Source organism: Monomorium pharaonis, chromosome 5 (assembly GCF_013373865.1).
Source record: "Monomorium pharaonis isolate MP-MQ-018 chromosome 5, ASM1337386v2, whole genome shotgun sequence".
Classification (NCBI taxonomy): domain Eukaryota; kingdom Metazoa; phylum Arthropoda; class Insecta; order Hymenoptera; family Formicidae; genus Monomorium; species Monomorium pharaonis.
Genome location: NC_050471.1, coordinates 27,439,220 through 27,683,012, shown reverse-complemented (window position 1 = coordinate 27,683,012; position 243,793 = coordinate 27,439,220). Strand labels below are relative to the sequence as shown.

The window sequence follows — 243,793 nt, the reverse complement described above, 5'->3', positions numbered from 1 at the left end:
TTACATAGTTAACATATAATGCAAAATATACTGAATTCTAGACTTTACAACGTTTTGCCCGCTAAAGAAACAAAGATTTTACTTTATTAAAACAAGATGTGTCGAGTTAATAAAATTAATTTCAATCAGACGAACGTCATTGATACATCTTTTTTCCGCGGACGCGATGCAAAAATAAATAATAAACTGAATCGCCGATGTCGGAGACGGTTTTCCCTTTCGATGATACGTGCAAATCCCACGTCTCCGAAAAATTTAACTCGGAACGTCTTGTGCGAATCCTCTTACGTATATGTATCTACGCGTGTGTTTTACAATTAATTAATAGTAATTGTGCATATGATGCACGCATGTAACATAAATTTGCCAGAACGCATTGCATTCCGACCGATAAATGATCAGCGAAGCACGACTTGCGTTTTTTTCTCTTACAGAATTTAAAGACGGGCAAATTGGCTCTAATTACTTATTTTGAGTATTAAAAATACTAGCAATATACATTTTTATGCCAATTTCCTAAACATAAGTTCCCAAAAATAGGGCGAGCAGTTGATCCCAAAAATTAATACTCATGTTTATAATAAAAATTATAATATATAAAAAACAAACATATCAATGCGTAAATATAATACAATGCCATTTATTTTATTCATATCAATATAGAATCTTTGAAACTACATGATTGTAATATTAAAATTATTATAATCCTTGTATTATTCATTTATGGGGCGCTGGGGAATCGAAGGATTAATAGTGCAACTCAAAATAAGTAATCAATAACCAATTTAATACTAAAAATCAATATTAAATTTCTGTGAAAGTTAGAATCGGACGCTGAAATATGTATCTTCCTCGGCTTCGATCAAAAACAAACGACGTTTTGTCATATGTACACCACGCTCAAAAGAACAAGGATAACTTTTTTTTACGAAAAAACAATCACAAAATCGAATTTCATTCGATTCATCTACCTTGTGAAGCGAGAATCCAAATTAAAAGGACGTAGATGAAAAATTAGTTATACCACGCGAATTACAGACGATACTTTTCACTTTCTCTCTCTCTCTTTATCTCCCTCTCTCTTAAAAAAAAAAAAGTAAAAAATACTATCTATAAGTCACGGGCTATAACTTCCGTACATCGGGTCGCAGTAAGATACAGTTACGTAATTACGTAGGCATGCACTTAGTATTTTTTCTCCTATTAAAAAAAAAAAAAAAAAAAAAAAAAATCAAAACTCCGCAGATCTCGCAATCTCCTAAATCCGGTAACGATTTCGTAATTTTCTCTAAGTGGATAAAATCTTTATTTCGGATACGCAATGTAAAAAAAGTCCCAAAGAGAGAATAAAAGCAAAGGGGGAGAGGGAGGTGTGTTAAACGAATAAAATTTCTTCTAGATAAATGGTATTTTACGTATTTTAAGCACATGCGCCAGAGAACGTCTCGCGATTCGACCGTGAAAATGGGAGGCTTAATGCTACATTTTAATGCTTATTATCAAGTGAGCATAAAATATATGTGTACGTACATATACATACAAATACATATAGTTTACGTACGTATATAATTATATCTATTATATACATACATTATTTAATATAATTGATTATATAAAATAATATATGTATGTTTTATACATTAATTATTCAATATAATTATACATATTAATTGCATGTAATATATAAAAGATATATATGTATATGTATATATGTATATATACACATGAGCATATCATGTATGTGTGTGCCTAGTAACCCTTCCGCTCGGTACCGAGCAAGATCCGCGAGATGTGCAAATAACATTAAGAAATTAAGGGGTACATTTTTCTCGTTTATTTTTATAGCCTATAGATATCATCTTATAAAACATAAATCGCTAAAAGCGATATGATTCACTTAAATATATTTTTTTCGGCATTCTTTATACTACGTTTTTTTAAGGGGGGGGAGGGGTAAAAGGTGGGACGAACCGCGATCCGGCGAGAATTTGCTAGTTGCTTTTCCTGTTTTTCTTCATTCATATATCAAAAAGAGAAGTGCACACTATCGAATATGTCTCTACGAATACATATGTCTTCGACACGATTGTTGCAAAATGTAAACGTGATACTCGATGAATGATATTATCATACATTTATGAGAGAAACAACATGCGCGTTATGCGTGTTATGCTCGCTAAAGGGAAATATAAAATTCATTCAGCTGCCTACTTCAAAAGTTGGTTTCTCTTTCCTTTTGCCCTTTTCTTTTTTTTCTTTCTTCCTTCCTTCCTTCTCTTAATATCGATAATCATAGCGCAAACTGAATCCGCCTCATTCGCACGAACTTGTCCTACAATATATACAATAACGTAGTTACAGCTTCTCGCATGCTTTCTCAGTCGGCACGAAGAAACCCCATCACAATCCCCCAAACAATCCCTCGTGCAGAATTTAATTGTCGCACCACACCTCACGCATGCCCGCTGTTAAATTTTAACGGTGCTCTCTCCCTCCTTTTTGTCCACACAAAAATTCTTTTTTTTTTGCTAATTTCCTAATCCACACACATGGTCAGAATAAATTTCTACCTAAACAAAAATAAAATCGTGCTCCTCTCTCCCGCGTTTTCGTTTGAGAGTCAGCCCGCAATTCGCTGGGTGATGACCTTTTCCTTGTAGATCAACATTCCTATGTAGATTATCACGTCCAAGTGCCTCGTACAAACTATGAACATAGAGACGAACAAGCTAGAGCGATGTGGTTAGAACCTTATCGCGTGGCAAAAACGGCACGCGTTACGCGATTCCGATTCAGGACGAGCCCGTCGTCGAATCCGTGCATGCCGCATTCCAAGTTAAACGCCACTTTAGGATATACCAATCGCATGTGAATTTAATGCGCGCGTGACGCATGTATTATCCTATAGAAAATATGTTCCCGCACTCTCACATTTATATCGCGTAAGTGTAAAAAATGTTTTCCGTACCGTTTATACTGTTCTTTTTTTCTTTTTTTTTTAGCTCTTTCCTTTCGTCTTACTTAAGTCTCCTGGCTTCTCGTTAGAAACGTAAAATTTCACTAGATATATATATATATATATCGTCGGCAGGAGTTGTACTCCAATCACACACGCGTTGGCGGCGACGATGATGACAGCACTTGTGATGGCGACTCGCGGGGTTAAAACACGTAGTCGGGTCCCGCCATGTCTATGGCCCATCGGAACTTGTCCCTTTGAGTCTTGTTGTAGATCTTTTCGATCGGAACATTGTGTTTCTTACACCTGAAAAAGTACAAAAATTTGTAAAAACATATGAAAGACAGAAATAATACGCCAGTACTAACATTAAATTAGAAAAAGATATTTAAAACAATGTAGTATCAATATTGACAGAATGTATAAAATACAGTAAATAAAATTAACTGTGTGTGTGTGTGTGTGTGTGTGTGTGTATGGATATACATACATAAAATAAAAACGCAAAACTAAATAATGTAAAATAATAAAATCGATTATGAAGCTATTAAATTAATAAAACTGAAATTATAAAAAACGAAAAAATTAGATAAAGATACAAAATGTACTTACCATGCAACGGAAATTCTAGGATCGAGATAGTTCAACTTGGAAGTACTCAGCGCGATCTCTTTGTTCTCCTCTCGATCGGTCGCCTGGACTTCCAGTTTCGTTAATTGAACTTTCAATCTGTCTAGTTGTTTCTTCTTCTTTTCGTATGCTCTGTAAAAGTATTCAAGAGTGCATTAATTCATGCATGCAAGCTGCACAATGTAAAAAAATATATATATGTATATATTATATATATATATTTGTAGATTTTTATTAATAGCCAAACTTTGTATTATATAAAACCACAGTTTTCCTGTGCTAACTATTAGGAAAAAATTCTAAATTAGACAAATTCGTAAATAAGTTTATCAATTTTGGAATATATCCTCTATATCTAATAAGTGAATATAATTTAAGTTAAATCTATATCTAAAGTTGATGTACGCAAAATTCACAATAAATAAATAATTAAATTAATAAACAAACCTTACGAATAAATTGTTTAAATTTAATTATTATGAATTTTTCTATATTTGTTATATACAAATATACAATGTGAATAACAACATAAAAACTAACGTACACTTTTTCCTTTACTGAGCCATGTTTCGCGTCTCGTTTAGCATCTTTCACTTGCAGTTCGCACTCGGCTATCGCCTCCTTCTTCGCGTCGATCTTCGCCTTTAGGTTCTCCATGGATTTCGCGTGCGTTTTTGGTACGGCACGCTGATGGTTACACAGAATGGCGACAGCGCGATTGGCACGATTGTACGAGAGGATCTTCTCGGCCTCCGTATCATTCGGATCCGTCAGTTTATCCAGCTGCTGTTGCAGCGTCCACGACGCGTTGTAAGTTCTGAATACTTTAGCGGTAAGACCGTCCATCAGTTCGTTCAGATGCTTATTCATCACGGTGGTGTTGAGGCGGTCGAATAGATCATCTCCGGGGGATTTATTTTCCATGAAGAGCTGTAGATTCTTAAAGACGCGTTTCTCCACTGGCACCTCGTTGTAATATCGAATGGAATCTTTACCTGTAGAATCAATTAATTAATTGGTTCTATATAATCATGTTATATTGTGACATTAAGAGATAGAAAATACAACTTTTGTTTCAAATACATAGATACATTAATGTATAATGCAATAGTTCAATTATTACCTAAGAAATCAAACACGACGACGTACTCCTTGCCATCCCTCTGCTCATGCAATTTGATATGCTCCACTCGCAGTGAGCAACAGCCCACGGTATCTGCCTGGTCCTCGTCCTTCTCGTTACCGGCTCTAAGCGCCAGCCTGTCAATGAAGTACAGAGCGACTGCCCGCTGTCTGATGCGCATCTCTTTGCTCTTCCAGTCTTCCCGATATTCCGCACGGATCTTGTCGATCGATTGCGCCAGCTTCCGCGCCGTCTCGTACTTTTGCCAATCCTTCTCGCCCTTGAGCTTGCTAGATGGATTCAGCATTATGTACTTCACCTGTCCCTGAATGTTCTCTGTCCAGGACGCGAGCCACGTGACGGTGGCGTCGTGCCGTACCTCCTTCCACTTATGCCCGGACGGCGGTTTCGGTATATTTGAATCTCTTGAGCAGTTGATCATCACATCTTCCGGCATCACTCGTTTCTTTAGCTTGCCCATCTTAGGATGTTCGCCACGGCCTCTGAACAGGCCGGGTGGCTCAATCTTGAAGTTGCCGATCTTCTCCTTATGGCCGTCGATAGTGCAAAAGCCGAATTCTTTCTGTATTTCATCATTCTTCTCTTTAATCTTCTTCTTCTCTTCCTTCGTCATAGCCTTGCGCTCTTCGTTTTTCTGCACAAAATACGCATGCATCTCCTTAAAGTTGCACTTGAACAGATCGGTGATCTTGGCACGCTCCGACTCGGTCATCACTTCCCGCCAGTCATGGAAAAAGTTGTTGTTGAACACGGACTTGGTTGTGTAGTCATGCTCGAGCATGCGAGCATAGAAGGTTGCGACTTCCTCTGTCTCCGGGCTTAGCTTAATCTCCTTGTTGTTATAGTAAAACTTCACAGAGGAGGGTAAGGGCTCGTAGGGTGGTGCAAATACTGGTCCCTTGTGTTCCAAGAAATTCCATTTCAAACCATCAGCCTTAATGTCTTCCTCCCACCTAAATTTTTTGACAAATTATGTTAAATGCACATAAAAGGACAGGAGCACACATTAAAATATATAGAGAAAGGAGTAATACTAGTAAAATAGGACTATCTTGGCATACAAAATGACAAGTAAAATCATTATATTTTTAAAATAACTTTAAGCTACTGGGCCTGATTCTGATATCCAAAAATCTTTTTTCTTAATTTTTTAACAATAAATCATGTCCAATAATAAATGGAAAGATCACATTAAATCTCAAAATAAAGCATGTATTATGTAAGTAATGAAAAAAATTAGAAGAAACTTTGAACTCCAATGCCAATTACAGACATAACCTCAAAATCGACGGATCTACTTTTGTTTTATAAACCGCGTAATTGCGGCTGCGTCTAAAATTGACTGAACATCCTTTTGTAAAACGAATTATTGCACTTCTTGCAAGGCTCCGCATTATATCCATCTGTCATTCGCATCTTTATTCAAAAGTAAACAGGGATTCAAGATACAAGGAGACTTCCAGGGGAAAAAATAGGCTGCGTTCGGAAACTGAGTGCTCTTGGGTATCATTCTATCCTTGTCTCACATTCAACGAATAACAATGATAGAATGATGTCTCAGAACGCAGCCATAGATCACAAGTGATATTCAGGCCATGTTCCAAAATTCATATACATAGTATACGTTATGTTAACATAACTATAGACTCTTCAGTACTGGCAGTAAATTTTAAAACAATTATTTCAATTTTTTTTAGAAACTCTCGAGTCTCTAGAAGAACTGAACTTTTATTCGATTTTTATTGGATATTGTATATACAATAAAGACACAGAAATAAGTAAAATAAAAATAAGAAAGATCGCATGGAAAACGTCAAGTACATACCATTTCCAAACTTCCTGTTGTTCCTCCTCCTGTTTTTTCTTCTTTGGACTTTCTCCTTCTTTCACTTTCTTATTTTTCTTCTTTGGTTTCTACAAAAAATGCAGTATAAAACATATTGTTTTATGTTTAATTTAATTTATAATTAATTTATGTTAAGGAAATAATGTTGAAGAAACTTATTACCTGTGTAGCAAGTTCTTCGCCATCAGAATCGCCATCATCCACGTAATCTCGTTTCTTCTTCTTGGTCTTCGCGGTGGCAGCTCCTTTCTTGGACTTCTTACGTGCCGATAGCGGAACGTCATCATCCTCATCCGACTCGATTTTTCTCTTCACGCTTGGCGATGCGTTTGATCTTGAAGACTATATCAATATTTAATTGTATATGTGAATTGGAGTTTACAAATTAAATAATTTTGAAGATATTTTGTTTTTTTGCGTTCAACTGTCGTAATTATAACAATATTTACCAGAGGTTTATCCTCCTCCGAGTCTTCCGTCTTTATGGTCGTATTATGGAGATCCGAAAGCCTGGTGTCATTTCCATCAGTCGAGTCCATACTAGCCTCCTCCTTGATTGGTTCATCAATATAGAGCGGTCGCTCACCACCGCTGTCATCGTCATCATCTAATTCTGGATTAGGATCCTGAAGAAAAATTCATTTCAGTATTTTCCTTATTTAAATAACGTAATCATTTAAAGGAGATGTATTGCAAACTTATTTTTATAAACGTGTTATTAAATGCAACGGAACAATGTATGATATTTAAATACTTTCTTTATCATTTAAAAAATAAACGTAACATATGTTTAGCAAATTTCAGTATTTTGCTTATTTATTAAACGTAATCGTAAACGAGACCTTACCTCCTTTATCTCAACCTTCACTGACGTATAATGATAGTCTGCATTAGTTGAGTGATTTAACTTTACTTTTGTTTCTTCTTTCTCTTTCAGTTCTTCCTTTACTTTAACTTCCTCCTTATCTTTCTTCTCCTTATCCTCGCGATGCTTAGCTGCAATTCGATCGCCAGGCAATTAAAATGGGCACAAAATTAATATTTACATAATTACAAACATATCTCTACTTACATTTATCCTTATCATGGCGGTGACGATCCTTGTCTTTTTCATGACGATGCTTGTCTTTACTGCTGGACGAACTTTCTCTATGCTTATCTTTATCTTTCTCCGACGAACGATGCTTCTCCTTATCGCCCGAGGAGTGTGAAGTGGAATGTCTATCCTTGTCCTTATCCGATGAATGCTTCTTGCCATCTTTGTCCTTTGAGATACTTCGGTCTTTATCTTTGTCGCGCGAGCTAGAGTTCAAGGAACTGTGTCTGTGCCTATCCTTATCCTTGCTCTTCGAATCCTTGTCTTTATCCTTGCTCGAGCTGTCCTTGTCCTTAGAACTACTGTGATGCCTAATGGAAATATATCATTATCATCGTCATCATCATTGGCATAAACATCATCATCCAAACATTATTAATATTTAATTTATACTTTTCTATTCTTATTTTACCTGTCTTTGTCTTTGGAGCTCGAGCTTGATTTGTGATGATGTTCCTTGTCCCGGCTTTTGTCTTTATCCTTCTCCTTATCCTTGCTGGACAAACTGCTACTCTTGTGTTCCTTGTCTTTGCTAGACGAGGAACTTTTTTTGTCCTTGTCTTTATCCTTGTTATTGCTGCTATCATGCTTCTCCTTGTCCTTAACGGAACTGGAGCTATGTCTGTGTTTATCCTTATCCTTATCTCTGTGTTCACTTTTGTGATTCCTCTCCTTATCTCTGCTTCGATCTTTGTCTTTGTGATCCGATTTGTGAGATCGCTCTCTGTCTTTGTCTCTGTGCTCTGATTTGTGTTCTCTTTTCTTATCGAAACCATTGGACATGCCATTGATATGATCTAGGAAAATTAAACCCGGAATTAAAATTAATGCATAAAACATTTATTATTAATATTTCGTTTATGTATATCGTTCATTAATTATCGCAAAATTATGCGATAAAACCAAAATAAGGAAAAAGTGTATAACAAAAAAAATTGCTTAACTCTTTGTGTCACGAATTCTTTTATATCAGACTATTTTTTTAACTTCATACTCAGGAATTTTTCAAGTCGCTGATTAAAAAATCAGAAGTCAGAATTTTTTAATTTAAAATGGACAATCCAAATATCGATTTTTCATATTTTTTTAAACATTAATTTATAATAAAAAAAAAACAAAAAAACAAAAACTAAAAAACTAAAAAAAACTTTAAGATTCCCTAAATGTATGTAAATTGTCGTTTCAATATTGATGATAGCTTAGCAAAAAATGTATTTTCTCTATAAAAAGTACAAATTCAGATTGTTGAGACTACTTGTTTGTTTATATCAATTATGTAAAAAAATCAATGATCTGTTTTTCATGTTTATTTACGCACTAGATATTCTAAAAACAAAAAACCTGTACTTAAAATCAAGAAATTTATCAAAATAATAAAAAACTGTGTAAAAAAAGATGAGACTACAAGAGTCTTATGGCTCAAAGGATTAAATTGGTTTATACTAATGTATTACATACTGTGACATAAAATAAAAAAATAAAAAAATAATAAAGCTAAATAAATATTGCTTAATAAACTTTACATTAATTTGTCGCAAATTTTATAATAAAAAAATAATAAAATAAGAAATAAAAATACATATATTAAAAAATATTTAAATGTTATAAAAACATAAATAAAATATAAATATAAATAAAAAAATAATCAAGTTAGGAGTAAATCTCCAACATTGAAAATATTTCGAGAACTTTCCATTGAATCCGATTTAATGAAGTTTTTCGAGAGAAAACGTGTACTTGAATTTCCCATGAAAAAATTAACAATCAAAAACTCGCGCGGTCTGTCAAAAAGTCTCTATCGCATGTGATTTTGTTTTGGGAAATCTCCGCAGGTATAAAACATCCAGACATGGTAACTTTTGTTCCTGGGATCGCGAAAATCGCGAAGCTTCTCGAAAAATTCCGAATTTTCGTCGCTGGAAAAATTTCGAACTCTCGAATTTTCGAGGGCGAAAGAGTGCAGAGAATTCCAATTCAAGAATCGAGAAGAGGCCGCGGATTCTTCCGGCGCTTCCTCCCTGAACGAGAGACGAGACACGTGTTCCATTCCCTCCTTCCCCCACTCCACTTCCCGACGGTCGTCGCAAGTGGTCTACGAATTTTAATTCGACCGCGTTTTCCCACGGCACATTGTTACTCGCCTCCGGTCAATATTTCGATCTCGGTCTCGCGCGCGATTAAAAAGGAAAACTCACCACCGTGACCCCCGGAGACGCCACCGCCGCCGCCGCCGCTCTCCTTGGTCTTCTTCTCCTGAAACAGACGACGGGGTTGATCCGCGTTGAGCGCGACGGGGATGCTCCCCGAGCACGGGTGCGCGCGTCCGTCGAGGGCATCTCGCTGCTCGTCAGCCAGCACGCGCGCGGAGGAGCGCTCTCGCGCGCCTCGCGTTCTCGCCTGTGCTCGCTAGCAGCGGCACGGTAGGACTTAGCCGCAGACGCCATTTTGGGACTTAGAAAAATTTCGCATCGGCGACCAAGAGGCGAGAGAGCGCCCAGCCGAGCGCGTGCGGCCGATCGTCGCGGAAACGCGCGCCTACGTGACCGCGGAGATTATACGCGCGGATGCGCGGGGATGATGTTAGGGTAGTCCTCTTACCAGGTCCGCGTTCACCTGCGGCGCCGCCTGCTCGAGCTCCATTTCTCGAACCTGTACAGCGCGGCGCGAGCAATAGACTGCTGCTCCGGTGCGAGACTGCCGTGGTTCCTCAGCTGCGCCGCCGACGCGAAGTGAGACGAGAGAGAGAGAGAGAGAGAAAGAGAGAGAGCCAAGCGGATGGCCGGGAGTAAGCAGGCAGGCAGGCAAGGCAGACACGAGTGTACGGCGCGCACGTACGCACGCACCACGGGATAGAGAGGCTGGCTACCTACGAGGTACGCGGGTGCGCGCCTCCGTTTGTGGTTCCTTCGCACGCCGTGCCGTCCCCGTCGTCGCGGGGCCGCGAGAAGATAAGAGGGAAAGAGAGGAAGAAGGAAAAGGAGCGAGGGAGAGAGGGCGACGGAACGACCGAAGGAGGAAAAGAGAGAGAGAGAGACGAGGACGACGGGGCACCTCGCTTTACTTCACAGCCGTCCGAAATACACCCGTCCCGTCCCACGTCTGACGAACGACTGTGTGTTGCGCGCCGCAACGCCGCGCAACCAGTCTAAGTGCCAGAAACGCACGACCGCGCATGCGCCCGCTCGCCCCCCCCTCCTACCTTCGTAGTAAACGCGACGGAGGCTGACGGTCTGACAGAGAGCCGCGGACAGATCGGGACAGATAGACGCGCCAGCCAGCCAGCCAGCCAGCCAGCCAGCCAGCGATCGCGCGACGACGCGACGAGCCGAGCTGAGCCGATCCGATCCGATCCGATCCGAGGGAGTCATTCACCGCGAGGTCGATTGAGAGAAATCGGTACGGTCCCCCGGGTTCAATACTCGACGCGCCAAGACGAGGGGCTTTGTTTCGCCATGACGAAAACCCGCGCACGAGGAAATGTCGAAATGAAATCCAACCGAATTGCACAGATCTCGATTTATTTCTCTCCCTTTTTCTCTCTCTCTCTCGACAGATCTTTCTTTTTCTTTCTTCCTGCGGCGGGGGAGGGAGAAGGCAAGTTCTTCTCTTGCGCGAGAAAAAAAAAATAACTCTTCCGGGAACAGAATTTTAAACTTGCGAAAAGGGTTAACCGCCGGGGGATTTCCGGAGTAGATTGTAATATCATTTGACGATAAAAACGAAGGTGTTTCTTGACCGCAAACTTCTCTCCGCGCGAACTTTCGACATGCGGGGGACGCGATAATTTTGAAGTCAAGTTACTTTTGCTGATTTTGAGAATAAAGTCGCAAGATATTGCCTGTCGCTGCGAACCGACTATTTCGCTTGGGCCACTTCACGTTGGATCAACCCTGCGAAGTCGCGTTCGATTGCTTCGATCGATTACTACAAATTGGAATTCACATTTTTTTGAAACATTCGCGTAAAAAATTGTATACTTACCGACTTTTTTTATACATTTGAAAGTTGGAAGCAAGTGGTTATTTCTGAGAAAAGAATACTTGTACGTTTTTAAATATTATTCTTGTGCGATGTGATAATTTTACATAATTTTACTAAAGCTATAAAATAATGTAAATATGTATAATTTGGAGCAATAATTTTATAGTTTTATTTTTAAATCTATAATATATATTTGTAAATATATACAATTATAATATTATAATTATATTAATAATAATAAGTGTATTATATAATAATTTATATAATAAATTATATAATAAATATCATAATATAATTATAATATTATAATATTCAAATTCTTAATATACACAGTTATATTACGAATTATACAAACATAATTCTTAATTAAGAATCCGATACATTATTTTTCTATTTAATTATTTAAAAATCACTCGCTTAAAAAAATTTCATATATCCAGGATCCTAAATATTTCCTGAGATTTAAATCATTCGTGCAATACCGTACAATATACAAAAAATTCTATATGACTCAAAAGAATAACAATTTGAAATGAAAAAGATTGTTCTGTTTTCCAAATGATTAAACTTTAAGATTTTGATGATATTTTTACATGATTGTCAGTCTATGAAATGCAGCTATTAGTATCACACGGATAATATCATTCCATAATAATAAACTTAGTTAATATAGTAAAAAAATTATTTGTACAATATAAAATCAGCAGCATTAATAAAAGTCGTTCCTTATTTCAATTTTCATATTTTTGTTCATCTTATGAGATTTTACTGTTTATACTCTGGCTTTCCTTCGCTGTTCCAAATCGTCTTCATTTTTCGAAACGCAAATATTGCGTATAATGCTGTAAAAAAATTAATTATAAATCAGATTTTTATTTATCTTATTTATCATTTTTTCTTTAATTAAACTTGTATCCAATTACGTAATAAAAGTTAAAGATTGTGAATTGAAGATTTTAGAATGTGACCAACATAATTTTAATTTTAATCCGTTTTGTTCTGATTCACTGAATTCTACATTTTCAATTTGCTATCCTTGATCTTCAATGCAGTTTAATATAAGCTTTAGAGTTCTTATACTTACAAGTGACTTCCCATTCCGACTGCGACAGAGTGCCAATTTTACGGTGATTCGCAGGCAGATTCTGCATATATTCAATAGCGTGATGATAGTCCCGCTCGGAGTCACCGAGTAAAGGCGATTCATGATACGGCGGATAAGTTTCCAATGCTTGCATATTTCCTAAAAGAGATCTACCCTCGCCTTTGGAACGCTCATAGAAGTCTTCGAATCTGAATAAAAAAATTTTTTTTTTAGATGAGTTTAATTGGAAAATTCATTCATTACGTTATTCTATTAAATAATATTATGTAAAATAATTTAAATCGTAATATCAATTTACATTTAAATTTGGGTGTATGAGTACGTACATATAAAATTGCTCTTTTTGTAACAATTAATAATGAAGTAACATTGGATTTATGTTGTTTTTTCTTACCTCTCAAACGATACTAATTCAAGACCGTACTTGAGAGCCAATTTACGCAGAGTAGGCAAATGCACGAGAAATTCAGGACAGTCGACCACACCGTCCAAATGGAAATTGTATTTTGCGCCGAAGAGCGGCGGTTTCGTTTTGTCCTCGGATAAAAATTCAACGTGATACACGTCGTTACCAAATTTGTTACCGTCGCACTTTTGCCACCTAGAACTGCATTGTCAACAGGAAAGTGAGCGTGCATGCGCGTTATCTACTTGGAATAAATAAACGAAAGCAAAAGAGGAAGAAATAAACGTACACTAAATCGTACGCGTCGGGTATCGTTCCAATAAAGTAGCCACCTGGCTTAAGACTTTCGCTGGCGTTTCGAAGCATGCATTCCGCCTGCGGCAGAGATTCAAAGCTGTAGTGAAAAGCGAATTGGCAGCTAACAAAATCCAGCTGCACACTGGGATCCGCGAACTTCTCCCTTAGACGGACCTGCAACATTCCTGATTAACAAAATTCCATTGGCAAATGCGTTTCTTCTTTCTGATGGAAGATTTCCGTGTGATGCTCAGAGATGAAGATTCGAGTATCCTTTACCTTTGTACAATCACCAGTTATGAACTCTGCATTGAAAATGGGAGCAAAGCCTCTGTCCTTGGAACCTGTTCTATTCACCATGTCATTATATCGTTGTTGACACTGTTCCACCGACAATTGCGCTATGTCCGCGCAGATCAGGTGCGAAATGTTAGCCTTCTTCCATTTGAGAAGGTCCCCGCCCTTACCACAGCACATGTCCAGAACCCTAAGCGAAGCGCCAAAGCTTTTACCTTGCCTCACTTTAACTACGTATTCATCTGAGAATATAAAAATAAATTTATTCGTTATAAAAATAATTGGCTATTTAAAAAGTAAAAACGATTAATATAAAATCAAAATGAGATAAGTGCTAATTCAGTGTAAAAATTTAATTCTTTTCAAGACATCGAAGAAATCCTAAAATAAAACGTTTGTTTATATTTTCAAATGTTACTATTAGGGTTGGCAAAAACATGTTTTTCCATTTAAAACGAAAAAAACATCTTTTTTTTTGTTTATTATAAAACAATGTTTTATCTTTTATTTGTGTTTTAAACTAAGGTAAAAAAAAACATATCCTCTTTTAAAAAAGTGTAAGCAATTTTATTGTTTTCCGCAATGCTGATTGCTTCTCTTGCTGCGCTTACTTCGTGTTGTGAAAGTAACCATTGCTGCAATTAAATTTTAACAGTTGTCAAATTTGTATAGATGGTTATCTATACAATTATCGTTGCAATTTATTTTTAAAAAGTAAAAAATAAAGAGTTAATTAGCGCGCGCGAAGCGTGGTATCTAGTTAAAAAAAAACATGTTTTAAACAAGCCCAAAAAAAACACTTAATAGCTTTGATCTGTGCAAATATTTAAATTTTTTGCTAGCTAAAATTTTTTATACAATTTATGTTGAGAGTTAATCATGAGATTTAATAAAAATAGGAAAGATACCAAAGTATCTATTATATATTAAAATTAAATACTATTAACTACAACTACGAACTACTGATTTATTATAATTTTAAAATGCTAAAATGTACCTGTTATGTACTATTATTTTAAAATGCTAAAATGTAAATGTAAAGTTATTCAATATCTACTAAGTAGTCTTTATTGTGATGACTGTTATTTAATATCCAGAAATAAATATTCTGCTAATTATAGACTAATACCCATTATTGTTAATTTTTATTTTAATATTTGTATCTTTATATTTATGGGCTACATAAATAATATATATAAAAAACTAAATAAAAAACTGAAACAAAAACATTTTTGCAACATACACATCTATTAGTTTTTGTTTTTTTGCATTTTTTTCTAAATAATCACATGTTTTTAATTGCAGTGTTGTAAACAGTTCTAAACAGTAGTTTAAAATTGTTTAAAACAAAAATGTTTAAAACAGTGTCACTGTTTTAAACAAGTTTTAATCAGACAGTTTTAAACAAATTGCTTAAAACATGCCAACCCTGGCTACTATATCTACAATTGCGATTAATTCTGAGGTCCTGATAAAACAGTCACCTGTCAAGCAAAAAAATTTGGGTTTGAGTCTCGATCTTTTATTCCAATCATATATGTATACATATGTGTGTGTATATATATATATGTGTGTGTGTGTATATATATACATACATATATATATATATATATACATATATATAAAATCAGAGTTTAGTAACTTAATATACATAATTTGATTATAATATTTCATATATATAAGAAAATTTTTTGTTATAAAATCATATTTACATCGCTCACTACAAAATTAATTATCTATATACAATAGGTAAAAAAATAAGATACCAAATCCAGAATATGTGAAATATACATACAATTGAAATATATTCTCAAAATTACAGAATCAATATTTTTTTAACTAAAGCTCAATATTAGTTAGAAAAAAAAATCAATTCTCAAGAAAAATTAAACTTGTAAACATCTGAAAAAAATGCAATCACATTTGGCTCTTAATTGATTCTTGTTTCACTATAATATTGTCATTATGATGTTATCAATTAGATGGTAGCAAAAATCAATAACTTACTTATAAGCATGCTCTTAATCCAGTTGTTAAAGTTTCTCATGTACACAATTCGGCTTTGATTTCTCTGTGAGAGGCCCTTCTCCTCGAGCGCATTGTAATGCTCCGCTACCAGAACCGTATTGTCGACGTTCGTTTTGTTCAGATCGGTTGCATCCTCATTTTTTTCATTACCTTTGGTTGTTGTTAAATCCGAGGGCACGTTTGTACTCTGTAAAATAAAAAATATAATGTATCATAATCTCTTGGCACTCGGCAGTCTCAATATGCAATCAAAGAAAACTCACAGCACACGAGGTATCATCCTTAGCATCATGCTTCGCTACTTTGGATGGCCGTTCACTATCTGGTGACAAGTTGCTTCGTTTCCTTTGAGGACTCTCAGTTTCTGTGCTTTCGCTTTCCTCTGTTTTCGTCGCAGTGGTGCAGGACGTATCAGTCTCGCTGGAAGTCACAATGTGTTCTCTGTAGCTTCATATTAAAAGAAAAAAGGAGTATATGATGGTAGTGGCTAATATTCTCACAAAATCCTGACATAAAAGTTTGAGGATGTAGATAATCGTTAATTTTGGTGCAATGTGGCCTACTTTAAACTTGATTTAACTTAGTCTCAATCTTTTTTTATTTCTTATAAAGAAATCGAAAAAGACAAAAAATAAGTTAAAACAAGCTAGAAGTTGAAACTACATTGGTGCAAATCACTGAATCACTGGTGAGTATATATCTACAATCTCAAACTTTTCTAACAAAATTTTATGATAATACCAATTCTAAGAATTAAGAAAGGATAGAAAGTAAGTGCAACTGAGTTCAAAATTAAGGAGCAAACGGAGCTTATAGAACGATCAACGACGTACTTTATTTCTAGGAGAAACAAAGATATTGTGGAGCCAGTTAGACTTAACGTTGCTAGGGTTGCAGAAGTATTCGATTCGGGTGAAAAAAATTTTATTGTGTCGCTACATTAAGACGCAGGGAATGCGAAGTACCTCGCGTGCAGCCTCTCCTCGTCGGACTCCGTTTTGTCATCCGCGCGAAGTGCTGACATGTTGATGGCGCGGCGATATAAATCGTGAGCAGAGAGAGAGACACACGCACTTCCTCTTCCTCCTCCTTCTCTTCTAACTGGAGCAGAGAGAATTAGAGAGACACGGGATTACCGTACGAGAAGTCGTTTAGAGTCTCCGTAGGAAAACACTAAAACCAGTAAAACCGACACTTGTTCATCACTGTGCACGCTACATTCGGGAACGCAAGGTGCTCACATGCCGACGACGACGCTGCTGCTGACGACGCAGTGACGCCAATGGAGGGATTTTTCGCGCATGTGCATTGTGCAGCACCGCGAGCATCAGATGACCTCCCTCTCTCCCGCCAGGCCTCTCTTTTCCCAGTAGCGTATGTATCTTGCTGAGATACGTAAGGTATCGTTGAGCCCTTGATTTAATCTCAATTCGATTAAAGTCGATTAAATTATCTCATTTTTGTCTCATCTAAACAAACGTTGAAATTTAACTTAAAGCTGCAGTCCATCAATCATTCGAATTAATTGATTGATCAATATTAAAAAAATATAATTCATAAAATTTGTAATTCTTTATATCTGACTTTTTGATATTAAAAAAAAATATATATATATATATATATATATATATATATAATGTTCAAAATAAAAAGTGAAGTACAATTTTCACTATTTCTCATAAAATCTGAATTTTTTATGATTCATGGATTACTATTATTTACAACAGGTGATACATAAAACGTTTACGTGTATAATTTAAATGTAAACGTCAAATTCTGTTTGTAGTTTCAAGTGAACCGAAGTGGGGACCGTAGTCGGCGTAGTAGCCTTGGTTGGAAGTTGGAAGACTTGGAAGAGTTGTAACTGTTGGAAGTTGGATTTTGATTTCATAATCATAACAGTCACTTCAGTCTCAGTCACGCCTGGTCACGCCAATCAGGCGTGTTGGTTCGTTAGCTAGTGATGATGAGTTTAGGTTATAAGCGTTATAACTTTCGGAGTTTTTCGTTTCTGTTTCGATTTATTTAACTATTCATAAATAAATTGATGGAGAAAAACCTTCTCTCGATTAACATAATTGATGATCAATGATCCGCGCGGTCCTCGCGTTTTAGGACGTCAAGTGCCGATCACCTCAAGTGAGGAGCATGTTACTTCGTGGGTTATGGAGCATTGACTGGAATACCTGATATCCGTGAGTGTTTATCGCTAAAGCATTGGAAAAAGTATAGCACGCTTGTCCATAATTATACATATATCAATTAAACTCATTTATTACCAGAATTAATGCATAATGACGAAACCGAGAGCTTGAGAAGGTGCTTTGTTTACTTCAGTGCCGCCACCCTCACACCCTCACACGGATGATCGGGAAGATTAAGAAATTGTCGGGAGTAATTATATTGTCAACCGCCTACGTGTGTTTACGGACGAGAGTAGCACGTATGGGACCGTTACTCCACTGTGTCTTCATCGGGCGCCCTGTCCCCAGCGATGACGCGGCGGGCGTAACCTGGGCGCCCCAACAACCTTGATCGGACGAGGTTGGTACGCACGAAAGAACTTTAATCTCCAACGCAAACACGCACACGTTTCTCATCTATTATCTGATCTAGATTCGTCCCGGGCAACGGCTCTTATCTGGCGGCTTATCTAAAATTCAATAAGACTCGGAGGCTAAATAGTGCTCCACAGCTATCACGACATTTGGCTGCTGTCATGTCTACGAGCGAGAATCATCATCGAATACACTCTACTGTTATGGACGGCTTCCCACAGGACTACGAGGGCAAGATGGAAACATTTGACACATACAACGAGTCTATGGTCACTGCCGCGAATCACCAGTGTGACATGGTCCAGTCTGTGAACAGTAGTCAAGCGCCCGCACAGCAGGAGATGCAGGTGCCAAGTCAGGAGAGTCACGATCCATTGATGCTGCAACAGCAGCAGCAGAAACAGCAGCAGCAGCAAGTGGAGCAGGCGCATCAGGTGACACAAATCGAGTCAAATGTTGGAGAACGGAAGATGATCCCGGTGAGATTGCCTGCTCTGTTAGATGGAGAGTACTTTGCTGTGACCAGGGTGGAGGACACCAATGTCACAGTGGTTTGCCAGCAATGTAAGAAACAGTTGAACGGCAATCTGAAGTCCACCGGAAATTTCCTTAGTCATGTAAAGGTAAATTGTTAAAACAATAAGTTGAATATTAAACTGGTATATGATTAATGATGCAAGAAATAAGAAGAAGACGCCATTTCTCGCTGACAAGATAAATTTTGGGGCGCTCATAATAATTTTTATATCAATTATTAAATGTATTTTTTTAGATCTGTAGACTGTATGATGATATAATTTGTCTTGATGATTTGAAACCAATCGTAAACTGAAGCTAGAAATAATATTTCAAATTTGATCATCTGATTTAATAACAGTGCTATAAATATCTTTAAAAAATTATAAAGAACTGGTTGTAAAGAAATTGTTAAAAGCTAATGCAATTGTCAGTGTCCTTCTATTTTTGCATTTAACAATTTGTTTTTTTAAAGATATTTATAATCAATTGCATACTTATTATGCATGAAGAATTTAAATATATGCAAAAAATTTTAGGAGACGATTTTGAAAATTAAGAAGGAAAGGATCTTTCATGTAAACATAGTTTTATATCCTCTTTTACCGTTGTACGATTTTTACTTTTAGATTACGATTTTTAATGGAATATTGATCACTCTCGTCAGCCTTGTTACTTTTGTAGCGATTACATCCAGCTTTGATGAGTAAAATAAGATGTAAATCTAGTCAGAGGAAAGCCGCGATATACGTCAATTCAGTATCAACGACGCCTGATAAATCCCTCGAAATAGTGCGAGAGAAGCGTTTAGTGCCACCTAGTAATCCTAAGAAGCGCTGTAAAGTGGTAAGCACCACAGTTTATTTCCATTTTCTATGCTGCTTTACAAGAGCCTGGAAGAGAGGGGATTAATTTAATTTAATTAGTTTTAGATAGAATTATCTTAAGTTACCTTAACATTTGTTCGAAATATGTATAATAAAATCTTTATATTTCTTATATCCATTTCTGCCAGGTGTACATTAACTTTAATCTCGGTTTGACTTTTTTTAATTTTTAGAACCAGAAAAAGATAAAGAATAAGTTGAATCGAGATTAGTCGTTTAAACTAATTGTGTTTAGATTTTTTATTAGCCTTTCTCTTATCCGTATGATTTTACATAAAGGAGTTTCTTTTCTCTCCCTAATTAAATTGACATGTTGGCACGCAGGAGGAATGTACGATTGGAAACGAAGAGTCTTACGAACAGTCCGCGGATTGGAACGACACGTCGTTAATTCGGGGATCCGAGGAATCTGATCCATCCCCGGATCCATCCCTGAGAATATCGCACAACAATTCGTTCATGATGGAGGACGAGTTTGATGCAATCGGCCGCAACGTCGCCGCCAAACTCAGGAATATGAGACTGGACCAAAGAATAATAGCTGAGAAATTATTGAACGACATTTTATTTGAGGCTCAGCTCGGTAATCTTCATAGAAATTCAAGTATCCATGTGTGAAAGGAGGAGGGATGTACAAATGGCCTGTGAGTCGGTATTGTGTATATATATATATATATATATATCTTTTAGTGAATTGCGAAAGAACGATCTTTCGATCGATTTGATGGAAAGCAACGTGATATGATTAATAAAGAGTTATCTAATTCGTTATGTAACGTCCGCGTTATTACGCTCGTATGCATGAATGGATAACGATTTTAAATGATATTAGCACTCTAGCTTAATCCTCCATTGCTCTTTTATGAGGCAAACTGATCTCATTTTCATGAGATCAGTTTACATTTTATTTTTTTCATTGCACAGATGTAACAAAAATTGACTTTAAAACTTTGATTTTTTTAATTTACAATTTTCTAGAGTATATTTGTACGATTGCTTTCTCAACACAGACCGTGCTATTTTAATTTCTTTTCTTCTCTCAACGATCACTTCCATGTGATCTCAGAAAACTGCGATAATGTCGCAGTGACTCATATATAGTGGCGTTTGTATGAGAGTTAACATTTATTTGTTGAACGAGAGCAAAGGAGAATTAGAGACATTCATACTTTTGTGATATATCTTGTTCTACTTCTTCTACTTCTATGTAGTGATCATTACATTCGGATATTTTTCAGACAAAGACGAGAAATTTAGATATTCTATTTCGCAGAGAGATACATATAAGCATATATATTAAAGATTTATGCTTTGTTTTTATACATACATGTATAATATTGTAAATATTTCTGCATAATATAATGAGGGTTGGAAAAGTTACTTTTTAAAAGTAACTAGTCATACCGTTACTAGTTACAAGTAACTTTCTGAAAAGTAACTCGTCAACGTTATCGTTACTTAAACCTTTGGTACACGATACGATTTTTTATGCTAAATCACATGCGAGACATCTTAATACATGTCCTGATTGGCTCGGATGATTGTCACCAATCGTAAGTCAATGAGGATACGTAGTAAGACGCCTCGTATGCGATCTAGCATGAAAAATCGTATCGTGTGCCGAAGGCTTTAAAAAGTATCGATACGTTACTTTTTCCGTTAGAGTCATAAGATGGTATAATAGTTTGAATAAATCAAGTAAATTCCATGTCATATGCCATGGTTCTTACTCTTTGCAATATTAAAACAAGACCAAATTAAACAAAAAGTTTACTATTTTAATGTTTTTATTAAAAAAGAAATAGTAATTACTCTCCAACTGTATACGGTGTCCACAACAAAGTAACAGCCTACCTGTTACAAGATAACATCTACCAAGTAACGGTAAAATAAGCGCAAATTTGTTTATCTGGTTCCTCTCCTTTTAAAAAAACGTGATAGAAAGGACTCAGAACCACATTATGAAAAACCAAATCAATATATCATCGAATACCGAATATGTGTACGAACGAATCCACATTTTTAGACTTTTTTCTATAAGTAATATTTGCTCATCATACATTCATCAACAAAATTATCGTATAGGTAAATATGTGAAAATTTTTCATAATTTCAAATAAGCATAACACCGTAAAATTTTATCACATTTCAATTTTTCGAAAAGCATTTTAAAGCTTAAAGTTCTTTCGAATGCTGCATTTTAATGCAGCAAAGTTGCATTAAAAATTTTGATTTTGACAAATTAAGCTTTATCATTACCGTTTTGTAACAAATTATGCTTTATTCTCACCGTTGTGAAAAAAAGATAATTGATATAGTCAAAAAGCATTAGAAAAAAGTTTTAAGCTAAAAATGCTTTTTGAAAAATTAAAATAATGCTATTTATATTACTATTTGTCTAGATAAAAAATAACATTATATATGATTTGTGGATAATATCGTTATCAAAAAGTAAAAAGTTGCGCGCGCGTCTGTGGTGTCTAGTCTTATCTAAAAAATGCATGTAAAGTTGATTGCTCGCATCTCTTAAAATTTATTGTTGTCACTTGTCCGTGATGCCGATTGGCTCTCTCGCTACACTTATTTCGTGTTGCAAGAGTAGATGTCATTGCGATTGAATTGTGATAGCTTTCAAATGTGTACAGATATCTATACGATTATCGTTGTAATTTATTTTTAAAAAATAAAAAGTAAAAAGTTAAGTAGCGCGCGAAGCGCGCGTCTGTGGTGTCTAGTTTAAGATATGAAAACAGTTTTATTTCTATATCCGGCTATAGGAATGATGAGTCAATCTACACGTATTTACGGTGTTACATATCTGTATATCATATTTTGTCTTGTACCAAAAAAAGTATACAGTTGGAGGATTAATAATTAAATAATGTATTATTTGTATCCTAAATAACACCACAAAATAAATTTAATGAAAACGTTTTTAGAATGCTTAACCCTTTGCGTCACGGTGAGTCACTAAGTCACCACCAAGGACTCTCTAGTTTTTAATTATTTTAACGATTTTTTAACCTTTTAAAGTCGGTTTTTTTTGCTTTCTAATAGTTCGGGACCTTAAGGTATGTTTAAAGATATATATGATCACAAATTTGTATTTATTTACTTGCTATAAATAAACAAATACTAAAAATTTGCTGTTTTTTTTGAAAGAAATTTATTTTCTCTCAGAGAAGAGCGCTAATTTATACAAAACTCTACATCTGGGGGTTTTTGAAATCGCTGATTACGAATCCGTTGTCAAATTTTCGAAAATGTACACAATATTAAAAATTCAACCAATTTCCATAAAACTTAGTATTTAGGGTTTTTTTTGAGGTACTGATTACGAATCCGCTATCAGAATTTCAAAATTAAAAATGGTAGATCCAATATGGCGAGCATAAAAATTCAACTAATTTCCGTGAAACTTAGTATCCAGGAGCTTCGTTGTATTGGATCCGCCATTTTGAATTTTGTAAATCTGATAACGAATTCAATCATCCAGAATCAACATCCAGAAAAACTCCTAGATACGAAGTTTCACAGAATTTGGTTTAATTTTTTGTTTTATGTCCGCCATATTAAATTCACCATTAAACATTTTTTAAATCTGACATTGGATTCGTACTCAGCGAAAAACCCCTAGAGACAGAGTTTTATCAAAAATTGATAAGCAAGAATAATTAGTGGCTCAAAGGGTTAAAATGAGTTTTGATTTTCAATTTTTACTAACTCTAGAATGATATGTTAATTTTGTGTATAGCCCCCAAATATTCCAAATGTGTAATGTTATGAGGAGACATTAGACTGTAGTTCAAATCATTTCAAAATTGAATTTGATAGTATGCTTTTATTTTTTTCATTTATTTTAATTTGACAATTAGATTATTTATGTTCATAAAGGTCAAGATTATACTTTGTCAATAAAAATGTGAAAGTCATGAAAATCTTGTGCTACATTAAATAAGAATAGCCAATTTCCTCGGACGTAAAATTTACGTATCAATAGCAATATTATACCATAGTCAATAATCATTCTAGGGTTAAAGTTATAAGTACAGCGATATTCAGACTTATTTGCATCTTCAATCTTGTATTAACAAATTTCATCAGTTTAATAATTTCAAATTAAAAATTGTTCTTAAAATGTATAGTGATATGATTGGTTTTTAAGATTAGGTACGTTTTTTATTACTGCACTGAACTATACTGAATTATAATTTTTCTTCTCTCTTTCACCGATTTTCAAACATACCTATTCCAATTTAAGTACACAGTGTACGCTAGTCCAATTATAAAAAACGATCTACAGTTTAAAATCTTGCACACAATAAAGGAATATTAGATATTAGGAATAGGAAATATAAATTTTAGATTGTTTTTTTTATTAAACACTACAGATAAATAATAAGTTGTGTTATATCTTGTATGCACATTTATTGCCTTACATTTTTTCGTATCCATATTATTGTTACGTTTAATGTTCATTGAAGAAATCGAAATTTTAATTTCTATTCCTAATATCTAATATTCTATTGTGCACAAAGCTTTAAGTATAACAACAAACTATAAATATTAGTCAAGACTGAAGATTGAACATATACACACATAACGTATATGTGCGTACACAACGAAAATTATATTACAAATAAGTTTAAAATGTAAAAAGTAACGATAAAAGTAACCATTAAACTTGTTACTGAAAAACATGTAACTACGTTATCGTTATAGTTACGAAAAAGGGAAAATAACGCCATTTCCAATCCGTTACCAAAACAATTAACTGTAACGGTAATAGCGTTATAAGTGTTATTTCTCAGCCTATGTAAATACATTATCAAATAGTGAAATGCGCTGCCTAAAGTATTAGATTGGTACAAGAAATCTCTTTTTTTTTAATCAAGATATATTTTAAATAAGAATTTTTACACGAAAAAAGTGCTCGATGATGAATAATTGCGCAATTTTATATTTAAGATTTATTTTTGGGAGTTTTTCTTGTATCAATCTAACGATAATCATGTCTAAAAAGTCTTTTTCTATACCAATCATTCTATGATTAGCGTAAGACAGTCAAATGTAATATACAGCAATAGCTTATAAATATAAATTTAATAAACGATATATACTTTTGTGTAAAATATTCTCGAAACATTTGAACACTGAGAAGTCTAAAGCTTTATCAAAAATTGCAAAACGTCTACAAAGTGTAAATAAGTTATAGAAAGCCGCCAATGTTTCAGAAGAAATGTCTGTTTCTTCCATAAAATGATTTGATTAATCTCTCAAGTGTGTATTTACAGTTTATTTATACGCCATATGGGAAAAGTTGAAAATGGAAGTACGATTCTCGGAAGAAAACTTATCTGAAAGACAGTATTGCTTCCAACGATCGTCAACAGCTGTACACTCTGCGTTTCTTCGGCCTAAACATCGCATAGTACATCCCGGACGAGAGAATGCAGAGCGCCATACTGCCGAGGATCATGCCGAATGTGTAGGTATACCAGAACCCAGTCCAGTCAGCGTGCACATACCACGTGAGGGTCAGCGCGACGTTCTGTGCGATCACGAATATGTAATACGGCAACGTCCACCAGTCAGCGTACTTGAACTTGATCCGGTATTCGATCAGGCTGAATATGTAGACCAGTCCGAGCCAAAGGTTGACGATGAACGAGACGACGTCGTAATACTTGGCGTAGTAGAACAGGTAGGCAAGCATGACGGCGTAGTGCACGGCCATCACTGTCAGCACGGCAGTGGGATAGAACTCATAGGCCGTAGCGATGGCAAACACGCGTGCCATGATGAAGAAGAACCACCAGAGGAAGGACAGGAATAGTCCTATCGGATCGTCCTCCTCGAGGCCCTTCTCCGAATACTTTCGCTTAGGAACTTTTAAGCTCGCCTGCGCACCGTCGTCTATCAGTCTTTGATTCGATTCGGGACCGCCTCTCGCTGCCTCTTCCTCCGTGTTGTAAACGGAGTCTGGACGTGGCGGCGCCGGCACATCCGGCACCGGGAGCGGCGTAACCGTCGTTATGCCACGAAGCGGCATCGGCGGCGGTGTCACGTGTACATTTTTCGGTGGTAACGGTGGCGTCACGGAGACTTGACGATCGAGCGAAGCTGTGTGAGGCTGCGATTGAATCTGAAGCTCTTGCTGCTGTTGCTCGTTCTCGGCAGTAACTGTTGAGGTTTCTTCCGGCGGCGATGTTGACTCAGACGGCGCGTTTACCGCTTCATCCTCTTGCTTTTTCGCGGGTAAAGATGGAGTCGCTTGCAGCGGCGCTTTCTCCTCAATATTGTTGAACTCCTGATTGAATTAAATTAACTTTGATTATATTTGATAGATAAATATTCTATCTATAAATATTCTATCGGATGTATAATATAGAATGTACAATTATATAATTTCGAAGTTGCAGTGAAATATTGTTTTGACCATAAACCGTTTTGACCGAGATATACTGATGCTTCATTATCTTTAATTCGGGTGTAAGATGTAATTACCAATTATTTGAAACAATTAGGTCTTGGAAATGTATATCTCAGGTTCATCCAAGATAAATGTATTCTTCGCCGGTAGCATTCACACTTGACGTAAAAAGAAGACTCCGTTATTCACTAATTATTTCATGAAGTATTTTAATGTTAAGACAAGAGTTTATATATTGCATATGTTTTTGCGATTGAAAAAGACTCAGTGAAAAATCGAAACTAATTTCGCCATGAAATCTAATCATGCTAATTTGTTAATAAAGTGACAGAAAATTATACATCTTTATGACTGCTCAACTTTGGCCTTCCTTCATATCATAATTATTAATTGCTGAATCAAGTACCTGAATACAGTATTTCTTCAGCCACATTGCCCACGGTAGTTTCCTACCGTTTACACGCTGGCTCTCGAATCTTTGGAAGGAAGCTGTCCTGATGGCCATTATTACAATAGACATGACAATGCAGAGCACTTGTGTCCCAACTGCAAAAAATGTAATTTATGATAGCGTATTATATACATACATCATAATAACATCACACATATATTTTCTCGAATTATAAGAAATTGCGTGTGTATGTGTGTAAAAATTATATTACTTGACTGAGAACTGCGGGACACGGAGCTCTGTCTGAAGAGTAGGTGCGCCTGGAAAACTGCCTGTGGAGCGGCTTGGAACCACGCCTGCAAGAAGAAGTACAATTCGATGGCCGCAGGCGCCGCGGCGACATTCAACGTCTCGATTCTTTCCTTTCCGGATAAATTTAAAGCATCCACAGACAGTACGATGAGTCCCGCGTATCTGTAAAGATAATGTTATTGTAACTTGTCACTGTTGTTTATCGCTCTACTTAATAAAAACTTTTATACAAAGTAATAAAAGTAATAAAAGTACACGTGCAATCAGGTAGCCTTTTAATTAAAAAACAGATGAATGGAGAATAAACAATACCTATACAACACGAAGAACACGAATCCTACGAGCTGACACACTTGGAGGGCGAACCACTTGAGGACGCCCTTCGTCATCTTGTCTTCCTCCGTCATCCACCAGTCTGGCCTCGAGACTGTCAGTATGAAGTATATAAGGGCTGGCGCATACATGAATGTAAGGGTGGATAGTCCCCATAATGGATTTTCTTCCCTGAAGTGTTGAATAGCTACCACGAGATCAGCAGCAAAATGAACAATGTACACGCAACAGCTGATCAGTGCCGGTACGAGGAATATCAGGTATATCTGCTCGGTCGACTTTAGGGGGATCTTCAGCCAACGTGTAGATCTCCTGTGGCAAAGTGTGTTTGTCATAGCGTTCACGGAATATTCCTCTCGTGCCATTTTCCTGGAGCTAGTGGGTCCGCCTCATATTTCTATATATCTCACATGTGTTCATTAAATAAATATTGACACAGTGCTCTTCAGCTGCCTAGAAAAGAAAAAAAAATGCGATTAACGAAAGAGACTTACGAGGCAATCATATGGATATCACATAATTTACTCCAACGTAACAAAAGAATTACTTACGTGGGAAGTAAATTAAACCGAGTTTAAAGTTAAGCTACATTAGAAATGTTAGCAGTATTTAAAGTTTAAACGCAAAATCAGGACAAAACTTTTACGTCCACTGTAGAATTGACTTGTAATCTCAGTTCACCTTTTTATTTCTCGCAATTATGAGAATTAGAAAAAAATAAAAGACGATGAAGATCAAAGTCGATCTTCACCGGAGGTGGACGCAAAAAAAAAGGGAATTAACAACGGACAATCGACACTTCTGGTTTACCTGAGACGTACGACGTTTCCCAAAACCTCTCTCTCTTATTCGAGGCCGAGCGAGTCATCTCGATGATAAGATTGCGCTACTTCGACAGGTAGCGCGATCCATGCTCCGCGATTGTTTCGTCGATTTATGGGGCGACGACGAGCTCCACTGTTGCGCGCTCGAAACGGAGAACGCGCGAAAGCACTTAGTAATTATACAATCGCGTGGCCCGCGAGATTACGAGACAGATTTATGGAAGAGAGAGAGAGAAAGAGAGAGACACGAGAGCGTTCTTTGCGTGTCCACCGTACGTATTGGTGCAATTGGATTAGTCAGCGCACCGTACGGAGGACGGGGAGCAAGCGTGGAAGATAATCTGATAAGCTCCCATTCCGCAAAGTGGACGATAAAATGTCCACCCAGGTATCGATACGGTGTTGCCGATGATTGCCGATGAACAGGTTATGGACTGTTTCTTTTTGATCTCTCTCTCTCTTTCTCTCTCTCTCTCTCTCTTTTTCGCTGCTCTAGTACAGACGCGCGCGCGCGCGACTGCGTTTGCGCGATATTGTTCGGAACGTCGTGCGAGATACCGATGGAAATTTTTCACAGAATTCCTGGCATATAATTTTTTCAAAATTTTTGTATAAACTGTTTATATAAATAACGGATTTTTGAATTTCCCTTTATTTTTTGTTTTCCCTTTTCTTCCCTTCAAAGAGGGGAAACATTTCTTCAAAATTAGAAACACTGTCATGGAACATAATACAAACGTTATTCTTAAATTTTATTTTCAATTATTTTATTGTTTTAAAAAGTGAAATGTAATGCAAATTGTATTTTTTTTTAATAAATTGAACTTTGTAAGTAAGCAATTGGCTTCATCATTTTTATGCATAAAATATCTTATTCAAAATCTCATCAAAAATATTGTTTTGCATTCATATCATAAATTCTGATTGCGAAAATCTCGGATTGGATTGTGGCCAATACGTATCAGTGCGATATTGAGAACAGAACCATGAAATCTATGCCTCTGAACCCGATAACAATTAGCAGAAGTGAATCTCTTTTAATACGAAAGTTCGCACTTATTTGAATGCTTCTTATTGCGATTGAATGCGAAGAATTCAGAAGACATTCAATTGAATATCTTTTGAATATCTTCTGAATTCTTCTGAATTCTGCTTTTTGACAAAATGTCAATACTTTTTAATTTTTTTCAATCCAACCTTTTATGTAGGATTAATAACGGGAGCTTTAATAGTGTTAATTAAGCCATCCCTGTCATCTTCACCCAACAAATTTTTTGCTGATACAGACAAATTTCTTGATGTTACAACCAAAATATATCCCTAAATTATTTCGATTAGAATTTTGGCTGTCACGTACAGAATTTGTAAATTCTGCTTTTATCAGTTAGATTAATTAAGTGCAATACATATACATACATTGTATATCACAGTATTTGCTAATTATTTATCTACCTCAGCTAATTTATAGATATAATTTTTGTTGAGGTTGCAAGATCATTTTTTTGAGTGTTGAAGATAACAGGAAGAGCGTCAATAAGCAAACACCTTTGCTAGATTTTCAGCTGATTCTAGAATGTGCAACCATTGATATCCGTGGCTAAATTTGCTTTATATACTTCACGACCACGCCAATTCCCGTCGAATGCAATGTTACGTTTTGTTATGATAATAACACAGAGTCACGAATGAATCGTTTAATCATGTTTGTGCAAACATACATTTGCGATAACGCGGCTATAATTTAATCAAAACACTCTACATTCTTCTTTAAATAACATTAAGTTACTTTATCTAAAAATTTTTTTTAGCTTTTAAATCATATAAAATTTGTTTTTTTTATAGTTTCGAATTTCCAATTAAGTTTTGAAAAATTTTATGTTTACAATTAATTCTCATTGGTCCACTTCTATTATTAGAAGAAATAATGTATCCGAAATGTTACGAAATGACATTATAATTATGATTGAACGTGTGAGTAATCAATAAGTCAAGATTTTCTCTTAGACACAACATTTATTCATAATGTTGCGCGATGACATTTTCATCATGTTTGCCTACATAATATCAAAAAGTTGGATAAATTAATATATTCTTTAATTAATTAAATTAAAGTTAATGGATTCTAAAATTAATTTAGCTAAAAGTAAAAAGTTACGTAAATAAAAAACTAATTCAATTAAAGTTACGTTAAGATTAATTTAACTCAAGTTAAAGTAAAAGTTAATTGAGAAGTTTTATTTATTTAAATTAAATTAAAAAGTTATATAATTTATTTAAATCAGATTACCAACATAATAACAGTATAAATATCAATCATCAAATATACATTTGTCTCAACAAAAATTTTGTCTCGTTTTTTTTGTGCCAGTGTATTCAATATTTTATTTGTAAATTTAATTATAATATTAATTATATGAAATAACAAATAATATTGTTTTTATGCAGGAATAAATTTTTATATTATAATTTTTCTTTTGTTCAGATAAAATTTTTAATTTAGGAAAAAAGTTTATAAATTAAAGTTCATACGTTTCAAAAATAACTAGTTAAAGTTAAAAATTCAATAATTTAAAATTAACTAAATTAAATTAGAAGTTAATAACTTTTTAACTTTATTAATAACGTTCAACATTTTAACTAAGTTACTACCCAAATCTGATAATATCTTAAGCATAAGCATTATCGCATTTTTAAATGCAACGTTTAATAATCGCTTTTATTCTCGTCAGTTATAGATATATATAGACGATATTAAATATATATAGAAGCGTTATTTGTAACACAACATTTATAAAGCTTGACATATATTGGAGATCTCCGATGAAATTAAGTATTTAATTGTCCAATCGTCGCGTGAGTGTTTATCATTGCAGAATTAAGTGTCATGAAAATAAAGAAGAGGTATAAAAGGATCAAGACTCCGCGGACATTATAGTCTCATTCCGCGATTGAATTTTGAATGGAAGAAGGCAGTAAGCTCCACAATCTTCCCTGTAATTTTTTAAATAATATTTTTTAATATAATCTTTAATACAACTTTTTTTAGAAAAGTTATAATATTATAATCATCTATCATACCGTATTATTATTTAATAAAAGAAGATTTAGCTGCAAGTCATAAAATATACATTGTAACAAGGGTTAAATCTGAAATATTTAATCAAGCGTTAAAGGTGGTAATAAATAATAAAGTGTCATAAAAATACTAACGTTTCTGACATTATAATACTATAAATAATACTTTCTAAGTATTATTAAAATATTTAAAAACATTAATTGCCAAATAAAATAAAAGAATGATAATCTAGTTATCTAGTAGATTCGGTGAAGGAGAATTCTATTAGGTACATACAAAAATGCTAGTGATTTATTTGAAAGGCAATTTTTGAATGTTTTATTGTCCAGCCAGGCAATTTTATTTTTATAATAATATTTATGATAAACAACAATTAATCTATAAAAAATTAAGAAAATTTTGACATAGTGAAGATTTTAAGTTTTGAGAAGATTTCATTAAGCAAGTATAGAGATTGAGAAGTTACATATGTATGTGTGTTAAACAATAAAGCTACAAATTTAACTACTTTACATAAAATATTTATTGCTAAATTATTTAAAGTAAAAAATTTATTAAAAACCATAGTGTTGAAATAACTGGTAAAAATTTCTCATTATCTTTATCCTTATCTCATTATCTTAATTCTATTAATAAGTTTATTGATATGAAATATAATGTATTCTCTGTGTACGACTTTATCGCAATTGCGAAAGTATAATCTTTGAAAAATATTTTTAATAAATATTGAAAATACAATAACACACCGAAAACGCTATATTGATGCAATTTCCTTGATAATATTTATAATATTAATTCCATTTGATCAAAACTAATTATATATTCATTAATTTAATGATAACTTAAATTATTTGAAGTGTTCGCAGATCACGAGAATGGACTTTATTTTTTTGACACTATGTACTCTTTGCATTATTATGATAATTTACGCAGTTTCGTCGATAGTGCATCATGAGTATGTTCTTCGACAGAAACTTAAAAATATTCCCCAAACCGGCGGATATCCTCTTATTGGAATGACATTTGAGCAAATAACACTGTCGGAGTATGGTACGGAATTGTATACGCATAATTTTAGTATTACTCTTTTATTACAAGCGTTATTTGTGTATTCGCACACGTGGAATAAAAAAGTTTGCTATTTATAAATTTGCATATTAATTAAAACAATATAAACATTAATAAATCTAATTGTTAGAACGCATAACATGGTTTATAAAATTTATGGAGAAGTCTAAAGAAGGAATATTCGTACAGTGGATTGGAAGCACGCCTTTTGTTGTCGTGTACAAACCAGAATATTTAGAGGTAAAAGCTAATTTTAATTCGTTAACAAAATATTTTTTATGTTTCTGTGACAATTAGAAGAAATTGCCACTATTAACGTAATTTTCCTTAAACGAAGAGGTATTTCAATAATTTTTGTTTAAGGGAGGATCCTCGTTTAGAAGCTCAAAAAAACAGGTTTTTCTTCAATCTTTTAAAACAACTTATAATTAATAAATATTTTTGAAACCTTTAAGATGTTCTAGTCAATGTTTTAACTACACAAAAAATTGTAGTTATAATAAAAAAAGGTTTTTTTAATTGGTTTTATTAATCAATGTTTCCAATGCCTTCTTGCTGGAGGTATCTGTTGGCGTACATGATAGCGGCTTTAATTTTGATCTAAATTTTTTAGGTTTATCTAAAAGAAAATTTGGTTCCACTCGATCCGTCGAGAAGTTTTTTTTATCACACACACCAAGGTTAAAAATACGAATTCGAGAAAAACGCGTTTAAAGTTTTTGTCAAAGAAAAGTATTAATTTTTTTAAACTTACAGCAATCTGAAGTTAATCAGGCATTCCAAGAGCATACAATATTCCCTCCGCTTTTTCATGGAATTGATTTTGCAGAATTAATTCTATTCTGCGAGTTGCTCGAGCCTCTCTAGTGCTGCTTAGGCTGCGACACTCTTCTTTCGCGATACGCTGCTCATCGTATGCAAAAAGATTATTGTTTTACCCAATTTTTATATTTAATTCATTAAACATCTTCAGTATAGAAAAGTATCTTTCATTGAACATGCAGAACAACAATAAAAGCAAGGATTTCAATAATTTTTGCATCCAAATTCAAATGTTTCGAAGCACATCACTTCTATTTATCAAAACTTATCGAGAGATGATTTGTTAGAAAAGTGTTTAGGAGGACATAATGCGAACGAGAGCTTCAAAAAAGCAAAAAAAGGAGGGAAGGGTCAGTCTGTGCTTTATCGTTGAGTCTCCGGCTACCTGCTCCACGCGATCGGAGTCTCTGAACTGTGACTTCCATAATTTATGAGATTTTGATATACAGTTTTAACTGTATATTCTTGAAAAGTATTACTATCGATTAAGTTGAAAAAAAATTTCTCAATTTTTTGAGCCCTATAAACGACGATTCGCCCGTAATATGTACTATATAAATTGTCACTAAAAATGTTCTATCTTTTTTTAAATATTATTACATTTCTTTCAAACATTTACAGATTATTCTTTCAAGCACCGTAAATATCACAAAGGGAATCCCTTATAATATTATAAAAGAATGGCTGGGCAACGGACTTTTGACTTCTACAGGTGAATGCATAATAAAATTAAACCGTTTATCTTATTATATATTTCTTATGTATCTAAAATCTTAGTAAAAAAGTACATTATTTCCTCTACTTTAACTTTTATGATAATAGATTAATTGGATAAGTTGTAACATTATAAAAACAGTTTTATTCTTTTTGTCTGAGAGATATACATGTGTATTTGTATTTCGTATTTGTAACGTAACACTGAAAATACTTTAGTCATTGTAGGTATCTAAATATTTTTGTGACTATATGTATAGTCATACTAATCATATCGTTTGCTAGAAAACTGCAGTTTTCTTGAACTGTTCGTCAAACTTGATTGAAGTCGATAATGTAGAGTCATTTGTGCATGTCATTAACAAAATTTTGTATGATTTCTTTTATAGATTTAGAAATCCTTTTCCAGAATTAAAGTTTATGTATTAATATCAGCTATAAATTGAATTTCATACCAAGAATTTAAAAAATTTTTTCAAAAACTTTTTCGGATTGCTCTTTTGAGACATAAAATGTTTACCAATGTGTATCTTTTTTATTAAGACGCCTACGCTCAATCTGAAAGCATAGTATTGTTCCTTAATGTTTACTCGTGTGCGGATTTGACTTAATTTATACGTTTAAGGTGCACAAATATGAAGCACATTATTTTGTTACGTTACTTTTACTACACTTCCATTGAGTCCACGCTAGACGCCGACAATTAAAAATTTCTTTTTGATTTTTCGTATAAAATTGTTACTTCCGCACACTGTTATCGTCTATACTTTAATTGTGAAGAAGGATTTTTAATTCTGTAAATGCAATAAAGAGTTGGACATTGGAATAAATTGTACAATTCTGTCGGTGAAACAGACGACTTATAATCCCCCCATTGCCGGCAAACAGAAAAAATAAAAAACTTTTTTTGCTTTAAAAATTAAAGAGATAACAATACTACATGTTTTTAAATCAACTTTGTAGTTCTCTTTATCTTTATAACATAAATATGTTACATTTTAATGCTGCTTTAGGAAAACAATGGACCCACGATAGAAAACTCATTGGGCCAACGTTTCATTTTAGTATATTGAATCAATTTGCTGTGGTTATCTCTGAAAAAGCAGAGATCTTAATAAAGTGTATCGAAAGAAAAATAGAGAAAGATTCTGGGAAAGCCTTTGATATTTTTTCCCTTATTGCCAATGCTGCTCTTGATATTATCTGCGGTAATTATTATATTTTTCTAAATTTATATAACATATAATATTTTTCGAAAAGACATTTATTAATACAATTTATTTACACATTACAACTCTAATTTTATTAGTCATTTTTATGAAAAATTAAAAAGACGTAAATATAAACATTTATTTAAATTCACTAATGTAGTAATTATATTGCAGAAACAGCAATGGGTGTGAACTTACATGCTCAAGAAGGCACAACCTCATATGCATCAGCAACACGAATGTTGGTTTACAAATTTTTATTGTTATTGTTATTAAAACAACCAACATCTTCTTACATAACAGTATTAACACATTAATTATTAATTTCAATTTTAGGGTTATATTTTTTAATTACATTTTAGGATACCTATATAATTAGTTAGTAAGTTAGTAAATTAAATGCCAATCGTATTTTAATACTTTTAGAGCATCCAAGTCAATAATGGACCGGCTAGTTAGACCGTGGTACTGGATTAATTCGTTGTATTATTTAACGCCTGCAGGGAAGCGGTTCAAATCAGCCCTTGATACATTGCATGGATTTACAAGAGAGGTAGAAGAAAGAAATAAATTTAAAATAATGTCAAAATTTTTATAAATTTTTTATATTATTTTGATTAAAGTATTTAAATATCTACAATAAACATAATAAATTTTACCGTAATACTGGATTAAATTCTAGGTGATAAGTAAGAGAAAGATTGAACGACGATTACAAAACAATCATACATCAGAGGTTGAAAATGAGAATGATGAATTTGATATAGGTATTATTGTAAATTATAATTTTACATATTTTGACATCTTTTTTCCCTTTTTTGCTTATTTAATAGAATTTTCTGTATCAGATAACCGGAAAAATAAAGCGTTCCTAGATTTATTATTAGATCAGAATGCGAAAGATGACGCTCCCTTGACCGATGATGAATTGAGAGCGCAAGTTGACACGTTCATGTTTGAGGTGAGATGTTTAAAATTCAAATAAAAATTCTCCAATTTTTGTCAAAGTTTTGTCTTATTAATATTCAAGTCGATAATGTATTTATACATTGTACGTATAAAATAATATGAAAATGATAACAGGGATATGAAACAACTGCAGTTGCGATGACTTGGACACTTTTTCTGTTGGGCAATAATCTCGAGCATCAGGAAAAAGTTCACGAAGAACTCAAAGAGATTTTCGGAGATTCGGAAAAACCAGCTAGTGTGAAGGAGTTGTCGCAATTAAAATATCTTGACAGAGTTATAAAGGAGACGCTTCGCATTTTTCCAAGTGTACCTATAGTCACGAGAGAACTGGAAGAAGATGTACAATTAGGTAAAATATAGCTTTATTTATTTTTAAATAAAAAAGTTTTATAAAATTTTCTGTCCAGAATTTATAGAAACTAGACATCACTAGACAGGTTGAGTTCCGAAATTTACTGCCAGTACTGAAAATGTATAGTACACTTAACATGTGGCTTGTTCTTTTTCGCTGCACTGCTACACTGAAGCAACAAGTTAAAGTAAGGGCCATGACACAATGCCAGGCAACAGGCAATAAGAACAGAAATAATGAAAGAGAGAAAGAGAGAAAGGATCTTCTTCTCTCTTTCTTTCTTTATTTAATTCCTGTTTCTATTGCCTATTGCCTGGCATTGTGTGATGACCTTAAGCAAATATATTTTTTCTCATTCTAACTTATCGCACCAGTGCAGCAGTGCAACGGAAAAGAACAGGCCAATGAACTATAAATTTTTAGTATTGGCAGAAAAATTTCGAAACGCAGTCATAGAATGAACACTTTGCGCGCGCTATTTGACTTTTTATTTTTTACTTTTTAAAAATAAACTGCAACGATAATTGTATAGATAACCATCTATACAAATTTGACAGTGTTTAACGGCTGTCTAAATTTAATCGCAACGACGATTACTCCCGCAATACAAAGTAAGCGCAGTGAGAGAACCAATCAGCATCGCTGAAATTGGAAAAGCGGCAATAATGCAATGGTAACATCTCCTTTTTACAAAGTGGATGGAAAGTGGAAACTAGCACGCAGCGCATGCTTCGCGCGGCCTGTATTAGCTAAACTGTAAAATTACAACTCTCAAAACATGTAGTGAGTCAAGTAAGAGAACCAATTAACATCGCAGAAAAGCAGCAACAATACCGCTCGACCACGAGCGAACTTCTCGTGTTTCCACGGTCCTTTTATTACGGATACATGTAAATTTGTAAAGCAATTAATTATAATAATACAGGAAATGTTTTTGTAGAGTATTTTTTTCTCAAACTAAAAATATTATAAAAATAAACTGGTAAAAGGGATTGTTGTATCACATTATATTTTTTAACTATGGTCGTTTTAAGAGGATGCAATATAACACAGTAATTTTTTTCATCTTTGTTGTTTGTCAACGTTAAACAAAGATGAAATAATGCACTGTGTTACACTGTGTCATTCTGTGTCCTTTGCTAGAAGATATTATGTTTTAGCCATTTTTTACACCGTTTTCAAAAATATGATATAATAGAACAATTTTATTTGTGTATTTTTTAGCGACAAAAAATAAGAATTGACTAATCCTGCTCTATTTGTTGTATAGAACTTAATATTATGTATATGTAATATATATATATATATATATATATATATATATATATATATATATTATACAATCACTTAAAATATTTAAAAGTTTAATATTCATAAAAATATTTATGTCAATAAGGATAGTCAGTGTTTTATAAATACACAAAATGTAGTTTAAAATTAATTTTTTTTATTTTAGATAAATATATGATTCCGAAAGGTGTTAATGTCGCATTGCCAATTATATTGACACATCGATACTCGGAGATTTGGCCTGAACCAACGAAGTTTGATCCAGATCGCTTTCTTCCGGAAAATTCGAAGCATAGGAATCCATACGCCTACGTTCCGTTCAGCGCTGGACCGAGAAATTGCATAGGCCAAAGATTCGCTCTACTCGAAGAGAAAATCATGCTGACTGCTATTCTCAGAAAGTGGAAGGTGAAAAGCGTAAAAACGATGGACGCGATTCAGCACGGCAGCTCTCTTATTTTGCGACCAATTGAAGAATTACCCATATGTTTCACGCCAAAGAAATGAAAAATTTGTCGATAGATACATGCTTTTTATTTTAAAAAGTCAAATTTTATAAAAAATTAATTTAAAAAATTATTTACAAATTGCACATATTCTTGCACATGTGTAATACATCTAAACATCACAAAAATCGAATACTAATATCTATTAATGCAATCACACTCTTATAATACATGATTATTACAGTTTGTTGTTTATTTTATTAGTACCAAGTTTGTACATGTATGAAGTTATAATTTGTATAATTTACGCCAATACTCTTAGTCTCACTTACGTCTGAATTTTCAATCATAGCATATGTCTATGCTATACGTGTACATATATCTAAATACATAACATTAATATAATATTACTTATTCTTTTGTTTCAATTTATGGTAATCTTATTCAGAAAAGTACAACAATTTAATTGCTGTTTATGTAGATTTTTTCAGAAATTCTTGATTAAAAATATTGGTTACAAATTGACTATAAGTAGTAAACCATTGAAAATTTAGATTTTATTAAACATAATGAAAATTATCTTTTACATTTTTATTTTTAACATTATATATTTTTATTTTTTAATACTGAAATATATCTGCCCTGTTGCACTATGACATTGCAATTATGTTTGAACATTGCAATTATGTTTGTGACTAAAATATCAATCAAAATTAAAGTTAATAAAAAAGTCAGTGCTTTCTTTTTAAAAACTGCAATTATTGAATAACAGAATTCTGAATTAATTTGCCGTTAAATAAAACATATTATTAAACATCTCAAGAAATTAATTAATCCGTAATATGCAAAAATCTTGCTTTAAATATAAATAGAGCATAAGAAACAAAGTTTTACATAATAATGAATTATCATATTACATCTTATAACGTGACAAAAATAAGAATTATAGCTTTGTATTCTGTAGTATTTAAGACCGATTTTCGGTTGCCTACATCGTACGTTAAGCATGTACGTTATTATTAGGGGGACCGGAAAGTAATGTCGTTTTTTTACATTAAATTTAAACAGATAAATCTTTATTTTTAATCAATGATGTAATCACTCTCGTTATCAACAACCTTTTGCCATCTAGTGTGCAAATTTTCAATGCCAGATCGATAAAAATCAATTGGTTTTTGAGCAAAATATCTGGAGATGGTATTTTGGACATCATCCGATAAGAGTCGAAAAGATAAAAATTACCGGATTTGAACTTATAAAATCATCTTTGGCATTTACGAACGTCTAATGCACTTGGATAAACATTGCAAATATTTTTGATAGCAACTGTTACTACCCTTGTGAAACTCAAAAACCATATAATGCCGGATATGTCCCTCTTCTGATATTTGGCTGGCCATTTCACTATAAATTGCAAAAAAAATTTAAGATTTAATTATTTACGAGTAAACAAGTCACTTTAACTTTAAAATGTCTTTGGCACGACTTTGAAGTACACAATGAGCAGATAAATGACAAACGAATATAACATGCGCAGAAACGACATTACTTTCCGGTCCCCCTAATACATTTTTAAATGGAAACAATTTAATAGTTTGTTCTATTCTATCTCGTCAGTTATAAAAGCGTTAATTATAGCATAATATTTACAAAACGTGAGAGATACACGAGACCTCATATGAAGTCAGATCAAGTGTTTATCCAATTGTTGCGTAAGAATTATCATTGCAGAATTGAGTGTCAATGAAGAAGATTAAGACGTCGCGGATGTTGCAGCCTTATTCCGCGATTGAAATTGAATGGAAGAAAGCAGTGTTTTCTATAATGTTCTCTATAACCTTTTAAATATTATTTTTTAATATAATCATTAATATAACACTTTTTTACAAAAGTTATACTATTACAATTGTCTATCATACCGTAATATTATTTAATAAAAGAAGATTTAAATTCAAGTCATAAAATATAAATTGTAACAAGTGTCAAAGCTAAGATATTCAATCAGGTGTTAAAGATGCTGATAAATAATTGTAATGTCATGGAAATACTAACGCTGACATTAGAGACGGTAAGTATAATAGTTTATACTTTCTAAATATTTAAAAGCATTAATTGCCAAATTAAATAAAAAAATGATAATTAGTATGTTTGTTTCTATTTTAATCTATCTAAAAGAAAACTTTATTATAGGTACATACAAAAATACTAGTGGTTTATTTGAAAGCAATTTTTCAATATGTTTTATTATCCAGGCATGCAATTTTATTTTTATAATAATATTTATGATAAATAAAGATTAAGCTATACAAAATTTAAAAAATTTAGATATAGTAAAGACTTTAAGTTTTGAGAAGATTTCATTAAGCAAGTATATATAGAGATTGAAAAGTTACATTTGTATATGTGTGTGTGTGTGTGTGTGTGTGTGTGTGTGTGTGTGTGTGTGTACAATAATAAAAATTTAACTACATCACGTAAAATATTTATTCTCTAATAGCAAAATACATTGGCCATTATTGGCTAATATTGGTTAAATATTGGTTATATTGGAAACGCTTTGGCCAATGTTTTCCCAATGTTTCCCAATGTAACGTCAATATAGGTTATAAAATATTGGCTCCAAATTAAAACGCAATTAATGTCCAATATAAAAAATCGATTGGTTCAATATTGGCCCAATGCTAAACGAATATTGAACCAATATTTCTTCTTAGACAAATTAGCTAAATAAAATAAAGAGTCAACTTTACAATATTTGACCAATATTGGGAATATTGTTTTTATATTACTTTGCAATGTTGCGCCAATGTTTTTTGCTACTAGAGTTGCTAAATCATTTAATTTAAAAAATCTATTAAAAACTACAGGTTTGAGATAACTGGTAAAAATTTCTCATTGATTATCATCCTTATTGATTGCTTAATTCTATTAATAAGTTTGTTAACGTGAAATATATTCTCTGTGTAAATGACTTTATCGCAATTGCGAAAGTATCTTTCAGAAATATTTTTAATGAATGTTCAAAATACAGTAACAGACCGAAAACGCTATATTGATGCAATTTTCTAGATAAATTTTCTAGATAGGATTAATATTTATAATATTAATCCTATTAGATCAAATCTAATTATGTATTTATTTATTTGGTAACTTAAATTATTTGAAGTGTTCGCAGATTACGAGAATGGACTTTATTTCTTTGGCATTATGTACTTTTTGCGTTATTATGATTTACGCAGTTTCGTCGATAGTGCATCATGAGTATGTTCTTCGACAGAAACTTAAAAATATTCCCCGAATTGGCAGATATTCTCTTGGATTGCTATTGGAGCTAATAACAATGTCGGAGTATGGTACGGAATTGTATACGTATAATTTTAGTATTACTCCTTTATTACAAGTGTTATTTGTGTATTCGCACACGTGGAATAAAAAGTTTGCTATTTATAAATTTGCATATTAATTAAAATAATATAAACAATAATAAATCTAACTGTTAGAACGAGTAATGTGGTTTATAAAGTTTATGGAGAAGTCTAAAGAAGGAATATTCATACAGTGGATTGGAAGCACGCCTTTTGTTACCGTGTACAAACCAGAATATTTAGAGGTAAATGCTAATTTTAATTTGTTAACAAAATATTTTTTATGTTTCTGTGACAATTAAAAGAAATTGTCACTATTAACATAATTCTCCTTAAACAAAGAGGTATTTCAATAATTTTCGTTTAAGGGAGCATCCTTGTTGCTTTAGAAGCTAAAAAAAGCAGATACTTCTTTAATTTTTTTAAAGAATTTATAATTAATGAGTATTTTTGAAACATTTAGGGTGTTTACCCAATGTTTTAATTATACAAAAAAATTGTATTTATGATAAAAAAAGGCTTTTTTAATTAATTTTATTAACCGATGTTTTCAACGCCTTCTTACTAGAGGTATCTGTTGGCGTACATGATAGCGGCTTTAATTTTGGTCTGAAACAAACAAAAAGCATGTCAAACTTTATGCCAACACTTTCTAGAATTTCTAGATAAACCTAAAAAATTAAATAAATGTTAAAAATTTAATAAAGTTTTATGTCTAAGAAAAAAAGAAATTTTTTTTTGCCAAAAATTTCAAATTTTATTAGTGAAAAATTGTATAAAAACACTTTCTTTCATTAATTTTTTAAGTTCATCTAGAAGAAAATTTAATAATTTTTTGAAAAAAATTTGGTTCAATTTAATTTGTCATGTAGTTTTTTTATCACACACGCTAAGTTGAAAAATATTAATTCAAGAAAAACGCATTGTCAAAGAAAAATAGTGTTTTTTTTTAATTTACAGCAATCTCAAGCTAATCAGGCATTCCAAGAGCATACAATATTCCCTTCGCTTCTTCACGGAACTGATTTTGCAGAATTAATTTCATTCCGCGAACTGCTAGAGCCTCCCTAGTGCCTGTTAGGCTGCGACGTTCTCCTCTCGCGATACGCTGCTCATTTTATGATTTAGCAAAAAAATTGTGTTCTGCCCAATTTTTATATTTAATTCATTCAACATCTTCAATATAAAAAAGTATCTTTCATTGAAGATACAAAGCAGCAATGAAAACAAGAATCAATATGTTTTGCACCCAAATTCAAATGTTTTGTACGTCACTTCTATTTATCAAAACTTATCGAGAAATGATTTGTTAGAAAAGTGCTTAGGAGGACACACACAAAATGCAAACGAGACCTTTAAAAAAGCAAAAAAATTAGGAAGACCTCAGTCCAAGCGTGCTCTATCGTTGGAGTCTCCGACTACCTGCTCCAACGGTTTGAGATTTTCTGAGCTGTTCTGATAATTTCGTTTCAAGTGAGCGGATTTAGGAACTCCAGCAGCCTCGCTGGAGAAGCCATGGAAGGATCGCGTCGAGGGACGCATAAAAAAATTTCTTGGTGTGCCATTCGAAATTGCTCTCAAATTTAATTTTTCAGGATCAATCAGTGATTGCACGAGTGCTGCTGTTACACATAAACAGATTCACAACTTTTACCATACAAAGCGGTAGCGTGATCTATGCGTTAGCTTCGCTGGACGCCGATTTACTCTCTTGTGTCGATGATACTGAGAAGTTTCGGGGCATGCTTACAGCGACGCTTCGACATGACACAATACCCACACAAAATATATACGTGGTGTCTTCAACAGTAACTTCCTTAATTCATGAGATTTTGATTTAAAATTTTAACTGTATATTCTTGAAATTACTATCGATTAAGCTGAAAAGATTTTATGATCTTTTGAGCCCTATAAACAAGGATTCTCCCCTTAATATACTATATAAATTGTCACTAAAAATATGTTATATCTTTTTTTGAAATATTATTACATTTCTTTCAAACATTTACAGGTTATTCTTTCAAGCACCGTAAATATCACGAAAGGGATTCCTTATAATTTTTTAAAAGAATGGTTGGGCAACGGACTTTTGACTTCTACAGGTAAATGCATAATAAAATTAAATTATTTATTGTATTATACATTTTCTTATGCATTTAAAATCTTAGTAAAAGTATATTATTTTTTCTACTTTAACTTATGATAATAGATTAATTGGATAAGCTGTAACATTATAAAAACAGTTTTATTCTTTTTGTCTGAGAGATATACATGTGTATTTGTAAAATAACATTGAAATTATATTTTAGTAATTGATAAATATTTTTTTTACTATATGTATAGTTATACTAATTAAAAATTAAAGAGATAACAATACTACATGGTTTTTAATCAACTTTGCAGTTCTCTTTATCATTATAACATAGACATGTCATATTTTAATGCTGATTTAGGAAAACAATGGTTCCACGATAGAAAACTCATTGGGCCAACGTTTCATTTTAGTATATTGGATCAATTTGCAGTGGTGCTTTCTGAAAAAGCAGAGATCTTGACAAAGTGTATCGAAAGAAAAATAGAGAAAGATTCTGGGAAAGCCTTCGATATCTTTCCCCTTATTGTCAATGTTGCTCTTGATATTATCTGCGGTAATGTATCACTTTTATCAATTTATGAATTTTTCTAAATTCACAAATTATTTTGTTATACTAGCAAACATTTGTATCATATTATCAAAGTAATAATAAAATATCGACAATATACTATTACGTTTCAACGGCAAATTTGTGTGTGTGTGTGTGTGTGTGTGTGTGTGTGTGTGTGTGTGTGTGTGTGTGTGTGTGTGTGTGTGTGTATACAAAGGTAATAGAATTTTCTTTAATAAAATAGATTTTGTTGTAATTGTTATATTTATGAGTTATAAATACTATGTTTAATTTTATTATCTTATGACAAACATTTTAAAGGTATTATCAACAATAACAATTATTACTTTGCAGAAACAGCAATGGGTGTAAACTTACATGCTCAAGAAGCCACAACCACATATGCATCAGCAACACAAATGTTGGTTTCAAATTTTTATTGTTATCGTTATTAAAACAACCAATATTTTTTTACATAACAGTATTAACAATTAATTATTAATTTTAATGACATTTTAGGGTTATATCTTAATTACATTTTAGGAAACCAATATAGTTAATTAATTAGTTAGTAAATTTGATGCCCATCGTATTTTAATACTTTTAGAGCATCCAAATCAATAATTAATCGACTACTTCAACCGTGGTACTGGATTAGTTCGTTGTATTATTTAACGCCTGCAGGGAAGCGGTTCAAATCAGCCCTTGATACATTGCATGGATTTACGACAAAGGTAGAAGAAAGAAAGAAATTTAAAATAATGTCAGAATTTTCATAAATTTTTCATATTATTTTAATTAAAGAATTTAAATATCTACAATAAACATAATAAATTTGACTGTAATACTGGATTAAATTCTAGGTGATAAGTAAAAGAAAGACTGAACGACGATTGCAAAACAATCATACATTAGAGGTTGAAAATGAGAATGAATTTGATATAGGTATTATTGTAAATTATAATTTTGCATATTTTTATATATTTCTTCCTTTTTTTGCTTATTTAATAGTATTTGTTGTAATCAGGTAACCAGAAAAGGAAAGCGTTTCTAGATTTATTATTAGATCAAAATGCGAAAGATGACGCTCCCTTGACCGATGATGAATTGAGAGCGCAAGTTGACACGTTCATGTTTGAGGTGAGATGTTTAAAATTCAAACAAAAACTCTCCAATTTTTGTCAAAATTTTGTCTTACTAGAACATTATATTGCGCGCGCGCCATTATATTACATTTGTCTATCCTTTTTCCATTACATTTTTAATATTATTATGTTAATATTATTATATGTTCATATAATTATGTCAAAAACTATCTTTTTTAAAAAACCTAAAGACAGAGAAATTATATATATATTTCTTTATGTACATAATTTGTAACTTGTTTGTTATCGCGCTGGCTACCTATAGATAAACTTTTAATGCTTGCCAAGAACGTACTCGTGAAAAAGCAACATAAAGTTGTCCGTGATTAAAAACATCTTTATCAAGATCTATTCCAACTTTATCGAATGTCTGTCGTTGTAACTTATTTATTGTCATAGCAAAAGCTAATTTTATTGGAAACTGTTTTTTTTTTAAGTAAAGAGATATACCGCAATATAGTGTTATACGATTTAAAAACACAGTATCTCCTACTTTATCACCTGTTAATATTTTGCATTTCAATAAATGATCAGCAAGTTCTATAATCATTAATCTAGTGCCATTGCAAAGACCTTTATTGATACTTAGAATTCTAATTAACATAATAATAGAATTTAGTCTTAAACGCTCTTCCGGAGCGCCTTCTGCGCCGAAAGTTCTTGTCCTCGAGATTTCTTACTTAGATTTTTCTTATTCAAATCTTCTTTTCCCACTTTTTTCTTTTAAACGAAAACTGCTAAATGAAAATAAAATACAACACAAAGTATCAATTTTTTATAGAAAAGGTTATAATAAAAACGTTTAGTAAAACTTATCTGAGGTAATCTTGTAATCGTCCAGCCAAAGGGAAAGAAAGATCTTCATCGACGTAGAAACAGAGCCAACACTACATTACACTACATTACTTAACACGCGATCTCCGTGATGACAGCTGCTCGCGAAGCGCAGCGAGAGAACCAATCAGCATCGCGGAAAAGCGACAGCAATAAACTTCGAGATATGCGAGCAATCGACTTTACACCTCTTTTTTAAGATAGGACCAGACACTACAGACGCGCGCTTCGCGCGCACTATTTAACTTTTTATTTTTCACTCTTTGAAAATAAACTACAACGATAATTGTATAGATAATCATCCACACAAATTGCTGTCACAATTCAATCGCAATGACAGTTATTCTCACAACATAAAGTAACTCTTTTTTAAGATAGGATTAATATACAAGCCGATAATGTATCTATATTGTACGTGTAAAATAATAAGAAAATTATAACAGGGATACGACACAACTGCGGTTGCGATGACTTGGACACTTTTTCTGTTGGGCAATAATCTCGAGCATCAGGAAAAAGTTCATGAAGAACTCAAAGAGATTTTCGGAGATTCGGAAAAACCAGCCAGTGTGAAGGAGCTGTTGCAATTAAAATATCTCGACAGAGTTATAAAGGAGACGCTTCGCATTTTTCCAAGTGTACTTACAATCACGAGAGAACTGGAAGAAGATGTAAAATTGGGTAAGATATAGCTTTTTTATTTTAAGTAAAAAAAATTTTATAAAATTTTCTGTACAGAATTTATAGAAATACATGTAAATTTGTGAAGCACTTAATTGTAATAATGCGGGAAATGTTTTTGAAAGTATTTTTTTTTTATAAATATATCATAAAAATAAACTGTTAAAGAGGATTGTTGTATCACTTTATATTTAAAAGTTTAATATTTAGATCGAGACATAACATATTTATGTCGACAAGGATAGTCAGTGTTTTATAAAAACACAAATGTAGTTTATAATTAATTCATTACTTTTATTTTAGATAAATATACGATTCCAAAAGGTGTCAATGCCGTAGTGTCAATTATATTGGCACATCGAAACTCGGAGATTTGGCCTGAACCAACGAAATTTGATCCAGATCGCTTTCTTCCGGAAAATTCGAAGCATAGGCATCCGTACGCCTACGTTCCGTTCAGCGCTGGACCGAGAAATTGCGTAGGCCAGAGATTCGCTCTACTCGAAGAGAAAATCGTGCTGACTGCAATTCTCAGAAAATGGAAGGTGAAAAGCGTGAAAACGATGGACGAGATTCAGCATGGCAGCTCTCTTATTTTGCGACCAAATGAAGAATTACCCATGTACTTCACGCCGAAGAAATGAACAGTTTGTTAGTAGATACAAGCTTTTTATATTTTAAAAAAGCAAATTTTTATTAAAAACTTTAATTCAAAAATTATATACAATTTTTTTTTAGCAAGCTTTTCTGTTTTATGTGTTGTATATGTAAATAATGCACATATTCTTGCACCTGTGTGATTGTGCATAATTACTAGAAATCGCTGAAGTAAAAAATGAAAATTGCATGCATGCACGTCGTGCGGATAATTTGCATGGCGTGAACTCATGGTGCTAAACAGATGCGACCTCAATTGATGCTCATATGACTCTCACGCGTGAGTGCCACTTGCGTGTGAGTCATATAAGCATCAATTCCTATCACCTTGTACCCTACTTTTTAATATATATAATGTGTATTATTGCAGTTATAAGAACGTTAAATTAAAGAAAACAATATATATATTTTATAAATATAAAAATACATTAAAAGACATTTAAAGACATTAAAAAACATGACATGACATGATATTTTTAAGACATTTAAAAAGTAACCATCGTATACATGACAATTTTAGAATTATGTAAGACATAGTGTATTATTGCACAATACGTAATGCATATTATTATTATTTTTATACGAAACATCATAAAGAAAATAATCCTTATATTAGGAACACTCAAAATTTTATAAATTTACACATATAAAATACGAAACATGTCGTCTGCAACTAAAGATGTTTTTAGAAATAATGCAAGTTTCAATACTACAAAAGAATATTCGCATTTTCTATGCTATTTAACAAAATGTAATTGTTAAAAATATGATTTATACAAGGTTATAATAGCTATTGCATTTTCAACTAGTTCTCTTAATTACATATTAATACAACATTTCTTATTACAACAGAAAATATTTAACAAAAGTTTTAACATATTATACTGTAATATACTATTATTATTGCATTTTCAACCTATAACAATAAGAGTTTTTCTATATTAATAAAGATGCAATAAAAATATGCTATTTTAATCGCTATGCAGACATTTTGTTATTAAATATTTAAATATAATAAATCGTGCGTGAATATTATAATATATATATCTATTATTCAGATAGAAAATCGTGGAGAAACGGCAATTTCACGTTTACTCCATGCGCATGGAGAACAACATAATTGATCAACTTTAATCAAATATGACCTTAAGAAAAATAAAACACCATACTAATTCTTAAGTTATTAATCAATAAATAGGATCTAAAATCTAAATTATCAATGTTCAATTATTGACCATATAAGCGAACATATCTAGAACAATTATTGCTTTAAAACATAAAGTCACTTTTTTCTCAAATATACACCAATTATTGTACTCGTTAAATGGTCATTTCTATATAGATCATTTCAGGTTAAAAATATTTAATTTGATTGATGTGGAATTGGACAATAATTGACAATTTTACATTCAACTTGTGATCTAAAATTGCTTTATTTTGTGGATATATGTACTTAGACCAATAATTTATTAATATTCTCAATAGCGTTTATCAGTTTATGCAGAAATTTTGAAGATATTTTGCGTTATAGAAAAATAAGATTTAAATTCAAGTCATAAAATATAAATTGTAACAAATGTCAAAGCTGAGATATTCAATCAGTTGTTAAAGGTGCTGATAAATAATTAAAGTGTCATGAAAATACTAACGCTGACATTAGAGACGGTAAGTATAATCAATAGTTTATACTTTCTAAATATTATTAAAATATTTAAAAGCATTAATTGCCAAATTAAATTAAAAAATAATAATTAGTAGGTTTGCTTCTATTCTAATCTATCTAAAAGAGAATTTTATTAGGTATATACAAAAATACTAGTGCTTTATTTAAAAGGCAATTTTTGAACATGCTTTATTGTCTACGGATGGAATTTTACTTTTATAATAATTCTTATGATAAACAAAGATTAAGCAATACAAAAACAAAGGAATTTTGATATAGACATAGTAATTAAAGATTTTAACTTTTATGAATATTTTATGAACAAGTGTAAAGATTCATAAGTAGACTGCGGTTTTTTATGCAGTAGTATTTTTTGGATTCAGGTAATAATAAAAAAAAGATCGTTACCAAACAAGCAATTTTAAATTGTTTAATAGATCTATATCGAAATATGCAAAATATCTACACAAAATATGTATGCAATATATATATACAAAAAATATGTATGCGTAAAAATATACAAAATAAATATTGATAATATTCACCTTATCTACAAAATTCTATACGTAATCAGTGATTAATGATCACTCTGACATGAAAAAGAAAATTTTGCGCATGAGCAAAACATTACATAATACATAAAAAACAACATACATAAATCCATAAAGCAATATGCATAATGCTATTTATTGTAATTTAAATGACTATAAATACCCCAATAAAAAAAGATTTGTATGTTGTATAAAATTGTATGACAAAAAAATTGCAAGATTTATAATCCGTCATTATGAGGGCATAGTTGAGAAAATAGATGTAGAAACGTTAACTTTTTATAAAACATTAATAAATGTTTGCGCAATTAAATTTTGAAATGATATGTTGGCATAACAATAGCGAATGGTGAATCATCTTAACAACACAATTGCAAAATTAAATTTAGAAATAAATTGTGCAATTGAGAAAAATATTTTAGTCATATTTCGTAACATGTTTAAAACATTTAGAAATTGTGCACAAAAGACTCAAATTATTTCCCAATTATTCCTAATTATAATGCATAAATATTAAAACGTGGAATGTGTAATATTGCATGTTTCAATATTTGTGCATTGTAATGTAAAGGAATGATTTAAGAGTTTCTAACCGCTATTACTATCAATGAGATATTTGACTCTTCAACGGACGCATATATAATCTGTCAGACAAAGTGCTTTTTTTAAAATCTTTATTAAATGTCTAGTGAATAAGCGATATTTGTTAAATTCATTGTAATATCTTTTGATATTAATTTTGAATTAAATGTTGAAGATTAAATGCTCTAAATATTGCACATTATTATTGCTGCATTATTGCTGCATTATATTGTGAAAATATTGAAGATTATAATGTGATAATTTTAAGTGCTGAAATAATTGCAAAATATTTATGTTTCAATATTTGTCTAATCTTTAACAAATATTATTTAAGAATTATATTCTGATAAAACAGTTGTGTTATGTCAAATCATCTTAGCGCAATCTTTAATGCCATTATTGTGCAATGTTTGCAAAATCTTCCTATCGGGGTATAAAACGTGAGAGATACTAGAAATCTCAGATGAAATCAAGTATTTAATTGTCCAATTGTCGCGTGTTTATCATTGCGAGTTGAGTGTCATGAAATAAAGAAGAAAAAGGATCAAGTGGACTTTGTAGTCTCATTCCGCGATTGAATTTTGAATGGAAAGAGGCAGTAAGCTCTACAATTTTTCTTGTAATTTTTTAAATAATATTTTTTAATATAATCTTTAATACAACTTTTTTTAAAAAAGTTATAATATTATAATTATCTATCATACTGTAATATTATTTAATAAAATAAAATTTAAATGCAATAAAATGTAAATTGTAATAAGTGCCAAAGCTGAAATACTTAATTTAATGCTAAAAGTGGCGATAAATATTGAAGTGACATAGAAATATTAACACTTCTGACATTTGAGACGGTAAGTATAACCAGTAGTTTATATATTCTAAGTATTATTAAAATATTTGAAAACGTTAATTGTCAAATTAAATAAAAAGATGACAATTAGTAGATTCACTAAAAGAGAATTTTATTAGGTACATATAAAAATACTAGTGGTTTATTTGAAGACAATTTTTGAATATGTTCTATTATCTAGGCATGCAATTTTATTTTTATAGTAATATTTATGATAAACAAAGATTAAGCTATACAAAATAAAGAAAATTTAGATATCTTGAAGACTTTAATTTTTGAAAAAAATTTTATTAAGCAAGTATAGAGATTGAGAAGTTACATTTGCATGTGTGTGTGTGTGTGTGTGTGTGTGTGTGTGTGTGTGTATGTGTTCAATAATAAAGCTAAAATTATAACTACATCACATAAAATATTTATTGCTAAACCATTTAAAAAAAATCTATTAAAAACCACAAATTTGAAATAACTAGTAAAAATTTCTCATTGATTATCCTTATCAATTACTTAATTCTATTAATAAGTTTTTTAACGTGAAAAATATTCTTTGTGTATATGACATTATCGCAATTAAAAAAGTATCTTTCAAAAATATTTTTAATAAATGTTCAAAATGTAGTAATAAACCAAAAACGCTATATTGATGCAATTTTCTTGATAATATTTATAATATTAATCCAATTTAATCAAAACTAATTACGTATTTATTTATTTTGTAACTTAATTTATTTAAAGTGTTCGCAGATCACGAGAATGGACTTCATTTCTTTGGCACTATGTACTCTTTGCGTTATTGTGATTTACGCAGTTTCGTCGATAGTGTATCATGAGTATGTTCTTCGACAGAAACTTAAAAATATTCCCCAAACCGGCGGATATCCTTTTATTGGATTGACATTTGAGCAAATAAGACTGTCGGAGTATGGTACGGAATTGTATACGTATAACTTTAGAATTACTTTTTTATTACAAGCGTTATTTGTGTATTTGCACACGTGGAATAACAACGTTGCAACGTTTGCTATTTATAAATTTGTATATTAATTAAAATACTATAAACATTAATAAATTTAATTGTTAGAACGCATAATATGGTTGATAAAGTTTATGGAGAAGTCTAAAGAAGGAATATTCGTACAGTGGGTTGGAAGAACACCTTTTGTTGTCGTGTACAAACCAGAATATTTAGAGGTAAAAGCTAATTTTAATTTGTTAACAAAATATTTTTTATGTTTCTGTGACAATTAGAAGAAATTGCCACTATTGACATAATTCTTTTTAAACAAAAAGGTATTTCAATGATTTTCGTTTAAGGGAGGATCCTCGTTGCTTTAGAATTAGAAGCTAAAAAAAACAGGTTCTTCTTCAATTTTTTAAATGAACTTATAATTAATGAATATTTTTGAAACATTTAGGGTGTTTTACTCAATGTTTTAATTATACAAAAAATTGTATTTATGATAAAAAAGGCTTTTTAAATTGATTTTATTCACCGATGTTCCCAACGTTTTCTTGCTGGAGGTATCTGTTGGCGTACATGATAGCGGCTTTAATTTTGATCTGAAACAAACAACCAAAAAGCATGTCAAACTTTATGCCAACATTTTCTAGATAGACCTAAAAAATTAAACAAATGTTAAAAATTTAATAAATTTTTAAGTCTTTGAAACAAAAATCATTTTTTGCCAAAAAATTTCGACTTTTAGTAGTAAAAAACTGTATAAAAACACTTACTTTTATTAATTTCTCAGGTTATTCTTTCAAGCACCGTAAATATCACAAAAGGGATTCCTTATAATATTTTAAAAGAATGGTTGGGCAACGGACTTTTGACTTCTACAGGTGAATGCATAATAAAATTGAACCTTATTATACATTTTTTATGCATTTAAAATCTTAGTAAAAGTATATTATTTCTTCTTCTTTAACTTATGATAATAGATTAATTGGATAGGCTGTAACATTATAAAAACAGTATTATTTTTTTTGTCTGAAAGATATACATGTGTATTTGAATTTGGTATTTGTAACACTGAAATTATATTTTAGTTATTGGTATCTAAATATTTTTGTGACTATATGTATAGTCATATTCATGTTGTTTGCAGTTTTCTTGAAATTTTGCTTATTTACTTGTTAATATTCATTGCTGACAAAAGAAACAGAAAATTTCCTTCGCTTTAAAAATTAAAGAGATAACAATACTACATGGTTTTTAATCAACTTTGCAGTTCTCTTGACCATTATAACATAGACATGTCATATTTTAATGCTGCTTTAGGAAAACAATGGTTCCACGATAGAAAACTCATTGGGCCAACGTTTCATTTTAGTATATTGGATCAATTTGCAGTGGTGCTTTCTGAAAAAGCAGAGATCTTGACAAAGTGTATCGAAAGAAAAATAGAGAAAGATTCTGGGAAAGCCTTCGATATCTTTCCCCTTATTGTCAATGTTGCTCTTGATATTATCTGCGGTAATGTATCACTTTTATCAATTTATGAATTTTGCTAAATTCACAAATTATTTTGTTATACTAGCAAACATTTGTATCATATTATCAAAGTAATAATAAAATATCGACAATATACTATTACGTTTCAACGACAAATTTGAGTGTTTTGTGTGTGTGGGGGGGGAGGGGGAGGGTATGTACAAATGTAATAAGATTTTCTTAAAAAAACTAAATTTTGTTGTAATTGTTATATTTATGAGTCATAAATATTAAGGTTAATTTCATCATGTTATGACCAACATTTTAAAGGTATTATCAACAATGGCTGCGTTCAGCAGAAAAAGCAGCTTTGCAACTGTTGTAAAATTCTTCAACACAATTGGGTCTTGCTCTTAGTTCTTGTTAGATCTAAACGTATAAACCAGTCGTGTTGAAGAATTTTACAACAGTTGCAAAGCTGCTTCTTCTGCTGAACGCAGCCAATAATAATTATTATTTTGCAGAAACAGCAATGGGTGTAAACTTACATGCTCAAAAAACCACAACCACATATGCATCAGCAACACAAATGTTGGTTTCTAAATTTTTATTGTTATTGTTATTAAAACAACCAATATTTTCTTACATAACAGTATTAACAATTAATTATTACCTTTAATGACATTTTAGGGTTATATTTTAATTACATTGTAGGGTACCTATATAGTTAATTAATAAGTTACCCACATAACACAAAAATTGCAATTACATTGTAGCAATATTGCTGCAAGATTACAATGTTGTTGCAACATTGCTGTAATGTAACTGCAATTTTTGTGTTACGTGGGTAGTAAATTAAATGCCCATCGTATTTTAATACTTTTAGAGCATCCAAGTCAATAATAGACCGAGTACTTCAACCGTGGTACTGGATTAATTCGTTGTATTATTTAATGCCTGCAGGGAAGAGGTTCAAATCAGCCCTTGATGCATTGCATGGATTTACAACAGAGGTAGAAGAAAGAAATAAACTTAAAATAATGTCCGAATTTTTATAAATTTTTCATATTTTGGTTAAAGAATTTAAATATCTACAATGTATTCTATCTACATAATAAATTTGACTGTAATACTGGATTAAATTCTAGGTGATAAGTAAGAGAAAGGCTGAACGACGATTGCAAAACAATCTTACATTAGAAGTTGAAAATGAGAATGATGAATTTGATATAGGTATTATTGTAAAATATAATTTTACATATTTTTATATATTTCTTCCTTTTTTTTTTGCTTATTTAAATAGAAATTACTGTATCAGGTAATCGGAAAAGGAAAGCGTTCCTAGATTTATTATTAGATCAGAATGCGAAAGATAACGCTCCCTTGACAGATAATGAATTGAGAGCGCAAGTTGACACGTTCATGTTTGCGGTGAGATGTTTAAAATTCATATAAAAATTCTCCAATTTTTGTCAAAATTTTGTCTTATTAATATTCAAGTCGATAATGTATTTATACATTGTACGTATAAAGTAATATGAAAATGATAACAGGGATACGACACAACTGCAGTTGCGATGACTTGGACACTTTTTTTGTTGGGTAATAATCTCGAGCATCAGGAGAAAGTTCACGAAGAACTCGAAGAGATTTTCGGAGATTCGGAAAAACCAGCCAGTGTGAAGGAGTTGTCGCAATTAAAATATCTCGACAGAGTTATAAAGGAAACGCTTCGCATTTTTCCAAGTGTACTTACACTCACGAGAGAACTGGAAGAAGATGTAAAATTGGGTAAGATATAGCTTTATTTTAAATAAAAAAAATTTTATAAAATTTTCTATACAGAATTTATAGAAATACATGTAAATTTTTAAAGCAATTAATTGTAATAATGCTGGAAATGTTTTTGAAAGAATTTTTTATTAAAAAATAAAAATATTATTATGATAATAGACTGTTAAAGAAGATTGTTGTATCACGTTATATTTAAAAGTTTAATATTCATAAAAATATTTATGTCGACAAGGATAGTTAGTGTTTTATAAAAACACAAATGTAGTTTACAATTAATTTATTACTTTTATTTTAGATAAATATACGATTCCGAAAGGTGTCAATGTCGCAGTGTCAATTATATTGGCACATCGAAACTCGGAGATTTGGCCTGAGCCAACGAAATTTGATCCAGATCGCTTTCTTCCAGAAAATTCAAAGCATAGGAATCCATACGCCTACGTTCCGTTCAGCGCTGGACCGAGAAATTGCTTAGGCCAGAAATTCGCTCTACTCGAAGGGAAAATCGTGCTGACTGCAATTTTCAGAAAGTGGAAGGTGAAAAGCGTGAAAACGATGGACGCGGTTCAGTACGGCAGCTCTTTTATTTTGCGACCAATTGAAGAATTACCCATGTATTTCACGCCGAAGAAATGAACAATTTGTCAGTAAATACAAGCTTTTTATTTTAAAAAAGCAAATTTTTATTTAAAAAATTTAATTCAAAGAATTATATATGCAAATTTTTTTTAGCAAGTTTTTCTGTGTTATGTATTGTATATGTAAATAATGCACATATTCTTGCACCTGTGTGATTGTGCAAAATTACTAGAAATCGCTGAAGTGGAAAATAAAAATTGCCGCAGTACCTTATCGGCGCTCACCGCGCGCCGTGCTAGCAACACCGAGCGCGCTTCAAAAGCAGCGCTCCGCTAAGCCAAGCTTTAAACTGTAACGATATTTTTCGTCACTTGATCTTATGCTATCCCAAGATAAAGTGTGTTAATATTTTGCTGTTGCTCAGTTTAACCGTTATCTTTTCAAACGTTCCGTTGCTCGCAGATCGCGACTTTTCTTCTATTAGTATTCTTGGATTTTGTGATTTTTTTTCTTAAAGGAAAATTACACACTTGGCGCGCCTTTTTTACCTTTTTAAAATGGTAATTTAGTTTGAATATCATGCATTTTGTAGATTATATATCATTTTAATTTGCGATTTTGTGCTGCAAAGTTCCACGAATATTACTTTCAACAAATTAACTTCTCTCGCGTTCTGTTCCAGACGCGGTAGAAACTGCATGGATTATTGTACACCTTGTGATTTTATTAAAGACAAAGTTTTGACTATAACAAAGTTGTCACTTAAAATTAACCTCAGAAACACGTCCTTCTTTTCCTTTCACATTCCGAATTTAGCACATTTTCTGGTCCTTCGAGCCGGATGTGATACATCGATCTAAACATCACAAAAATCGAATATATTAATATCTATTAATACAGTCACACTTTTATAATATATTATTATTATAGTTTGCTGTTTATTTTCTTATTACCAAGTTTGTATATATTATACATACATACATATGTATAAAAGTTGTAGTTTGTATAATTCACGTCAATACTCTTATTAGTCTCATTTACGTTTGAATTTTAGCATTAGCGCTAAGTTTTTCTAGTAAAATATTTATTTGTAAAATAAAGACGATGAAGATGTAAAAAAGTAATTATAATAATGAATTGTAATACGTCTTATAATGTAAGAAAATAGGAATTATAACTTTGTACTTTGTATCTTGATTATCTAATTATAAGACTCCTTCAAGTTTGCTTATATAGTATCTTAAGAATGCGTGTTATTGCATTTTCATATGCAAATAGTATAATTGCCTCCGTTCTATCTTGTTATAAAAGCGTTGTTCACAGCACAATATTAATCAAACGTGAACGAAAACGTTGGAGAATTAAAGTGTTACTAAATGTTTAATTTAGTTATTTAATCGTCGTGTTATTATTTATCATTGTGGAATTAAGTGACGTGAAATAAAGAAAAGTTATAAAGGATAAAGATACTACGAATCTTGCAGTTTTATCCCACGATTGAATTTTGAATAAAAGGAGGCAGCAGGTTTTATAATCTTCCTTATATAGAATTTCTTAAATATTATTTTTTAATATAACTTTTAATACAATTTTTCCTTTACAAAAATTATACTATAATTATATTGCCTACTATACCTTATATAATGATATTGAATAAAATAAGACGTTTTGTTCATCTCACTATGCGATTGTAATATTACGCATTTCGTTTATATATTTTTGCATTAATTAGCACAAAAAATATCACGCCGATTCTTGTATCTTTATTAAATAGTAATTTCATATAACTTTTAAATTTTGTCTAGGACTTTGTAAAATTGTGTAATCATGGAAGAAATCAATAGAGATGTAGATTTATGAGAACAAAAATAATAATCTATATAAATAAATTACGAAATCTGTATGTCTGTATGTTCGCGAACTACTCCGTCATTTTTAGTCCGCTTTTCTTGCAAATGGTTCTTGTAAATTAAGCAAATTTTACGTGAAGTAAAATTAATGTTTTGGAATTTCCATATACAGTGTCATAAAAAATAATCGGCTGTTTTTTAAATTTACTTTCATGAAACACTATGTATATTAAAAATCCAAACCTTTGGCAACCAGTTATATATTTAAATATTTATTGATTGGTAAATGTGTTTGAAAAGTGCTATAATAATCTTATTAAAGAATTTAAATAATAAGAAAGGACTTTGTAACGGCACGAGATTAATAGTTACATATTAGAAAAAAAAATTATTTATGCAGAGATTCTAACTAGTCCAGCTAGAGGACAGACTGTATACATTCCAAGGATAGATTTAATTAAAAGTAATATGGAATTACCATTTAGATTTAAACAAAGACAATTTTCGATTCGTGAGTCATTTGCTATGACAATAAATAAATCCCAAGAAAAAACTTTAGAAAAGGTTGGGATTTATTTGTCACAACCAGAATTTGTTTGTGGTAAACTTTATGTAGCATTCTCTAAAACAACAAAAAGAAAAAATGTAAAAATTAAGATTGATGAATTCAGCAAACAAGGACATCTCATTGAAATAAATAAAAAATGTTATACAAAAAATGACATATATAAAGAGGTTTTATAAAGTGAAAAAAAATTATAATACATATCCGGATATATTTGAATGTCTGAAAGACTGTGAACTACTCAGTGATTTGTGAACCAATCTTCTTGCAAATAATCTAAAAATTATTTAAATTTTTCAGGAAAATTCGATATTTTCTGCAATTGTCAGCCTATTGCATTAATTATTTTTTACAACACTCTGTGTATTGTAAAAATTCGATATTTCTGCAATTGTCAGCCTATTGCATTAATTATTTTTTACAATACTCTGTGTATTGTAAAAATTCGATATTTTCTGCAATTGTCAGCCTATTGCATTAATTATTTTTTACAACACTCTGTGTATTGTAAAAATTCGATATTTTCTGCAATTGTCAGCCTATTGCAGAAATTATTTTTTACAACACTCTGTGTATTGTAAAAATTCGATATTTTCTGCAATTGTCAGCCTATTGCAGAAATTATTTTTTACAACACTCTGTGTATTGTAAAAATTCATCACGATTGCGGAAAATAATGAATTTTTATAATACTCTGACAAGGGAACCTCGCGAGAATCCGTAAATTCTGATTTTAATGAAACTTGGCATAAATGTGAGGGGGGTGAATACATGAATTTAGAAATTTTTAATTGATGCCCAAAAACGATTTGAAAGGGTAAAACCACCCTTCAAAGTTGAGACGATTTTTGCGGTTTTTCGATATATCTCGTAAATTCAACAAAATATAAAAAAATGTTTCATACGAAAGTTTTACAGTATAAATACCTTTATTTAACTAGGCTATATATTAAAAAAAAATTTTTTATAATTTTTTTTCTGAAAAATGAATAACGTAGTTAAATGGAGGTATTTATGCTGTAAAACTTTCGTATGAAACATTTTTTTATATTTTGTTGAATTTACGAGATATATCGAAAAACTGCAAAAATCGTCTCAACTTTGAAGGGTGGTTTTACCCTTTTAAACCGTTTTTGGGCACCAACTAAAAATTTCTAAATTCATGTATTTACTCCCTCTACATTTATGTTTCATTAAAATCTGAATTTTCGAGTTCGCGAGATTTCCTTGTAAGTCCTCTTATAATACCTTTTACCAATAGAAAATTTTTATAAGTTGAGTGTACACACGCACACACACACACGCACGCACACACACACACACACACACACACACATCTATGTTACAATAAAGTTTTATAAAAATTTAAATACAGTATAAAAATATTATATAAAATATTTATTGCCAAATTATTTAATTTAAAAAATCTAACAAAAACATAATGTTTAAATAAACAATAAAGATTTTTTACTGATTATAATTTATATCGATTAATCAATTCTATTAATAAATTTGTTGACATAAAATGTGTATATAAAGTTTATCGCAATTGTATCTTTGAGATCAATTTTAAATCAATATTAAAAATACATTAATAGCAAAAACATTATTGGTGGAATTTTTTTTTTTGATATTTATAACATTAGTTTTATTTCATTAAATTCATTTATTTATATTTAACTTAAATTATTTAAAATGTTCGCAGATTATAAGAATGGATTTCATCTTTTTGATATTATGCACTATTTGCATTATTGCGATTTTCGCAGTTTCGCGATTTTCGATAATTTATCATAAGTATGTTCTTCGAGAAAAACTTAAACATATTCCTCACACCGGCGGATATCCTTTTATTGGAGTAACAATTGAGCTGATAAAACTATCACATTATGGTAAGGAACTATATACATATAATTTTAATATTACGTTTTTATACAAGTATCATTTGTATATTTGCACACGCGACTTAAAACAGTTTGCTGTTTATAAGTTTGCACATTAATTGAAATGATATAAACATTAATAAATTGTTAGAACGCTATAATTATTAGAACATATGAAATGGTTTCTGAGATTTATGGAGGAGACTCAAAAAGGATTATTCGTACATTGGGTTGCGAGCACGCCTTTTGTTAACGTGTATAAACCAGAATATTTAGAGGTAAATGCTAAATTTGTTTACTAAAAAATATTATTCTTTGTGTTTCTGCCACAATTAGAAAAAATTGCCACTATCGACATAATTTTCCTAAAGCAAAGAAATATTTAAATAGTTTTTGTTTAATATATTATATAAACAATGATTGTATTAGCGATTACGATAAAACATAGTTTTATAATAATAGTATAAAACATTCACAAACCTTCAAAAATTTATTCCTAAGTTGAATTTCAATTTAAGGATAAAAATTTAAAAAAAGAAAGATTATTGCATAATTAATTATTTGGTATATTGTTAATATATTTGTTTTATTAATAAAAAGAAAATAGAAAATATTGAATTTTTGCTCTATAAATTTATTTATAGAAATTGAAAATTTTTTCTGAAACATAATATTATCTTTATGCTTTATCTATAATTTATCTTTATAAATTTTATATTATCTTTATATTATCTTTATAATTTATCTATAATTTATCTTTAACAAGTCCGATTTAACTGTACAAAAAAGTTCTGAATAGAAATTTATTTATCATTATACAGTGAGATAATTTATAAATATTATAAAATTTTGAAATAATATAAGTAGCCATAATAAGACCTTTTAGGGTTTATAATTACTAAATATGTCCTTTTTGAATATTATTTAATATTTTTACATCTCTTTCAAACGTTTACAGGTTATTCTTTCGAACACCGTAAATATCACAAAAGGGATTCCTTATAATATTTTAAAAGAATGGTTGGGCAACGGACTTTTGACTTCTACAGGTGAATGCATAATAAAATTGAACCTTATTATACATTTTTTATGCATTTAAAATCTTAGTAAAAATACATTATTTCCTCTACTTCAACTTATAAAAATATAGTGAGCAATAATATAAAAACAGTCTCTTTTCTTTTCTAATACAAATGTACACGAATTTGTATTCCGTAGTTGTAATGTAACACTAAAAATGCATTTTAGTCATTGTGGGTATTTAAATAATCATAACTATATAGTCATTGAATATTCGTGTCGTGTGCTAGAAAACTGCAGTTTTCTTGAAACTATGATCTATCCACTTATTAACATCTATTGTTAATATACAGAAAAAGAAGAAAACTTCTTTTGCTTTAAAAATTAAAGAGATAATTAACTAAACTACACGTTCTTTAATTAACTTTACAGTTCTTATTATCATTATAACATAAACATCTCATATTTTAATGCTGCTTTAGGGAAACAGTGGTTCCACGATAGAAAACTCATTGGACCAACGTTTCATTATAGTATATTAGATCAATTTGCTGTGGTTATCTCTGAAAAAGCAGAGATCTTAACAAAATGTCTCGAAAGAAAAATAGACGAAGATCCTGAGAAAGCCTTTGATATTTTTCCACTTGTTGTCAATGCTACTCTTGATATTATCTGCGGTAATTATTCTATTTTTCTCAATTTATATAAAATATAACATTTTTCGAAAAAACATTTATTAATACAATACATCTTATACATTACAACTCTAATTTTATTAGCCATTCTTATGAAAAATTAAAAAGATGTAAATATCAACAATTATTTAAATTCACTAATATAGTAATTATCTTGCAGAAACAGCAATGGGTGTGGACATACATGCTCAAGAAGTCACAACCAAATATGCATCAGCAGTACATGAGTTGGTTTTCAATATTGTTATTGTTATGGTTATCAAATCAACAACTATTTTATAACTTAACTATATTTACAATTAACTATTAACTTTAAAAATTAATTATATGGTTGTAATATTACATGGTTATATACTTATTACGCATATAAATAGTAAATAAGTTAGTACATTAAACGCCATTTTTATACTTATAGAGCATCCCACTCAATAATAGAACGAGTAATTCGACCATGGTACTGGATTAATTCATTATACTATTTACTGCCTTCAGGGAAGCAGTTTAAATCAGCACTTGATACAATGCATGGATTTACAACAGAGGTAGATGGAAGAAAAAAATCTAAAATAATGTCAGAATTTCCAAAAACTTTTTTATATTGTTTCGTTTAAAAAATTTAGATATTTACAATGAACGTAATAAATTTTAGGTGATAAGTAAGAGACAAGCTGAACGACAATTGCAAAGCTGTCATACATCGGAAATTGAAAATGAGGACCACGAATTTAATATAGGTATCGTTATAAATTGCGATTACTTATCTTTACATATTTTTTCCTTTTTTCACTTATTTAATAAAATTTTTTGTATTAGGTAACCGGAAAAGGAAAGCGTTCCTAGATTTATTATTAGATCTGAATGCGAAAGACGACGCTCCCTTGACCGATGATGAGTTAAGAGCGCAAGTTGACACGTTCATGTTTGAGGTGAGATATTCGAAATTCAATAAAAATTCTCCAATTTTCTCAATATAAAATTTTGTCTTCAAGTCGATAATATACCTCTACAAGTAACGTATATAATAATATGAAAATGACAGGGACACGACACAACTGGGGTCGCGATAACTTGGGCTCTTTTTCTCTTGGGCAATAATCTCGACCATCAGGAAAAAGTTCACGAAGAACTCAAAGAGGTTTTCAAAGATTCTGAAAAACCAGCTAGTTTACAGGAGTTGTCGCAGTTAAAGTATCTCGACAGAGTCATAAAAGAGTCTCTCCGCATTTTTCCGAGTGTACCTTTAATTTCGAGGAAACTCACAGAAGATATAAAATTGGGTAAAATATAGCTTTAAGGGTTGAGATAAGAGTTTAAGAAATTTATTTTATAATTGCATGTAAATGTATTTGTAATGCAATTAAATAATGCGGGAAATGTTTTTTAAAGTATTTTCTTAGGTTTAGTACTTAAAGAATAAATTTCTTATTTATTTATTAAAAATTAAGCAAATGTAATTTCTCTAAACATAGATAATGTACCAGATTAATAATTAAGGTAAAGATAACTAAAGATTGAGAACACTGTTTGACAAATGTAAAAATTTTTTGTAGACCGTAAACCGGACTATTTAATTATTTTGGTACTAAAAATAAGCTTGTAAAAAAGATTAATGCATCACATTAATTTTTTCATTATGGTCGTTTTCCAACAAACGACACAGAACATGCAATGTAATACAATAAATCATTTCATGCTTGTTTTGTCAAATTGACAACGTTGACCAATTTTCATAAAAATGTTTATGTCGACAAAGATAATCAATGATACAGTTTATAATTAATTTTTTTTATTTTAGATAAATATACGATTCCAAAAGATGTCTATGTTATATTACCACTTATGATGACACATCGAAACTCGAAGATTTGGCCGGATCCAATAAAGTTTGATCCGGATCGCTTTCTTCCGGAAAATTCGAAGCATAGGCACCCATACGCCTTCGTTCCGTTCAGTGCTGGACCGAGAAACTGTATAGGCCAGAAATTCGCCCTACTCGAAGAGAAAATCGTGTTGACTGCTATTCTCAGAAAGTGGAAAGTGAAGAGCGTGAAAACGGTTGACGCGATTCAGTGTGGCGGCTCTATCATTTTGCGACCAAATGAAGAAGTACCCATGCATTTCACGCCAAAGAAATGAACACTTCGTAAATACATGCTTTTTATAAGAAAGGTGATTTTTATAAAAAGATTAATAAAAAAAAATTATGTACAAATTTTTTTAGTAAGTTTTTTGTTATAGCATGTATAATAAAGTTATAGTTTATAACTTTATTATACATGCTATAGTATAATTTAACAGTATAATTGCTGTTTACGTAAATTTTTTCAGAAATTTTTAATTAAAAATATTGGTTACAAATTGATTGTAAATAATAAACAATAGAAAATTGAGATTTTATTAGATATAGTGAAAATTATTTTTTACGTATTTATTTTTAACATTATATATGTGTATTTTATAATACTGAAATATGTCTGCCATGTCGCGCTATGACATTGCGATTATGATTCAACATGTGAGTAAAATGTCAATCAAAATCAAAATTAATAAAAAAAGCCAGCGCTTCCTTTTACACACAACAATTATTGATAATATTGCACAATAATATTTTTCTTTCGGTAAAATTAATCACAACGAATGGATTTTGAAACTTTTCATGTATATTTTCCAATCGTTTTTGCCATGAAACCGAAGCAGACATTTCGCCGTTCAAGTTAAAAAAAACGCCTTTTGGTAACAAAGATATTTCTTTTATATTACGTGAAACATATAATATTAAAACATATAATAAAATATATAATATTAATCAGTAGTACTTAATATTATACTTATATTAATTTAATATAATATGTATCTTAATTCATTCATTGCTAACAAACGATTACATGTGGCTACATATTAATCAGTTATTGTTAATAGCGAATAAACTAAGATGTATAGAAACTTATATAACACGTTTTTGCTTTAAATTTTTTACCTAAGATAAGTGTTTTATTCGACGCACTTTACTCCCGTCTCTGTTTAATGATAACAATTTGCTTATTCTTCAATTATGGACAAAAATATTTTTTATATTTATCAGCTCGTGTTATGATAATCGCTATCTACTATGATACAATTGTTGGATTGTCACATACATTTGCGGCTGTGATATTGAAACATTCACATATATTTCTTATTTTTATATTTATTTTAATAAAACAATAAGTTGATCAAACAAAATTCTAAATTAATTTGCCGTTAAATAATGTAAGACACACTTTATTATACATCATCGAGAAATAATTAATCCGTAATGTGTTATAAATAACGCTTTTGTAACTGACGAGAATAGAAGCAACAATTAAACCGTTTATATTTAGAAATTCAGTTCAAGCAGCATTATATAAATCTTTTTTCTCGTGCTTTATTTAAATTTATAAGAAGATTTTTGCATATCCTATTTTAAATGTAAATAAAGCATGAGAAAAAAATTTTTATATAATGCTGCCTGAACTGATTGAGCAAAAAATATGCAATTAATTCTAAGTATAATGAAGATGATGAAGACGTAGGAAGCTAATCATAATAATGAATTATAATATTACATCTTATAATGTGACAAAAATAGGAATTATATTCTGTAGTATCTAAGACCGACTTTTGGTTGCCTACATAGTATTATACATTAAGCATGTGCGTTATTGCATTTTTAAATACAAATAGTTTAATAGTTACTTCCATTCTCGTCAGTTATAAAAGCGTTATTTATAGCACAATATTTATAAAATGTGAGAGATACTGGAGATTTCAGAAAAAATTAAGTGTTCAGTTGTCCAATCGTCGTGTAAGTGTTTATCAATGCAGAATTGAGTGTCATAGAATAAAAAAGAAGGGATATAGAAAAACAAGACTCCGCGGATTTTGTATCTCATTCCGTGATTGAATTTAGAATGGAAGTAGTCTTTACAATCTTCCTTGTAAATTTCTAAATATTATTTTTTAATATAATCTTTAATATAACTGTTTTTACAAAAGTTATATTATTAAAATTGGCTATTATATCATAATATTATTTAATAAAATAAGATTAAATTTAAGTCATAAAATATAAATTGTAACAAGTGTCAAAGCTGAGATATTTAATCAGTTGTTAAAAGTGCTGATAAATAATTAAAGTGTCATGGAAATACTAACGCTGACATTAGAGACGGTAAGTATAATCAATAGTTTATACTTTCTAAATATTATTAAAATATTTGAAAGCATTAATTGTCAAATTAAATGAAAGAATAATAATTAATAGGTTTGCTGAAAGAGAATGTTATTAGGTATATACAATAATACTAGTAATTTATTTGAAAGGCAATTTTTAAATATGTTCTATTGTCCATGCATGGAATTTTATTTTTATAATAATTCTCCATCCGTGAAACAAAAAAAATATAATTTTAATAAGATTGATCTCAAATGTTATTTATTTAATAATATTATTTATTTATCCGTTTATTATTACATCACTTCAGTAAAAAGAATTTCCATCATATGTTAAATATTTATCGCCAATTTGATCAATCCAAATTTTCACTAACACGTTTTTATTTTTCTTCACTTTCGGCATTTTTAAAAAACTCAACAAATTATTCACACAAGTAAATACTATCCAAATATTATTCATATTATCAACTGTTCATTGCTCGAAAATAAATTAATAAACGAATACGACCGAGAGAACTACCGTATCGAGCTTGTTATTTTTCAATATATCTTGGATGCCTCTCTATTCTATCTATAAAGTACTATGACATCCGAGATTATTCGAATTTATATTTGACCATTTGGAGAAAAATAAATTTAACACTTACAAATACTGAAAAATACTGAACGATAGTGAAAATACGCGCGCGCGTGTGTGTGTGTGTGCTTGTGTGTGTGTTCAATAAAGCTTTATGAACATTTAAACGGTGAAAAAAGTTACATAAAATATTTATTGCTAAATAATTTATTTTTAAAAAAATTGAACAAAAAACATAGTGTTCATATAATCAATAAAGATTTTTCGTTGATTATATTTATTATCTTTAACGACAGCTCAATTCTAGTAATAAATTTTGTTAACATAAAGTATATTCTCTGTGTATATGACTCTATCGAATCTTTGAGAAATATTTTAAATCAATATTAAAAATACACCAATAATGAAATTATTGATGCAATTTTTTATTTGATAATTATAATATTAATCTAATTTCATCAAATTTAATCATGTATTTATTTATTTGTATTTAACTTAAATTATTTGAAATGTTCGCAGATTACGAGAATGGATTTCATCTTTTTGGTAGTATTTACTCTTTGCATTATTGTAATTTTCGCAGTTTCGTCAATAGTACATCGTCAGTATGTTCTTCGACAAAAACTTAAACATATTCCCCAAACCGGCGGATATCCTTTTATTGGAATGAAATTTGAGATAATGAAATTATCTCATTATGGTAAGGAACTATATACATATAATTTTAATATTATTTTTTTGTACAAGTATCATCTGCATATTTTCACGCGCAATTAAAAAAAATTTGTTATTTATAAACATTAATAAATCTATAATTGTTAGAACGCATGAAATGGTTTCTAAGGTTTATGGAGGATACTCAAGGAGGATTATTCGTACAATGGCTTGGAAGCACGCCTTTTATTAACGTGTATAAACCAGAATATTTAGAGGTAAATACTAAATTTGTTTACTAAAAATATTATTCTTTATGTTTCTGCGACAATTAAAGAAAATTGCCGTTATCATAATTTTCCTAAAGCAAAGAAATATTAAAATAGCTTTTGTCTAATATATTATATAAACAACAATTGTTGTAGCGATTACGATAAAACGTATTTTTATAAAACTAGTATAAAACGTTCGCAAATATTCAGAAATTTATTCCTAAGTTGGATTTCAATTTAAAGATAGAAATTAAAAGGAGAAAGATTATTGTATAATTAATTATTTAGTATATTTCTAGACAACACAATGTTCAAAATCGGGACATAAGACGTCTTTAATATGTCTCTTACATGTTATGTCATATTTTTTAAAAGATGTCTAAAAGACGTCCAAAAGACGTCTTTAAGATGTCTTATGTCATAATTTTGGACATTGTGTTGTCTGGGTTAATATATTTGTTTTATTAATAAAGAGAAAATAAAAAATGTTAAATTTTTGCTCTATAAATTTATTTATAAAAATTTATTCTAAATAAAATATTTATCCTAAAACATAATATTTTACTTTTTACAAGTCTGATTTAACTGTACGAAAAATTGCTGAATAGAAATTTATTTATCATTGTATAGCGAGATAATTTATAGATATTATAAAAATTTTAAAATAATATTAGTAGCCATAATTAATGAGTCTCGATCTTTAGTGTTTATAATTTACAAAATTTATTGCATGAAATGTATTACGTCATTAAAAATATATATGTTATATTTCCATTTTAAATATTATTAGATATTATTACATCACTTTCAAACGTTTACAGGTTATTCTTTCGAGCACCGTAAATATCACAAAAGGGATACCTTATGACATTGTGGCAGAATGGTTGGGCAACGGACTTTTGACTTCTACAGGTAAATGCATAATAAAATCACATATTTATCTATTATACATTTCTCATGCATTTAAAATCTTAATAAAAATACATTATTTCCTCTACTTTAACTTATGGAAATAGAGTGAGCAATAATATAAAAACAGTTTCTTTTCTTTTCTAATACAGATATACACGAATTTGTATTCTGTAGTTGTAACGTAACACTAAAAATGCATTTTAGTCTTATCTTTTTAACATAAACATGTTACATAAACCTGTCACATTTTAATGCTGCTAGGAAAACAATGGTTCCACGATAGAAAACTCATTGGGCCAACGTTTCATTATAGTATATTGGATCAATTTGCTGTGGTTCTCTTTGAAAAAGCAGAGATCTTAACAAAATGTCTCGAAAGAAAAATAGACGAAGATCCTGAGAAAGCCTTTGATATTTTTCCACTTGTTGTCAATGCTACTCTTGATATTATCTGCGGTAATTATTCTCTATTTTTCTCAATTTATATAAAATATAACATTTTTCGAAAAGACATTTATTAATACAATACATTTTATACATTACAACTCTAATTTTATTAGCCATTCTTATAAAAAATTAAAAAGATGTAAATATAAACATTTATTTAAATTCACTAATTACTATAGTAATTATCTTGCAGAAACAGCAATGGGTGTGGACATACATGCTCAAGAAGTCACAACCCAATATGCATCAGCAGTACATGAGTTGGTTTTCAATATTGTTATTGTTATTGTTATCAAATCAACAAATATTTTATAACTTAACTATATTAACAATTAACTATTAACTTTAAAAATTAATTATATGGTTATAATATTATATGGTTATAATATTATATACTCATTACGCATATAATTAGTAAATAAGTTAGTACATTAAACGCCAATCATATTTTGATACTTATAGAGCATCCCACTTAATAATAGAACGAGTACTTCGACCATGGTACTGGATTAATTCATTGTACTATTTAATGCCTTCAGGGAAGCAGTTTAAATCAGCCCTTGATATAATGCATAGGTTTACGACAAAGGTAGAAGAAAGAAAGAAATCTAAAATAATGTCAGAATTTCCAAAAACTTTTTTATATTGTTTCATTTAAAAAATTTAGATATTTACAATGAACGTAATAAATTTTAGGTGATAAGTAAGAGAAAAGCTGAACGACAATTGCAAAACTGTCATACATCGGAGACTGAAAATGAGGACCATGAATTTAATATAGGTATCGTTGTGAATTTCGATTACTTATCTTTACATATTTTTTTTCTTTTTTCGCGTATTTAATAAAATTTTTTGTATTAGGTAACCGGAAAAGGAAAGCGTTCCTAGACTTATTATTAGATCAGAATGCGAAAGACGACGCTCCCTTGACCGATGATGAGTTAAGAGCGCAAGTTGACACGTTCATGTTTGAGGTGAGATATTCGAAATTCAAATAAAAATTCTCCAATTTTCTCAATATAAAATTTTGTCTTATTCAAGTCGATAAGATATCTCTACAAGTAACGTATATAATAATATAAAAATGACAGGGACACGACACAACTGCGGTCGCGATAACTTGGGCTCTTTTTCTGTTGGGCAATAATCTCGAGCATCAGGAAAAGGTTCACGAAGAACTCAAAGAGGTTTTCGGAGATTCGGAAAAACCAGCCAGTTTAAAGGAGTTGTCGCAATTAAATTATCTCGACAGAGTCATAAAAGAGACTCTCCGCATTTTTCCGAGTGTACCTTTAATTTCGAGGAAACTCACAGAAGATATAAAATTGGGTAAAATATAGCTTTAAGAGTTGAGATAAGAGTTTAAGAAATTTATTTTATAATTGCATGTAAATGTATTTGTAAAGCAGTTAAATAATTCGGGAAATGTTTTTTAAAGTTTTTTTGGGGGGTTTAGTACTTAAAGAATAAATTTCTTATTTATTTATTAAAAACTAAACAAATGAAATTTCTCTTATAAAGATAATGTATCACATTAATAATTAAGCTGAAGATAACTAAAGATTGAGAACACTGATAAATGTAACATTTTTTTATAGACCATAAGTCGAACTAAATAATTATTAGACTTTTTGGCACTAAAAATAAGTTTGTAAAAGCGATTAATGGATCATATTAATTTTTTAACTATAATCGTTTTCCAAGCGACACAGAGGATACAATGTAATACAATGAATCATTTCATGCTTGTTTTGACAAATTGACAACATTGACCAATTTTCATAAAAATGCTTACGTTGACAAAGATAGTCAATGTTTTATCGACACACAAGTTTGGTTTATAATTATTTTTTTTTATTTTAGATAAATATACGATTCCAAAAGATAGCACTGTTGTATTAGGACTTATGTTGACACATCGAAACTCGAAGATTTGGCCGGATCCAATAAAGTTTGATCCAGATCGCTTCCTTCCGGAAAACTCGAAGCATAGGCATCCGTACGCCTACGTTCCGTTCAGCGCTGGACCGAGAAACTGTATAGGCCAGAAATTCGCCCTACTCGAAGAAAAAATTGTGTTGATTGCTATTCTCAGAAAATGGAGGGTGAAAAGCGTGAAAACGGTTGATGCGATTCAATATGGTGGTTCTCTCATTTTGCAACCAAATGAAGAAGTATCCATGCATTTCACGTCGAAAAAATGAACAATTCGTCTGTAAATACATGCTTTTTATAAGAAAGGTGATTTTTATAGAAAGATTAATAAAAAAATTATATACAAATTTGTTTCGGTAAGTTTTTTTGTGTGTATATTGTATATATACATAATGCACATATTCTTACATGTGATATATCTAATCCACAAAAATTGAATATTAGTATCTGTAACATAATGTCAGTGCAAACACTTTTATAATATGCATTATTATACAAAGATGTGATTAAAAGAAATAGTGGTTTTTGTAGACCTTAATCTCCTTAATATGATAAAATAAAATTTATGAAGCTTAAAGAATATCTTGAAAATTGGCGAGAACATGCTGCACTTATAGAAATTCAAATGATGTATAAAACCATAAAATGCATCCACGAGTTCTTTGAAGAGTAAAAAAATAGATATGTAATATATTTCATGTGTATGTGAAAATAATAAGCTACTATGAGGAATATTTTCACACTCTTCAAAAAATTATAGAGATGTAACAGGACACTTAATTAATTTTATTGACAAAGTAGCACTTTATTCATATGAAAAAGTAATACAACATTAGGACCTGTGCTCAATTTATTTCTTTGAATTATTCATACGTATGCATAGAAGACTATTAGAAGGCCTTCATGTTTTTGGACTTCATGCCTGGGTATGCGTATGGTGCTCCACTGAAAATTTTTAGATCATATTCCGAAATACGAGAAAATAAGTCTACTATTGTGTACATGGTACTTATTTAACATCTTTTTCGCATGATAAAAACCTTTGTCATTCTAATTTAGTCAATTTGTTAAATAAAATAACGCATACTACGCAGTCATTTTGTATTTTGAATCTTATAAAATATATCTCATACATCTCTGCAATCATCAGTATTTCTCAAACACCGTTACCGAGTACCCAAATTCGCCACCCGATATATATATATTTATATATGTATATATAATATGCTATTCAAATATTTTTATCAGGATTGCGGTTTTGAAGCTGTCTAGTCTGAAAACTTAGTGCTACCTTAATCTTAAAAATATGAAATTTATTATTTCTTAACTTTGCTTGGCTCAAGAACCGTTTCTCTTTAAACTAACTTACAATTTTACATGTCATCAGCATGGAAAAAACAAGAAAAGGAATTCTCTCTACAAGATATAGGTAAAAGTACTTAGAATAAACATGATGTGGTATTCACTATTACCAAGTCGAGTATTATCAAACCGCAAAAATCATCTCGTCGTAGTAGACAACATTTGATCAGTCATAGTAAACAACTGGATGATCTGTATAACGATTTGACTCCAAAGCTTTGTGATTTAATAATCAAGATTTTAATACCACCTAAATTGTGATTTTTTCCACAAGGGTACAGATATATGTACTAAATAATTTTTTTCATCTGTGGTGCACGTAAAAGCGCTGTCAAGTGTGTACGCGTGCTATTTTTGCAAATATATAAACGTATATAACGTATATAATTGAGGAGGCAAATTGTGAGATATGCCTGGGCCTTTTTTTTTACCAGAGCTCTCCGTCTTTTTCCTTAGCCGGAACTTCAATTACTCGCGGTTTGTCGATTATTCTAGCCGTACGAAGGCCCTTTTCCACGATACCAATAATCCATGCTTGATAACCTTCTTGTTTTTCGATGTCTTTACAATACGCTGCAGCCTGCAGAAGACAATTTATAGTGTAAGAAATCGTATCAATTTTGTAACTTAAAACTACACCTAATCTCGGTCTCTGCTGATTAAATTCATACACTTTTTAAAATATCAATACAACTGATCTAAATTAATTCATAATAAATATAACTCTATATTTGTAGGGGGATTATGAAACTAAATATATTTAACAATAAATAGCAGAAGTATCCTCCCGTTTATATACCTGTCGTTCTTTAGAAAATCTCACGAATACGAGATATTCTACTGTATTGACAGGAAAACAAACAAATGCTTAATATTAAGCTGTGCAATCCTATGTGTTAATATTCCACTTATAAAATGTTTTATGACTATTCTTATAAATTTGATAATATAATACGATTTGACGAACAACTTATTAACCTGTTCTCGAGGAAGGCAAATGAGTAAACCACCACTAGTCTCAGCTGAGTGACCCTGCAATAACTGGAACATATTTCCGCATGCCTTTGCTACTGCAGCCATCTTGGAGATAACAGGGAGATTATGAATAACAAAGGAGACTTCATTCTTTTGATGCTTTGCTAGATTTTGAGCATGACCCAGAAGACCGAAACCGGTGACGTCCGTAGCTCCGTGCGCATTATATTTATGCATCAGTCTAGCAGCTATAAAATTAAACAATTGTAATTAATTTTAACTAATTTAACAAAAAATTATGTTGTTTTATTTTTTAAATAAAATATTTCAAAATTACACTTTTAAATAAAATATTCTAGACAAACAACACTCACATTCTTATTCATATTAATTTTATTACTCAAAAATAAAAAACTCTAATGCCCGTTCATAGTCAAACCTTATATTTAAGGCCTCCTTAAGTTTATCTTTGGATACTCTGTGAATTATTTCATTAGCTGCAAAGTATCTAAAGATGAATTTAAGGAGGCCTTAAGTATAAGGCCTGACTATAAATATGAGCATAAATCGGTTTCATCATATTATAGCATTTTAATGAAACTATAACTTAAGGTTTAATTAAAAAATTAAGAAATTTGAAAAGTTAAGGTATTCTCGATGATCTTCCTCAATACTTTCATTTAGAGAAATTATTAATTCCAAATTGAGCAGAAAATTTATTATTTAAATTAAAAATTTAGTAGTTTGTATGTTTCATATCAATATTATATCATTACCTGTTCTGTTCAACCTGGCCATACTGTCCATTGCACGTTGATAACCTTTTCGTACATCCTCTTCGCTCACTACGAGCTTGATTCTATTCCAACGGTCAGGCTGATCAAGCCATTGGTGCGCATTGACGGCAACTTGTGTACCAAGGGGCTTCGTTAAAACCAATACGTCCCCAACTACAGCATTATCCGGCCTAAATAAACAAAAGCAGTCATAAAGAAGCTTAGTGCCAAATCTAACAATGCAGATATCATCGCTAATTATAATTAATCATAATTAATTACGTACACGATATACTCGTTTGGTTGACAAACAGTGGTAGCCACTCCACCAATGGTGCACCAGGGATTCACAACTGTCTGACCACCCGTCACTGTGGTGCCCGCGTCCAGAGCGGAATCCTTGAATCCTCTCATGATCAGCGGCACAACGACGTCACGCTCTTTCTCTGTCATCTTCGTGCTAACGCTCAGCAACATCAACATGTTGTCGCAGTCCGTGACACCCATCGCGTAAAGATCGCTGAGGACATTGCTGCACGCAATTTTACCTAGAAGACACCTCCCATAGCAATGAAGAAGACGAAATAACAAACAAAATTGTAAAGGTCGCTAATAACGTCGAAAATAAGCCTCCTAAAGTGATATTCCCTTATTTCTTGGAAACAAAACACTGTATTGTATTAATACTGATAAAAACATTACAATTTATTTGAATTATCTCTTCAGATAAAGAAATAAAAACCCAGTATTGTAAAAATTACTATACCTAATAGAAAACTAGTTCTAGTTTAAATTGTTTTTATTTAGTTTATATTTAGTTTCTTTTTCTTAAGTTTTTGTTTAAGAAATACTATCCAAAAACAAGTGGTGTACCAATAACTTTCCTTAATATAAATATTTGCATGTCTACGTTAGATAGATTTAACTTGGTCATGTAACATTTCATACATTCTTATCGTTTCTTATCTTTCCAAAGAAGTATGCAAATAGTTCGAGAATTTTGAATCACATCAATGAGTCAATTAAAAAAAAATCTGCAATGTTATTAAAAATATTTTATTATATTTAAAATTAGCATGTAAATTTTAGAAAATTTGATTCAACTTGATTTGTATTCATATCAAAGAGATTCAATTCAAACATGCTATTAAAAGTTTGATTCGACTTAGCCTCGTAAATGCCTGGTTCGCACATCTTTAATCAGCCTCTTTCTTACCCATCATGTAAGGATCGTCGACTAGTGGGTAAAAGAAGTCTGTAGTCTGTACCAGGCTAAGCCCGCCATGTCTTAATGGAGTCACAGAGGAATCCATGCCAATGCCTGAAATATTACAATATTTTATTAGATTATATATTAGTACATATATATATATATATATATATATATATATATATATATATATATATATCTTTCATTCAAAAGTAAATTCTTTAATATAAAAAAAATAAACAAGAAAAACAAATATTTTAAATTATATATAACCGCGCACCTTAATTTTATTTATTTAAGATATTAAAAATATTATATCTATAAACTGTGTATTTAAAATATATAATATTAAAAAATGAGGAAAAAATGAGGAATTTGTACAATTTGCTCCAAAAATATTTTGGAAACATTTCAGACAATAGGCTATAAAAATTGCAATTAGATAATATTTAAATAATTTAATAATTCCATATCGCTCAAGTGTTAAAAATTCAAAATAACAGGTTGAGAACATTTGCGCTCCAGATGCCGGGAAAAATTGGGCGGGAGACGACATTGGCGGTCCGCCATGTTACAGCAGGACTGCCTTGCGGCGCTCTTAGGCCCCATGATAAATCGAGAAAGAACTCGAAAGGAATCTCAAGCAGGCTTCTGTCTCCCGTTTCATAATCAAAATTTTCCAAAAGGTAGGAGTACTAAGTCAGATCACATATTTTTTTCTTGAAAGCGAAAGAACAGGAAAAAAGCAATTCGGAGCACAAGGAGCATTTCTATGCAAATATGCGAGACGAAGAAAGCAAGAGGGAGAGAGAGAAAGAGAGGGAAAATATATATACGGTGATCAAAGATGTCGGCTCGCGAGCGCGTCGTAACGAGCGTTGTAGAACTCGCTCGCTAACGTGCCCGCGCGAACTCTCCTACTCACCGATGCGCGGAATGGCCATATGCATGAAGTGGGCATGCTCGTGGTCCTGTGCGGACGCGTCGTCGGTCTGAAGTCCCTCGAGGAGTTTCGAAAGAACCTCCTGAGGGACCTTGCACCCTCATCCTTTCAGATCGGCGAACCGCGTCAGGCGGAAGGACGCATCGAGATCATGCGCCACCGGGTCGAACGGCCTGCGCAGCCCCAGGGCATTCGGATTCCCCTCGAGCTCGAGCTGCGCCACGGCCAGGGCGTCCTGTGCCACCGGGGTGCCCTGCAACTCCGCCATCTTGCCGTGCGGTCCGATTCGGCGGGGGGGGAGGGCCCCAAGATCCGGAGCAGACACGTCGATTTTCACCGCGGTTTACGCCCTTGCCGGCACGTCGCTGGACTCACCGCGCCGATAATCACGGCCGAACAACGTGGCCGAACCGTCGACCGGTTTCCTCGCGCTTTTTTCCCCACGCGCGCACACACACACACACACACACGCGCGCGCGCGCGCCGCGCGCAACCGTCTACGCCGGCACCCGGTGTGCTCTACGCCGCCCCGTAACTTCACCGTCGACGAACGCGAACGCCGCCGAAGGACAGCCACTGGATCTCCCGCGCGCGAACTCGCAGCAAATGGGAATTATACTGTTCCCGCACCGGCGTCGACTAACCGGGACCGTACGCGCCGACAAAATGGACGCGGTAACGCCGGCACGGCGATACCGAGGGCGCGAGCGAGCGCGCCCCACGGTGCCACCGCCACGGTGTCGGCCGCGCGCGCCGATTGGTCGATTTCGAACTCGCGCACGCGCGCCCGTCCCCGCAGGAGCGTACCGCGCCGTATTCTCGCCCCCCCACCCCGGCGGACTATACGCTCGACTCCGGCCGAGCTCGCTTTCCGTCCGAAGGACGATAGACGATTCCCCTCCGAGGCCACGCGGCTTTCGCGAGCCCCCTGAACATCGCGGTATATTCGAAAATTGAAAATTAGCAGGAGAAACAGCTGTCGTTCGATGTACAAAACAACCTTTTCCCTTTCCCTTGTGTTCACATTGAAGAAAAGTAGATCTACTGCTTATCTATTATAATGAACAATTTATTCATCTGCCTTAATATACTTAATTGCAATCTTTAAAAGGGTCGTCTTTTTTTCTTTTTAGTGTACAATTTAAATTATCAAAACGATCGTAAGAATTAAACAGACGTTCGTCTGTATAGCAGAGAATCTCGTTGTCGCGACGTTTGGGAATCGACGTGTGTTTCGTTACCGGTGTAATCGCTCGACGTCGGATACCAAGGATATTCATATTTAATCTGCATTGATCCCTAGCTCAGACGAGCCATTCTTACTTTAGCGGCCCGGAGCTGGCCGATATGCCCCGCTCCGACTTGTCCGCCGATGTCGATGTGTGCGCGCCACTAACACCACTTGACGATATCGGCCGAAGTACCAAGGCTGATATACATATACCCACCGAGGCGATCTGTCGTCGCGGATCAAGACGATCATTGGTCGTTTCTGGGAGCTCGACTCTGTCATTCGACTCGGGTATACGTTATCGCGGCAAGCCAATCAGCGTGCCGGTGGGCCAGCAGTGATTCTCCTACGTCTTCTCCGTATCGGGATTTTACATTAATTTATACACCGTGGAAAATAAATAAGGCGAAGATTTTATTGCTACCAAGAAAAGTTGTCTAAATTACTTTACATTCTAAATGTAATTTATGTCAGTTATCGATTCTATAATATATAGTATCACAAAGGTAAGATGTATATAATTTATTTATGGATTTACATAGTTGTGTTTATAACTGCAGTATATTTTGTTATAAATTTATTATATTTAAGGATTTGTTCAAAACGCGGCGATTTGTAAAGCAAAATTTTGCAAAAATCTCGTTACTTATACGAAAATTCGACGGGTGCTGCGGTAGATGTTGAAAAAATTGTCGACAAAAGACCTCCGCGAAATGGACGCGCGAAATATGTGGCGTACGATCGTCTTGGAATGCTACCTGGCCGATCGCGCCGGCACTCGCCTCCCTTCACAACGTTTCCCGCGCAAATCATGCTACGGTCTACTCCTTACGAGTTCCACCGCGATTACGTTTCACGTGATTCTATACTTTCGCACAGAGAGACATTTGAGAATCATCTGCAACTGTTTCTCGTAATCGTACGAGTATTGATTCGATTTCGAACAATTTTCATTTGCATTTAAGATTCAAATAATCATGAACGACTTGCATCCAGTAGCCTTGCTTAAACAAACTGTACTGTGTTTGCGGATCAAACATTTACATCGTGTTCAAACCATCAACGGACCCGTGGCGTAAGATCACTGTCACAGGCGATATTTTGAAACTTGGATAAGATTATATGAGATGAATCTTTCCTTTACTATAATACATATTTCAGAAAAGTTAATTATTTACAAAAATACGTTTTTGACGAATTAACGAAGATGATTTGTTTATTTTTACCTAATTATGTAAGTTTTTGATTACAATACTATGTATAAAAGAAGGAAACTAAAATAAAACTAATAAATAGATTCACGTTAACTATATAGTAATTAATTTTATAATATTATTGTAAAATAATCTATATTGTGTAAACAATCTAATATTTTAAGTCGTTTTCAATTTACATTTATCGATCATTAATAATGATGGTATCTACTTCTTTATCGATCAATAATAAGCATGGAAGGAAATGAACGTACCTGTAAGCGCTGCAGAAAACGATAAAAATATTCTTTTTGCATTAGGGATGATTTTTTATTGAAATGATATTTTGTTAAGAAATTGTACAGAGAAAGATCTTCGATATCACTTTGTTTTTAAATTGCATAATATTTTTTAAATATCTTAAACAAAAGTAGAAAAATTAAAATTTGGAAACGTAAATTGTAAAGTGTCTTCTATCAGATGATATACAGTTCTTATAATATTGTTTTGAATTTTGTAATAATTTTTCCGTAAGCAAAAGTGAGTGCCTGACAAAATAAATCAAAACCAACAATGGTAAAGCTACATTTTCCATTTTATTTTCTTCCACTTAAGTCAAACTGTACAAAATTACGATTTAATAAAAACAGATTTATCAAAAATCAATAGATTTATTTTAATCCTCAAAGCTATTTAGCTACTATTATAATTTGGTTGGTCAAAAAGTTAATTCAACGTCTTTTCATTCGCGCAAGACGTAAGGATTCTATTAGTATAGAAACGTCATATACAAACGCGAACACACACACACACACATATACACGTATCAGTGTTTCCATCGAAAAATCGAACGGGAACCTCGATCGCACGCGCGCCCGAATGAATTTGACACGGTTTTGACGTATGTGATTCATATTCGTGGCGAGTGCATACGTACCGAGACGGCCGCGTCTCGCTCCTCGCGCACTCTCGTCGTCCTCTCCTGCCTCCTAGTTTCGCGTCGGTCGGGCTGCGCGGGGGCCTCCTCCGCTCTGGCTCCGCTCCGCACCGCTCGCGATCGTGTCAGTCTCGCTCGCGCGTCCGACCGGGCCAGGACTTAGTGCGGCGCGTGACGTGCACGTGTGTATGATCGATTGTCGCGGGGTAGTCGCGAGCGTGCTCCTTCCCGACGACTACGTCGTCGCCGTCGTCGTCGCGGTGCATCGATCAGCGCTCGTCCCGGAGATGACGTCGCAGCGTCCGCGCCGTCACCCTCGCTGAGGAAGCCACCCCTCCCCCCTTCCCTCCCTCTGCCTGGAGATCCCGTCGATGAAACGGCACCAGGATGATGCAGGACATCTCCGGCGCCGCCGACGCCGCCGCCGCCGACGATGACGATCAGCGTGCCGCCTCCAAGTCGGTGTTGCTCAACACCTTCGTCGTGAAGAAGAAGCGATGCCGCGTGTACTTTCATCGTGGCACGCTCATCTGGGAGACCGAACGGCCGCCTTACAGTAAGCGTCGATCGCGGATCTTTCCTCCGATGACGTCGGGGAATTTTCACTCGGGAGCGAGACGCGTATCTCGGATCGCCGTCGAAGATATATGCTTATGTATATCGAGTGTCGGATACTCGGTACTCGCGGTCGTGCCGATCGCGATTGACGCGGAAATGCCTCGAATCCGCCGTCGGTTATGAAATCCGAGTGAATTTTCTTGGGATGTAGATGGGTGATGCACATTAATTATTATCTTTTGTTGATCGCGCGAGAGATTTGCGCTCGAGAGTGGCACGTTCCTTGAGTCGTCGTTACAGCAAATGTCGAAAAAGTCTATGTATAAAGTCAAATGCGATTACATGTAAAATTTGTAGAGAAAGTAACGAAAACTGAAAAATAATTAGAAAAATACGTATATTTCACGTATTTCTTTGTGTTTCTGTGCGAAAAATTAACTTGCTATTGTTATACAAATTAATTGCGACATTATAATGTTTCATATATAATTACGAAATGTTACGCATTATTATATAGGAGTAATTTTTTCTCATTTCTACAAATTTTATTTTACAGAAGAAAGAACAATGCAAAAATTATTGTTCTAATTATTTTTCAGTACTTATTTATTTCTATATACAAACAGAAATTATACAAGAAAAAGGAAACACATATAGATATTTGATTATATATAGGTTTTTTTGCCATCAAAATATACTGGGAAGAATTTGGTAATAGCTAAACGAATGTTGAGTGAAATGCTAATTAAGTATTTAGTTAATTTGATAATACTTTTTCCTAAATATTTAGGAAAATTAATATTTAGGAAAATAAAAATATTTTTGGTTATATTAAATATTAATTGAATATTATTTGGCATTATTCCACTCAATGTTTGACTCTATAACTAAATTTTTTTTCGGTATGCTTGATACTCACGGCTTAATTAACAGCAGAGATGATTCTAATGACCAGTGAGAGACGAAATCCCCCTTCAAGTAAATTTTCTTCGAATGCAGAATATTTTAATAATTAATGTTTTATCGATCGCGCAAAAAATTTTTACTCGAGAGCGACACGTTTATCGGATCGTTATTATATTAACCCTGGAAAACAATTTGGTAATAATAATCAAGCTTTGGTGAAATAATTTTAATTAAATATTTGGTTAATAATTAAAATTATTTTACCAAAGCTTAGCAACTGTTATCTAGGCTTATTTATTACTACCAGACTTTTTTGCCAGTGCACAAGTGTCGAATAATCACAGCTGAAGCTTGATTAATGAAATTTGGTTTAATATCCGGTGATGAAATCCTCTGAATAAATTTTCTTTGAAAATAGGTGGGCGCTATATTAACTAACTTATTGTCTCGATGATGACGCGTGTTTATAACGAAAAAAAAAAATAGTGGACACCTAAAGGTCAAGATTGAATTTTAATCAAGGAGAACTCACTTTCGCAATCCTCTCGGTAGTGTCCTTTCGTAGTGTCTTTTTTATTCAAGGATAAATCATCGTCGCATTAGCAGGATTACTATTTCACATCTCCCTATGAACGAACGTTCTCCCTTGATCTCCCTCGAAATATACCGATAACTAATTCCGGGGCTAGTTAGCTCGCATTAATGAAGAGTAAAATTAACATCGGTTGACACGTTCCGTCAACGACGTGTACGTTTCCTCTTAGTGAGGATATTGAATACTCAATTCACGAGCCGTTTGGCTTGACTTCGGAGGGATTAATAGGATAGGTGGGATTAATAGGATAAATTGTTCACTCGACAGACGCTGCGTCAATCTAGCAAAATTCATTCTTAGCAAACACAGATAGGCAAATGATGAGATAGATTAATAATTTATTGAGTCGCAAAGGCGTGTTTTTACATGTTTTCCATGTTTTCAAACTGCTTTTTGAAACGTGTTTTACGTTAAAGATAAAGTAATAACTGGCGCTAATTGAATTGTTATTCCGTTGCATGTCTTCTTTCAAAAAGAACGTCATATATTTTATTTTTAAACTTAATCGGCTCTCTTCTCCAAGTTATTACTATCGTATAGAAATTGATAAATCTATTTGATACATCTAATCAAACGGAAATCTGATAAAATCTATTTTTCTGATATACGATGAAACGCGAGAGTTTGTGAACAGTTGCAATTATCATTTTGCGTCATTATTGAATTTAAAGTGTCGAATTATACACTTTTAATTACTCTTACATGACATCATTGCTTTTACTCAATATGTCGTTAATTTAATTTAAAAAAAAATGAAGATAATAATTTAACTCAAGAGATGTTAAATCTGACTCACATTTACTTTATTATTTACTAGATGTGTATGTTAATGTGGACGCTGCTTACTTTAAAACTAAGCAATTCAATTATGGAAACGAGCTAATTAGATAAAATTAAAATAATAAATTTTAACACACGTGAAAGTTAAGATTAACCAAATCTTTTATTCAAGAAATTGTTTTAAATCTGACTATTCAATACTTAACAATTGAAAAACCCAAAGTTGTACAACACAAATTTTAAATAGTGCAAGATAAGAGTGTCGAACAAGAGACGTTCAAAGGCTCGCTCGCACACATAGCGCACGTCCTCGCTGTTCGTTCTCCTTTCTCGCTATGGCCCATTTACTTTTACCTTTAGCGATTCCTTGAGTCACTTAGTTCACAACTTGACATATTTTTCGGATAAGAAAGTCATAACACGACGTGAACGACCGCTTCCTCTGACTGTTTAGCCTCACGCTCAACTATTCCAAGGCCGGGAAATGTAAAACAGTCTTCATAAAAAGTTATTTAACGATATTTACTGCTTGCAACAGACGTGATAAGTATCGGGTGTGCTAATATTTATACTTTATAATATAAAGATGAAATTAAACAAAAAAGTAAACTCTTTATTTACAAATCAAGTAATTTTTGTTTATTGTGTTTAATAGCATCACAATAAAACTTTAATTATTTTAAATTTTAATTTTTTTTAATTCAGGTTTTTGCTATTATTTTTTTAAGTATTATTAATTTAAGTATTAATAAGAAAATATTTTTGCTTTTGTGTGTGTGTGTGTAAAACAATAATAATTTTTCTTATATATGAAATAATAATTGTTAAATAGAATATATTAATTTGACACTAATATTTGATATTGTTTTCTTCTGCGCGTGTGTATCAGACTGCGCATTGGAGATTGAGGATTGCGAATTGGACATTATTAGAGTTTAATCAATTAGAACAAAACGAATCAAAACCAAACTTATTCGATCGGTCGAATTCTAATTTGCAATTCGCAATCCTCAATATCCAATGTGTAATCTGATATAGACTTAAGTTTTTGACATTGATTTGCTGCCTATCGGTTCGCCGGCAGATGATACATTGACAGCTGATAAAAACCGCGGCAAAAATTCGTTACGTAAAGATCAAGTTCGTCTTATAATGAATCCTGTTTCATATGTTTTTTCCTGCACTCGAGGAGTTACATAATAATAATAATTGCCTGAAATATGGTTCGCATATATTGTTCTCTCTCTTTCTCTTTCTCTCTCGTTGTATTTATCTCTTTTACTCACTTTATTGCTCTTAAGGCCAACGAGCGCTTATTAATACAACTCAAGCAATTCAGTCGTACAAGGTGGATCGGTGTGTGTCGCGAGTTAAGCGTGTTAGTTTACTGGTTAAAAAGATCCGTAGTGTCGATTATGCCTAACCTTGAACTTCCATTGCATGCAGCATCTTTCGCGTCACGTCGCAGCTATTTAGGAAGAATGGAAGCAGGAGATCACGAGATCGATAAGACTGTCGTCCTGTAGTTTGCAATGTTAAACCGAGTAACAAGAGACAAAGTATAATTTTTTATCGGACGCTTCCTCGATTAATCAGCAATTCCAAGTCTATTAGTCTTCTATTAATTCTTTACGGATTAAATGCGTTAGGAACTACGCGTCTTACACAATAAAAACGCAAATGAATAAGTAAAATAAAATTTATGTTAAATAAAATCAGAGAGAGAGAGAGAAAGAGAGAGAAGAAAAGAAGGAAAGGTATAGATTGTCAAAGTTTAATTTAATAATTAAATAAAAAGCATTGAACAAAGATATAAATAACTAATAAATAAGCAAACATATAAAATTTACTTATATATTTCTAATTTATTCTTTAAACTTTTAGATTATTCATAAAAATTTTACCTAACGTCAATCGCCTCTAATCGCTTTTCGAAATAGATTTGTTTTTTAAGTTTCCAGAAAATAGTTTTTTAAATCCATTATTTACACACACAATCAATTGCACGCAAAAGCAAAAATTAATGAAACTTCCTCGTGCGCCCAGAATGATTATTACTAACAGATTTAGTTTATAACTTCGAAAGGCAATGACAAGACTATACGAGGAATAATAATAAGTTTTTGGCGATCCGTTCACGTAGGCATAAACATATGTCGATACGTTCCTCATCCTTGAGCGCGATTTGCATCGTTCCATTTCCTCGTACAACCACACATACACATGTTCGCGTCATGAATATTAAATAAAAATAATGATAATCACACCGCGATAGTACGCATATCTTTATAAGTGCATTCTTCAGTCCTGCGAACGCACCGCTCTCAACAATGAAATCCTTGTAACGCTGTTGTGTTCGCGCAGTGTTGTACGCTTCGACCGATTCTACGCGATAGCTGATCTTTCAGCTTGTGGAGAAAGCAGTGTCAGTCGAATTTTAACTATAGGATAACTAAGTGAAAAGCGTGATAATCTTTCTTGTGGAAGAAGCCACATAATTCAAAACTAAAACAACTGGGCAAAAAAATACAATAATCTTCAGTTTTTGGAGAAAAAATCAAATTTTGATTGAGATGGTGGAATTATGGCTGATAATCAAGAAAAAAGTGTAATAAATAAATATAAATTGTTCACAGTTCTTGGAAAGAGATATTAAAATCTATTGAAATAATTAAACAAAAATACAATTTTTCAATTTATAAAAGGAGTGATATAAATCGAATTTTCACTAAAACACAATTGAGTAAAAATACAATAATCTCTTTCAGTTTTTGGAAAAACAATATTAATTGAACTTTAATCAAACTTTAATCAAAAATCGAATAAAATATAATAAGTTTTGTGGAATTAGTTGAGTTACGACCGAAATAATTGGAAAAAATGTACGTGAAATAATCTGTTTCAGTTTTTGAAAAAAGCAATTTCAATTAAACTTCGATAAAAACAATCGAATATAATATTTTCCTGCTTTTGTAGAATATCAACTAAACTTTAAAAATAACTTTTAGCTTTAAAAATAACTGCGAAAGATGTCAACTATTTCAGTTTGATTTCAAAGCTAATTAATATCTTTAAGGAATGTTTTATTTAATTAATACTTTACACAACACAATTACGTCTTTCTTCGCGAGTACCTTATCGAACGTTAATCTCCAGCTAACTTCAGACGGTTACGTTAACACCCTCGTCGCCGTTTTAATCGTAAAAAGCCTCAGTAGGGCAATTTTTTTTATTACATACGTATTACTCGCGGCGGAAATATTCCGAGAATTACGCCGTTCGAAAATAACGTTTGCTAATTTCGCACCGGCCGTGCAACTCGTCGACTTTAATAGAGCCCGTTTCGAGACAGCCTCGCGCGTCGCAGGCAAGTGCAATCGCCAGTCTTTCACTTTCCATCATATCGCTTAGCTGTTTCTTGCGGCGGTTATCCCGGTCAAACAGGAGAAACCTGTCTGCAAGCGAGAAACCGGTGTCGCGATATGTGAATGACCTACAACACCGCGTGTTTTATTATATATTATTTAAGAATGTATGTGTCATGTCTCAAAGCATTGCCAAAAGTGTAGAAATTTTATAGATCGTCCTGATATTACGTATTTGAGTATCTGTGAAAAGTCTGAGCACAGCTATCTTAATTTTAACGTTCTTTGAAATTGATTTCACGGTCAAAATTTTTATCATTAATTAGGAAAAAAAAAAGAATAAATCTAAGAAGCCTACTAAATTTTGATAACTTGTAAAAATTCTAGATAAATTAAACGATAATTTTGGGGAAATTGACGAACGCTGACTATTATTATACCGCTGTTTTATAGAATTTTATTTATTATACTTTTGCTCGTGTCATTACTCTTATTCTATTATCTCGTGCCTCTTTCATTATCTTTTGCTTATTTTATTGAACGGCAAACGCGTTCCAGAAAAAAAATATTAATACAAACTACCTTTTTACTTATGTAAGCGGCTGAAAGTACATCACTTGTACTGTCTTAATTATGCAAAGGCCACGATTCAAACAGTCACGTAACGTAATTTGAGACTGTGTCGTGAAATTCGCGTATTCATTTCATGTACTTCATCCTGGCGCTATTGTCGAGGAGCTGCTTACGATATTTCACATGCGTCCTGCATATAACACGCGAGAAACGGAACACGCTATTAAACGCTATTACACGCAAATAGAGTGACCCGATTCAAACGCAAAACACATAGTTACATAAACTTTGTGTGTGTTTTGCGCGCAAAACGGTACAAAGACTCCTCGTGTCTATCTCAAATTTCTTGCATCGTTGGCTTATTAATAAACTAAACCTGAGAACCAGATGAAAAAAAAACCAATTAGCTTGAGAACGCTCTGAAGAATAATATCTTAATTGGATAGAATCTAAATTGCAATAATAATCACTATTATGGAAATTATCCGTAATAAAAAAGGCCGTAGGAACGCGAGAATTTCGCTCGTCCTCTCTTAAAAAAGCTGTTAGCGATTTTATTGTTCACGGTTTTCCGCAACGCTGATTGGTTCTCTCGCTGCGCTTACTTCGTTGCGAGAGTAACTATCATTGCAATTGGATTTTGACAGCTGTCAAATTTGTATAGATGGTTATCTATGCAATTATTGCTGCAATTTATTTTTTCAAAAATAAAAAACTAAATAGCGCGCGTCTGTGGTATGTAGTTTTTCATAAACATGATCATGATAAAATCGAGAATCAATTGTTATAAAAACTGACTGATTGACTGGTTGATTGTTACGAATACATTATATAGATAGATGACTGTCGTGAAGTGTCCTTCGTATTGTATCCACTCTGTATGATCTATAATTCATAGCGGAATGTAGGACAAAACTCCATTATAATTTTATGTACCTTGTAAATATGAAAATAATTCGAAGAATCACATTGTAAAAGAGTATGGAAAATTACATAAGTAACATGTGTAAAACACAATTGGTAGTGAAATATATAAAAGTATACAAAATTTTTTAATATTTTATATTTAATTGTACAAATATATCTTTATATTAAACGAAAAATCATATTTGTACAATTGCAGAAATAAAAATACTAAAAAAATGTTATATATTTCCACTATAAATTGTGTAATTTTACTAATATTATTTACGTAATTTGAGATAATTTTTTTATCGTGTAGTGTTGTGCTTAGACAACTTAAAATTATTTAAATAAAATAAATCACGGGCACGCGGATATTTTAAGTAAGATAAAGATGACTTGATTAAAAATTTTTGGGGGACAAAAGATAAAATTATATTTTTGATCTGAACAATCTATTATCACTTTAAAATATTCTCCTATCAAGAACTAGAGGTTGAAGTTACATAAGAACAATAACTTCATGTTAGTTGTTGATCAAATAACTATTTATAATTTGAAAAAAAATAACACTTTTTTCACCTAAGATAAAGATAGAGATAATATCTAATAACAAACCTAATTAAAGATAAGATAAAATCATTTTTTTCATTTAGATAAATATATAGATAATTTTATATATCTATTTAACGGCACACACAACTAAGAATCATATATATATATATATATATATATATATATATATATATATATACATGCATGTATCAAAATATATGCGGTATAAAATTGAACAAGAAATTCTATCCTAAAATCTGACGAGAATTACAAATCAACTCTGACGTGGACTTGAGGAATTGATCGCCGTCTTCCGTGACACACGAGGAAGTCATAAAAGCGGAACAATAACTGTCGTTTTATTAAGGTTGATCACGACGCGCGATACAAAACAAGTGGATCGGTTTTCAATAACAACGGTTCGTTAGGCGCGACCGGCGGCATAACAATTGCACTTGTATGACAGATCATACTCGCGCTCGCGAGAAATCAATTGCTGTCTAAAAATATATTTCGCCACGTGCGCCATGTGGCACACGTGCATCTCTTTGCGATGCATCGTTTCAAAATGCGTATCCTTGCATTTGCGTGCCCGAAATTGATTGGTTATTTAGATTGCCGCATATTTAAAAGTCTCTACTGCTTGTAAAAATAAATCGTTTAAGCTTCAAACATTTAAGAAAACTTGAAATATTATATTTAATATTATTTAGAATATTATTTAGAAGAATAATTAATTTTTTTCTTTCGTTCTTTCTTCTTTTTTATCTGATTATTTATTCTGATTCTCCGGTATATACTTTTTTCTTTTTCTTTCTTTTTCGTTCTTTCTCTCTTATTTTTGCATTTTTTCTTGTATTTTTGTACTTGTTCTTTCTTTCTTCTTTCTTTTTTCTTTTTTTCTTCTCTCTTTCTTATTCCCATACTGCAGTTGAATGAACTGAATTGTAACATGAGAAGCACACAAAAAATCATTTTATCGTATCAAAATTACTAAAATTATTTTATTTTGATATAATGCAAAAAATCGACTTTCCACCTCCGGTCTCATAATTCAACATAATTGCAATGAGAAAAATTAGGAGCTTTGATTTAATTCTTTTTTAAATAATATATTTTTAAATATAAATAAATTCTAATACGATAATTTACAGTTTATTTACAATTACTATGATCCTTTTTGTATCGATGAGACCAATTTTATATTTGGTTGATTTGGTGTACAATCGCGTCTCATTGGAATGGATGTCTCGTCGGTTCCACAACTTGGCGAATACGTGACGCGAATCACGACTATTTGAGAACTATAATTCCTGATATTACCACGATGCGCGTTGACGTAACGTCGTTATTAATCCGCTTCCTCGCCCGCGCAATAAAAAATTATCCTAAATTGCGACTGAATTTGATTATGACGGACGGCGCTGCCGTCAGGTGTATACATTGAAATCAGCATTGCCTTGACGGACGATAAGCGCGAGATAATAGCCGATACTCTAACAGTACGATTGCGCAGCGATCTATCGGTGACAAAAAGAAGAGATAAGAAAATATTCCACGAATTAGTTACATACACTCGAAAAAGTGTCGCGAATGAAGTGCATAAAGTACACAAAATATCAAACAAAGTATAAAGAACAGGGTCTTCCTAACAATAAGTATCGAAAGAATTTTTTTCGTTGTACTTTCTGATAAAAACAAACTTATATCAAGTCGACATTAATTTAAAATATCTCGCTTAGAATATTTTTCATAAAAAAAATTTGCATAAAAAGAATTTGCTAAATTAATCTATTTCATCTTGGTTATACTTTTTTTTTATAAAAAAAACTTGCATCAAGATTAAATTCTGCACCTTTGTCTGTACCCTTCTTTTTATAAAAAAAACAAATTCGCATTAAATTGAGATTAATCTTTGATAACAAAATAATGAAACGTATAATGCGTTATGCAATAAATGAGAAATTTGCACATGGAAAAAAATTTCTTTTTAGAATTTATCTCAAAATTATAGTCTCTCTCTCTCTCTCTCTCTCTCTCTCTCTTTTTCTCGGTTTCTCTTTCTCTGCGCGAGACAATAATTTGGTTCGCTACGTTTTTGCATCCTAGCATACAAGCGCGTGCACCTGCTCTCCGTATAATGACTCGGTAATAGAAATGTTGCGCAACGTCTTACACGTACTGTTCTCTATGCAGTTCACATACGCCGGATAACACGACCGCCTTTTTGCTCCTTATATACAATAAAATAATATACAACACGCTTAAATAATGTCAAAGCGTAGTAAAAACATTGTAGCACCCGATGACATAATGACTCGACGGAGAGCAGTAAGACGAGCTTATGCAACGTTGATAAACACACGATAGATAAAACGATCAATAATCAAACGATCAGCATTTATTTATCGAACATGAGATGATCTTCCTCAGGGGGCTATCAATTCGAGCTAACCTTTATCGAGCCCGATAATTATATGTATAAAAGTCGCTTATATATTTATAAATGCGTGTTCGCGTCTACGTGCGGTCGGTCCATAAACATTCACCCGATGCAATGTCCGTTTTATCACGTAAAAACCACGTTTTAATGTTTGCGTTAAATGTCGCGTCCGATTTTTTTTTTTTTAGCGGTCACGGTTGAGGGAAGAGATAAAGAAGGGGACACGTGCGGATTGCGTTTTTAATTAAATATCGGCTTCGAATGAATCGCCCTCTCGCGAAATCATCCGGGTAATTCCCCTCGTCCTCGTTGTTCTTCCATACGTGAAGATAATCTACCATTTAGGAAAGCGATTACTCGACTTGCTTTTCTTCCGTTATAAGCGACAGTTATCCAACAAGGAATATTTTTTAACAGTAATCTTAAAAATCTACTCATCACAAATCTTAGAAAAACTCATTGCCATATACTGAAAAAAAGTAGAGCGTCTCCTTTTGAAAAAGATGTTATAAAACCTTCAATGATTTGGCACCCATAACTCAGTCAGAGATTAAAGAAATAAACTCGTCTAGTCTTCGTAGAAGATTCTTCAATTATTTTCAATGGTCCAACGCAATTACTTTTATGATTTGTATCCAGCTAAATTCGCAGACACCTCAACAAGACTGTTCCTTCCGTGTGAAACTAAAAGAGTGAAAATCGAACTCTAATTAGAGTGACAAATCACTCGAACTTAGATATGTTCGACTTTCACTCTTTTAGAGTAAAATGTTTCACTCTAGGAAATTTTAGAGAGTAACTTAATTCACAAATCATTATTTACGGTGCGCATCTTTTCTTTCTGCGCGCAGCCAGATGGACCCTACCCCTGACGGACGTGCTGGCGGTGCGCTACGGCGACGACTGGATACCGGGCGTGAGCGTTAAGGAGAAGGAGCAGCCGACGCAGCCGACCTCGCCAACGGTGTGCCCGACGAATTTCATCCTGCACTACGCGGTACGCAGGCCCGAGAACAAATGGAGGCACCACAGCGTGACGATGAGCCACACGGATCCCAGGCAGGTCGCCTCGTGGGTGAAGACCATTCGCAACTACCTCCTAGGTGAGTCGCCGGTGACTGGCAACCGTTCTAAAAATCCGTTGGAGCGTTTAGCCGAAACCTCGCGAAACGCGAAGGCGTTTCGCGCAATAATTTTAGAATTGCGATATATATATATGCACGCGAGGAGGCGGTAGAGCATTGTCTGTTTCTTACGAAACACGAGGTGAGAGCAAAGATCAAATACCGGATTACGATCATAGTTGAGCTGGGGAGCCGGAAAAGCTCGTTGGCTCGAAAACACAATTCGCAGCACGTAATGTGGAAACGAGGAACCGACCGCCGAAGGTCACGGGCGATTAGCGCGGGGAATAATTAATGGCATGTGCCGATAATTTCCTACATCCCGTATATGTGCTGTACGCCCAAGAAGACAAGAAAGTGCATACGTATTATTTTAGCGATACGCGAAGCTGACGTCGCGTCTACAAACGTCTACAGACGCTCGTTAAGAATGTTTTGGTTACGTAAAGCAGATGAAAGATATCGAAAATTTAAGAACGGTTCTTGTTTATTTAAAAAAATCTGTACGTAAATTTTGCACGGGGACTGAAAGATAACGATAGAACGATCTGTAAAGGCTTGACTTTTTTAGTAATGCTTCGAAATGTGACACATGCATCCTTAAAAGTTCTCATGTTTCTGCACAAATCTTTTTATGGTGAAGAGTGACGAATGTCTTAAATTCTTTGAAAGGAAAAATGAGTGCAAAATGAGATATGAGGAAAACAATCGAAATTAGTCATCAAGGAATTAATGTAAAGCATAAATCAATGGGAACTTGCTAGTTCTTATGTCACCGCTGATATCATTGCGGCGGCGTAATCTAAACACAATATAATGTTTTTACTTTTTAGTAAATAAAATAAAGACATTACACGAAAAAGAAATTATCTTAAAATTTAGTCAAAATCTTAGTAGTTGTAAAAAAAGAACTTTGAAAGAATTTTGTTATAATTTGAATAAAACGTAAACTATTAGTAAAATTTACTATTATTAAACTAGAAACTATTCTATTCTTAATAACCCAAAAATTAAAGAAAAATTAATATCAAAATAAATCAAATACATCCCTTAAGAAAATTGACTTTAAATGAAGTTAAAGTTTTCAAAATTACCTTACAAATCTAAAAGTTTACTGAAGAAATTTTTAAATAATTTAAGGTTTATAAAAGGTTAATCTAAAGTAATTCAAGTTTTTTTTCTAGGGCAGAATTACACTAAATTAAAAAAATTATTTCTGAATTAGTTTAAATTCATAATTTAAAAAAAATAGAAATTATGCTTTATAAAATCAATGAAAAAGATTAAAATTTAATATTTATATAACTAGATGTAATATTAGATATAATTATTACATAATAATGTGTAAAAAATAGAAACATATAAATTATACATATACGTATCTTGATTTATGCATTTTTATATACAGAGAGATTTCAAGATAAGTTAAAGATAAGCCTATTGCGATAAGCCTTCAATTATTGATTACCGCTTTATAGAGCGAATTGTTTCTATGGCAAACATCTACCTTTCTAAACAGTATTTTTCCATCACGATCAAAGCCAGAAACGTAATATGCAAAGTCTAGTTAACCCAGTTGGAATCGACGTAAATCGCGATGAAAGGCCTGCGCCACGGAAACACATGCGATGGCCCTAAAACTTTCATAGCACAGCATAGCCGGCAAATTAGTTTAGTTTGCACGAAAGTTTTTATCACGGATTTAGCTTCACGAATTTCAATAGTTCGCGAATTGAATTGCCGCTCTCTATTATTTGCAATAGCTTCCGAACTGGAAATCGCTGCTACTTTCGAATTTCGATACTTTTTAAATTGAACGTGGTTGCCTCTGTTCTTTAATTTCGCCGTCCAGTTTCGTGTATCATCCCGGTAGGAAGATTTTGCAAACATTGCACAATAATGACATTAAAGCTTGTGCTAAGATGATTCGCCATAACGCAACAGTTTTGTCAGAATATAATTCTTAAATAATATTTGTTAAAAATGAGACAAATATTGAAACATAAATATTTTGCATTTATTTCAGCATTTAAAATTATCACATAATCTTCAATATTTTCACAATATAATGCAACAATAATGCAGCAATAATAATGTGCAATATTTACAGCATTTAATCTTCATTATTTAATTCAAAATTAATCAAAAGGTATTACAATAAATTTAACAAATATCGCTTATTCACTAGACATTTAATAAAGATTAAAAAAGAGGCACTTTGTCTGACAGATTAGTTGCGTCCGTTGGAGAGTTAAGTATCTCATTGATAGTAATAGCAATCAGAAACTCTTAAATCATTCCTACATTAATGCAAACAAATATTGAAACATTGCAATATTACACATTCCACGTTTTAATATTTGTGCATCATAATTTAGGAATAATTGGGGAATAATTAGTCTTTTGTACACAATTATATTTCTAAATGTTTCAAACATGTTACGACTGAAATATTTTTCTCAATTATTGCGCAATTTATTTCTAAATTTAATTTTGCAAATGTACTGTTAAGATATCGCTATTGTTATGCCAACATACCATTTCAAAATTTAATTACGCAAACATTTATTAATGTTTTATAAAAGGCTAACGTTTCTACATCTATTTTCTCAACTATACCCTCATAATGACGGATTATATCTTTTCCTATCGGGGCAATTTCTACAAAACAGTTTCTCCCATTTCGCTGTTTCTTAATTCTCGAGTTAAATTGAATTACTGCTTTGCTTAAAAGCGACGCAAAACGAATCAAGTGAAATGCTGTATATTCATCCTAATAGAGAAACAGAAAGAGAGAGAAAGGAGGGGGGAGAAAGAGAACGCAAATTTTAATGAATGATGAGACAATAGGGTGGGCGTGCTCTAAACTACCCCTGTCGACCCTATGTTGCGAGCCAACAGCCAGTATTGATCTCTGAGTGTTTGCCGTGGCCGTGTAATCGTCGTTTTCACGAAAAAAGACTCTCCTTGTTCGATTATCGACGTTGCATCGCGTGTCGTAAGGAGGAATCGATCGGGATACTTTATATGATTAAAACCATGCCTTCCCTTCTCCGAGTCTCCGTTTGACCCACTTTCGTTTTTAAACAAAAAGTGAAGTTTATTAAATAGCGACGAAGAGAAGGAATGAAGTCGATTAAAAAAAAAAAACTTTATCCGTTTTACTACAGTAACGAGAGTTTCTGCGGAAAAACGATTTTTTATCAACTAGCGCGATAAGATACATACATGACTTTGTAAAAATACAATGCTTTGACGCTAATGGCATTTTCTTTTAGCTTCTATTTGTATAATAGAGGCCTTTGCATAAAAATAAATACTTCATTTAAATCTCAAAAATCATTTGCATGAAATAAAAAAGAAATTATTTAAGTGTACATATTAATATTTAATTAAAATCTAAAAAATTCCATGCGTAATATAAAAACATTTATTAAGAAATATTTAATTTTTATATAAAAAAATAATTAAAATCTAAAGAGTTATCTCAAAGACTTCCCAAAGTTCGAGGGATTGAAAGGTTGAAAAGCGCAAAAAATTCTTGAAACTGCGTGAATCGAAAATCGAATTTAACTTACCAAACTGGTCGTTTCAGGCCTGTCGTATCGGCCGCGAAAGGTGATGCTGTTCATCAATCCCATAGGCGGTAAAAAAAAAGGTGTCAAGATCTGGGAGAAGGATGTTCAGCCGCTTATGACCATCGCCGGCATCGAGACAAAGATGATCGTCACGGAGCGCGCCGGCCACATTCGTGACGCTCTGCTCACGGCCGACTTGAGCGACCTACATGTGAGTGTCCTGTTCTTGCAAGGCTAACACTCTATTATTTTCATGTGAAGTCCGTACAGGCATGCATTTGTGGAGGTCCAGATCCAAACGCTTCGATGTGGCAAATAAGCGTATTTGCACCTGTTACATAAAAGAAAACCTGATTAGTTTAAGAATTTTTTAAATTATATAACAGTATCAAATATTTGTATCAAATTAAAACTAATATATTCTACTTAACAATTGTTGTTTCATATATAAGCAAAAAATTATATTGAGTTATATGATTGTTTTGATAATAAGCGTTAAAAAGTTTCAATTCTTGAAGATATTCCTGTTATTCCATCCAATGTTTTCTTCATCTAACTTATGAAAATTATTATTGAATAATAAAAATATATTTCTCTTAATAAAACTAGAACAAAATTTTTAGTGTCAGCAAATTATGTCTATTTAACGCTACGCAATTTTATTTTAGTATTTAATATTTTGAAAATAAAGATATTCTCAAAACAAAAATGTTTTTTCTCTGTGTACATCTATAAATTCTTTAGATATTTAAAATTATTATTTAAAAATATAAACGCGCGCTCATTTCGAATATTTAAATTATAACGTATAAATGTAAATATATAACATTACAAGAGATTAACTTATCAGTTAATTAATTAATCGATTCTCACATTCAATTATACATAACGGTTAAAGATTCGAGATTGTACTTAAACTTGACCTTTCGCGTCGTCAAGGCGGTGGTGTGCATCGGCGGCGACGGTACCTTCGCTGAGGTTTTTAACGGGCTCATTCTGAGGGCGGCAAAGGATCAGCAGATCGATCCCAATGACCCTGATGCCAGGCTGTCCAGTCCCGCCTTGCCGGTCGGCGTTATACCCAGCGGTAGCACCGACACAGTCGCCTACAGTCTGCACGGCACCACCGATGTGCAGACTGCTGCGATACACATTATCTTTGGCGACTCGATCGGTCTGGACATCTCATCGGTTCATAACAATCGCAACCTGCTCAGGCTCTACGCCAGCGTGCTCAGCTACGGTTACCTGGGCGACGTAATCCGCGATAGCGAGAAGTTCCGCTGGATGGGCCCCCGTAGATACGATTGGTCAGGTAAGCGCGGTTCAGAAACTTTGGATTGTTTTAATTAAACACTAGAAGTGAGCCGAGCGATTATTGTTGGCTATTTCTATTTTTTTAATTAATATCCTATTTTTATCGTGTAAAAAAGGATAGGATTTCTTAGATTTATTAAGATTAAGATTAGTTGGATTTTTTATTTTTCAGGATTTAAAAAGATATTAGCGAACAAGGGCTACGAGGGTGAGATCGAGCTGCTGTCGGACCCGTGTCATCCGGCGGGCAGCACCAGGTGCATGAAGAACTGCTTACGGTGCCTGCAGCACATGCACAATAGCGTTCCCGACGAACAAATCTCCAGTAGGTGTTAGAAAACGGAAGTGAATGGAAATCAAGTGTATAAATGCAGTTACGAAACCGCTAGAATTAAACGAATAACATCTTCACACACAGAAGAAAAAAAGAAGAAAAATATATCCAATAATAATAATTTTCACGAGTTGAGAAGAAAAAATCGGATAGAAAATATCTTTAGATCAAGAATTAAAATTTGAATTAATATTGTTATTAATATTATCAAAACAATCATATTGTACTGCTATTTAAATTACTGTTACATTGGAATAAAAATATAATGCTGAAATTTACGATAATTAAATTCAATAAATAAAATTAAATTATACATAAACGAGGTCATAACGCAATCACATATAAGCAATAAATTAGATTTACGAAGCAATGGTTATTAAACAGAATATATTAATTTCAATTTAATGCTAATGTTCGCTACTGTATCTTCTGTGCAGGATGGGTGACGGTCAGAGGAAAGTTTTTCATGGTCAATGGAGCGAACGTGTCGTGCGCGTGCTCAAGGAGTCCCATGGGCTTCAGTCCGCACTGTCACGTGGGCGACGGCTGCGTGGACGTGATTCTAATTCGACACACATCCCTGATAAACAACGTCAGATTGTTGCTCAGGCTGTCCAGCAAACGGAAGACTGTGGTACGCGCGAGTCTCAAACATTTTTTTTTCCGAATAATATATTATGACCAGTTATTGATGTTTTCTCTGCTCGGGTAGCTGTGTTTACTATATTAATCACTACTTACAGACATTTAGCAGCTTCACTGTCGGTGATGTTGTATTTACTTGCGTACCATGTGTATCATCTGTGCTTTCAGTAACAAGTCATTCTTTAAATCAAAATTTAAATTGAACAAGTATTATTAAATTTTTTCCGCGGCAGCAAAGCTGTTAAGATGTCCAATCATAATTATTAAATTCAATCCTAATTGTAACAAAACTATTTTTTGCCCCGAAAAATGCAACAATTTATGTTTGAATAATTACTTGACAATTTGATAAAATAAAGAATAATTTTTAAATTATAATACGACGATTAAAAATAATTATGACACAATATATTTTCACGTATTCTCAAGGGCTCATATATCTCTGTTGCAGTACGAGCTACCATTCGTCGAGGTCTACCGGGCGAGACAGTTCACGTTCCACGCCCTGCCGACGCTGCCGCTCGAGAGCGCGGCCCGTTCGAGCTCACAGCTAAGCGTGTGGAACTGCGACGGCGAGGTGATCGACACCACCAATGTGAAAATCAGGCGAGTAAAAAAGAAGCGGCAGCTTATCGCATTATCGATATATACGAGTGTCCTTAGTCTCCATTTCGAGCCGCCTCCGAATAAATTTCGAATTTTTTATCTTATTTCCAAAACCCACGTACGCGCAATTTAAATGCGACACGGTTGTGCCTCTTCGCGCTACCGTATTCCACACTTCTAATATTTTGTCTGTAGTTCGCACAGGAAGCGCATTGTCTTACTTGTTGCCGAATGTTTACGCAGGGTACACTGCCAATTACTGAAGGTCTACACGAGACGGGCTCAGGAATCGGCTCGGGAACCGACGTGCCTCAGCTGTTCCACGTGAACGAGTCGGAAACGAGGTCGTCGAACGGCGGCGGCCGGAGACTTCGGTCTTCCAAGGCCGCGATCCCGCTCCGCGAGGCTTTCGCGAAGGCGCAAAGTTCCTTTGTCTTGCCCTATTACACGATCGCAATATATCCCATACGCCATTACCGTGAATTGATTGAAAGAATCATTCGTTCCTACATTTATTTAAAAAAAAAATTAATAAATGAATAAAACGAATGATTTTTTTCATCAATCTAACATTTCCAAGCGCATCCAACGCGGGAATAATTGTACGCGTTGAATACACTGTTTCACATTATTTTTTAACCCTGGATAAGTTTAACTTTTATTTTATAACTGGTGGCGACGAGTAAAACTTGTGCTCCCAAATAATAATAATCGCTGTTAGAATCCTGGGTAATATTTTTCACAATAAATCTTTTACAGTGTTTAAAATATTATTAGCATCAATGTTATTAAATTGATTATCAATTTTATATTGTGATATAAAACTTTATATGGTGATATATTGACAATGTTATAGCCATATTTAAAATGATTTTATATCACATATAATCAATATTATTTTTTAATATAAAAATCTTTTGTTATTATCTATATATTAATATTCGACAATTATGTTGTTAATTAAGAGTTATGTATCAATAATTCGATATGGCAAAAATCATGATTGAGATATGTCTACTAGAAAATATATATAAATTCACACAAGAAATATTATCAAATATTAAATTTCTATTTTCTCCAATTAATTAAAATGTTATACACATTACAGTTTCTACTTTAATTTCTATTCGTTGTTAAAGTTTTACTTCAAGTGAGCAAGTTTGACTCGTGGCCGCTGATCTGGAATTAAATTAATAATTACCACGTAATATTACAAGGTTCTTTCAATTTTTTCTAGATGGGCATAAGTAACAGTATTGTAGATGAGCAGACACCATACTGAAAAAAAAAGAATTATACAATGAATCGTTTAATATAATACTTATAAAATAGAAAAATAGAAAAGTAAAATTATCTTTGTTACATTAATCACTTAATTAGTATTATCTCATTCAACATTTAGTAGTTATTGCCAAATCGGTCTTCTCTTTCAGTATACCGTGTCTCTCGATTCTCTACTATTCCATCTAGAATCACAAAAAAAAAGAATTTTGTGCAAGTGTTGATCGTAACATCGACCGGAATCGGGCGATTAATCTGGGCACAGGTGATTGATTAAAAAATCAACGCGCAAGCTTACTATAATCTCGGTTCACGCCTACGTGTAATTCGTCTCGGCGTGCGTCGAAATTATTTATAACTTCTTTATCGTTGCATTTGACGACTCTTTGGTAATTGATGCGCTTTCCGAGAATATATTGAACATTCCAACTGTCGGCGCGACGCAAACCACAATGGCGCTTAAATTAATTTTATATACATATATGCGTCGACTATATTTTCTACATAAAACGTTAATGCAGAGAAAAAAATATATATATACACACATATGTTACATCATTGCGATACGTCTGCTCGGTCTTGATTGCATGATGTTCAACCCTGGAGTGTTATTCATATTTTTTTCATGTTAACACCACTCTAAATGAAAATTCTGGACATAGAATTTTTTAACATTTTTTCTTTTATAGATTACGAGATGTTAGTCTAACTGAACTAACACCATTTCAATATAAATCTTATTAAATTTTATTTCATGAAAATTTATTGTAATGAAATGTTATTTTATGCAATCAAAATTTTAATACTAAAAGCTAAAGCTTTTATTATTAGAATTAGCACTTAGGTGAAAATTCATCCACAAACAGTAGGACTTCAGGATTAAAAGTTCAAGTGGATTTCAGTTGAAATTACCGTCCTGCGCGTTTCTCGATTACTTGTTTCTACGCTTTTATCGCGAGTGTATTTGTTAGATGTTTGCTGAAAACCGATCCAGAGACTGCATTTATCATGGTCTCCTCGCGACGCAGAAACTAACGATAACACTACCAAGCCAATTATACTTCTACGTTTTGTACTTAAAGCGTTTTATCGACGCCCACAAATTCAGAGCGACAAATTATGAAGGCGTGGCAAAATTATGGTTACTTAAATTTATTATATATATTATTGATAAAAATATTAATTGTGAATTTATTTTAACAATAAATTTGCAATGAATAACAATCAATTTCGTTGAAAATTTAAATGATAATATTATCACAATAAAATTAAAAAATTTTGGCTCGTATAATTAAACGCAATTTAATGCCTTAAATTGTAAGATTTTTTTACATTTTCGCCTTTTATGTAAAGACAATCAAGGTACAAAAATGGTGCTTGAATTTTAACTCTAAGCCTAATTTTAAACTTGAACTCTAAGGTTTAGAGTCTAATTTAAGTCGACACAATTTAATAATAATTAGTGAGCTTTCTTCTGATAATTTCCATATTTATTCGCAAAAGTATTTGATAGTGCAAACTATTTAAATGCGAATCGAATCAAATAAAATTTGAAATCTCCACAATTCGAATCCCAACTATTCGAAAATTTCGAATCTAAATTATCTAAAAGTTTCGAAAACAAATAACATATTAAAAATCTTAAAAAATCATATTTAAAATGGCTTTATATCACGCAATCAATATTATTTTTTTTACATAAATAAATCTTTTATTATTTGTATTAAAACATTTTTAATCTATGCTAATAATTACGTTATTAATTAAAAGTTGTGTCAACGATTCGATTCAATTCAGCGTAAAGAAACTTTGATTCACATTACAGTATTTAGATTAGAGTATTATTTGTATATATTAAAAAGAGAGAGAGCGAGAAAGAGCGCATTATGTGGACAAAAGATGCGATTATTTGCGATTAAAATGCAGATATTTATGCAAATGTACAGAACTTGATTGCATCGCCAATGCTTCAGTGTTTTAAGAAATCACTTATCTTGGAAAATATAAATTCCGTAATTTATGAAATAACTTGCGAAATAAGATTTTTTTCTGCTTTTGATTCTAAATTCAATGAAAATCTTGACAGAATTAATATCACTATACATTTCAATGAAAAAATAATTAAGCGATAATGAAAAAATATTTTAGCGTATAATGTTTTGATTTCGCAATTTCTACTTCTCATGTATTTTGCATAAATATCTGCATTTATGAGGCACTTAAAATTCTTGACAAATTCTGTTGATAGTCATCAAGTGGAAGACATTCGCAGTCGAGTGCGATTTCTATCGCTAATATTCTATTTTTAGTGCTCTAAGCAGGTGCTATTTTGCGTCGTGGGAAATTAGACATAGATGGGTCTCGCACGTGTGAAAGCGTAATCGACGGATTAAAGCATAAACGGCACTATGTAGTGTAGATAGAGGCGTTTTATCAATGTAGTCAGGTCGTAAAAAATTCAGGGGAGGAATTAAGACGCTCGCCATCATCGCGTTCGTTGTTCGTAGAAAAAAAAAACAACTTCCTCGATGCAGCTATAGGGAACGATGCAATACGCAATATATTTTAGGAAATATTACTTTGAAGTATATTTTTCGACAAGAAAGATTAGACACTCGATTAGCGTAAGATTTAGATCGTACGCACACACGTTTGACTCGTTCCTCTGAGTAACAACATATCATAGATTTGTATAGATCTATAGAGGATTCGCGCAGTGAAGATGTATATTTTTTCATTTGCGAGTTCACATTGTTCGCGCGATTTAGACAGTGTGTCTTCTTAAAAACGAAAAAGGGCAGCTTAGACTTAATGCATTAACAAAGTAGTGTCACCGAAGCAGCATATAATGTATACGATATCGAAAATTGTACAGATATACATATATTTTTTGTTAATCGCGAAATTATATTTATATATATAGAAAAAGTGGACAAGTACAGCGAATCAATGTGATGACCTATTGACCAGCGGTAGTATATATTATTTTGATTCACTGGAAAGGTGCACCAAGCAACACACGCGTGGCTGCACGGAATAAATTATATTAACTTTCTATGTACTGTGTATCTTATTTTTACATACCCCTCCTCTTTTTTTAATGCCTCCTATTTATATCATAATAACAGAATACTTTTTATAATTGTAGACAAAAAAATATCTTTAGTTATATAAATATATCAGTAAGAGAATTAAATTATTCATAAATAAATTTATTATTATTCTATTAAATAAAATAGTTAGCCTATTAAATAAATTTATTTAAATTATTCTTGATTTTATTATTCTATTAAATAAAATTGTCATTTATGTCAACTATATGAAAACGTTATATTTTTATATACAAACAAGAGCTATCTACAGAGACATCAAGGCATCGTCAATTTATTATATTAATAATAATGCGTATCACCTGTTTGGTGCATAATAGTTAAACAATTTGTACATTTTCACTAATCTTTCAGTTGCACTATTTCGTTTTCACTTTCACTTTTGGACTCGATGTACAGCTGTTCCCTTGTGGACGACATTAACTTAAATACCACTGGAATTACAGTCAAGATGGGATTCTTTTTCTGCAAACATCGTATCCAAGATAACAGAGAGTCTTTCGAGGACGTGCCGGTAGCGCACATTGCAAAGTATGTGCCGTCGTCCTGCTCGTGGACCGTTGGTGCAGGAATTATTTCTTTCTTATCCCAGAAAGGTATTTTAATATTCGAAACATCTGTAAATAAAAATCATATCAGTTTTTTTAAATAAAAACTTCGATATTTGGACAATTTGTATACAACAAACATATTTATATACACAATTAAATCGTCATAATATAATTAATCATTTTTATTTTATTTATTTACTTTTATATACATGAGTTTTTAATTTACTCTACAATCAATAGCGTTCAGCAGAAGAGAACTTTACAACTATTTTTCAGATTTTTATTTCAATAAACATTACAAATAAATTTATACGTAATTAAATACTCTTTCTATAATTTCTGTTTTATATTTTTATATGTTTTGAATGAATATTTAAGAAATTATTTTTTTTTATAATATTCACGAAAAATAAATATTATATACAAACCAAAATAAGCATATGGATATTCCTGTAAAATCTGTTATCTGTAAAATCTTTTCCTTAAAAAAATGTCCAATATGGGTTTTAAACATGTTTAAAACATATTATATTATAATAATTATTATATTAGTAATATTTTATATATATGCAAGAAGTAACCTAGAGTAGTTAGCGTTATTTAATTACCATCAACATTTTCACGAGGTCTTCTTTCTTTTGGCGTTCCTCTAAGGATAAAATAATCTATACACTGATCCGCCACCCATACCGTATATGGTCCCTCGACAAAGATCGGAGTATCAGGGCACTCCTTTCGCAACAGTTCTTCCTGCTGCCCACTCATCGCCGACACGATCCACGTATCCTCGATGGCGTCCTCCACGTCCTTGGTCTCGAATTCTGTGATCTTGGTCTGCACGTCTACACTGGAGATCTTGCTCATCGCCAGTCGGGCGAGAACCCGCGGGTCTTTGGGCGCTGGCCTCGAGCAGGGCCAGGGATTCAAATTGGCGAACTTGGGCATCCAGTACATCATCCGCCAGAACTTCTTCAGCGGCAGGCCGTGCTGGCCGAAGATGTTAAGCAGCATCTCCTGCATTTCCAGATCCGGCATCACGCAGTTGTGCTCCATCTTGCCGAGCAGATCGACCGCGACGTACTGCTGCTTCGGGTAGTGCATAAACATGGTCTGATAGGCGTTACGGGGGACGAACTTGCCCTTGGGCAGCACGTCCAGGAGAGCCTTGTACACGGCGAGGTCGCGGTTCACGCCGAAATCGTCCATGTACTTGAGGGCAACCTGTATGAACTCCACGTGGCCGCGCCGCGCCTCGTTGTTGTTCTTGTACTCGCGCAGGATGTCCAGGTAGGCCTTCTTCTCCTTGTTCTCAGAGTTCGCGAACGCATGGAGCACCAGGGCCGACGACTTGTTGTCTTCCTTCTTGTCGTCGTCCTTCGCGTTCTGTCGCTGGCTGACGTGGATGGCGCGACTTAACGGCCGGCTCTCGACCTCGCGCAGCACTGGCTGCCTCAACAACACGGTGACGTTCGACGCGAGTACGAGGCAGTTCCGAGTGATCCGCGAGAGCATGTTGACGGACGTGATCTCCTAACCACTCCTAGCGCGTCATCTTCACACGCCGAATCTCACCCGCGAAAATCTCGCACTCGCGAGGTTATGATACGATTCGTGGAGCGTGGAGCCACTTAACCTAACCTAACCTCTTTTCTTTCATTCTCTTCTGCGCCACTCTTCAAGATGGACAATTGATTTTATGCATTTCAGACTTGTGGTTGAATTTTGAATAAATTTTTGAATAAAATTTGACCAAATTTTAAGTGAATAAATTTCTATGAATTTTCTTTGAATTTTCTCTAAACTTTATATTTTTTTATGGATTTTCTATAAATTTTCTATAAATTTTTTACAAATTTAAGAGGGCGCATTTCTATAACTGCAGTTAATGCAGAAAATTCTTAAAAAATTTTCTTAAAACTCGTAAAAAATGTTTAGCAAATTCATTAAAAAATTTTGTTTAATTCAGAAATACTTAATTTTTTTATTTTCTTATTTGTTTCGTGGAAAGGAGCAAAAACAGCATATAATCAATTCATTAATTATTTCACTCCTTTGAAGCTCTAAAAGAAAACTGGTGTCGCTTCCTATCCATGCAATTATTTCTTCTAGCGCATATCTTTGCTTCTTACATGTTTTGTTTACAACAGGAAAAGAAAGTGGTCGAGTTGTGAGAATTTACTGAATTATGAGAATTTCATGTTTGTTCGATGATACACGATGAGTGAAAATTTGGAGAACATTAATCCGAAGCTCTACAAAAAATTAGATGACCGAGAGATTACACTCGAGGAACAAAACGATGATATTGCGGACGAATTTGATGCACGTGAGATTTTCGGTACATAACCTCGAAACATATTGTCTATTATGCATGAAATTATGTAATTATATTTTTTTGCTAGAGTTAATAATAATAAAATATGATATTTTATTATCTATTTTCTTTTAATTTCTATGTTTTTTATTGGCGTAATTTCGAAAGTTGAAAACATAACCCCCAAGTACAAACAATAAAATATGTAATATTTTAATGTTTTATATAATATTTTACATTTTAGCTAAATAGTTATTGCATTTGTTAATGCATCATGTGGTATTTAATAGAGTTTAAAAAGCATAATATAATTTACAGATATAATTAGAAATATCAATGATCCCGAGCATCCTTTGACTCTGGAGGAATTAAATGTAGTGGAACAGAATCTCATTGAGGTAAAATTTTTTTTACAGCAGACCAGTTGCTATACTGATTTGCAATAAACTTTCTACCTAACTTTTGCCAAACTTCAAATATATCTATTTTATTTTAAGAACAAGTATATTTTGTTCAACTATAAGAACAGATTTAATATTATACTGGACTTTGTACTATATTTTGAAATTGTGTAAAACTTGTATGTTGCAGGTTGATGACAAAAGGAATAGAGTAGATGTAAAATTTACACCTACAATTCCACACTGTAGTATGGCCACTCTAATCGGATTGTCCATTCGCGTGCAACTGCTACGTGCTTTACCTGCTAGATTCAAAGTCAGCGTGGAAATCTCCCCAGGTACTCACGTCTCGGAAGCCGCAGTGAACAAGCAGCTCGCGGACAAAGAACGTGTGGCTGCGGCTTTAGAGAACTCTATGTTACTTGGCGTGATCAATCAATGCTTGGCACCGAAAAATTAGCAAGTCACATAAATTCTGCGATTACGGAACTAATTAAAATGTCCTCGTGATTTTGTTATTATGTATATATATGTTGTAAAGTAGCTCTTATATCTCATTTTGAACAATGAACGTAAGCTGGTATTTATTAGTCAGTTTTTATATTTAAAACTATCTTAAGTGCTGCAGGAAATTTTGTTATGCAGGAAGCTTTGAATAAACTGTGAAGAGAGAAAAATTTGAAATATAAAGAAGGAGAAAAAGCAAAAAGAATTGCGAAAATAGATTAGATTGAAACAATTGAGACTTAAACAAAGAAAAACAGAAACTGAAAGAAAAAGAACGTAAAGATTTACTTTTTTCTACAAAATTGTTGCAAATAAAAATTGCGAAAAGTATTAATATATAAATTTTTATTTGTATTTTGTTATTTAAACAACTTTTTATTCTATGATAAGAATAATTTTATAGATTTTATTATCTGAAATAATGTTTTTCGAGAGGATTTAATTTATTCGTTTTTATCAATATGAAAAGAGGGCAAATATTATACAATTGGATAGTCTTGAAATAAAAATGATTATGAATACCAGCAGAATTACAAAAATTCTTTAAGAACTGCAAAACTGCTGTGAATAATGTGAATAATGAATCTTGATTTTATAAGAATAAATTATTTGAAATATATTAGTGATATATGTATAGAAATATATCAGTGATAGAAATATATCAAATATACATTAATGTAAACAAATTTGTTTGAAATGTTGCATTGATTAATAAGATTATTGTGTATAATTTTACAAATATTAAAGAGCAGTAATAAAGTTATGATGAAATCAATAGATATTTTAATACATCAAATAAAAATAGAATAGAATAGGAAGAAAAGGAAAGCAGAAAAATATATACGAACAAAGTTACACTAATTGTAAACTTATATCTAATTAATCATTATATATGTTTATGATAATTTAACAGCGATAATAGTCTTAATTATTCAAAGAAACAATATTCTAAGATAGATTTAGATAGAATTTTAATGTAAACAATATGACTTTTATGAATTAAATAAGAAAAGTGTAAGGAAATATTTAAGATATTCACTTCTTAAATTAATTTTTTTATAACTAAATTTAACTCATTAATGGCTTATAAAACTAATTTAGTTACATTAAAAGTTGCATTAAAATTAAATTTAAAATATGTATCATGTGAATTGGAAACACAATTTTGTAATATTGTTGTTTAAGCAGAATCAAAAGTATTATTACTTAAGCTTTTTGGAACAATAATTTTTTCGTTGAGAAGCACATACACTTGATGCCTTTTTTTAAAATTTAACTTGTCTTCATGTAGACCTAATCTCGAAATGTACGGGGTATAATCCTGAACTTAAATCGTTTAAAAAACGCGGCTTATCGTGCTCGTTGACCACGTGACTCACGTCATGTGACATATGTTTTGATCAACATGGCGCCTCTGGCTGTCAGAGTGCGATGAGGCCGTGGAGACGATTTCTGCTGTATTTCGCGTCCGACAGCTAACAAAAAGATGCCCGTTGACATTAATCGATTGACGGAAGGTTGGCTGGAGCTAGAAAGCGATCCAGGTACGTTGTTAATCTCGAAACGCATCTGTCAATCAGTTGTCAATGCAGACCTGATGTCAGTTACTTAGAAAATACGTAAATTCAATTGTGAGCAAAGTTATAACTTTTCATGCCTGTTCAGGTCTGTTCACGCTACTCTTGGAAGACTTTGGCGTGAAGGGGGTCCAGGTGGAGGAGATTTACGATCTGCAGAAGTCGCTAGAGGGCCCGGTCTACGGCTTCATCTTCCTGTTTCGATGGATCGAGGAACGGCGCTCCAGGCGAAAGGTCGTGGAGCAGGATGAGAGCTTTGTCAAAGATGAAGAAATTGTTAACAACATCTTCTTCGCGCAGCAGGTATATATAGCTTTCGTCGTAGCCAATGTCCACTGCCTATTATACATAGTAGGATTTTGAAATTTGTTGGAATACTATAGCAAGAAAGTTCTTAAAAGTTAATGCTTTAAATAAAAATGTGCAAGTAACTAATTTTTCGAGAACTTGACCCTTTATATATAAAAAAGTATACAAAATGTGTCATCTTTGTGACACAGTATTACACAATGTTATGTAACTATCGCAGGTGGTCCCCAACAGTTGCGCCACTCATGCGCTGCTCTCGGTTCTGTTGAATTGTCCGAACATCCACCTGGGTACAACTCTGTCGCGGCTAAAGATGCACACATCTGGTATGTGTCCGGAGAATAAGGGCTGGGCGATCGGCAACACGCCAGAGCTGGCTTGTGCTCACAACTCGCACGCCATGCCCCAGGCGAAGAGGCGGCAGGATAAGAACACTGGCGTTTCTACAGGCAGATTTACCGGCGAAGCCTTTCATTTCGTGAGCTACGTGCCGATAAACGGCAGACTATTCGAGCTGGACGGCCTGAAACCCTATCCTATGGATCATGGGCCATGGAAGGAGCACGAGGAGTGGACGGAACAGTTCAGACGCGTCATCACCGACCGTCTAGGCATGGCGACCGGCGAGCAGCTGCAGGACATTAGATTCAATCTGATGGCAGTCGTGCCCGACAGACGTCTCGCTATTTCGCACAAGTTAACGATGTTGAAGACCAACCGACAGATAGTCCTGGAGGCTCTGCAGCAACTGATGAAACTGAGCCATCAAGACGGCAGTAACACTGAGAAGAATTCCCATAAGGAGATCGATCCGGATAAGGAGAAACGAGAGTATGAAAAGAGGGCCAAGACCGAGGATGAAAATGGATTGCCCCCTAAGACAGAAATCGAAGAGTCGTCTTCCACAATTCCGACTATCAACGTTGAGAGAAATAACGGAGATTCGGCGGTGGTTATCGATGAATCGGTCTCCGGCATCGCATCTGGGAAAACCGAATCCACGTAAATAGCAATTGAGTTAGCTTTATTCATGTAACTCATAATGCACATTTTGCCCACAATACACTTTATTTAATCGAGGAAATTGAATTAAATTTCGTGGCACTTAGCGATAGAGAATCTAACAGCTTGTAAGCATAAACATTGTTAATTTTTAAACTACAGTAATATCCTATGCTTGTTATTTAAAAACAAAGAAAAATTGAAGTAATAATCCATTAGAAAAACGAGCAGAAATAATCACACACAATACACATTTACTTTGCTCAATGCCGAGTTAATCAACTTTTAACTGAAAAAAATTAACAAGTTTAGCTAATTGATAAAAACTGAATTAAGTTAAAACTTGTACTATATGTTTGTTAATAATACAATTTAGATTGATTTATGACTAATCATAAAATACATTTATAACTAACAAAATTTTATTGGTGCTGTAGTTTCTCGATATAAACGTTTGATTTCAGTGGAATGGAGAAGGTGGTGATGTGCGCTCTAGATTACGCGACGCCGTTGCGAATTCAAACGTCGCCGGCTCACAGTTCTTCGAGTACGGACACGTCGTCGGAAATCGGATCGGCCTTTAACTCGCCCACTCAAGGTACAGGAAAGAAAAAAAAGAGAATAAAGAAAACACTTTACTTCACGGCAAAGCATCGCACAGTCGTCTGGTGGTGCACACTTTCTTGCTCTGGCAGAATATCAGGGCGTTTGGGCACGTCATTCGGATTGACTTGATCTCTTCGGAATCCGGCACACTGTAACAGATGTAGTAGTGAGAATTGGAAGCGGGATCCTTTATCTTACCGAGCTCGCGACACAATCTCTCCTCGGACGCTCCCTCGTCGTACGTCTTCGTACTTTCGTTCTCGGCACGCTTGAGAAATATCTCATTTGCGAATATCTTGTTCCTGTCGCATGTTTTCGCGCTCTCGACGTCGCAGATTCGCGAGTACATGTTAAAAGCTGTGTGCGACGGGCAGGAGTATTCTATCACGGCGGCCGTTTTTGGTTCGCATGTGTAGTATCGGTTACAGTCAGTCCTGTTCGGTAGACGGACGTTCCTCGTGCACGCCACAACACTAACGGTGTTCCGTGACGTTAATCGATGCGCCACAGCCCTGTACCGTTCGATCGTGAGGTACTGTTTGCTCCCAAGATTATCGCTGATCCTTATTATGCTATTGTCGGAGTCCAGGCTGTCGATTAGCAGCTCCAGGGCGCTTCCCGTCGAAACGATGCTGTCCGTCGTCGTCGCGATGACATTGTCCACCTGAGGACGAAGTCCGTTGGTTTCCACCGGTTTGATCGATTCACCGTTATGTAACTCGTTTCCCTCGGTGTGGCTGCCTAGCGCGAGGTCGTTCAACGATACGTTCTGCCTTCGATTGTGGGACGCGAATATGGTAATAATTTGTGTCTCTGGCTTTACGGTCGTGGCGTCTTCGATGGGTACCGTCAGCGAGCTCGATACCGTAGCCGATACCTCGTTGCTGTAGGCGTGCAACTGATTCATCAATTCGTTCATCCATTTGAAATGACTGTCCACGATGCTCTTGTATTCTTGTATTAGGGACAATGGCAATTGCCCTTGGCTGTTTGTGTACACGTACAGATAATTCTCCTCCCTGTGATAGGACGCATTTTTCACGCTCTTATCTACGTGCCTCGTTTCGTCTGACTCTTCAAATTCAATTAAGGGATACGCGGTCACCGCCTCGGTCGTCGGATCGGAGAAATTATCGATCACATAGGAGGAGTCGATCGTTTTGGAGAATCCCGAAGGATCCTGCGTGTACCCGAGATAGCTGGTATCCGTCGGGGGGACGCGTTCGGTCGACAGCGTGTCGCATGTCCAAATATCACCGGGAATCACGCATATCCGTAAATATGGTTGGAACACCTGAAATCACATTTTGAACATTTGTTAGCGGTTACACCATTAGAATTAGGGGGGGCCAGCTCTGTTTGTCTTGTTTATTAACGTCTCACCAAGCCCTCGGAACACTTTGACGGGACCCATACGTAACCGCCGTCGGGCAGATTCACGCAATCGTAGAAAATCGTGCAGCTCGTTTGATGCGGTTTCCTCGGTTCCGGACATTTTGAGGAACTCGCCTGGCAGATCAGACTGCACGCGAGAAAGACCGATACGAACCGCATCCCGGATCGCTGACAGACTGCAACTCATCTGTTGGAATCCGCTTTCGGACGTTATGTACTTTTCACACGCGCGTACAAACTCGTTCATCTCTGCGTTTTGTTTCGCACCTTCCACGTACAGTTACTTGACCTCTTCCTCCATTACGCACCATCTATTTGTTGGTTTCTATCGAGCGAAATTTTGAAAATGCTTTATATACAGAATAAAAACGAATATTTAGAGATCATTAGCGCTTTGAGAATCGCTAGAGAAAGGGAAATTTAGAGTACCTTGGTGTTTTCTAGCTTGGGGATGGAATTCCGGACAGAGCAGTCCCACGTCAACGAAGGATTTCAAGAAGTTCGTGGTAATCAGAGTTGCTGGCGACGAGAAGAACGAGGCGGGTCTTAGTAAGTCTCAGATTTACGCGATTCATACGAAATAAATTCTCATCTGCTTAAACTTAACATATCGAAATATCGTGTTTGCACAGGCCGTTCTCTGGGAAATATTAATATAAACGGGAAAAGATTGGTTTCCGACAGCGGTCACTTGCACAAGAAGGTTTGTTTGTCGGGCGAGGTCAGAATCCCTCACGCAAGAGTAAAGACCAGCAACGGCGATACGGTCACGGAGGAGAAGAAGGTCGAAAAAATCGATCCCAAGCTGTGCTCCAAGTATCCGGAATTGTTCGAACCACACACGTTCGCACCCAAGGATCTCCTGGCGTTGCTGAAGAATTTGGAGCACGAGATCAGCGTGTGCGAGACCAGCCTGAAGGACGAGAACGATAAAAGAAACAAGTACAAGGTCGGTCTTACGCACGATCACGAAGCGCTTGCTATTTTTAATGGCAAAGGTTGCAGTTAACCGCCACGATATCCCATTCTTTTTGCGATTAAGTTAATTTATACCCGTAATTAATTCTAGTAATATTTGCCGAGCAATGTATGTATATAAGATGTACGGAAATATAGCAGTTGTGTAGGAATCGTATAAATCTTTCAGATTGACGATTGCCGGAGAACGCATAATTACGATGAATTTATTTGCACCTTCCTCTCGATGCTCGCCCAGCAAGGGAAACTGGCGGAATTGGTCCAGCAACATCTAACATTAAAGAAACATTCTTCTGTCTCGGTGAATAGAGTTCACAGGTGCGTATTTCGCGTATTTCTAGTCGATTGTTGTTATTTAATCACTTGGAATTTTCACAACGCCAACAAATGAAGTATTTATTAACATTGGCCTGTTATATTAACTGTTTTTCTGAAATTAAATTTCGATTCATTTTCAGGTCATCAAAGAAGTCAGACACTCGTCAAAATTCGTCACGCAGACGTCGTGGTAGAACAAAATGTAAAAAACGAAAGTAATCTGTAACTAATGTAAATTTTAACCTTAGGACATCATTCCGTCGATTCGGAACTATTTGGATTGTTTATAATGAGCATATACGAAACACATATGAAAACTTGATAGTTTCAAAAAAATCATACAAAGGGTCATACATAATGATGCAACAAAGTAATTTAGAATTATATGTTTGGAGAATGAATTTAGAGTCCGAAACAAGAAGAAAACAGTCATATGAACATCGTTTGATTTATTCTTATAGGTATAATAACTTAAAATATTTGAAATGCCCTTGTGAAAATTTTTATTAGAATTCTTTTCATACAATTTTGCAGAATTTCTGTATAATTTTATAACTTTTAAAAAATATTTTTGAAATTTTTAAATATAAATTGAAAATCATTTTAAAAGTACTAGGAAAAGTTTTTTATTTTTTTTTCTAGAATTTTTTATAAATATATGTAAATTCTAAAATATTCTAGGATTTTTTATTTATTTTTGAAGAAAGTTTACAAAATCTGAAGATGTTGATTTTTTTAAAATCTTTATATGTTTAAAATTTGAAAAATTCTTAGAAATATGAAATATGATAATTTTTCAACGGGACATTATTTTATGTTCATATGACTTTTTTATGTTTATATTTTTCTTCTTTTTTGGTAGATTTATTCCAAATTTGTTATATCAACGTTAGTAATCTGCCGAATAGTCTCCTTTCAAAATCATTAACTCGATATTTATATTTTTTTTAGCATAATGGAAATATATTTTAGACGATTGTAGAGTTGATTTCGACTCAGATGCTACGTCAATGAGTAGACACGTTGCTTCTTATATACTGTACAAACTACTTTACAATGTGTATACATATATATTTTTTATATTCTTTGTATAATATTCGCACGCGTGGTATTTAATTGTTCAAAAGTAGGTATTTATGCTTGTCATAGTCTCGCTTACTTTTTTCGAAACTATCTATCTTTTTGTAATTAATAATTTCATATGAAATATATATATATATATATAACTTATTGAAAGAGCAATGTTGGTGATCTTTCTTAGCAAATTATTGAATAGGGAGGAATAAAGAGGAAGAAGAAAGAAAGAACTGAAGATAGGTTCTTGTGTCAAAAACATTGAAAATATTTATTTATCGGTATTCATATACAAGTACACTACACGCGCTGTGGATATGTCCCTTAGAGTCTAAATACTCGCATCTCCGAGCAGCCGGAGAAAGGAGAACCAAGCTTATTCGATTGGTTGGAATTACGGTTTGTTTTCTTTTTAAATCGTAAATCGGACGACGGGTCATCGATCCTCGCCTCTAAGTCGCTTTACCGTTAGTATAGTGCATATAGGAACTGTAGTCGAAACGCGCGCGAACGATCTCGCGGGGCACAATTGGGAAGGGGAGGGAAAGGAGAGAGTAGAAGTGAAGGAAAAAGGTAAGAAGGTGCGAGGGGGAGGAAAAGGGTGTCGTTCCTTCTCCGGCCGACGCTCCGGCGGTCCTCGTAACTGCTTTTTGGCAAAAGGGGTGCGATTGTTTATATGTACATACAAATTTGTAACGTGTTTGGCTCTCTCTCGCGACGATCGTGTCGCGTTATCGTTGACCGTCTTCGGGGCGAGCGAGGCAAAGATGCGCGAGTAATCGGGGTGTGTGTATGTTTGGTTTGTTGTGTATCTGGGTCTATGTAGAGCGTGTTAAAAATCTGGAACCGTGGTCGAGACCTCGTCGTCGACGTTGATTGCGAAAATCGCGGGCGCTCGTTAGTTATAACAATAGAAGACAACGTATTTACACGTGGTGCAGCATCCTCGTTTCCTTCTCTCTTGCGAGAAGCGCACACTGTGACTTCGTCGTTACAACAGGCACTCTCGGTATTTTACAAGCGACGCGACAAGCGAAACGCGGCGGTGTTGCTGGCGAACGTCGTCCTTTGCAGTGTGTCGGAGTTCGGCGACGACGACGACGACGATGACTGCGAAATGTTTTATTGCTTTATTTACGTTGTATCTGAGTGCTTTAATCGACATCGTGGATTTCACATTTTATATTACATCCGCTCGGTTGAGCTGAAAAATTTCTTTTTTAATATTAAGTGAATATATTTTGTAGTATCATTTAAAGAAATATTTCGTAATATATAAGGAAATTATTTTATGCTTGCTAATATTTATTTAAATATAGAAAATGATACTAAAAAAATATATTTACTTAATATGAAAGAACAACTTATTTTCTGTAGGAAGATCAAGAGGTGTCTTAGCGGCGTTCGAAGTCTCCTTTCGCGCGAGACTGTTGCATGTTCATTGACGCTGACCGCAGAATTTACAATCTTACAGAATATATGGAACATTCACGCCGGGAAGAGTAAAGTAAAAAATTACAGAGGGGCAAGAGGAATAAAGACGAGATCCTGTCCACTGAGGACGCAACGGATCGTCTCGCGAGAGGGGACTTCAAAACGCCGTTTGCGAGGAGATTTTTCTTTTAGAATTTACTATCCAAATTATGGTAGTGAGACAATATGGATTTTGAAGAACTTCATTATCATCATGTTGCCTTTTAACTTTTTATTAGTAATTTGATGTCAAGTTTGCAAGCAGCATTATTGATTGAGCAATAATTTTGTGTTTTGTAGCATTTTGTAACCTTCTGCAATATAATTTTATTATTATTATACACACAATAAAGTTATTGTTGTTATTGTTATCATGTATGAAATTCTTTGAAAGCCATATTTATGACATCCTACGAATAAATTCTGCGGGAAAGTTCTCTCACTGCAGTTGAGCTCTAATTTTTTTCGTCCTCGTCGTCGCACGCTCTCCGCCGTATATAACAGATAGGCGATTAGTGTACAATAAATAGAGATGCCTCTTCGCTATTACGGTTGCTCTTGGATTAACGTCGATCCGCGCCTCTCTCTCTCTCTCTCTCTCTCTCTCTCTCTTTCTCTCTCTCTATCGCTCTATAGCGTATCACATGTGGTAGAAACGAATGTGGTTGATCGCGATTAGCGGGGACAGTGATCAGCAAAATATCGCCGGTTTTCTTTCTTCACGTCACCGATTTTGTTCCACTATCATTTTATCCTTCTGTTTCCTTTCTCTCCTCGCGCTCGCACGCGAGAAAAATCACGCTTTGATTACGGTCGGCGGCCCCGGTCGATCTCAATTTCAATATCGACTGGTCTCTCTCTCTCTCTCTCTGCCTCACCGTATTACATAACTCCTCGCACCACCTTCGGAATCTGCAACGGCACGTAATCGAGCACAAATCTGCGTTGTGCCACGCGTTTTACAGCTCGTTTCAATGATATCGAAAAATACATTAATTTGAAAAAAATATATATATGCGTATAATATATATATTTCTTGCAAGTATATGCTATGTAAATATATATTACATATACCTATAGGCTCGCTTAATACTTGAAATACGCACTAAATTCCGCCTTCCGAGAGGACTTTCCGCGGCGATTGTATTGTACATACATCAAAGTTTAGCGTTTTTTTTTTCTTTTTCCTCGTCCGGCGTTTGTAACACAGATGTACTTTCGTTCTTCTTTCTCTCTACATATACATATATACAGACACTCGCCGCTACACTGACCGTAGCGTGGATTTAGATAGCAAAAGTATAAAAAAAAAAAAAAAGGAGAGACGACGGACAGTCGCGCAAGAGTCGCGAGGAAAAATTTGGCGTGTGAATGCGGACTCTTCCTTTCACCCTCCGCGGGGATTTAAGTCCAGGATTGACCAGCGCGGATTCGGATGGAATCTAAGAAACCCCGAAGGTACGAAGAAGAAACAAGGTAGAAGACAACCCCGGGGATTCGTGGAGCTTCGTTCAGGTTTTGCAGGAATGGCTTTCGGAAGAAGCAATAAATAGAAAAAAAAAAGGAGAAAAGAGCGAATTCGGAATGAACAAAGTAGACATCGCTTCCGAAAGTTCTCGACGTTCAACAATAATCGCGCGGGTGTGCGCGAAGGTTCGGTCGGTTCTGGGCGAATAAATAATTGTGACTCGAGGAAGCTGCGCCTCGGAACTCTCCGCTGCGCGAGACGTCGTCATCGCGAGAGATAGGAAGGAGACGATGATAATGAAAGTGTAGGAAGAAGAAAAAAAAGAAGAACAAGAGGAGAAGGAAGAAGTTAATCCCTGCCTCGCTACGCGGGAACGAATCGTATTGTGAGACATTCGATGGTAGTGAGATAGCCGGTTGCGCGACCAATCGTCAATCGGGGGAGAATAACTCGCGTGTAACAATTAAACTTCATGTAATACAGATCGCGATGCCTTGGTGCGCCGCGATATACGCTCGAATCGACAAAGCACTCTCTCTCTCTCTCTCTCTCTCTCTCTCTCTCTCTCTCTCTCTCTCTCTCTCTCTCTCTCTCTCACTCACTAACGATAATGGTAATAATAGAAGAACGATTAGCCTACGGGAGTCTTACAACATAACTTACAGGGCTACAAAGGTATCGCGTCGGCTCTTAATCGCCTAACTCCACCTCGCCTCGGAACCAAGAGTGGAGGAACGACTTTAACCCTTCGACCGATAGCCGAACCCGTCGAGGGTGGGATTCGTTTTTCAAACTGACGTCTCTCGCGTATCACAATAAGGGTAAAAGTTTCATCGGTAGAGAAACCCTCGCGCGTCCCGGGAGAGGGAGGTATAACGTGACCCACGGGTCGAAGGATTAAAGTTTTTCGCGGAGACGCAGCCGCGTCTCTCCCGCCCGTTATTATCGATGACCCGCTGCGCAACGAGCAGATCGCCGGCGATCGGTAATCGCAAGGGTTGCTCTTGCCTCAGCGTCGAGTCGGACGAACGTAGGTTGATCACTACACGCAGGTCTGCTCGCGTTGCACCGCGGCACGCGAAAAAAAAAACTCTCTCTTCGTCCTTAAAATAATCGCCAAGTATTTCTTCGGGGGGAATCCCCTTTCCTCGCTCGATCGCAAACACGATGTCCAGCTCGGCGCGATCAAATTGGTTGTTCGCGACGGTCCGAGGGTCCGTCGCCCTTGCCCACGACGTCCTCCTCCGGACGGCGGGCGTCTCTCCGTGTCTCCCAATTTTCCAAGGATCCCGACATCCGGCCAGGAGGAAGGGAGGAGGGGGAGGACTCTCAGTGATCCTCAGAAGAGGAGGGAGGCCGCGTCCTTCACGGTCCGTTGACCGTGGCGGCGGAGTGACCTGTGACCAGGCTGTCCGCCGCCGCGGCCGCCACCGCCGCGCCGACGGGTTTCCCAAGGCGGAATATCGATTGTAAGGACGCGACCTCGGAGGCGAGACGGTCCAGCTTCATCTTGACCTCCCGGTCGTCTGAGACCGTGGGGACCGTGGTCGGCGCGGTCCACTCGGCGCCCAGCGAGATCCCGGAGTCGCGCTCGTCGCTGGAGCCCTCGTCCCAGGGCGGCGATGCCCGCGGCCCGGGCTCCTGCTTGATCCCCTGGAGCGCGAGGAGCGCGCTCGCGGCGTCCTTGTCGCCGATGCGCGACTTGTGCCTGAGCTTATGGGGTAGGCTGTTGTTCGCGGCCGGGTTGTTTTGGGAGCCCACGACGCCTATCTGCGGGCCGCCGGCCTCGTCGCCGCTGCCCGACGACAGCTCGAACGGCGACTGCGCCCGGCGGCCGCGCGACGACAGGTTCAGGGCGCTCGTCGTGTCCAGGTGATGAATCGCCGCGTGCGAGTACGGATACTGGAAGCTCTCGGTCTCCGGATAGGCGGTCGTCTCGGGCACGTAGAGCTGGGCCGGCGATCTCGGCGAGCGGGCGCCGCTAACCGGCTGATGTATCACCGACGTGTGCACCGGGCTCGGGGTGCGGGCGTAGAGGAGCGCCGCCGACGCCGGTAGCTTCGCGCGCTTCACGCTGATCGTCGGCTCGGAGGGCAGCGCGGCCAGCACGTGCTCCGTGCTGATGACCGACTCGCCGCAGATCCCGAACTTGTCGCGTATCGCCTCGAGCTGCGCCTTGAGGATGTGATTCTCCTTGCTGAGCTCCATCACCCGCTGCTCCAGGACCATGTCGTTGAAGCGGCGCTTCTCGCGCGACCGCTTCGCCGCCTCGTTGTTGCGCCTGCGGCGGTCCCAGTAGCTGTCGTCCTTCTTGTTGTCCGGGATGAACTCGCGCTGCTTGCGCTGCGAGAACAGCTCCTTCCGTATGTCGAAGTTGGGCCCGTAGTTGTCCGGGTGCTGCCCCTGCGGCCCGTCGTGATGATGCTGCTGCTGTTGCTGCGGCTGCTGGTCCTGGTGGTGGTGATGATGATGGTGCGGCGGTTGGGGCGAATGCTGCGGCGGCGGCGGCAGTGGCTGTTGCTGCTGCTGCTGCTGCTGCTGCGATTGATGCTGATGCTGCTGCTGCTGCTGCTGAATCGCAGTTGGTGGTCCGCCGTGATGGCCGGGATGCGTGGTAAGGGGCACCGTTAAGGGTCCGTGGACGTCGTGGGGCCCACCGTGGGGCGCACCGTGACCGCCGCTATGGGCCATTGTGTGCGTGGCCGGCATGTTGCTGTTCAGACACGCGGTCTCACCATTGATGGGCGATCCACTCTGGCGGGCGACAAACTCTGCCACCATAATTTGTCTTCTTAGTACATCTGGAACAGAAAGGGAAAGGGAACTGGTCAGAGATCTGCGCTACGGATCGCCAGCGAGATGTATAGGTGTCGTCGACGCGTGTGATTTTTAATTCGCACAGATCTAACTCGCGCGTCGCGTTTATTAGCGGCGATGACGAAACCAAGTAAGTAAACGTAGCGTGCCAGACGACGACGGCGGCGACGGCGATAATTCATACGTCAGAGAGAGGACTGGCTAACGGTCGGACTACGTAACTGCGTGTCAAATGGAGGACAGAGGGAAGGGGCAAACGTCTACGTACGTCTGGAAGAGCTTATTTCTAAACTGTCTTAGAGCCGGGTACGAAAGATTTCGAGAATTTACAAACCGCCGGTCTCTCCAGAAGCCGACCTTTCCTAATGTGTGCGGTTCCCGGAAGCAAAATGAAACGTCCATCCTTCGCATATTTGGTTTGGGAATAACGGATTCTCTCGTCGGCCGCGAACGCAGAGGGAGAAGTCGCTATTCGTCGCTATCTGTTTTATTTCTTTTTCTCGAGGTACCGTTTCAACGCGACGGAGAGACAACTGATTTATGCGGCTGCCTCTGACGTCGTAAGAGACGCGGGAGGGAGAGAAAGAGAGAGAAACTGCCAGAGGTAAAGAATTCCGAGGGATCGCGAGAGACGTACGCTCGCACTGCCAACGCGCGTCTCAACGACGCTCCTCTCGCCTAAAGTTGCAAAACAGCCTTGAGTAAGGTCGCGTTCGCTTCGCCAAGGTCGAAGGTGCCAGTGAACCCGGCTCGACGAAGCCGTTCGCTTCACCTCCGACTGTCGATCAAAGAGAGAGAGAGAGAGAGAGAGAGAGAGAGAGAGGAAAAAAAGTCGTCACACCTCGCGAATTCTTATGCAACGACCTACGACGATCCGTGAAATGACCTTCCCTCGTTCCTCCTTTTGATTCGCGACGATGATTTCGAAACGCGAGGAAATCAACACGGGAGTCGCGACGAAAACTTCGAACTCCGACGGATCTGTCTCTGGATCGAGCCAATCGGGAGCCAATATTACCGGCGGTTTCTTCCAGATAAGCGGCTCCTCGATGCGCGCCGATAAGAACAATGTTCGGGGGCAAGGATGACGTAAGCTCCGGATCCAATTTTTTCGGACTGTTCCCCGGACATTCCCGGCATTATCGGCCGCTGGCGATTGACGAGAGCGCGGGAAAGCGATCGCGCGTTTTATTTTTAACCGCCGCGGGATGAAAATACTCCGCCGCCTCCGCGCACGTAACGTGTCTTAATCCGAACGGTGGACGTGCGCGGCTTACTGTTAGAGCCGCGGAGCGCGCGTAGAGCGCGACGTAACAGACTCCGAGTAGTAGATGTAAATAGCGCACGGGTTTTGACGTCTATGCCGTTAGAATTCAACCGGCGTAATCGAAGGCACACGCCGTGAAACTTGTGCGCTATTTGCGTCTACGACTTAGGTCCGTTACGCTGCCCATGTGTGTGTGTGTGTGTGTGTGTGTGTGTGTGTGTGTGTGTGTGTGTGTGTGTGTGTGTGTGTGTGTGTGTGTGTGTACTTTGACCCTTACGCAATCGCGCACGTGCGTTCACCGAACCGAGTCGTCCACGTGGATCCCACGGGGATCCATCGTCGTCGTGGCAATACGAGCGGAAAACACACGCGTTTGCCCGATCTTCGAGATTCTGCTGCGCAAGTCGGCGGCCGGTGCGCGACCCGGGATCATAAGTGCGAACGTACTAATTACGCGCGTGAAAGACGTCTTTTCTTCTCTGCGTCCCCTCGACCTTCTCTCGGATTTGCCGAAAAAAAATCGCTTTGTGATAAACGAAAAGGAGTTCGTCCTCAGCAAGAACTACTGAGACACTTTCTGCATAACAAAAAATTTGGCTACTCTGCGAAGCGTAACGTAAGTAAATAAATAAAAGTATTTATCCGTGCTAACTGGACAACTTTATTCAGTGGATTACAATTTATTTGTTGTCGCATAGTGCAAAATATTATTTTTTTTCCTAGCAACGTAACCGTGTGATTCGCCGAGCGTGGCCTATATACGGAACCCACTTTCAGACGAGATAACTATCGTTACGTAAATCGGCGCGTAATTCCGCATGCGGCAATATTTTAATCGTCGTAATAGGCACGACGTTGTGTGTCAACCGCATCGCTTATCGCCACCGCGATAATCGCGCGCGCGCGCGCGCGCGCGCAAAGTCGCGAAGCTTGTAAAAGCACGCGACGATCTATCGGACGATCCCAAGTGCCGAAATATACCGAGTGAGGAGTCTACAACAATTTCACAATTATCCACCAGCGAAAAAATATATACATATGTAAAGCAGGTGACAGGTAAACTTCGTTCGGTCATTTTTAGAAAAAGAATTCTGCACAGTGTACATGGAAGAATCTATTCCGTTTCTTTCGCCGCATCGCTGCATGTCTCGCGTATAAATGTATACAATTTGCCGAACGGTTCTCCGCTCTTCGTTTCCCAATTTCCATTGTAACGGGGAAGACCTCAGGTCTCGTAGCCGACGTGGGAAATGAGATCTCGGCGGTAGCGAACGTCGCTCATTGCGCAACTATCGATGAACTTTAAGCTCCTGCAGTGGGTACAAATGATAAAAAGCCGTTTCGCGCGACGGATGTTAACGACGTTAGCGCGACGTTATTACGTAAGCTCGGCTAGTCGCGCGCTCATTTCCGTGCGGCCGCGTTAACGAAAGTCGAGCCTCCCCCGTTGCCGCGGGAGAAAAGCTTCTTCAAACTCGTCAGCGGACTCGCGGTACGTTCGTCGAGGAGAATTGGGGTGCAGTCGCGTTTTATTCGTGCCGATTTAATTCAGTCCAGTTTTAGAAGAAGACGGCGGGGACCTCTCGTCCAATCGGGCGCGGCGTTTAACCCGAGGCGTTCAGCCCAAGCTGGAGATCTTACAATCGATTGTGAACCAAGTATCAGGCAAGATCGTGCGAGAGAGAGGGGCATACATCGGGCATTAGCTGTTTCTCATTCCTTTTCCGATCTTTTCTTCTCTCAGGAAAACTGGACACGTATGCACAAAACTGGCTGTATTGGTCGGGCTCTAATTGCAGGGTCTTTAGCCCATTCATGAGGTTCCTACCAATTTTAGAACAAAATTGAACTACGCGTTGAAGATCAAAGTTTGAGAATTGGAGATTAGAATAAAACCAATTAAAAGGAAACAGATTAAAATTGAAATTATCTGATTGGCAGAATTCTAATCTCGCCAATCTGTAGCCTGATATTTTGAGACCGAGCGACGATGATGCTTGCTCGCGATTGTTCGCGCTCGTTCGACCCCACTTGACGAAGACAAACGGAGAAAACAACCGCGGCAAACAATCCGGCGTCATCACAACGGGCGACGACGGGTTTATTGACACGAGGAGTGTGTTTCCCCTTCCCGGGCGCGAACTGCGCGCCAAAAAAACGAAGACTTATCTCGAAGCTTCGAGACGACGACGGCGCGGCGCGCGTGCGACGGTTTCTAGGATCCTGATATGGAAATCGGACGACTCACACCGGCGTGACGACGCGTCGCTCGTTATTTAATACTCCGTTACGCAACGCCGTCGTCTTTTCAGAAGTTCGGGCGTGACTCATTAATTCCGCGACTCAACTCGATCGAATAATTCGTGCTCAACGAAACACGAGAAAGATGGGACTTCAACATCGCGTTATGCGTCACGTTGCGGCAAAATAGAATAGTTAAGTCGGAATCCGCGAATCCGATGATGTATCACGCGTTTCACGAGTCGATGCGAGTCGCGAAACTCGAGTCGATCCGATTATCGTGCATTTATTTTTACAAAAACATCTTTTCCCCCTCTTGATTTTCGTGGTCGCACATCTCGCTGTTGAAGATGCGAATTAGAACCGCATTATGATAAAAGAATTTGATAATAACGATCACGTCTAGATAACAGTAACATTCGCTTAGTTTTTAAGCTTTGGTGAATTAATTTCAATTAAATATTCAGTTAAATATTAATATAGTAAAGTATTTAATAGAAACGGCTAATACTTTATTTTTTATTCTTTTGGATAATATTTCATAAACAAAAGATAGAAATAAAACATAAACATCTCCAAAAGGTCTCTTCCATAATTCTAGTATAACAGTTTTTATTACGCTGTTCCACCATTTTGTAATAATTAATATTTTCATAACATAACGTAAAATAAATTACCCCAAAACTGGTAACAGTTTCGATAGTTTGGTTACTGTTAATATAATTGTTAAAAATTACTAAATATTTCGTGTGTTAATAAAACATTGAATTAAAATTATTACACCAGAGTTTGATTACCGCTAAATTCTTTCTTTTTTTTCGCGTGCCGATTTTGAAAGGTGCACGGCTAGTAGTTAGTTTCCTCGATGTGTCAGCGCGCACGACGAATTATCGGGACACGCCGGATTCGAAAATTGAGCAATCTCGTGGAATTTCACAGCCAGTCCAATTACGCGCGATGACAAGCGACTCGCGTGACTCACGTTATCCTTCGCGCCGATCCGACCTGCCGATTTTTCCGCCTCGCGCAGAAGTCGCCCACGCGGAGTCGTTGCGAACGAAACCGGTCCGGCGTCGAAACGATGTAATTTCAATATCGATATCCAGCGCCGCAGAGTCAAAACGCTTTGACCTATTATCCGCGCAGTGATATTCGTACTCTCGACATTAGCTTCCCCCTTTTAAAACGCAGCTACCCTTCCTCTCGTCACTTTTCATTTTTAACCCGCTATTCTACTTTTCTTCTTTTTTTATAGTCTCAATTAAAAAGCTTTTGTACGCCCCGTTTTGTACACTACTATTATTGTTTAATATTTTTCAGTTATTACTGCGTTACTTTTTATTATTTTTCACTTACGCGCCATTACGTTATATTACATCATATTGTACGTTGATTACGTAACACTGTACTGAGGTCAGGGTTAGAGGAATACTATCACTATTGTTATTTAGCCTTTTTCGCTATGTTATCTTCTCCTTTCGTCCTCTCTCTCTCTCTCTCTCTCTCTCTTTCTTTTTGTATATCATATTATATTATATTATTGTCTTTATGCGTGTAAAAATACTTCTTGCATATTATCAAGCTATTATTATTATTCTTGTTGTTTAAAAACAAGTTCGAGTGAGGGGGGAGGATTTCCTCTTCTTTATCGTGGAAAAAAACGCTTCTGCGTACCAATTAGGCGAGACTGGAGGGAGGAACCGGGAACACGTGTAACGCGCTCGTTCATATCGCAATTTTGCGAAATCACCGATGGACGTGCTCCAAGAGCCCCGCGACTTCCGCCCACGGCGGCGGACGACCCTCCCGCGACGCGTATGTAAGTACATAACGTATCTAAGCGCGACGCTCTCTTCTGCGTTTTGAAATTAGCTCGAAATTATTTCGGTGACTCGTAAATTGCTCTACCGCGGTCTATTTCGAAGCGCGCGATTCACGCGGATTTCACGCGCCGCGACGAAGGTGACAACTCTCTCTCTCTCGCTCTCTCTCTTTCTCTCTTGGCCTTTCCGCGGAGGAAACGCGAGCCTTTATTTGCATCGACGTTTCTAATTAAGCGCGTAAACAATGTTGTTGATCGGCGTAAACGCGCGCGCCCGGTACGTCGTCGTTGGCTAATATAATTCCGACGCAGATCGCGCCGCGCAGCGTGACGCGCGCGGAAACGCCGCGTGACGCGCGCCGCGTCTTGTTGCCGTCGGGGAATCACGTTCCGTTCTTCCGCCGCTCTCGCCGTCGAAATTAATCGAATCCGCGATCCCGAAGGCACGACGATCGGGCAAGACGGGCCCGGCCTCCTCTCGCGTTCGGATCGCGCGCCGCTTCTCTCCTGACGAACGGAAGTGACTTCGGAAACGAGATAAATGGACCGCGCGCTTATCTTATCTGCGAACGAAATAAATCCTTCGGGAAGGAGCGCGCTGACATCACTTATCGAAATTAAAACGGCGGCAAAAAATAGAAACGCGATAAACGCCTGTCTAACGTCATACCACCCACCCCCTCTCTCTCTCTCTCTCTCTTTGTCTCTTTTTTTTTTCCTGTTGTGATGCAAGATCATAGGATTTTATGATTATGAAACGATTGCGTCATGACAGATAGATCAACGAATGTGTAAAGGCGCCGTATTCTGGTATTCAAATCGAAGCGCGCGGCCTTTAGACGGATTGACGTGACGTCAACGTGTATATACGAGCGAGCCCGTTGTTCTGTTATTTTTATCGGCTAATGCACAGGTGCCTTGCCGCGGAAATAAATGCTTACGAGATTCTAATGCGTGTAACTAAATGGGAAAACGTTACGCAATCTCATCGATCGCCCGACGTCGCCCGCTTGCGCATATATTATTATTCCGAGTGGCGCATCGCCGCTTAATTAATCGGCCGATTCTAGATTCCGTAATAAGGTTTGCGTGCGCCAGGCACGTAGAGGCCTGCCCTCTTTCCTCCTCCCTTCTCGTCCTTCCTTCTCCGTTCGTATAAACGCGGAGGGAAGATACGTGACGCGCGTTAAGGAGATATAAGGTTTGGTCGAGAAAATCAAAATGCTGCTATCCCTTTTTTAAAAATTATACAGCGTATTATTTTCAACACGAAACTAGTATATTAAACTCGGAGAAATCGATTGAGCTAAAAAAAGTATGAGGAAAAATTTGCTAAAACTGTTGATGAAATGATTTAAAAAATTGTTACGCAGAAGCGTTTTTTCCCACGATAAAGAAGAGGAAATCTTTCCCCCTCACTTGAACTTGTTTTTAAACAACAAGAATAATGATAATAATAACTTGATGATATGCAAGAAGTTTACACGCATGAAGACAATAATATATGATATAATGTGGTATACAAAAAGAAAGAGAGAGAGGGAGAAAGATATTAATTGAAAAAATAAGCTGTCACCGACATTTTTGACGGTAAAATTAAGAATATGCATGAACAGTACACTGGAAAAAGTTCTTGGTAAACTTGCGAGATGCATTTAGTAAAAAAAACTATTTTATGAAACTATATTTTATCAAAGGCTCCGGTGAAACTGAAGTTTCAACAATTTACTTATAACAGAATAACGTAATTATAACGAGATGTTTATAATTGTTATCAAGCGTTTTGCAATTATCATAATAATTTTGTTATCATTATCACATATTTATTTATAGTAACCAAATATCGCAAACAATATCGTCATGATATGCATCTCACAAGTTTACTAAACATTTTTTTTCAGTGTGTGTAAAATCTTATCAAAAACATTTCATTAATTTTGGCTGATTATGAGATCGTCTTGATTGTATTTCTAATGATCAGCGATGGACGTTTCCGCGTTCTTTGCAAACGAGGCGTCATCGGGCACGACGAACGAGGCTGAATCACGTAAACGGCATCGTTTTTCTCGACAATCATTCATTTTCGTCGAATCATATACGGAAGCTAAGCTACGAATCGGCCACGTATACGTTACGCCACACACGTTACGGATATAGTGGGCGGGTGAGCACCCGCGGATTTTCCGTCGAAACGTCACGAGTCGCCGTTGCGCAATCTTGCAACTCTATCGCGACGCACAACGTTTATTATGCCCGCTCATTTCCGAAAAATCATTCCGTGACGCTATCCCGAATGGCGAGGTGGAAATGCGAGTGTAGCTCTCGATGACTTGGCTCGATATAATTTCATGATGAGCTCACTGAAACGCGCGCACTGTTAAACATTAACAAAGTACCGAGCCGTTTCATTACCTCGGATTAATATCCCATCTCTTGTGTACAACAGATAGAATTCTGAAATTTTCCGACTTTTCATCAATTAAAAGTTAAGAGATCAAATTCAAGTCATTCCTTCGAGTTAAACAACACTTTGTTACTTTCGATTTTCATATAAGTCAAAATTTATTGTTTCAACAAAAAGAAACATTAAAAAATTTGTTTAATTAACTCATTCTGTAATTAAATTGCTTAGTTTCAAGATAAGCAACGTTCAGATTAACACGTTTGTATCTAGCGATAAAATAACAATTGGATTCGATGTAATACATCTTTTTTTACTTAAATTTAGTTCCCATTTTATATACAGGATGAAATAGGAGTGATTAAAAGTGACTCGTATATAACTGGAACACAAATAGCAATACGTTTACCGTCAAAGAATCGTCTCTTCGAAACATCAGACCGCGCGATAATATTCCCGAGAGAGATAACACACTCTATTTCTAGTTTTAACGACCGACATTATCCGCGTGTTCTTTCCCGCTCTACCTGGATCTCCGTCGTAATCGAAAAAAACCATCCGAGGTAAGCTCCGCGAATCGTTCGATCAGATCGATGGTCACCCGAAATCGCGAATCACGCGCTATTAATATTCGCCTGTGTTGTCGTTCGTTGTTCGCACGAGAGAAGAAACGACGCGGCCAACTGCGCGACGTTCCTGCGTTCGGTAATTCCTCCGAGCACGCATCTCTTCCCCCCCCCCCCCTCCGCGTCGTCGTCATTATCAATCGACATTTCCGAGGAAATCTTATCTCCTCTCTCACCCCCTCCCGACGCCGGTATCACCTAATTTTCCGGGAACGGCGAGAGAGGAGAGCGAGAGAGAGAGAGAGAGAGAAAGAGACACAGAGAAAGGTACGTGGTGGGGGAACGGAACGTGTTGTTCGTATAGCGCGGGCACGTGTTCTCCGCCCGCGCGTTGCGCAATGCGGCGGGCCGCACGTGGCCCGCTGCTGCGTGCAAGCGTGCAGAAGCAGCAGCAGCAGCAGCAACGGCGGGCGACGTCGCATTTGCGTCTCGACGCGACTCATCGCGCCCTCCTCCTTCCGGGAACGTGCCGAGTCGCGTCGCACGCGGGATGATGCACCGCGCACCGCTCGTCCTCTACCCCCGGGGGCTACAGAATTAATGCGTAGCGTGAAATCGCGCGTTTCCCAGCGCTCTCCGTATTTTTCGCCGGCGCCCCGACGCCCGGTTTCCGGGAATGCGTTCCGCATTGCGGCGGTCGGGAAAAGACGCCATCGTGCGACTTAACTATTTATGCTACGTATCAGCATATTTGCTGTACTCCACTAGGAAAATAATTGTAACAATTATAAATTATTAAACAGATATGACGACGATAAACTTTTTTTCGATGACGTGGCAACGCGGATAGAACGCACATCGCGATTTCGTAAGCGTTGTTTACGAAATCGGTATTGCAGTTTAGAACACAAAATAATTAGCGACGTACTATGTTGTTGATGAGTAATAATTAGCGTGATATCACGGCGTATCTCGATTAATAAGTCATCCGTTGACCCGATGCCAGGCGTTTGTTTTTTTTTTTTTTCTCCTGACGCGTTCGTTCGAGGAAGCGGCTCACAATGTGCATACGCGATGTATTGTCCCCCCTCCTCCCTCCTCCACCTCATCCTCATCCTTCTTGTGTATATTTTCCCGGAAATTTATTTACATTATTTCTCGGTCGCCGCAGGCTGGAAAATCTCGCGGTAGGACGGAAGTCTAAAATTATTATATCTAGAAGAGAATAACACTATCAACGGGTGTAACGATCACAAACGGTTCTCCATACGGATCCCTCCGACGGAAGCCGCGCGACACCGGAATCCGAAATCGCCGGAAGCGAGGCGAGCACAGAAAACTCTCAATCGAATCGATAGGAGAGAGAGAGCTGAGAGAGGATGCAAAAGGAAATATACTAAATAAATGCGCATTTGCGTTCGCGCGTGACGATCTTGGGAACCCGAGATATCACGTCCGGGGGTATCGCGTACTTGCGGAACGCGCGCGTTTCAGAAAAAACCGCTGAATAGGATGCGCGCGAACGGAGTATCCGAAAATAGCCCGGGTACGACGAACTTAAGCGCGCGCGCGCGCGCGCGCACGCGCGCGTGCCGGCACACGTAAAGGTGGCCGCACAATGCCGACCACGGGGGCCATCATACGGACACCGTGCGCGCGGGTTTGGCCGTGGGGGCTGGATATTGCATGTACATGTATACGTGCATACATACATAACGTGTACATACGTACGTGTTACGATTGCGGTCAGCGCTCACGTAACAGCGCGGCCCGCCACTGATACCGTTATCGGCCTTTGCATTTCGAACCGGTCTCCGATTTCGTTTCTCGCGCGCATTATGCAACCGGGCCGGCGATAACGGCCGCCGACCATCAACGCGAGACACAAGAGAGGAAAAACTTGTCGACCCGCGGCTGCGAGATTTGCAGATTAGATCCGTTCGCGAGGGGTGAAAGGGGGAGGGAGGGAAGCATATCGCGGGATCACGGAGCGAGATTGTAATCGCGCGCGTGTCCAAGGTTCCCCAGCGCCCTGGTGTTCGAGTGCGAATCGCCGCACGACTATATCGCGGGAGGTCGGGGAGGGCTCTCTCTCTCTCTCTCTCTCTCTCGCAGCAGCGCGCGCGAGAACAACGGCCATTTGACCGGGGACACCCGGTATAGTCGCGTATTATAGTCGCGTAACAGAGGCACGCTTTGTCGTTACATAATCGTGCGTCACGCGGCTTGATACGATTCGGCGCGGCGCGAGCGGGCGGGGAGGGGAAAGGCCAGGCAGAGGCGCGAGACCGAATTACACGGGACGAATGCATGCATGTGTGTGTGTGTGTGTGTAGAAAATCTTACGTTTCGGAACCCGCTCGGGGCAAATTGTCGCAGCGGCTCGTCGTCGGAATTTTAATTCGACTTTAATCTCGCGCTTGCGCTTTTCCGTGGTTTTCTTCGGCATTCATCCCTCATCCCTTTCCCGGGGGAGGCGGACGAGAGGGGAGGGGGGATACGTAATTCGCGACACGTTCCGCCGGGTGGTACGATCCACGTGAGACTCGCGACGTTTCTTACGACGCGTCCCGCCGCGGCCACACGACTACACGTGACACACGAGCGGATAACGAGCCGGAGGCCTTTGCGCAAAAGCGTTTATCCTCGTTACGTAATGGACGCGCGTGACGACACATCGTGATACGATCGGCACGGTCCCTCCCTCCGTCTTTTTTTCAGAAAAGCGGCCGGCCCGTTGCTCCGAAAATTACGATCTTCGAGACACGTGTTACAACCGTGCAGCACAGATATATATTTCATTCGTATGGTTGCAACATTGCAGGAATGTTGCCGCAATCGCGGCAACGGTAAGATATCCGCCTTTAGAAACAATATACCATGCGCATTTCAGTGCTCTCTGATATTTCACAAATGCACGCGCCATTACGTTTTGGCACGTGTAACTCCCAGAAATGTCACATATTGCTGAATTCATTTTTGCTTTCGTCTTTCAACTCAAATTTCGGAGATTTATCCCCTCCAGGAATAAAACCATTAAAATATAAATGAAAAATTTCTTGATGCTGCGCCTTTTAATCTTGTGTGTGTGTGTGTGTTTTTTTTAACTACGACAAGTGAATCCCCGCCGCGTCCATCCGGTGGTGATAACGCGTACTGACTCGCGGGTAACATTGTAAAAGATACTTTTTAAAACGTCGCCGCGGCATTGCTGAAGTGACACATTGCAAAAAAAAGTATCCGTGCGGCAATGTTGCTGCAAGCTTCCGTGCGGTACGAGGTATGTACGGCGCGCGTTAACGTTCCACTGGCGATTACGAAAATTTCAATGCGTTCCCTTTTACCGCACTGAGAATCGGCTTTACCCTCGTAAATGCATGAGATATGTGGTATTTAAATTTCTTTTTCGTATCAACGAGCGGCAATAAAAATGTACCGCGCAATTTGATTTAGGTAACTACGTACGTAAATTACGTTGGCCTTCTGGCGCGCGGCTCACGATTCTTTCAGGGGCTCTGCGGTGTGAAAGTCGCTTAAGAAATAACGCGGTGCGTGATGCAACTGTTAGCACATAGCCGCCGCCGCGCAAACGCTCGCGCAATTCGCGCGCGAGTGCGCGGTTCGCCTTGTGTTGCTGCTATCCCGTCCCGTCCCGTTCCGTCCGCCACGTGACTGCAACACGTGCAGGCTGTTATGTTAGACCATTCACCTTCGTTGCATAATACGAACGGGAAAAGGTCATCGTGGCGAGCACAGCGGAGTCTGATGTTTGCTAATATGATCGATAAACCGCAACCGCTTCTGAATCGCGGAATTCGGTCGCCTATGGAGAGCCTCGAACGGCGCGGAGACGCGAGAGGCGAAGCCTCGAATTAGCGCTCGTGATGCAATCCCGCGGTAATACGGTCGTCGAAAATCGCGACGATATCTCTGGAATATTTTTTGAAGACGCTGTCTCATTAAGTTAACGTTCAGCGCGAACTGGAAGCCAAGGAGACTGGAGACGTGCCAACATATTCGATTTAGATTTGCAATTCTACGGTTCAAATCCGAATGCTGTAGATGAAAAATTTCGAGTCTAAGAATTTTGAATATTAGGAATCGCACTTTCAATAATTCTAAAGTGACCTCATTTCATATAATCGATATTATATATTTTTTTAAATCAAGTAGTGTTTCTTTTTGAAATTAGGAAAAAATAAGCCAATTCAGCGAGTCAAAATACATGAGGATTAATTAGTTCGGTCCGCCGAACCAATCACTTTTTTGTGTGCCTGTGTAATCAACAACTTATCAACTATTTGCGAAAATTGCAAAAATGGTAAAGGACTTTTCTGTTCAGTTTAATGCGCTCCACCTGTTTATAAAGATTGCCTAAATCTTTACCAAACGCCATGTATATATTACTTAATTAGAATTTAATTTAACGATAATTATATCATCAATTAAAAATTCCCCGACGTTTCCCGAGATCTGCCGCTCGCGCCGCGACGTGGGGATAGGACAATCTTAAAGTTCCGCGGTGGTCGCGGTTGTCGATATCGCTTAAATAAGAAATAGAGCGGTGCAAACAGCAGATACAAGTGTCTCTCGCCGTGTAACTCTCCCCCCCCCCCTCTCTCTCTCTATCTATCTCTCTCCGTCCCTTTCTCGCTATATATACATGCGGTGATCGATGAACGGCCGATGACGCAACGTATAATCCACAATGTCCGAGACGCGATGACACGTATACGTAAGCCAGATATCGCTCCGGTATATCCGGTCGCGCGCACACACGAGCGCACGTACGCACGGACGGACGGCGGAGAACCGTAACTAGCAGTAGCGTGGACTAGCAGTAGCCGGTGCACTTGCAAGTGCGCGACCGTGGTGCAACACACCTGCGACTTGTATTTCCGCGCAACGCGGGTATACCGCTAATCCGCTATCTGTCTCTCTCTTTCTCTCGCGCGCGACGGTGACCGCGACACGACGATCCGTAACATCGATCTCGGCGGAGACGGAGATGATGACTCGATCTCTCTCTCTCTCTCTCTCTCTCGTTGCGGAAACCCGCAACGCGCACGATCGAAATTGAGCCTTAAAGCGGCCGCCGCTTTCCTCTCTCGCTATTGTCGGCGACATAAATGCACCGTCATCCGAAGGCTCGATATAACTGATCCGTTACTCCGGTGCGTCCGATACGATATCGCGGCGGGGAAAAGGGAGAACGCTCGTGTTTCCCCGAGAGTATCTTTGTTTTCGAAGTGCAAATACCGAAATAAATCTACACAGCGTTAAAAAAGACATTTTATATAGATCTGTCACAAAAAATATGTTTTCGCTGTCATTATCATCTTACGTGGATAGAAAGTACAATATCTGTTCAAAAGGATTAGATTTAAAATAAAAAAAAAAAACTCTTATTGTCAAAACGATCGGACGTGCATCGTGTATTTTTAGACAACTGCACTGAGAAAAAGAATGTTAATTTGACAAAATTTTTCAACTTAATTAAATTTCTTTAGTTCAAGTTATTTATTCATTTAACTTAAATGCATAAAAATATTTTAAATCAAATCTTTATATATTCGACTGAAGTACATAAATATTTGAATTAAACAGGTTTAATTGAGTTGAACAATTTAGTTAAATTAACAACAATATTACTAAAGAAGCTGATCTTATATCGCTATTGCATTACATTAACTTTAATTTTATGCTAATTTTTTTTATGTGTGCGCCTGCACAATCTATTTACTCACTCATCTAATTGTCGGAGTGTATGTAATGTTATGACTCGGCCGTTTTATCGTGCCCGCCGTCGCATCCGATTTCTCTCCGCGATCTGACTCGGATCCGAGGATTTTCCGCGCCGGGGACGGGATCGGTCACGTACGACGTCTCTACTGTTCTAAGCGGGATGCACCCGGCCGGAGCGTGTGCACGTGCGTGCCCTTCGACCGCCGCGCGAGTCCGTCAAGTTTATCGCACGGACGGTTGGCTTACCCGCGAGGCTGAGAGAGCTCCGTAAATTGGGCCGTGGCCCACTTTAATGGAGAGCCATAGCGGCACACGCGGCCGCAAGGTGGAAGGAAGGAGGAGAGGGGGAGAGAGCTCGACAAGGAGGGGGAAACTCCGGCGTAATGAGCGAGGAAGGGAGGGAGGGAAGGAGAAACGGGAGGGGGGAGCGGAGTTCCCGTTTCGCGAGAGGATCTCGCCGTCGATGGATCACTCCTCGTTCAGCTGTCGCGGCCACGTGGTGGCATCGCAAAAGATCGATCGTCGTGCAACATCGCGACACGGCAGTTACGGCCGAGGGAACGCGTTTTGTTATCACCGCATCTCGATTCCGTAATGTGTCTCAATTAATCAAATTCGCCGCGATCGGCTAATTTTAAATTATAATCGGCTGTTAATGGGAGAGAGAGAAAGAGAGAGAAGAAGAAAGAAAGAGAGAGAAAGAGAGAGAGAGAGAAAGAGAAGGTTACGTACGACGAGAATATCGATTCTTCTCACGTAACAGCCGAGCGAGCGAGCGAGCGAGCGGCGGAGTCGAAAGGATAAAAATAAAATCTGACCTTGATCCTTGATCGCGATGCATTTCGCAAACGCATTCGTCCGCTACGGCGGAAGGCGGAGCGTCTCGCGCGCGCCTCCGGGAGCGTTTCGCGCGAATTCGAAAACACAAAGCAAAAAATCCCCCGTCGCAACGGGGAATGACGCAACGAACGAACCGAGCGAGCAACGCGCACGCACTTTCGCGGGTCGTCTCGTTTTTATTTCCCCGTAGAGCCGCGACGAGAGCTGCGTATTAATTGCATTTCCCGAAAGCCCCCCCCAACCCTCCCTCCCTCCCCCTCGTTTTATCTGCCACCTGCGTTACTCGAGAGAGAAAGAATCCGCGTGATTCAGCCGCCGCGAATAATATATCGCGCGATAAGATACGCGCGCGCACACAATGGATGCACCCCGTCGCGATCGCGAACAACGCACTTGCGTCATGTTCGAGCGGTGCGAGCCGTTCGAGCATTTTACGCCGATCCCGCACGTCAAAAATTGCACTTTTTCCCTTGGATCGGTATCGCGTGAAAATCCGCGCGATCCGCGAAGCGGAGCTTCGAACGATTGTAACGCGAGGATTTTTCAACTCGAGAGCCAATAGATAGGATCCGCGTCGCGGATCGTTTCGAACGTTGCTGTTTTTCTGCACCGGAAGAGAGCACGTGCTCCTTATCATCGAGACCATCGGAAAATTGCCGTTTTTCGTTTGCTCTACGTTCGTGAGAAAATATAATCTTTCAAAACACAACAGTCAGCGCCGGAATTTGGACTCTCGTCCCTTTTTTTTCCCCTCCGTTGACGGAAACCGAAATTTTCGGGAATAGGGGGGGGGAAGCCAGCTCCGACTGCGCTACGTGACACTTTTGAGAGATATCAATGCAACGAAAAACGCGGCCCGTCGTTGTCCTTCGTGCACGTGCGTACTCACCAATCTTGAAAGATTCCGTCGATCCGGAGCGCGCGTAGGAACAACGGCGATCCACTTTTGTCGTCGATCCAGTCGCCGACCTTCGGGACAGTCGAACGGTCCGTACGCGTGGAATACGCACAGAGAGTTCCCCCGCGTAAACGCGGTGATTCCACAAGGCGTGACTATCGCGGTTGCGATCGTCGAAACGGGAACGGCACGGCGGCGACGATGCTCCGTTCGTCGAACCTCCGGCGCGCTGTCACAGCGACATAACAGTCGTCCCCGTAACACGAATCTCTCGGAAAACACGACTGGAGAGGGGAAAAGAACTTTGCACACCGCGCGCGCGTAATATCTCCACGAAGACACTCTCGGGCGACTGGGCGGGTACTCAAATTCAAGTGGTACGCGTTCTGTCTGCGCGTGAAGGGCACTCGCGTGAAGCACTCCCGAAAAGAGAGGACGGACAACTGACTGCTGGCCACTGGCGGACGTCCGACGAGGGGGACCCGTTTCCTCCCTCTCGAGCGAGTGAACTTGAACTCTCTCCGCGCTGACTCGCGGCCGACCGCGTCGTTGCACTGTGTGAGCTCCGCGACGGCGAACGCGTATATATATATATTTCGTTATATATATAGTATATATACAACGTGTGTACAATGAATGCGAGCGTATTTATATATATAATATATATGTGTAACTCGCGGGCGAACCGGAGCAAGAGACGGAGCGTAGATTAGACGCGCACACGTCCGCTCGCTGTGAAGCCGGGCTGACAACTGACTCCGACAACTGGCGCGCACACCGCGTGAGACTCCGACGGCGACTGACTACCGTGCCGTCGTCTTGGCCCCAATGTCGTCTGGCTCCGATCCGATGCCGAGAAGGCTGACTGGGACGGGGGTTGCCGCGCGCGCGTACGTGTGTGCGCGCGTGTCGGTGAACGTGGGGTCGCGGGAGACCCCTGGGGGTGGGGGCAAGTTTACGCCTGGTTTATACTCGGTTTACGTGCGGCGGCGGTGGCGCCCCCCTCGTCCCGTCCGCGCGTTCGCCGTCCCCCCCCTCCATCATCACCACCGCCGCCGACCGGCTCCCGACGCGCCTCTGCGTCAGACCGTCCGGTCTCCCTCTCTCTCTCTCTCTCTCTCCCACCCCCTCCTTTTTCCTCCCGACGCCGTGCGCTGCGCGACGTCTCCCCACCCTCGCTCTCTACCTCCCTTCCCCTTTCCCCTGCGCTGGCCCTGGTAGCCCCGCGCCGCGGAATGCACCCGCGTCGTCGCTCCGAGCGGACGAGCGGCGCGATTAGATTGCGTCGTGCGCGCGACCGCGACGCAAGTGCCCACATGCCGTGGACGGGTGACACCGCTTGCACGCGGCGAAATTTCTCGCTCCGCGTTCCGCGAACGCGGCGAAAATGTTCCGGTTATCGATGACGGCTGAAATACGAGCCGAAACCGAGTCAGACCCCGAGCGTCTCCGTCAGGGCAGATGAGAAAAGCTTGCGTCGTTTCTGGCGATTAAAATTGATCCTCCTTTGAATCTCAATTTGGAAATATCTAACGCGTGGAGAGTTAATTCTGATAGATTTACTAGAAACTTTCGGTGTTTCAAAAGCTACGTAAAAAAAAAAAAATCTTTGCTTTAGATCCTTGAAGCTTCTTTCCTATTTATGACTCTAAAATAAAAGTTACGTAGTACGTTTAAGACGATTAAAAAAAGAAGACGTATTTGCCCAACAAAATCTTTCTGGTGTTTGAAGGGAGGGGGATTCTCGTTGGCGTCATTGACACGGTAGACGCCCGTTAGCGTCATTATCAATTCGGTATTGTGATATACTATTCACGTTCAGCTTGGAACGGCATTCAAGACCAGAAATTTATTCGACGCGCAGACAAACTTGAAAATGTAAATAAAATTACACAAGAAATATATCAACACTCCATAAGCTATGACCGATAAGCTGTGACGGAGGCTTACGTTTTTCGAGATAAGAAAAATCTTTACGTTTACCCAAGATTTTAGTAGATAGAAGCGCTGTCAGGCCCAATGAAACGACGTAGACGAAAAATAAGAGTGGCAACCCAGGTTTAAGAAATAAATAAGCTCACAAGGGGAAAAAAGAAAGATCTCGAATGAATCGTGAAATAAATCGCCACCGTCATCGATTCCGTTCCAGGTATACTGTATGCAAGCAATCACCGACAGTCAGTGACTGATATATCGATCCAATTCGCGTTCTACGAATTTTAATCGGTACCTTCGGGGTGCGCCTTCGTCGCGGCGGGAGGGGGGGGGGGGAACGTCGGGATCGATCTGGCCTAAAGTACAAGGGCCAAACTCAACGAGACGGAAGGTCGGTCGGGGAATCGAAATCGTTACGTTTAAGGCGCGCTCTGTTCCACGCCATGCGCGGGAAATTCGACAATTCCGTCGTATGTCGCTCGACACCCGCGTTATCTCGAAGGATCTATGTATAAATTCCACGACAAAGAGATCGGAACGGCCGAGCGTAAAAGCGTCGTTCGAGAGGTGCAACGATCTCTCCCGCCCTCTCGACCCTCGGCGAGATTTCCACGGCGTGAGAGCGCTCGCGTGTGGGCGAATTGACGCGCGCGCGATTTCGCGGTCGGCGAAAGAGAAAGAGAGAGAGAGAGAGATATTAAAAAAAAAAACGAGTGATTTACGCGCCGATCGCGCCCGGGGTCGGCGTAACGAGATACGCATCGGAGCGAGATAGTACTTGGAATCGCGTCGGCTGCGTGCGCGCGAACCAGCCAAAACAAAGAGAGCCGGACCGCGGTGGAGGTTCTTGGTTCGGTCGGTCGGTCGGTCGGTCGGTCGGCCGGCCGGTTGGCAAGGACCCTCCTTCTCTTCCTTTTCCTCCTCGTCCTCCTTCTCCTCTTCCTCCACCGCCGCTGCTGCTGTTGCTGCTCTTCTCTTCTCTCTTCCTCCTGCTCCTCCTCCTCCTCCTCCACTGCCACCGTCCTCCATAAACCGAATGCCAGACAACGAGGGCATCAGCCCCCGTGAATCACCGCCGGTCACCTTCACTTTTTATGCAACTTTGTGAACCCGATCTCCCCGCGCGCACCGCGCGTCGCTCCTCTTCCTCCTTTTCCTCCTCCGCCGCCGCCGCCGCAGCCGTGCGTTATGAATATCCACATGCAATCGCTATCAGTTATTTTTCTTATCGGTGCATTTATCGGGCACGTACGTGCAACGGGGATAAGTGTGTTGTGTCGCGTTATCGGGACGTCGGGAAGCGCGAGCGCGATTATTGCGCATTATTAGGGACACGCTGTCGCGAAACAATGCCCGGGGTTTTCCTTTCCTTTCACAAACGGTTTAAGTAGAAATAATAGGATTGAATTGTATTAAACGATAATTGAGATGAGGCCGATGGTAACGCGATTAAAGTCGAGAGAGAGAGAGAGAGAGAGAGAGAGAGAAGGCCGAACGAAACAAGAACCGCTTTCGTTTCAAGACCGCAAGCAAAATGGCGCGCGGTTGGTTTGGGACGCTAAAAACATGCATGTAAGACCGCATAAGAGAATATTATTGAACCACCAGGATCCTGTTATGACCACCATTCGTTGACCTTCTCTTGATTTCAATATAATTTTATTGCTGCAGAACTTACAAAGCCGAGGAGGGACTTGGTTTCCAAAATTTTTAATCTCACACACACACACACACACACACACAATCATCCATACTGTAACTTTTACTGACAATGAAAGAAAAAAAAAAATGTTTTCTTTTTCATTCCTCTTCTTTGGTCTTCTTCGCTTCTTCTTGTCTCTCTCTTTCCATAATTTCCTGAGTGCATTGTTTTATTGTGTCTAAATCCCCAGCTTGCAGAAAACAACAGAATGACACGCTCTTTATACCTTATTGACAATCTCTCCGTCTTCCTCAGACTTATGCGCACGTACGTATGCGCTGAGAATATTTTCCGTTGAGAATCGCCCGAAAGACTCGAAATAACGTTTGAATTTATTATTTTAACACAAAACACATGTTGAAACAACGGCCTCATTTAATCAAAATTCAACCGTTCGGTGGAATCGCTTGGTTTTCGCAGTAAGCGTATAAGTAAATAATAAACTCGAGCGAAATTTAGCATTATATCCCGAGTTAAATTAATTGTCTCAACTAAATTAACGACGTATCAAGTGGGTAGCAACGGCGACCTACAGAATACGATTAAAAATAACTCAAAGCGGGCATATAATTTGGCGCGCTATAAATTTCCGTGCGCACGTGCGTGCGCGTCATCGTGAAAAAAGACATAAATTACGCTCGTCGGGAGAGGAAAGATTGCGCATGGAAAATTCGCCGCGGCGAGGCGCTCGGCGAGTGCGCGCGTGATTTGCATAGATCGCATCGCACGCATAATGACACGTCACGTGGCGGCGAATTCGGCGTTTCAAGGACGCCCGGCGACGATCGACGCGCGTCCACGCGCGGCGCGCACCACGTGCGCCGTTTATTTGCCAGCATCGGCGATCCGAGGAATCGCGAGCTCACGAGTCGGAGAAAACAACAAAACGAGGGACTCCGATCGGGGTGAGACAGAGAGAGAGAGGGGGGAAGGGGGAAACTTCCTCGATGAAAAGCGAAAGGAGCTCGCCGCGGCGGAAAAACGGGTCCGTGGAAAGAGGAAGTTCACGTCGGTAATACGTATAAATTATTTAACCTGTTTGGACTTATTTTGAATCGTCTCTTGTTGCTCTCGTTCTCTCGCGAGCGGAAGCGAGATCGACGCTGATCGCGGTGGTTGCGTCAATCTTCGCCGCGACCCCCGTGCTTCTCACAATAATTACGATTATTTCCCCGATATAATTTTCCCTCGCCGCTCTCTGTGCTCTTGTTTCGTCATTATTTCACTTCCAACGCGCCGTGTTCCGAACGGGTTGCGTAATACGCGCCGCGTTACACGCGCGCGTCTTGTCACGGGGAGATTTATGTCGCCTGTCGCGCGCAATATATATATTATAATATAACGCAACGGCCGCGCGCAATAATTGTTTCTAAACCGTCGTCGTCGTCGTCGCGACGATCGACCGCCTATATCGCGATCTGCGACTTGCAAACTCGCGTACGGCGGACACGTGTACATATCCGCGCGCTGGTACGCGTCATTGAAAAGCACGGAAAGAACAGGAACGCGGTTCGAGTATACATAGCCGCGTTCCTCGCGCGCATCTGCGAATCGATTGCGCTCCTTATTCGCGCTCGATGAGTCGATGCGTCGAAATAATGTAAGAGACGACGTTGTGAAACGCTGGGTTATTCACGACTGTATCCGCGGGGGAGAATTGGAATATGTTGAACTTAAATGTTTCTTCGGTGCCGCTCTGGGAAAAATTTTGACCGTTTTTTTTTTATAGTTAAGCAACTTAGCACTTTGATTGGTGCCCCTTAAGTAAAAATTACTTTTTGCGTAACTGGAAATCCACAAGACTAATTGAAAGAATTTTTTGACTAGGATAACTTGCAAATTTTTTAAACAGATAGAATAGCTAATGGCAATTTTCAGTTACGCGGGGCTAATTAGAAATCTCGCTTAAGAAAGAATTATGACGTCATAGACAAGGACGATTGTCACTATAAATCTTAATTACGTGTTTACAAATGTTAGTTGTCGATGGAAGGTTGAATTAATCATCTTACAAATGTGATTACCTCAACCTATATTTATAACCTACATAACTTAAGAGTAAATAAATTGAAATTTACATTATTTCTATTACTTAAATTTGTGAATGTAAAATTTAAAAATTGAGATAGTGAAGTTGAATTATGGTTGTTAACTGAAAATGTGTCTTATGGAAAAGTTTGAGCTACAATTCTGATTTCAACTTAATTATTCAAAATTAGTGATCCGTAACTATGATTTCAGATTAAACAGATTATACTTATTTCGGAATTCCCGTTTTCATATTACCGACATATCTAGTTTACATTTATGTGTCACAGTTGGTATCTTTATTTACGTATTTCTCAAATGAAGTTGCTGAATACGCTCATCATCCTTGGCTAATTGAGATTTGCATTTACTGCAACTATAATGTTCGATGATAAAACTGTGTTTGAAAGACTCGAGATGTCTTCTCATGACCGACATTTACATTTACATAAATCAGTCTTTTTTAGGTTTTTTATTATAACTAATACTATTCCTCTGACGTCATTATTCTGATGACGTATTTCTAGTCTTAATACGAGGTCGCGTAAAATTTGGGTTATGAGTAATCCAAATAATTCAATTACTAATCGTGGGCCTCAAAATGGGTTGCTTAACCGTCTTTTTTTTTCCAGAGCGCGATATGAAAACATTTTAATTGGATTTTATTGGTCGAGATTCAAGATTTTATTCACCTGTTCTTTTCTCTCGCGTTAAATACATATTTGTTAATTTTTATTTATTTTTACAACTTAAAAGATAAGGCCTTTACGGAAAAAAAAATGTTTCAAAGCTGGTTTTAATTTGCTTTCAGTGACGTCATTACTTATCTATTGTTTGATTTGCCTGATTGTTAACCATAACTTCTTCAAACAAGCAACTTAGCGATAAAATGTATTTAATGGGTTAACCGTTCTAGAGAACTTTTATAATATAACAATTACGTTATCGGAATCAACTCAAACCAGTGTTTGAAAAATGCCGAACTCAGCTTTAAGAATCTACTGAAAAATGTTGCAGACATTGACCTTGACATAATTCTTAAACTATCTTCTAAGACGAAACATTTTACATTTTACTTCCTTCCACAATATCACACAACATTTTTGTTTTAGTTCCTTTGAATTCTCATGTTGCGTAAACTTTCTGTAAATTTATTAGAAAAAATATATTTAAAAGAGCGTTTTCCCTTGAGAAACGCGTATACGAAAGAGTGTAACGCAACAGCGCGCTAACCCGCTTTCTTCAAAATATTTATGAAATATTAATTAAATAATCTCTGAGAAATTAAATTCATATTAATCTGGATCGACGCGTATGCAGCATACGGTGCGTACATACAAGCAACACGCGATGTAATGAAGCCTTCACGTCGCTCTTATGCGAGCTCTCGCAAGTCCTGTACCTGGAAGTCCCGCTGACGAGGACGCAGACTTATTGGCACCGCTGTGCGCGCACTATTCAAGGAATCGTCAACCGCGATAGTCGGAAACTGTCCTTCGGGAGCATTTCACTTCCTTCCTAATCGCTTCTCGGTAGTCGGGCGCTCGTAACGATGAATCTGCGAACTGATATTCGAAAGCCAGACAAATAGCTCCGAGAGCAGCTCCTAATACGAGCGCGAGATATTTTCTTTCTCCTCCTCCTCCTCGCTCTCGCTCTCTCCCTCTCTTTCTCCTGCTTTGCGTCGCACAAAAACGTATTTAATCCGCGAAAGCGCCGAGTCATTAGCAAGTGTAGCGTGTCATTTCGGACTTGAGTCTCGCGTCGGCGTGTGCTGCACACGAGATCGGGCGGCGTGATTTACGAGCGCGCCCGCACAATGCCGCTTTGCGATAATTAAATCTGCTCTCCCCCGTGCGGGAAAACAATGACGAGATCTTCCCCCCCCCCGGTCTCCTCCGCTCCGCGAGGGAACGCCCGGCGCGTGTTACATGCGGCGAAATCGACGCGATCGGTAATTAAGCGCAATCGCACCGACGCGCCGACAGAGCTGCACGCGCAACGACATTATTAATGACGCACCCCTCACCTCCTACAAGTGCGTGCATCTGCAAGAGCAAGACGGCGGATCCTTTTCTTTGAAGATAATCGAGCGTAAGAGGTTTCAAACGATAAATGGGTTCGGTGTAAATTGAAGAGAAAAAAAAAAAGAATATTCTTCCTCTTGCCAATATCTTTATCATCGAAATGTCAATATTGAAATGAGATTATTCATCAATTAAACAGACAAAACCTGCTCACGTGCAAAGGCAGTACGGTATTGTGTGAAAGATACGTTCGCAATTCCAAGATTAATGTTCTTTGGTCGTCAGGAAATATGTCGGATATGAAACAATGATACCGAGAACTTTGTAATACTGTTATTATCAAAGTAATCTTGTTGTTTAGATAATTGTCATCGTGTTGAAATGAAGAATTTATACTCTTTCTAAGAATATTATAAAATTGTAAGTGTATTCGTGGAAAGTCAGAATGACGAGCGAATTCTCGATTACAATAGCAAATTGTTAAGATTCAAAATACCTTGAATAAATTTGACAGACTTCTTTATTTTGAAATAATTAATTTGCAGTACGTACATTTTTCTGCGCGAACGCGCAGGAAAAAAAGCAATATACACAACTACTACCCGTTCGAATAAACGATAAAGTTGTAGTTTAAGATCATTGCCAAGAACAAATTCCTCCTAGAGATAATCGTCGCAACTCGGAGGAAGAAAAATAAATGAATTGTGTAATTACTAAAGATAGTTTTCTGCGCGTCTCGGTGGCACGCTCATGCTCCCTCGAGATACTCAATGAATTAATCGCGATGTTTACCCACTTTACCGGATTGCGTAATATTTGTCTTCGCGGCCGAAAAAATCCGGTTGCGGGAGGTCAGAGGTGCCCGGACCGACCGACCGACCGACCGACCGAACGCCGTTCGCTCGTTTGTCCGCGCTTTATTTCCTTCCGCCGCCGGGCAAAACAATTAGACCTCTCTCGGCCGTTTGGTGTCCTTAGCGCCGCAGAAAGAAAGTTTCGCAGGGGGACGCGGCCACGGCCAGTCACCTCTCTTATCGCGGTCTTTAACGCGCAAGGCCGCGCCGGGACCTCTCCCCGGTATCTCGATCTCCACGAGCTTTCCTCGACTTTTCGAAATCCCGCAAGCGGAAATACCGGTTTTTACGCACTTCGCTTGTTCGCACGTCGTGCGCGCGTCGAGGGACAGAGTCGATTCCGATCGACCTCCCCCTTACCCCTCCTCAATTAACGGCGTAGATATTCGCGAGATGCAGCTCCAATAAATCGGCAATAAGAGATGCTAGAACATTTCGGCCGATCCTCGTCCTCCCTTTTCGGCTCATTGTTAAAAACGAAAACGAAGGAGCGGAGATCCACCCGGGGTTTTGTTTTCAAACAGCAGATGGAGGCGGGTGGAGGGGGAAGGGTGAACGAAGCGGCTCGGGTTATGCCACGGACGGAATATTAATATTATCTAAGAGCGTTTTCTATTCTGCCGTGCGCTAGTTAGATCATTAATATAACGGGAGAGAGTGCATATTTTAAATAACCACCTCGTTCAACAACAATCATTTCCCCGGCACGCTCGCGGTCTGCTCTCTCCTTAACTACGTCGGCGGTGAGACGTCGAGGAGAAAGTGTAACTGTTAAAGTAATAGTGACGACCGTCGGTGTAATCGCGCGGTATTGCGCGTGCGAATGCGTTTTCAAATAGCCCCGAGTGCTCTCCCGCGATTTCCCCCTCTCCCCTTCCTCTTTTTTTGTCCTTCCGTCGTCGAAATCCGATCCGACGGTCCTCGGGAAACGGAATTTTTCAGATTCCTTGGGTTTCCGCAAAACAAATTAAAATTGCAAATGTATGGATACCTGTACTTTGAATAAACTGTTTACATATTTTTTTATATTAGTTGCGAAGTTTCAGTGCGATTCTGGGTTTGGTTAGCCTGTAAATAGATTTTTGTTGATATTTCTTAATTACATACGCATTTCCAGGGCAATACATTTTTACCGCAACTTTTATATTACTTTTGATTTGCATTAAATAAAAAAATCCATTTGTTCTTATGATTTTCTCATTGTTTTGAAAACGTGTATACATCTCTAACACAACGCTGATATAAGATTACGGCACTCGTTGAATAAGAAAGAAGCGGAAATAAACTTGAGATGTGTGTGCGTGTGTCGACCGAAAGGAGGCAAAACTCCGTCAAGTTTCTCATATCGGGGACGAACGGCGTTTAGGATTTACCTTGCCTATTATTCACGGAGAAAAGTTAATCCCTCCTAGTTTTGTCGCGCGACGCAGCCACGACATTGGGACTTAATTCCGGTGTAATTCGCGCGAGCACCGTGTGCAATAACACCGAGGCGTCAATCGCGATTGTGTGAAGCCTAAGGTTCTCGACCAGATCTGGCCGGGTTCACTGACCCCCCCACCGTATTCCAAATCTCAAATACGAAAACGTGCGAGAGCGCGCCGGCCGGCCGTAGTTTCACACTGGGTGCTCCGAAAATAACGATCCCAAGTCGAACGCGAGTTCCGGCGCGGGATTCCGGCGGGTCGATCGACGCGATTGACTTTTCCAGTTGAGTTCTACGGCGCTTTCTGCGGAGAAGTCGGGATGGAAAGTCGAGAAGAGATCGGCAGGCTTGTGCGTCACTCGGTCCCCTTTATTTTATTCGACCGCGAGTCGTTCGAGCGCGTTGATAAGGATTAATTTCGCGAGGGAAAAAGCATAAGAGGATAACGCATTCAATTCCGCACGGTATTCAACTCGGTAAACCCCTCGTTTCCCGTCGACCATACGTCGACGGCGGATGATATCGGATCCGAGATGCGCCACTTTTCGTCCACCCTGTATAAAAGACGGGAGCCTACTTGGCTTGCGGACGGTACTTTCATCCGCCAAGTGAAAGCAATATGAAAGTGCTTGATTGCAAAGTAGAAAGGTGAAATGCACGATAAAAAGACGAAGCCGTTACGTGCGTGTGTACCGGTCGACCCATTTGAGAGTGCGCCGCGCGGCACGGGTGAGGGGGAGGGGCGGGAAAGGAGGAAGGATGAGGCCGATTACGGCGGGGAACGTTGCGGGGGGAGGGAGGGGAGAGGGGCGGCCCTTGATTTCGGCGCCTAAGGTCAACGGTCGACATCCGCCGTCTCTCTGGCGGAAAATAAATCTCGCCGTTTAAATCGCGGCGCGCAGCAAACGCAGCGGCGAACTCGCTGAAATTGCTTTGTCGGAGAAGAGAAGTTTCTCTCTCACCGCCGCCGCTCCCCTCGCTTCGGTTGCATCCCCCGATGCAGATGCAAATTTTTCGCGAGGACACGCGCGGGGTATGTGCTACACGTACAGGCAGCCGCTCCGGATCTCTTTTTTTTTTTTTGTTTTTGTTTAACACGCGCCGCCTTGATTCGCGATACCGCGTGCGCGCGCGCGAGTTATCGGGATGGGGTTACTTCGTTCTCGGGGTCAGCGCGCGGATGCGGCAGATAAGGTTCGCGTTTCTCTCCGCGAGAGGAAAGGCTGAAGGAAAGGTGACGGTCTCGTAAAGTGTAATCTTAGGATCTTTCAACGGATGATGATGATGATGATGAATTGCGAAAACGACGCGCAGCAGGTTCGAGGAAGTTGAGATATCAGCGTGGCGCACTTTGAGAGAGAAAGAGGGGAGGGGGGGAAGACCGATGATTTGGTCGTTGACGCGTCCACGCCCTTGTTTTTTCTTCATACCTACGATTGAATAATTCCCCCCCCCCCCCCTGTACCCAGCGAGAAACGATAATGAATTCGGCATCAGTTCGACGTCGAATCAATATCGAAATGATGATTTCGATGTCGAATCGATGTCGATTTGATGTACTATTTCTCACTGGATAGCGTGTAGATATCTTTTTATGCAAGCGCGGTTATTTTTGCATTCGATACGCGCACTGCAACGTTGTCGTTTATCAGTCGTTTTCTACGAGTTAAAGAACTGCGTTAACGGAACTTCTTTTTCTCAGTTGTTAAAGCGGAGGCATTTTTAACCATTAAGCTATTTAGTTGACTATTGAAATTGTCTAATTGTAATAATTAATTTATGTAAGAATAGAATATTTTTGTTATTATTAAAACACTGCCGGGGGAAGATGAAGAGAAGGAGCTCTCGTTTCAAATATAAATTTTAAAAGGTTTCATTTCGTACTGTAATCGATTTTATGTTAAAAGTCTCTTTCTCTTTCAACTACTAAAACAGAAGTGTTTAACAGTTAAATTTAACTGTTAAAACATTGTTCAAGGCAAATAGAGAGAAAAGCTCTCACTTCAAATATAAATTTCTTTCCCTCTCTTTTTCCCTCCTAATTTGTAATGCATCTTTGTATTTAGCTTTCGCTTGGCAACGCGTCCCTGGAAAATTCGCCAATCGCGATATTCAAGATCGACTCGACGATATTTAAGAGACAAATTCGCTTCAATCTACTTTCTACGATTCCGCTCTTGTTGAACGGGAAAAGTCGAAAACTCGGGAAGACGCGTATGCGGCGCAACGCGTTGTTGAGCAATCGCGAGTCCGAGTATTACTACAATAGAATACGAGAATCGAGGTGGTTTTCTCTCTCCCTCTCTCTCTCTCTCTCTCTTTCCTTCTCTCTCCGTCGGTTCGCTCGACGAGCGGCTTAATCGGCGTCCACGTAACTCCGGCGTAACCCGCGTAGTCGCCTCGTCAAGATCACGTGCCCGGAGACAGGAAATCCTAAGCGCCCGCTCGCTCGCGCGCGCCTAGATTGGAGCGGAGAAAGCAGAGCCTTCACCCACCGCTTTTATATCGCTGCACGCGCGGCGCGCTAAAGCGATGCAAATTTACGGTGCGTGCAGCAGCGCAAGGCGGCACCTTCCTTTTTTTTTCTTCCTTTTCCTTTTCTTTTTTTCACTCGCGCTCTCTCTCTCTCTCTCTCTCTCTCTCTCTCTCTCTCTCTCTCTCTCTTGCGCGCGCGAGAGATGCTTTTCTCTCCTCGCGATTTTACTTTCTCGCGGCCGCGTCTCGCGCCGCTTCGACGAGATTCTTAATACGTCCGATCGGTCGACCTAAACGAGCGGTGTGTAACTTTTCTGTTTGCTTTGATCACGCGCGGAACACGCCGGGATTCTGTCACGCTCACGCCTCCGGACGGGGAAAACGCGTTCCTCAAACACCGAGTCATTGTGATGATATCACGTAATTATGATATCGATGACATGTATATATACGCCGTTGAGGTGCACTTTAATCGTTCGTTTAGGTTGGCTCCCACTTTACGCGTCATTAATTTAACCCGAAACAATAGAGCTTAACAATTCACTCGAGAGATGTTACATCTCGCTTAACGTTAGTCTCTATTATTTACCAGGGGCATAACTTTAATGTGCGCCTCGCTAAGGAATTCAAATTCATTCTAAATAACAACACAATCATCGATGACAAATATGAAATGATAAAGAAGTTTTGTTTTTTATACGGGGAAAATAATATCTTCTTTTACATTGACAAGTTTTTAACTTATGCAAAAAAAAAAAGAGATCAAACTAAATTTTATTATTTAATTCCCAATGTTTTAAACTGATTATTATTTAATTCTGGTAGAACGTTATTTAACCGGAGGAAGTGGTTTAAACTCTTTTCTTTCTCGATTCCTTAGTACGTAACGGTGCACTAGCCACTTAAAATGATAATAAATAACAGAACGACTCACGTGTCGTAACAGCGTCACTTCTTATCTCTCGTTCCGATCGCATGGGAATTATCGCCGTCGCTATCATCATCGCGGGTTACTCAACGAAATTCCTACGCGGGAGCTTCTGTATTCATCGGGGTGACATATCACGTCGCATTTCCCGCGGACCGACGAGCCGATCGTAACGAGTCAACGCCGACGGTTTTCCTCCCGTCCTCCCCCCCCTCTCTTTTCTTCTACGCGGCGTGAGAACCGAACGCGTTCCCGATTCCGCTCCTCTCATCGGTAATCGCTTTTGAATCATCTCGCCCCCCCCTCCCCCCTCCTACCCTCCATCCCACAATCCCGCGATGCTGCTGCGCCTCGTCATCCGGTGACGACGCTGAATCATCGTAGCCGACCACCGATCGCGAGGAGGTTGACATCTCGCGCGGAGGATGTTGCCCGCGGGGGGAACCTTGAGGGGAGAGGGGAGAAGGGGAGAGCGCGATCACGGTCGTCCGTGTCGATGGGGCAAGACCCTCAAGGTCGCTCAAGACTTATCGGGGGAGGGGGGACCGTTTCGCGATGCCGGTCGCGAAAAACGCTGCCGGGAAGGCTGTCCGCTCGAGAAGCGACCCGGAGATTACGCCGGAGAGGTCCCGACGTACCGTAATAACACGAGGAGCGAGTGGACAACCCGCGGCCTCGCTCACGGTCGACGGCAACCGTCGTTATCGGCGTCGGCGTTCGCGAGGAAGCGTGTCAACCTCGCCGCTACGACTTGTTGAACTTGGGAGGATCGAGAGCCCCGCGTGTCGTTTTTTGGATGAGAAGAGAATGCTGCAACGTGCTCCTGTAGCACAATGTTTGCCGCGGCGAGATTGTTCGACGATTATTGAAACGCCGTTAAACGTTAAAGGAACGAATTTGAAGTATGTTACGTTCTTTGCTCCCATTTTCAATCGCCTCACTGCCTTTCGTCACGTCGCAATTAATCCGTCGTTAATTGTTGACGGAGCGTCACAAGTGGGGAATTTTTGCTCATTAACTCTGATGGAAGGCAAAACTGGGTTTGCCTGTTCACTCAAAATCCCTTGAATGTTTCGTGCCTCAATTTCTATCAGCGGTAAATTAATAGTTAAGCGTTCTTCGATTGGTAAATTTGTAAGACTCTCGAGTCTAATTGATCAATCAAATGCACCAATCAAATTAAGTAGTACATTTTCTTCGTTTTTTCTTTTTTTTTAAAGTAAAGAGAACAGTGATGATATAAACATGATGTTTTCCGTCAGGAAAGTCCACTTAAAAAGGCCACACGAAAAATGCGAAGATGAGCGTGATTCGACTTTCGTTTGAGCTGATGATACACCCCGCAGTTGTCCTTCAAGATTAAAAACGGTAATTGATGACGTAACAAACGTATCTGATATCACGAGTGTCTCATTAGCTCGTTGACTGATGCATTTGGCGCCTCGCGAATCTGTGGCGTTTCGCGGAATCGTTTCCGAAGGAAATTAACGGTCGCGAGTCCCCGTGTTTAGACCGTAGACACCCCCGGTGACGCTTGACCAGCGCGTGACGTCACGCGGCGAATTGGTTCCTTCCGCGACGCGAGCGAAGTGAGACGCGATGTCCTCCTATTCTTTTTTTGGGGGGGGTTTTCCCTCCTCCCTTCGCGACCCTTCGATTCGAAGGTACGAACGCGGACGAGTGTCGGAAGTGCTGCAACGTCGCGCGCGATAAATTTAGCCGCGAGTATCTCCGACGAGTGGAATTCTCTCTAAAAGCGCTCGCTCCCTCTTGTCCCCCTTCCTTCCGCCTCCACTCCTTCTCGAGATTCTTGACCGCGCGCGCGCGCGCGCGCGTGGGTGTTGCGATGACGCGTAACCTAATGAGCTCGTAACTTGATTGCCTCTGACTTTAACTTGTTAGCTTCTTTTCCCCCAAATTTAAAACTTTATCCGAGTACGGGAAAAAGGGAGTTTTTCCAAAAGTAGATTTTCTATTTAAAAAGAAGAACCACATTCTTTGTTATTTCATGTAAACGTATCACGGAGAGAATTCTCTCTTAAAATTTACCCTCAAAATCTAGTAAAAGGGGGATAATGATAATTTTACTATTTACTTTTTAGGAAAATTTACTATACTTTTAGTAAATTTTACAAAGGGTATGGTAAGCTTTACTATACTTTTAGTAAATTTTATTAAAAAGTATAATAAAATTTCTCGAGGTCATACATCATCTTACAATTACCAGATTTTTAGAGTAAATTTTAAGAGAAAATTATCTCCGTGTAAAATCAGGTTGATGGTGAAATTTACGTTTATCGCGCACTCGCTCGCCAAAATCGTGGAAACGCAAACGCCGACGACGGTGCGGAGTGACCGTAAATCGTCGAACTGGACGGAGTGTGTGATTGCTTTCGCGCTTTTGTCCGTCCATCCATTCATCTATCCGTCCGTCCGTCCGTCCCTTCGCCTGCAGCCGATTCCGGGAATTCGCGGTGGCACGCGCCGCGTCCCGGTGTTTTGGTCTCCCTCCCCTTTCCCTCCTCCATTCCCTACCGTCTCACTCCACCACGTTCCGACCGCGCGCCGAAATTGCGTGCCGTTCGTGCGACTCTCCGTCTCCCAAACACAATTACGAATTATTACGCGTGCTCCGTTACGCGCGTCGCAATTAATCGCCGTCCGTTCGATACGCGTGTTTTCGGTGTCGTTTCCGATCGCCCGGATAGCGGCAACAGGTTTCCACCAGGCCGTCCTTCGTCGCGCGCGCGCCTTGATTTCCTTCCTCGCTCTGTAATCGAGTGTAACAAGTACACGGGAGCGGGAGCGCCGCGCCGGATTGCCGTCGGTCGTTTCCGCGATCGGTTTCGCACGTGGAGTTGAGCGCCCGGTGCCAAGGAGGCTCCTTCAATCGCCCGGGCGATGCCGAGGACAACGACTGGTAAATCCGTTGTACTTACGAGTAAGTGTCCCCCGATTACCTTCGGCGTCGGTGAAACCGACCACGTTATGCTCGTTTTACGCTTGCTTTCTTCGCTCGCTTCGATTGAACTTCCTTTATCTTCTTCCTTACGTGGCACGGCGACAATAAATAAATATGATTAGGATTAAAATATCACGGCAACGAAAGGAAGACGATTAAAATAAAATTTTGTAAACTCAAATTTTAATCATGAAAATTACATTACATATCAGTAACGTACTTAAAAAAAAAATTGTTGTACGAAGTATATATGTTTAATTAAAAATTAAATTGTAGTACCTGTCCTGAAGTAGAATATTTGTTAATCTTAAGTATAATAACATTACGATGTGTAAAATATCAGTATAAAAATGCGATAACAAATTAATCATCGTATGATTAACGAATGATTAGAGAATGGCTTTAATCCCTAAATAAACACAATGTGTTATTTCTGTTGCAAAAGTTACAAATTTCTCTAGTTTTATCTGTATTTCCTCTCTTCCGATGTTGCTATATATTTTTGCTATTTATAACTAGGATTTTATTGGGAACGCTGCTTCATAAAAGTAATGCGTTATCGTTACTGCTATTTAGAACGTAACGTTTCATTATTTTTTTGTCTTACTTTTTTTGCAAGATTTAGTAACGAATTAAAAAGTTAATAATTTTCAATTTAATTTAATTAATTTCGAATGAATTAATTTTTAACGTTTATTAATTATTTTGAAAATACATAAACCTCAACTCATTAACCTTTTTCTGAATAGAAAATTAATCTGTGTGAAAAATTTAAAAAATATTTCTACAATATTACTCTTTACCTAATTTAATTTAATTTAACTTCAAATAAAATAATGAATTTATTTGATGATCTATATTATAATTGTTCTCGTTTATATTAATATTGATATCAATCTAACTTTCATAAATTATGAATTTATAATTTAATACAAATAACGCTTTCCAAAATTACCTTGTAATTTAATTTAATTTAATCACAACATAACTGTTAGCTGAACTGATTTTTGGTTTATGTAATTTTTAATGACGTAATTATATACGCATATATATATATATATATATATATATATATATATGTAATAAATATGAAATTAATTAAAATACGGAAACAAAACTTATAAAATGCATTTAACGCTACGTAATCATTGATCTGACATGCCTATTACTGTCTGTACACTGAAAAGGCGAAACTTTATTATATACTTTATTATACACTATTAAACAAGTACAAAGAATAGGGAACTAAAGTAAGAGATTGTTACCGGAAAAAAGTGGCGAAAAAAGGACGATAACGACGTTACTTTCCAACCCTGTTTACGACATAGTGTATTACCGCCGCGATATTTACGAGTCTCCAAACCTTCTGGGCAGCTGCATTTTCCGCATTACCGCTTTATTTTTTTTCTTCATTGTATTCTTTTATCCTCATTTTACTGTTTGCGATTTGAGATCGACGGACAAGCGTGGACTGATTGAGATTAATAACAATAATTCCGCGCGTCTTTCGTAACAAATGAAAGTGCGCTTTGAAATCGATTAAAAGTCGGGCGAGAGCAGCGGCGGATTTGTTAACATTAATAACAATAATCTCGCGTCTTTCGTAACGAATATACGTAAAAGCCGTCGTCGCGTTTACCGTCGCGTCGGATTAAATTGAGGCCCGTTCGAAGAACGGATAAGATTCGCCCGGGGATAAAAGGCGAGGACGATAAAGCTACTCAATTTCCCCTCCCCCTTCCCCCCCTTCCACTCATGCGAATTTATCGTTGTTTATCGTTTTTTTACCGCGACAATGCAGCTTATCGATTCGCGCGAGTCTCGCGTTTTAATCGGCGGTAATCGGCGACATTTTGCGACACCGGAAATGCTCTCGCGTGCGGCTTTTATCACTTTTCCTGCTGCAAACGTTTGCGCGCGCGCGCGTATGTGTGTGTGTATGTTCAAGAAGGAGTGCGCGTCTTATCGCGAATCGCAACTGCGCGATGAGCTAAAGTAAACTCTCGGGCTATATATACTCATCTTTTATTGTGGTGCCGTTCGCGCGAGTCGTCCCGCGGCGAAGTTAAAGTAAACGGTAATGAAAACGGTAACTAAATGAAATGTACACCTGTAAAACGAAAGTATGCACTTAGAGCGACGTGCAGTATATCACAGATGAAATTACTTATTTCTTTTTAGAGGACTTCCATAAATATCAACAGCATTTATTACGTTGTGAACGATAAGAATAATATTGAAAGAGAGAGAGAGAGAGAGAGAGAGAGAGAGAAGAGGTTTTTGTTTCATACTCCCCCTCCCCCCGCCAAATGTGTTGCTTATATTATAAGTATAAATATAAAATATTAATGAGACACAATTTAGACGATCCGTTCGGCGGTTCTCCCCGTATTCATCGCACTCAGAATCGACGAGTAGTTTTCATTCTCGAGATATCCGTAACGGTTTCTGATAAACGAGGGAAAAGCGACGAGCGACGTGGGAGAGTTTTCGGAAAAGTAGGCCAAGGGAGCACCGTGTATAGCACGTTCGAGTTCGAGGCTACTCGTTACGTAACACGGATGGTGTATTGGCTATTATTTACCTTGTTCTGGTACCGGGCCAAAGCCTCTCGAAACGCCGGACGAATACCGTATCTCAGTGATGTAACGTTAAGTTTACGGAAGCATCCCGTTACGGAATGTAACCCGTGAGGTTCTCGTCCGGTAGAATCGTAGGATAATTCATGATTTTAACCTTCGGGTTTTGATTGAAATTATGAGATCGCAATTGATATTTAAGATAAAAAATAGCCGCATTTTCTAAAAAGAAGAAAAACTATAATTTCCCGAGAGGTGTTTGTTATTTAATAGGAATTAGCCTTGAATTCGATTTGATTAATCCCCATAAATCACTCTATACTTGGAAAAAATAGTTGCAATTATCATAATTTAACTTTAGTACATAGTGCCAATTATCGCAGTTATTTTAATCAAATTAGGTATAGCAAATTACAGGTATTAGTTATTACTATGTAATTATAGTAAGTGAATGTTAAAAAGTAATTATATATTTACTATAATTGTGATTTCCCACATAGCGAAGTTTATTTCACTCTTACCATCCACATAGCTTGATATTTTTTTCTACCGTTTTAATATTTGAAATTATCGTAACTCATAGTAAAATTTCTTTCACAGTCGGTGAAACTATGAGGTTATTATTATTAACATTGACGGCGGTAACAGCTGCAAAAAAAATCGAGCTCTTAATCATAATGGTTTTACTGTGCGATTATAGTCACAAGTACCAAACCACTTTTCTCTCTCGGTGCAGAGTTAATTTCGCACTCGTGTTTTTCTCATTGATATTTTTCCGCTTTCGGAGCAGCACGCGACGTTCCTCGTTGAAAAACGAGGCGCAATAATTTCGCATTTTCTTCCCCACGCTTTTTCTCCTCTCCGCCCGACGTCGAACTCGGTGCCCGCGCGCGCGCGCGCGTTCTCTCTCTCTAATGCCATTGTGCGCGAAGATAAAACTTAATAATCTGCAGCTGTATGACCCATCTCCGCGCGCGGCCCCGTCGGGCTATTTGCGTACGGGCAATCTGCTGATTTATTCTTCGTTACGAGATAATCTCATTTCCGACGAAATGCTAGCGGCGCAATCTAATTACCGACCGCCGCGTATTTCCTCCTCGGCCAACGACCGACCAATTAATTCGCCGTTCTCGAATCCGCGCTAATTTATTGGCTACATCGGGGGGGCCTCCGGATATTTGTCGTATTTAGCCTTAATTTCCCGCCCCGAATGCTCGGCATAGATTAAATTTCATTTCGATAACTCTTTTACGGGCCCTGTGTTCGCCGCCGTTAATCGCGTTTACTCGAATTGTTTCCCTCGCGGGTCCGCCCGTCTATGAATAGACTCGCTATGAATGGGAAAAAGATCGATTTGTCGCGTTAGATTGCTCGGAAAAAAAACATTGCTAAAAAAAAAAAATTGAAGCGACACAATTCTCTCCCACGAAGCTCCACGGATAGGATCCGTAAATTATTCACTTGTAAACGGTTCACATTAATTCCCCGAGCGTCATTTCGTTCCTCTAAACTTTAGCGAGAAAAAGTACAGTATATTACAAATTACAAACGAAGATCCACGTTGCCCATTCATAAAGAAATAGGTCACAGCGAGGGAAGGGGGGGGAGGAGGATTAAACTCGTCGATTTTTTTCGGCCCACTCTTGCGTCGCGAGAAAGGGACTTCCCCTTTGAATCGCGATCCATATGTTCCCGGGGATCCCCGTTGCATCGGGAGTGCAACGACCAGGAGGAACTCGGGGCCCTGCGTACAATCGATCTGGGTCGATCAGGGAAATCTCGATCGTCTTTTACAAGCGCCGCTAGCCTTTCTTCCCTCCAATAATAAACTTCAAACGGGAGTTGCTCTAAAAAAAAAAAAAAAAAAAAAAAAACCTAAGAGAGAGAGAGAGAAAAGATCCAGCGTTCCTCGATCGATTTCCCGCATCCTCCACCCCCCCGATCATTGTTCGCCACCCATTCGGGCGAGCCTTTGTGCTGTTCGCGCGCACGTCGCCGGATCCTCGTATTGTGCACGCGGGAAATTTGTCTCTGTTACGAGATGCAAAGTAATCTCAGCCGGGGCCACGTTACGTTTGCCACGTCTCTTGTATCACGTTTCCGTGCCGGCGTAACGGGAAATGCTGCAGTTTTTCCAAGTGGGATTTTCGACACCGCGAGACAGAGTGAAACGGGATCGATTAGGCGCAGGATGCGTTTATTTATTTCAAATATACCATTGTCCAATTTTTATCCTTTTTTTTTCATTGTCCCTAATACGATTGAATTTTCTATAGAGGTGAAGCAAGTTTATTTTAAAGAATTTGATTCTGTATCTATATTTTAAAGTCGAATTTATATTAAAACTTCCGCAAGATCCAAGAGACCAAAAGAGTTTAAAAGTTTTTAATTTTTTAACGAGTCCTCACAAAATATTCAAATCAACGTTTATCGAATAATGTTATGTCTATATTAACATTTCCTTTATATATATTATATAAAGGATTTTTATATAATGTATGTAAAAATTTATATATCGATTATATATATAGTTTACGTGTATTAATCGAAATCAAAAACATTGTTTTAATATAAATACAAAAAGATATTTTTCATAAAGGCAATTTGTAAAGTTTGGAAAATGGAAAAAAAATACTTCTTTGGATGACATTTCCCTTTTTACGTTTTAACTTTTTCATTTTTGTTGTAAAAAATTCTTCGACTATATATAATTCTTAATCAATAATTTGTGAAATATTTATATAAGAATTTTAAGATAAGAATTGCGTCCTTTGAATGTTTAACGTCGAAGGCGAATCGATCATTGGCGATTAAAATAGAAAATGACGCGATTCTGAGGAAAGATTTGCTTTGCATCACTTCTTTTTTTTTTTGCGCAATCGTTACTGAATCACCGGCGGTTGTTTCGCGGTAGATCGTCGCTCTTTGTTGCGAAATACATACTACGTATCGTATCGAGACGGCGCGGACGAAGATAACGATCGACAAACACTGCACATGCCCGATTGCATACGCTCGGCGATGCACGTTCGCCAATACATCAGTTGACGGTTCCGCGCTATTTGCATATAAAAGAACGTAGTCGTCGCGATTGTGGAACGAAAATAATCGAACGCAAATCGGATCATCGTATTCCGTATCGATAAGCGCGTCCATTATTAACCGTACAACCGTTTCATAATTAATCGGATCCTCTCTTCGCGGAGAGTGAGGATGATGAACCGCGTGGTGCGCGTATTTTTTTCTTCCTTTCTTTAAGACGATACGTGTGCAAATTCTGATTAGCTCTAAGAATAGAACGAGCGACGCACGAATTAAAAATGCAAGCGCGGCACAATTTTTTTTATGTTTACGCACGCAGATCCGAATTATTCACGCGTGAATGGGTCAGATTGATTCTCGAGAAGGAAAATTCGGAGAATTTATCGTCTCATCCATTTTCTCCATATTAATATATGCATGAAAAATTATTGATATGACCCAGGTGTGTGGCACAGGATTTTCAGTTTCGGTTTTATCATTTTAACAAATTCCGCATATCCGTGATCATGCGACGTACACATACAGAGTCGACGTAACTTAATTTCTCGTTTATTATCTCTGTCGACACGATGAAATTATCCCGCGATCATCCACGCCGATCGACAGCGAGATCCGAGACGCTCGGCTCGATAGAAAGTGAGGGGGACGATTTCAGATGTAAATTGTCGCACGTTGAATAGGGCGACGCGTAAATGCATCCGAGGGGGCGGAGACGCAGCGATCGAGACGACGACGACGACGACGACGACGACGACGTAAGTGTGTCGTGGTGAAGCGGTACACGCGACGGATCCTCTGTCATAATATGTAGTTTCACAATGGCGGCTATCGAGGGCAGAACACCGTTAGTTCCTTCGTTGAACTGCTCGCCGGCACACCGTGTTACCCGGAGACGAAGAGGAGGAGGAGGAGGAGGAGGAGACGGTGGGCCGCGTCGCGTCTCCGGCAAGAAATCGCCGCCTCCGTCCCGTTTCGTCACGAGTCCCCCCGTGACGATACCGGGGGAGATCCCCGGTTAGATTCCCTAGAAGTAGACCGCGGTCGAGAGAGTCGCCCGCGGGTCTTGGGAACGGAAGGACAGATGCCTCCTCGTCCGCCAGTCAAGCGGCCTGACATCGCTTACCCGAGCTTCGGTGATTATCCCTCCCTCCCCCCCCCCCTAGGAAAGATAATAAGCCGCTCGCTTGAAGCGCCGTCAAACGCAAAATTGAACCCTTCGCACACAATGTCCACAGCGATTCTTGATTCAACTGTCGCTTAATTCATTTTATTCTCTTCGAACCGAAGAATTTTTCAATTTTTATTTTTTTTTAAACTACACGGAGAGAATTTTCTCTTAAAATTTACCCTCAAAATCTAGTAATTATGGGATAATGTATGACTTCAAGGAATTTTACTATACTTTTAATAAATTTTACTAAAGGTATAGTAAATTTTACTAAAAAGTATAGTAAAATTCCTCGAGTTATCACATTACCCTATCATTACCAGATTTTGAGGGTAAATTTTAAGAGAAAATTCTCTCCGTGTACACTCAATCGAAAATTTTAATTGTTTTAATTTCTTTTGTCGAGTCGCGAAGGATTAGTCTCGGCACATGTAACATCGGAAACGCAACGACGGAAATATATATATATATATATATATACTATATATATATAACGGCGAGCGGATGAAATGCAGCGGGCGTTTTATCGGCCGCCTTCCAACGCAACGCGCGTATAAGGTTAACGACACGCGTCACATGGGAGGCTTGCGTCGCTGCTGCGACGGCGCAGCATCCAGGATGTCCGCGGCGCGCGATAGGAACGTCGTGTCCTGGGGAGGCTGTGCGTCTGGCCGAGTCTCCTTTTTCTCGGAAACTCCACAACCGCGATAGAGAGCGGACGGACGATCAGCCGTTGCGTTGCGTGCGCGCGACTCTCGCGCAATCTTCCTCGTTGATGTAACAGCTCTTGCCTCGAATATACGTTTCCCCGTTTGCCGGCCTGCCGCTTTCCCCCGCGGATTGTTTTCCCCCACCCCCCCCGTCGATTTCCGCATTCGCGACATATCGACGAACGACGACGATCGCGAAGCTTCACTGAGAAAAAAAAAATTGATTCAACAGAACGTTTAGTTGCGGGCTGTCAACAAAAGATATACTTAGTATAACAATATTTACTGTTAATGCAAGTGCAATGATGTTGATTGAACTATGTATTTATATCGCAATACCATGTATTGTTGTATTGAATATATCCTTTGTTGGCAGCCCACAACAAACAAATTTTGTTGAATCAATTACTTTTTTTCTCAGTGTCGTAATCGCTCGAAAGCCCGATTTACATCGGGACGAACGAGAGGAACGTATATGTAATTTCCATGAATCCAAATCTCGCGAACGTTTACTCAGCCTGCTCATTTGGCCCGCTTCCCCCCCCGTTTTGTACGCTTTCCCGTTATTAATTCAGTTAATTAATTTGCATCAAATATTAGCTTCGTCTTCCTCCGGTCCTCCATTTGAATTGAGCTTCTGCTGCTTTATGCCCTCTTCTTTCAACCCTGCGAGCGAATTTTCACCCGGGTTGTTAACATTTTTTAACCTTTTAAGTTAAAATAGCGCTTGCAAGCCGAAAAAAATGGAAAAAAGGGGTTAAAAAATTTTTAACTCTTGGTGGAATTTTTTTCACCCAGAGTTGTGCATTTAAACGAGTTAAATAAAAAATTGGTTGTACATAACGAAATTTATTACCTTGAAGACCTGTCGCAACCTTGTAATCGCGCATCGGGCATTGACCCTATGGATGGAGAAGTGTCTTTAATTTTTTTTTCCCTCCCAATAATAATAAAGTCTCTCGCGTTTCTCGTCGGACGAGATTTTCGGCCGTGCATTTTTCTTAACGACGACTTCCATATCTCGTCGTTACACGGCACGCTGCGCGCGCGCTAAAACTGGAATCGGGCCACGGTGGGTGGAGAAGGACGGGGGGAGGGAGGGAGGAGGAGAAAAAGAACGGCGGGATAAGTGAGTTTCACGTGCATCCTTGCCGTGCATCGCTTCGTTTTCGAAGGCTGTTGCGCGCCGCTCACGAGGCTTATGCACGAGAGCTCGGCAACTCCGGCGTCTATTTCTGTCCCGACACCCTCTTTCCTGTGCCTGCCTCTCGTGCCTCCCCCCCTCTCTGCCACTCTCTTACTCACTCTCTCTCTCTCTCTCTCTCTCTCTCTCTCTCTCTCTCTCTTGCCCTTCCCGGCGTTTCCCTCCGATACCTTCGCCCTCCGCGTCCTACGGCCGTGCCAGGGTGCCGTCTCCCTTCTTCCGTTTTTCGCCCGCTCCTCTCCGCCCGGTTATGTGTGTCTTGCCTGCCGCCGCTTGCGTCATCACCAACGCCCCGCCATAACCTTCCTCAAACAGTTAAAAAGACCCTGCCGTTTTGCAAGGAAAATTACATTCAACGTTACGAGGGGGAGAGGAGAGGGGAAGCCGCGCCGCGTTTCCGTCGCGCGATCGCCGAATTACATTAGCATAACTCTCGCGCGCGCACCGCGAAACGCGCTCGCGTTTAACCCGGGAATATATAGCCGCCCGTGTTCTCTGTAATTCTCGACGACAGTTCGGTATCTTTGTAACTTGTCGTTGCGCGTACATTACATTGGTAAGAGAGCGCGACGGCGATTAATGTAACGAGCTGTCGTTATGAGTTACCGAATAGCCTTTTTTTTTTTAATCCGTCAGCAAATTCTTTTGCCGATCAGAACTCGTACTTACTTTCCGTTCGAAGATTCCGAGAACCAATTTGCGTAATATATAGAAACGAGTAAGGACTCATATTTTCATGACGCTGATCTGTCGAAGTTAGCTGGGATTTCTGCACCCTCAGTTTTGCGAAAGATGAATTTTTAAAGGATGAGACATGTATGGTTTCTTCAGAGATGCGAAAGGATCTCTTCCTTTCAAAAATATATTTAAAAGTATTGTACTACGTTTTTATAAATGTTATTTTTATTGAAAAATGATTCGCATTATTTTTGTGTTTCTTTATAACATAATACAAATATCTTATTTTAAGTTTATAAAATGAATATTATGGAATATGGTTTTTCTTTCCAATAACTACACGGAGAGAATTTCTCTCTTAAAATTTACCCTCAAAATCTGATAATTGTGGAATAATGTATGACTTCGAGGAATTTTGCTATACTTTTTAGTAAAATTTACTATACTTTTAGTAAGTTGTACTAAAAAGCATAGTAAATTTCACTATACTTTTAGTAAATTTTACTAAAAAGTATAGTAAAATTCCTCGAGGTCACACATTATTCCACAATTATCAAATTTTGAGAGTAAATCTTAAAAGAAAAATTCTCTCCGTGTATTTTTAATAATTGCTTATAAGCTACTTAACATTTTTCTTTACTCTCTGTTTTTTTCAGAAGATACTGATAGAATCGACGTATACGCACTATGCCCTCGGGTATTAATAAACATTATGGAACACTCAATAATATACATAATGCACAACAACGACCTTTAATTGGTGATCGCGATTGCATACAAGACAAGGGGAAGGGGGGGGGGGTGACTAATCCCAGATCGAGTCTACCGTGTCCACAATTTCCGTCCGCTTCCTTCCCTTCGAAGTGCCCGAGTCCTATGACTGGCGCTTCGAGCGGGACAATCCATCGCGTCCACGTAATTCGGTCGAGCAAAATGCGTATCGCGTCGCGTATCGTTCACGTGAGGGGATGGATAGCACAGATAACGCGATCGATAGAGCTAAAAGTTCACGCAGTGAGTCACGACGGACGGTCGGAAGACTTACGTGTGCGTTGGGTCGAAACTTGCCTCGCTCTTCGCGCGTAGAGGAAAGCGCCCCGCGTGTCGTCGCCGGAAGGAGCCGCGGGGGGAAGGGGTTTCCATCTCCGCGGGGCGATCTGATTTTTGCCCATCGCGCGTTCGAACGTGATTTTTGCGACAATTATTGGCTCGTCGCCGTCGTCCGCGACTTCCGCGCTTTACGACGGGGCGCGCCATAAATCATTCGCACATTCGCGTGTTTTACGAGCGACCATAAATTCGTTCTGGTAAATCGTTACACGCAAGCAACAATCTCCTCTCGCGGGGTCGACGACGCGCGATCGCCCGCTCGCTGTCAATGTAAATGATTTCAGCCCCTTCGTTCCCGCCCGGCCGGCCGACCGATCATTGTTTTCACTCTGTGTGTGTGTGTGTGCGTGCGCGCGACTGCACGCTGCGGGGCGAAATGCCACGCGCGATAAATTACGCGCGCCACGGTGACGTAACAATGCGCGACGCGCGCGCGACGCTCGTTAAAATGTTTTCGCGGGTCGCCCCGCGGTTTAATGCGGCTTTAATGGCGCACGATTGATTGAACGACGAGCGAGAATAAATCTCCCATCCTCCCCCGTCCTTCTCTCGCGCAAATCCGATCGGATTATTAATTTTATCGCGCAAATTTACGGTCCAAATTGCGATCCGTAATGACGATACCAAAAAAGCTCCTCTCTCTCTCTCTCTATCCCGCGAGCTTCTCTTTCATAAATTTACGTTTCGGTTTCATACGCGAAATTGAACGATGTATGGAAATTACGAGTCTCTCGTCCGTCGCAAACGGAAATGCATATTTCGCGACGGGGTCAGAGTCCAAGTTGACGAGTTGATATTCTATGCAGGATATTCTATATGGCGCGCGCGCGATTAGTAACGCGAGCATAAAATTGCATTACATAAGTATCGCCGCGGCTTATGACACCTCGCCGTTTAAGCGCCCCGGCCCCGGCGGGACCTGGTGCCCTCACGGCCACGGGGAATCACGTTGACGCGCCGCGGCGTATAATAACTGCATACATAGGGAGCATAATAGGGAATGGGTGTGCTAGGTATTCCTAGTTATTCTTCCACATCGCTCGTTTCACGGCGCAACAACGTTTGCGCCCGCCCCGCGTCTATTCTCGTCCGCGGAAAAGAGAAGAATGGCGTCTGCTTGTGATAATATGATGACGTTGTCCCTTTTGCCCGTCTCGTGCAAGTTCACAGTTATCGAGAAGTATCGAGGAAGCGAGGGAAGGGTTAATCAACCCCCAGGACGCACAACAAGTTTCCTCGGGGTTTCCCCGCAATGTTGGAATGGGAAAATGTTCTCGCTTTTGGGGACTCAATTTTTTTTGTTATTTTTATTTTTATTATTTACTATTTTGCAGACTTTTTTTTTAGAGCTCGTGTAAATTTTAAGAGAGAAAGCAGATGAAAGATTAAAAAGTTAGACAAGGTTTTTATTGATGTTTTATAAAGTTTTCTTCAAATACATGAAACATTTTCAAATTGTACTATAATGTAATATCCCATTTAAGGTTTGTTTGTGGTTATAAGAATTTTTTTATTTTTCGTTTTTGATAAGCTTATACCAATTTATAAATAACTGTTTATAAAATATCTTCTATGTTTAAAAAAAAATTGTAAAGAACATTCAAATATCGCAAAATAAATTTATCAGATTTCAAGTTTATACCTTTTATATCTTTTCTACAAAAATTCTTAAAAATATCTATTTAATTTTTCTTTACTTTCTTCCAAAAACTCTTAACTCTAGAAATGTTTAGGCTTAATTAAATATCTAGAGCTAATTAACATACAAGCCACACAAATTTGGAAAGGTTTTTCGCAAATGTCCAGATTAAATTTCACGAGAGGAACTAATCTTTCCTGGATCTTAATTGTTTCTAGAAATTTCTAAACTTAAAAATATTCAGGATTAATTTCAATACACAGGTTGCATAAATTTCCAAGAGTTTCTCACAAGTGTCTAAATTAAATCTTTCAGAGAGAGACATAATTTCTTTATATGTTAGTTTTGTGGTAAAAAAATATTCAAGCCCGAAAGTTAAACCTTGAAACTAAAAACAGCGACGAAATATTTACCGAGCAACATCGTCGAGCGATCTTGGACTACGGCGCGCGCGGTGTTGCGTTGTTACGCGTGCTGTCTCGTAATCGGGAGATTATTATCTCGGGTGACTGCAACGGCGGCTCGGCACGCGATCACGAAACATGAAATTGTACGGGAAAGTCAGGCGGCAGCCCTTGAATGAGCGGCCGATAGCGATCGTCGACGTTCGTACGATAAGAAACGCGTTAACGTTGTCGTTGGGGAGGGAAAAAAACAAGAAACTTTCCATACCGCGAACGGGAAACCGTGCCTTTCACGCTTTACATCCGAATCTCGATCTTCTAAAAATAGGTAACCAGCGCCCCCGAAACGATCCCAACTCTGCTCTCTTAACTTAATCAAGATTAATTCTTCCCCGCTTTCCGGCGAAGGCAAGAATAATTAGCCCTCGCTCGCAGATGTGCTCGGGGACGGTGGTCCCCTTCGTGCGCGGGGCATTTCGCTTCTCATTAGTTATTCTCGTCCTGTCAACATGGTGCACCCCTGTTGCGGTGTGAAATTATGGCCGCGAGTCGTGCCGACGACGACAACGACGACGACGACGACTCGGTCGCTTCGGTTGGTATCGTTTTCCCCGACACGGGGCAGCAGTGATTTTATTTTTGGCTCGTCGACAGCCGTCGACAACCTGCGTCCCTTCCCGGAGGTTAAGGAGGTACAAATCAAGAAATTGAAAAATATACACAGAATATTATCTCAAGCGCGCGAGAGACACGGACGAATGTCATATTGGAATTTCAAGCTAATTGACAATGTGGCTTCTACGAACAATAAAATACTATCAGAAATGTTCAATTTAATTTTCTTGAAGTTAAAACCAAAAACTAAAATGTTAAAGTTACAAAAAATCGCGTTCCCGACAATGCCAGTCGCTTTTCGCCGAGATTGTATCGCTCGTACGTTCACGGGGGAAAACGACGAATCAATCGGCTTTACGACGTTTTACTGCGTTTGTTCCATACGTCTTTTAGTTTATCAATTGGTTATCAAACGTTATACGGGTTACGAAACATTAAAGACGTATTTCCATAATTGACTTAACCGTCCGCTCGTCTAAATATCCTTCGATTTGTCGATCGCCGTAATCGGTTTTTAACGCCGGTCTCGCGGATTTTCCCTTTGTCGAGCTTTTTTTCTTTCTTTTTCTTTTTTACACGACTCGAGTTATCGAGTCGGGGGAAAGGAAGGAAAGGTTGCCGCGTGCGATCGCGGGGACACGTCACGCGGGCCGCGCACAACAGTTTTCAAGTACGTGGCACTCGTCGCGTTCCGCTTTCTTACTCTTCCGGAGCAGTCCCACCCCCACCATCACCACTCGCAGCTGCAATTTCTAGAGCAATGCCGCGAGGTTTCTCCTGATTTATACCACGTAAGGGAACTAACGTTCGTGGCGCATCCATTGATCGTCGGCGCACGCACGGATGGCCTTACGTAATCGAGGGGCGGTAGGGCGGGGTGTTACGAGATATTCCGCGAGCCCTAACTGATCACCAGGAAACGCGGCGCGCGATGTTGATTTATTATCGCAAACGTCAGGCGCGGAGAAATTGCCGCTTCGAGCGGGATGAGGGGGGGGGGGAGGGGGGACAAAAATCTCCCGTTCCGAGACAGGCGCCGGTCGACGATAGTTATCTTACTAACGAGTTATCTAATGCGGGAGAGATATCGCGCGTTTCCATCGGCACAGCCATATCGGCAAGCCAGTTGCTTCGCAACGATCGCAAAAAAATTGTCCGCGGGCTGCGGGAGCGACCACATCGGCCGTCCCGCGCGCGCGGGTAATCGGAGAAAGTCGTTGACCCTCGAAAGGTAAGGACCGTGCGCCGGCCGTGCTCTGTGCGCGGTGTGGCACTTGCGACAGGAGGAAATCTGCCGGAATCGGCAGATTTTTCGCCGAGTCGGCGGAAGTGCATTATATGTCGAAAACAGCGGAGCGTCGTCGTTTGTCGACCCCGGGTCTGTGTATGCACGCCGATCTCCGAAATCGCCGGCGAAATATACACGGAGAGAATTCTCTCTCAAAATTTGGTGATTGTGGGATAATGTGTGACCTCGAGGAATTTTACTATACTTTTTAGTAAAATATAACTAAAAGTGTAGTAAATTTTACTAAAAAGTATAGTAAAATTCCTCGAGGTCACACATTATCTCACAATTACTAAATTTTGAGGGTAAATTTTAAGAGAAAATTCTCTCCGGTAATAATAACTATATATTTATGGTAAATGCTTATAATGATTATTCTATGGTACAACTAACTGTATAAAAATCTTTATTTTGGTTATAGTAACCATATCATAAGTTGCATAAACTAATATTATGATTATGAGAAATATCAAATAGTTTAAACCAACTATAAATTTATGGTCCATCGGGGATCCAACCATATTTTATAGTTATTCAACAATGTAAATTATAGTTATTATTACCAATATTATAGTAGTAATTACTATAAAAATGATATTTCTAACTATAATTATTTTACTATGCAATTATAGTCGTAAATATCATATATTTTTCTATATAAGTGTAGATGCAGGAAAGTTTTAGGTTTTAATTAATAAGATAATTAAACGGGCTCGCGCGCGCTTGATTTTTGATTTGCAGGAGACTCACGCACGTGCGACTTGCGTTTCCTCCGTAAACGCGAAAATACGTGAATCACGCTCGTCAACACGTAAGCCGAAGTAAATGAATTATTCCGCTCCCGAGGCTGAATTACGCTCGTACTACACAATCCGCGCGATACGCGTCGTGAGGTTTAAAATTTATATAAAGCCATGCCCCTTAAATCTACGCGCGGACACCGCGTAATAATATCCTCTAATAATAACAACTGTAACGCGTCCGGGATAAGACGCGTTGCCGTAACCGCGTCGCGTTTCCGCGGTGTTTCAGGATATAAACACTGCATTACGCCCGAAAGTTCGAATTACGTCAGGCGATCGAGAGATCGGAGATGCAGTTTGCTGGCACCCGAAGGGGGGGCCCTAGCAGCCTAGAGGGCCGTTACTCCTCCCCCTCCCGCCCCTTCTCGCGCGTCACGGAACGTTAAGCGGTTATGAAATACGCTTGTAAGGGAGCGAGTTGCTTTCTCGCGCGCGCTCTCGTCCCGTTTGCGAAGAAAGTTTCTACGGCACAAGTGCATTCGCACATTTGAAAGTCTCCTCTCCCATCTCTCCCGTTCGATCGGTCGGCGCTGCTCGCTCCCTCCCTCCCTCCCTCCCACCCCCGCTCTTCCCCGCGTCGCTATGCAATTCTATTCGGCGGCTCGAACGCGGATTAATCCGCGAGAAAGCCGACGGAATCACTCGCGACTTCGAGATTCTAAACCGGTCGGCGAGACTTGTCCGAACAATGAGAAGGAATAAAGGAATAAGTTTAATTATCGGCTCTTTGATTCCTACTCGTAAATGCAATCCGTTATGCGGAGAGCGATCAACGCGTGGGAAACGTGTTTGATCCTGATCTCGATATTGAATAACACACGTAGACTTCATTTCGTTTCGAAAGGCGAGGCGGGTAATTTGAATTGAATTGGATCCGCTCGCGCACGCAAATTACCTAATTTCCACGTAATCCGCGCTCGTCAGACGTTTCCACTTGGGGGGGAAAAATGTGGAAGTGTGTGCGCGAGGTCCTTACAGGGGGTTCCGGGAAGGAGAGAAAAAAAAAAACTGCCGAGCGCAGCGGCCGGGCGCGCGTCACTTCGAACGCGCGGACGTGTGTCGTTCACCGCGCGCGAAAGAGAAACCGCTCGAGTGGTGCATTTCTTATTACGACGAGCCGGCGCAACGTACGGCGTCGTCGTCGTCGTAGTACCGATCGGTCAGGACATTGGCCTTCCACAACGCGCGCGCCGGGGTCCCCGACTCGACTTTTATGTAACTCATTCCGCGCCAAAGCGAAACGCACGTTAACTTGCCCGCCTGCCTGCTTGCCTGCCGCGACGCTAATCAGCGGCTTTCACGAGCGATCGCCTCGCGAGGGGACGTGCGTATCCGCGCGCATTTAACGTCTACATTGGCGAATCAATTAGGTGTACTTAGTACGACAGGCGTTAAAACGGCGTGCAATTGCGTTTCGGTGCAGTCGATTTGCTAGACGATTGGCTCTCGTCCTCTATACAAGCGTTTGCTTTTCAAGTATCGTGAGAATTAGAATTTCAGGTGGGACTTTATTCGGTCTAATAATCTCTAAAACTTCCAGAACTTAAAACAAACGTCTGTACTAATTTTTGACAAAAAGAAAAAAAAAAGAAATAACCTTGTGAAATTTTATTATTGACTCAATCATGGAGTATTTCGTATCCCTGACCGCTTTTTCCTTTATTTAAAGTAATTTAAAAAATGTCTAAAAATTCTTAAAAAACATACCTTCAAGTTTCTGAAACAGATGCCTGTACTTCTTTTTGAAAGGAAAACATAATATAGTGTATAGTTGAATTATCTTCCAACTCTCTAAATGGTAATCGACGTATTATCACTGATTCGTAGTGATAATTAGTGAGCATTCACTGTCCTTTGGTAATTTCGACCTTAATATTAGTTGTACTGTCACTGAAAGATCAGTGTACTAATTTTACTGACCGGCAAGTTATATTGCCACTGAAAGAATCAGTGCGTTTTCCTTAACTTTACCGATTGCTCGCCGATTGTATTCTGGAGAGAAGAGAAATTTCCCTGGATAGAAATTAATTGAAATACTCGGGATCCGAGAAGGATTCATTTTGCGGACGGTTACGGCGCGGGGGCTTCTCTCCTGCGGCTACGCTCGAGCGGGTTACGCGCCGCGCAGTCGCGAACCCGTAAGAACAAGCGCCGGCATTACATGTACGCTATTACACGCGGTAGCGTTTTGCCAACTATATTATGAAGCGCGGATGCGCGTTACGCGCGGAAACTTGCGTGCGTACGTATAATACATGCCCGTACATATAATACGTTTATACGCGGTCAAGCGCACGTGACATTGCATCTCATGTTATACATTTGCGGCCGCGCTATATGCTTGTACGCAAGGTGTACTATGCACATGGAGGATATGCGGTATCTTCTTTTCTCAAACTGCGTCTTAAATGTACGTAGAATAAGAACATTAATTAGGGATCTTAAATTAAAAATGAAAGCATATGTTTTTACTCAGAAAGATGTCGATAAAACGATAAAACATTTTGTGATTATAATTACTTATGAAGAAAACTTTATTAATAATTTCGTTTTATTTCATTTTTACCGTTTTTTAACGTAAAGATAAAGTTAAGATTGTGTCTATTCGGTCTGCAGAGGATCTTGATGCTGAATATTATTTTTTTCCTGTTAACTTAAAATTTCTAGCTTATATAAAACTAATACAAAAATCAAGAGAAAAGACCGAGGCAACATATCTTAACTCTACGTTTAAAACATTTATTGGTCGAATAGTTAACTGACTCTCACTGCTTTTTGAATTTTAATTAAATAAAACAACAAATAAAAACTGCACAATTACATATTGAAAATAAGAATTACGAATTAATTAATTTTAATAATAAATTATAATGCTGAAATAAAAATATAATGTTTTGCTGAAACTCAAGATTATTAAAATTTTTAAAGGTTAAGTTAAATATGAGCAACAAATCGTCGCTGGTTTTTTATATATAAGCAAGATTGTAATATACGAAACGATAATTGTTAATGTAAAAATAAATGCATCAGTTTTATTTTGACACTATTAAGTTTTATGCTGTTTTTCTTTTTATTCTGTCTACCTTTCTCCGATTCTGCAACATTTTAATGGACGACGGCGCTTCAATTCGTACGCAACGCGTGCTACCTGCGCGCGGGACACGCGCGCGTTGCGGCACGCGTGACACTGTCCATCGCGCGCGATCAGCTTATCTTTCGCACGTGCTTGCACGCGTGTCCCTCCTCCCTTTTCCTCCGCCCTTCTTTCGTACGTACGTTTCGCCTCGTCGTACGGGCACTTTCTCTCCTCCTTTTCCTCTCTTTCTCCCGCACGCGACGAGCAACGATGATATCCCACGGAGTCCTCGTCTCGTTGCAGCGATTATTTTGATCCTTTCATGCCTCCTCGATCCCGGAAGGCACGCGCGCGGCAGAGAATAATTACAAACGCGAGCGATGGGAGCTTACGTAATTTGCCACAGTTCACGTCCGCCACGGCGTTTGAACGAAGCGCCGTCGGAGATTCGGGGGCTCCCTGACTCTTAACAATTCGTTGCGCTCGTATCGATTGATAATTAATTCACGAGTTGCATATTTTATACGCGAGCAGCGATAAATTAACAGATAAATTTGTCGCCCGGTCGAGCGTGCACAGACCGGTTAAGTTATTCCTTGACGATAACGCCGACAGTTCTCTCCCTCCCCCCTTCCCCTTCAACATGGAATCTTCGAAATTTTTCATTTTTCCCTCTTTGTTTCGCTGACTCTTTGAATTCACTGTCTTTCCACTTGCCTCTTGGTTAATAGATCTATAATCGTTGGAATGTGACACGATCTTTTCTCGCGCGACGCGATAATTCCCTCTCTCTCCTCCCCCGCCCTCCTTGCGCCTTCTTTTCTCATTGTTCCGAGTCGATCAACTCGGCTGCCGCCGCTCGATTACAACATCGATTCGCGTAGCGGTTGGTGTAGCAGAAATGCTAATGCGATGCCGAGTTAGCATCGACACCTTTTCCAATCGCTCGCCTTCGTCACCGACACACCGCGCCGCGGCGCGTGTCAACAACCTGCAGCAGGATGTGTGCGATTCGCGAACCCGCCGCCGCCGTCGCCTCTCCTCCCTTGTTCTCTCACGGGCTAATTTTACTTTCTACCGGCTGACGCCCCGCGCCGTGACACTTTTTGATACTCATTTTATAATCGCCGATCCTCCCTCCACCCCGCGCGATAATAACGCGCCACCTGTTTTGTGCTTACGTAAGTTTCGCGATCGGCTTAGAGAGCGCCGTAATTACCGCCTGGAAGTACGCCGAGAGGAAGCCCCCTCCCCCCCTCCCCCGATGAATTTCTTTGAGCTAACTTGTATTGTAATCCTCGGCGTTAATTTAAATTCTAATTGTTTGCCGCTACACACGCGCGCGCGCGCGTGCCGCGCGCAACGAGCTGCGTACATTAAACTTGATTATTTGTTGCGGATATAGTCTCGCGGCAATGCAGCGTGCTATAATGTGTGTGTGAATTAAGAGATTACGTTCTGGTCTGAGAACTTTGAAATTGAACCTTGATTTTTTTACATTTTTTGTTAAGCTTGGAGTTTCTTGAGAATATGACCGTTTAGATATATTAGATGGAAATTTTTTTTTTTTTTGTAAAAAATCTACTTGTTGTAGTTTTTCCTTAAAAAATAGACGAAAATGAGTATTTTTCAGTGCTTTAGACTGCTTTCTTAATTACAAACGGCCTTGAACGGTTTGTATTTGCCGGTGGCAATGATTTTCCTTGAGGGAGCGAATATTTTTCATTCATTTACGTTGACTTCTCATGTCAAATTGAGAACTTATATCTATTTATTAATTTTCGAACTCTGAAATTGATAGTCAGATAGATAAACAACATAAACAGGATAAAATAATATAAATAATTCAAAACTTGTTTTAAGACTGCTTTGGCTAGTTAAAATCTATTTAAGTTTAACAACTACAAGTTTCTTAGGTTTATTTTTTTTTTACTAACTGATAACACAAGATTTTGGTTATAAATACTCGAATTTTGACTTTTAAATCAGCTGCAAAAGAAAACAAAAGTTTGACTTACAAATCAAACACCGTTTAACTCTGTTTTGCTGCAGTTTTAGACAAATAACGAATTTAAATGAATATGTTGCATAAATATTTATTAGAGTTTTATTAGTGCTTGTAAAAAAATTTATTTAATTCGTGTGTGTAATGCTACTTCCTCTATTAATATTATAAATAACTATTACAAAACGCGATTTTACATAAGAACCGAGGTCAAACAAATTGAACAACTTTTAACGAAATAAGTGAATTGCGCTGAAATTTTTACTCCAACGTAATAACAGAATAATCTGTAAAATCGTCACATTTTAATCTTTAAAGATTGTGACATAGATACACCCTTAAGCTACGTACTTGTTAGTCATTAATTTCAATTTATTTAATTGTTATCGCGATAACAGAACAATCTACGAAATACTTTTCATTCCGCTAACGCGACACGTGTCTCGGACCACGTAAAAATTTACCGAAGCGTTTTTTTCCCAGGTGTGCGATAGACGCGCTGCATCTCTCGCGATTGCGCTCGCGCGCGCACCGCTTTTACGTGCGCGGCGCGCGCGCGGGTATTCTCGCCGGTGATAGAAAGTGGGTCGCAGAAAGCAAGGCCACTGACACTGGCCGCAACACACCAGCCGCGCGTCTTTCTTCCGGCGGCGGCGGCAATTCCTCCCTTCCTTTCTTCCGCCGACGTGTGTACGCGTCTCCCCTTTCTCCCTTGCTCGTTACGCTCGGCGCTCGCGCGAGAGAGATGAGTCCCGTCATCGTCGTCGTCGTCGTCGTCGTCGTCCGGTCGTCCGCCGGTGAATCGGCCTCCGTAATATTTGCCGGTGAAAATGCCGGGACGACCTACCCGCTCGTTATGTCACGGACAGGTAAGCCATCTCGATTTCGCGCGGAGGGTTTCCCCTCGCTCTCCTCCTCCTCCTCCTCCCCCTTTTGACCGGAAGGTGACGATCAATGGCCACTCGTTCCAGGATACCTTGTCCGTCGTTGCGAGCGACTCGAAGTCCGGCCAGCCGGAACGGACGCTCGTCGAGCCGCGATTTTCACGGGGAACAAGTTTGCTGACGCACTTGGAAATTTGGCCGACCCGCCTCCGCGGGTCATTAATGATTGTGAGAAACGTTCGAGCGTGCAGGCGAAAAATTTCGTCATTCTGACAATCGGCCTGTTCTACTTGACAACCCAGCGAGAAATAGTACATCGAATCGACGTCGATTCGACATCGAAATCATTCATTTCCGTATCGCGTTCCGTGGACCGCACAATTTCTTTCGTCAGCGGTGCTAAATTATTAATTGCAAAAATTTCAATTTCAATCGTAGTTGAAACCGAGGTTCACGTTGAATACCGCGTCACGGGAGTCTTTTCGAGTCCTCCTGGAAGCGGGAGCGCGCGGCGTTTCTTCCCCGCGACAAAATTCCGCACGAGGTGCGGGAAAACGCCGTTTTCCCATTTCGCGCTCACTTTCTCTAATCGTCGCTGCTGCTGCTGCTGCTGCTACATGCGAGAGGGTAAAACTCGCAGAGAGCTCGCGGCGATCAGCTACCTCGATCGTCGCCACCGCGGACTCTCACTCTACGTGAATTTCGTGAATCAGCAACATCTGCGCGGTCGTCCTTTTTTTTTCCCCGGATAATATGACAATGAATCAGCTTCACGCTGCGTCATCGGCGGCTCAATCGTTATCGTCGCTATCTTTGAGAAGCAGCCGGTACCGGTCTATCTCGGCGCTATCAGGTTACAAAGTACAAACTAATTCTAGCCCCGTTTGCCCTTTGGTACCTTGAAGCCGCGCTTCCGATAACGTAACCAACGGATTCGGAATATTAAGGAGAGGCTGCCGCTCGTCGACGACGAGAGCTTCCGCCTTCCTTCTCCGTGACAGCCGGCTGCCGATCGCTTTTCCATCTCGCGCGGGTAACATCGGGTGACGCAAGAAGGCTCGCGAGGCTTCTCGTAAGAAAATAATTGCGCGGTTTCCGCATCCGGCCGTTTCGCGCCAGAAAGAGAGAGAGAGAGAGAGATAGAGATAGAGACATCGAGGAGCCTGTCGCTTGTACGTCTTTCATTCGTAAGAGACGTAAATCCATCGCGCGTCTTGTCAATGACCCCCGGAGAGAGAGAAACTCTCACTCGCTCCCTCCCCCCCCCCCTCCCTATTCGTTAACGAATCTCGTTTCACGTTCGTTCAACCTTCCGCGCGGCGCTTTGGCCGCTCCGAAAGCGAGCTCGAAAGCGAATTATCACGTTTTTTTTTTTACGAGTTCCGTGCCGCCGCGAGCGGGTAAATATTACTCGTGTTACTTCATTTTCGAATTGCGATTTTGAGTGGTTATTTGTTTATCCGATTACTACAGCTCGCGCCGATAAGAGCCTTTGTTTCCACGTGTCGGGTGATTCATTTTCACTTTATCATCTTGCGTTACGCGAGCGCTTTTGCAAATTGCATGTAATTTGCAGTCGCTCGGTTCTTCGACTTGGCGCGCAAAGTATACAAATTTCGCGCGTATTCTGAATATTAATAACGATTGTAACGTGCCGGACAATGGTTCAGGAATAAATTTGCGCGGCGAATTATGTTGTTTGTGTGTGTATAATACAATTAACAATCAATGATTTCGTGATTAATTTAACGGCAGTTCAGAGAGAAGAGAGAGATCTTTTTGTTACGTTTTATTAGAAAACGTTACAAACTTTATCACTTTCGGCGATAAGCAGGGAACTTGGCGGCCTGTTAAATATTATCGGTAACAATAGAAGAATTTTTTGAAATATATTAGATAAGTGCTTGGCACTTTTTGAAGAGATAACATTGTTCTTGCTACAGCGCGTCAACTGGCGGATTAGATGTACATATATTTTTTAGATGTGACATCATCAAGAACTATTTATAACAAAGAGCTATAATATTTCAATAGTTATCGTTATTATTTTTTATCGAATGGCACACGTTCCAAAGTTCTTTGCGTTTATTTTTGTTTTCCCGATTATTAATTTTTTTTATTGGCAAAAATGCAATACACGGGGAGAATTTTCTCTTAAAATTTAATCTCGAAATTTGCTAATTGTGAGATGTGTGATTTCGAAAAATTTTATTATACTTTTTAGTAAAATTTACTATACTTTAGTAAATTTTACTAAAAAGTATATGGTAAAATTCCTCGAGGTCACACATTATCCCACAATTACCAAATTTGAGAGTAAATTTTAACAGAAAATTCTCTCCGTATACGTAAGCAGTGTTGCATATTCATGTAAGAACTTTATCAAGGTAAATTTTTTGTATGTAGTAGAGAATGCGACGGGTTCTCGGGTATCCGGAGAGGAAGGGGGGGAAGGAGAGGGGAATAAAATTCGGATCGCGAAAAATATTCACGTGGCCGAAACGCTGGCTGGTGCCGCTCACGTGGATTTTACACGAGGCTCCAAAGATAAACGCAACGCAAAAATTAGCGCGAGCTCTCGCTTATGTAATCATTTGCGACGCGCTTTTGTTTACAAAAAATGTGACGCTTAGGGAAAATCCTAATATTAGAGAGGAGATAGATAAATAGATAAGTCAGGTGGAAGGTATAATAGACGGGTAATAGATAAGAGAGTAAACGGTCTCTTTATCAGTGTCGTAATGGCTCTTAAGCGAAGCTCGCGCGCAAAGACCATTTTGATAATTTTAAGATAATAAGGAAACCACGGCTAAGAAATTTGTTTGCTCGATTTGCGTAATTAATGCCGCTTCGTCGCGATTCGAACGTGCGGAGTCATTCTACGCGTTTCACCAGACGACCGAGAGAGACAGAGAGAGCGAGAGAGTGCGCGCGCGCGCGCGAGAGAGAGAGAGAGAGAGAGAGAGGGGGGGAGAGGCGGAAAAATGTATTGCGGATAAAGCGCTCGCTGGTATTTACCTCCTTTGATAAACAGTCGCGTTGTTTCGCGACACAATGTCATTGCCTTAATTTCGCGCGGCGCTGCGGAAAGGGGAGGGGGAGAAAAAGGGTCGCGCGACTCGTTTTGTCTCACGCCACACGTTTTGCTTCCCTTTGTCCGTTTTCGCGCGCAGACCTGTTTTTCCATCCCGGCGATTTATCGCGAAATAAAAGCTCGTGCCGGCGGCCGGTGTGACGATGACACGAGAGAGCGCGCGCGTATCAAAAAAATATATCTCACCGCCCGCGTAAACACGTTCGCTATTTTTCGCGATCGTATCTGCGGTGGGTTTTATATCCATATGAATTTTATACATATGTCCTTTTTCTTTTTTATTCTTTCCGCCGTGCTCTTTTCTTTTTTTTCCTCCGCGCGGAGAAACTGTGCGATTTAATTAAAGCGCCGGTGAACCGTCGAACGATCTCAGAATGGCAGCCTCCGAGAAAAGGGGGGGAGAAAAACGAGGGATTTTGCGCGAACGAGAACAAAGACAGTCCGGGCGAGATTACCCCACATTCGATCATTAATTTAATTACGACATGCGATCGCCGCCTCTCTCATCCGTCACTTTCACGTTGGTAACACTTTGGCTTTTCCTTCGCCTCTTTTCTTTTTCCCCTACAGAACCGCATTGTTTCTTCTGTATGCAAAATGCGCTCGGAAAAAAAAAAGTGTGAAAGCGATTGAATACGACGTCGTTAACTAAAGTAGTTACATACATCCGGTTACGAGAATTATCCAGAGTAGCGAGGTGTACCTGAAGTATTTAAGGAAATTTATTAACTAAACTATTATATTTAAATATACGTGTAATTTTAAATCAAAGAAGTTTATTAAAATCGACGCACTTGGTCAAGTTTTTTCTCAACGTTTCGTCCCGAATTCGTCGTTCTTCTCCAGCCACTGGGGGGGGGGGGGGAGGGAATAATAAAACGAGAGTCGTATTCTCCACACTGGTGCTCTAAATTCAAGCGCTTTGTGCGATTTCGGTCTCTCGATTGATCGTATCCGGAAAATTTATGGGGCCGCATTTTTTTATCCAGATGCCGCACGAAAGGAAAGGAAAGGGTTTAAAAGCGGTGGCGGCCGCGAAAGAGAATGGTTTACGATGTTTTCACACGATAATTCGTGTATATATGCGTCCACGACGCGATGCATGCCGCGTTGCTGCTGCTGCTGCTGCCTATTCTTAGCGAAAGCACCAAGTAGCGCGGTGCGTGATTTCTTTTTTTCGCGCGCGAGAAAGAGCGAGAGAGCGAGAGAGAGAGAGAGAGAGAGAGAAAGAGAGAGAAAGATGTCGTCGGCCGGATCGCCTTGGACAAGCCCGGCCGGGTCGTTGCATCCTGTCGAATCTCCTTGCAAAAATTCATAAGGAATGATGACCGCATCTCTTTTTCCACGAACCCGCTCTCGGATACCCGTCCGGAAATATTTAATCCGCCGAATCGGGAGACAAAGAGTATCCGGATGCCGTCGCGGTTAACGCGACAGACAATTAGACGATTGATGTAATAAACGTTTTAATTCGGGAGTGATGAAACGGACCGATGCGCGGGATAAGGAAACCACAGATGCGTGTGAATCGAGTAACAGTTCCGAATTACTTATTATATTTATAAAATAACAATGTCGTGAAAATAAAGGTTACAATGAACAATGGTTAGCAATTAAAAGCTTTAGATTATAAACAACAGTTCAGAGATATGCAATACCGTTTATTTGCCATATTTTTGTAACAAAGAAATAATTGATTATACTTCTGTTATATATTTTATTTAATCAAAATTAAGAAATATAAAATAATCATAATATACGATACCCTATGGATAAAACTTAACTGAAGCTTTGACTAATTTTCCACTTTACTTTTATTATAGCGTTTTGCGTATACGCAATGACAGAAAAAGGGAGATAGATTGCTCTCAAACTTTATCTATTATCTTATTTCCTTGTGTTACAGTATCTGTTGTGGTCTTACTTCATTTTATTGATTTGAATAATAACAAGGTGATCCAAATATACAACCAACAACACATTTTGTGCTCTACTTACGCGGAAAGAATTTTTTCTTAAAAATTATCCTGAAAATCGTGGTAATTGTGGGACAACGTAAACCTTGAAGAATTTTACTATACTTTTGACAAAATTTTAATGAAATTCGGCAAAATTTTGTAAATTTTACTATACTTCTAACAAAATTTACTAAAACTTTGTCAAATTTTATTAAAATTTTACTAAATTTTAGTAAATTTTGTTAAAAGTATGGTAAAATTCTTCAAGGTTTACGTTGTCTCACAATTACCACGATTTTCAGGGTAATTTTTAAGAGAAAATTCCCTCCGTGTAACGTTTGGTGAGCGGTTGAAAAAAAACTCGTGGTAAAATTTTTTATTTACAATGTAATAAGAAAATAAAACGAACCATCCGAAGACTATGTCGACAGTTGTGAAAATACCGCCGATAATTTCCGACAATTGAAACTATCGATAACAGTAGATAGCGCTTCGACAGTTCTCTCCACCTCTACCGAAAGCCCTCGAAGCACTTGACGTGACCTTGCTTTGTCACTGACCTGTCCTAGGCGGTGCCCAGAGCGGGGCTCCGGTGCCATAGCAACGCGCATAGCATCTCCCGCTCGCTCGCTCGCTCGCACACGTAACGCACACGCGTGTTGTACGTGTACACGCGGCGCGGAGTCGCCGCTCGCTCCCGAGGACGGCCACCCACTCGCGCATCCGGTGCAACGGCACCTTAAATTTCGGCGTTCGACAGAAATAGAGCGTATACACGGGGGGGAGGAGAGGAGGGGGTGAGATCCGCGGGAAGCCGTGAGAGAAGCGAACGGCGGATCGACCTCCCACGGCTCGCGCAGGAAATAGAAAGAGAAAAATTGAGGGGGAGAGGGAGGAAGACAAAAGGCAGAGCGAGGGAGTGTGTGATGCAACGAATTCGATGCGACGTTTACGAATCGCGACTCTCGAAGGTCGAGATTGCCGCAGGTTTCGGCTGTACCACAAAAGGCGAAAGGGTCTATTCTTTTTTTTTTCTAATTGACAATTAAAGAAATTTGGCCCTGGACCTTGGCCTTGCAAATCAACTGCGAAGAACAAAACCGAAAGTTTGGTTTACAGTGATTTGCACGGCGATAACGGATAAACTGCATTCTACTGCAGCTCTTGATAAAACTTTCAAACAAGAACAAGAAGGACTTTGCATGAATATTTATTAGAGCTTTATTATTTATGTGTAAAAGGTGTGATATAATTTGTAACCACCTCATTCAACTCGCATAAAAATCAAGTGAAACAAAAGTCAAATGACACTTTAAAACCAATGAGAGAGTTCTGCGGAAATTTTATTGCACTCGCAGATACTCGAAATAAACAGAACGATCTAAATTCGAAGTTTCCATAACATATTTACGGTGCAGGTTTCGAGACGCGACACGTACATTTTTAAAAATTGTCAATTCCTAACGTAGGATGACGGGTCTAAAAAAAAAAAAATAATAAAAAAAAAGAGCGACTCCGAAGTTACATTTCAGAGCGTGCAACTTTCTCTTTATTGAACCTAACTATCCCGACGGTTACACGGATAAAATTAAATGTCTATAAAGGCCAAATCCGGGTAAGATAAAATATAAACGCCGTGATGTACGTAGGAGCTTTCTCCATTCTCGTTTCACAAATGCCCCATTGTCAGACGTGGTGGATCGATACCGATAAACTAAATTGCATCCCGCGTGAGGATGCCGTTCGAACGTTAAGCGCGTCGCGCTTACGGGGGTAGGTCAAATGCATCCTTGGTGGCCCCCACGATGTATCCCGGAACGCTCATGTCTCGAACGTCTCGGGCGTTACGCAACCGAAGAAGGATCTCGGGTTTTAATCGAGTGACATGATTCGCGAGAGCGAATACACGAGGAACGGTAGAACCCTCCGCCGGATGGGAACCGCGCGCCCCGAACGACGGGGTCGTCGTACGTTCAGGAACGTATTTCTCCGGTCGGATTGTCCGGGGGACGAAAATAACTCGGGAGAAGAAATAACGCGACTCATAAACTCGACGCTGCATGCGCGCGCGCACGATGCGGCGGGCGCAACGCGCGGTTGTCCTCAGCCCTTTTCTCCCTTCGATCGTCGCGCGCGGATTTCATACCTAGGGAGACCTAAACGACGATCTCGTTTACTCTTTAAAGTTTCTACGTTGACCCTCGCTCGGGAGCAGTATCCTTTCTGAACTCGCGGGCGTTATTCTATATCTGGAAGACTGGGATTAATCGAGAATTAATCGCGCAGATGCATTTCTGCCGGTGTAACTCGATGTAAAAGTTTCGTCTTCAATGTTGTCACTCGTAATTTGAGTTTTACTTTAGAGACGCGCGACTTCTTTCTTTCGGTAGAGAGTGGGGCAGCTATTTCTAACCGCCGTGTCCGCGCGCTTTTTTCCGCTGACGTCATACTTTAGCGACCGCTGCAGAACTGCAGTTGCATCCTCTCGAAATTTACGTGGCGCGTGACCGTGAATATCGGCGCTGTCGTTTTATGGACTGTAAACGCCGTATTTTACGGCCTGCACGAAAGGCAGCAGCGTTATTTTTCGGCAGCGGAGCCTTGTTGCCTATGCAAATGCGTGCCTGTGAAATTCACCTGTTTTATTTGTTACAGCGGACTGCGGTATAAAAATTAAAAAAAAAAAGAGAGAAAAAAACAGGTGTGTTTGTTTAGGTGCAGGACGTTGTGTGTAAACACGTTAACATTAATCTCTTTTTTTTTTACGAACAATATTTTCGCGAAAATGATTCTATTTGTTCTTGATATGCAAAAACGAGAATTGCCTATTTTCTACGAACAATTGCAATTATGATTGTGTTTTCAGAGAGATGTGATCGAAAAGTCAAAAAGCTTCTGTTGGAAAAATTAGATAGAATCTTATTTAAAGCAAAACTAATATTGTACTGAAATGTCGAACCGACTAACCATGTTAAAAAAAAAATAAAAGTTCAAGTCACAGTTTTATACTTGACATTTTACGACAAATGCATTGAATGATTGATATATCGCGTTACTTTTTAAAGCTTCGATGTACAAAAAATATGTGACTAGTTAGATCAAATGATTTTTTTGTTTTTGGAAAAATTTAATTCCATTTGCCAAACGTTGTTTTTTTTGGTACACAAGGCTTATGAAAATCTGAACTAAAAATAACTTTTGATAAGTTAAATAAACGTAATGGAAAATTTGACAAAGCTGTTGATAAAAAAATTGTTGCTAAGATTATTAGTTAGAGCCTTTGTAAGACGCAGGTAAGCATTAAAATATGCGATGATATGCGATAAGCATTGAAACGTCACAGATCAGCTGTCCAACTGTACAGTCACGTTTAACATTTTTTAAACTAAGAATGTGCATAAACAGATATATAAAGTGTTATTAACGAATATTATAAGCACTTTGATAATCTTATAACATTCAAATGTTAAAATTACAAAAATTGATATACCTTCAATAAAATAAATATTTTATTAATTGTATTTAATATATATTTTTAGTTATTGCCGTTGTATTTTTTAATACTAGAATAATCAAACCCATGTCAGAATAACGGGTTTCAGATTTCCAAATTAAATTACAAAAATTATTAAGATGACGGTTTTGTCGGATTTTTTATTTTTGAATAATTTAAACGTTAAGGAAATTAAAAGTAATAATAAATATGTAAAGAAATTAAAATTAAAGAAAAAAAAGGTAGAAGGGTATAACATTTGTGTCAGTTGTTCTAGTGTTGATATCTGGCGTTTTGATTAAAAAAGATTATTACAATATGTTTATTTTTATGAGAATTTTGAGCAATCAAAGTTAAATTGAACATGCGTTTCTGCGACAAAACAGTGCTCCAGGATTAATTATTAGAATTTCGATTTTCAAAAGTATATTAATCTATAATAATACATTTCGTGTTAGATACAAAGTAGACATTTCGTTTTCGCGTCACACACAGATTAATACACATTTCGCGTGGCTCCGTCACTTGGCACGTGCACGAGAGATTTTCCATCTGCAATTTACAGATATATCGTATATGCGATTGATTTATGAAGAGAGCGCAATTAAACGTCGCAACGTCGAGGGGGAGGGAAATGCACGCGAAGCAATAACGAACGCGCCACGTGCCGCTCGCGCGGAATACCCGCGATTTCGAAGGCAAACCTCGTTGCCTAATAATACGCGTGAGAGAGACTTCCCGCCCATCAATTAGATCAATGTCGCGCGATCGATTCACGAAGGATGCGCGATAATTCGAATTCGTGGAAACCGTGTGCAGCCAAGCGCAGTAAATATCGCCACGTGTCGCCGCGGACTCCACATCTATAGAAAAGCCCGCCCGAGTAAACCCGTCGTCGGGGAAATAATAGGTAAACAGAGTGCCAAGCGGTCGAATCGGATTATGTCATCGGCGACTCGATGAAGATATTGCGAAATCAATCGTTAGAAACCGAAGCGGTCGGCGCGCGCGCGCGCGCGCTAAATGATTCTCTCGCGTCGGATGCGACGCGACATTCGACACAAAGATGACCTATTTTTACGACTTTGGTAGCTCGCAACTCGCCGCTGCGTCTCTGCCGAGCGGCGGTATCTTGCATAAGTAATCAATGACAGATAACGTATCGATAACTCGCCGTATCGGCACGCGCTCGCGCTCTGAATGGCGCAAGTATATTTTTTTTTCTTTCTTTTTCCATGCCAGACTCACGCAGACCGACGCAGATCGCGCGAACGTTTCGGAAAAAACAAACAGGGTAATCTATCAATTACTCGGAATTAGTCTGAATGACGACTGATACGTACGTCGTAGCGAAATAACCGATTCCCGCTGGGAGCGGGCATAAAACCGGGAGTGGAGGGGAGGGGAAAGGGGGAGGGCGAATTGCGTCATTGCGAATTTCGGGGGCCAATCGTCGCTGCGATAATTAAATTTTCGCGGGAAATCGTATATCGGGGAAAACGATTTTCTCGCGAACAATCGTTTTCCCTCCCTCCCGCCAAAAATTGCGCAGCGTCCATTTATTTTGTCCATTTGCTATAAGCTATAAGAGCACAGCGGGCAATATCGTGCGCCGAGAGAGATGATGTTGCAAAAAGAACGGGGCTTAATTGGGCGTCGGCCAAGGCTGTGACGTTCCGCGTTAAAAACAAACGGCGAAGCCTCGTAACGCGGAGGCCAGGCGCACTTTATCCTCGTTAACCCGTAGGCGCTCGAGCGACGGTCAGACCGACTCGCAATATAGATTTACCGATTAAATTAAATTATTCGACACATTTTCTTTCGACGTTGGAAAATTTTTATCTTGTGTCCAACACGTGTCTCGGTTTATGAGTGCTCATTAAAAAAAAAAAAGAAAGAAAAATAAATGCACTTTCGTCGAAAAAGTCATCACGCGTCTCTTACTCGGGTTAATAAGACTGTAATGGTTCGTTTAGATGGAAGACTTGTGACATGACGAGCCCAGAAAATTAGCCCTGAAGAATTCTCTCGGAAAATTTCAAAAGAAATAAGTTTTCTTCCTTACCGCATTTTCCCCGAATTTCTTCCCTTCGGAATGATACCATCTTTGTTAGAATTTACGCCAATGACTTTACTTAAGGTTTTTTTCATATTTCAATAAGCGAGAGTTCTTTCTCGATTTTATTTCTTTCGGAAAAATTAAGAACGTTTATTATGTAATAGCTTATTAACATAGTTGTTTTTCTCTATATTTTTCAGAAGAATGGTAGCTTGTATTTTTCCCGATTTTATTTTTTCTGGAAAATTAAAAACACTTTTACATTATTTTATCATAGCTGTTTTTTTCCTGTATTTTTCGGGAAAAAAAAAAGAGAAAACTTGATTTTTTCCTCTTATTTTTCCGGAAAATTAAAGACGCACTCTGGAATCCAAGAACGCCAAGAAATACAAAGAATTCGGAAGCCACGCTCCACCAATATCAGCACCGACAAAATTTTTCGGGTGCGGCGTGCTTGTTTACGACGTGGAGGTTTTTATCCTCTTGAGATTTTTAGAATATTAAAGATCCCGATTTAGGATTAATATTACCGAAAAATATGTTGTCGCGACACCGAGGATTATCATCTCGGGATTCAATAACCGTTGAGGTTCAATGATCTTACAATTAGACAGCAAAAATTCTAATACTGCATTAGATTGGTGTGGACGATTCGTCCTATAAATATGGAAAGTAAAGAGTAAAGTGTTTTCATCAAATCAAAGTGAAATTGCCGGACTTGAATGCGCTCTTTGTTTGATCGAAAAGTTCTTTTGCTTTTTTTTTTCTTTTCTTAGAGACCCCGGTTTTCCAGCTTTACACGGTTTGACAGAAAATGCTGTTGTATTAAGTTGGTGAAAGCTTCGTCGCAGGTGAAATAAAAAATGAATTTTTCACGAAATGCGGATTTGCCAGATGGACTTTATATGTTGCTTCTATGACATTTTTTTTTTCAATCTGGTCTCCCAGCTTTCCGAGCAAGGCTTGATATGAAAGTGACTTTCCGCATTAACTTAATCAGGGCCAAAGGCGTTAAAACAAGGATATTTAAACCCAACGTTCTCCTTAGTATGCCGATAAAGACGCGTCCCACGCATATGACGCGTACGCACATATATAATGTGTAATTTCTTTTTATTGTTCCTTGCGCTCTCTTTCACTGGCGACGCGCGCTTGACTTTGAGTCCCGAGAGCGTCGTCATCCGGTTTCGTCAGCGAACGGATGCGCCGTAAACAAAATATTCCACGAAGCCGCTCGCGATAGCGGCGTGCGTGCGCGAGACCGAGCAAGCGCGTCCGTCATAAAAATAAGTAGCGCCAGGGCGTGCGTGATGCGAGTACGCAATGGCGACCGCTTTTTTTCCCCCTTCCTCCCTCGCGCCCTACACCGAAACGATTTTTCGCGCAAGAACCGTGCCGAACACGTGTAGGCACTCCATTTCTTTCGCCGCGGCTTATGCGCCGCGAGCCACCTCGACCCTTTCCTCCCCCCCCCCTCTTTCGCCTCGCGTTTATTTACGTGATAAATTTGGACGGATGATATACAGCTTTGTTACGTGTAGCAGCGTAAAAGAAAATTATCGTATTACAGCTGGTCGCAGTGGGTGATTTTGGGACAGAGTTATTAAAACTCACCAACAAAAGAATTGTTCCTCTTTACGGTAATTAAATTAAATAATGCTAGCTGGGTAACCGCAGTTTGCGAGAGCGAATTTACAATTGAAATTAAATAGAGGTATTTATGTAACAATTGGCTACAATTTTTCTCACGCCGCATGCAAAAATCCCGCATAATGCGCGCGATATTATTATTTATGCAATAATATTAACCATTGTGTAACGTATTACAAAAAAGGGTACATTTACATGAAAACTCGACGAGTCACACCATTTTATATTGTCCATTTAATAAAGAAACGTTCACACAACTAGAGGCAAAAATATACTACCTTTTTACATTCGGACTATGTATCGTGTAATTTTTACACACGTTAATTATTACCGGAGAAAATTTTCTCTTAAAATTTACCCTCAACATTTGGTAATTGTGGGATAATGTGCGAAAAATTTTACTATACTTTTTAGTAAAATGTACTAAAAGTGTAGTAAAATTTAGTAAAAGTATAGTAAATTTTACTAAAAAGTATAGTAAAATTCCTTGAGGTCACAAATGTGTAATTTTACATACTCTATTTTTACTAATTACACTACAATGCCGCGGTGCTTTTTTTTTCTCAGTGTAGCTGAGCCGTGAACTTGAGGAAAGCGCGAGGTCTCTTCATCGCTTTACATAATACTTATCTACATTATCGCTCGCCTCGTCGGTTCGTAGCGCATAAATTATCGCTCGGAGATCAGACGTCACTCCCAAAGATGAATATCAAAGACGCGATCGCGTCGTCTTCCTTTCGCGCACGGCGGCGTGGCGCGCGCGCGCGTTGCATAACGCAAGCGCTCGCCACCGCTTTTGTACCGGGCTTTAACCACAGGGTTCCCCCTCGCCACTCAATAGCGGATTCCGGAGGGAGGGGGAGGGGGAGGAGGAAGAAGAGGAGGAACGAGCGGGCGAAGAGAGGAGCGGGTTTCCTCCTCCGCCGACGCGTCGCCGCCGCCGCCGCCGCCGCCGCCGCTGCCGGAGCGGATTCAAGAGTGTGTGTGTGTGTATGTGTGCGTGCTTTCGGCCGAGTAGCTGAATTTGTCCTGCATAGGGGGCATCGGGACATTACCCGGGTGACCTTGGCTGGTGCGGACCGCGACGCCCGACGCTGTTTGTGCATCGCCGCCCGAGCATTGCACCTTACTCTATCATGCGAGAGAGCGACGTCTCGCTCGCGCACGCGTCCGCCCTCTTTCTCTCTCTCTCTCTCTCTCTGTTTCTCTTTTTTTTTCTTTCTCTTTTTCTCGTACTCGCGGCGAGAGATTCGCTCTTTTCCTCTTTCCTCTCCGCGCGGCGGAGCCTCGCGCGAGTCTCACGGGCGTAATCGACCGGCCGAATCTCCATCGCCACGCGTTAGTCATAATTAATATATCGTTTTGATCGGGAATCGAAACTCTCGGAATGCGATTTCCAGATCCCCTCGCGCTCTCGAAGCAGGAAAACGATCTCTGTGTTTACGCCTGATAATTGAAACGCGCGTTCCGCCCCGTTCTATCAGCTCCGTCGACAATCGCAATGCTCGGTGCTTGAATTAAGCCGAATTAAGGACGTGTGATACAACTTTGGAGAAAAAGTGGCTGGTGTTATTTTGGAACATGATTATTTTTGTAACTTTAGCGTGCATTTGGATCCCACGAGGTCACCTATTAAACGAAGTTTTCGATAACCGCGCGCTAATAAGATTTTACATACTGTTTATGTAAATTTTTGTGTACACTGAGAAAAAGATATTGTTGATTTGACGAAATTTTCCAACTAAATTAAAATTTTGTCAGTTCAAGAACTTATGCATTTAACGTAAATATACAAATTTCCATTCAAGTATTTATATATTATAGTTAATTGAAATATATAAATACTTGAATAGACAAAATTTAATTTTGTTGGAAAATTTAGTCACATTAACATTTTTTTCTTCGTGTATAAACGGTATGTAAAATCGTCGAAAATGTTGGACTGTACAATTAGCCTGCGACGTTTCAATGTTTACTTACGTCTGCAATCTCACAAAGCTTAATTCTTTAATTAATACCTTTCCAACAACTTTTTAAACTCAATTTTTCAACGGCGTTGCCAAATTTTTTGTTATATTTCTTTAGTTCGTCAAAAGTCATCTTTATATAGTTCGTTGGTACATTTTCGTATACTTTTTTGTTTGTGTAAAAAAATTTTTGCAGGGACTTATTACACCATTTTTAAATATTTTTTCAAAATTACAATATTTCCTACTTACACACTCATACACATTGACATCAACAACGTTGAGTTTTAAATTTACACGAATTAATGAAAATTATTTTAACTTTAAACTCGTAATTCATTATCTTATCAGTCGTTTGACGTGTTTATCATAAAATACCACGTAAAGAACTCTAATTTTTATTTTCTTGAACGATCAATTTGTTTGAAATGTTAACACACGTAACATTAGTTTTTCGCCTGGAATAACATGCCACGTCACTTTCGAACAGACAGAATCATTCTGATTTTTCGATTACGGCTCCTTAAGGAGATTTTCTGCTGCGTTTATTGAATTCTCTCTTTTTTTCTGCGGCGCGCGGAAAATTGCGGTCGTTATCGCGTCACGCTTGATCGAGGTATCTCGCGACGAGAGATTACGAAGTTAAAGAAGTTCTCTTCTCCCCCCTCACCACCTCTCTCTCTCTCTCTCTCTCTCTCTCTCTCTCTCTCTCTCTCTCCTCTCTCTCTCTCTCTCTCTCTCTCTCTCTCTCTGTCTTTCTCCTCGACGATCGTATAAGTTTTCCTTGAATCTTCTATTTTTTTATCAAGCCTTCTTTTTCCTCTCTTCCCATCCTTCCCTTCTCCGTCCCTCCTCTGGCTCCCCTGGCGAGCCGTTAAAACCTTCACTCCCACGGTCGCCTCTGTTTATCGAGCGGGCGTGGGCAGTCCTCCGGCTCTCGTCGCGCGCGGCCAGCAAATTCTCGATTACGACCGTCGTCGTCGTCGTCGTCGTCTTCCTCTCGCATCGCGTCGTTCCGGATTTTCGACGCGCCCTCATCCCCACTCACCCCCCTTTTCAACCCCGCGCCGCGCGCGTTTCTTTTTTTTCTCTCACTCCCCTCCCACCCTCCCCCGGCGTTTGGATGGAGAGAAATGCGGTTTCGGGTTTAGCCCCCCCTCCCCCCTTCAACCGGTTTGGATGACTTCTTTTGACGGGCGCAAGGTGCGCGCGGGAACGAGCGGGCTAGAGAGGCGTTCTGCCTCTCTAGGCAACACTTTGTGGGGTTCGTTAATACGACGCGACGCGACGCGACGCGTCTTATTTTACCCCCTTAAGTGGCCGCGTGAAAAAAAAAGGAGAACGAGAGAGAGAACGAGAGGCTTGGGATTAAATATAAATATGTCGGTGGAGCCGAGCGGATAATGTAGGCGAAGGTCTCCGCTTTAGAAAAAGTGCACTTCGGCGCACGATATCGTCGCGTTCTCGATATAGACGTTCGACGCGAACCTTGGTCGGTTTTTAACACGCTCGAGATGCGCGCATCTCTCTAGAGTTGCATAAGAGAGAAGGAACGAGAGATCCCGGACGAGGCGATCCCGCATTACGGTTTATTAATTGGATTACGAGCGAGCGCGCATTGCGTGCATCCTGTCGGGAGAGAGAGAGAGAGAGAGAGAGGGAGAAATATTGTGCCGGCCATCTGCGATCTGGTACACATATCGGCGTGTACGATTTCGTCGTCGATATGTGTACATTTGTTCGCCGCGCGCGCCCTCGATTTCGCAGCTAACCGAGGCCTCGCACATCCGGCGGCGGCGACGCTCGGTTAATTGGCGGTGGCGCGGGTGGTCGGCCGATAACGCACAATTGGCCGAGGAAACGACGGAAAACAATGATTGGCCCGCGTAACGGGGAATCGATCGATCGCGACTAATCGGCTGGCCCTCGATTGCGCAACCGTCCGGCGCGAAATTCTTTCTGCGAATTTCAGCCGGGACCTTGATGGTGCCGCGGTACAATAATAATAGTATATACATCCGTAATTGCGAGAAAAAGTCCGGGAGAAGGAAGGGTGTAACCACGCGGTAATTTGTTTAACGATAAATATTTATTGTTAATTTTTATAGAGATTTACGCTGCCGCTGCGCTACGCTTATCGCACACGCACGCTCTGCCGCCTCTCTCTCTCTCTCTCTCTCTCTCTCTCTCTCTCTCTCTCTCTCTCTCTCTCTCTCTCTCGCGATTTATATTTATTATTGGGATCATCGAAACCGAGACCTTGGTCAATGTCGCGCCGCGACGATATCGGCATTGACCTGTTACGCTTTTGCGCTTCTTCGCGCGAGCGCATTGGCTGGCCGATTGGCGGCTGCTGTTGCTGCTGCTGCTGCTCCTCTTATGTCATTCGCGCGTGAGAGAAGTGAGAATATCGGGGCTTCCTCTCTCGGGGAATTGAATAAAACACAGGCCGCGTGTTTCACGGCCATCCGACGCGAGCGAGCGAGCGTCGGTGATAACGCGATCGATACTCCTTTCGCGGCGCGCGAGACGCAATTTCTCTCTCTCTTTCTCACGTTTTCTCTCTTCGCTGCGCCACCATTACCTCCACCATCGCGCGTGCGAGAGAGAGAGAGAGAGAGAAAGAGAGAGGGAGAGAGAGAGAGAGAGAGAGAGAGAGGGAATCTCGTTTATTTTCGACCCCGCGAGGGACAGGCGTCGCGGTGCGGAGCGGCTCGGCACGTCGACGATACGAGAGGTCGATATCGTTGTCGCGACAACGAACGATGCACCTCGGTGAAATGTACGGACGGCATTCCCCGAAAGTGAGATCACCGACACTTGGGCACTTGGATGCCGTCCGTGTCGTTCCCTTTGTCGCCGTCGTTAACATTCGCATTTTCGTCTAGCCGAAACGTGGCAGCTCCCAAAAAATATAGGATGTGTGCGCGTCCATGTTAAGGATGTTGTGTGCCACACACGTCCCGAACAAAAATTTCGTAGATCGTTCTATTTATTTGTTTGCGTCCGTGTAAAGCTTCAACATAATTTTCTCATTAGTTTAAGGATTAACTTTTAGTTGCTTATTTGATAAGAGCAAGTAGCATTATTATGAAGGCTAAATAACATTTTTACATATACTGTAACAAATATTCGTGCAAAGGTCCACTTACTCGTTTTTAAAAGTTATTTTCTTAAAACGGGGGCACAATACTGAAATAATTTTGCAGCAATTGAACATCGATATTTCAGAATGCCGTTAGTTTTTTTAATACCGGTATTATGTCGATATTATTACGGTATTACTAAGCACATCAATATCGTCACAAATTATAGTATTTTACGTATGGCATGTAAAATATTTATCTTTTATATAACAGTAGTAATACCGGCATAATACGACAGTTGTAAACGTTAAAGATGTATTATAAATCTAAATTGACTTATGACAATATCGATATTTAGTGATGTCATATTATAACAACGTTACTTAATTAATAACGAAAAATTAATTAAATTCCGATATTTATGTCATATCGCTCTATTTATTGTACTTGGTTTTTATTTTGGTTATAAAACAAGAAAAACCGTATGTATTTTGATATATTATAAAAAATAATTTATGTACATAAACATATATAAATTTATATAATGTGTTCTATAAAATAAGGAAAAAAGTTATATAAACACAAGTCCAAAATGTTTTCTTAAAAAGTTGTAATAAAAATTTAAAGTGTTCAAAAACATGTTCACTTAAGTTTATACAACTGAACTGACATTGAAAAGCTGTTCCTCGAGCAGCATATTTTCATGTGTCCATACGTGATTGTTACGCAAATTGGAAATGTCACTTTTCGTAAGTGTAGCTTTGTCCATAATATCTTTGATGAGGGAAGGCCATCTTCTTGTACTTATTAGATGTTATAAGATGATAAATTTAATGCTACAGCGATGTTAAGTTTCTGTTGACACGAGTGGACGGCACTATGAAATGCAAACTTGGATGAAAAATTGTTTCTTGTACACTTCATTCTTTGCAATTACTTTGTAATAGTGTTTTGCAACTTACGTTTACGTAACATTTTCTGTTTATTTTAGGTCATAGAATATATCACCATAAAAAAAATGCTTAAAAATTCAATTGTAGAATATAAATTTTATTGAAATTTATTTAAATGCGACGAAATAAAATTTTATTCCCAACAAATAAATCAATTAATGTGAAAAATGAGACATTTCACGGAAATATGTTTCGTCATTACAATTAAATTATTTTATTACCGAAAAAATATTGAAAAAGAAACTTTACAAGTGTTATTTGTTTGCTAATATCCCGATTTTTTTCTCAGCGCATTAAATAAAGTGTGTAAATTGTGAAACACCCTATATATAAATTAATAAAAATATGTTTATCAATATCTCATCGCCAATAAATTTTTTAAGCAAGAAAAGATACAGGCATTTTTTATACGTAATTAAAACTGACATCATCGAGGGGATTATAAACGCCGAGAGAAAAGGAGGAAAGTAATTAAGCGAATTAATCTGTTACATATTAAGACTGTTTATTCGCGGGTCGAAGATTACAGCACAGTAAACACGGGCAATTGAAAGATTAAAACACAGTTTTTAAAATATCGAGAGTTTAATACGTACGAATGTTATATAATTTCCAAGTATCGATAAGTCGAGACAGTTCCAGCATAAAAAAGAAGGCGCACGCTAAACAATGTTATCCAAAATTCTCACGGTATCGCGCGCGTTGAAAATTTTTTCTTGCCTCTCCTTTTTTTTTCGCCTCGTAACCGCTCGTCTCGCGCTCGCTTTATATAACAGTGACGTGGGCATTGTCTAAAAAAGGCCGGGGCGATAAAGAATTTCGGATTCGCCGAACGGCTGTTAATCGGCCGTTAAATGAGACGCGCGTAAGCGAGACAGAATTTCGCAAATGTTTACGCGCGCCTTAAGGTGATCAGGACGATGAACCCGGCGACGTTTGCGTCTTGTTTTTCGAGGTATGACATTGCAATCTGTCTTGTGTGTCATATCGATGTGCCGCGTGCGCGCGCACATGCATTTAACGACGAGGCTACGACGACAACGACGACGACGACGACGACGACGACGACGACGAGAGCGTCGGGGCCCGTGGCATCGTTCGATCAACTCGACGAGGGAATAATCAACGGAGATAGGTTTTTCCTCGAAAAACAGTCGAGATACGAAATTCCCCGAAATACCGAGCCGCGGATATTTACGCAACACGTGCCGCAACGTCGCACTTTGCGCGAGGTACGTTGCAATTCCCGCGAGAGCTCTCCCCCGTTATCGCCGACCGATTCGGATTCCGAGCGATTTCGGCAATCGGGATGGCAACGTGGATGTGGATGCATAGGCGCGTGACGCGGCGCGACGCGAGACGTCGTCGCCGGTTCTTCTTTTTTTTTTATCACGCGCCTCGTGTTTTTTTCCTAGTGTCGTAAAAAGTAATCGTCCGCAAATATCGACTTCGTAATCAGTTAATGGCACCGCGATACCGGGAAAGGAAGAACGAAAGTGCATCGCGCTGTATTTTTCAACGGTTGGGAGGGGGAGGGGGGAGGAGATACCCCAGCGAGAAACGATAATAAATTCGACATCAATTCGACGTCGAATCGATGTACTATTTCTCACTGGGACGTCGCTCGTAGGGATTTAATTCGAAACCGAAAATAAGCGGAGCTTTTCGCGAGCGACGTCTCTCTCTCTCTCTCTCTCTCTCTTTCTCTGTCTCTTTCGTTTCGCGAATTTTTAACTTGTCGCTCTCTGAGCCGCGTGGTATGCGGGGATCTCTTAAAAGAATTTCTCTCTCTCTCTCTCTCTCCGTCTCTTTCTACATTCGTAGAAATAGCTCATTCGCGGCCTTTGACTGCGATTGCACTTTCCTCGCGGGCGAAACGCATTCACCTCTCTCCCAGCACGCGTCTCCTAATGTCTCGCCACGTCTCGCTCGTCCGTCCGTTTGTTGGTTTCGTTCACAAAACGTACGGAGACAGAGACGCCAAGGGTATTTATAAATACCGCGGCGCGTTGCATCCTGCGTCGGACCTTCGCCTTTAGAGAGAGAGAGAGAGAGAGAGAGAGAGAGAAGGACAGCGAGAGAGACTGGGAACGACGACGACGACGACACGTCGCGCATCGGCTCCAGGCTTATTCCAGGCTCATCATTCCAGACCCCGGCGCATATGCAAGGTCATTCCGCAGCACCGCAGTCGTCGCGCCTCGCCGTCGTTTCTTCTCTCGTTCTTTCTTCACGCGCGCGCGTTCCTCCCCCCCTTCCCCACCCGCCCCCTCCTCCCTTGGTAATACGCGCGTTTGCGCAAACGTGATTCACGACGCTATTACCAATATCATTTCGAAGAAGCGGCCTCGATCACGCCGAACAACGAAAACGCGTACCAGAGCTTCCAGATCGCTGTCATAAAACTTGCAGCAGCTGCATGCGGCATTTCGGCCGCCGAAAGTACCGCCGGGAGTGCGAGAAATCATCTTTTTCAACTAATAAGTCGAGCTCTTAATGTAAAAGCTAATCGCGAGAAATAATTAATAGGTTTTCTACAAAAAGTCCAGTCCAGAGATTTTTTATTTTATTCTTTTATGGGTCCTCAAAGTATTAAAATTTACAATTTTAATACTTATTATTCTACATGATAAAGAAATTTGTAAAATTGCACAATTTATAATGAAAATATATATGTATTTTTTAATGTTTTTATGTTTTAAATGTCTAATTTTTGCGAATATAATTTTTTGTTCAACAAAAAGATACATTTACACAATTAAAGATAAAAGTATTGAAACATTTTATACATTCCATTATCCATTGTGTTTAATTTTACACATAATATTTATGTAATTTTACTTACTTTTTTTTACAGCGTCCGTAAAAAAATGATCATATTTATAAAGAAGAGAAATATGAAAGAATCCTTTAATATATGCAGCATTATATTACGAGAAAAATATTCCATTTAATTACTCAGTTGCATTGCAAGGTCCACTTTTGTCTGCGTGTGAAGGGGGGGGCCATTTCATTCGCTGGCGATTTCGCGAAAGCTCTCCCGCGAGAGCTTGTCTCCCACTGTCCCGGTTTTTGCTCGCGTATCTATCGCGCTCATCGCCGTTGCGTGCGTGCACGCATACGTGCGTGCGTGCGTGCATACGTTCGCACACACCGGCGCGCCCTAACCCACCTACGTGCATTTGCAAAGCCCTACCGAGCACCGAGAATGCGACGATTACGCAATCGTGGTTGCGGCGCAACGGGCGACGCCGGGGCGGTCTTGTTTGTTCGAGAACCATGTCGATTCCTGCACGAAATCGAAAATAACATTCCGACATTTGTCCGGATTCTCCGCGGATTTATTTCATATTTATTCGCGAGGCTCGCCACGCGTCGTAAAGCTGCTTAAAGGGTTGATTTGGATCGCGCGGGGGGGGGGGGGGGCTCGAAGTCCCGGTTCGAATGAAAAACGCTGTTAATTCGCGTGCGTAATCCCGGGTGATGCGCGATCTGAATTTTTATCGAAAGCGCAGCACTGACCGTGCCGACCGTACGACACGAACGAGAGGCCAGCAGTGAATGGACTCTTTAATATTTTAATGCACGCGTTACGACACTTTTTCTGAATCTGTTGAAACCAGTTGGGGGCGCAGAAACTATCATGGATAAATTATCTTTGTGCTTGCACAACATGCAATGTTTATAAACGTTGAATATATAATTTTTATATTTATATAATACAATACAAATGAATAATTTGTAATTCTTCAAGATTGAATAGGTAATGTAAACTTTATATCATGGTGACCTATCAATATATTTTGCCAGCGAGAAACGATAATGAATTCGACATCGAAATAATGATTTCGATGTAATATTTCTCATTGGGTTTAAATTGTTGTAAAATAGATGTTACATATGCTTTTGTTCTTTTCTAATAAGTATTCTTTTACGCGGATTTTGAAATTTTATTTATAAAAAAAAAATACTGCATAATAAACAGCTCTGTGCTTTTTCCGTCTGCTTAACGTTTTCTTATTTTCTCCTTACCTCTCTCAGAAAATATTGATAAACTCTATATACATATTGTCCTTAGATATTAATAAATTATAGAACAATCAATATTATAATATATAATATACGGTTAATAACAATGACTTTTAACTGGAGTATAAAAATCACCCCGGGTGATCGTTTGCGCAAGAAAAATGGAAAAAAAACCGATGGGGATGACTATTCCCTCATTAAACGCTAATCTATTCCGATACTTCAATATGTATACACTGAGATGAACGGCGTCGTTTGATTTTCAGCGTGGATTACTACGCGCGTTCGCGTTCCCTCGGTCGCCGCGGGCGAGTCTCTCCCTTTTTCCCCGCCGTCACCGTCGCCGCGCGATTCTTACCGCTCGTCGCTTTACTTACAATTAATGCGGCGGTATGCACTTGAATGCCGTTGCTAAATGCAGACTCTTTTCAAGGCTCGTTACGTAAGGCGACGTACCCCTCCGCCGCGCGCTGTCGCGTAGAGAGAGAGAGAGAGAGAAGAGAGAGAGAAGTTTCGTCGAAGTTTCGGCGCGGTCGAGACGCCTAATGACCGTGGCTCATCGACCTAGACGCATACGCAAGGTCATACGGCCACTGCTCCATTGGTATTATAACCTCAGCCTTCTCTCTCTCCCTCCGTGCCGCCGCAGCCTCCCCCCGCAGCGTCCCTCCGCGCCGCGCCGCGACGGCGTCACCCTTCCTTCCGTCCTGCTCGCCTTCTGTTGCCTCCGCTCGTCCTGCGTGTATACGAGCGCGCCCTAACCGCCTACCTTCTCTCTCTCTCTCTCTCTCTCTCTCCCTCTCTCTCTCTCTCTCTCTTCCTCCCTTCCCTTCCCCCCTTCCTCTTCTTCGTTTCCTTTCTCTTTTTCCTTTTTTTTACCAACCGACATCAACCGCGTTGCACCCGACAAAGTTGCGCTCGCCGTGTATATTACGTCGGACAATCCCGTAATATTTATTCGCCTTTTCGCGCGCGGAATTTGCGCGGGGCCCACTTTGCCCGATCCGCAACTCGCGACAGGGTTTCACGTTTCGAATTGTGAACGTAGGTGCAGGTGAGGACTAACTTGATTTACGAGACAATTGCCTAATCGCGCACTGTAGACATTTGACGCGTCTTTTTTTATTTATAAAGATACAGCACATTAGGTAATTGCATTTCTGATTGTTTAAATGTCCTCTATAAAACGGGGGGTTTAATACGCTGTTTACTTATTTATCGAATTTTAGATTTAAAAAAAAACGAGTGTCGCCTCCAAAAGAACGCCGAGTCATTTTCGTTAATTCTGCGTCCTGAGACTTTTAATCCATGCCGTTTAGCTCTATGCAAATTCGCGTGCATTTAAAATACATTAATATTACGTAAGCCCCATTAAAATTTATCGCGCACCTGACGCGGTTCAAGGTGTAAGCTCGCTCTTGTTCTCTAAATTCGGAGACAGCTATTGGAAATCTGAAATGCAAAATAAAGCAAGTCACACCGAAAACGTGATGAATCATCGGAGCGCGATATCACATAAATTCCACTTACGGCTGCGATTTGACGAGGGCGGCGGGCGCCTCTCCAGTAGACGCGAGATAAACGCAAATAATATCGCCCTTTTTTTTCTTATTCCATAAAAACGCTCCCATGCGGACGGTTTACCGCGTTATACGAAAGAAAGGCGCCGCCGCCGCCTACATAACACCGGGGCTGGAATGGCGTTTGCGAGCCTCGCGCGACGAGCAGCCGAGCACGGGGAATGCAGCCGATTATGCAACTAGTTGCACTGCTAGGTTCTTGTGTCACAGAGGGGACGGTTCGCCGTAGAGTCTCGCGCGCGCGCGCGCACGCTGCTGCATCGCTGCGTCGATGCACTTTTGCCGGCGGCCGAGTTCGCTCTTTTTTTTCCCACCCTCCCCCTTGCCCTCTCCCCGCTCCCTAATCGTCGCTTAATAATCTCGCCGTTAGATCGCCGCAACGTCTAACGCAACGCGGCAGGCCATTAGGTAATCGGAACGCGGCGCGGCTAATTCGCGTTTACACGCCGATCGAAACTCAAGCGAAACAAACGTCCGGAACTCTTTTGATATATAGAGTTACGTGTGTAAAAGATAAAACATCACTTCTACGTGGGTAAAGTTTTCCTTCTCCCCCCCCCCCTCTCTTCCTTAAATTCCCGTGGCAGTTTATCGAAAACGCGTGAGACAGACGGACGAACAGACACGACGCGTGTATATCGATTCGTTTATTTAAATGCGATAACGCGAAACCCGCGGCGAAACACGGGGAATCTCCGGAGAAATAGTGATGTAACCAGTTTCTAGGCTTTCGTGTCACCCGTTGTCGGCTGTCATGGGAAAATACAGTGCGACACGCGCTTCGCCCCCTCCCCTCCGCCCCGGGGGAGGAGCGCGTAATGTCGCGGCCGTGTAGCGTGAATCATACACGATTTCACGCCGGTCTGTGATGTATCAGGTGTACGTGTACCTGATGTGCAGCCTTTTATGCCTGTCACTCGCTCGGGATCCGCGGTCTTAATCAATAAACCTCGCGCTGCACGTATACGCGCGACTCCTCGCGCGATTCGCGTCGTCGGCTTTACGATCTCCCGCCTGCCTACGATCTAATCGTCCGGGGACACATTTCACTTATCCCGCTCGTTTTAACGGGAAAAACTGCCGCCAATGTCCGGAATCCGGCACCGGTCGTCCGTGCCCGCCGTTTAATCCGTTCGCCGACAGAAATTTCGATTTGGTTTAATTCCCTCGAACGTCTTTTAGATGTCTTTAGATTCCTTTTAATCTTCCCATTTTGCCGTTTTTCCAAAATAATGGACGGTGAACAAAATTTAAGCGATATTAAAAACGATAATTTAAAATATTTTTTGTAATGAATATTGACATGAAAAGAATTGAAAAATAATTTATATAATAACGATTTAAATCCAGTAATAAGCGTTACTGCAACATTTTTATACTATATTACAATAATGTCACATTTAAAGGAAATGGTGGAACCTAATTTAATTCACGGGCATTTTTGAAAAATGTTTTTTATATATATTTTATTCTTCGTCAGTCTAGAAATATAGTTCGCCAAAATTCGATTTAATGAAAACTCTGTCTCTTCCTCTTGCAATTTAAGATTAACGAAAGCTATACACAGGATGAAGGAGTCTGAAAAATTCTGGAACGCCTGTACATTAATCACAAACTTATTCTCTTTCACCAAGTTCCCGAAGTTATACGTGAAAGCACTCGGGAGAACCTCCTCAAGTTGCACCGCACGTTTACCGTTACATTAAGTTTATTCACGTTACACAAATATATTATATTTGTCTTTCCTTAATCGCGTGCTCAAGTTGCGCGCGCCACACTGGCTGTTATTTTAAATACGCATTCTTTTTTTTCTTCCGCGTGTTTACAGGTGCGGAGGACTGCCGTTACGCGGCAACTCCGGTGATGAGTCTTTACGATGCGTCGCGCGCGAATGAATGCGCACATAGCGGGGCTGAAAGCGCGCGCGCGTGCCCGTTCGCGCTCTGCGTTCGGAAACGTACCTTCCGTCCGCGACGAAGTTAAAACATCGAAACAGAATACGAATCGCCTTTAATTAATCGGGCTGGACACGCGCGGTGCCGCTACGCGATTTCGATTCGCGGGTGGATATCCGCGCGAAAGTTTCTCTCTTTCTTTCTTGCTCGTCGGCAAACGAGAACGTTGTTGCCCTTGAATGAGCGCGGAGTGTTGGTCGATCTCTTTCTTTCTCTCCCTCGAAGAAGAAGTGAGCCTATAAGACCGCAGCAACGGGTCGGAATACCGAAACTCGATTAACCTACCGAAACATCTGCTCGCTGTTCGAAAGCAACAAACGCTGGAAACTATTAATAGTCCTGGTGCAACTTAAGCCGACCTTGATTTTAACGTGCGGCAACGCGCGCGCACGTGCAACAGCCCTTCGTTGTTTAGCGAATGCTCGTTGACTGGCGGAGTCGACGGTGACGGTTCGGCTCATTAATTAATAAAACGAAGGAGTAAAAGTGTGTGTGTGTATCTTTTACATGTTGGCAATCGAGAATTTTTCAAGTATGATCGATCGGGAGGCAAAGGCTGATAATCGTGATGCAATTATTAATATAATTGCGTTGCGCACCGTTACGCGCGCGTTACGAGATGAAGCGAGGAAAACGTAAATAGAAAGCGGGAAGTCGTTCCGGAAGTTTCCTCCAATTCGTTTTGTTACTCGCCGCCGCGTTGGCATTCGTTTAATAATAGTTATAATCACGATAATAAAAAGAGCCGTAATCAAAATGCGATCAGCTCTCTCGCGACTTTCTAAAAGTCAGATAAATACTCGATATATCGTCCCTCGTTATCGTCAACTGATACTATTTTCTTAAAAAAAATAAAAAAAATTAAAAAACCCGTTAACGCATATAAAAATTGTTCTTGGAAATTTTAACGATCGTGCTCCGTTTCACTTCGCAATGTCAGTTTCTGCCTCACGCGGAAACGGAATCGTCGAGGTTATCGAGAGGATCGACTTGGCTTTCCCGACTCCTGGGTCTTCGCGCGTCTTCGTCTTCCCGAAATACCGCGGGAGACGTCGAAAATGTCGAGGGCCGATACCCTTAGCTAGGAAATGATATCGCTCCCCCGAATCGAGCGGCGACGGCGACGAGAGCAGGCGAGGCGAGGCGAGGCGAGGCGAGGCGCGGCGCGGCGTGGCGCGCCTCCATCGAGCGCTCGCGCGCCGCCGCCGCCGTCGATAGGGGTGGGGGGGGTGGTGAAGTGGCGGGAGGGAGGGCGACGAAGGGGAGGCAGCGGACGCCCTTGAGCGACGGGCAATGCACCGTGCGAGGTTCAAGGCAGAGCGGCGGTTGCCGCCGCCACCGCCGCCGCCGCCAGCCCCCTTCTCGCCCTTCGCCGCCCCCCTTATCCGGACACACCATCTCCGCTCTCGTTGCTGTTGCACTCCCTCTCCACCACTTCGCCGCCGTCGCCGTCGTATCGCCTGATGGCTCGGTGCAGCATGCAACTCTCTCTTTCTCTCTCTTTCTCGCTCCGCGTCCCTCTATCTGGCTCCGCCGTGTCGCTCTCCCCTTCCCCTCGCCCCTCCCCGCCAGCTCTCTTCCCTCCCCCGAGTCCTCCGAGGACGCGCCATCGCGGCGGATCTTGACCTATTTTCGCGGGGGAGGAAGGGAGGGAATCCGAGGGGTGTAGGTGAAGTGCCCGCTGGGCTCTCTTTGCGTTGTCGAAATTTAAAACTGAAAGTTTGATGCTGGAAGGAAGACGAACGCGAGTGAACCTACGGAGGCAACGGAGGGCGAATTCGAAGCGGGCATTGTAAATTGAAGATATTAATACTGCATGGCTGTACAATATGATGTTGCAATAATAAGAAAGGTTTATTACCCTGATTATTAATTCGACAAATCAAGCTTTTTGTTGTCGACTCGAATCGAAACGTAAACTTTGAATTAATAATCGTAATTATCGTTGGATTAAAGTAAATTAATATATGGATAATAAAAAAAAAATATTTGTATCTCTAAAAAATATTTATATAGATCGCGTGATTTTCTAAGATTGTTACGCGTTTCGTATTCAAACAGTTCGATTATGAACCTTGTAATTAACGAACGATACAATTATGCAACAGTACAGTGCGGGATTATACTGTAGTGCTCGTCGAGCGGTACGTATCACTTTTATAATAAAACAAATTAATACGTAATAGCGTTCTAATTACACAATATTTACATTAAGAGTAGATGTTTTTTTCCCTTCAAGTTGATTTGAGCTTCTTGTTGGAAAAAGCGTAGCGACGCGGTTTGAGTTAGCGTACCGTAAATTATTGCAAATGCATTCTCGCGGACTCGGGGATGCCGTTCTCTCTCTATCTATCTCTCTCTCTCTCTTTCTTTCTATCCCTTCCACGAATCTTCGTAAACCTTCGTAAACCTCGTAAGAATCCAGATGACGATGTTTAGATACTGGGCGCATCTGCGTCTGATACTGCGCTTGATCGGAGACACCCTGTATACACGGTTGAAGGTTACGCACGCGGAGGGGAAACGAACGCTCGTCGGATGGAATGCGTGTGGAACTGGATGGAAAGGGTGGAGGGTGGGGGTGAAGGAAATCTACGACCGCGTCCACAGACGCGCGTTCCCGCGTTTCTCTCCTCGGCTCCCTTTTGTTTTCGCGTTTCTCTCGCGCACGGACGGACCTTCAGTCACGATCATCTGGAAAACTGTGAAACGACCCCCCTTCCCCCGTCGCCTCTTCCCCCCCCCCCTCCACCTTCTCTCTCATCGCGACTTGCGATTTACGCCCGCGAACCTTCGGCCGCGCGATACGTTTTTTCTTTTTCGCCTCGCCGAGTCAACGCCGCAAGTATAAACGCCGTAGTTTACGACACTTGCACTTAAGACGTAATGACGTTTTGTCTTATTTTTAGTATCGCGTTTCTCTGGGCCTCGCTGAACCAGCGGCGTCGCAACGACGAAGTAGACGTGTCTCCTCTCTTTAATTCCCGTAAGTCGCGACTTTTGTTCTCAGATGAAACAAAGAGCGATCGAGAGAGCTTCCGAGCATCGTTTCGCGGCATCGGGAAATCGTTCGGAGACTTAGAAACTTTATTGCGGGCCATTCCCTGTTTCCCGAAATCTCGTGCGTCACTCGCATCCGAGCGTTGCACTGTGTCGGTCGGTCGGTCGGTCGGTCGCACGTGGCGCGGAGTATCTCGAGCAAACATTTTTCTTTCCTCGGTACAGCCGATATCCGCCACGTAGACTCTAGTATTATATATTTAGTTCTGTCGCGTGCGCGCGCGTGTGAAGCGCATCGTTCGACCGAACAATGACGCCAGTTAGACGAGTAGTCGAAATAGGGGATTCCGTCACGTTGCAGCAATGTGACCGGGGATGAGGCCTCCGTGCAGGTCGCCGACTCACGTTTTCCGTGTAATCCGGCCTTAAAATAGAACGATTATTCGAACTCTCTCTCTCTCTCTCTCTTTCTCTTTCTCTCTCTCCCTCCGCGGAGACGCGCGCTCGCATTTATATCCCGAGTTATGATCCCTCTCGAACTCTGTGCGATGTGCACAGAGAGAATAAACGGCGAATAAAACGCCGTATCTCGCGCGCTGACGGATAAGCAAGCGATGGTTTTAAGGGATGAGCTTCGATTAAACGTCAAAACAGATTTGGAATTCAAAACATCGGTTTTAAGTAAAAATTCCAATTGAAAAGTTTCAATTTTTAAAGAGATAATGAGAAAGTACGAGGTAGCAGGAGCCGTTGAGAATATTAACGATGTTGACAGTCAGTAGATAGATTTGTAATTTTTTATAACTTTTATTTGAATTCCACGAAATCATTATTGGTTTGCATTGCGTGAAGTCGAATGCAATGTTTTTGACGAACCGTCAATAAGGTTTTACATACTGTTTTTCATGTATCCTTAGTTTTGCTATGAAAAAACGACGCTTCAATGCTTATCACCGCATATTTCGAACCTCCTAGCTACCACGTAGAATATCTTGCAGTGGGTTAGTGTGTTTTTAATTAATTTTTTTTAGAACAATTTAAAAAATTATTTTCCATATACATCATCACCAAATTTTTTGTTACATTTTTTGAATTTATATAATATCATTTTTAATTCCGTAGGCATAACTGTCATCGGCTTTTTACTTGTATACAAAAAAAATACATGTACAAAACTTTATCCTAAAGTTTTTTTTTTTAGAAACCACGCGGTTAATTAGTTTAAAAATTCAATGTAACACGTTATACGATTTTTAAACAGTTTGAAGCGATTTTTCGGTCGCATCTCTTTAACAGCGCACGCCCACACGGTTCTTCGCCCTGCGCGCTTTTTTCTGGATGCATTTCCAAACAAGAGAGGCTCATACCTCCCGAAGGGCAAACGCGATGGAATATCTCGCGGCCGGGAATTCGTCATCGAAATTTCTGGAAGGCAGGCGAAGCCTGCGGTGAGCGAGAAAGAGCGAAAGAAAGAAAGAGAGAGAGAGAGAGAGACAAGGAGATGGAGCGCATTGGCCCGGGGCGTCCGGTCTATGACTCAGGAATGACCCTCGTTGAACCGAGAGCGAACCCGAATGCACCGCGGAGGGCAGACGTTTCTTTCGGCCGAAGGCGAAATTCACGTTTTTAGCTCCGTTAAAACTGAAAATATCGCGCGCGCTCTTAGCGAGATTGGCGCGCGTTGCGAGAAAAATTCCCCGTCCCTCCGTCTGAATGGCACGTGGGACGAGAAAATTCGATTCCTCGCCGATGACGGATCCTCCGCCGACGTAAGGTAGAAAAGGAAAAAGAGAGGCAAAAGAGGGAGCTCGCGTCGCGATCGATGTACGTCATCGTTACGTTTAAAGTATGCGCGCGTTTGCGCTCGCGATAATTCGCGAAATTAATGTTCGTTCGAGTGAAATCCGATTAAATCTTACCACGGCGGCGACGGCTAATTGGGGCGTGACGACGAAACGTGTTTTTCAACGCGCTCTCGTCGTGTGTTTACGTTGTTTAATATGCGCATGCATAAGCCTTAAGAATAAATCTCGATCGACGTTCAACGACCGATTCATCGCCGCGGCGATGTGACGACGACGGCGATGGCGTTTTATCGCGTTTTTTTTTGTTTGCTCTTTCTCTCTCTCTCTCTCTCTCTCTCTCTCTCTCTCTCTCTCTCCGCCGTTTTTACCGCTTTTTTGCGCCTTTGTGTTCTTTGTGGCACGTCGATGCCACAGCGTTCGTTCAACGCTCGTCCCGCCTCGTGAAAAATGCTCGCAAATTTTGCGGCCGACGCACGTAATCCGTCATGATTTATTTCGCGATTGCAATTAATAAATCTCGCTGCAGCGCGCGATCTTATCGCTTTCTCGTTTTATCTGTTTATTCGGAAAGTGACATCACGATTCGAGACGCTCGCTCGCGCTACATCAATCGGTCGATCGTGTCACGTGATTCGCTCTCGCTTTCGGATTTTCTTCCCTTTTTTTCCCCCTCCTTCTCCCTCTTCATCCCGACGATAAACACGTTCCGCACGCTCGTTGCAACATTTAGCGATATTTTTTTATCGCGTAATTTTTTTTCTCCCGCAAGATACCGGGGGAAAAAATGTTCGGAAAAACGTGCGAGCTCACGTTGTGCGCGCGCGGCGCATAAAATTACGATAAACTGAAGCGTTTAATTATTCAAGTGCGCATGCATGTGGAATAATTTTTTCATCGGCAAAAAATTGATATATAAGAAATTTATTTTCTGGTGTCCCCTTTCATGTGTGCACGTTTGTTGTTGAAAGTAACAGAGAACTAATGCGCCAACTAGAAGAAAATTCCCAGCTGAGGATTTAATGCGTTTTAATATATGAATATATTACACTCTTATGAAATCACTTTATATTATATAATTGTTATAAGATGATTATTTTTCATATAATATTATATTTTTTTATTAGAAATCCTTTTTGTTATCTATTAAAAAATTCTAGTCGTCGTAATTATGTTATCGACTAAAAGTAATACTTTAATGATTCGATTTGATTAGCGCGCAACTCTAGAAAGTATAATAATTCGCATAATTATGTCATTTATCTCATTTCTTTCCTTTTTTTTTACGAGAGTTGGTTTTCGGCATTCGCGAGATTGAACGCGATCGCCGCTGCGCAAAAGCGGCCTGCAACTCTCTTTCTCTTTCATTCTCTCTCGCGCGCGGTTGTCTAAAGTTCATATTTTTAAACCGGGGCCTTCTTTATGCTTCCTCTCCTCCGCGCGTTTCGCGCGACCGCGCGGGGCAAACGTATTTGAATGCCAATCGGCGCGGCGGTCCGTTGCCCCGCGCTGCCCCGTAAGCCAAGCTACTAAACTCGGAACTGTTTGCAACAGTAGTCGACCGCACAGTCATTTCCGGCCGTTCAGACATTTTTCCCGAAATTTCGAGTCGTGCCAATCGCGCGAGTTCAGTCATCGACCTCGCCACCTTGATGCGCGCCTCGCACACGCGCACAGCTAAGCTGCACTTGCGGCTCGCCACTCGAGTTCGTCGCGGATATACACTCATATGTTTGCTGTTGCGTCACGGGATGTTTGCCTGTTCACTTATCCACGTGCGTCTTTACTCTCTCGTTCTCTCCTCGGGCCATGCGGCAGCGCCGGCCGTGGCGTCTAAGCGCGTTGCGTGCGCGCCAGGCGGATCAATACCCGAAATTTACGCGGCCGCCGCGCGGTGGGACGAGGTGCAAATTTAGCTGGACGAAGCTCCATTTCTTTTCAAGGCAACAAGAGGGAAAAATTCCTTTGGGTTTAATAAATTTTATAAAAGAATTGTGTACACAGAAAAAAAAGAATATTCTTGTTTTGACAATATCTTCAGTTTCAAAACGGAAGTCTTGAAATGAGATTATATCGCGTTAAATCAAAAAGATTTACTTGAATAAAGATCTGTTTCAAAATTTTATATAATAATATTCTTGTTATTTAAGAATAATTTTCTTGAATGGAAATGTATATAACATTGATTGAAAACAAAGGAATACACGCTTTGGAGTTCGTTAAATTTAAAGAAATCTTTATCTCTATATAAATAATGAAATCGTGTTAAAAAAATGCAAGACTTCTGGATTTAGATTTAGAAAGTAAGCTTTCTTCGATTTTATTATAATTTATAAAGTTACTTTGTTATAACATGACGCTTAAAAAGAAACCCATTAATCCCGTAAAGAAATAAATTACACACGGAGAGAATTCTCTCTTAAAATTTACCCTCAAAATCTGGTAATTGTGGGATAATGTGTGACCTCGAGGAATTTTACTACACTTTTTTGTAAAATTTACTGAAAGTATAATGAAATTTACAAAAAAGTATAGCAAAATTCCTCGAGGTCACACATTATCCCACAATTACCAGACTTTGAGGGTAAATTTTAAGAGAGAAATTCTCTCCGTGCAACTGTATAATTCTATTCCGTTTTCATACAGGGTATCATTTGAATTGAAAAATGAGACAACTCTAAAAATTACTGGATGAAATACAACGCGTATTGAAATAACACTTTGATCCTTATTCGAAACTGCATGAGGACTAGGATCTAATTACAAAGATATATATATATATTTTTCCCAATTAACCGCGCGCATTCCCATGGCTTACCCTTGGAGGAACAGCGAGCTCGACCGGTCGTTTCTCCGGATGCGAACGATAAAGTGCGCCACGGATGTAATCACGCCCGTAATACCGGATCTCCGCGGAATCATCAAGCGTCGACCGATGGCGAAAGAAGTCGCATTACTCGCGAGAGCGAGAGAAAGAGAGAGAGAGATAGAGAGAGAGAGAGAGCGCGGCAGGGGGGCGGCGGCGGCCGTTAATTCCCGCGCGCTTTGACACATCAGCTCCTTCCCTCGCGCGCTTTATTTCGCGGCCGGTAAACCGTAAAATGCGCCCGTCTCGAGTCAGCCGCGCGCGCGTGTGTACACGCGGGTAAGATTAATGGCTTCATCTCGCGCGCCTCGCGAAGACACTTGCCGCCGCTCGCCGCGATCAATGCGCGCAGCAGCCGATCGCGGAAAGACGCTGCTGTTGTTGTCGTTGTTGCTGTTGTTCTCGGGGTGGGCCGCGTAGCGCGATGGCCGATCGGTCACGCCAGAGCCAATCGGACGTGGCGGTAATACGCGCGTCGGATTTATTCCCAATTGCGGCCGCGCGAGATGATCGAGGTGCAACACAATGGCCGTTTCGCGTGTCGGATTCTTCGCATCGAGAGAGAGAGAGAGAGAGAGAGAGGGATTTCACCTCGCGACGGACGTCCGGAGAGGGCCGTAAATAATCCCCCGGCTGCGTTGTTGTTGCACGCGGATTCGTGTAAATCAACGACCTCTCGGCGATCGGCGCGAGCGAGCGAGAGAACCGCAGCACGCGCGTTTTCGACAAGATGATCCGAGGGATGGGAACGCGAGACGGAGGGAAGCCAGCAGCCGAGGCAGAGAGGGCAACGGAGGACGTGGAGAGAGAAGAAGAAAAGACAGAGAGAGAGAGAGAGAGAGAGAGAGAGAGAGAGAGAGAGAGAGAGAGACGCGGGGAAGAGGTGGACGCGAAGACTCAATAGGTGACCTTGGCAGGCAGAGTCCTTTAAGAGAGCCGAATGGTCAACGTTCCGAGGACCTTCGGAGTCTCGTAGTCACGGACGGCCAAACTGCATCCAGACGCTCCCAATAAAGCTCGCTCGCTCGCTCGCTCGCCGCCTCTGCATCCGCGCGCGACTCGTTCGCACCCGTGCGCCTCGCGCTCGCTCGAGCTCTCTTCGACGCGCGATACCCGCTTCTCCCTCCCCCTCTGATACTCCTCCCTGCCGCGGGAGAGAGAGAGAGAAAGAAACTAAATCCGGATCCTCTCGCGGATCCAAGGAATTCTTTCTTCGGCGCTCGCAAATCCACGGGGCGGACAGCGCGCTCGTTTCGCCCGTCACGCGCGCGCTCGCAAGAAAATTCACGCGGCCGACACCGATGACGTGAATCGGTGTGTAACTACCACTCGTTAACCACCCTTTCTCGGCGCCTTGTTCGCGGAGGCGCTGCCTGCTTTTCTTTTTCTCTCTCTTTTCCTTCCCTTTGCCTCGGGTTTCGAGATCGGCGGTTAACGCTTTGCAAGAGGCGAACGAGAAACGCGTAAGATTGATTGTTGGACGAATATACGAATCAACTCGCGCGAGAATGGTTGCTTGGAAGTTGTTTTTTTTTTGCACTCTCAGCGTGCAAAGAAATAAAGTTGACGTTTTGCTAAAATGCAAAATTCATATTCTATACCTCTTACTTAAAGATTTCGATACCTAATTTGTATTCATAATGTCGATCCCTTGAAATTAACTTGCTGGGGGTGCAGAAGCTACCCTAGGCGATCGTAATGTAAAAGTTCAAGCGTATTAATAAATTCGAAATAATAATATGAGTTTGAATAAGGTTTGAGTTAAAAAGTATTACAAGTTTATAAAATATGTCTTTATACAAAAAGAAAACTTTATCACGTTTCTCCATAAATATTTATTTAAAGAAGTAACATAATTTTTATATAATACAATGAATTGTAATAAAAATTAAATATTTTTAACAATTCTGCGAGAGTAAACGCAATATAAATATAAGTTGTTTTAAGTTATTAAATAAATATTATATGATACATTAATTGTTTTGCTTTCTAATGCTATTATTCTTTATGAATTTTTAAATACATGTAAAATCCATCTTATTGAAAATAAATACATAAAGATGTATATACGTTAGAGTTAGATGAAAAACTAATACGTAAACATATATTTTTGATAAAAAGGGTTGATAAGTAGATGATAAAAAAAAGTTAGAAATTGAATTGGAAACATTAATACTCAGTCGATTTATTGTACTAATCTTGACTTGCCACGTTTCACGCCGATGTGGTTTTCCTCTCTTTATTTTCTACAGCGAATTAGCAAGTAATAAAATATCGTGTTAAACATAATGAATATTACTGCAGTGATCGCGGATAACTCAAATTAATATTCCCGAGAAATACGTGATTGAGTTCGAAGTCCTTTTTTTTTTTTAAATAATTAAAAGCCAATATTGGTTATCTGCATTTATTTAGTACGAACCGGAAATTTCGCTCGTTAATGCCCACGTATCGCGAGCATCGTATTTTAAGCGAGCGTCGATTAATTTTTTATTCAGGTCAACCTGCACAAATTATTTTCGTTATATTATACCGATCTAAATTACATGCGTTCCCCCTCGTGAATAAAAGCACGGTAACGTCCTCGCGAATGTTAATTATGTACACGCACAAATTTCCGCCCGCGCACATCCTGCCGCCTGCCCTCGCGTCTGCCGTCCGAGACCCAGCGTTAAAAAGTAAAAGACGCGAACAAAAAAGGAAGATTCGGAAACATGTCGTATTAAATATTTCTTCGGAGTGTTGTCGTTCACGAGCAGTTGTGCATTAAAAATCTGGGAGATTGTCATCGTTCTGATCTTTCGTACGACTGTTTAAAATTAATTCAGTTGCGCTCGTAACTACGTATATATGTTTGACGAGGAAAGGCGAAATAATTGATACTCTAATGACATTTCGCGGTTCGCGTCGGGAAAGGTGACAGCCGATAAATTATGGAGGGCGCCGCGGCGCGAAGAATTGCGCGCGGTTCTCACCGCTTATTGACTTTAATGGCCGCGCGGTTTAAATTCGGCTAATTATCGTCTTTCCTACCGCCCCGACGGCGGCGGATTTATGCGACGAATGTCAATGAGCCGTTAAATTCCGAATCGTTCGTTACAAATTATTGCGCCACTCGGTCGCGCCGCTCCGAGAGAGACGAAAATATATATATTTTCCAAGCGGGTCGATGACTTCCGCAGCGAGCCGCGAGGCATCCGATGACTGGAAAGCAATTCGCCCGAGTGACACTTGAGGTGGCTCGCTCGATTCGGCGAACAGCTGAAACGCGTAAATCGTCACGCGCCGCCAGTTCAGTTACACAAATTTGCTTCTTCGGCATCTTTTCTCGATTCTCCGCGAAACTCTTCTTAATAGACGGTCGGTCTCTCGTTTTACCCAACGATTTGCAGCCACGTTGGCAAGGCAGGCTCGTTCCCGATCAACATTGTTGCTGATACCTCGCACTTAGCAGTCTTATGCACTTATGATTCCATCCTCGCTTTCCTTGGGCATCTTTTTTTTTCTTTCTTCTCTTCTTTTTATTCTCCACGAATACAGGCGCGATCGGAATCGAGCGCTCAACGTGCGATGCAAGGCGCACCGACGGTCGTCCTCGAAAAGGAGATGCAATAAAGATAATTGTATTTCCATTCGTGACAGTGACGTCAGTTTCGATTGCACGCGCGCGCGTGCAGTAATGACGGCCGCGCATTCTCGGAGCTCTTATCGTTTCACACCTGTCGAACTCCTCGGGCCGGGCTTCTCGTGATTTCTCGATCTTTCGCGGGCACTCGCGCGCACCCTGACGGCAAGCGTTCGCGAATCGTTGCCGCAAAGCACGCGCGTAATTAACGCACAGTGTGCCGCAATCTAATTGAACATGAGTGGTAAATTTAAAAATAGTACAGATAACATAAATAATCAAAAAACGAAGAATAAATGATAATGTGAAACATTTGCATGCAACTTAGTCAGTAACTTGAAGGATTTGTGTGAGACTTGGAGGATTTTGAATAAGTATTTGTATTCTTAAAAGACATTTTAATTAAAATATATTTACGTTGTTTATAACGTCTAATGCAGTTTTGTCTTGACTTTTTATTTCTCCACAATTTTTGAACAAAAATTTAAAGACAATATCTATATGTATTTATATTTTATATAATATAAGAAGCAATGTATAAACAAGTTCTGAAGTTTCTCGGTCCCAAGGTTACTTTATTTTATATGAATTGTTATTTTTACATCCATACACAAATTTAAAGTACGAAAACTATCGAAACCTTTGTATGAGATACGAATTTTTGAATTGCACGCAAAATATTTCGTAAAGTATCGATTGATGGTAGCCGTAAATAAATTCACTTAATAAAAAGTAAATTGTTTTTCTGTATGCAATGCAGATTTCATTTGCGTACAGTGGAGATACATTTCGTAACAATTAATTTGCGGGCGGCAAACAAAGAGCATACGATAGCGCGTACAGTCGCAAATAGACCAAGATAAACCCACCCCCCGTCGTCATCGTCGTCGTCCTCCGTTCCTCCGCGTCGTTTTGCAAATTCACGCGGGGAGGGGAGGGACGGCGGCGTAATGGAACGAATTGTGTAACGATCTAACGCAGCGAGATCGTAACGAGAGGGCACGATAATCCGGACCCGCGTTCGTCGAAGGCGAGCGAGCCTGTCGGCGATTGCCTATTTTCGCGTTGCACCGAGGGCGGAGGGGGGGGGGTGAGAAAGAAAAAAAGGAGGAACCTCCAGCCCGTCGTCGGACACTTTGTTTATCTACGTGGCCGTTGCACAGAGGAGGTCTGGGCTGCTGCAGTTGGCCGCGGCGGTAATAGCCGAAGGCCAAGTCAAACGCGAGTCGATGACTCCTTTCTTTCTGGTCTCTCTCTCTCTCTCTCTTCCAGCTGGCCGCGACGACGACGACGACGACGACGACGACGACGGCGGCGGCGTGCTATACGGATCAATTCAGGGTCGTAACGATCCACCTCGCGCCTCCACCGTCGTCTCTTTCTCAGCGCCGGGGTAGGGGTACGATTTCAGGGTCGCGTTTTCGCGAGACGACGGCGGCGGCCGGGGAGGGAGGTGGAGGAGGATGGCGGCGATGGAGAAGGGGCGGCCTGCGAAATATTTCGAGCCAAGGAAAGCCATCAGCCGCGCGCGTTTTAGGGTCTTCCTCTCTCTCCCCCCCTCCTCCCCCAGGCTGAGCCTTTCCTAATTTTTTTAAGTCCGCCGGCTACTCGGCCTATAAGCCTATTGAAGAGAGTAATCCCTCGAAAAATATATGTGGTTCGTCTTAAGCCGCTGCTTCTCCTCTTCCGAAACCAACTTGTCCGGTGCGACCGTCCGCGAATGATCTCGCCAAGTGAAAAACGGCGGCTCGGACGCTACTGCGGACGTGCACTTATCCCCCCCGAGATAGAAACGGCCGGCCACCCCGCCCGCCGTCGCTGATTACCTCGCGCTGTTTTTTTCGAGCGCTCGCTCTGGCGGAGAGAGCGGCGTGCATTTCGCCCGATCGGCGCGTATCGTCCTCCCGTCCGCTATACGTTGCACACGAGTCGCCTAATGATGTCGTTGACTCGTGCGACTCGATGCGTCCGTGGCGCGCGCGCGAGGCAAACCGTATCGCGAAAACTGCCCGTCGTCGTCCGGGCCGGATACGCTCCCGGAATAAATTATTCGGCGCCGGTCGCCCGTCGCTTTTTCGTACGGTCAGGTGCGGTGTATGTTAACGAAATACGAAGGCGGAATCGCGACGCGCGGGAAACTCCGAAGTGTCTCACCCCCGGCATCGACAGACCGTTTTAGATTATTGTAGATTTGCACGGAGAGAATTTTCTCTTAAAGTTTATCTTCAAAATTTGATAATTGTGGGATAATGTGTGACCTCGAGGAATTCTACTATACTTTTTAGTGAAATTTCCTAAAAGTATAGTAAAATTCTTCGAGGTCACACATTATCTCACAATTAGCAGATTTTGAGAGTAAATTTTAAGAGAAAATTCTCTCCGTGTAGATATTGTGGATTTTTCATCTTTGCCCTTCTCTCGGCTTTGAAAGTTTTACATCGATCTTACATAAGTCTTATTTGTAGGTAGAATATAATCTTTGTAATTTAACGCTTCGGTTTTGATACACTACTAAGAGAATCTAATTTAAACCAGCCCTCGAACTAAATAATATTTTGTTTTTTAACTACGTATTTGTTGAAATTATTTTGACGCAAGATATGTTAAAAGAATGAGCTTATCTAACAGATCAATTTCCGCGGCTGAATTAGTTTCAAAGTAAGCAGTACCCATATTAACGTGTGTACGTTAGTGAATAATAAGATTGGGTAGTTAAAAACTAATTAAAAAGTTTAATAACTTTTTGTTAATTTTAAATGAGTTACTTTTTAACATCAGCCAGTTATTATTAAAACACAAAAAACTTCAGCTTATTTATGTAGAAATATAAATAAAAGTTTCAGGAAACTACAAAAGAGTAAAATAGTTTAATATTATCAATAACGAGTTCAATATTGCTTAAACCGTGCAAATTTTATTTTTATTTCCAAAGAATTCGTTTTTTAGCAGATTTTATGCAGAAGAAAACCCATAAATGCATAAACTGTCGGTTCTCGCTTAGCATATTTTTTATCAGTATTAATACAATACAATGTTTAGCTTGCGAGAAATAAGGAGCTGTGCTTTAGAAGGTTTTATGCTACGTATCTTTCCTTAATGTTCGAAAAGAAATTTTTATTCGAGAAGCCGTCTATCTCATTTGCAATCTTCGACTGCAGTTCCAGTGGACCAATCGCGAATCTACCATTTATCGTGTGTCGCGTCTAAACGCGTATTTCGGGAAGAAGAAGAAAACGAGTACGGGAAAAAAAAAAGAAAAAGCATGAACACCCACGGCGACGCGACCGCGCTCTTTCTTTCGTGGTGGGCCCCAGTTAGAGAGCTATCGCGCGGGCTTCGCTCCCCGGGACATGAGGGGACGAACGGGCAGGAGAAGGGAGGGGGAGGGGGAGGAGTACCTTGTGGCATCTCACACGGTCCCGGGGCCGGGGGACACGGGGTACCGGCGGGGGTCGGCAGCGGGAGTAGGGGAGCGGGTCGGTGCAGCGCAGCGGCAGCAACGATGCAATTAGGCGAGTTATGCAGAATGACGTCACACTTCGGTCCGGGGTAACTGTGCTGAGTCAAGGACAGCCTGCCCAAGGCCCTGGCGAGCGACCCCTCCCTCCCTCGCGCCCTCCCTTTTGCCTTCCATCGCGTGGAAACCCGCTCCTCTCGTCGCCCTCTTCTCCCCCCCTCCCCGCTGCATCAATCTCTTTCTCTCTTTCTGTCGCGCCATCGAGCCCGTCGTTTTCTCCTTCTCTCTTTTTCTCCCTTTCTCTCGCTCTTTCTTCCTTCCTTTCTTCCTCTACCCGAGATCATTTCGCGGCCTCGTTCGCTCTCTCGCAGGCCTCGTTGGTCTTCTTTGTTGTCCGCAAACAAAGTGCATTGTCGTTAAGTTAAGTCACGCCCGATCGACCGTCGCGGACGAGATAGCGAGAGGGGAGAGGCGGAGGGGAAAACCGCAGCCGGTCGATCGACGTAATCGCGGGGTCCGATATTAGGGGGGGATTTGTCATTCGACGCGTTGTTCTCCCGTGCCCTATAGGAGGGCGCTGACGAGGACGCCTGTGCCCATCGAGACGAGATATCGTCGTCCCTCCGACGAGTCCGTCTTCTGTCGACGAGAAGAGGGCACTGCACTCTCCGAATAGCGTTATATAATTCTATAAAATCGCGATTTACTTACATCCTTCGACTAATCGAGCGGAATGTAAGGAAACTAATTGAAAACACGAGCAGCACATTCAATCACCACGAAGAGCTCGCTTAACGCGATGTCAAACGAAGCGGGATACACACTTTATCTCTCTCTCTCTCTCTCTCTCTCTCTATCATGCCGTGTAAATTAGTGTACCATTGGGAGAAAATTGTTTATTGTTTATTATTAGCGGCGGCTATTATTAATTAACCGCGGGTATAGAATTATGCGATCAATGTTCGAGTGCGTGCTGCAGGTACCGCTTAAAAATATCCGGGTATTTATAGGACATTATATATCTTACGGGCATTACACACCTGGATATCCGGGTGCCCACTTTATTACAAGATAATTAGCGGGTATACCCGCGGGGCGGCCGGGTTCCGCTTGGAAAAAAATAATATGCAATACAAAACAATGTATAAACGCATGCAACGTTGTCTCGCGTCGAGTCATCGTCGAGGTGTAACGGGCGGCTGCTATCACATTCGAGACGCTTTCACCGCGTTCGCGTAAACAAGCTAAAGAGGTGCTCGGGGACTTTTTACATGGATGTATCGGGAGCTAATTAGCGAGCCCGGATGACGGACAGGTATTCAAACGCGTGTATGCATTACCCGCGGCCGCGGGAATATCGCTCAAAGTAACTCGGTTCGTTCGAGTAATGTGTAAAAATCCACGCTCTCCCACCCCAAGCTTATTTTCAATGTAGATTGTTAAATTTATAGAACGTTTTTTTAAATTCTATTTTTATTTAAGTTTTTTTTTTTAACTTCACATTGCGTGTGTATGTGTGTGCGAATAGAGCTTTTAAAAAATAGTTATTTAACTCCGATAATACTTTGCTTATAGTATTATAATGGACAATAGATTTCTATTTAATTTTTATTCAGTCACTTGTTTAATTTTGTGTGTGTATATATAATACATTGAAGAGTTTAAAAAAAAAAGATAAATTGGCTTTATTGAGTCCGCGTATACGTCTCCGTGAATTAGGGGAGGTAAGCTTTTCAATTTCGGAGCAAAAAGTCCGAAGTCCGTATGTACCGACAGCGCTGTCGAAATAATCGACGGCCAGGCGCGGCCTCTCCCGCCTTCCTCCGGGGGTTCCAGCTTTATTTCTCGTTTCGTTAGATCGCGAACAAATAAACGCGCCGACGGCGGTCGAGAAGCCGGCCGGTTCGCCTTGGAAGCGATCGCGTTTCGAGACGCGCATCGATTCCGCGCTCGGCTGCGCCTCGCGATTTCGGCGCAACCGGCCGGCCGCCAGTTATGGTATATATACATATATATATTTATAACGTCCGTGCATTCTCTCTCTCTCCGAGAATCGGGGTATTATTATCGGGACACGCGCGATTGCGTCAGGGTAACCCTTTTTATCTGGCCGAAACCAGACGCGCGTTTGTCAGATCTAGTCACCTCGGCGTTACCTCGACGAAAATAAAAAGAGAGATCGTTGAACGCGCGCGCATGGCGGCCACGCGCTTTTTTTCCTCGTTGTGACGCAGCGATAACCGGTCAATCTTGGGTAGATTCTGCCGGCTGATAAGCGCGCGTCGCTCTTTTTTTCCTTTTTTTTTTCACAAGCGCAACTGCAGATAAAGCGGCGGTTCAACACGCTTTTAAGAGCAGCCAGGTTATTGTGACCGTGGTAACCATAGTTTCGCCGACATTTCCAATGTCGCGGAAAAAATGTGTCGTCGTATTACGGGGAATCTAGATCGAGAAACCGCAGGCTGTTACTCGCCTAAACGGACCTTGCGAGGTTGAACTTGCCGTCCGTTACGACAAGAGAGGCTACCATTTTCTTTTAACGACGCGTCGCGAGCCGAGTCCCTTTTTTTTTACGTGTACCATAATGACATTAATAAATATTCGTGCAACAGTTTATTTGGATTCTTCACTCGTTAAACGGTTATTTACCGAAAGAACTGCAGCGAAAAACATGATTATCTTCTCGCTTTGTTCTTGCGTTTGCGTCTTTGGTTTCACAATTCGCAATTGAAATCTTTTGTTATTGATTAGGAGAAAAAAAGAAGAAAAATAAATAAATCCTAAGTAGCGCGTATTGTGTAATCCATAGGATTTTTAATTGTGAATTTTTATTCGTGAAATGTCATTCGGTCCTTATTATTTTTAAAACGTCACGCCCCGTGTAAGTCTTTCCAATGTCGCATTTCAATGCCGTACAACGCGCGCGCGTGTGCATCGTAGAGGCGGTATATTTGATTCGCGGCGACCTTTAAGCAATTCAATCGAATGTCGCGCCGAGAGAAACGCCGCGCGCGTTTCTCGCGGGAAAGGACAGGAACCCTTTTCTTTTCTTTTTCGCCACTTAATTCCGGTATCGCTTTATAGGGAAACTGGCGCGGCGCTCGCTTCGCGCGCTTGATACGCGCCGACGTGTTTAATTAGAATTGCGGCGGCTGCGCGCGCAATCGGGTAAATTATAAACGAACTTAACGTGCGTAATTTATATTTGCTCGCTCGCGTATGCACGGCTTTTGATATTGGCCTCCTCGCGTTACTCGCGTGGTTTACCCGTTCTTGTTTGCAGCGAGAGCTGTTTTTTTTCTGCGCGCGTGTCTCTCGCCACGTGCACAAGGTGACTTGTTGACCGAGGGAGATATCTCGCGGAGGTTTCCGAATAGCTCGCGCGTTACGTCAAAATTTCCGTTCCGCTCCGAACATTTGGCCGATCGCATTACGACGCGGCCGCAGCTGCACGGACGCCGGTTTCCTCCTCTCGGCGGCGGCGCCTGCTGTTTTCCAGAATAACACGCGAAACGACACGGCCGTTCAACTTATTATTTCTGCAAGCTTCTTTCGCGCTTATCGGTGTTTTTGCAACGTTGGGGAGTAAACGTTATTTCGCGCCCGGCGCGAGATAAGTCCGCTTTTCATCGCGCACTTCTCGCCAGGAGAAGTTCGTTTCTTCCGCGCTAATTGAGTCTCGCGGGGAATCTGATTGTGACGATTTTGACGTAGTTGATGTCTTAAGCTTTCGCGCGCGATTAATTAATAGCTCGGCTTCGCCGCTGTTGACTCGCGTCGAGCGTTGCGTCTGCCACTGGGGACTTTTATCTTATTTGCGATCGATCGCGTATAAAGCGTCGCTTCTAGACACTGAGTAATATTATGTAGTTATATTGTACAGTATTTATCTGGACAATTCAAAACAAATCTATTATAGCTTACGGACGATTGATAATATTGTACAATAATAAATGTGTAACATATATTGAGTATCCAAAGATCACTTTAAGCAAGTTTTCCAGTTTTGTCTATATAAGAATTTGATAAAATTTTGAATAAGATCATTGCAATTAATATGTAGCATTTCTGAATATTTTTATTGTTTTCATATATTTAAAAAAATAACTTTCTAAAATAACATTGAAAAAAGCTAATGGGAAGGATAAGTAATTTAATCTCTTTCGCAAAAAAATATAAAAAATGTATATACGTACGGAGAGAATTTTCTCTTAAAATCTGGTAATTGTGGAATAATGTGACCTCGAGGAATTTTATTATACTGCTTAATAAAGTTTACTAAAAATATAATAAAATTTACTATACTTTCAGTATAATTAAGTAAAAGTATAGTAAATTTTACCAAAAAGTATAGTAAAATTTCTTGAGGTCACATATTATCCCACAATTATCAGATTTCGAGGGTAAATTTAAAAAAAAAATTCTCTCCATGTAAAGACTCAGCGGATATTTTATTAAAACAGTGTCGTTAAAAAGTTACGAATCCGAGTGAGGTTACTGTGCTACACTGAAACAAAAATTTGGTTGAATTAACTGGAACGTGAACTAACGGTTTGGATTCTAGTTGAACCTACCAAATTTCCAATTAATTTAACAAAAATTCTTGCTGAATTAATTGAAAACTGGTAAGATCAACTAGAAATCTGAACCATTAGTTCAATTCCAGTTAATTCAACAAGACTCTTTCTTTCAGTGTAATAAATTAAAAATATTATTATAAAAGAAAAAATTAAACAATTTTTAAAATATAAGAATTTTGCAAAACTATATTTATATGAAGGGGTGTAATTTAAAGAACATTTTAGAATTAAAAAATTGAAGTTTCATGGTACATCCGTTTACAAATAAGAGTAGAAAAAAATGTTCATAAATTATCCAATTCTTTTTAAATATGACATCATGCATATGAGGATTAGTAAATGTACTTGTATTTCAATAATTCAAATTGTTTATTATTTATTATTTAGAAAACGATAATGCGCGAAGAAAAGCTCTTTTATTAAAAGATATTTAAAAAAATCCACGTTATTCCCCTCCATGTTTCCAGGCTAAAAAAATCTTAATTCGCGAATTTCTCTCACCCAAAATATTTCTTACACTTTAGCATCGGAAAAATGAAATACATAAATTAATAAAATTAAATGTTATTATAATAAATTATAGAACAATATGTAATTAAAGAAAGTAGAGTGACTAGCGGATTAAAACGATCCATCATTACGAATGATCCAAGTGCCTCATCGCGTCGATACGGCAAACGGGATTCTTTAGAAAGGGTGGGGGGGAGGAGGGGGGAAAAAAGATGATTGTGTACGATTTCGTAATTGACGTTATAATACCGCGCTAATATCGCGCCGCGCGCGCGCGCACCGCGAGCGAGATTCTATGTCATGGACCCAGCCTTGGATCAAACCTACCCGCAACCGAGAGAGATGTGCTGCGGCCAAGCCCAATTATATATTTACTCGCTACGTAATAACGCACACCGCGACTGGCCCTGATCCGGCGGCCGCGGCGGCATACGATTCTTGTATAATCGCCATTATGTAACGTACGCGCGCGACGTGAGGCGGTTTACGGCGGCATTGGCCCGGAATTAGATTCCATTCTGCGGATCTGCATCGTGTCGTTACACACGACAGGTGCGCACGAAAATCGATTGGCGACAACCCCCGCCGCCCGTCGACCCCCGGACGCAAAGCCGCCGGCGACAATGGCCCGGTGTTTGAAGCCCGAAATCCTGAACAATTGCGGATCGAGGATTAGAGTTTGACAAATCAGAAATGAACTGGTCGAATTATGACGTTCAATTCCGCGATCTTCGAGCCATAACGCAAACCTAAGGATGTACGTGTCACATCTCGGTGCATTACTGAGAATATAAAAATTTCATAGATCGTTCTAATATTGTTATTACGTTTACTACCGGGAGAAATCGGGAAACCTAGAAGCCTCAAAGAAGTTTTGTTCCTTGCAGCGGCCGACATTCAAGACGTTTGCCGTTAAAGTTAGAAAAAGGAAAAATAAAAAATCCAAGGTAATACGTTTTATTAAATTTCAGCTGATATTACACAGCCGGAACATTCTTAACTTTTGCATGTTGCGCAATACCGTTAATCCGGGGGTTATGCAAAGTTTGTTTTGAATATTATACTGACCGTCCGGGATCGTCGCTTTACTCTCATTTTCGACGGAGAGGCGCGCGCGCGCGCGCGTCGTCAAACGGGGGCCTCAGTTCTACGTGTCGCGATTTAATTTCCAATCGCGACAATTGTGTCAATATTTACGCGCGGAACCGCTGAGTGTTTCCAATCAATTCCTCGTCGGGCCTCTCGTTCCTCCTCTCCGTCGCGAGCGTAATAAATCACTCGGCGCGCATTGATCGATTGTACCCGGCATTAAGTGCGAAGGCAGAGTGTCGAAGGTGAAACGGCAGGGATTAGACGGGAGCGAGCGCGCGATAAGATCGCCAATGACATTTCCCTTTTCAGCGTGGCGGCGTGCGCGTGTGTCACACCTCACCTTGCGCCTCGTAATGGCTCCGCTGTAACGGTACCCGCGCAAGACCGGTTGCGGACTAGTAGACTCGGGGAGAAACAAAAAAAAACCAAAAAAACAACGTATTTCTCCTTTTTTCCCCCCTCTCTTTCTCTCCTATTTTTGCCAACCGCGACGACGACGACGACGTTAAACGCTGATTCATTATCCGCCCCCTTTATTGCCGCGTTTCTTTTTCCCTCCCGATATACTCGAAACGTTTAATTGATCCGCGGCCCGATAATAATAATTTCCCCGGCGTATTACGAGGGGGATATTGCGCGAAATAGTGTCAGCGAGATAATCGCCGATTACACGGCCGTGCGCGATACACGATTACGATGTGTGTAATTCATTATAAGGCAGCCCGCTTACCTCGTGTGCCGTAACGAGGTAGTGTAAGTACGCGCGCCGGGAGAGCGTTACATAAAATAGTTACAACGCCGTTATATAAAAAACGCGCGAGTATAATATAATATCAATATCGCGATATCGTATGCTCTCCCCCCTTCCCCCCTCCCCCGACGAATCGCGATTTATTAATCAATCGGAGTTAATGAGATTTTCGACTCGCCGATCGCCTTTATCCTCTCGCGCTCTAATTTGCGGGTTTTGTTTCATTTCTAGTTCCTTTGCCGCGACGCTCGGAGGAGCCGTCGCGGCGTTTTCCGCGTGGGTGAATTTATCCGCGCGCGAGATTGAAATATCGCGCAGGTGGTGTCCATTACGGCAGGTGTGAGGGTGACGTGGATCGAAGAAAATTCTATCGCGCTCACGGACGAGCACGCGCGGCCGAAGGCCGACGTTTTTTTTTCTCTCTCTCTCTCTCTCTTTCTTTCTCTCTTTCTCACTCTCCCCGGTATGAACGGTAAAGTGACGAATGACGGTGACGCGCGCCGCGAGATCTTATCTCGCTGGCTGACTATCGCGTAATCGACTGTCACGATATCGATCTGCGACGCGAATCGTCGAGGCCCCTCGCTTTCTCGGATGCGGTATGTGAATTGAAAGTTATTTTTTATTATATGTATATTTTTTATTCGATACTGATTTGTATGCATCAAGTAAACGTTGTAGACTGATGTTTCAAGTAGCTGGCAAATTAATTTGTTATTAATCTTTAGTTTTCTGCAGCACGCTACAAAGACACGATTTAGACGTAGTTTTCTTCACATTTAATCGCTTGATTATGTTATTATCAGCTCCATAAATTAGTAAAAAATTAACATCAATTTTATACTTTTGTCACTAAACGTTACATCAACTATAAAAGTATAATGCTCAAGCAACTCTTTCCCCGGTAGTTATAGAGTTTACCAAGATATCCACTAATTAAATACAGAGGCTTGTAGATCGACTCGCGCGATGCGTCGCGACTATCATGTCGACTACGATAATTAGAGCCTAATTATAATTAGAGTTGCTGGTGCGCGAGATGACTTGGCAGTAATTTAGCGAAAAGCTTTGTAACTTTAATCCAGGCCGTGCGAAAGGGTTTCTCTATTTTTCTCTCTGCGTGGCGTGGAACACGTAAGCTCGTTCGTAAGCGTTTATCACATTCGTGAGTCAGCCGGAAGAACGGTTGCAACGAAATGACGTTAGCCCCAGCTCTGTTTTTTCGATCGCTTTCTTATCCTTACTTACAAGCATTCGGTTCGCTCGTTAACCTTCCTTCTTTTAAAGTTCGGAAATAATTACTCAAGTGCTCTTTTTTGTACTTGTCATTTAAATAACCTAATAATTTAGATAACGATGATAATAATAATAATAATTAGCACAAATACCAGAGAGAAGAAAACCACATTCGGTTAAAACGGATTCCAATGTCTAATAATATTTTTCCGTAAATTTTTGTTATTATAATTTTCCATTTTATGCAAATTATAATAACAACTAGATAACTCGGTAAAAAATATATTTAATCATGGAATGTCTGAAATTTTGTAGATCGGATTATTAACTTGAGAATAATAATAATTCTCCCATTTTTTTTGCGTAAACGATTATCTAAGATGATTTTTACACTCCATTAATATCTAAGGACATTATGTATACAGATTTAATCGATATTTTCTAAAATAAATGGAAACTAAGAGTGTTAAACAAACGGAAGAAGCATACCCTTAAGAAAATTTACTTTAAATGAAATTAAAGTTTTAAAAATTACCTTACAAATCTTTACTGAAGAAATTTTTAGGTATTTAAAAGGTTAATCTAAAATAATTTCAGTTTTTTCCTAGGATATTAAGCAGTTTATTATGACAGTACTAAAAATTGAAAATATCAATAATAAAAGGCTACTAAAAAAGAAATATAATGTCCATTTTATAGCAATTTAAAATAATGCTAAATTGCTATCATATAAGATTATTTATATTGCATTTGTTCTTGTAATATTATTAAAAATAGTTTATCTTTATTACATTGGTTTATTACATTATTTAAATATCAAAATTATATACTAAAGTATTTAAAAAATAAATATTTATAGAAACATAGTATAAATTTCGTGTATATGTATTGAACAAACATATTAATAGCTTACGATATTGTTTAATTCAAACCTCATTTAGAAACATATTATATTTCAAATTTATAACGTAAACTCTTATCATACTTGATTAATTTTCTGACGACAACTTGAGGTGATTTTTATATTCCAACTGATTTCTGTATCATAAATGAGTTTTTTTTTTTTTTTTTAATAAAATTGGTCTCAAAATGTTTGATTGAAACGTAGATTTTGGATTTTGGATCAATAAAAAAATTCGCCGTCAGCTTCATCTTTTCGACGCTGAAATAACTGAATGTGGAAAATCGAGAACAGACATGCAGTAATATAAAAGCACAAAAGATATCATGCGCGTCTAGTACGGTCATTGTTTGGATTGCATCAGAGTTATTGTTGAAGTCCGAGTGCATTATTTTTTCATTAGCTTTATCTAACACTGTTATTTCTGTTTCACGGTCACAAGACTTGAGGCATTCGATTGCTTTATCGAAGTTAACGTAATACATTTCTCCCCGGGAATTCGAAGTCGGGGATTCCGTCCGACATTCCCCATCGAGAATTCCGTCATTCTTTCTCTCTCTCTCTCTCTATTTCGGACCACGGCATCCGGCTCGCCCCCGGCTCTTTCCGCTCGTCGATTTTGCATTCCCGAGCCCGATTCCACGTCCCACTGGTCTACTCACCGTCTAATTCCATTGTCGCGCACCGGTATGGCCGGCGACTGCATAAAAGGAAGTCGGCGGGTGCGCCGTGAACGACGTCTATTTCCGGCTGCTTCCCTCCTCGATCCTTTCTCGCTTCATCTGCTTGCACGAGTTAATTGGGATGCGCGGACGGGGCGTTTCTCCGATTCCTTCGGTGCATTCGGTCCTCTCCGCTCGTTCGCGAGCACGGCCACGTTTTCCCCGATACCGAACTCCGTTACGTAAATTTACGCGTCATTATTTAATTGCAATTGCGACAATCGCGAACATTCGTACGATAAGCGCGAACGTTTCCTCGGGGCTCGTGCCAACGTGACGTAATTGCACGGCCACTTCGCTCTAACGCCATTCGTTCCGCGAGACAATCCGATAGGATTGACTTGGCGTGAATAATTGTTGGCGATCTTTTAAGAGATGCATTTTTATCAACTGTTTAAAAAAATTTCAGCGACTCCGCGTGTCGTGTATACGTCTAACGTATGATAATACGATGTAGAAGACTGTTCTGAAAGCTTATCTTGAAAAATTATCTTTTATCCATTACAGAAGTGATAAAATAATTTAATAATCTATACACATACAATTCAGAAATACTACGTTGTTAAATATTGAAAGACAAAATTTATGTTATAATAATTTTTTACGTTTAACCTCCACGTGCGTCGAAATTTATTATTTCAATGCAAAACGCGTGCTTAAAAAAAAAAACCATCTTATGTAATCGATTCATTTCAGCAGTTGAATTGCTTAGTTTCAAAGTAAGAAGCGTCCATATTATTAATATTGTCACCTAGTTAACAATAAACTAGGTTTGAATTTAATTCAATATTACATTTCTCGAATTAAATGGCTCCAATCCAATTGTTTTAAATTAACCACATATTTAAGGACAATGGCGATCGATAGGAACGATTAGAAATGACTCGAATTGGGTTACACGTATAGAAAGAACAGTTTTGCCGAAAATTTAGTCGGATACAGAAATCTGAAAGTAATTTTGCCGGGCCCTTAAAAATAATTACGAAGAACAGTCTCAGATAAATCCCTTTGATCCGACAAAAAATTAGATCCGGCTAAACTTTCAGACATCTTGAATTTAAAAGCGCGGAAGGAATCCAGAAATGCGCCGCGCGTTCCTTCGGTCGCGATAAATCTCTCTCTCTCTCTTTTCGCCAAAATCGGGGGACTCTCCGGCTCGCACGTGGGGAACAAAAGAGCTCTTACGGTTTCCGCCGTACAATCGGATTACCACCGGCTCGTGAATACACGGCAGCACCTGCTGTGACGACAATCGAATTTCCGCGGCGGCGGCGCATCAATTGCGGCGTGGCGCGCGCGCATTTCTTCGTCGTTACACAGGGAAATCATCCTCTCACGGCTCTCTTTATCCGCCCCTTTCCCACCCCTCTCTCCCCCTTCTCACGATTTATTCTCGGAGACGCGGATTACGGGGGGAGGGGAAGAGCGAAAACGGAGTCCCCCGATCGCGTATGCACCTGTTTTATCCCCCCGGTGGACGATTACGAGAAGCCGATTTCGAAATGACGAGCGCGCACACGAGCGAATGAACAAATTCGTTGCGCAATTCATCGCGCGTCTAATGTCATTGCGAACACACGTAGCGTCTCCCCCCTCCCCTTCCCCCCCACGGTGGCTTATCGCCGCGCGATAATCGCCAATGACGCATCCGTTCGCCTGCATCGTTATCTTTTCGTAACAATGGCCGATGCACATTCCTTTGATGCATTTCCGTCGCGTCTGATTCTCTCGTCCGAGAGTAAATCGAGCACTTTATATCTCCGTCGCGTTTTCGCCGCGATTAAACCTTTTTACGCCTCGGCCGGACAATGCTCGATCTTGTTGATCGGGATGGCGAGGGAGGGGGGGGGGAGGGTGGAGAGAGTTAAAAAGAAAATCTGCTGATATAACAAACGCGCTTTTCGAAACGGCGTACGCGATAGATACTCCAAGGACGCAATTCCATCGATGATAAGAGATATATTATTTTTAATAGTCAGCCGACGGTTATCGTACTTGGCCGTGATGATTAATCGGCCGAGTAATTTCAATAACACAAAACATTTAGAGCCGCGCGCCGTGCGTTGGTGATGAAACATTCGGCCGGTTATTTGCCATAGCTAAGAGAATTACGTGTACAAATGCGGCGGTACGTGCATACCAGTTTATCGCGGACTGCAGCGCGCTCTTCGGTGATTCACCGGCGAGCGAGTGAATTAAACGTTGCACAGGCATGATTTGCATATAAAACAAGATATTATATTCTAATTATAACTGTCGGGAATGACTAATTAGCCCCCTCTTAACGCTATAATCCTCTCGACTCTCTTACGTAATTTTTACGTTTACTTCGATAACTTTTGTTTGTCGTCAATCCGAGACTCGTAGGTGGAAAAAAAGAATTAATTTTACGTAGCGTTAAAAAAATTTGGCTGGCTATACGCGTCTGAAAAAAAATAGCGACAACAGGAGCAACAAGAACAAAGCATACGCCGAGAGAAAAAAATAGTTGCTTTAACCATAATTTATAGTTATTTTTTGGCCGTAACAATATTTTTATAATTAAATTAATAATATGAATTATAGTTAACTTAACACTGTATTATTGTTACAATAGCTATAGCATTCGTTCGTACAACCATATGTATGGTTAAACGTGCCATAATTGTGATTTATGTATGGCAGAATATTTATATGGTAGAAATTATTATAATTTATAGTAAACTTTTTAGTTTATAGTAAAATTTTTACTCTGTTTGGCACAACTATACATGTATGATTATTTACACTAACATTATAGCAATAATAACTATAAAAATGATATTTGCAACTATAATTATTTTACTATGCAATTATAGTTGCAAACGCTAGACACTTTTCTCTCAGTGTATAACATTTCTTAGTGTTTTTAATTCTAATCGTGCAAATATAACTTTTCGTTTGATATAAACACATTAGGGATAAAAATCTTGAAAAACTTCACAGTTTTACTGTCAATTGTGTAAGTTTTGTAATATTTAAATAATTTTACATACTTTTTTTTTTTACAGAACATACGGCTCGACGTAATCATCCTCACATCTGTATTTCTCACTGCAAAATCTTCCCGCGTAATAATTAATCACGAGGAAAATCGACCGTCCACCACAACATGATCATCGACGTGCACGGCGAGCATTAGAAGTTTACGTAATCGCAGATTAATTAATTTTGTTTGTGAACCTTTTTTTGTCGGCCGCGCATCTCTATAGGGACGCTTTTATTCGCGCGCTGCCGCAAGAAACCAATATCGGGGCGGTAATTGTTATCGCCGTATCGGGTGACCCATTTGCCTCAAGGCTACGCATAATGCGGACGAGCGTTCGTACGTTATAACGTAGCGTTCGTTAGGTCTCGCGCCCCGCCGCGAGTATTACGCAATGGAGATGAAGCGTCGCGATATGCCTAGTTCTAATCTGTTGTATAATATTTGTTTGAGCGGAGCGCGCGCGCGAGATAAAATGCGCGCCTGCGGAAACTCGCCGCCGTTTATCGCGCGCGCGCGCGCGCGCTTTATTTCGCGTCGCGAGAAAGCGACACGATTGTAAATAATTTCTCGACTCTCGGCGGTGGCGGCCGGCGGTGACCCAAAGAGAAGACTGGGATTTGTGATTGCAGGCGTAATTTTCGAAACAAGACTGCGTTTCCAATGTCCACGATGAATTTCAAGTCACGATATAGCGAAATAGCCCGATGAAAGTACATTCGCGCGCGCGCTCGTGGCGAATAGGAAGGCAGCCTACACGGCCGCTACGGTGTTTCTTCGGATTACCAGCTTTCTCTCTTATTATCCTTTATTTTCACACAAATTGGATAGAAACGAGCGCCATAGAAAGATCAGTCATAAAGCGGGAACTGCACAGGTTACAATGAAATTGATTCTTAACGTTGTAAGACGAGACGGATGCTGCGTATTTTCAAATTCGCTGTTAAATATTGAAGCACCGAATTTAAACCAATTTCAACCTTAATCAACTTCAAAGAGACCATAAACGTACGAAATGTGGGTTTTTATTTCTTTAATCATTTAAATGGGTCGTGTTTTTATCAGCCTCACGACGTTCGTTTCACTGCTTGAATTACTTAGCTTTAAAGTACGCAATATTCATATTAACATATAGCAAATAATGAATTAAATTTGAGTCAAATTTTTCGAGTTTAACTGTTTAACTTTATTATTTTAGTAAAATTAACGACATATTGAGTAAGAGGTGGTGTTGAGAGAAGAAAATAATACTCTTTAGATATAGTTATAATTTATAGCCATTTTTGGTACCTATTATACATTTGTAGTTATTTTAATTATGCAAATTGTGACTATTGCTCGTTATTATTATGAAAATAATAAGCAAATATTGTTTACACAGCATTGTTTATATTCATTATTAATACTTGAAAAATTATACTCAGATTTTTTCATGTTTGTTAAAATTATAAACACAGAATTATTATATATTATTAATATTATAGCAAAACTATAAAGCTAGAGCTTTTACCTATACACAGAGAAAGACTTCTTAACATTTAATAAACAATCTTGTTCGATCATTTTAATGTATACATTTTTTGTTCTTAATAAATTTGATCTACTCTAAAGAAATGTGTATAAAATTTATTAGAAACAAAGAAAGATATAATTTGAAATAATTTCAAACAAAACTGCTTGTTAAAAATCTAAAGAAATTTTTCTCTCCGTGTATAATTCTTTCATATATCTCAAATATTACTTTTCTCTTAGTGCAGGAATAAAAATAACCCTAGTTTAATAATGTGCAAAATATATTTTCTTCTTCTTATTCGGTTTATTTGCTAGGAATAATATTTTATTTCGCCGTTTAAATTAAAATAATAAGGATATATTTCATAAAAATAAATTAAATATCTTGTCGATATGCATTGCGGATGTCATTTCATCATCTCCGCTGACATTCACCGGTAATGTTTAAGTTTTTGCAGTTTCTGACATTGATATTCTTTGACGTAAACTTTTGGTAATCAAACAAAATCGATCGTGTGCGCCTAATCGTAACCGTTGTCGACGGTTAATGTCGTCACGGTTCTGCGTGTCTGGCGACACGTGACGCTCTATTAGTCCCCGATGTCGGCATTTAACGAGAGCCTGCATCCTTCCGATGCTCGTCAGGCGCGCGCGGCGTTTCGCGTATACACATTTTAGTGTGTCACGTGAAAGCTCCGATGCGCATCGGGGGGATCGCGCTCCGGTCGCCTATTATACGTAACGGTTTCGTATCGTCGAAACGAGGCTAGAGCGTTCGGGGGAAGGAAAAAAAAAATCACCGGCCGCAGGCCGGTACGCCGCGGGTAGAAAGTTGACCGAGCCGCGGTGCGATACCTCGCGAGGATCAAAAGTTCCGACCGTGCTGTAAGCTCGAAGGCTGTAATTCGCGACTCGGACTCTCGCTCCGAACCATCCTGACGAATTATTCCTCCAAACTTTCTGTTTCTTTTTTTTTTATTTGTTTTATTTTCACGATTCCGCTTTGCTACACGGAAAGAATTTTCTCTTAAGAATTACCCTGAAAATCATCTATCATCATTAATCCTGGCGTCATTTATTTCAATACCGGATCTATCTCAAGCCGTCCTTGAGTCGGATCGGCTACCAAAAGCTACGACTAATTTTACTGTACTTTTAACGAAATTTACTAAAACTTTAGCAAATTTTATTAAAATTGTACTAAATTTTAGTAAATCTTATTAAAAGTATGGTAAAAAATTCTTCAAGGTTTACGTTGTCTCACAATCACCACGATTTTCAGGGTAATTTTTAAGAGAAAATTCTCTCCGTGTACAGTTTGGCACCAAGTTCCGTCGTGGCTCTTGGTAGCCGATCCGATCCAAGGACGGCTTGAGGTAGGTCCGGTTCTCTCTCGCGTGGATTTCGGAGTTCCTTGATTCCAGCGGGGAGGGATAAAAGGCACCGTCGTCGGAAGGTGGGAGGTTGCACACGCGGCGAAGGTATACCGCGGTTCACGTGGGGAAGAGAGGATGGACGACAACGAAGGGGGGAAACTCCGTACTCGAGGTGGGAATTGGCGGCGAGCGGAAACATCGGCCAGACGTCGTCGTCGACGACGATGGATTACGGGGATGAAGGGAAGGCAGGAGACGTCATCGTGTTGCACTTTCTTCCCCGGCGACGTGCATGCGCCGATGCAACGACGTGCGTGCACTTCACCTTTCTCTTTCTCTCGGTAATAGCGCCAGTCGCGTTCCCGAGTGTGTGTCACGTCGCCGGCAGCGATTCTCTCGTTGAAACGGGACCGCGCCGCGACGCGATTTCGAAATCACGAGAGGCTGACATTAATCTCCCGACGCTGGTTAGTCAATGACGATTCGCGCTGGGTCTCTGCACTGGGTATTTATTCACACAGGACTCAGCTCGAGTGGAAATAAATGATTAATGATGATAAATGATGTCTTAATATAATATAGCAACGCTTATAATGTTGATCTTATAAAATAATTCTGTCCGCGCAAAACGTTTCACTTTTGTAATAAATGACTACAAGATAGTAATTATAGAATTTACTTACTTTGGAATTTAGTTTATAATTTTATCTTAATCACACGCAACCGTCTATCCATTTCTTATGGAGAAATTTATTTTCACATTAAGAAAGGCAGTTTCTCATTTTTTGTAAGTTTTCTTTTAAATAAGGGTTACGTTTGCAAAGAATATATCTTCTTAATGAATAATCTTAAAACGTAATCATTATTTATTTGAAACAAGTAAACAAGTAAAATTTATTTCAAAATAAACTTTTGTGTGCATACATGTGCATTGAAGAGTTCCCTACAAAAACAAACCCGAAACGTTAAGCTTAAGACTTTTTTGTCATTTGAGAAAAAAAAGAGATTAAAAAGAAAAGTCTGGCAGTTTTTGAAATTCAAGAACTTTTAACTAATACACGGAAAGAATTTTCTCTTAAAAATTACCCTGAAAATCACGGTAATTGTGGGACAACGTAAACCTTGAAGAATTTTACTATACTTTTGACAAAATTTATTAAAATTTTGTAATAAATGACTACAAGATAGTAATTATAGAATTTACTTACTTTGGAATTTAGTTTATAATTTTATCTTAATCACACGCATTTTATCTTAATCACAAAATTTATTAAATTTTGTTAAAAGTATGGTAAAATTCTTCAAGGTTTACGTTGTCTCACAATTACCACGATTTTCATGGTAATTTTTAAGAGAAAATTCTCCCCGTGTACCGAACAGTCAGAACATTCTGCATTGCGAATTTCATCGTCAACGATGAAACGAGTTGCAATTGTTTTATCTCTCTCGTGTTTCGACCGCGTCCCTGGGACGCGGCGGGACGGATTCAGTGTCATTGTCAGTCCCCCTCCCTTCCCCGCCCGTCCGCCGCCGTTCGTGCGGATCGTCGCGCTTTCACCGTGAGATTTTTCAGCCGATTTCGCGCGGCTCGGCTCCCGGTATCCTTGAACCGATCGCTTTTACGACTCCGATTCGAGATTTACGAGCAAGGTCCGCGGACAATTTTCTCTGACATAATTACGGGTTCTCGTGCTCGAAGGTGCCTCTCGGCATCGCTTCTCGCGATCGGTCGTATATACCGCGTCCGTCGCCGTGCACGCACGCAATCGCTGATAACGAACCGGGGGGTTCCCCTCCTCCTTGAGGCGTCACGCGCACGCGATGTGACGAAATCGCGGGCGAATCTCGAGCCCCACGGGCGGACGTCTGGGAACGCGATAATTATGGCGTAATTACGCGAGTGGGATTTCGTAATGTGGGGGGCGCGGTCCGATTATAAGAATGCGAGAGATCATTGCGAAATTGTATTGTTTGTACTACGTGTCAAGTGCGAGAGGGACGAGAAATTGTTTCGCAGCCTCTCTTGCGAAGAGCGATCTCTCGATCCGAGACGATCTGCGAAAAGAGCAGAAGGAGGCTCTCCGTATCGAGGTGACGAGAGAGAGAGAGGGAGGAGAAAAGGGATCGGCTAATGAGCGGCAGGACCCTTTCCTTCTTTCTCCTTCGGTCCCCTCTCTCGTCCCCTCGCGCGCGCCTTCTTTCTCCCCCCTCCCTCTCGTTTCCTCCCCCGCTGTGCACCTCGACAAATGCGTAACTACCGGCACGCGATGCACTTTCGTGAAACTTTCAGCTTTCCATTGGCCGCGATACGGCGGAACGGAAAAGAATCGCCGCCATTTCTCTCTCCCACGTTCATCGTAGGATAGGTATCCTCTGCACACATCACCCTGCGACACATCACCCGCCCTCTTTTCTCTCGTTTCGCTTCTCGCGCGAAATTGACGTCTCGTAAATTAATAGCCTTGCACTGTCCCGCGAAGCCCCGACATTTCTACAATCGTGTAACGCGCGGTATTTGTAACGGTTCTTGTGTTTTATTGATGCTCGAGCTTATCGGCATTTGATCTGAGAGCATCACTCTTGCCGACATCTTGTCGTGACACGAAACGTTTAGTTATGCGAAAATAGTCTTGAGTTTTCTCATGAATTATCGATAGAATTTATCCTCTACAATTTATAAAATTATGTACATGCAGAAATCGCTTTATCTTATCTTTATCTAAACACGTTACCTTTATTAGAATTTATATTATCTCCATCTTTATCTCAGATAAAAGAAACGTACACTCTTTTCAAATTATCTAACAAAGTAATTAAAGTAAGTAAGTTGTAAGCTATATTATGAAATGTTGTTCTTAGCTTTAACTTCCAAGTTATTTCATCATTTATTTGAGAATTTTTTTAAGTGATAACAACGGATTGCATATTAAAATATTAGAAAACAGTAATGTAAAGATTGTCTCAAAACTGTAGAAGTAGTTTCGTAACAACGAGTTTGTCAGTCATTATAATCAGGATTCGGAAAGTTATTTCGTAAAAGTAACCACAGTTATAATTACAATCTTTGTCTTTTAAAAACTTTACTGTTACAAGTCACCGATTCTGAAAAGTAACACACGTTCGACTATATGCTGTATTGTTTTGTATATAATATAATAAATTAATATTTATATTTGGAATATCTAGTACCAAGTCATGGAATTATAGTTTTCAACTAAAAAGTTTGTCAAATTAAAACTTTGTAATAAAATTATTATGAACAAGTCACTAGTGTGTTTGTTTTAAAAAATACTAAGTGAATGGATACGTCTCACTTATATTTTTTAACTTTGATCTCTTTGTTTACGTGTGTCGATCAAAATCAAAGGAGAAACTGTTCTTTTAGATTGAATAATTTAATGAACTATTTTTTTTTAAATAAAAATACAAACGTACCGTTTTCGCATCCTAAATTGTCCTTGCTCAATAGTGATATTATCTTAAAATTATCCCCCTCCCCCCAGATAAAGTAATACATAAATTTATTTCTTATCTAGATAAATTAAATTATCCCTATCTTATCTGGTATACATTTCCGTTTAATCCGTCTAATCTTTATTCACATAATTCTAATCTATCTAAACGCAACATCGACCATCAGTTCCGTCGACAAGCGACAACAAAAAGTTGGGTAGGAGGATGCACGCCTCGCGATACTTTACGGGACGATTACGCGCGATTTCGCGAATCGGATGAGAGGGACTTTCACGAATTATAACGATCCCGGCGGTAGAAAGGCGAAACCACGCGCGCGGTTATCGGCGCCTAATAATCGCAAGAGAGTATATACGCGAGAGGAGTAACGATGTTCCTTGACATAAGAGCCGCGGAATCGAAAGCGCAATTTCCTTGGCCGTGGCAGCGGCGCATGATGATTTTCTCCGGGAGATTGTCTCACAGCGATTACCTAAATGATTATACATCCGCCGCGCACTTTCATCGGCGTATACGTCTAATTCATGCCGGTGTGTTACCCGCGAGTTATACTTTACCTGATGTAAAAGGAGACCCGTCGTGATCGGCGAGAGAGAGAAGGAGAGAGAAGCGCGAGTCTCCGTCTAATGGAGAAAGTCTCTCTCTTTCTCTCTCTCTCTCCTCCGTTTCTCCCTTCTGCAACGCATCGATGTCAAAGCGACGCAAAAAACGCGTAACACTCGTTGAAATTACGCGTCGTGCGTGCGATTCCGCTCGGTGCCGATATCGGCGCCCTTTCTCCCTTCTCCTTCCTTTTCCTTCTAGCCATTGAACGTGCGATGATTTTCGGCCGCCAGGCCTCGAGACGATCGCGGATCTCGCGGGCGGTGCCAACTTCCGTCGGGCGGACGTTCGCGATAATCGCGATCGCGCGGCCGTTTTCACTGCGACGACCTACTTTCCGCGCGGGGGGGAGTCCCCGTGTCCGGTCGGTGCAGTCTGGTTTCATCGTCGTGATCCCCGTGCGCGCGGTGCCAACAACGCGCCGCCGCCGCCGCCAACCTGAGAGAAAGTCCTGATCTCGAACGTGAAACCGCCGCCGCCGCGGCCGCGGCCGCGAGAGATTTTCACGTCCTATCACGTCACATCCTGTCCCGCGCGACCGACGTCGCGCTCGCTCGCGCCGCGCAAAGGAGGAATGTGGAAAGCTGCGCCGCGGATTCTACCGCGCGCGCGGCCGCCCGAGCTGTATTGTCGTCGGTGAAAGTGGACTTATAAGAGGCTTTCGGGATGAAGAGGTCCGGGCGATCGTGAATCTTAGATTCCACGCTGCACTCTCTCGCGGAACCTCGTCCTTGTTTTCTCGCCTGCCAATCAAATTCGTAATGACACGTGCTGCAGATCACGAGTTCTACAGTAATGGCACGCCAGTCGTGGATCATTCTTCACGAAAACATTTATTATTTTTATCTAGAAAGATGTATTGAACGAACAATAAAATACCAAATCAGGCGAAGATTATCCGGGGTCGTAGAAAATTTAGATTTTTATTGGAAATTATAATTCTTTTTTTTTCTGTCTCTAATGTCATATCTTATTACATCAGTAAAGTTAGATATATTAACAGTGTCTTGTAATTTGATTACTTCTTTCCGTATTGTGTTGTAGAATTTATAATTACATTGCTTTTGTATCGTTTATCTTAAGAAGATTCGTATAAACGCAACGTGAAACAATAATCCATGTAAACGCCCCGTTTTCGTGGATTATTATAAAATTAAATTGAAGATTTTAATATAGTAAGTTATACTACAAAGCGCAATCACTATGAGCATATGATTTTTATTACCAATAAAAATAATATTCCTGATTATAATTAGTTTATTATCAGCAGTCACACTGTAAAAATTTTTTGTAAAATTACGACTGTAATAGTGGGTAATTTTGAGATCAACTATAATAGTTGTAAATTTACTTTTCTATAATTTTGCAGTGTACAAGTAACAAAAATTTAATTTGTCACAAATTTGTTTACAGTGTATACACAAGTGTAAAAAACAGATTAAGAAATTATTGCAAAATTTATTATACAAAATTACATACACAAGAAAACTATTATAGTTGATCTCAAAATTACCTACTATTATAGTTGTAATTTTGCAAAAATTTTTTTACAGTGCATAGTCGCAAATGTCAAACCTTTTTTCTCCCCGCGATATTCCTGAATCCTCGAAATCGCAGATGTCCGAGAACCACGAAGCCCGTTTCGTTTTCGCTCAGGATATCGCTGATTTATTATTCCCGTAAATTTCCCGTGAAAAATTTGAAAGGGGGTCGGCTGTCGTCAACAAAGGCGGCGGCGGACAAACCCGGAACGGAGAGTAACGTAACAGTGTTACACGCTGGTCGTACGGCGGTCGTGCCGGTGGCAATGAACTCCTTCGCCTTTCGAAATCGCAATCGTCGGCGCGCGTAATTCAGGCGCGTCTTGGCGCGTAACGCGCGCGGCCGCGACGGACACCACGACGCAGGTGCCCAGGGGAATTTCGAGGTGGTGGGCCCCGGCCCCGTATACCTCGCGAGCGAGCGACGGAAACTCTCGAAAAACTTTCGAAGGCAATGAACCTGGCGCGTCGAACTCGCGGCGCGCAAAATGGAAACGGGTCCGCCCGATGGTTCTCCAGATGGCCTCTCTTTTCGAGGCCCGGGAACGCCGCCGAATTCAAGTTCAGGGCCAGCGGCGCGGCCTTCGGCCCGTGCGCTTTCAACGATCTCGTTTTCTCGATCGGTTTCCACCACCACCACCACCACCACCACCCGTGGACCACCGACCGGACTTTCAATTCGAGAGGTGCCTCTCTCGTTCGGCGAATCTCGCGAATCCGGAGCCCTCCGAATCCCATTCGCCCTTCTCGAAAGCGCGTGCAGCCCCTTGCGTAGGAAATTTATTTATAGAATTGAATTTATAAAGGACGAGGTAAAGCAAAGCAAACCTGGAAAGATAATGCAAACGTGCGACGGTTATCCCAGTGAGAAATGGTGATTTCGATGTCGATTCGACGTCGAATTGATGTCGAATTCATTATCCTTTCTCGCTGGGCTCCTAATTAGAGCCAACGAAAGTGTGTCGCTCGCTCTAGATCGCCTTTTCCCCCTCCCCTTTTCGGAGCTCGGTTCTTTCTTATTTCTCGTAAATTCGGCCCTCCCTCGCGGAAGGAAGCAGGGAGGAGGGTGGTGGTCCGACGGCGTTATGTCCGCGGTGAAAGAGACCCGGCCAGCGGAGTGGTATTGGGGTCAAGTGCCACCATACTAGGCGGCGCGAGCGAGCGAGCGCGCGCGCGATGAGAGGCCTACTTTACTTAAACTAGACTGCCACACCACCGTGAAAACAGTAACGCCGCGTTGCAAAGTCACCGCGCTTCCTCCGTATAATGTAATTTCACGACGACGACGACGACGATCACACGGCGTCGCTGGCGGGGTTGGACCTTTCTAATCGTGGCCTGTATTTTCGAGCCGCGAGCACGAAATTATCCTCGTTACGCCGCGTAAGTGTTACGTGGCGCCGAGCGCGATTATTCGTTCCCTCGAAACGCGAGAGACGGAGAGAGATATCGGGGGACCGTGTATCTCCTTCTCGACCGATTAACGGCGGAAATGATGATGATGATGAGTCACGAGAGAGATGGAGGATCGCTCGGACGACGAAACCGTCGTGAAATGACACGCGCGCGCGTTCGCGTTACGATCGCGGAATAATAAGGCGGCGGAGAAACGTTCGTACCGTAAGACCGCCGCCCGTAACAAATATTCGTCTTACGGCGATCGCCGTAAAGTGTATAAACTGGTTGCGCCCTGGTACACCGGGAGCAAAAAAAGGGGACTGCAATCACCATAAATTCAACTGTAATTCATAGTCATTTTTGACGCTAGATGTACTTGCAGTTGTTCCAACCGTACAAGTTATAATTATTATTCCTACGAGTAAACGTAGGCGAATATTGAAACAAATAATTGCATTTACTGCGTGGAAATGTTTATTTCATTTTCGCCGTGAAGCGATATTTGAGATCATCATAATTTATAGATATAATAATCTTTTTTTTACAGTTGGTGGAACTGCAAATAATGCGTAATTAGCAGTAAATTACCGTAATAACATAAAAATGGTAGTGACTAACCGTAAATGTGGTAACTAATTATTTCACCGTGCGATTATAGTAATAAATATCAAACGCTTTTCTCTCGTTGTGCGAAACTCGTGAATGGCGAGTTACGATGCAGTTTGTGAGGCTTCGCGCCCGTCTCGAATCGCGACGCGTGTTTCTCTTTCGAAATTCGCGCGTCCTCGAATTCGTCGGATCTCGCTTGACTCGAACCCCTACGGTCGATCTTCTCTCCTCATTATCCAATCCCCCCGTTGTTTCATTCGGGAAACAATGATCCACGTGGGAACATACAATTAACGATTTGTTCCGGCCTGAGTTTCCCAATAGAAAATACATCGCACCACGGAGTAATGATAGGAGAGAAATAATACGTTCACGTGCAATTATGCCGGAGGTGAAATTACGTATCACCGTATTATGCGGCTCGCTATGGCTACCGTGTGTATGTAATTGAGATTTATCGCTTTTATATACATAAAACGTCGTCGGTTTACTCGTCATTAGATTATACGCGCCGCTCCAAGTGAAACTGCATATAACTCTGTCTAATAAGGCGGCTCAACATTTGCCTCTCGTTTTGATGTATTTCGTTTCGAATCTTTTCAATTTAAAATAACAGATTAGACTCTCGAAATATACAATTAACTGAATAGAGAGCGATACAAAAGCCTTCTCCGCACATGTTTATACGCAAGTGTTTTACGTATACAGTTGCGAAACTAATTATCCGGACAATAGGATATGGAAATTTACTTTATGCTTTATAAATTCACCACACGCAAATGTCATTTTTTAAGGAAAACTCGATTAGAAGTGATAACCTGGTCTGCGTTTTCGTCAAGAGTAATGCTTTTGATTTTTAGTATAAGATATACTTTCATTTTGTGTGTCATTAAATTTTGTGACTGTATATAAGATTATCTTATTTATTAATTGTATTTAATATTATTCCGTCACAATTTTACCATCTTTTACACACATTTCTGGACTTCAGTAAAAAATAGATAAGCTAGAATAAGCGCTTTGTTGTAATTTTAAATATATTCTGATTTTGTTAAGAGGACAGTGCATTATTTCAGTTTAAACACAAGTTTGCTTTCGGCGGAAATTTATCAATGGCAATTTTTATTTTGAACGTAACGATTAAACAATTGTAATAATTAAACAAGTAGACATTGCGACTACATTACTATTATTAAATTTATAATTGTTTATTTTCTTATTTAATTATTGCAAAATATGAAACAAGTATTACATAAACTGTAACACCATTTGATGGAAGAAACTTTCTAGTTTACGTTTATGTTTTCAAAGTCCTCTTAGCTTTTGTCTAAGAAATTGTCCAAGAACAAGTAATATACACATGCCAATATACATTGGTGTTCTTTCTCTAGACGCATACGGCAATATGAACACAGTTTATTTTGAAAGTAAGCAATTTAATTACAAAAGTGGATTGATTAGATTATTTGTTTTTTAACCACGTGTTGTATTAAAATAATAAATTTTGACACAAATCGGCATAAAAGTAATAAAATTTAATTCAACGATTTGAGCCTTCAATATTTAACAATGTTAAAATATGAAGTAAAAATCGATGTAGTTAATTTAAATATAATACCGTTATAAATAAATTTTTTCAAATTTCAGTAATAAATATTAATCCATTAATGATACAGGATTGAGCACTCGTAGAAGGGTAATGAAGACGTGCAATGAACCAATTGACCTTAAATTACGCTTTTTCAATCGCGCGTGATGCATTATTATGTTAAGCACCTCCTGTCCTTAACGTAATCCCGAATCGGGACGAAAGTTCTCCGCTTTAATTTTATCCGGCGACGTATCGGTTATGAGCTATTCCGAGGCGATCTTCCGTGCAATTCTACTCGCGAAAAGTAGGTCTCGTCGATTCCGAATCCAAGTCGGTCCATCGACCACTCGTGCCCGCGTCAACGCGTGCCGCACACGTCGGCGCGCAAGATGAGGACATTTGGAATCGAAGTTAAAATAAAGATTAGGTAATAAAGTTGTAATTCCATATGTATATGTATACATATAATATATGGAATATATTATATGGATCTCTCTGGCCTCGATATTTTATTGACATGGAAAAGAGAGAGAGAAAGAGAGAGAAAGAGGCTCGTTTTACGTATCCCAGTTTACCGATTCGGTCTTCTCCCGCTGCCGCCGAATATCATTTATCTCGGTTAATAACGCTTTCGAATATTAAGTTCGCGAAAAAGCCGTTGCCGGCGAGAGCCAATCCTGGGAAGCCAACCGCGCGTCGTCGTTAGATCGACGTTGTTAGACAGAGCGATCAAACTTGGAGGGGGGGGGGGGGGAAGGAGGAGTGAGGCGGATCGCGAAAATGAGGGGAAAGTGGCGTCGTTACCGTGAAAAAGTAGATGATGGAATGCGCTTGCGGGACCGGCGAGCGGTGTGTGCTTTCACTCACGACGCAATTCGCCGTGACTATCGAGTCGAGGAGGTTGCAGCGATAAGACGACAAATAGGTATATTTGTCGCCCAGTGAGAAATAGTACGTCAAATCGATATCGATTCGACATCGAAATCGTCATTTCGATGTCAAATTGATGTCGAATTTTCATTATCGTCTCTCGCTAGGCGCACCGCGAATCTTTAGCCGGTAAAATTATAATATTACACGGCGGGAGTCACCGATATGAGTGTGTGTATGAGTAAGTATGTGTGCGTCGCAGTGATCATGGGACGTGGCGTAAATAAATAACAGCGCAGGATCCGCGTTGTCTTTTTATTATCCGCCTCATCCGCGCGTATTATCGAATGCATTGCTCCTCCACCGGGTGGCTGCGGGATTTATTAATATCTTTATCGGGTGTCGATAGCGGAAACTGGGTCATGGCGGTCTATTCCGTGCTCCACTTTAATTTTATCATCATCGCTTAACGCACGAATTCTGAAGCACGTGATAAGTGGGATAAAAGCGCGTTCCACGGAGTTTATACTCTCACCTCGGTTTTTTCTTTTTTTCGCTCCTCTCTCTCTCTCCCTGCGTCTCTTTATTCTCGCCGCGGACCTTTTTCGCGGTTACGTTATCGCGATTAATGAAACGGATTCCGTTTTACGTAATAAATTCCTTCTAGCATGTAATGACAATTCCGAAACAATGATCCACTTTTTATTGTCACGTTGAAGGAGATGAATGAATCACACAGGACAGTGTTGTGCTTATTGACTTAATTAAATATAAATTTTAAGATGAAAATAAAGATGGTTTAGTTTTTAATTTTTTTTTGCGTAAAAGATAAAAATTGCATACTGCTTTAGGTAGTCATATAATATCGCAAAAACAATACGTTTATATTTTTATTTCTAAATCTTTAGTTTTCTGAAAATATATTTTTATATCAAGTTAATTAAAAAATGCATTTTTTTATTTGAATCGATACACAAAAATAGAAATAAAAACTGAATATATTAAGTACAATAAAGTCACTTCTTCATCAAACAATTGTTTAGATAATTTTATATAGATAATGGCAAACGCTTCATGGAACTGGTATTTGCACTTAACATTGTGCAACCGCGCTTGAATCATTTTCTTTATCAGTTTCCAAAGACTCGTCCTTTCCTCGCCATTGATGAATGCGTCAGATCATAAATCCATATCTGACATATATATATTTTTGCAACGTACGCGGAAGAAAAAAAGATTTCCGTTCCATTAAAATTGCAACAAGTCGTGAATCATAAAGAGCATCGTTAACGACGAAATAAACCTCGTTTTACGCATCTCGTTTCCAAGTTTCTCTTAAGAAATATCCACAAGTCGTACGACAGGCCGATTCCGATTATTAAGACTCGTAAATCGAGCGTCCGCCTTTCGCGATACTCGATATTGGGAAAAACAAATTTGTCTCGGGTTTCTTCGGCAAGTTTTTCCGCGACGGTGCAACCTGGTGCGTGACTCTCGCGCGTCCGGAAAGGAAGGAAGAAGAGAGAGAGAGGAGAGAGAGAGAGAGAGAGAGAGAGAGAAAGAGGGAGAGAGCCTCGCGGTTTGAATAGATGTTTACTTGCCTTCACCGCAGAGAAAGTGCCGATCCGAACGCGCGTTCGTTGCGGGTGTTGTGCGGCAGGGAGAGTTAGCCAAGAACTTCTAACTTTACGACACAACTCTCTTCCCATCGACCTCGAATAGCGAATAGCGGTTCAATGTCCCATGCCAAGAAACGAACTCTCGAATGCGCGCGCGAATTGCCGCCCGGTTCGGCGAACCGCGTGGAAATTCCTCACAATTATTAATCCTCATCGGTGCTTTTACGCGCGATTGCACTCGCGTTCCATGGGATAGAGAACACGATTACGTTGCAATTTCTAAAGATTCGCACGCTAAACATTGATTGCATTACTGGTTCGTTGGACCGATTGCATCCGCGAGCTGAAAGGCTGCGAAGAGACAAGTGCCACGAATCCATGGCTCTCTCGCGGTAATAATTAATCATTATTGCAGTATTTTGATATTTCTACGCGGAGCTACGGAAAGGAAATGTTTTCATATAATTTCAAAAGGGAAATAATTCTTTTCTTCCCTTCCGTGCTCGTAGTGTTTTAAAGATCCGATTGTTCTAAATAACATACGTTATTGTTCCGCGATGCTCGAAATTGTCTCAATTAACGATTAACTAACAACAAAAACAGCAACAAGAATAACAGTAATAATATAATGATAAGAAGGATAATAAATTATTTTAATATTTCTGTGCCGGACAGAATTGGGGCGGCGAGAGGAAAAAGTATCTTCGCGTTCTCAGTGTGCCTTTTCCGGTTGCGGTTTTTTTTATAAAAACCGAGTTTATAAAAATTCGTATCCTAAATACTATACACATTATTAGCCCGTTGAAAATTAATTGCATCGTGATGCTCGAAAACTATGTCGAAGTGGAAAGGCCTCGAAGAAAACAAGTGCCACGACAATTTACGGCAGCTTTCTCGCGGCAGTTAATTAATCATTATCGCGCATATTTCGATATTTCTGACCGGGACGTAACGGAGAGACAACGAGAGACGGGGGAAAGGGGGAAAACATAAAAAAATGTCTTTGTACTTAAGATGGAAAGAATTCGCGCTTTTTTTTTCCAGCCGCACGGTTCTTACCGCGTTTATTACCGATTTTAATTACGCGTTACAACCGCCAACTGTAATCGAGACTTACTTTCGAGACGGCGCTTCGGGCGGTGCGTTTAACCGCGTTTTTCTGTTTGTCGCTCGTGATTTCATTACCGTTTTTACGAGTTACGGTACGCCGCGACCGGCGCAACCGGGATACAGCGATCGCCGCGGCGGCGTTTGCTTCGCTTCGATCCGCTTGATTCCCTAACCGTTGCCGCGGAGGAGAAAGGTGGGGAAAAAAAGGAGATGCGCATATTTACGCTTATGCTTATTACGTAGCCGCCTTCCACCTTTACGGCTAAATAACGAGCGGCCTCGCTCCTCGTTAAACCCCGTACAAGTATATACACCCGGTAAAAATAGGTCTCTTAATTTAGAAGAATAGATTTTTTAATTTAACGCCGAAGCGCGGCCGGGCAAAACATTGCTTTCGCATTAAAAATATCTTTATCGATTGGATGGTGAGTTACAAAAATTTTGTCGTTACATCAGAATTTTCCCAAGGCTTAAAAATAGTTATGCGCACGTTTTTAGAGCGAGGCTGTGGACGCATAAGCACATTTGAATAATGCATACATTTGGAAAATTTGTGTTTTAAATTTCGCATTATTGCATGTTTAAAATTGAAACTTTTGTACTAATTTAATATAAGATGAATATGTTAGAAAATAACATAACTATTATGTAAAAGATCAACAGAAAAACTGCAGCATTTTGACAATTGGAAAACGGAATAAAAAAAAATTTTTTTTTTCAGCGAAGTTAACATTTACAGTATCGACGCGTACATTTTATTTATTAATTTTAGAATTTGTGTTTAAAAACTACTTATCTTTATTGCTTGTTTATTTATTCATGAGAAACGATGTTATTTCAAGACTAAGAAGCGTCGAATGTCAATTTAACACACAATATTTACATAATATAATTACATTACAAGTGTAAAATTCACACTTGGATATGTTAAGAATTGAGCGCAAAAAATTTAACAAGAAAACCGGTTTTATCATAAATACAAAATGTTTTCTACTGCGCGTAATTACTGTGTAACTAAAGGTTACGGCTGTTTTGTAAGTCTCCTTCGTTTTTTTCATTTATCGTGTTCCAATAGTGAACTCGATTATGATATCTTCTCGTGCAATTAACATTCGTTTCCCTCGCTCGGGCATGGAATCTGCCGATTGGCCGAGACAATGTGTCAAGTTTCGTAACGCGATTGAGTAACGCCGTTAGCACGACGCGAGAGAGGAAATAATGCCAAGGCTTTTGTTGCCGTTAGCGTGAGAGGGAGAGGTCAAGATAATCGACTCTAACAATTATCGAAACGCGCGTACGTTTCTCAAGTCACATCAAGTTCAAAAGCGTCTTGAATCTGTATTCGATTTAAATCAGGTGAGAGAGCGCGCGCGGTCCTTAATTCCACGATGAATCGCCGAGCGAATAAACACGAGCGATCGCGGTCTGGAAAGTCGGTTAACTGCGGAAGTGCGCGAACGTACACGCAGAAAAACGTATCATCCTCGCGCTAAGAAAAAACGATGAACTTTTATCTCTTTTCTTTCGAGTAACGGTTATTTTTTTACAAAGAATATTTTCTTCATACTTATCTTTAATATTTTTTTAATTTATATACACTTGCACATCTATCATAAGTTCATTACAAACATTAAATTTATTTAAGATAATATATTTTAGTGATTTAATACTTTTAATCAAGATTAAAACAAAAGTTTGATTTTCTTATTATTCTGACTTTTTTCCAACATGATTTTATACACGGAGAGAATTTGCTTTTAAAATTTACCCTCTAAATCTGGTAATTGTAAGATAATGTGTGACCTCAAGAAATTTTACTATACTTTTTTAGTAAAATTTATTTAAAAAGTATAGTAAAATTCCTCGAGGTCACACATTATCCCACAATAACTAGATTTTGAGGGTAAATTTTAAGAGAAAATTCTCTCCGTGTAATATTCTTCGAGGCTTCATTATTAAAATTTTTATTTTACTTATGGCAACCATATTATAACTTGCACAGATCAGTATTGTGATTATGAGAACTTTAATATACCTTAAATAAATTTATATCAAATAACTATAAAAATACGGTTGCATTAAAAAATGACTATAAATTATAGTAATGTTACAATTTACTGCAACTATTTTTTTCTCTCGGTGTATAAATTCTTTTCTTGACAATAAATTTTTTGAAAGTTGTACCGAGTATGTTAAAAAAAACTTCGTTAATAATAACCATCACCTACTAATAAAAAAATACAGATACGTATATAAATTGAGTAATCGCTCTTCTCGTCGGTAGAATTGATATCCTTCCGCGCTTGACGGAGCCGCGAAATTCCCGAGGAGGGATTACGCGTTTACGCCGAACTGGTTTTCGCCGCCGCGACACCCGGATACGAATTTCGGTCGATCTCGGCGCCGGTCACGCGGAATATATCGATATAATTTTTCTCGCCGCCGCGCACCGCCGCCGCAGTGGAACGATCTCGCATTAAACCGGCCCCCGCCGAAGTAGGCCCCGCGTGACGGACACGCGTAGACATCT

General features: G+C 39.0%; 14 protein-coding genes across 20 annotated transcripts; 7 read left to right on the top strand and 7 right to left on the bottom strand.

The window, feature by feature from the left end:
- Positions 1–1,813: 1,813 nt before the first annotated feature.
- On the bottom strand, positions 1,814–10,810 carry LOC105840228 (DNA topoisomerase 1). Of its 3 annotated transcripts, XR_003626290.2 has the most exons (13): positions 10,274–10,810; positions 9,871–9,928; positions 8,088–8,472; positions 7,652–7,986; positions 7,427–7,575; positions 7,029–7,205; positions 6,742–6,921; positions 6,559–6,647; positions 4,713–5,686; positions 4,134–4,584; positions 3,572–3,721; positions 2,969–3,265; positions 1,814–2,706 (listed from the first exon to the last, which is right to left on the bottom strand). XR_003626290.2 is itself a non-coding variant. In XM_012687109.3 (12 exons), the coding sequence occupies exons 1-12, from the start codon at positions 10,313–10,315 to the stop codon at positions 3,163–3,165; spliced, it is 3,093 nt and encodes a 1,030-aa protein (XP_012542563.1). In that variant the 5' UTR covers positions 10,316–10,810; the 3' UTR covers positions 1,814–3,162. The 3 variants fall into 3 exon arrangements, 2 of the variants coding, with proteins under 2 accessions (XP_012542563.1, XP_012542564.1); XM_012687109.3 differs by having other exon boundaries at positions 1,814–3,265; XM_012687110.3 differs by lacking the exons at positions 6,559–6,647; positions 6,742–6,921; positions 7,029–7,205; ... (3 more) ...; positions 9,871–9,928; positions 10,274–10,810 and adding an exon at positions 6,012–6,290 and having other exon boundaries at positions 1,814–3,265.
- Positions 10,811–12,201: 1,391 nt separating this feature from the next.
- LOC105840230 (mRNA cap guanine-N7 methyltransferase) lies at positions 12,202–17,093 on the bottom strand. 2 transcript variants are annotated; one of them, XM_028192531.2, is made up of 8 exons: positions 16,755–17,093; positions 16,053–16,236; positions 15,769–15,976; positions 13,744–14,003; positions 13,457–13,638; positions 13,156–13,368; positions 12,741–12,949; positions 12,202–12,498 (listed from the first exon to the last, which is right to left on the bottom strand). In XM_028192531.2, the coding sequence occupies exons 1-8, from the start codon at positions 16,811–16,813 to the stop codon at positions 12,422–12,424; spliced, it is 1,392 nt and encodes a 463-aa protein (XP_028048332.1). In that variant the 5' UTR covers positions 16,814–17,093; the 3' UTR covers positions 12,202–12,421. The 2 variants fall into 2 exon arrangements, with proteins under 2 accessions (XP_028048332.1, XP_012542568.1); XM_012687114.3 differs by having other exon boundaries at positions 16,053–16,209; positions 16,755–17,084.
- A 459-nt stretch (positions 17,094–17,552) lies between these two features.
- LOC105830277 lies at positions 17,553–24,482 on the top strand. Of its 3 annotated transcripts, XM_012669517.3 has the most exons (6): positions 17,553–17,765; positions 17,905–17,984; positions 18,072–18,333; positions 18,406–18,970; positions 19,548–19,709; positions 20,075–24,482. In XM_012669517.3, exons 4-6 carry the CDS (start codon positions 18,509–18,511, stop codon positions 20,366–20,368), a joined length of 918 nt encoding a protein of 305 aa, XP_012524971.1. In that variant the 5' UTR covers positions 17,553–17,765; positions 17,905–17,984; positions 18,072–18,333; positions 18,406–18,508; the 3' UTR covers positions 20,369–24,482. The 3 variants fall into 3 exon arrangements, with proteins under 3 accessions (XP_012524971.1, XP_012524962.1, XP_012524953.1); XM_012669508.3 differs by having other exon boundaries at positions 17,553–17,984; positions 18,127–18,333; XM_012669499.3 differs by having other exon boundaries at positions 17,553–17,984.
- LOC105830291 lies at positions 22,900–28,451 on the bottom strand. Its single transcript, XM_012669529.3, has 5 exons — positions 28,030–28,451; positions 27,199–27,672; positions 26,846–27,048; positions 26,590–26,729; positions 22,900–26,060 (listed from the first exon to the last, which is right to left on the bottom strand). Exons 2-5 carry the CDS (start codon positions 27,582–27,584, stop codon positions 25,137–25,139), a joined length of 1,653 nt encoding a protein of 550 aa, XP_012524983.1. The 5' UTR covers positions 27,585–27,672; positions 28,030–28,451; the 3' UTR covers positions 22,900–25,136.
- LOC105832054 lies at positions 28,349–48,500 on the top strand. The gene is made up of 22 exons (XM_036287529.1): positions 28,349–28,469; positions 31,977–32,169; positions 32,318–32,427; positions 33,631–33,721; positions 34,737–34,931; positions 35,109–35,175; positions 35,361–35,487; positions 35,617–35,701; positions 35,783–35,895; positions 36,018–36,255; positions 37,715–38,052; positions 39,967–40,062; positions 41,170–41,347; positions 41,495–41,604; positions 43,371–43,461; positions 43,813–44,007; positions 44,359–44,425; positions 44,612–44,738; positions 44,868–44,949; positions 45,032–45,144; positions 46,427–46,664; positions 46,968–48,500. Exons 1-22 carry the CDS (start codon positions 28,452–28,454, stop codon positions 47,306–47,308), a joined length of 3,213 nt encoding a protein of 1,070 aa, XP_036143422.1. The 5' UTR covers positions 28,349–28,451; the 3' UTR covers positions 47,309–48,500.
- Positions 48,501–50,826: 2,326 nt separating this feature from the next.
- LOC114254938 (cytochrome P450 4C1) lies at positions 50,827–56,521 on the top strand. The gene is made up of 11 exons (XM_036286854.1): positions 50,827–50,968; positions 51,700–51,889; positions 52,046–52,155; positions 52,716–52,806; positions 53,246–53,440; positions 53,923–53,989; positions 54,285–54,411; positions 54,547–54,631; positions 54,717–54,829; positions 54,952–55,189; positions 55,488–56,521. The coding sequence occupies exons 2-11, from the start codon at positions 51,718–51,720 to the stop codon at positions 55,826–55,828; spliced, it is 1,539 nt and encodes a 512-aa protein (XP_036142747.1). The 5' UTR covers positions 50,827–50,968; positions 51,700–51,717; the 3' UTR covers positions 55,829–56,521.
- Positions 56,522–56,644: 123 nt separating this feature from the next.
- On the top strand, positions 56,645–71,047 carry LOC105839490. Its single transcript, XM_036287528.1, has 21 exons — positions 56,645–57,296; positions 59,892–60,078; positions 60,238–60,347; positions 61,028–61,118; positions 61,572–61,766; positions 61,945–62,011; positions 62,200–62,326; positions 62,434–62,518; positions 62,598–62,710; positions 62,824–63,061; positions 63,580–63,917; positions 67,078–67,258; positions 67,381–67,490; positions 68,306–68,396; positions 68,658–68,852; positions 69,037–69,103; positions 69,306–69,432; positions 69,540–69,624; positions 69,705–69,817; positions 69,935–70,172; positions 70,707–71,047. The coding sequence occupies exons 2-21, from the start codon at positions 59,901–59,903 to the stop codon at positions 71,045–71,047; spliced, it is 3,090 nt and encodes a 1,029-aa protein (XP_036143421.1). The 5' UTR covers positions 56,645–57,296; positions 59,892–59,900.
- Positions 71,048–71,543: 496 nt separating this feature from the next.
- LOC105839489 (inactive selenide, water dikinase-like protein) lies at positions 71,544–76,312 on the bottom strand. The gene is made up of 6 exons (XM_012685829.3): positions 76,027–76,312; positions 75,108–75,212; positions 74,178–74,439; positions 73,892–74,082; positions 73,119–73,363; positions 71,544–72,720 (listed from the first exon to the last, which is right to left on the bottom strand). The coding sequence occupies exons 1-6, from the start codon at positions 76,310–76,312 to the stop codon at positions 72,568–72,570; spliced, it is 1,242 nt and encodes a 413-aa protein (XP_012541283.1). The 3' UTR covers positions 71,544–72,567.
- Positions 76,313–79,094: 2,782 nt separating this feature from the next.
- LOC105829938 (ceramide kinase) lies at positions 79,095–102,025 on the top strand. Its single transcript, XM_028192714.2, has 8 exons — positions 79,095–79,961; positions 90,935–91,186; positions 94,803–94,996; positions 95,725–96,100; positions 96,275–96,427; positions 96,874–97,070; positions 97,533–97,687; positions 97,931–102,025. The coding sequence occupies exons 1-8, from the start codon at positions 79,793–79,795 to the stop codon at positions 98,013–98,015; spliced, it is 1,581 nt and encodes a 526-aa protein (XP_028048515.2). The 5' UTR covers positions 79,095–79,792; the 3' UTR covers positions 98,016–102,025.
- Positions 102,026–102,277: 252 nt separating this feature from the next.
- LOC105829937 (evolutionarily conserved signaling intermediate in Toll pathway, mitochondrial) lies at positions 102,278–104,177 on the bottom strand. Its single transcript, XM_012669021.3, has 2 exons — positions 103,238–104,177; positions 102,278–102,695 (listed from the first exon to the last, which is right to left on the bottom strand). Exons 1-2 carry the CDS (start codon positions 104,139–104,141, stop codon positions 102,421–102,423), a joined length of 1,179 nt encoding a protein of 392 aa, XP_012524475.1. The 5' UTR covers positions 104,142–104,177; the 3' UTR covers positions 102,278–102,420.
- LOC105829933 (MIP18 family protein galla-2) lies at positions 104,113–106,632 on the top strand. Its single transcript, XM_012669018.3, has 4 exons — positions 104,113–104,225; positions 104,777–104,967; positions 105,262–105,341; positions 105,535–106,632. The coding sequence occupies exons 2-4, from the start codon at positions 104,847–104,849 to the stop codon at positions 105,802–105,804; spliced, it is 471 nt and encodes a 156-aa protein (XP_012524472.1). The 5' UTR covers positions 104,113–104,225; positions 104,777–104,846; the 3' UTR covers positions 105,805–106,632.
- Positions 106,633–107,256: 624 nt separating this feature from the next.
- Positions 107,257–112,353, top strand: LOC105829934 (ubiquitin carboxyl-terminal hydrolase calypso). Its single transcript, XM_012669019.2, has 8 exons — positions 107,257–107,395; positions 107,517–107,731; positions 107,958–108,739; positions 109,204–109,337; positions 111,185–111,289; positions 111,373–111,689; positions 111,888–112,036; positions 112,177–112,353. Exons 1-8 carry the CDS (start codon positions 107,338–107,340, stop codon positions 112,253–112,255), a joined length of 1,839 nt encoding a protein of 612 aa, XP_012524473.1. The 5' UTR covers positions 107,257–107,337; the 3' UTR covers positions 112,256–112,353.
- On the bottom strand, positions 109,344–111,176 carry LOC105829936. The gene is made up of 2 exons (XM_012669020.3): positions 110,729–111,176; positions 109,344–110,639 (listed from the first exon to the last, which is right to left on the bottom strand). The coding sequence occupies exons 1-2, from the start codon at positions 110,897–110,899 to the stop codon at positions 109,380–109,382; spliced, it is 1,431 nt and encodes a 476-aa protein (XP_012524474.1). The 5' UTR covers positions 110,900–111,176; the 3' UTR covers positions 109,344–109,379.
- Positions 112,354–113,354: 1,001 nt separating the features above from the next.
- On the bottom strand, positions 113,355–135,519 carry LOC105838294 (basic-leucine zipper transcription factor A). 2 transcript variants are annotated; one of them, XM_036286853.1, is made up of 2 exons: positions 134,640–135,519; positions 113,355–118,852 (listed from the first exon to the last, which is right to left on the bottom strand). In XM_036286853.1, the coding sequence occupies exon 2, from the start codon at positions 118,830–118,832 to the stop codon at positions 117,417–117,419; it is 1,416 nt and encodes a 471-aa protein (XP_036142746.1). In that variant the 5' UTR covers positions 118,833–118,852; positions 134,640–135,519; the 3' UTR covers positions 113,355–117,416. The 2 variants fall into 2 exon arrangements, with proteins under 2 accessions (XP_036142746.1, XP_036142745.1); XM_036286852.1 differs by lacking the exon at positions 134,640–135,519 and adding an exon at positions 132,913–133,610.
- Positions 135,520–243,793: the final 108,274 nt, after the last annotated feature.

Excerpts from the sequence above, each read along its gene's own strand:
- LOC105830291 (XM_012669529.3), bottom strand. The coding sequence starts at position 27,584 with ATGGCACGAGAGGAATATTCCGTGAACGCTATGACAAACACACTTTGC. Across the intron at positions 27,049-27,198 it reads GTGTTCTTCGTGTTGTATAG|ATACGCGGGACTCATCGTAC; the intron begins GTATTGTTTATT and ends TTATCTTTACAG. Across the intron at positions 26,061-26,589 it reads TGAAGAAATACTGTATTCAG|GAGTTCAACAATATTGAGGA; the intron begins GTACTTGATTCA and ends TAATTCAATCAG.
- LOC105829937 (XM_012669021.3), bottom strand. The coding sequence starts at position 104,141 with ATGCTCTCGCGGATCACTCGGAACTGCCTCGTACTCGCGTCGAACGTC. Across the intron at positions 102,696-103,237 it reads ACCTCGTGAAAATGTTGATG|ATGTTTCGAATATTAAAATA; the intron begins GTAATTAAATAA and ends TTTTATTTACAG.
- LOC105830277 (XM_012669517.3), top strand. The coding sequence starts at position 18,509 with ATGTCTACGAGCGAGAATCATCATCGAATACACTCTACTGTTATGGAC. Across the intron at positions 18,971-19,547 it reads ATTTCCTTAGTCATGTAAAG|CGATTACATCCAGCTTTGAT; the intron begins GTAAATTGTTAA and ends TTACTTTTGTAG. Across the intron at positions 19,710-20,074 it reads CTAAGAAGCGCTGTAAAGTG|GAGGAATGTACGATTGGAAA; the intron begins GTAAGCACCACA and ends GTTGGCACGCAG.
- LOC105829933 (XM_012669018.3), top strand. The coding sequence starts at position 104,847 with ATGAGTGAAAATTTGGAGAACATTAATCCGAAGCTCTACAAAAAATTA. Across the intron at positions 104,968-105,261 it reads TGATGCACGTGAGATTTTCG|ATATAATTAGAAATATCAAT; the intron begins GTACATAACCTC and ends TATAATTTACAG. Across the intron at positions 105,342-105,534 it reads TGGAACAGAATCTCATTGAG|GTTGATGACAAAAGGAATAG; the intron begins GTAAAATTTTTT and ends TGTATGTTGCAG.
- LOC105840230 (XM_028192531.2), bottom strand. The coding sequence starts at position 16,813 with ATGTCAGCACTTCGCGCGGATGACAAAACGGAGTCCGACGAGGAGAGG. Across the intron at positions 15,977-16,052 it reads AGGATGATACCTCGTGTGCT|AGTACAAACGTGCCCTCGGA; the intron begins GTGAGTTTTCTT and ends TTTATTTTACAG. Across the intron at positions 12,499-12,740 it reads GTCGGAATGGGAAGTCACTT|CATTATACGCAATATTTGCG; the intron begins GTAAGTATAAGA and ends ATTTTTTTACAG.
- LOC105840228 (XM_012687109.3), bottom strand. The coding sequence starts at position 10,315 with ATGGAGCTCGAGCAGGCGGCGCCGCAGGTGAACGCGGACCTG. Across the intron at positions 7,987-8,087 it reads AGCTCCAAAGACAAAGACAG|GCATCACAGTAGTTCTAAGG; the intron begins GTAAAATAAGAA and ends TATTTCCATTAG. Across the intron at positions 7,206-7,426 it reads TGAAGGTTGAGATAAAGGAG|GATCCTAATCCAGAATTAGA; the intron begins GTAAGGTCTCGT and ends ATTTTTCTTCAG.
- LOC114254938 (XM_036286854.1), top strand. The coding sequence starts at position 51,718 with ATGGACTTCATTTCTTTGGCACTATGTACTCTTTGCGTTATTGTGATT. Across the intron at positions 52,807-53,245 it reads CGGACTTTTGACTTCTACAG|GAAAACAATGGTTCCACGAT; the intron begins GTGAATGCATAA and ends ATGCTGCTTTAG. Across the intron at positions 54,830-54,951 it reads TTGACACGTTCATGTTTGCG|GGATACGACACAACTGCAGT; the intron begins GTGAGATGTTTA and ends AAATGATAACAG.
- LOC105832054 (XM_036287529.1), top strand. Across the intron at positions 41,348-41,494 it reads AATAACAATGTCGGAGTATG|AACGAGTAATGTGGTTTATA; the intron begins GTACGGAATTGT and ends TCTAACTGTTAG. Across the intron at positions 44,950-45,031 it reads TGAGAATGAATTTGATATAG|GTAACCAGAAAAGGAAAGCG; the intron begins GTATTATTGTAA and ends TGTTGTAATCAG.
- LOC105839490 (XM_036287528.1), top strand. The coding sequence starts at position 59,901 with ATGGATTTCATCTTTTTGATATTATGCACTATTTGCATTATTGCGATT. Across the intron at positions 62,012-62,199 it reads TATGCATCAGCAGTACATGA|AGCATCCCACTCAATAATAG; the intron begins GTTGGTTTTCAA and ends TTATACTTATAG. Across the intron at positions 63,062-63,579 it reads CACAGAAGATATAAAATTGG|ATAAATATACGATTCCAAAA; the intron begins GTAAAATATAGC and ends TTTTTATTTTAG.
- LOC105829934 (XM_012669019.2), top strand. The coding sequence starts at position 107,338 with ATGCCCGTTGACATTAATCGATTGACGGAAGGTTGGCTGGAGCTAGAA. Across the intron at positions 107,396-107,516 it reads GGAGCTAGAAAGCGATCCAG|GTCTGTTCACGCTACTCTTG; the intron begins GTACGTTGTTAA and ends ATGCCTGTTCAG. Across the intron at positions 107,732-107,957 it reads ACATCTTCTTCGCGCAGCAG|GTGGTCCCCAACAGTTGCGC; the intron begins GTATATATAGCT and ends TAACTATCGCAG.
- LOC105829938 (XM_028192714.2), top strand. The coding sequence starts at position 79,793 with ATGATGCAGGACATCTCCGGCGCCGCCGACGCCGCCGCCGCCGACGAT. Across the intron at positions 97,071-97,532 it reads CCAGCAAACGGAAGACTGTG|TACGAGCTACCATTCGTCGA; the intron begins GTACGCGCGAGT and ends TCTCTGTTGCAG. Across the intron at positions 97,688-97,930 it reads ACCACCAATGTGAAAATCAG|GGTACACTGCCAATTACTGA; the intron begins GCGAGTAAAAAA and ends ATGTTTACGCAG.
- LOC105829936 (XM_012669020.3), bottom strand. The coding sequence starts at position 110,899 with ATGCGGTTCGTATCGGTCTTTCTCGCGTGCAGTCTGATCTGCCAGGCG. Across the intron at positions 110,640-110,728 it reads CAAAGTGTTCCGAGGGCTTG|GTGTTCCAACCATATTTACG; the intron begins GTGAGACGTTAA and ends ATGTGATTTCAG.